Source organism: Pholis gunnellus (assembly GCF_910591455.1).
Source record: "Pholis gunnellus genome assembly, chromosome: 16".
Lineage (NCBI taxonomy): Eukaryota > Metazoa > Chordata > Actinopteri > Perciformes > Pholidae > Pholis > Pholis gunnellus.
In genome coordinates this window covers 20,757,655-21,046,012 of record NC_136543.1, presented here as the reverse complement: position 1 = coordinate 21,046,012, position 288,358 = coordinate 20,757,655, and the positions used below count along the sequence as shown (strand labels likewise).

The window sequence follows — 288,358 nt, the reverse complement described above, 5'->3', positions numbered from 1 at the left end:
CTCTCCTGCTTTTGTCTAATAATCTCCTCCCTCCCTCCCTCCCTCCCTCCCTCCCTCCCTCCCTCCCTCCTCTTTGATTCATTTTTTTCAAAAGCCTCCCAAACTCCTGCGTCCTCCCCGCGGTGTCTATTTGTTTGTACATCAATAATTTCTGGTGACAAACGGCGGCCTTTTCATCGCTCACATGCCAACCTGAAGCCTGACACGCTCACTTTCTTCTGCCTCTTTATTTGTGCGGAGTGAAGCGGTGGCTTCGACAGGTAGATGTCAAGTTTCTCTTTCTGCTGTCTGTTGAGATAAATACTCCCCCCCCCCCCCCCCCCCCCCCCCCCACACACACACACACACACACACCGTAACATCACACACTGACGGGTAAAATAAATTAATAAAATCTGGACCGCTCCGAAAAACAACAAAAAACGGATCAATGAATAACTGTAATGAAATAAAATGTTTACAACAAACCTCCAAAAAGTTGTCTTTGAAACAAACATCATGAATAAAGTGTGTGTGTCTGCAGACATTACTTTCTATATATTGTTTTTATTTTCATTTAAAATGAAGACATCATCAAATGACACTAAATGGACGCAGCAGAACCAGAGATGTCGACTTCTATTCCACACGTTCTTCTTCTTTCTTTGTTAAAACCAGGCGGCTGTTGAGTGAAGCCGATGCTCCATGTGTTAAAGCTGCATTCTCTCTAGTGTCCACCAGGGGGCGACTCCTCTGGTTGTATAGAAGTCTATGAGAAAATGACTCTACTTCTCTCTTGATTTATTACCTCAGTAAACATTGTAAACATGAGTTTATGGTCTCAATCTCTAGTTTCAAGTCTTCTTCAATACAGCATGATGTTCATTTAGTACATGATGGTCCATTTAGAGTCAAACAGACCATAAAGCAGGGGATGCTTTAGGGGCGGGGCTACACAGTGATTGACAGGTCTCTACGTTACTCCTCCTCAGTCCAGTTATGGTCACTTCCTGTTCACTGGCTGCAAAAAAAATTGCATGATCGGCGAACTCGAGGCCACAAACACGATGAGTGGCGATACGTCCACTTCTAATATACAGTCTGTGGTCAAAACCTAGCACCTACATGGCCCACAATGCAACTCAACCACAGGTTTTCCACTCGTGGTGCAGCTCCCGATGCAAAAGTACGGTGGCCCTGAAAGCTCAACATCCTCCACTTTAAGAAAAAGACTTCACTAGAAAGAATAAAAATCAAATCGATCAAAAACTGGCACAGAAAAGGACGAAATTTGACGAAATTGTGTGGAATAAAACAGCTCAGAACATGTCTGCTGTTGACGAATTCAGTTTTACCACCAAGTGAAAATGTAGAATGATATTATTATAATAATGCGTCGGTGAGATTTTGTCTCGACTTCTGCAAGAAACTAAATGAATGAAGAGTCAGATTCCTGCCATGAGTCAGTTGAATAACCTTGGACTGATGAATGTATCACAGACTGTTTAGAGCTCCGACTGTCTGACTGAGAGAAACACTCTCATTGCTTCAAATGTTCTCTTCAGACGGTTTCAGCAGCTTCCCGAGTCGATATAACGAGATACTGTTCGTACAAAACAAGAGGCGCTGCCTCGAAACAAACGCCGGCTACAGAAGAGCTGAAGGAGGAGAAGACGAATGTGTCCACGTTTTCAAAGTCATGCCACGAATACAAACACGGAGAAACCTGGAGACCAACAGGATCCCTCACCGGCTTCCCACCGGTGCCGGGGATCAAACCCCCGGTCTCACACTCAGAGACGTTTTATTAAAGTATCGTTTGAACACTAATGAAGGTGTTTCAGGTGAGACTGGAAACTCGTCAGGTAACTGTGTGTGTGTTGACTGTAGACACACTGTACATGTGTGTGTGTTGTTTATCATAAACTGTGTGTGTGTGTGTGTGTGTGTGTGTGTCCCTCACACTTTGTGATAGTAAAGAGAATAAGTGACATCCCATCAGCCATCTCCTCACACACACACACACACACACACACACACACACACACACACACACACACACACACACACACACACACACGCACACACACACACACACACACACACACTGAGAAGCTGCAGCCAAGCAGAGAAAATAGTTTGGCTGCACATCCTGTACTGCTTGTTTAAGCTCCACACTGAGAAACACCAAACTCTCTCTCTCTCTGTTTCTTTGTCTCTTTTTCACTCTAGTTTGTTCTCTTTGTCCCTCTTTCTTTCACACACTTTACTGTCTCTCTCACACACACACACACACACACACTCTTCTCGCCATGTGGACAAAGCTTTCATTCACTGGAGGTTTTGGTCAAGCGGCTCGGCCTGCTGGTGAAACTCAACAATCAGACTGCAGATCCAGATCTGACCGACTGACCGGTTCCTTCAAACCCTTTGTTTTTAAGTTGGCTTTCTTCATATACTTTAGTCAGACTGACTTTAGGGTTTGACTCAACTAAGCCTCTGGAGGTTGAACGTCTGTTGAAGGTCAGCGTGACTGTCGTCCATGTTTGTTCTGGTGACCGGTTTGACTTCTTCTTCTGTTCGGGGTTTGAGGTCGAACCTTAAATCTGACGGACCGGTTTAAAGACTCGACGAGCAGGTTTCAGCTTTAGTTTCATTCTTCAGATTTACTGCCTTACGCTGCCTGTGATGGAAGTTTAGAGAACAATACAGGATGTTTACTGCCAGACTGTGATGCAATCTGTGTGTAAGTGTGTGTGTGTGTGTGTGTGTGTGTGCATACAGCCTCTTAATATGATGCAATTATGAATTAAATGTGTGTGTAGCTGTGTGTCTATAGATTGTGTATGTGAGTGCAGGATGACGCAATGGCATGCAGCTACGCACTTAAATACACACATATGTATACTGGCACTGTGTGTGTGTGTGTGTGTGTGTGTGTGTGTGTGTGGGAGAGAGGGAGTACTGTAATGTACTGCAAATGTGTGTACTGTTGGTGCGTGAGCGAATGTGTAAACAAGTGTGAAAGAGAAAGACAAAGTGTGTGTGTGAGTACTATGACACATGCAAAAAGGAAAGAATCTTAGCAGGAGGTGTGTGTGTGTGAGAGCAGCAGGGGAGATGTGTGCGTGTGTGTGTGTGTGTGTGTGTGTGTGTGTGTGTGTGTGTGTGTGTTGACCAGCTGGTGTTACACATGTGGACGTGTCCTACAGAGCCATGGACTCCTGCAGAGAGACTCACTCCTACAGCAGATCTTTGCCCAGAGAGTGTGTGAATGTTAGTAACTTGAATATATATATATATAAGTGTGTGTGTGTGTGTGTTTTATAATGTGTGTGTGTGTGTGGAATCCTGCCATTTGGTGGGTGTGTAATGAATGTGTCATGCACGGATGAGTCAGTTTATTTGTGTTTAGTGAAACACTTTCGTATCAATGCAGTGAATCAACAGTAGAGTACACGATGTGATACCTCAGTAATACAATAGAGTCAGAATACTACAGTATCAATACAGTGAGTCACAGTGTGATTTACTAACAATACACAGAGCAAATACAGGAGAAGAAGTACTTCGTTAGGTTTAGGGAAATATCGTTCGGGTTAAAATACGGAATTGCTGTGATGAAGAACAGAAGTTATGTGACAAATAAATCAACGTCCAATTCTTATTTCACGCTCTTTTCTGCCGCGTTTATACTTCCTCGTTCAAGACTAAAAGTCACCAGTTAACACGGTGACTCGTTAAACTGAAACACCTGTTGCTTTGAAGTTCTGACAACCGAACACGCTACAGCATCACGATGACGTTAACCGCTTTAATTCAACGTTTGAAGCTCGTTCACTCGTCTGTACGGCCGACGCAAAAAAAGACACTTCTGTTGCAAACAAACGCACGAATATCTTTAATGACGTCGGCTGCAAAAGAGTCTGTGAAGTACCTTTCAGTACTGTGATTGTATCTCCTGTCGTAGTACTTGAGCAGTACAAAAACTTCATACACGGAGCAGGAGTATCTGTTGTCAGGGCGCTGTGGAGCCGACCAACACGCCGCTTTATATTGGCTGCTTGTAAGGTTGAGTATTTACCAAGTGTGTGTGTGTGTGTGTGTGTGTGTGTGTGTGTGTGTGAGTGTGTGTGTGTGTGTGTGTGTGTTTCCAGAGGCAGTGCAGTGAAGGGGAGCTAATCCAGTAAAGTAACGGAGAACCGACAGAGTCAGAGGTCATTATCATTCACACACCGTCGAACACAGCACACTCACACACACACAATGCTTAATCTGCAACACTTCCTGCACGCACACACACACACACACACACACACACACACACACACACACACACACACACACACACACACACACACACACACACACACACACACACACACACACACACACACACAGCTTTTGCCTCGTTATCCATCTTCTTGGTGTATCTTTCTCTCGTTTACACACATGAAGCTGGAAAAACACTCATTCGACAATTTTCTTTTTCTTCTTCTCTCTGCCCCCCCCTCCACCCAACCAAACCTACTACCCACCCACACACACCCACCCACAAACACACACCCACAAACACACACCCACAAACACACACCCACAAACACACGAACACCAGATGGGTCTTAATCTCTTGTTGCCATAAACAAACACGAACCGTTCGAAGAAGCAGACAGAGAGACCACTGTGTGTCGGTGTAACTTCTTGTCATCTAACATCCTGTTAAGTCCTGAGACGGCATCAAACAAAAGTCCAACACACACACACACACACACACACACACACACACACACTGGCCTCGGACAGAGACAAGCTAATGCTGCACAGATGTGATCGGAGGCCCTGTACCTTCCACGCTGTTGTGCTCATTGACATGTTGTGGGTAGGTTGTATATATATATATATATTCGCTCTGTGGTAAATATCAGATATGAGTCAGTGGGGTCAACGTCTCGTATGATGGAGATTGTCCGTTCAATCGCCGCTAACCTCGTCTGCTCGAACCGAACCCTCCGACCCCAGGAGGGAACCGAGGTATCAAAGTTCTGTACACGCACCGCCGCTCCGCCGTAACTCCTCACGACCCCCCGGGGAAGAGTTAACTCGGGAGAGAATCAAGATGTTGCTACAGAGAGAACGCTCTCTGGCCTCTCGGAGGAGATTAACAAGTGTAATGCCGTGCAGATGTCGACCCGGTGCGACTCCCACTCTCTGCTTCGCCGCTGCTTTCAGGAGAAGAAGAAGAAGGAGAATCTGGAGGCACGCAAAAAAATAGTTGATACGGCTTCTCTGACACCGTGAAGGAAGCATCGGTTTGTGGTGTTTATCGCGTGTCGGGGGTGAGGCGGCACGGTGACGAGTGCATAAACTGTCTTTACTCAAAGGAAGCATTTCATCAACCAGCTGAAGTTTTCCTGGAGAAGGGACCGGAGTTTCCCAGATAACTCGAGAAAGACTCGACAGCTTTGTTCAATGAGTTCCAAAGATCACCGCCATCTTTTTTTAGGTTCAAACGAAGGGAAATCATCCCGTCACACCGTGCACTGATACTTTAGACCACAGTGTCCAACTTTGACAGAGACCCTGTGCACTGATGAAGGAATGTTTTTTTCCCAGTTTGCTGTGGAAAAAACTTGACCTCAACCCAATCCAACAGCTTTTGGGATGAACTGGGAGTAAATCCCTGCAGCCGGCTTCAGGGAAGCTGCACGACAATGAACCAGATTTAAGGTCTAATATGATTTAACAATCAAATGTGGGGGTAAAGGTTGAGCATCCACATACATCCCTCTCCCCAGCAGCGTTTTCCAGCTCTTCCTGGGGGGAACCCTGAGGCGTTCTCAGGTCAGACGAGATATATAATCTCTCCAGTGTGTTCTGGGTCTACCTCGGGGCTTTTTACCAGTTGGACGTAGCTGGAAAACCTCTAAAGGACGGCGTCCAGGAGGATCCTGACACCTTTCGACAGGAAGGAGCAGCGGCTGTACTCCGAGCTCCATCCGGATGTCTGAGCTCCTCATCTTCACCCAATGAAGGAAGCTCTATTTCCGCAACTTGTATCCGCGATCTCATTCTTTCTGTCGGTACCCAAAGCTCTCGATCATAGGTGAGGGTCGTACCGTAGATGGACTGGTGAATGGACTGATGGTCCGGTACGCTGTCAGCATCACTGACTACGTTTACGTGCACCAAATATTCAGGTTTTTGCCCTTATTCTGAAAAAGACAATATTACTAATAAGCGGTTTATATGGCTAATGAAAATTAATATTCCACTAATATTCCTGTTTACATGCAGCCGTGCATATTGGAAATAACGTAAAACAACCCCATGCCTCTTCCTCATCACCAGGGCTGGCGAATCCTACGTTGAAGTCTGTTTAGACGCTCTAACATGTCGTTTATCTCGTCTAAATAAGGTAAAGTGGAACATCAGGAGCCGTTTGTGCCATTTTGCTTCTTTGTGTCAAAATATGCTTTCCTCCAGTGGAGGACTTGTTGTTGGACCGAGTGAACTCAGCGTCCCTCTTTCATTCCTTCAAACGCCTTCGCTGAAAGGTCGACATTGAGATATTTGTTCATATCCAAAACCATGTTGATGTCCAAGTCCTTAATAATGTTTAAAAGTCGGCGTGTTTCCCCTTCTGACCATGAATGTGTGCTTTTCTTTTGGACATGAATCTCTACTCCAGCTTTACAAACTATTGTCTAGTTGGTTTGTGTAAACAGGAAAGAGGCCGTGTGTCACAAAGTGCATTAAAATCCTCTATTGAGACTCATGTTCTTAATGTATTCATGTCCAAAGAAAGCTCCTAAAACCAGAATAACATCAGCACATCACGTTTTAATCATGAAATGCTCCATTCAGAATAAGGCCTAATTCAGAATATCCCAACAGAATATGATGTTTACATGAACTATTTCAAATTTGGAATATTGTCACATTCAGAATGAGAGTGGAATGTGAGAGTCCATGTAAACATAGTCATTGATTATAAGTCTTTATTGTTTCAGATTGCTGAAATGGTTTACTGCCAATAATTAATCTGATCTGGACATGACATCACATCACATTCAATGAGTTTCTGCAAGAAATTCTGTTGAGAAATGATGATGAAGACGTTTCTACAACTCTCATTTAACAAAAGAAGCCAAAGTTCTGACATCTAAAAAAACAAACAAGGCACTTGTAGAAAAGAAAAATTATAAAAATGAGATGTACATTTTGAACTATGTGATAAGAAAACAAACCTTTAGCTACAAACCCCTTTGGGTTCGATACCCAGACCTTCACATCAATAGCCGATTATCCACAACAAGAATAAACATGCGTCAAACGGCTAAAAAGGACCCAAACATGTGAAGCCCGCTGCCAACAGTTGCGTAACACTGGATTTCTCCTACAGGCATAAACACAAATACTTGAACCGGGTCCGACTGTTTTCTGTTGTTTTCGACCCTTGAGGTGGTGGATTTCTGTGGAAAACTCATGCAGCACTAATACAGAATAGACAGACGAACAAAGATGGAACGAACGAGGATAATGTTGTACAGATGGAGCAACGGTCCAAGTTGCTTGATATTTGTTTCCTGCTCCGAGAGGAAAACCAAGAGGGGCGTCGAGGTCAGTGTCGACCGATTCTTCACTCGATTATACAACAGAAAATAATACACATGTAACTTGTGTTTAACTGGGATCAGAAGAGAAACAACAGACGTAAGAATACCTACAAGAATAATCAGGTTCAGCTGCTCTGATACGAGACAGATTTTATGGCTGCATTGCCGTTTTTTGTCTCTTTCTCTCTGTTACACCACCTCCGTCATCGGGGAATTGTTTGGAAATCCTGCAGAACAAATGGATTGCTGAAGCGTTCAGTTTACATCAGAGAGTCTCTCTGCTCCTCCCATCCCCCCCTATTTTCCTCCCATCTCTCCTTCCATCCTCGACACCCTCGACCTCTTCTCCGTCCTCATTCCTCGTCTCCGGTCACAGGCTCAGGTTGCAAAAATAAAATAAAAATGAACGGCTCTAAAACAGACTCTTTGGACGCTACTGCACAAACCAACAGATGAGAGGATGAAATGTGCAGGCGTGCTATGATTTAGTATATTTTCACCTATCCACCAATCTATCCACCAATCATCCATCGATCATCCACCAATCCATCCATCCACCTATCCACCAATCCATCCAACAACCATCCATCCACCCATCATCCACCAATCCATCCAATCATCATCCATCTATCCACCAATCCATCCAACAATCATCCATCGACCATCATCCACCAATCCATCCAATCATCATCCATCATCCACCAATCTATCCACCAATCATCCATCGATCATCCACCAATCCATCCACCCATCCATCATCCACCAATCCATCCAACAATCATCCATCCATCATCCACCAATCCATCCAATCATCATCCATCATCCACCAATCCATCCAATCATCATCGATCATCCAACCATCTATTAATCATCCATCCATCCATCATCAAAAAGCTGAAAACTCAGAGGAGCCACTTACCACCTAAAGTGAAAAGCTGGTCCACATTAAAGGTTAGTTTTTTGTTTGGCGCATACAGAAAATTATGATTTAACATGTTTGTGCACCGGATATCATTTGAAACTCGGCGCTAATCTTGTCGGCTATCGGTCAGAAAAAATAAATCTGAATTAGCATCCCTACTTCAAACTACAGCTAATCGTCACAGTCAACTTCCAAACCCTCCACAGTGGAACTGTAACGGGTCATCGGGAGCTGGAGAAGAAAAACAAAATGTGGAAAGGAACTACTTTATCTTGTGGCGGAGCCAATGGGATAAAATAACCGCCCAGTTGGACCTGAATGTGTCACAGGTGTTAATATTATTCCACCGCAAGCTTCCAGAGCAGCTTCGGTTCTCCTCGTTATAGATTCCCCAAGTCTCTGAACTAAGCCAAAGATATTTCTCCTGCAGAGTAAAACCATAAATAGGCAGAATAAGAAAGAAAGAAAAAGAACAACCAGGAAATTAAATATTTGTCTGTGTTCGGCAAAGCAGGACAGGAAGCAGATTGTGCTTCTTACTGTTCCGGATTAATCAAAGTCAACATAAAGAGAAGAAGAAGAAAAATTCCAATTACATGGTGAAAAATAATGGCCATATTTAAAAAAGGCCGTATTCATATTTTATATGTAGACTTCTCAGAGCTCTGCATGTGTTAAGATATTCCCTGAATGCCGCAGTGTAGACGCAGGTCGGGAGAACCCTCCATAATGTTTACCGAGTTTACCGACTTGGCTGACGGCTGTGTTTTCTTATCCTCTAACTGAGAGGGTGATTTGACTGATGCTCGTAACAGATTGCATCACAGCAGGAGACGAACTAAAACGCTTTACGCACCGCGGCTCTCCCTAAACTGTCTAACAGTGGCAGCGCTCCACCTTGTAAATTTGGAATAGTAATTTTCGAAAATTTCCCAGCAGTCTATCTCCAATTGGCCTGCACTGGGAGTAGTGTTTGATATCGGTGAAGTATCGCGGCGTACCACCTCTGAACAGCAGAAATATGATCTCAGCTCTGTGACACTCAGCGAAAACACCTGAGACACATTCAAATCTGTTTTTATTCATAAACCAGTTACCACAGCAGCGGCTCCTTTCTTCAGTAAGTCCTCAGTTAAGATTTCTATATTTGTCCTTTTTTTAAAAATGTGATCCACACTGACTTGTGGGTGTACATAATACATTATAAAACGTAAAAGGTAGAACGGCATAGAACCAAGTTGAATCTTTTTGGGACTTTTTTGCTGAAAGAAAGATTACTTCCATTTTCTCTGCAACTTATTTGATTTAAAATTTTCTTTTCCTGCATTTCCTGTCACCTTCCTACTAAATATTAACATCTATACTTGTGTTTATACATTTTTGTTTCACATTTTGCTTCACGTCTCGACCGTGCATCACTGCAGCCGTATTTCTTATTGTGCATTCTGAAGTAATGTATTAGAAAAGCTATATGGAAACTAAACAAAATTTGATAAAACTGCCTCAAAAAAAGATTGTATGCTCGCTTGAGATTGTTTTTGCCTTTTTCGCTGCACTAAATGGATTATGGAAAGTAGTAAACATTTAACTCACATGATCAGCTGTTTCTTGCCATCTTCTCTGATATATAGTATATATATATATATATATATATATATATATATATATATAGATAGATGTAAACTTTTGTCTTAGAGGGATTTACCTTTTTATTATAATAATATTACTTTTGGAGGCACGAAAAAAAGACTTAGAAATAGAAATGGCGAACACTAAAAACCAAACGTCGTTCTTGAAATCTCCCTTCCAAACTTTTGTTTCCTCATTTCTAAAATCATCTGCCAATTTTTTTACCAACTTCAAACCAAATCTCAGGCTGGAGTGATTTCTGACAAATGCATCTAAAGATTGAATAAGTTGTTGATCATTATCAGAAGGTTTAAGCGTGGGTCATGTGGGTGCTTTCTTCTGCTGCAATTAGCTTGTTTCACATCTCCATTTTGAACTGAAACCACATTTTCTTCAACTGTAATTGGATTAGTTACCTTTAAAATCTCCATCTCTGCGATTACTTTAGCTCTTAAAAACATGTAAAATCTGCACCTTTCTAACCCTCCCCTCCCCCCCGATAAAAAAATCAATTTGAGAATTTGAGGGATATCTCTTGAGTGGCACTTAACAAAATTGAACAAATGCGTTGGTGGGTACCTTCCGGAACAAAACAAGTCGAACGCTCATTACTCTGAAAAACACTTGACTTCCTCATGGCCTCAATCACGCGGTGCTGGATAAACTCCAGTGTTACTGAGCTGCTTTCGCCGATCGGAGGGGGGCCGGTGTTAAAAATCCAAAAACTGTGTCTGGAAGAGGAGTGCGGCTTAAATCCTGACCTCTATCTCTTCCATGGAAGGGTTTCCTGAGAGTCTTTGAGCCAAAGAGACGCCCACAAGAAGCCACTTTAAACCTTCAGAGGCCTCAAGTTGATTAAAGATTGAAGCCCAGCAGACTTTTACAGTCTTCAACTTAAAAAAAACAGCAAAGTGAGGAGAGTTTCATTATTGGGGCTGATAACTTTAGCTTCATGAAGAGTTCATTTTAGTCTGGTTCGTTTGATGAAATTATATTTGAAGAAATAGTTGGTGTTAAAATAAAGTTGTTGATAAGAGAAGGATTCATCCAACAAGGAGAAGGTAAGATGAGGACATAACCCAGTCGCCACAATGTTTTTGGGGCATTTTACGTTTCCTGGGTTCCTGGACCAACAATACGTTAAATATGTTTCACATCAGCCTCGTATCCCGCTGGAGAAACTCACTAGGCCACGTGATGACTTTGTGAAACATTTAGTTCATGTTCAGGCAACAAAAAGTACTTGGTTAAGGTTAAAAAAAATTATATCATAGTTTGTGTTAAAATAATAACATAAACAAGGTAACAAGGTAACGTGACAAGGTAACGTAACAAGGTAACGTAACAAGGTAACAACCGTAACAACCATAACAATGTAATTTAACAATGTAACATAACAATGTAATGCAACATTGTAATGTAATAACTTAACAATGGATTGTAACAACCATAACAATGAAACATAACGTAACAAACGTAATAATGTAAAGCAACAACCGTTAAACAAAACAACCGTAGCAACGTAAGGCAACAACGCAACGTAACTTGCGTCAATAAAAAACAACTGTGAATAAGAACCGCCCTTAGCTGACTTTCTTACGTAATATTACGTAACAAGCGTTGGTTTCACACGGGACACAAACAGCGGTCTCCTGGGTGAAAGTTCTGTCTTTTTATTGAGACAGTGTTGCAACTGTACGGTATGAATAGTTGTGATGTGAGATATTGTCGTACATTCATCACACTCCCGGTGTGTAAAGGCCTTCACACTGTGCCGTAGAGCCGAGGCGCGTTACATTTCGACCAAATAACTCACTCACACTCGATGAAAACCGCTGCCAGCATTTCTAGAAATCCAACATCTAGACAGAACAACAGAGAGGTTGTGGATCCGCGCAGATTTCCGGTGACACATTTCTCAACTCAGAACACCCACAAGCACATTTCACAGCTGAGGGGAGAGAAAGAAACATAACCTAAAGAGTAGAAAATCACTAAACACGCCAGACCTCCGAGGAATCACACACACAACCATCAAGCAAAACAAGTGAATCACCAAGTTAAATGTCTCCAGCTAGAATCGCAGGTGTGCTGATGGGAAACACACACACACACACACACACACAAAAATAAAAAGAAATGGAGTGTTGTGGTGGTGATGTTCAGCAGCAGCAGCGAGGCTTCGGTTTAATTCTGCAGCTCAGCGAGAGAGGCGAGCAGCAATCTGCCCGGCCACACTGACTGCCCACACACACACACACACACACACACACACACACCTCCTCCACAGGTGTGTGTGTTTTTAGGGTGAGTCATTCTCTCCCACGTAGTCGATACCTCCACCAGCGGTTGTGGAGATCCCATCAGCCCCTCACACTGTACCTGCACGGCTCCTCACACTCCCACCACTGTTTTCAGATCACCGCTTCCTGCATCAACGCCGCCGCCGCAGACATTCAAGACTACAGCAGCAGCATTCGGAGGTAACAGATGGCCATTTTATCAACAACAGTATGATGATGATCAGAGAGAGTGACACAACATTAGGGCATCATGCTAATCATGCAGTCTTTGTTTGTTCCACAGAAACATTCAAACATTTAGATCTGCTTTGCAGCCGAAAATCCTTTTGATTCATCGCATTAATTAAGACTAATAATGTAATTCATAATCATAATCAACACGGCGCAGCCATACGCGACTGTGAAGTATCTCAGTGGTGATGAAGCCACATATCTGCAGAGAGAGGAGAGAAAGAAAGCAGCATTGTCTCCTCTTGATGCCCATTCATTCTTCAAATGATGCCGTAGGTTTTTAATCACGTTTCAGAGGCCCGAGGGTCGCGAAACTCACTCGGCGTGAAAACGAAGCCTCGATGTGAGTAAGAAGAGAAAAACAACCACCAAATGATCAGGTGCAGAGCCGTATCTGCAACCCCCCCCCCAAAAAAACACTGTGCCGCTCGGTGGATTCTTTCAATCGAGGTGCTTCGTGGCACCTTTCTCCGATGCACATATTTTTAGCGGCGATGACCCGTGTGCCGAACTGCACCCCGTCAACCCCGGCAGTGTTAGCGCGGTGCTCCACCCCTTGAGCTTCACAGAGACCATTCAATGAAGCAGAAGGCCTGTGAAAACAAACCTTTTCCCGAGCACCCAGTGGGGCTGGCACCGGCACCGTGAGGCTGGCCGCGGCCCAGGAAAAGCGCTGAAAAATCGGGCTGGACGGCAGCCAAGTGCTGGTGGATTTTTGGCTTTTGGTTGGGCAGGTTTTTTTTTCTGTGCTGTGATTTGGCGCTGCAGTGGGAGAGATCTTACATGAAAGCAGGAAATGGTAAAAAACAAAGTTGCTGACGGGTTCAGAGATGCACACGTAGAAGATGAATATTTCCAACACGGTTTGGGTTTTTAGGAAGCGCTGCAACATTTACAAGCTCCACCAAGTCGTAAATCATGTTTATCTTTGGTGATATGAATCAGGCAGACCGCTGTGTTTCCTCCGGTTCCTGATCTTCAAACAGCATCTTTAATACACAACTTCTTTGGATACTGTTTTGTATTGTCTGCTGGCATTTGTTTTGGAGTCTAATTGCCCTTTTATAGTTTGTGTGTTGTTAATACACTTATTTTCTGTCCTTGTTTCTGCCTGATTTTCTGATCAATAAAGCTTCATCTTAGAACCACAAAACCCGCCGGCGGGATTGAAAAGCATGTTTCTTTAAACAAACGGCAAAACTACAGCGTTTATCACAACCAGAAGCTGTAAAAAACGTCACTATCGACAGATTTTCATCTTTCCGACGGTTCTTGAACACATCATGTGTGATGACCGCTTCTGTCAGAAAAGGAACTCAAATGAAGCTTGAAATTGTGATATTTCATCCAAATCATTTAACTCCGTTAAAGTCTGTTTGCCCCACAATGCTTTTTATCTTCAGTGAAAGGAAGTGACCATATTTGGACTGAGGAGCAGTGACGTAGAGACGTTGTATACCCCGTCAATCACTGTGTAGCCCCGCCCCTAAAGCATCCCCTGCTTTATGGTCTGTGTGACTCTAAATGGACCATCATTTACTAAATGAACATCATGCTGTATTGAAGAAGACTTGAAACTAGAGATTGAGACCATAAACTCATGTTTACAATGTTTACTGAGGTAATAAATCAAGAGAGAAGTAGAGTCATTTTCTCATAGACTTCTATACAACCAGAGGAGTCGCCCCCTGGTGGACACTAGAGAGAAGTAGAGTCATTTTCTCATAGACTTCTATAGGACCAGAGGAACACTAGTCTTTGGTCCCGTAGAAGCGTTCAACATGAAACAAACTACCGTCTCTACCGTCGGTCTGTTTCTCTGAAACATTTATCCATACAACAAATATTCTGCACAGGACCTCCATGACAGCTCCAGATGTGATTACTCAAACTTATAACAGACAAACTGCAGATCATCTGCTTTGTTGGAACCCCCCCCCCCCCCCCCCCCCACCCTAAATGTGTGTTTTTTTCCCCCAAGTTGCACAATCGTCTTTGCAGCTCGGACTACAAAGTGTGTTCGCTTTTATCGCCGCGGGGGCACCAGAGGCTTCGGACGCTGCCACGTTTTAACTGTTACTGAATGAACCCGCTGAACCGAGCGCGCCGGTTTCCAGCTGAGGATCCACAATGTTTTACACACACTTTTCTCCCCGATTCAAAAGAAGCAGCTCAGACTCTCTGCTCTGATGTCGTCCCTGTTGGATCTGATTGAATATACATGTTTGAAGGTTTCTTTTCTTTTTCCTCAAATCAAATCTCGTCTCGACTCTGGCTCGCATTTTCTTGATACTTCCCTCTCAAAATGTGATTTTCTTTCCCTCCGTCTGCACCTCTTCTCTCTACAAAGGCACAATCTGCAGAGACCTCCTTTTAGACCTCAATTTCTGGAGATGAAATGTCACATCTTTCAAAGTGTCTCTCTGACTTTTTGTCCCCCCCCCGGAACAACTTTCCGTCTTACTCACCTGAAGTAAAATCTCTCTCAGCCTTCCAGGTGTGACTCCTTCTTTCTTTTCTTTACAATGTCGCTTCTCTTTCTCTGCTTCTAAAACACATTTATTCTTTACTGTCCTCTACTTTAAATGAAATGCATTTAAAGCATCAGCCTGTTTTATACTAAACCTCCCGGTGCAAACTGAAGAGGTAAGAGCTCACGCCGACTGGATTCAGAGTAAATACCTCTAAAGGACTTGAATTGTTGTTCTTCGGCGATGGACTGAAGGACACCGGAGGGACAAAAGAGCCCAAAAGATGAGGTTTGATTGCATGTTCCTCTCTCGGATGGACGTCGACCTACGCCAAAGTTTAATGTGGGTAAAAACAGAGCGAGCAACTTGTGGAGTCTCCGCTCTGAAACATTCAGTTCTTTTTAACTAAACATTGTAAAGCTGGTTTACACATTTTTCACGGTTTTTGCTTTTGTTTCTTTTAATCATCGTCTGGTAATCTGGTCCTACGTTTCTTTTCCTTCTTGAAATGTTTCCCCCTCCGAGGCGTCTGATCAGAAAACTCCTCTGAGCGACTCAGAGGCTCTGAACAAATCTGTGGGATTTACGCCGGCTTGCTTTACACTCTTTACTACAAAATACGAGAGACTTTCTGACAGTCTGCTTCTCCCACATTCTGATACGGCAGCTTGTTCTGGGTGACACACATACAAATACAACAGGAGAAAAAAGGGATGTTTTTGTTGGTGTTTCTATGGACAAAAAAACCCACAAACATCTGGCGTCTGTCTTCAGTGTGAAAGGTAAGAATCTGCATTCATTCCAGGACAGACGACACTGGTCACAGGTATTTATCGGCAATTATGGAAACATGTCCCCCGGGTGGACACACTTATTTTCGCCCCTTTTCCGGTGCTTAAGTGAATGAATAATAAATAAAATCAGCAGGGATTTGAACGATTATTACAAATTATTAACATACAATTAATATGCTCTCCTCAAAGCTCCGTTGACAGAAACGATAATTGCACCTCGCCGATAAAAAACACACTTCATTCAAACTCCACAAAGACAAAATGAAACTCGTCAAAATCATCTTTGTTAGTCTTTCCCCTGTTCCAACAATCACCAACTCTGGTTTGGTCAAAGTTAACACCTAATTCCTAATTCAAGATGTAAAATGCTCTCCTTAAAGCTACAAGACTCCGTTGATAGAAACAGTCGTTTTACCTCAATGACTGTCGAAAGACGCACGTTATTCAAACTCCACAGACTCAACAGAAGTGTTTTGTCTTTCCACTCTAGTTTGGTCAAAATAAAACCTTCATTCACAGAGTTAGATTTGAGAAGAAACGGATGTTATTTCCTCTCCTCACAGACACCGGACTCCATCGACAGAACTTTGACCTCGCTGACCATCGAAACACGTTTCTGTTCCATCAATCACCAACTGAACAAGTAACAAAAACAATTAACTCACACTATTTCCTGGCGTGTTCATGATGTCGAACACCAGAAAGAAACAGCTACTCGTCTGCTGCCATTGGTAAAAGAGTTCATCTCCTGTTTTTATGTGTTTAAAACTTAAACTAGTGATGTTTCCACACTGAGCTGTTAGTCTGTAACACCCATCTCCCTCTGTGTTCATCCCGGTGGTTCAAACCCGGTCTGATTTTTCGGGTCCGCAAACTGTTTGTTTTAAGTGTCGTTCTGACTAGCTGGTGAATTACTGCAGGACAGACAATCGGAGGATTCATGATTCATATTTTTCATTAGAGAAACAGTTCAAACCCCAAAGAAAAACAGCGTATTCTCACATCTGATGAGCTCAAACGTTTCCACTTGATACGTGACTCTGCAGGTGATTTGCATTACCTGGCCCATGTGGAGCAACACATTAACGACTTATCTCATTATCCATCGCAGAATGAGGCGACACATTGGTGATTGGAGTCTATGGCCCGCTGATGGAAGCTCTCTTGCATTTGCAGTTTTACTAAGTCAGACACAGTCGTATTTAATTGCACGGAACACAACAGGTTGTTCAACGCACCACCATTTCTGTTTAAATAAAAGTTGTGTCAAGGCTGAACGTGACTTCCGTACTTGAGTGAGCCCACTTCCACTAAGTTGAACCCAAAACCCCGAACTTTTCCTGAACCTGACTGACGTTCCCGTAAAGACGGAACTTTATTTTGAAAAGACCGTATTCATGTAATGGGCAAAAATACCAACCGTTGTTTGAGGAGACGCTGCAAGAAGGCAACATTATTGGCACCAAAGACAACGAAAAGGAAAACTCCAAGATTGTCACTTTAAGATACTTTTAAAACAGTTTTCAAATGCTTCTAAAAGCATTGCTGGCATTTGCTATCACTTCCGGATCGCGTGCACGGCATCATTTATTAGTTGGAAAACGCACTTTTACAGGTGAAAATGAAATCTGGGTTTTTCACGAGGACAAAATGACAGAGAAGAGCTTCCACTGCTGCACCATCACACCCTCACCAGTTGTTTACTTCCTGCATTGAAGGAACAGAGACGTCACATCTTCCCTCCACAGATCACAAGTCCTGCAATTCCTGCAGGGCCAACCATTAAACCCAACACAACTCGAGACCTGGTGGCAAGTGCTGAATGCCACAATGGCATTTAAACGCACTTTCAACAGAAGTTCAGCAACCTCTGAAAAGGCGTCACCTTTCAGCCCACCGGAGGAGCTTTTACACAATTCTTTCTGGCTGATGCATGATTTCACTGTCCAGACTTTAAGTGCTTTTTTTCCTCTGTTTTGAGCATCACCAGGAAAACAAAACTTTGCAGCGTGGTGTTTCTTTTTCCTGTGAAGCTAACGCTAGCAACGGCTAACGTACAGCTACACCAGCGAAGAAAAAACATGGACGTGTAATGTTGTTTTTTTTACTAAATTAAAAGCTCTGACCTGAAAACAACTGAACTGATTTTTCCTGCAGTCAAACAGGAAGTTCTCATGAACGTATTTCAAAATAAAAGACCTCCCCAGATACCAAGTCCCCCCCCCCCCCCCAAAACAGATAAACGCTGCTACTCACTGCACTTGCTCAGAGGAGGGAGGGGCTTCACTTGAGGCTGGGTGGGGCCTTTCTCCACCTCCTCCTCCAATCACCGTGCGTCTTCCTCGTTCTCCCTCTCTATTGGACGATCCTCAGGCCAGCGGCACTCTGGGTAATCTGGAAGAAGAGCAGGGTTGTTAGTTAGTGTGTGTGTGTGTGTGTGACTGCGTAAATAAAGGAGCCCAATATGAGCCTTAAAAAAACTGCATCACTAAAAAAAAAAAAAAAAAAACTAAAAGAAGAAGCTGTGGTTACCGTGGCAACATGTGCCAAAACGGAGAGAAAAGGGAGGAAGCTCAGAGAGAGAGAGAGAGAGAGAGAGAGAGAGAGAGAGAAACTGTAAATGTAACTACAGAGCAACACTTTTAAAGACACATGTATGAACAGACAAATGAGAACTCAGGAAAGTTATAGTCCGTGTTCGTGTGTGTGTGTGTTCGTGTGTGTGTGTGTTCGTGTGTGTGTGTGTGTGTTCGTGTGTGTGTGTGTTCGTGTGTGTGTGTGTGTTCGTGTGTGTGTGTGTGTGTTCGTGTGTGTGTGTCACAACAGAGAGCTGTTGTTGCAGATGTGTTTCTCTCATCAAAGCAAATCATCATCATGCAACACTGAGTGGCTGAAATTGTAATTATCGTTCATATAAAAGTGTGTTTACAAAGGCTATGATGCTGATGTGTTCGTGTGTGTATGTGTGCGTTTGTGTGTGTGTTTGTGTGTAATTGCACACAGCTGAATCCTGTGCAGTCTTTGGGTGTGTTTCTGCTTATGATACATGTGTATGCACACATTTTGTATTATTCTATTTTCCGTTGACTTTAATAACCTCTCAGCTTCAACCTTATGACAATGTCACGCACGCACACGCACACACACACACACACACACACACACACACATACCACAAATACATTAATTTATTGTCACATTTGTCTCAACATCTTTTTTTAAAAATCAGGAATTTATTCAGTATTGTCTTCTTTGTACTTTATATTATTATTTTTGATTCTATAAAATTTAGCCTAAAATTGGTCACACCAAAAACTTTACAAATTTACAAACTTTTCCTGAACCTAACGAAGTATTTCACGATCTTTTCCTAAACCTAACGAAGTATTTCACGATCTTTTCCTAAACCTAACTAAATATTTTACGATCTTTTTCTAAACCTAACTAAGTATTTCACGATCTTTTCTTAAACCTAACTAAGTATTTTACGATCTTTTTCTAAACCTAACTAAATATTTTACGATCTTTTTCTAAACCTAACTAAGTATTTTACGATCTTTTTCGAAACCTAACTAAGTATTTTACTTTCTTTTTCTTAACCTAACTAAGTATTTCACGATCTTTTCTTAAACCTAACTAAGTATTTTACGATCTTTTTCTAAACCTAAGTATTTTACGTTCTTTTTCTAAACCTAACTAAATATTTTACGATCTTTTTCTAAACCTAACTAAGTATTTCACGATCTTTTCCTGAACCAAACTAAATAGTTTTGCTGTCTCAACCTAACAAAGTTGTTTCCTATGTAGACAGACGTTTATTTTGAAAAGACTGTATTCAAGTAACGAGCCGGAAATAAAATGTGTTGCTGGACTTTCGTGGCAAAACAAACACAAAATGAGATGCAACTTTTTCGTAAGATAACGTACGAACCGTTGAATAGAATTGATTCTTCCAGCAACAGCGTGAATGATCTAATGCTCTCATAGTGTTCGGTGTTGAACGTGATGACTCACTTCCTGGAACACTAAATGGAACTCAGCCCACGTTAATAATAGTCGTTCCACTTGTTTCCTGCTGTTAGAAGTCAAAATGTCTATTTTATTCGAGTTGAACCCTAAATGTAGAGTAATGCTCTGCAGAAACGTCCCCGAGGAGCAGTTCATCTCACAGGCAGCAGGTCTGATGAATAATAAATACAACAATTAATCATCACCACTGATTACCAAAACCGATCTAAGAAGGAAGCGGTGAGACAGAGTAAAAGCAGGGGAAACCCCGTCCAGACAGCTCCCTCTGTTACTAAAGCCTGAACAGAGCTGAACATGTTCAACCTGCTCCGACAAAAACACACGTTCAGGAGATCAGGATCACATTTAAAGCGTCTGCAGGATATTTTAAACAACTCCTCGGTTCCTCTTTCTGCACTTTTATTTCACTTTTGTTGCATTTGAGGCAACATACAACTTATTACTACACTTCATTTATATTTCTGGTTTGTTGTCTTTGTATTTCATTACATTTTATGTGTATTATTCACTGTTTATTATTATTATTATTAGGGCTTGTTGTCTGATGCATATTTAAAGCACTTTAAATTGCCTCTGTGTAAACAGCTTCTTCTAGGATTCAGCCTGCAGAGCTCACCACCATTTAAATGAATCCAACCAATGAGAAGCAGCTTTTACACGCAAACAACAAAACACAAGTCAGTTAAAAACGAAACGCCGTCGAGTTCAAAACGAAACTGTTGGATTTAAAAGTGTGTTTGGAGCTGAAACACGTCCCCGTTTGGTGATCAGCATCTAAAGGTTATGGAGCTCCTTTAAGAGGGGATCACCCAGGATGTGATGAGCGTGTGTGTGTGTGTGTGTGTGTGTGTGTGTGTGTGTGTGTGTGTGTGTGTGTGTGTGTGTGTGTGTGTGTGTGTGTGTGTGTGTGTGGATGAGATCATCAGAGGTCTGCAGCACAGACACTGAGAGTGAACAACAGGTCTTTTCCAGAGAGTCTGGATCCCCCTCAGGACTGACCTCATCCTCCATCCATCAGCGACCCGACACTAACCAGCTCTGCTCTGGGACTGTGTGTGTGTGTGTATGTGTGTGTGTGTGTGTGTGTGTGTGTGTGTGTGTGTGTGTGTGTGTGTGTGCAGTACTCTCACACTGCTCAAGAGGCCCAGAGGTGATCATCACTACACTAAACTACTACACACAGACACCAGCAGTATTTGTATTTTACTGTATATTACTCAACTGAGAAAAGGCCCCACGATGCGTTCACGTGCACAGATAATACGTAGGAAATATGAACCTCTGGTGATATTCAACCCGTCTTCCTCCACTAGGGGTTGAAGATGAAACTGTGTATATTTTAGGGCACGTAGTTTTCTTACAGTGTAGGAGTAACGTTGTGTATACATGGTGTCACTCACACGCGTCCTCCGTCCACACGGGAGGAAGTCGTCTTCAGAACACAGAATAGATTTTTATTCCGTCTATTTTTACTGTACTGGAAGTTTTAAAAGGGGTTGCCCGAAATGACATAATACTGCTATTATGCTATATATGCAGATAGTTCTTTTATTATTCTAAATATTCATCTCCGATTGTTATGTTGTCAGGAAGTACTCAGTACACTTTGATATGTAGAAATACGTCTTTTTTATTATAACTAAATGAAATAAACTGAACTTTGTCTGAGCAAAATAATCATCACAAAGTAACATGATTACCTGTGTTTCAGTAGCCTGGTTACACGACATCATTCGTTATTTAGTACTCGTACTAGTTTACTCGTTGTTTTTCTGGTCTTTTGATACAAAGTAACGTGGAAGATGTTCACTACATGTCGAGCACATGACGGCCGAGCCGTCTGTTGTATTAGTGAGCTGTGATAGAAACAGACTCTCACACACGGTGCAGTGGAGGTGAATGTGTGTGTGAGGGTAAACCGTCATGCTGCCGTTCTGTAACGTCCACTTCTTTTTGTTTGGATTAAAACTGATTTGGTTTTGTTTCTGGAGATGTGATGAATGCAAATTTCTAATAAAAAAAGAAAATATGATTTAAAAAAGAACTCCGTCTCTAACACGCGATTCAGTGGAGGTGAATGGAATTCATTGAATGCATTGAAAAATGAATGAAAAGCTGAGAACGACCCTCAGGCCTCACCGTGAACCCTTTCATTAGGATCTACTTCATGTTTTTAATCATTACGCTGAACTCAACCTACGTTTTGAGCCCAAATACACACAAACAAAAAGCTGAAAAATGCATTTTTACATGTAGTCCGTGTGAAAGCGAGCACAGAGCCTCCTCCTGAGCTCCAGGTCTTACAGGCCTTTTGCATCATACGTGAGGTCCAGCTGCTCGCTGACACGCTCGCATTCATATTTAACGGCCGAAGCCACCGACACAAACCCCCCCGTAACGTCTCAGATTGACGCTACGCCGAGTCCTCCACCCGTCCTCCTCTGTGTCGACGAGTCCCTTCAAAAACACATCCCGGCTGTGGCGGCGCTTCATCTGGATATTTTGCATTTCTTAATTAGTGCTCACAAAGCATACAAATGAGCCGGCCGGCCCTAATTAATTAGCTTTGTGGGTTTTCTTTTTCAGTGGCAGGAGTGCGTGGGTGTTTTTAGTCGTCCCAACCTGGATTTAATCAATCAGGTCAATTAAAGACGGGACTCTCGTTTACAGCGATAGTCAGCAGACATCAGGTATCTACAGCCAAGATAAAACTATATTCTGTCAACGTTTTTAATCTTGTTTTTCTTCATTACAGCTCTTAACAATGAATCAAATGATTGTCAATCATTTATGATAACATTAAATGATCTAAACAGCAGACAGACAGTCAGACACTCGATGGTGAACATCGTGGTTTGTTGTTTTCCAATATTCCAGTATGGTTGTTGGCAAAACAATCTCACCACGAGGTCCATTTATGATCCGTTCTGGAGCTCAATCACACACCGTTCCTCAGCAGGTGGACTTGTCGGGGATTGTGGAAACACACATTTTCATATTTTTTTTAAGCACGTTAAAGACTTCTTGTCCATATTGCCTTAAAAAGTTGAGATTCCATGACCACCGGGTAGTCCCCATCTGCTGAGGAAGATGGTGTTATACGATCAAAAGCTCTGGAACAGCTAGTACCAAATGGGTTTTATGGTGATGTTGTTATCGAGCGGCGCCACCAGCTAATACAGACCGCCACCCCGACAGCCAACCAGACGAGCCGCGTATGCTTTCTCTTTACAAAATAACACCTGATGCCTTCAAGTGCACCGGTTTGTTTGGGACGTTGAGCTGTAGGAATTAAATGATATGCATTATGAAAACCCACCTGACATGACCGACAGACACCGGCAGCTGTGGCGGATTAACACCTCGCATTGTCATTAAAGCGTGTTTATCACAAAATCTCATTATTTTACATTTAGATTTACAGAAAAGCCAGCGAGCCAGGAGTCTAATCTGCTTGTTTTCTGTCTAAATGAAAACACATTACGGAACACTGTGGGGATTTACAGCAACACGCGACCTGCAGAGAGACAACGAGCCCGGAATTTATGAGCGGAATCTGTGCCGACGCTCCGGAAACAGAGACGCTGAGGAAAAGAGAGGACAACGCAGGCTTTGAAGGGACTGCTGCCTTGCTCAAAAGCACCCGGGCAGCTAAAATGTCTCAGCTCTTCCTGTTTGAGAGTCACAATCTGCTGCTGGACGGCTTCTTCTCGCTGCTACCGCGTCCGAAGACAAAGACAAACCCTCACGACTGGGCTCGGTTTAACGTGAACCATCACCGGGTGAAATGACGTCGTTATCCGCCAATATTCTGTCAAATATACGATCAGGACATCGACATGTACGCTTCTCTAGTCGCCGATCTGTGACGATGATGCATTGTAAACAACCAATCAGTGTTGAGCAAAAGATAAATGATGAAGTTATCGTGATGTGTTCTCGTGTGATCTCGCAAAACGTAGCTTTGGTGAGAAATTTGAATAAATCCAGTTGTTTGAGGATGTTTTCACAACAACATGAATAGATGTTAGAGATGAATTATGAGCTGTTTACACTAAAAATACATCATTAAAACTACTAATCTGTCCGCTGGTCTGTAAAGGCCTCGGGATGTGTACGGCGGCTTCCTGTAGCCGCGTCATGTGACGGAGCTGAGCGTGAGATCATGAAGGTTTGTGATGTTACAGACCGAAGCTTTCACAGAACGCAGAGCAGTTCATCTCATCAGCATTAATACCAATTTATTTAACAACAATGTAATGTTGCCCCCCCCCCCCCAGATAACAGTCTCATATCTATTATTTATTACAATATTATATATTTATTATTATATTAAGTCTTGAATAAAAGCATCAAGAAAAACATAAATCCACTGAATAAAAACTAAAACTAATGACATGACGAAGCGATCACAGCTGCTGAGCGTCGCTTTATTCCCGATCTCTCATCGGAATGTTATTGCTTTTTAATATCTATATTACTTTTGGGTAATTGATTTTTTTTATTTGCGTGGCTCTAATTGACTTTTTAGACCGACTTACAAACTCAAACAGTTATTTTCATTCGTCATTATTATTTACTTGATTCATCGTTTTGGTCTTAAAAACATTATTGCGTCACAATTACACGAAAAACAAAGTGAGATTTTTATATTGTTTAAATCTAAAACATTCAGTTTGATTTAACACGAAGAAGAGCAGTAAATCCAAATATTTCTGTAATTGTTGTTTGTGACTTCAACGAACATTCAAATATCAAAATAGCTGCAGATTCATTTCCTGTTGATCCACGAAATGAACAGAATACTCGTTTAGTTTTTACACACGACGACACCGAGTCCTCCAGAATGAACCCAAACCAGTGAGAAATAGAACAGAAAACATGATTTTGGGGTAAAAAAAAAAAAGAAGCAAGAAAAACTTTTGTTTAACATAAAAATAAAGAAGAATAAATTCATACGTCCATCACTCCTCACAGAGTTCAATCTGCACTTTCCGACAATGACCGCCACTGAATAATAAAGACACCGCAGATTTCATTACTGATGTGGACGGCGGAGACACACACACACACACACACACACACACACACACACACACACACACACACACACAGAGTTATTGATGCAGGATACCAGAGATGATCTGGTGTCGGTGAGGACTCAATATGTCAGGATGACCGGTGCTCGACCGAGCTAATAAACAGGCCGGGACAAAGAGAAGACGGGCTGAATAAAATAAAGTCTTCCCCACCTGCTGAGAAAGTAATAAAAACAGACACAACAGCTGTGACTGAAACACACACAGAAAATAAAGAAAGGGAGTAAAAACATCTAATAAGATTCCATTGATTGTATTATGGGTGTGCAAGTGTGCACACACACACACACACAGACACACACCGTCCGGTCAGCTTCCTGTCTGTTTCTGTTCTTTATGTTTTATTTTTATTCAGCATTTTATTTTGAAAGGACCACAATTTCAGCTTTCAAGAATCTCTCTTTAAAATATAATATATGAAATATTTTGTAGCCGACAAAAATGTTGCAAATAACTTTCCTAAAGTAAACACACACTGCGAACATTAACTCTCAGTGGTAGAGACCTGTCAATCACGGTGTAGCCCCGCCCCTAAAGCATCCCCTGCTTTATGGTCTGTGTGACTCTAAATGGACCATCATTTACTAAATGAACATCATGCTGTATTGAAGAAGACTTGAAACTAGAGATTGAGACCATAAACTCATGTTTACAATGTTTACTGAGGTAATAAATCAAGAGAGAAGTAGAGTCATTTTCTCATAGACTTCTATACAACCAGAGGAGTCGCCCCCTGGTGGACACTAGAGAGAATGCAGCTTTAACACATGAAGCATCAAGAATAATGAAGAATTACAAATGGGCAAAAAATGTAATGAAAAACAGAACGTTCATTATTTAAAGAATGCTACACTCCTACTGCCGACTGTACCACGAACGTGATCTGATTTAATCTAAAAAAACACACTTTATAATCCCTAAACTTAGATAATTTAAGACGTCTTAAGACCTTTATAAACACGTGATCTAAACCCGGGACAAACTGTTCCACCGGTCTCAGATCATCAGGGAAACCCTGCAGGCTGTCGACGCGTCTCGGTGTCGACGACGTCACCGCCTCCGAATTACAATTCAAACTCCGGCTCGCTAATGAGCGAACAAACAGCCTCTAATAGGGCTGTGAAATTGCGTAAACAGACTTAATGCGGCCGGTTGAAGGTCCGCCTGGTGCAATGTGGCGCTGCTGTTACCAACCAATTATAAGGACCAGCATGGCAGAGCTGAAGGACTGGGGGAGGAGGGGTGAGGGGGGGTGAGGAGGGGGGACTCATCACTATCACTCTGCATTGTACATCCAGAGAGTCGTGTGTGTTTCACTCTGAGATCACATGTTTGTACTGTTTTTATTTTATATTTACACCACACGACACGCACATTCATTCTTTCCTTTCTCAACATTTTTCCATTGTCTGTCTCTCTCTCCCTCCCTGTCTCTCTCTCTCTCTGTCTCTCTCTCTCCCTCCCTACCTGTCTCTCTCTCTTTCTGTGTCTCTCCCTCCCTGTCTCTCTCTCTCTCCCTCCCTGTCTCTCCCTCCCTGTCTCTCTCTCTCCCTCCCTCCCTGTCTCTCTCGCCCCGTCTTTCTCTCTTTCTGTGTGTCTCTCTCTCTCTCTCCCTCCCTGTCTCTCTCTCTCTCTCTCTCTCCCTCCCTCCCTGTCTCTCTCTCTCTCCCTCTCTGTCTCTCCCTCCCTGTCTCTCTCCCTCTCTCCCTGTCTCTCCCTCTCTGTCTCTCCCTCCCTGTCTCTCTCTCTCTCTCTCTCCCTCCCTGTCTCTCCCTCTCTGTCTCTCCCTCCCTGTCTCTCTCTCTCTCTGTCTCTCTCTCTCTCTCTCCCTCCCTGTCTCTCTCTCTCTCTCTGTCTCTCTCTCTCCCTCCCTCCCTGTCTCTCTCTCTCTCCCTCCCTCCCTGTCTCTCTCTCCCCCCCTCTCCCCCTCTCTCTCAGCTGTGGACGGTTGCCGAGCAGTTCCCCATTAACTGAGGAATTATGCAAGCAGGAAATTCAAATAAGATGCAGATTCTTGGAGGAGCCAGACTCCGCTACCTCTCCCTTCACCGGAGAAAGGAAACCCTCTGCAGGCCGGTAAATACCCGTAAATGACAGAGTTCCTCCTCCTCCGCGCTGGAGGAAGAAGTCAAAGAGTGTTTGGCTGTTTAAATGCACAACGCGAAATGTTTTCGCACCGTTTAGTCATCGTGAGAAATGAATAGGCTCAAACACACAAATTCGTCACAGAGAGACAGTCGGCCTCCGTTTGGGGGGAAGGTTGAATCTTTCCTCCACAGAAAATAGAGCTCAGGCATGGAAACCCAATGTGCTGTGCTGCTTTTAATGGCATCGGCTTGTTGATCAACCAGCACGGTTACAGAAGAAACCGACTTATGTTTCGTCGTTTCACCAGCTTTGATTCATGCAACTTACAAGCTTTTCTATCTCTATTCAAGTTTATCACCAAAACTACATTTTACAGATCACACGTGAACACATCATGATGACCTTCAGCCAGTACTCGTGTTCACTGAGCAGAGCCTGAAGGCATCATCATGAAGTGAACCTCCGTTGGTTAGCCGTTAGCCGTGCTGCTAACGTTACTAGCTTTCCTCCTGTTGCTTTAAACACTGATTGGTTGTTTACAATGAAACATGATCAGAGACTAGAAACACATCAATGATGTCATGAATGTTTACTTTATTTACACTGATGGTTAACGTTACAACACTACAGCTCTGAATGGGAACTCAAATTGGACCCAAAATCTTCCCAATCGTCCTATAATGACCAGAATAAGTTCCAATAATACACTCCCCCCCCCCCCCCCCCCCCCATCACTTGTCACGTTGCTCCATTTGGATTCCCGTCTCACTCTCCTGCATTATGACACAGCCGGCGTCCCAGATGACGCGGCCGACTGCCCTGACTTATCTTTATCGTTCTCCCCCTGTAGGATGAACTGGAGTCTAATAATAGCCGTGTAGAAAACCCGGCCTATAGCCGCGCACGCTCGGCCTGCTTTTGATGCTGGAAAGCACCACGGCGACCACGTTTCCTGCCGTTAACGGCTATAACGTGTGTGTGTGTGTGTGTGTGTGACATCTTTAATTCGGCTGCATGGAAACTAACGAGAGCTAACGAGCGCTAACGCTAGAGCTACAGAGTAATTATCCCTCAGTGTTGTTGGTGAAACCAGGACTCAAGACAGGGCTGTCGGAAACGATCACAGTGACACACACACACACACACACACACTCACACACACTTTAACAGCGTGAGAGCAGCCGGGAGTGAAGATGGAAAGGCAGCCAATTGGGTGAAAGAGTCGGTGGTCAGCCTACGGAGGCGAGCCAATGAGAACGTGGCTACGGATCCCAGGGGGGGGCGGGGCGTTGGAGCCCGGCCTTCCTTGTTTTTGTGTTTTTGGCTCGGACTGCGGAGCCGCATTCCTGCCGTTCCCCCCCGCTCTGCTCTCCATTCCCGGGCTGGTGGCTGAGTTCAATAGGTGAAGCAGGGAACTGTGGGAAACTAAGGAGGAGGAGCAGAGCGGGGGGGGGGGGGGGTTGGCAGAGGAGGTGCATGTTTGAAAACCTCAGGGAAAGGTAGCCGGGCAGAAATGAAAGACGCCAGAGAAGAAAAACACGAAACAGAAAGCGGAGTCACTTCCTATAAGAACACGCTTCGGTTCCTCCACACAGAACTTTTCAAGGACGATTTCAAGACCTTTTAGTTTGTTGTCGACCGTCAGATTCCTATTTATGACATTTATCAACGTTCACTGGTTATATTCAAGTATGAAGTCACATGAATTTAACTTGGCTGCTGTTTAAAGTCTCAAGAGGCTTTTATTTTGCATAGATACACAGAGAAGGGCGTTATGGGTAATGTAGTTTTAAGGGGGAGCAACCTGAGCCAGTTTATCCAACGTCTTAATCTGCGAGATAGAAACAAAAACTACAAGTTTATTTTGCACGATATAGTGAAATAAACGACACCTGCACACCTGACGTCACTTCACCTGGATTTATTTTAGGACTTTACATCCAAACTCAGCGAGGATGTTGCCCATCTTCACTCAGGATTAAAACTATTTATTTGATCCACAAGCTGTCTGACGTTGTTGAATCAGAAATGGAAATCATTATTATATCCGTCTGTAGACACCCAGAACTCTACGGTACCTCATATGAGTAGAGAGACCGGACTAAACTATGTGTATAAACCACATGGTACAAACAATAACCACGTTGCCGTATTTACTTTATTTGACATCCAGACACAACACAGACCAACTCATAAAGAAGGTTTAGAAAGGTCAAAGGTCAGGATCATAGTGCTGAATGTGAGTCTGGTGAGGAAGTGACAGCAATCTAGAAACACCAGAGCTTAATTTCTACTGCAGGATGGAGGAGGAAGAAACTGGAGAGGGGAGGAGGATTGAAGAGGAAGAGGACGTGAGGTACAAATCGGTTTTCAGCCTCGGAGAGTTACTGTTCTCACTGGAGAGGAAAAGGTTGTTTAAGGTTTGAGGGGATGGGAGGACTGGTGAAGAAAAGACCAGTTTAACAAGCTGGTCACAGACGGATGAAGCCTCCGTCAGACCCGATATGTTCATGGTCATTTAGAATCAGTATAACTTTATTTTTTCACACTTTAAAATGTCCTGATCACTACTTATTTTAATTATTCATGAATCTTTAAAAAATGCCCAAAAATACTGTAAAATGTCCGTTATAGTCAACACGTTTAAGCAGCCACCTGTGATTCGGTATAAAGAGTGACCATGTTAACTGGTGACCCTCAGCCGAATGCGTCCGTGGTTGCTCTTAATGGAAATATTACAGAAACAATTAGCTGATTATCAAAGTTGTTGCTGATTGATTTTCTGTTAATCTACTGTTTCAGCTCTAATTATTTTTCCTCATTGAGTATTTTCTTGATTAACCAATTCTTCAGCGTGTGGAATAAAATCTAAATAAAGTCAAGGTCTTTCATTTGTCTTATCCGAAATATTGTGTAAAACACAAAAATACTTAGTTAGTATCAAAGAAAACGAAGAAAACCAGCAAATATTCATATTTCAGAAGCTGGAACCAGTGATTTTTGGGACATTTTTGCTCGACGAAGTGCTTGAAAATCAACAAATTGTTTCAGTTCTAATTCTTTAACAACATAATTATTTGCTTAAGTTAATGTTTGTTTAAAACAAATAGCAGCTTCTATATTCTTTTTCTTTTTTGTTAGCATTAAAAGGTCTCAACTGGCTTCTTATTGAATGATCTCAACAACTAGTTGATGGATTGTGATGAGATTTGGTTCATACGTTCATGTTCCCCTGAGGATGAACTGCAACAAATCGGATGATCCTCTGACTTTGCTTCTAGCGCCACCATAAGGTCAAAATATCAATTTATATATTGTATCGGCCTCAATAATCCAGAATCGGTCGGGCATTAATGGACAAAAAAAAACTGGAGGTGAATTTGTTATTTTTGGTGCAAATTTGTAACTTCTGCTGAGCAGGAAGTGATGTCACCCAGCCAAACTGGTTCTGTTTGGTTATATCTGGTGATTCTGTCACTTTGGCAAGAAACCAACCACTGAGAGGTTTGTCTGTGATGGAAAAAAATAATAACTTGGCTTCGTAAAAGAATTTCGAAACCCCATCTGCTGCTGTGACTGGTGGAGAACGACAGAAGTTCATTTCCTGTCGTGGTGGTGAGTCAGGCGGAGAAATGGCACGATGGCGCAAGTCCTGTACCGCCGCCGACGTCTAAAAATAGTCCCGGCGGTTTACGCCTCACCAAAAAACGTGGAATTTGTTCTTTTTTACCACATTAAACTAACGAGCCTGAGTTGACGCGCCTCAGAAAGGAAAGGAACAAAAGGCGGTTAAGATAGAAAATGTCAGTGTGTTTTTGTTGGACTCGTTTTCTTTCCAAAAGTTGCTTCCTCTCCCATCTTTCCTGTAACCTTTCCTGTGTATCGACACAGTCTAATGAAGCAGGAACAATAAATAAATAACAGAGGTCGCAAAAGTGGTTAAAAATACCCAATTGTTAAAAACCTTTACAGGCTTAACTTTTTCCAGTTCCATCTCCACTGTGTATATTATGAGTTAAAGCAAACATACCAGTTCAAAATATATTCCAAAAAGGAAACGCATGAGGCAGTAAAAATTGCTTTTTTGGTGCAATTAATGGCACCTAACAATAAGAAATCCCTTGTTTTAAAAGACTAAAAAAACACTCCTGCTTGCTCTTATTTTGAAGAGCATTGACTTCCTTTGACTGACATGAACCGACTAGCCGGACGCGCTCACTCGCTCGTAAAACGTGCACAGACTCAGTGTGAAATATTAATGTGGATGTTAGGTATCAAACAGCAGGAGGCTCGACTGTCTGTTCACATCTCTGTAACGGCGGCTCTGCAGACAAGAGAAAGAGGTCACTACGACAAATACCTGCAGTACAACTGACCTGCATACAGTACAACTCTGCAGGGTGGCAACTGGGAAAAAAGAGAAAAGTACTGCCCTGCTGGTTTCAAAACATACAGGCCATGTTCAGACAAAGACAATAATATAATTGCTTTATATTCAAAGTCACAAAGGAAACATGTTTTTCAACCAAATGCTGCAGGTTGTTTGACTTTTTAATTATCCATGAAACACGAGTGTTTGAGATTCGTTTATTTAGATGAAGATTAAACATGACATTTTAATTGAGTCTTTATTGATAGTAAATAAAACTATTTATATAGGAGTACGTTTAAATTTGACTTTGGGCAAGTAGAGTTTTGACCAATTTGCCCGATTAGGAGGAAAAAAACATGAATGTTGAACAAAACAGTGTCAAACTAAACAGTCCACGAACTTACGAATTTAAGAACTTAACTTAAACTTAAACCATCCTGAGAACTCAAACCTCAACCACCATGAGAACTCAAACCTCAACCACCATGAGAACTCAAACCTCAACCACCATGAGAACTCAAACCTCAACCACCATGAGAACTCAAACCTCAACCACCATGAGAACTCAAACCTCAACCACCATGAGAACTCAGACCTCAACCACCATGAGAACTCAAACCTCAACCACCATGAGAACTCAGACCTCAACCACCATGAGAACTCAAGCCTCAACCACCATGAGAACTCAAACCTCAACCACCATGAGAACTCAAACCTCAACCACCATGAGAACTCAGACCTCAACCATCCTGAGAACTCAAACCTCAACCATCATGAGAACTCAAACCTCAACCACCATGAGAACTCAAACCTCAACCACCATGAGAACTCAAACCTCAACCACCATGAGAACTCAAACCTCAACCACCATGAGAACTCAGACCTCAACCATCCTGAGAACTCAAACCTCAACCATCATGAGAATTCAAACCTCAACCATCCTGAGATCTCAAACCTCAACTGTAAAGAAAACTCAAACCTCAACCATCGGAGAACTCAAACCTCAACCTTAATGAGAACTCAAACCTCAACCAAACTGTGCACTTAAACCACAACTGTAAAGAAAGCTCAGACCTGAACCATAATGAGAACTCAAACCTCAATCGTACTGAGAACTCAGATTCAGCATTGAAAACGTCAGATATCATCCTAAACCCGAGTAAAGTTTAGGCAGTGAAACAGTAACTCTACAGTGAGTCATTAGATAGTCCTGCACTTTGCTCAAAAACTACAGCACAATGAAGTCCTGATGAAGACCAGCAGACCTGGCTGTCGTTAGTTTGTGATTCTTCATATAAACGGCAAATTGCAGGACATTTTGCTTCAGTTTATGGATCTTCTTCTCTCATGTACTTGGATGAAAGTGATCGGGTAAGGTGATCGATTGAGGAACTGCAGCATCAGTTTTCATCCCCAACTTGAATCCCCCGGACATCATTCTAGTCTTCACAACAACTTCCTTTCCCAAAAAAAAAAAAAAGGTGGACGGGGACCGTTTGGTAAGTAGAGTAACGTCTTCACCTCCCGTGTCTGAAACAGATTCTTTCATTAGAGATGAATGAGCCTCCGTTGGGGAGTATCACATTCAGCCCGGTTGGTGTGGTGGTGGTGGTCTCGGTAGCAGCACTGGTTTTGTTCAGAGTGAAGGGACAGTGTGAGTAATGTCTGGATCTTTTAGTTACAGTTGTAGGAGAAGGGCATACAAAAACGGTGATTATACAAAACAACCAGGTTTTTTAAATATTCAAATTCAGTTAATCTGGGTATTTTGTACAGAAAAGAGGCATAAAATGATTAATGATTTAGTCTTATAAACACAAACAATTGTCTTTTTTTTTTCCCCAAGTCATGTAAATTCATGAGCTGTTATTTACTGTTCGGCTTAGACGATTTTATCCATGTTTGTTGACTTTTTATAGCTCCAAAAACACTTTTTTTTTTTTTATAGTTGAGGCGTGATGCCACGCTGAAATAAAAAGAGCCTCTGCAATTTATTTATTTTAAAATAACCCTTCATCACACCAGCAAACATATTTTTGGGGAATAAGGTGACTATTTAAACACCGTCTAGTATCTACATTGATATCTGGTTCACTATGTTTACATGCCCATTTATATTCAGAATATGACAAAATGCCATTTACATACATTCTTTTTTTGAGTTCACATCTGCAATTAATCTTATTAATCTTATTAACGGAGAAGTTTTGTATTTCTTGTTATTTAGCAGTGTTGTTGTTTGTAGAGTCATTGTCTCATATGGTGCTTCTCTGCTCAGTGTTGTATAGCTTTTAAACTATTCTCATTTGTTTTTATATTTTGTTTGCTTTGTAACCTTTGTTTTAAAAAATGCTACATAAATGATCATTTATGATCGTACAGTAAGAAGCCACTGCTCCCTTCCTCCCTCGTTTTCCTACCTGAATGAAATATAATAACTACATTTTGATTCTCGCCTAAATAAAAACCTTCCAGAGCATTTCAGTGTCTCACAGCGCTGCTGCCAAGAAACTAGTTCCTATTTACAGTGTGTGAGACGGAGAGATGAAGGCTGAGAGCTCCGCAACTCTAAATTTGGAGAGCAGCAGGATGGAGCTAATTCAATCAGCTGAAAAAATGAAAACAGAAACTGTGATTCTTTTTCCAAATAACCAAAGTGTTTATTCTCATTTATATGTTAAACAGTCAGAAGAGTGTGACCAGGAAAGTTACATTTAAAAAATAAACTTCCTGGCTGAGGTGAAAGTAACACTTTAACTTAAATGTTATTTTTTTTGTATAAGATAAAATGGTGTCCTGAGGAGAATTCAAAGAGCAGCTGCTGCAGATGTTTGGGTACACGGTGTATCCTATACTTTAAACTAATACGGTTAGTTGAGTAATGATATGTAATTACAACATCATTGCAGACTTGGCTTTCACGTTAGGCACCGAATGTGTCCAGATTGTGCTCGGCAGCCTCACTTGATTCAAATTAAAGAAAGGAGAATTTCAATAAAACATGTCGTAAACAGGCAACCACCGCTCGTGATTTATCATCGTTATAATCTAGGGTTAATTTCTAATTCTCACTAGTTTATGTCGAAACTCAAAATAAAAAACACGGCAGCCAGGACGGAACAAAAAACTGCAAATCAATCAAAAGAAAAAACCACAGCGGGACGATGAATACACTCCACAGGTAATTTATTCATTACTAGATTGGATTTTTAGTTGTTTATCAGCTAATACAAAGACCCACATATTTGCTGGACAATGCCTTATAAAGGGAAATTGAGTTGTATTGATTTGAATGTCACATAATTATAAATTAATACTTTTTTTTTGGCCGGAGGTCAAGAGTCCTGTGGCACATTGTGACGGGAAAAACTCATTTATTGAGACATTTTACAGACCAAACACTTAATTGATTGACCGAGAATAAAAATGAACAAAACAGAAATGGAATTCTTAACTATCAAAAATATTAATTCAACACTGTAAAATGAATGAATTTGCAGCCCTAGATATGGCATTATGTGATATAGGCAATGCTAAGTAACGAGGTCAGAAACCACAAAAAGATATTCATAATATTTCCTTTACAGTACAATTAAGATAAATGTGAAATAAAGACTCAAATAACGTCGCTTATTTTCTCCAGAAAACATTAGAAAGCAACAAATTATCACGAAAAAGAAAAGATTAGTTTTTTTATTTTTGCTCCACATGTTGATCGAAAATATAAAAGTTTAACAAAATCTGTTGAGCCGCCGTTTAGTGACAGAGCGATGACAATTTTGCTAAAATACAACTTAAAAAAGAGAGAAAGAAAAGACATTTCCCATCATACTGTGCGGTAGGAGATGGAGATATTGACAATTGACAATTGAACAGTTTTTTTATAAAATAATCGGAAGTGGATGCTTGTTTTGGGAAAATAAAGCAAAATAAAACACCAAAATATTGCAAAGATCATGTAAAAATAAAATGTAGCCATAACATTGGGACGATAGCAGGACAAACGGTGTGGCAGGTTTCTATAATATCAGTTATTTCCACTTCATCTCAGCAATCAAACAGACAAAACGTAGAAAACGGACCGAGGCAGATTCAGAGAAAACATCTTCTCTCGACCGGAGAACGCTTGGCATCGAACGACGAAACCAGCTGGCTAAATACAGAAAATATACCAACTAAATATGTGAACGAGAATCATCCAGAAAAAAACCCCACGCAGCTGAAGTTCTCTTGAGCCCGGGCGGTAGCGGGGCGGTAGCGGAGCGGCCCCCAGGTGTGAACGCGAAGAAACGTATGAATATCAATGAGGGCGCTGATGAAAAAGAGGGGAGTCGTGCTCAATAAGCTTTCTCTGGGTAAATGAGGGTTTGGAACAAGGTTTAAATTAACGGTGCAGACGCGAGGGGAGGGGGTTCTTCAGCAAATCACAGCAGGGGTTTTTTTCTGTTGTCTGATGAGCCCATCAGTGCTGCTGGTCACTCATGTGATGAGTAATTGAGGAACACACTCTGCAGGCTTTAATGAGAAAATAAGCAGTCTTTTCTCTCTCTTCATGAATAAAAATCACTTCTTGGAGGTTTAAGCGAAAGGAAATCTAAATAATATAAGCAGTGATAACAAACACGGCATCTGTTTTTGAAGTGTTTTCGCTCTAAATATGAGATATAAAAAAAAAACTAAAGAAAAACAAAAGTGACACCTACTTTCACCGGATGATTGATGGCATAAAAAAGAAGGTAATTCAATTTCTTTTTTAAAAGGACATTCAGCAAATTATGTCTAAATGACACTTTCACAGAGTGGGTCCTGCATATATTTTAGGAAGTAAATTCAGATGATGATTTTCTTTCTCCACCTGCAGTGTTGTTACCTGGGTTTGATGCACACTATCACAACAGTGACCTCTTTTAAAACATAAACCATGAAATCAGAACTAATGATGTAATCGTGCGTCTCTTATCGAGTTGTCAAGTTGTCAGGAAATGAATCAGAAACTTGGCCGGCAGAAAAATATCAGCAACGTCCAGAGTTTATATATTTAACTCTTAAACGGAATTTACATCCTCACAGTGGAAAGAGTTGTTTAAATTTGAAATAGAATATTAAGAGAAATCAGCATTTTATAGCTACATGCCGAACTAGAATAGTTACATAAAACAGTAGACACAAAATAATGGTATTTGATGTATTTGATTCCATCACCATATTATCACAATACTTAAGTCACAATACGATATTATCACGATACTTAAGTCACAATACGATATTATCACGATACTTAAGTCACAATACGATATTATCACGATACTTAAGTCACAATACAATATTATCACTATACTTAAGTCACAGTATGATATTATCACAATACTTAAGTCACAATACGATATTATCACGATACTTGAGTCACAATACGATATTATCACGATACTTAAGTCACAATACGATATTATCACGATACTTGAGTCACAATACGATATTATCAGAATACAATTTTATCACGATACTTAAGTCACAGTATGATATTATCACGATACTTGAGTCACAATACGATATTATCATGATACTTAAGTCACAATATGATATTTTCACGATACTTGAGTCACAATACGATATTATCAGAATACAATATTATCACGATACTTAAGTTACAATACGATATTATCACGATACTTGAGTCACAATATGATATTATCAAAATACGATGTTATCACGATACTTAAGTCACAATACGATTTAAATCATATTTACGCCACAATACGATGTTCTTTCTTATTTTTATTTTATTATACTATATTTATCCCGGTAAGGGGGAAAATTTGTCCCCTGCATTTGACCCATCCCTGTACATAGGGAGCAGTGACAGGCACCCGGGGAGCCATTGGGGGTTCAGTGTCTTGCTCAGGGACACTTTGACACATGACACGTCCCTGCCAAGGATCGAACAGTCAACCTTGCGGTTACCAGACAACCCTCTTAACCCAGTGAGCCACTCATAAATGGAATTATTGAAGTTTCTCACCAAAAACTAGATTTTACAATATCAACTTTTTTAGTGTAATCAAAAACAAATATGACAAACTAACAGGCTCAATTTAATTTTTGCATGTTTGATTTTATTCTAAAACTTTATTCTAACATCATGTGACCTCCCTCTGTGGATTTATTGGGCGGAACAGAACTGCAGATCGATGTTAAGCTGATTGTCCCGGAGGGGAAACATTTTTAAAAATTGGACGAGGAGACATTTGTCAGCGATTGGCCATGAGGAGGACGACATGAAGAAATAAAGACAAAAAAAAATACAATAGTAATAATTTAATAAATAAAGACGAGCGCTCTACAGCTTCTCTTTTTCTGCAGACGACAGAAGTGAAGTCTCACTTTTATTTGCATGTTACATTAATATTAATTAGAGCTCTCAGCTGACAAGCACGCGTCCACAAACTGAGCTTGTTTTATCTCATCTTGCAAAAAAAAATATCTCATTTGCATTTCTCCTGCATTTTATTTCTTCTGTCATTGTGTTTTAAGTTTGAAAGCTTCCCTGCATTGAGTACAGTTTTTAGGAACGTGTCATTAGGACGTACACAAAGAGGTTTTTTTCTGCTTTTTCCCCAAAAGTCAACGCCGGTATTCTTGGACTTCAGCTGCCATTTCATGCCAGTATTCAATATCCTAACATTTTTTGCCTCCTCTTGCCAAAGATTTTTCAAACAATCACAAGACTCCAGTGTGCCCCCCCCCCCCGGATATTCTTGGCAGTGTGGAAAACACAAACTCAGCAGCAACACAAACTCCATCACTAATAGTCCTGTTGCACATGTTATCCTCACTAATATGATCAAGATTGATAGGTTTTATTATGAGGGTAGATTCAGGTGATCATATTGATTAATGGCAGAACACAATATCCTCACAGTGTCGAACTATATTGCTGAATAACTAATACAGATGTTGTGATTAAACGATATCACTCGTACACCAAATGTAAAGTAGAAGACTTTGAGGTGTTTTCACTGTCTGACACTCTTTATGTTGTGCTGTAGATGACAGCCGGAGGATCGTTTAATGATATACGCAGAGTTTCATTTGAGTCCTGGGTGATGAATCACATTCCCCTGGTTCCCTCTGGATCACTGACCACATCTCTGATTGTTTTAGTGATTCATAATAAGTCTGGTGCTCACAGACGACTGATGGTTTCCTCAACTGAAGAGAAAAAAACAAAGACAACCAAGCAATTGATTTTACTTTGGCGGGATTAAGAGTGACATCTTCCTGTGCACGAGACACGAAATAGTTACGAAAGAAAAATGGCGACAAAAATACCAAAAAGCGGAATAAGATGGAGGCAGCAGAGATAACGACCTGCTGCCTGTTTATACATGCGTTTTAAATAAACTAGAATATAACTTGAGCATATTTCTATTAAATTAAACTGTATATTGAACATCCTTGTTTAAACACAACATTTTCGTCTAGATTCAGGATTTCTGTCTTAACCTCTTAGCACAGAAACCAATATTTTGCCTGTTCTGTTACTTCTTAATATCAGATTTACACCCATTTACATTTGCTTCGTGATCTTTTAAATAGGCACTAACCCACATGAGCAGAAACCAATATTTGGCAATTTCTGCCTGCTTTAACTTTACTTATTTACAGATTCATAAACAGCATCAGAAGAGTTTAAGTGGGCACTTAGACCACACACTGTATTAGAGTGTAAACGTATTCAATTTAATAGCAGCAGACAGAAATACTTTTATGTAAAATGTGTGAACGCCAATAAACAACGTTTTAGTGTTGTATTAAATTTCCTATGGCACATTGGGGTTTTGTGGTCTAGAAACACTGATTTTATATCAGTTTAACTGGTTTAAATCTGCACATTCACTATCATTTTACCACCCTTGTCTTAAATCGACATATTTCTTTGATTTGTTACAGAAAATAAACACACTGGACTCCTGACAATTACGTCCCAATACAACAAAACTGCAGTCAATTACGTTTCAAGTGAACGTATTTTATTCTGGATTACATTCACTTGACGTTTTTCACCAAAAAACGTGAATCAAAGTCTGCTTGAATCTGCGTCGGTAGGAGGTCAGAGTGGGTCTAACAGGACGTTCACCCTGGAGACCGGTGTTTATTATGATCGCTTACTAAACATAACCAAGTCATTTTGTTGCTTAAATCTAACTGAGAATATGTGGTTGAAACAATATAACGTTGATGTACACGCTTTGTAAAAAATGTTGATATGGAACATATTTTCTTTTGCAGAATCGGTAACATTGTACTCTGGCGACTAGGTTGAAATAAAACGTTCTTCAGGAACTTTCCTCTTGTCTCTCTGTATTTGTTTGCTTGTGTGTGAATGATGTTCTTCAGTTTAGCTTCCTGTCGTGTCTCCAGGTTACACGATGAAAAACCGGTCGATACTGTAACTTTATTATGTTGTGTTATTCTGTACATCTACTTCCTGTCTGTCCGTCCATGCAGACAACTGCTCATATAAACAGCTCCACATAACCAGCTTCTGTGTCGACTTTTCTAGTGTAGTTTAAAGGCATCAACCAATCACGTTGTGTAGAACGGACATATTCAAAACCACAGACTGTATAAAACAAGTGGACGTAGTCATCGAGACGTCACCCATGGGTTTGTGGACGGATGTTTTGAAGCCTCGAGTTCGGTGCCATCTTGGATAACAGCCACCGCCATGTTGGTTTTTTGGCAACCAATGAACAGAGATGCCGTATACGCCTCTGGTACCGGTAGCAACCTGTCAATCACCGTGTAGCCCCGCCCTAAAGCGTACCCTGCTTTATGGTCGGTTTGACTCTAAATGGACCATCATTTACTAAATGAACATCATGCTGTATTGAAGAAGACTTGAAACTAGAGATTGAGACCATAAACTCATGTTTACAATGTTTACTGAGGTAATAAATCAAGAGAGAAGTAGAGTCATTTTCTCATAGACTTCTATACAACCAGAGGAGTCGCCCCCTGGTGGACACTAGAGAGAATGCAGCTTTAGAGCTGGAGGTTGCACCCTGTTCAAAATATACAATATTAAAGTACAACAACCCAAAGGCTCTGTAGTTCCAAACCAAGACAGCACAGACCAGATCCACTCCTTCTGTTCTTACCTTTCACAATAAAAGCCCTAGACATATACACTGTAACTTTTTACCAAGTTCACTCAGAGCATTTCGCTGGAACTCACTAAAATATCTTCCAGTAGCTTAAACTCTACAACAGTTTAGCTCAGACTGACAGACGCTGCTCTGGGTCAACAGGATCCTGGTAGTCGGTCTGTGAATATCTTAAAAACTTTTATTGAAAAAGTGTTTGCAGCTGTTGCAGATTTGCATCGATGCCGGTATGAATTGATGTGAAATATTGGCAGCAGCTTTAGTGTACTGAAGCCTGATTTTTGTGTCCAGAAGTTTGTTGTTAAGAAGAATAAAACTGCCAATTTTGGCGAGTTCGGATGTAGCGATAAGAAAGATTTTAAATTAAATAAGCAGAGAGTTTAAAGGAAGATATGAATGTTTAGGAGAAGCGGCTCCAAGTTGGAAAATCATCAAAAAAAGTCTTTCAACAGCACGAACAAATACCGGTGCGGATTATTTGCACATAACTTTTGAAAACGCAGATTTCATGGCGCGTAATGAAAGCTTCCAGCGCAAAAAATACAACAACTATATTCATTTTCTTCAGATTCCCAAACGCAGAAAGAAATCGTCGTGCAGATGGACGTCAGATTCTGCCACGAGGAAGAAGGAATACCGACTGTTGAAGCTGAACGCCAAAATAAGAGCTTCTTTCTTATGTTTCGGGGGGAGTGACGGAGTTAAATCTGGTCGTGTGTTGATCCCTGCTGTTCATCTTCAACCCCTAAAACCTCACAGTCCACATGGAAGGTGGGTTTGGTCCAACAGCAGCCCTGCACACCCAATACAGCCAGTGTGTGAGTGTGTGTGTGTGTGTGTGTGTCGAGTTTCCCCATGAAGAGCTCCAGCAGAGAGGCGAACACTCTGACTGACACACACACACACAGTGTTTCTGACCAACCCATGCTCTCCAGTGACTCACGACCACACACACACAAAATCACCGCCACTCCACTCACTCACGCACGCACAACCTGGCACGCTCACCCCCCCACACACACACAAACAAACACACACACACACACACACTTCCTTTTCCACTCACTCTTTATTGCTTTTATTTTACTCACAAACACACATTCACATGTATTTTCAGTGCTTTATGAAATAGTGAGAGGCTGTGTGTGTGTGTGTGTGTGTGTGTGTGTGTGTGTGTGTATGTGTGTGTGTGTGTGTGTGTGTGTGTGTGTGTGTGTGCAAGATGCAGCTCTTATGCATGCTTTCTGCACGCGTGTGTGTGAAATAAATAGCAGTTTGACACAGCAACAAAGACTGTGAGTGTGTGCTGTTGCATTGTGTGTGTGTGTTTGTTCCGGCTCGTATAGCTGCCATAAACCCTCATGACTGAATGCCACTGAGGGCAACACAAACACAGAATGGGGTCCATTTCAAATCGACACAAAATAATAAAAGAAATATTAAAAAAACATGCGCCGAGCGGCAATTTCCAGCGATAAAAACCAATGATGTGAACCGTTTAAACGGCGAAATAAAAAGCTTACTACTGTTGCAGAGTGTGCACATGTCTGTCTGTGTGTGTGTGTGTGTGTGTGTGTGTGTGTGTGTGCGTGCGTGCGTGCGTGCGTGCGTGCGTGCGTGCGTGTGTGTGTGTGTCTGTGTGTGGATTGGGGTGACAGGTTAGGTGGCAACAGAAAAATCACAGCTGCACTTCCTACGAACCGGCGAGAAGTGTGTGTGTGTGTCAGAGAAATAGCAGCGTGTCAGAGCAGGAAGAGGAAAAGCGAAAGTGTGTGTGTGTGTGTGATGTGAGAGAATGTGTAGAAGCGAGGACGGGGAGTGTGTGCGTGTTGGCGTTCGTGACAAATAAATAGCAGCTAGAGAGCGTGCTCTGATTCGGAGACTGGCAGCATGACTGACTGATCCCTGCATCCATATCATAGGATTAAAAAGCCTGACACGGTGGCGACACAATAGCTGCAAAATATGAGACAAAAAAAAGTCGGTCAATGGAAAAAAAAAAAGGAAATGTGATTATGAACCAGAACAATCGAGAGGGAGATAATATTAAAAAATAGAAATCTGACAAACTTTTTGTGTGGTGGTGGATGTTAACACTGTCACCGGGCAGTATAGGAGGAAGAGGAGGAAGAGGAGGGTTTTCCTAAGAGCCAAAACACACTTCAGTCACACTGTCAAAAAAGTAGATTTGTCTATTTGTTGATGATATTGTTCTGACTGGAGGGGTCAGAGGTCACTGGGCTATATATATATATATATATATATATATATATATATATATATATATATATATATATATATATATATATATATAAAGAGCATACTGGACATACTGGCAGCCTAAACCAGTTAAAACCAGTCTGCCATTACAGTAACTGACAGTCAGTTTGCTCACACACCAGTATACACACTAACAGCCTGCTTCTCATTTAAAACAGTATTAAAACCAGAATACTGTACATACTTCCAGCATATTTCTGCATAAACCAGTTAAAACCAGTCTACCATTAAGGTGAATGACAGCCAGCTTCTTTACAAACCAGTATCATACACACTAACAGCCTTTTCCAATATATATAAAACAGTTTATTGTACATACTGGCAGCCTAAACCAGATAAAACCAGTCTACCATTACAGTAAAGGACAGCCAGCTTCTTTACAACCCAGTAACATACACACTGTTGCTTATATACTACAGTTTAAGACCAGAATACTGTACATACTGGCAGCCTAAACCAGTTGAAACCAGTCTACAATGAAGGTAACTGACAGCCAGTTTCTTTAGGAACCAGTATCACACACACTAACAGCCTTTCCCCATATATATAAAACAACAATACTGTACATACTGGCTGCCTATTTCTGCATTTAAACCAGTAGAAAACCAGTCTGCCATGAACTGGCATGAAGTCAACGTCTGTTTACCAAAACCTCCTCTCAAACCAACCGACACTTCGTTCGTATATATATCACAAGTGAACGAGTTAAATAACACAATTCAACTAACTTAAAACACTTATTCGTCTCCATATAAACCCGCTAAAGACGTTCAATTCGTCAACAAACGGTTCAGTGTACGGTAAAAAAAAAACAGTTTAATATGAAACTAGTTCGCTCTAACCGCCGTACAGTACAGCATGTACACACCAACGGTCGGTTTCTATACGGAGCAGCAGCCGTTAGAGCGACGGTTTGAATCCGTAAATCAGTTAAAAAACACAATAACCATTTTATCTACCGGGGCAGTTTATTGTTGATTTAAATAAACAGTTTAAAAGCAGCCGTTAGCAGACGGCGGTGTGTTGGTTAGTTGGTTTTCTATACAGCCCGCTGACGGCTTCACCTCAGATGACCCAAAAACCAGCCAGACTGGCTGTCTGCTAGCTATAGCCCCGTTTGAACCGAACGTACAGCGGGGCAACAACAACACTCGAGCCGGGCGATACGAGCCAAAACTACCGCTACCGTGTCAAGAGATTGGGGGGGTGTGTGTGGTGGTGGGGGTGGTGGTGGGTAAGGGGGTGTTTAGCTACTTGTCTTGGGGGTTAGAGATGAGAGAGGAGACAGAGGAGAGAGGAGAGTCAGCCAAAACAAATACATTTCCCCGACATTAAACCCGCTTCGTGCTGCCGTGAGAAGGGGGGAAAGGGGCTAACGCTAACTAGCTTCACCTGGGGGGGCTAACGGCTAGCTCAGCTTTGGCTAATACATTTATTATGTGTACTTTCACCGGGGAGTGTGGAGTGAGGGGGCACGGCAAAAGTTGGCTACCATAAAAAAAAACATATTTTTAAAAACAACAACAACGCGAAACCGGATGACATTCACTAGTCTCTATCCACGCATGCAAACCACCGAAGAAGAGCAGCCACAACTTAAGTTACCTGGACAGCCCAGGTGCCTTTTTATGTCTTGTTTTTTTTGCCGCTGTGAAGGTTTTTAAATCCCGAGTAAAAAACCTCCACAGAAAAAACCGGACTGTCTCTTGCCCGGGCTGCAGCAGCAGCAGCCCGGGCAAGAGACAGTCAGGGCGGCCAGTCTGGCTGAGACCAACCCGCTCTAATAACTTCACTTTTGCGGTCCACTTTTGGTTGAAAATGTCCCCACCGGGAGTTAAATAAATAAGAAGTTTACCCCCCCTCAACACCTCCTCGTGTGCTTACCTGTGTGTGGTCTTCGGGGGGTTTTGCAGGGTGCAACTGGAAGTTGTTATTATTCCCAGATATCCAGAGTGGTGCATATATCTATAGCGCTGGTGTACAGTAAAGATTGTAGCATAGCTCTAACCTAAAGACAACAGTGGGGAGAGGAGGAAAAAAAAAAAAAGAGAAAACCCTCCTCGTTGCTCATAGGGGGGATCGACGACAAAAACCACATGATCGTTTACGTCAGCATATATTTGCATAGGATGCCAAAAAAAAAGAGAAGAGAGATTTAATGTCTCGCCGTCTATGGTGACGTTTAAAAAAAAAATGCACAGAAAAGTTTTTAAATTATGTGCGCAGCCGGACGCTGGCACGAGCTGGTCTGCAGCCACGCACACCTCCCCCTGCCGCCGCGTGGATGTGCACGTTATTAAACATCACTGTTCATATATGTTCATGTAGGGGACTTTATATCACACATTTATATTTAGTTTATTATGACTTTAAGGCTTGGAAAGCCACTTTAATAATATACTTGTTTTAATACTCTTATCTGTTTGTTTATTTACCATATTTTTACATTTTATTGTACATTTCAATATGTTTCTGTATTTAAATCACGTCTTGTATTTTGTGTTGATTGTGTTAATGTGATGCATAACCCAACTAGTCACATTCATTGTATAGACAAAGTGATTACACAAACCCATCTTCCGGTAAACATGTAAATGTGAATAAAAATGATGCGATGATGTATTGATTCCTCTATAACACCTGTTTGATCCCGGAGCTGACCTCAGCCCTGCTCTACCCGGTGAGCAGTTAAATCACTATTTAAATAAAGAAACATAAACTAGGTTTAAGATCTAAAATAAGAGGCGTGGGAGTGGATGTTTAAGCCCCGCCCCCTGTCTGAATTTCATCAGTCTCGTGTGTTTTTTGGTATAAATTGTCTTGTTGTAGCTGATCAGATGTAATAAATGTAGAAACGTCCCCACGCAGCTCTGTGAAAAGATGACAGAGAGCGACACCTGCAGGAGCGTCTGAGAGCCACAACCCTCTGTACTCTGTTTATTATATGTATATTCAGGTTATTATATGGTATATTCAGGTATATATATATATACAGGTTATTATATGTATATTCAGGTTATTAGTGATCTCAATACCTTTTTTTAAAGGATCAATAACCTTTAACCTCTGTGGTGATGATCTCCTAATCATCCTAAATCACTAAAATGTTACATTGTGACTGTTTTAAACAAGAAGAAGAATCTGTGCAGACTCCTAATAATTATCCTCCACAAGGCCAGAGGTCTATCCTATCTATTTCATTTTTCATTACATTTCTAATGTACAGTTATTTTAATAAATATATTTGATTAGTTTCATTATTACATCTTCATCATGTTTATTTGCATTCATGTCGACTAGTTTAACTCTTAACATGTCTGCTGTCTTTATTATGTTTAGCCGCCTGTAAAGCACGTTGAGTCGCTCTAACTTGTATGAAATGTACAAAATAAAGTTTGACTGATTTGATTTAGTGTCCTGCTCAAGGGCACTGCGGCCAGCAGTCTGTGTTGCGTCGGACCCCAAATTTCAGGATGAAATATGATATTTTTTTGTGAAATTGGAGAGGAGCGTTGCAATGTCCATGTTTTTATGGACGAATATATTGAACCTTGAGCTTCCCCCCAAGGTTCCAGATGATCTTGTGTTAAAGAATCACATCTTCACACCGTCTGAAGTGACATCTACCTCCTAAAACACGTTAAATATCAGCCATCTTCTTGATTAATTCTGCAGCAGGTTTCCATCCTCTGAACCGGAGGCCAGTCAGGAGTTTATTCAAAGTCAAATACATGAAGGGAAAAAAAGCTTTTTAAGTAAACATCTTATTTCATAGCATCACAAAACACTTTTATTTGCGCTCACGTGTGGCTGCGCTGGCTGTGCTTCTAGAGACGAGCTGAGGAAAAATAACACAAAACAGGAACGACGCCACAGCCGGAGCATCTCTGATGAAGAGTTGTCTGCAACTGGAAGCTCTTGCCAGTGTCTCCAGAATACACAATCAGGTAATGTTGCCAGGCAAAGAGTGCCAGCTCTAGCCAATAAGCAGAGTTTTTGCCAACATTGCTTAGCAACAAAAGTTAACAACTGAACCACTCAAAGCTTAAAAATCATCTTTAAACAAGTAATCGAGAGCCAGTCAGCGTTCGTAGCTCTTTGCACAAAAACCAAAAGGTTTGTCTTCTGCTCTGACAAAAGGTGGACTATAATTTAACTAATAACAACGATTTTAGGACGATTGGACACAGACTTCTGAAAGGCCACACACTCTTCCTACAGAGAAGCAAGACACCCAGACTCAAAGGATGCAAAGATTCTTTAGCTTCAGTCAGTTTGAGTGCCTCAGTGGTTGTTTACGTCTTTGTGGTCATTTTGCATCTCTTTGTAGCTGCTTTGTGTCCCTTATTGGTCGTTTTCCATTTCTTCGTGCTTGTTTGGTGTGTCTTTGGAGTTGTTTTGTATCTATTTGTAGTTGTTTTGTGTGTCTTTGTAGTGGTTTTGCGTGTCTCTTTGTAGTTGTTTTGTGTGTCTTTGTAGTGGTTTGGTGTCTCTTAGTAGTTGTTTTGTATCTATTTGTAGTTGTTTTGTGTGTCTTTGTAGTGGTTTTGCGTGTCTTTGTAGTTGTTTTGTGTGTCTTTGTAGTTGTTTTGCGTGTCTTTGTAGTGGTTTTGCGTGTCTTTCTAGTGGTTTTGCGTGTCTTTGTAGTTGTTTTGCGTGTCTTTGTAGTGGTTTTGCGTGTCTTTGTAGTGGTTTGGTGTCTCTTTGCAGATTGACTTTCCAAAAGGAAATATTAACGCTCCAAACACAGGCCCCCTGACCCCCTGGGCCTGTAGGTCCATTCAGTAGTCCTTCTTTATTTAAAACCATCACCTCTCACACACTGAGAAACTGAGAAAGTTCTCTTTTGGTGGCCCAGAACGCTGAAAAACTGAATCAGAAACAAAGACTCAGCAGAATCAAACCACAGGAATCTTATAGTTGTTATTCACATTCACGCATTAATCAGGTGCCCATTGAAGTGTGCAGTCTACTACAAAAACAGGAACATGTGTGAGGCACAGTGGGAGAGACTTTGCATATAATTGTGGTTTGACAAAAGAAAAATCATATCTCTATAAAAAGAGACATAATACAAAGGGATATCAGAAACACAAAGGAGGCTGTAATCAGGTTTTTAATCACATAGCGGTCATGAAACTCAAAGGTAGCTGATGTAAACGTTCAAATAGCAAAGGCAAAAGGAGAAAAACGCACAACACGCTGCAGTCGTGTGGTTTTTCCTTTTTGTCTCGTGACAGCAGTGCCTTGCAGCCACTGGCCTCCTTCCCTCAATTAATCAAATGAAGCCGCCTGAAAGGGCAAAAAAACAAAAGTCATTATTTGGTGTCACAGTTCAGCTCACTGTGCCGGGAGGCGGCGGTTGGCTCTCTTACTGGGTTTAGTTTTGAGAAGCTGCGTCCGTCACATTAAAACAGGAAACGGGAGGTTTGCCAAACAACTAGTCTCGTTAGAATTTAGTTTATTGTGCCATAAAACACAACATGGTTAGAAGACAGGGTTTGTAATGATACATAATAATAATAATGATACATAATAAAACATAACAAATCACTATAAATTAAACCATGAGGAGAAATATCTGCTGGAATGGCCAAACAGGGAGGCGGTAGTTTGTGCATCATGGCAGAAAGAAAGCCCTTAAAATAAATAGAGAGGGTTTTATCATCTGATAAAGACCCTCAGGACCGAATGTCCAACGTGCTCAAGTACACAGACAGATCAATAGAAAACGTGTCGCAGTCTAAATACTGGCTGCACCGTGTGTGACACCAGCAAACATCTGAGACGAAGCACCGACGGGGAGTTGCCGATCAATAGAAGTGACTCAGCAACAATTTCCCCGACTGACGTCAAGCTGTGATGACTCACTTTGTGTCCTGATGTAGAAGCAGACTGTGACAATCTGACTATTGACAGTACAGATGTTTACACTGCTGCTCATAATCAATGATGAAGAGTAACCAGGGTTAGAGCACTTATTCAAGCACTGCACTCTGCAGATTCAAATTATTTACGCAAGATATAAATCAACAGATAAATGAGGACTCGTCGGTATAGATGCAGTTTAAGTGGTTCTCCTGATATTTGTATAAAAAGACTAAAGTGTTCCAGAATCACAACAAGTCCACGTTCTGAACAGATGTAGATACGCGTCCTGAATCCTCCTCCTGACCTCTCCCCAAAAAACTCTGCGTCTCTCGTGTCTTTGTCGTCTCAACGCCGCGAACAAAACAAGCGGCGATGACGGAGCACGTTGTCACCGGGCCTCTCCCAGAAGACTTTCAAAGTCAGCGGCAGACTCAGGCTGTCTGAGGGGCGGGGTCAGAGAAAAAAGATTACAAGGGCACCGGCTGCACGCAACATGGACACCAGAGGACACTGTGTCACGCTTCCTCCACTGCAAGGTAACCCAAGAGGACCTCAAATCATGTTTTCTCCACTGCAGGGGGGCCCAGAGGGTCCTGCATTAAGTTTTCTCCACTAGAAGGCAACCTTGAGGGCCCTACATCATGTTTTCTTCACAAGAAGAGCATCCTAGAAGGCCCTGCATCACAGTTATTCCTCTGGGAGGAACCCTAGACGGCACTTCATTGGGCTTTCTCCACAGGAAGCGCACCGCATCGTGTTTTCTCCACTTGCATCAGTCCCTGTCTCCTTGAAATTGTATATATATATATATTAATGTCAGCATGCTACGTTGGCATTAAAATCAAAGTATAGTGGGGGCTGATGGGAATTAGGTAATTGTTTAAGAGATATGTTATTATGAACTTAGTTGTTGGACATTTTAAACCTGCTAGATCACCACATTTAGGTTTTAGGTTGTATCCTCTGGGGACTATGAATGTCTTGATTTCAATGATTTCACTCTGGACCAAAGTGTTCATAGATGTTGAAGCCACACCCTGAAACATGTTGGCTTGTGTTGCTGTGATCATCGGTATTCACAGACATCGAGCGATCCTTCAGCGCATATTCTTTCATTAAATATTTGGAGATTAGGCTGATCTGAATAATGTTGGTTTGCATCCTGCGTGTCACAAAGGAGAACACTGGTGTACGTGTGCGGTTTTATTTTCATCATCACCACAGCAGCTGCAGTGACGGAACCGGTGTCTTCACGGTGAAGAGTTGTGCACATGCACGGAGGTTATGAGCCGTTCTTAGGGATCAAATCCATGAACAACCCTCACTGCAGCATTCACTGCAGAGACTACACACGTTTTCTTACTGTCATCAAAATGGAGTCTTCTCAAGTGCACTTGGTTCCTATAGTTCCCTGAACCAGGGACCAGGTCTACAGGATGAAGCAGGGTTCAGCCGAGTCGCCTGCTGGGCTCTTCTTCCTCTTTAGAAGTCACCTCACTCTGCTGCGAGTGCTGACGGTTTATTCATCAGAAGGGAGGAGGACAACAGCGACCCATCACTTCTAATCCACGGTGTGTGTGGAGATGTTTGGACTTGTGTGAGAGAGAGAGGGAGAGTTCCTGCTCTCCCTCTCTCTCTCTGTGTTTGTGTTTATTCAGATTCAGAGGAGACGCTGAGCTGCTTCACCTGCTCTGCATAACAACTCAAACCTCTGGGCTCATTTCACACACACACACACACACACACACGAGTGTTTCATATGAAGCCACAGCGTCGGTACGCGGACGCGAGAGACGTCCGGCTGTGAACTCTCCCGTCTATTGAAGGGACATCTTCATACTCGTGTCCCATCATTCCTGATTTCACTCACCGACGTCCTCGCTGAGATCTGAGGAGTCCCGAGCGGCTGCAGTCAACACACTCGCTGTTCTGGTTCACTGTAGCTGCTCTCATGTCATCGTTTTTCACAATAAAAGCGGTAAAAAAGCCACTGTTCACTACCGGCTCAGCAGCAAGCAGCAGACAGACCCAGGTAGAGACTAGCTGGGGAGCATTGACTGTGTAGCAGCTGCTCAGGAGCTTTCAGTCAGATCACATGATCTTCATCAGGAGATGAACTTTGTTATATAAAGTATTTCTCAGGGCTTTGTCTTCGTGGACTTTGACCAGCACGGACAAGAAGTCTCTCAAGTGTCTTTTTAAACATTTACAATTCTGTGAAAACTGCGGATGAAGGTCATGTGATGGGGTGGAAAGCTCTGGAACAGGTCCTTGAATGGACCTTGAGTTGGGATTGTTTTGTCACGTTGTTTCCATAAGAACACACGTGGCTCTGAACCTCCTCCAGCATCATAATGTAATAACACCAGATGTCTGAAGCCTGAAACAGTTCTTGATTCATTTGTCAGCTCGGGTCTCGTGGGGTTTGATGTCACTGTGAATCTGATCGAATCTGATTTGATTTGGTGGATTTGGACCCAGAATGTGAACCGCATGTGTCGGATTAGAGCAGAAACATTCAGGAGTCACGTTCATTCAGTCGACTCCGGCCGGACGAACGTTCAGCACGACGACTCTGAGACCAGCGGAGAACATCCAGAACACAGAAGATTCACGTGATTATATCAAACAATAAACCCCTCCTCTGATCAACACAACGCCACATGTTGGGTTGTTCTTCAGGGTGAGAGAGCGATGGGGCTGATGGGAAATGTAGTCATAATTAGGAGGTTTTTGTTTTCTCACATTTACCTCCTATTGATGTAAATAAACAATGAAAACTGTATTTCTGTATTTCTTATTCCACCACACCTTGTAAGTGACTTCATTGTGTTTAATTAGTACTAAATATGAATGAGGGACAATAAACTCTTCCCTGAACGTTTATACCTTTAAGTGATGACTTCGGTTAGTATCAACTGAAAATCTAAGTTTCTCTGCCGTGTCTGAAGTGCACGAAAAAATAAATCTGAGATTAGAAATGTAAAAGAAAATATATCAGATTATAGTCACAAAAAAAAAACATCCAGAGGGGAAAAAAAGAAAAAGATATATATATATATATTATTATTATTATTTGTTGTTGTTGAGGAACGACATCACAAAATATATTAATTATATTAGACGGAGAAAGAACATGAAATAAAATGTATATTCATGTTTCAGGACGTCAGAAACATTTCTTTAGGATTTATCTGATGACTCATCGGTCACGAGGTCACGAGGTCACGAGCATAAAGGACGATGGATGGACGTCAGCATTATGTTCATAAAGAACATGAAGGAAATGTTTATCTTTCAGGACGAAGCCAGAAGCCAATTTAAAATAAAGTCTTTACAAACGGTCTCCAGCATTAGCTCACTCAGAGAGTTAATTCATTTGAATATTATATAAATCAAACGGACAGAATGAAGACATTTCTACATTTCTCTGGTGTATGTTGTTCGTCACCTTCACCACATGGGGGCAGCGTTTAGTCGGTGTAGAGACAGAGAGTCGCATGTTGAGTCGAGACCTTTTTCGTCTCTGCTAATAAAAGATGAAAGTGAAAGGTCAAAGGTCAAAGGAGAAGAGAGCAGATATAAATGTACACAGATCATTTGAATTTCACAGACTTCTTCCTCCAGCTCTCTGTTTGTTCTCAGTTTCTGTGATTCTAATAAAACTCAACAAAGAGAGCAAACATCTTCCGCTCACGCTGTAATTTAACTGTCGGGCTAATTACAATCAACCTCATCAGAGCCTGAGAGCCTGATTACTGTGTTTAGCCGCGCTGAGCTCTCGTGATGATGACGGGCCACCGCGAGGGTCCTCCCCTCAAACCACAGCAGCTGCTTCCATCGCGCGTTAAAGGTGCAGTCAGCCGGAGTCTAGACTCCTCTTTCCTCTGAACATCAGTGGCAGATACCTAAAGTGTCCTAGAAAGGCAGGAGTGCTTCTGCTCTGTGTGGAAACTCTGAACACTCCCACGCTCCCTGAACTACACACGGTGCACTGGTTTAGTTTCTCTCACAAAAAAAAAGCAGAAACAGAATCAGCGTTTTAAAGATAGAAGGTTGGAATTGTATTTGTTGGACGGATAAAAAACAAGCAAGGTATGAAGATTGTGTCAGAATTAAAGTTGATTAATTCCTCTTTAATTTACTCCTCGTTTCCATGCAAACTGCTCACATTGAAGGAGACCCGTCGTGCTCGTTCTCAGGTATTTAGGGTTTCTAGAACATGTTGACGTGCTTTAAGCTCTGTACACATCACTCAACTACAGCACAATGTGAAATACTTTACTGCCAATATTTGACATATTTAACGGATATTCTTTTAAAGTTTGACAGAGCAGGAGGTTAAATAAAACCTGCTTTCTGAACTTCATGATCAGTGTATTTCAGTGTTCTTTGCTGCAGAAAAATGGGAATATTTATATTAAAATATGTGTTAAATTAAAAGAAAGAGGGAATTAAAGAGAAGGTAAAGCTGAGATAAGTGAGAGAGATCGATCTTCATGCATTTAATGTTCCTGGATTCATTCTGCATCTCTGTGATTGAGCCTCACATGAACTCTGAGTTCAGACTCAAACGCTGGTTTTTAACTGATTCTATAAGAAGGCGACACGCTGAAGCAGCTGCAGGGAGTTCTGTCCTCCTTTAACTCCTCAGAGGACGAATGCATCAATGATCACGTGTTGGTCCTGAATCCTCTTCCTCTAATTAGATCCTCCTCCTCCTCTTCTCTTTTCACCTCTTGACCCACTTCCTGCTCTGATATCTGTAGTTTCTGGATGTATTGAGCCTCATTTCCTCCAATTCAGTGCGTTTGAGCAGAAACGCTTTTGACGGATCAAACAACAGAGAAACCAGTTTAGTTATTTTAAATATGTGCAGGACCTCGTCCCGTTAACACAGCTACGAGCCGCCCTCACACACACACACACACACACACACACAGAGGGATGAAAGCAGCTCGGGCGTTTTCCTGGTGACGCAGGAGATAATTGATTTCCCGGCCCGGGTCTCACTCTGTGAACGTGAATAATTAATCACCTCATCTACACTTCAGATCATATTTACACCCGAGAGGCTCCTCAACCCGCTGAGCTCCACACACACACACACACACACACACACACACACACACACACACACACACACACACACACACACACACACACACACACACACACACACACACACACACACACACACACACACACACACACACACACACACACACACACACACACACACACACACACACAGCAGCATCCTGTCTGCAGGGCGGGTGATGGAGGCAGACGGTTCTCTTGTTGGTTCAGGTTCTAGGTTCTGCTGTAGAACCCGTTGTGTGACTCCTGCTTCTATGAGAGCAGAGCGCTGGTGGTGTTGTTGGATCCTGAGCTGGTTTCTACTCGTCTTCATCTTCCCGCTCAGTCCCAGATGAAGATGAATCAGAGTCACTTCACCTGCTGAGCGACAGTTTAACACAAAACACACGACAGGAAACAAACGGTCGAACTCCAGTTTTATTGTTTTGAGAAAAATCAATACCGAGTAAAAAATGAATTACTTCCTTTGATTTCTGCATTTCTTTCAAAGATTTCCAGGAACTTTGGAACACTTTAAAATGTGTTTGAATATTTGGATTTGGCTCAGAGAGAGAGAGTGAGGTTAATAAACTAAGAACAGCTGGACTCTTTATGGAACCGACCATGAAAGTAAAGAAACGTTTAAATGAATTCATTTCATTTAGTTTCACTCTTCAGATCAAACTCCAGTTTCTGCATAAAATGTGAGAAATGAAAGCAAAGCGAGCGTCAAAATAAACGTTACAAACGGAGGCAGAAACATGACACATAAACCAAAATACATTTACTCAGAAATATAATAACTCTGTTTTACATCAGACACAGAGTTTAATACTGTAACAATGACAAAACCTAATGAATCCTTATGTGTGACAGTACAACGTGTCTCTGGCTCTTTAGGAGAAAAACATCACGTGAGAAACATGCAGAACTTCACATAAATAAACGCTTTTCAGTATTTTTGCAGTGAAGATGGAAACTTCTTGGTTAAAGAGTTTCGGAGCCTTTAAAACAATAAAACAATAAAAGAAAAGAAACCTTATCTTGTGTCCAGTTGGGAATTTAAATGCATATCAGATCAGTGTTTATTTAGTCGTATTAATGTTGAGCTAGCCGCTAAATCTTTATCTTTAAATCTAAATTCATCATCATTTCTTCATCGTCCCTGACAGATACATGAACAATCATATAAAAACACCAGTTCACCGTTACAGCTTCAACCTTTTTCATTTTCCATCGATGCATAAAATCCAAATGTTGAACCTTTTTCATTTGTCACGATGTTAGCTCTGCAGTCATACCATTTAAAGTATAAGTAAAGACGTATGTATGTATGTATGTATGTATGTATATATGTATATATATGAAGACACAAAGAGTGGCGACGTTGCTCGTTGCTTCGCTGTAACCTGCGCGTGTCTGCGTATCGATGCTTTGTTGCAGCGTTTCTGTATTTTTAACATTTCTTCCAGAATCTTCTCGCGGGATGATCAGGAGGCACTTAACCAACCAGGGAAACGACAAACAGCTGGAAACAGGAGCGGCTTCTCCAATCAACCCGATGACCAGCCCGCTGACGGGACCGAGAAATATAAAAACACGTTAAGCTGAATCCATTTTGAGACGACGACAAAAACTAAGCCCCCCCTCCCCCCGTCCCCTCTACAATGTCCGTAAGAAATCCTCTACATCAGGCACTTGTTGATTAGTCCGTAACTCCAAACCGCCCAATCAGAAACAGCGAGCGGCCTCCGATCAGCTCCTCCTCGTTAAATGAGTCCAGGCGGCGTCTTCGCCGCTCTCTTTAGCCTCCTCTTCGGCCCGACTCTCCCTTCCTCGCCCTCCGGGCTCCGGGAGATGCGGTGGACGCCGGGGGACCTCACGTCGATGTCGTCCTGCTGCAGCGCCGGGTCGTCGGGGGCCACGGGCCGCGGCGCCGGGTAGTTGGGCTCGTAGTAGCGGTAGGGGTCGTCCTCCTCGGCCTCGCCGTAGTTCTGGAAGACGTTGGGCGGCAGTTGGACTGCGGGGACAGCGCCGCGGTCAGTGACATCCTCACCCTCTACAAACCAAACCGGGCAGCGAGGGCAGCGAGGCAGCAGCCACACAGGCAGAGGGTCAGTGACAGCCCAAAACAAAGATGGCCGCCGCCACCACAGCAAGCAACGTTTTGGATCGGAGGGTTGGGGGTTTGATTGGGTTAGTGAGACAGGAAGAGGATGAGAGGGACCAGGGTTACCAGGGTTACCAGGGTTACCAGGGTTACGGAGTGAAAGCAGAGTTTAGAGGGAAAGATGAATTCAGGATTCACAGCTGCAAATCAAACGTTCAAAACTAACAAACACGTTCTAGTTTGTTGGGAGATTAATTTTGTGCAAATGTGTCGAAGTTTCAACAATCATCAGATTTGTTATTTATTAATTAAGAGGACGTATTGAGGTCATTGTAGGTCAAATAAATATATTTTAAATGACATAGCCGGGGAGGGATAATAAAGAAACAACTTGGATATTCTATGAAATTATAAAGTCTTATACGTACCGATTAAAAATCAAAATCAATGAACCTCATCGCTTCACTTTGGATCAACGTCATCACACCAAGTGCAAAATATATTAATTATATTAGTATTTATTTATTTTCATAAAAGAACACAGAAAACACGTTTATGTATCTTCCAGGACCTTCTTGTCCTTCAGAGGCCGCCTGTCACAGAGGTCATCAGAAACAGCAATATTTAGGATTTATCTGATAACATGATGAGCAAAATAAAGTACTGAGACTGTCAGCATTCTGCTCATAATGTTCAGCATTCTGCTCATAATGTTCACAATGTTCAGCATTATGTTCATAATGTTCAGCATTCTGTTCATAATGTTCAGCATTCTGTTCATAATGTTCAGCATTCTGCTCATAATGTTCAGCATTCTGTTCATAATGTTCAGCATTCTGTTCATAATGTTCAGCATTCTGCTCATAATGTTCAGCATTATGTTCATAATGTTCAGCATTATGTTCAGCATTATGTTCATAATGTTCATTATGTTCAGCATTATGTTCATAATGTTCAGCATTCTGTTCATAATGTTCAGCATTCTGTTCATAATGTTCAGCATTCTGCTCATAATGTTCAGCATTATGTTCATAATGTTCAGCATTATGTTCAGCATTATGTTCATAATGTTCATTATGTTCAGCATTATGTTCATAATGTTCAGCATTCTGCTCATAATGTTCAGCATTATGTTCATAATGTTCATTATGTTCAGCATTCTGCTCATAATGTTCAGCATTCTGCTCATAATGTTCAGCATTCTGCTCATAATGTTCATAATGTTCATTATGTTCGTAATGTTCAGCATTCTGCTCATAATGTTCAGCATTCTGCTCATAATGTTCATAATGTTCAGCATTATGTTCATAATGTTCAGCATTCTGCTCATAAAAGAACATCATAAACATGAAAGAAAAGGCTGATTCTTGTTTCTGGACCTAATAATAAGAACTTCAGGAGCAACAATATTCAGACTCACACTCGGGGCTCATGTTACTGCGGTGGATAAATCTGTGGTGTGATGAGTTTAATGCATTCATGCAAAGTGAAGCGACTCCTTCACAAACGTACGACCTAAGAGTCTCAGAATATTCAAGTTTGTGATTTATTTATTTATTGTAAATTTGCTTTTTTTGAGTTGTTTTCTGGGAATATTCCCTCTGCCCCGGCTCTGTAATCATATATATTTGTACCTTCAATGAACATAATACACTATTGGAATGAATTCACATTCAAATTGTCACAATTAAAGGTTTTCAGGTGGTATTTTTTAATTAAAGGTATCTACACACGCAAGGTTAAAACAACGTGCAACATTTCAAGTTGTCGTGCAGATTAATTTTAGGACCTTTTAAAGAGTTTCTTTTGAATGTTACAGGAGTTTTTATTGAGTGAGTGGAGCGTGTGGTTTAAAGTAGAGGCGCTGGATGATCATAACCTAGAAGGAAACGTCAGGAGAGGAAGATTAAAAGAAGACGTCTGCTGATATCTGGAGTCTTCTTCCCACGAAAAGACTCAAACATGAAACACGCACGAACGAGAGCGTTGAGAGACGGACGAACAAATTGACGAGTTTGGTCTTTAAGTTGGATAAATTAAGCAGAATAAACAATAAGACCAGCTTTATCTTTTGAAAAGTAAAGAACTGATTACACAATAGTGTGAATGTTGAGATGAGAACGGCCAATAAGAGAAACGATTTCTTTAATTATCTCTAATTCTTTCTTTAATTTAGATTATTTTCTGTCATTCCTGTCGTGTTGTGTTTGCCTGTACACCACTTCATAACTGTCTCATAATTAACGTTTTAAGGCGGGGCTGTTCATCACGTCATGTGTCTGCAGAGAGTCCCGCGATGTGACACCGGCAGCGTTTTGCAGCCTCTGCAGCAGATAAAGATAAAGAACCTCCGCTGGTGCTTCAGTCGTCACTGAAATACTGAGCTGAGGGTTAAGAAGACGTAAGATGTTTGAAGAACGAGGCGACGACGGACGGACGGGACACACACACACACACACACACAAAGACATCACAACATGCAGACGTTACTCACATGACGGCCCTGCAGGCAGCAGCTTTTAGGCTGCTGTGTGACCTTTAACCTCAACGTACATCAAGGGTTAACACAATCATGCATCTAACAGGTAAAGAGGACTCATGCTGGGGTTGTCTTCAGGTATGGAACTGTCAGAATGAATCATATCGCTGCAGTGTTTAACCCTCGTGCATCACCAGGGACATTTGGTTTGTGTTGATGCACATGAAATACATTTTGGAAGTTTAACCTCAAGCTCCTATAATATGTATCACTCAGACCCTGAAGGACGAACATGTCCCCACTTAAACCCATTAGAACCACAATGCATGAAATCAATCATTCTATTATATCAGGCTTTTGATCTAAAGCCTCTACTTCAAAGTTGTATTATTTTCCAGCAGATTTGAGTCATTTTCTCATGTTTGCCCTGTGGGGTAAATACATGTGATTCTCCTGGTGTCCACTAGGGGCATCGCTGCTGAATCATGGAGCAAAATAATACTAGAATCATGTGTTTTTTTTGGGGGGGGGTTCATTAAAAAACGGCAGTGGCAACAAACATTTAGAGGGTTTGAGCCGTTTATATTAGACTCAACGTTATAAGTACAATTATTAGAACAAGATGAACATTCGGGCTCCCTCGTGTGGCTTAAAGGTGAACTGCAGATATAAATGTTAAAAGATTATGGAGGAAATTTTGTTCATTTATTTCATGTTTTTGGGAATCGCTGCTCTAAAGTGATGCACGAAGGATTAAACAGTCACATGTGCTGCTTTGTGTTCGGGGTGAGAGTTCTGTGATGTTTACTGATATTAACACGCAGCAGATGCAAAACGCTGCCATTTGTTGCTCGTGTGCCGAGTTCTGGAGTATTTAAAAGTGAAATACATGAAGAAGAAAAGCCTCCATGCAGCATCTTTACATTGAACCCAGAGCGACTGAACAGACAAGTCAAGTCATAAAGTGTGAAGATGCAGAGTTCAGTCAACAAGTCGTTCCTCTCGCTGCATGTTTGCTGTGGAAACATGCAGCTTAAAGTGCTGCTCCACCCACGTCACAATACACACATTTACCCACTAAGTACACTTGTTTTAATGTTACTTGCTGAGGTTTTGAGACCAAATCAAACTAAAGTCAAATATCGTTCAGGTTTCTTCTGTTCTCAGAAATGTTTACGGCTTCATCTGTTTAATGCTTTGGGTGAAGTGGAAAAAAACAAGCTGAATTTATCAAATTTTTAAAAAACATTTACATACAACAGAATTTCATTCCTCATGCATTTCAAACCTGCATCCTGACTTTGATTTAATTAGTTTAATGTTCAGTGACGTGCAGCCCGTTTAACTCGGCGGCAGCTTTTCAACGTGAAAAGAAATCTAAACGACGACCTTCAATCCAAAAATAAAAAGTTCTCGCCATTAAAAAGCTTTTCATGCTCAGTTCTACATTTAACGTCCACGTGTCTTAAACAAGCTGGTGGAGGTTTTTATTCTAGATATAACTTGTGTCATAATTACATACAGTAAGGCATGAATACTAAGTGTGTAATTTATGATTCTAATTAAATTACTTGAAAGTTCTGTTGCTCTAATAACAACCTCGGCGCTCAGTGGCTGTGATTACACATCAGTCTAGCAGGAGACCAGATACGATTACTTCACTTATACGGAGAGTTTCTTCAATGATTCGTCAATAACAAGCAGAGAATATAGTAAAAACTATTATTATTGTGAAATCATTTTTGATCAAACTAGTTGAGTCCTATTTATTTAACGGACCCTACATACCTCCAACGTTGTAGCCCACACAGGAGTTCTGGTCGCAGTAGCCCGGAGGCCCGGCGGAGCCGACGGTGCCGGGGACTCCGGGCCGACCGGGAGATCCAGGATTTCCCGGTCGCCCCGATGAACCCTGGCTGCCAGGTCTGCCCTGCCCCTGGGCACCTGAGAGGAGAGGAGGAGGAGTTAGTGAGACAAACATCTGGAGGACCAGATTGAGAGCTTCTGGTGAATGGTGTGGTTCAATGTACCAGGGGGTCCTGGAGGTCCTCGGGGGCCTTGGACTCCAACGCCTTGAGGTCCTTTCTCGCCCTTTTCTCCCAATTGACCTGGACACACACACACACACACACACACACACACACACACACACACACACACAGTTTTAATCCCTCAGTATCAACATCTGAAACCTTGTAGACGCCACCTGTGCCACTCAGTCCATGTGTTCAGCCCTTTACCTCTCTCTCCAGGCTGCCCGTTCTGTCCGTTCTGTCCGGGGAAGCCGGGTCTTCCTGAGGGCCCCTGTTCTCCCTGGGTCCCCGGGGTCCCCTGTCTGCCAGGCTCTCCTGGGGGTCCTGGCACCGTGCGGATGGACACCGGTGGACTGGGCACGTGGTTCAGGATGGAGTTGTAGCGTTCCATGTGGCCTGAAAACAGAAGAAAAGGGGACGTGTTTCCAAAGTTAAACCGGATTAAATATTCCGTCACAAACCTTATTTCTACACCTGAGAAGCTCCTCACTGACTCAACTAGAGAAGCAAAACAGCTGCAAAGAGACACGCTAAGACTCACAACAACTGAAAAGGAACAAAATGACCACAAAGAGACACAAAACAACCACAAAGAGACACAAAACAACCACAAAGAGACACAAAATAACCACAAAGAGACACAAAATAACCACAAAGACACAAACAACAACAAAGAGACACAAAACAACCACAAAGAGACACAAAACAACCACAAAGAGACACAAAATAACCACAAAGAGACACAAAAAATAACCACAAAGAAAATAAAACGAACACAAAGAGACACAAACAACAATCTATCTCCTGTAGAAAAGGTGGTGGGACTTGTTGCACGTCTACGTCCAGGGGACCGCTGTCTCTTAATCCGTCCACGCTGAAGATGCATCCTTTAGCTACTGACACTAACCAGAACCACATCCTAACCGTGACCCTAAAACCAGGTCTCAGGTCCCTCGGACTCAACGTACAGGAGGTGTTTTGACTCACTCTGAATCAGCTGCTCACAGACCTGCCTGGCGATGGCTTGAACTGATGACGTTGACTGGAGGTCACCCTGGAGACACACGAGCAGAACTATATTCATATTTGTATCATACTTTTATATGTATTGTGTTTGGTTGTATAAAAACACACCTATAGTCTTTGTCTTAAATACAAGTCTGAGTGAGATTTGACACTTAAATGTACCTGTTGCATAAAGCTCTTTAAAGCAAAGCGACTAATGTAAGACCGACTTTGATGGACTGTCGCGCAATGCATCATGGGGAAGAGACAAAATGGCGGCGTACGGGAGAAAATAAAAGAAGGTGTAAACAGCAAAGGGTCATTAAAGATGTTGGGTAAAGTCTTGAGATGTTAGCATGAACATGTGAAACTCTACAAGAGAGTCAATCAATGGATTACAACTTAGCTAGCTAGCTAGCTCGTTAACACTCGTCTCTGCTCCGGAGAAGGACAAGCTAACGTTAGCTACTTAGCTAACTAGCCGGCCATCCGTCTCCGAAGTTACGTTCGCTCTCATCCCGACGAGCTGCGGCAACATTTTACAGCCTTTATTGACGCGTGTTGTCCCCATAACAACTAACAACAATCGCGTTAACAATTGCAATAAAACAAGTGTCTTCTGTACCAGTCAAATGACCACGGAAAACAGTCCAATATGTGTTCCACTGGTGTTCTATTTTTATAGTTTTTATTTAAGATATTTCACGTTTACCCCGACTTGGTGTCGGACAAACAGCCAGTGAGCAAGTTCCCCGTCTGACAGAACAAATCTTCATGTTACAACACATTAACCTGAACTCTATTTAGAGCAGTTAACATCGAACTAAAGATAACTTGTTTAGTGAAATTAAAACTCGAGCAGACACTTCTCAGTTTGAGTCACCCTGACTGAATAATTGTCTGTTTGCCTCCATTTTTGTCTTCCCATTGACTTTATTTGTCTTTTTTTTACATTTCTACCTGAATAAACCTTTAAAGGGAATGTTGTAAAAACGAGCACTGACGCTCGGCTCAACAACCTGCGAGTCGTTTTAGGTTTTTAACCCACATTGCTGGCGAGTAAAAGAGCGGAGTAACTTTAGTCATTCATTATTTCCATCTTTGAATAAAAGGCACCACTTACCCGTTCACCTCTCTCCCCTTTGCCTCCAGGAACACCCTGCAACAGAGAAGAATCAATGAGAAGAGGATCAAAACAGACCAGGAACAAACCTGTGAAGTTTAACGGCTTCAGATGTTACGGAACGTTGTACATTCGTGGACGTTTAAATGATTCTCTAGCTCACAAATCCTCTTACAAGTCTGGATTACTTTGTTTCTCCCGTCTTGTTGAGTCTCTCTGATTAACTGCAATGTTTTCTTACCTCTAGAACGAGGAGGGAACTGTGGATTTTAATGACTATTTGCTTTTAAGACTGACAATTATTAACTTTTAGTTTTTTTCCATCGTTGACTTTGTCTTAATTTGTAACCGCAGCAGTAAAATGTGTTGAATCAAGTTGCATTATCTAGTACGGAAGCCCTGAGAGAACAAAATAAAAAATAAAGCAATTTCCTAAATCTGATCTTAATCGTTTTCTCTCTGATGTTTATGACCGAAGGAAAGGTGAAATAAAGTTTTGCCGGGATCAATTCAAGTTACTTTGCTCAGTAGAACCCAGTAAACACATGTAGAACACGGACTAAAGTCTGGATTCAGACTTTATCTAAATAAAAGTTAGTCTGAGTATAAGACACCACATTTAAATTAAACATTAGTTTGAGAAATGTGTTTCCTTCACCAGACAGAATCTGAACTTGTTAAACTTTTAACTTTTCTTTGAGTCATCGTAAAAAAAAAAAGATTCTTTGTTCAAACTGTGTATTTTCTAAAACCTGAACTCTTTAATTTTACTCTGATAAGTTCACATCAAACCTGTAATCGACAGCGTGTGGTAGTTAGCTGAGGCTCTCTGCCGTCCACCCACGCAGCAGTAATTACATGCTTCACAACGTCGTTCTTTGTCAGCAGAAGTTCATCATCGGTTTGTTTTCGCCTCCCACTGAATCTCACTTGTTCTTCGTCCGTGCGGTTTACGTGTGATTCACTGTCTGCGAGCGTTTCGTTTAATCAGGGAATAAATGTCAAAGCAGAGCGCGGCTCTCGTACAGAAACAATGTGATAAAAAGACTTCTTCTCATACATTTAAACAATCAGACTTGATGAATGGACTCTCCCACGGGATGACCTGTTAGTTGTGGGGTTATTCTTTCATGCACATGCAGCAGTAGGATGTGTAGTTCTGTGCCCGTCACCACTTCCTGGTTGTGTTCCCGCTCCTCCAGTGCTAATGACCCCCCTAAGGCCTCAAACCCTGAACCCCCAGGGACTCACTGACGCCGCCTGGTCGCTGGTCGAGTGCGAGAGGCTGTGAGGGCTCGAGATGGTGTAAATACCAACGGGACGGCGCTTTGCTGGAACATATCGTGTTACCGTGAAAATGATGTCAACGATGGGTATTTATTTTATACTTTGTACTCCAGGCTCTTTCCCCACAAGATGAGATTTATAATAAGCTGTTTACTCGTTTTTCAACTAATAAAATGAAATATTTGATGAATAAATAAATAAATATCCTCTGATTTGATGTGAGCCTTTTCTTTTGAGTCATTCGTTTAGTTTAGACTTGATAATATCATTTGTAATATTGATTTCTATGTTTTAAACATCACCCATCGGCGTTTTCTCTTCTCTCTTGCGTGTTTGTTTATTATAACTTTAAGTTAGTTAACGGAGTTAAACCGTTTACTGCACCGCTTCTGAATGAGAACTTCCCCCACGCATTAAAGATTATTATTATAGTTGATGTACAAACCTGGAAACTAAGATGAGTTCAAACTATTCGTCCTGTTGACAAAGTGTTCACAGAGGAAGAAGAGACAGGAAGAGAGGATCTGTCCTCATCGGTTGGTCTTTCTTTGTTGAGTGAGCGGTATTAGGAAAACAGTCAAAGGAAGTGTGTGTGTGTGTGTGTGTGTGTGTGTGTGTGTGTGTGACTGACAGACTCGTGGACCTTCAGACCGGACAGGAAGCTGTTAAGCCTTCCGACACACACACACACACACACACACACACACACACACACACACACACACACACACACACACTCTCTTTGTGTGTGTTTGTCTCTGTTAAGCCTGACTGACGTGACTTCCTTATTTTGTGTGTGTGAGCAGCGTTCTGTCAGAGAGGTGAGGTGTGTTTTCCTTCTTTACAGGTGGACGAGTCGACTCACCGGTGGTCCCAGATCTCCCGGTTTCCCTGAAGGGCCCGTGTTGCCCTGGGCCCCCGGCCCTCCTGGCGTCCCCTGAGGAGACACAGAATCAGAGTCGACTTTAAATAAAGAAGCTAAAACGTGTAAATATGATGTTAAAGGTCGTGTGTTTCAGTACAAAGGCTTCAGTGAACTGTTACAACAGGGAACAGAATAAAAGCCCACATTTAATATGAATTTATACGGTTTCTAAATCAACGTGTCTAAAAATAAAACCCTTTCCGGAGCTTGATTCTCGATTGATTCTGCAGCTTTGGGAAGCAAAACGTGGCTTTAAGGTGATTTTTACAGGAATGTGCCGTTGGATCAGTGCGATGTTTAAAAAACAACACGGAGACGGCGTAGAGTCTGCTCTCGCTCCCGTTTACTGCTCAACTTTAAGCGTCTTTACCTGGAAGAAATAAAACGTCCCAGAAGCTGCATAATTATCTCCTCCAGTCACAGCTCCAATTAAAATCAACCTTCAGGAGTCCAGAAGGAGAATCACAAACACAACAGACGAACAAAGTCGACATTTAAAAGCTGCACTCACGATGGTTCCTGAGGGACCCGGTCTGCCCGGCGGCCCGTCTTTACCCGTCAGTCCCTGTGGAGGAGACAACAAACAAGGAGTATTTAGGAAGACGCTCCTTCTGGTGGTTTCATCGCTCGGCTCGTCGAGGAGTTTCTAAATAGGTTCTGAAATGTGTTAAAAGTCATTGGTGGGAGAAGTAGTATGTGTAGAAGTAGCTGTAGTAGAAATATAGTTAGCGCTCGTAGTATCAGTACAGCTGATAGAAGGACAGTAGTGGTGCAGTATACAACAGTAGTAGTTGTAGAGGGAAGTAATACATGATTCCACTTGTAATATCCAAAGTGTAATACTACTACTAACGACTTAGTACAATGTGAAATACTGGACTCGGCAAACAAGTTGTTTACTGCAGCCGTTGTGCTAAACAAGGACTCGTTTAATCTAAGATTAAGTCTGAGTTCTTGTTTAACTTCTAGGTTTAAAATGATGAAATCCAGGTTTAAAAACTAATCTCTGTTCAGTAAATCATTGTTAAACCAGATTTAAATAGAGATTAATGGATATGATGCTGGCTGGTCCCCTATGAATTCAGTAACAAAGCGCTGCGTTGTTTGCCAGCTAGCACACTAAAAAGTGAGTTAAAGTTAAATTAAACAGAAATTCAGCAGCATCATAAAACTCAACTGGGTTGCGTCTGTCCCTGAACTTTCTTCAGAGTTAAATCTCCTGTACGTGAACGTTTAAAGTTGATTCGGGCGGATTACAGTTAAAATTGGGGTTTAATGTTTTCATTTATTGAAAATTAAATTAATATCTAAAGAGAGGTTTCAATTTTTGAAGGGTCAATCAAGGCGTCTCGGACCCCCGAGACCCCCCCAGACTCACTCTAGATCCTGCTGGTCCGTCTCTGCCTGGACCTCCAGGTCTGCCAGCTATTCCCTGAAAAAAACACCAAGAGTCACATTCACATCTAAACTCCGAATCTACACACGTAATAAATACCATCTATATATATATATACACATATATATGTGTATATATGTATATAAACTTGTCACATGTGACTGGTTGAACAGCAGCACTGTGAAAGTGAAATGACAGCCGCTCTGTCACTCCCAACTCCTCGTATACGTCAAACTACGTAAACAGTAAACATCAACTTATTCTAAGTTGCGTAACATTGCATAAAGTTACGTAAGTTATGTTACGTAACGCTACATACCGTTACTACGTTTCGTATGTAAAATAGCAACGCTATGTAACGTTACTACGTTGCTTACGTAACGTAGCACAGTTATGTTGGTTCAGTAAGGTTGACGCTATATTATGGCAACGTAGTAACGCTATGTTACGTTACTACGTAGCTATAACGTAGCTTACCTAACATAGCTTACGTAAATTAGCATATTTAGATAGGTCACATGACATGACGTACCCTTACTACGTTGCGTACTTAACTTTGCAATGTTGTGTAACGTTACTATGTCGCTTACGTAATGTTGTTAACATAAGGTTACATAGCAATAGTACATTATGGCAACATAGTAACGTAGTAATGCTATGTTACGTTACTACGTAGCTATAACGTAGCTTAGGCAATACAACGTTACTATGTCGCCTACGTAATGTAGCTCACGTAATGTAGCATAGTTGCATAGGTCACATGACATGCATACGTAACGTAGTAAAGCTATGTAGCGTTACTACATTGCGTAAGTAACGTAGCATAGTTACATAGGTCACGTAATGGTAACGCTGGTCCATAAACCTTTTGAATATGATGCTGAACATAACTTCGCCCTCTCAGATGGCTTTGTTATCCGTTTTGGGATCTCTGATCTTTGAAAAACAGGAGAATGTTGAAATAATATTCCAGGGCATTACATTTTCCTTTAATTTTCCAGGACGCATGGAAACTCTGCATAACTACAATGTCCCTGCTTAGATTCCAGCTGGGGATCTTTGTTGCATTGCTTCCTGTACGATCAACTCTGAAGGCAAACATGGCAACAACAAAAACAGCAGAAAACATTCCTGTGAACGCTGAGGTTGAATCCAGCTGTGGTGTCACAAACTCAGGGAACAGAAATAGATTCAAACAAGAGAAATCAACCTTTTGCAAATGGCACCATTATTAAAAATCTGACAACTATTTGCTTCCAAAAGGTCATATTAGTCGTAATTTACTGTGGAGCCGTAATTACTTGTGGGAGCCTCTTTTCAAGCGACAGACCTTTGTGAAACAGAAAACTGCCCAACGTTCTGCCACTAACCGGCTAAAACGCCTCAAAATACAATTCTACCGAGTACCGGCTCGCCTCCAGCCCCAAACAAGGTGGAAATCTGAATTCTACATCAACGAGTTTGGTCCTGATGTAGTGACCGTAGACATCTGGTGCCTTATTAACATGAGCCTGATTTGATAAAGATTCACAATTAAAAGTACAATATTCACATGTATGTAGACGAAACCCAGAAGCGATAAACCTGAGAGGGAAACAAAGAGGAAATCTGAATGTTGGATTCACGTTGAGTTTTTTCTCACCTGCGTTCCTTGTTGTCCAGCTTCACCTTTCTGTCCTTGCTCTCCTTGACCTCCCTGCAGATAAAAAATATACCTTTTTTCTGATTGTACGGATATTATATAAAAAAATACTGTGTTTTTCACATATTTAGATTTTGAATGGCATCTGTAAAAAATGACTATGAATAGCAAACATGAACATTTATTTTCAAAATAAAAGCATATAGAAATAAATGGAGAAAGTCCAAGTTATCTATTCGAGTGGGAGACTGAGAACCGGGTGTGTGTTAGTCTTACTGGGGGTCCTATGATGGAGCGTCCACTGTGTCCCTGTAGTCCTTGGGGTCCCTGAGGTCCTGGTACACCTGCATCACCTACTGGACCAGTCGGGCCCTGGAGACAGACGGAGGCAGAGAACGTGTTAAAGACGTGTTTCGGCTTGTTTAAACCTGAGAGGACGACACCGACCTAAAGACTTGCTGCTGATTGGCTAACCTCAACGGTTCAACACTTTATTCATATAGAACCTTTCACACTAACAATCAGCCCAAAGTGCCTCACAGAGGAAGATCAAAACGTCACGGATATAAAATAGAATTTTGCAAGACTAAAAATGACAAAAATAAAGGTCACTAGAATAAGAATTGCAACTTTACAGATTAGTGGTCCGCGAGCTAAAGAGAGAGAGAGTCTTATCTCTACAGGCTTCCTTCATTTCATCTCGTCACGGTACTGACGATAACAGAATCAGTCCGCAGGAAACATTCAAGTCAAAGTCCACATGGCTTCAGGATGTTAAAAACAATCTTTTCTGATTAAGTTCTGTGTGTGATGACTCAGTGTTTGTATTCTCTCACTTGATGCTGCTGCTTTTTGATTAAATGTTTACGTCTCTTCTGTCTGATTTTTTAGACGTCCTTATCTCTGAACAATCCTAATTCTGCGGACACTTGTAGGTGCTTTTTTTAGCAGACGAACTACAGATCACATGTCACACCTCTGATAGCAGCTGTCAAACGTGTTTATTACGATGTTATGAGATCAAAAGATGATTGAAAAAATTGTCCTTCTGACGAGCAGAGAGACGCAGAAAACCGACAGCAACGGGAAACTTAAAGAAATCGGACACTGAGACTTCTCAGTTGTCTCGTGAAGCAAAAATGGCTTCGAACATTTACGAAGACCCAAATTTGACCGTGAACGTGAAGTTCTGCAAAGAAGCCGGAGAGGAAAGAGGACAGCGAGTTGAGAGACTGGTGGACATCTACGACAGCGTGGACACTTTCACACACAGCCGAGTTTTAACACCGGAAAAAGGTATTTAAACACCTCGAATCACATCCTAGATAATAGACAAGAAACAACGGAAACAGGATATTAACATAAGAGGCTCGGCTGTAAATGTGAAGTGATTATAAGAATATTTATTATCAGGATATTTGCTCTCAACTGTTAGTGTACATTTAACCACCTTCACACAGGATCAATACACACTTGAGCATTTAATTTATAATTTACTATTTTATCTTTGAATTCGAATTCAATTTTGACTCTTATTCTAATAATTACTCTTTATTAGTTGCTAGCTTTTTATCTGCATTTTAGTGCACATGTGGACTAAATGTTGCTCTCCACTGAGCCACAAACGTTTTCTACTGTCATCTCGTTCTGTCGTATGTATTCAGTGAGAAAACAACAGAATCCAGCACATCTACGACACCAGTGTGCAAACCTTTCAATGTGTTCACATGATGCAGTGGAGAACAGAAATGTGTGCAAAACAAATACTTAAAATTCAGTAATAACCTTTGTGAAACGGCCAAGACTAAAATGTAAAATAGTTTTACAGTTGTGGTTTAATAAATGTTTATTAACGTGCGCCTTGTGTTTTATTCTATTGGTGTAAAACTAGTAAATTGCTCTCCGCTCAAGTAGTAATGTTCAGTTTTCATGCTGAGGAAGTGATAACGATCAGATGTTTGTCAGTCTGAGGTCGTTTCCTGTCGTTTACATTTTACATTTGGGGGCGTGGCTTATCGGGCTAAAAGGCCCTTTTTTAAACTTGTTGGCTGAATTAAAGGAGCAACATGGACAAATAAGAGACGATAAAAACAACACTTTTTCACACTAAAGAACAAACAGACTTTTGATTTCATCTTGCTGTTTCATTGCTGAACCGGTTTCTGGAGAGAAACTCAGCCGCAGCAACTTAAAACTCAACTAAGTCGGTCCATTAACTTTCTTTAAGGATCTTAATTATTTTGTTCAATCCATCTAAAAAAAAAAGCAGCTTTTTTAAAAGTTAAACCTCCTCAAGTGTAAATTTAAAGTTCACACTGGATCAGGTTTTTAATTTTTGGTGCGACATAATTTAAAGTTTAATTTAATCAGGTTTATAAAATGAATCCTTGTTGGTCTTTATTCTTATTCGCTCTGTCCTGAAGGAGGAAAGGCTCAACATGCTTAATCAGATTGTGTTCTTCGTTTGCCTTCTGCAGGAGCAAACACTCAGAAGCATCCTCCAGATGTCCAAAGGAACCGTCTCAGAGCTGCTGTGCTGGTTCTGGGTTTACTCTGCGTCCTGCTGGGAGTTACAGTCATCGTCCTGTCCCAACGCCGTGAGGACCTCGTCTTTATTATGATGTCATGTCTTAAAAGTCCACACAAAAAACCTGGATTTCACATCACTGCACTGTATCTTCTCACCAGATGTTTTCATCACTTTGGAGATCAACGAGCTTAGCGAGAGGAACAACGAGCTGCAGACCAAATACGACGACCTGAGCAAAAACCAGACGCAGAGGAACATCACAGGTGAGAAATGTTTTAAAAGAACAGCCATGACGCTGTAAACCTCGCTGTTAGAATGCGTTGGTTTTCTAGGTACACGGTTTATTTATTCATCATTCTACAACACAGGGCTGTGTAACAAGGTGCTATAGTTGTGGTCCCTTTCAGTCAGAACCAACAGAGGACACATCCCTCCTGAAACCCTCCCCCCATCAGACTCTTCACTCAAAGCACTGAGCAGGTCTGATGCCTGATGTATTTTCATAATACTTAGCACACATGAGGCGTTAACAGGAAAGTCGCTCAGCGGCTCACGAAGTGAGAAATGTGTAACTTCAGAATATAAAATGAAAACCCGGATCTTTTTTTGGAGATCGTCCTCATCCACGGTCGCCCATCGAAACGAGCGCACTATGGTTTCCTTTAGCCCCGCCTCCCAGACCTCAGTCCATTCACATGAACGGAGGAAGCAAAATAACTCTGGCTTCAGCTTTTAGCACATTTCACAACATTTAAGACCTGATGATTTAAATAAGGGCTATTTCAAGTGTTCGTACTGTGGAGGGGTTTAAAACTCGTTAACGATCAGCTGAGTTAAAGACGTCTCTTTCAAAATGTAAGTTCATGTGTAAAAGTGTTTTTGGGTCACGTGGCGTCATGTGATGGACCCATAAGTTGTAATTAAAAGCTTTGGTCACTATCTCCCTGCTGACTTGTCTGATATGGATTCTACGATAGCGGTGCTACACAACACACTTTTATGAAAAGTCACAGACTGAGAACAGAACTGAGATCAGCCTCAGGTACATTTTTACTGGTTCTAGTGTTAAATCTCAATATATTTGTCATTAAATGATTTAAAATCTGTCACTAAAACACTTCAGAGAATGCAGAATGGAAGAAATTTCAATGCAGTTATTACTACAAATCTACTGAGATGAAAAACTGGACAGAGAGCCGGAGAGACTGTCAGAACAGAAGAGCAGATCTGGTGGTGATAAACAGCAGAGACGAACAGGTGAGTGTCTGTGCAACATGTCTGAGCAACATGTCTGTGCACGTGCAACATGTCTGTGCACGTGCAACATGTCTGTGCACGTGCAACATGCCTGTGCAACATGTCTGTGAACGTGCAACATGTCTGTGAACGTGCAACATGCCTGTGCAACATGTCTGTGAACGTGTAACATGTCTGTGAACGTGCAACATGCCTGTGCAACATGTCTGTGAATGTCCAACATGTCTGTGAACGTGTAACATGTCTGTGAACGTGCAACATGTCTGTGAACGTGCAACATGCCTGTGCAACATGTCTGTGAACGTGTAACATGTCTGTGAACGTGCAACATGTCTGTGCACGTGCAACATGTCTGTGAACGTGCAACATTTCTGTGCACGTGCAACATGTCTGTGAACGTGCAACATGTCTGTGAACGTGCAACTTGTCTGTGAACGTGCAACATGCCTGTGCAACATGTCTGTGAATGTGCAACATGTCTGTGAACGTGTAACATGTCTGTGAACGTGCAACATGTCTGTGAACGTGCAGCATGCCTGTGCAACATGTCTGTGAACGTGTAACATGTCTGTGAACGTGCAACATGTCTGTGCACGTGCAACATGTCTGTGAACGTGTAACATGTCTGTGAACGTGCAACATGTCTGTGCACGTGCAACATGTCTGTGAACGTGCAACATGTCTGTGCACGTGCAACATGTCTGTGAACGTGCAACATGTCTGTGAACGTGCAACATGTCTGTGAACGTGCAACATGTCTGTGCACGTGCAACATGTCTGAACGTGCAACATGTCTGTGCACGTGCAACATGTCTGTGCACGTGCAACATGTCTGTGCACGTGCAACATGTCTGTGCACGTGCAACATGTCTGTGCACGTGCAACATGTCTGTGAACGTGTAACATGTCTGTGCACGTGCAACATGTCTGTGAACGTGCAACATGTCTGTGAACGTGCAACATGTCTGTGCACGTGCAACATGTCTGTGAACGTGCAACATGTCTGTGAATGTGTAACATGTCTGTGCAACATGCCTGTGCACGTGCGACATGTCTTTGTTATTATTTAATGTTATTTTACTTCAAATTAAATTGATTTATTACAAAATGTTTGTAGCTTTTCCTGCCTCGCCATAGAAAGATTTCCATTATTTAGAGATGGTCAAAACATGACACGTATTTACTACGACTGAAATACTCGTGTATTCATTTTTTTGCTATATTTTCAGGATTTTGTCAGCGAGCTGAGTAAACCTGAAGCTTCCTGGATCGGTCTGAGGCCAGCGAGCAGTTTTCCGCCCAACAGCTGGGAATGGGCGGACGGATCAACATCAGGATATCGGTGAGAACATTTTATTTTATTTTTAGAATATTTATTTAATATAAAATAATAATAAATATTTAAATAATCATGTTTTCAAATAATGTAAGTATGTTGAAATGTGTTTTTAAATGTTTTATTAGCTCTTACAGATAATCAAAGAACTGTTCCCCCCATGGTTTTGAGCATCATGAAGTGTGAGATGAACTTTGTTTTCAGTCCGTTTGTTCTCTGAAACAATCTGAATCTGAAGGAAGACGTTTGAAATGATTCGTGCTTCACATACTGAACTTGTATTTTACTGCTCGACCACATCCTCCTCTGGGCTGCTCTCTTCAAAGCAGGGACATAAGGGGAAAAATCTTCTTGACTTTAGAATTTAAATATAAATAAATCTCATGAAATGTTGGTGTACATAAAGCTAAACGACATAAAGAAAGTACATAAGAAGATCAAAAGGATCGTTAGTCCTGAATCTATTTGATCAGAGTATCGAAGCACAATAACTTTATCTTTATATAAATAATGAGTTTTGTTCAACAACACAGTGTTTGTTCTACAGGGCCTGGAAGACCGGCGTGAACGTAAACCCTGATGATGGTTCCAGGTCCAGAGCATTTATTCATCCGGAAGGAAATTGGGGACAAACCAACAATGGATCCAAACGATGGATCTGTGAGAAACAGATCAATCAACTCTAACATGTAAATGTGATGTTGACTTGATGCATTTCTCCCTCAACTGTCCAAAAGTTCTTTATTCCCTCACTTAATAAAATAAACGACATAATTAAGGAACCTCAGAGAAAAGGAACTGCACCACATTAGTCAGTGGGGATCGATACGGCCGCTCCCGTTTTATGATATCAGCTGCAGATTCATCAGTGATCGTGGATATGTGTTGTTTTTTGTGTTTTTCTGTGGCATTTAATAAACAAAAGTTATACGCCTCATTACGCTTTGTTTATTCTGGCGTGTGGCACCGTGGCCATCAAGCAAACTACGGTCATGCAGAAAGGTGTTTGTGGTCAACGTGCTGCTCGTTGCATTATTATTTAAACTAAACGATCTGTGAAGAAGAGAACGAGTGTAATCGGCAAAACGCCAGAAACCAAACTCCACAATGCAGAGGACGAAGCGCCGCAACCGTCCTGCAGAGCCTTCACGCACAGTCCAGACCTAAATGTTCCTCCCTTAACCCTCGACTGAACACAGACGTACCGGTAGCGCTTCAGGGTTCGGCTCAATGGTGGTAGGGTGCTACCAAAACCATTCTCAGGACAATCTGCCAGACAAAAGTACGTGATGCTTGACTTTTACTGAAGCCTTTGTCACATTTTAAAGGAGCAGTGTGTCGGATGTAGTGGCCTCCTCTCACTCCTCCCTTTCACAAGCATGTGGACAACTACGGTTTGTGTGTGTTGTTGTTTTTGTGTTTGGTTTTGTCACTTCTGGGCCTCCGTAGGAACACGGAGAGGACCGTACGTAGATACAAACGTCTCATTCTAAGCTAACGAAAAACACAACGGTTCTTAGCTTCAGGAGACTACGCACTAATAAAAACATGAAGTTACTGTGACGACCCCTCCCATCCACGAGGGTTCTGTGTCCTGTTGGCTGCCTGCTGTCTTCCAGGATGTTGATGGGCAGCTAACGAGCCCCGCCTGAGCCCGCTGGAGGCGGCAGCTATGAAGATGCACCACCTGAACGTGGCAGCGCTCCCCTCCAGCTGCTTCATTTGATGGATTCTTTGGTTGTTTGTTTTAGTTTAGTTTGGTTATTTGTTCGTTAAATAAATGTCTATTTATTCCTTTTATCGCTCGTCTCGTCTCCCTGATGTTGCAGCCTTGGAGCCGGGTCGTAACATGTGGGGGCTCGTCCTAACTTCATTGATCAGGTAACATATTTAAATTCGTATGCTGAAGTTGGTTCTGCTGTTTGCAATTGACTTGATGCGCAGAGACCGTTTTAGGATCGGTAGTAGCCAGGTGCACCTCGTTTGGTGAGAGCGGTTCAGTCCGGTAGTTTGGGAGACGTGGACGAGTTGAGTGAGTTCTTTGGTTATTGTGAGCAGCCTTCGTGATCGGTGTTCCTGAGGAGTGTTTTGTGAGTAAATTGCTGCTGGTCTGTCCCTGTAGGTTGAAGAGCGGATTCCCTTTGGAGTTCGTTGGGGGGGTTTCTCGGGGGCACGTCCGAGGCTGCAGGTGGGCGGCCAGTTCCTGGTTGCTTTACCGGGCCTGCGGGTTTTAGTGCGCAAGTACCCACCACAAGTAGCACCTGAAGACCAGGGGGGAGCTTACTGAGTCTCTGGTTAGGCTGCAGTGGTGACGGCTGTGTATGGGCTGTTCTTACTGCTGGTGTTAGTTAAGCCCTTTAACTTCAGACTGACAAAGTTATACGAGCTACAAGAAACATTTCCTGTTTTGACCAAAGTGTTAATCTTCTCTGTGTGTGTGTGTGTGTGTGTGTGTGTGTGTGTGTGTGTGTGTGTGTGTGTGTGTGACATTCAACCAAGCTAAATGAATGTGGGTGAATCTATCGATATGAATATTGTTGTTGCTGGCAGAAAATCTTGTATTTCCAAAATCATCTTTTTTTTAAACAAAGAAAGAATGAAATAATAATAATATTGGACAAGTTACAGTTTCTATCCAATTGAGTCAGGAGATTAAAAGTGTGTGTGTGTGTGTGTGTGTGCTGGTACTTCCTTTTCATTACTGAAACCAGACAGAAGTCGGGCTCAGCAACACTGGCAGCATCAGTACACATCTTCCCTTCCTGGATTTATACCTCCCCCAGCTAGTACTGCATGCTATACTAGTGTTCATTAAAGTTTTACAGCAGTAACTGTTTAACAGAGCAGCTACGGTTCAACGGTCTCAAGATGTCCTCAGATATTTACGCCAAACCAGATTTATCAAAGAAGGTGAGATACGACAGGAAGGTGCAGGAAGTAGATTGGGAGGAAAGGGAGGTGGACATCTACGAGAGGGCCGACGCGATCAGAGACGCTGATACTCAGTCACCCGGAGGAGGTGAGGAACCATAAAGAAAATGTGTTTGTTGCTCTTTGAATCATGTTTGAATGAAATAAGAAACATTTACATTCTGACCTCAGTTTTAAAGCTCATTTTAATTTGTCGACAAACTTCCTTTTATCATTTGAGTAAATTGAGCTGGTTCATGCTCGTTTCTAGTCGTCTTGCGTCCAGTAAACTCTATATATTGGCCTTCCAACAGCAGCCACTGCAAAGCTGCAGCCATTCAGAAAGCTGCTGCCAGATTTAATAAAACAAGAGATCATATAACTCCTGTTTAACGCAACCGACACCTCAACCTGCTCAACGTAGCCTCGTACAACGGTTCCTATATTTTACGTGTCAATTTCTGCTCATTACAGACTTTTCAAAATAAACTTCCGTTTTCACAGGAAACAACAGTTAGGTTTAATAAATGTAATAAAAGGTATATTTGCCTTCCTTCATCTGTATGTGAATGGGTTTAATATGTGTTTCTGATGTTGAGCACTTTGTGCTGCATTCTGTAAACAAAAGGACGCGTGAACTCTAAGTTCAGTCTCATTTCAGTTTGTTAGACTCAGCTTAGACTGCAGCCCATCAGCATGTTTGTTCCTAAGGACCTACGTGTACGGTGTGAACCCTTGTTTTTATCAGCTGTTTCCTTCAGGTGATGTTGTGCTTCTAAAACGTACCAGAATCCTCGGAGCATAGGACTCATTATCAGGTGTTCTGCTGCTGTTTTGGTGCCACTTTAGTTCAAACTACTGGAAAAAAAGAAAAGCAAACTGGATCTAAAATCTAATTGTTTTGGGCGTCATTCTTATCGGTTATGGTTTCTGAGATCTGAGGAAGCACCGACTCTTTTCATGACAGCGTTACAACAGAGTGGAACGAGCAACCACGTGACAGGAAGAAAGTAAAGTCTGTAGAATGTCATCATCATCAACGCAGAGTCACTGGAGGAAGAGATGCTGAAGATGATTAAAAGGTCCACTTTAACTCATCTTCAGATGAGTTCATATGTGTTTGACTTTGAAATGATTGTTTAAGTGTTGAAATGATTCATCGTAACAGAAAGCTAGAAACTAATGAAGCTGCTCTCTGTGCCTCTTTAGGACCGCGTACTGAGACGCTTCCTCCGGCCGTCCGAAGCAAACCTTTAAGGGTTGCTGCTCTGTGTCTAGGACTGCTGTGTTTTCTGTTGATCACTGGAATCATCCTCTTATCCATACGCTGTAAGATAAAGTACCACACCTCACAAGCACCAAACACTGAACCAGTGCAGTGTCAGCTTTGGGCTTCACAGGACAGGTTGAGATCTTGTGTCCGTCTAAAGGCTTTACAATGAGGGGCATGACGAATAAACCATAACGCAGAAATACTGGGCTTTTATTGTGAAAGGTGAGACCAGAAGGATTGGATCTAAAAAGTGCAACTCAACCCATTCAAACGGGATCGGTTGATTCCTTTCCTCTCGGAGCAAAAGCTAAGAAAAGTTTAAATTGACCACCTGCTTCTGTCCGTGGAAACAAAAAGAGGGAATAAAGAGGGAGCTCTGGACTAACGGGGACTCGTACAAGAAACAATTTCTGCAAAACTATGATTGTGGTTTTGAATCTCAAATTGTTTTACATGCAACATGCAAACTAAACACCAACTCTCGCAATCTAAATTCCTTCAGGGAACATGGAGGCATTGAAACACAATCACTTGATGTTGATCTATTTTTTTGGGTTCTTCTTCATACTCGATACTTCAGTCAGGAAGTCAGTGATCCACTAGTTAGCAGTTACATCTCAACACCTCAGGTTAAAGGACAGGTACGCCAAATAACTAAGTGATACCACAGAATATAACTTCATTTTGTCTTGAGATTAAAGCACAATGGTTTCTGTTGGGTTCTTACTCTGTTGTTGTTCTCACCAGATAATTCAGTCACTTTGGAGAAAGACCAGCTGAGCAACAATTACAGTCAACTCCAGAGGAAAGTTTCAGGTGAGAATGGTTTCATTCCACCATAATACACAAGATCCAACTTCACCAATGAGCACAACTATTTTCACACTGTCTTACTTTTATCTATTGTTGTTTTTCTCAAGACATGTCCTTCAACCACAGTGAGTTACAGAGCAGTTACCAAACTCTGAGTGAAAATCACAGCCAGTTACAGCATGAAGTGAAGACGCTCCAGGGCACAATAGAAAGTGAGAAAAAACAGCAAACACCAGAATTATACCAATCTCAACAATAGAACTTGACTCTTTACTTTTGAATATAATTGTTGCTCTTTAACTGTTTTGCAATGTGCCATTAGACAAAATCTGAGTACAGAGTAAACAACCACGAACGATCTTAAACCAACGAGTGAATCTACGAGTGTTCTCCATTAGACATCAGCGGTGTTTCCATTCCATTTTAAAGAGAATCTTTCAGCGAAACTTTTCAGCAAAAATGGAATGCAAATTAGGCAAATTCCCATCAACATGTTTGGAGCGAATACACTCGTAGTTTGTTTAGAAGTTGGCAGAATAAGGCACACATGGAGGTAATCTGCCATCAACAGAGCAGAAGAAGAGGTAGAGGTCCAGAAGCAGAAACAAAACACCTTCTAACCATCTACACGGGTTATTGGCCATGTTTCAAGTTTACAGAGACAATATGAATATATATATATATATATATATATATATATATATATATATATATCGGGTAAGACGGCGACAGCTGAAACAGCTGATCAGTCATGTGAGTCAAATGTTATTCTGCAAAAGCGTTTCCATAATCTATTTAGCATCAAAAGCAAAAACCACCTCATGTTGCCGGTTTGCTGTTTCCATACAGCTTTTCTATCGCAATACTTCACAATGTGCATGAAAAGACGTGGCTGGAAACACGACTATTGAATGATATGACATCTTTCTTTATTAAACACTTAAGAGAAGTGGTGTCCTGAAGGATGGAGGAGATTTGGATGCAGTTGTTACTTTAAATCTAATGAGAGGAAAACGTGGCATGGAAGCAGATATGACTGTCAAGAGAAAGGAGCAGATCTGGTGGTGATCAACAACAAAGAGGAACAGGTGAGTGTGTTTGTTCACGAGTGACTAATCTTGGAAGTAACTGCCAGTGACCTGCTACTTCTGTTTTCGACCTGCTTTGTTCTGCCAAAGTCCCGCTCTTTTCAGTGTTCCCCCCCCGCATGGGGCATTGTTTCCAAAAAGTGATTTAGATTTTTGTCTATTGTAAAGATCATTTTGCATGCCAAGAAATTCTCAGTTTGTCGTAGTATCATTTAGTTTCGTGGGAAACCGTTCAGTGAACTCTTGTCTCTCACAATATACGTCACCAACACAAACGCGGCCGTTAGCTTGGCTTGCTAGCTAGCGAGCTAACTTGGCTATGTGCCACACATAAATGTAACCTCATCACCTGGCGTAATTTAATCCAGCGACTCTTTTTATCAGCCGGAAGAGAAAAGAACGTGTGAGACCACGAGAACATTCTGTACGAAACACAAAGGAATCGTAGCTTCAGAGAAAGAGAGACGTCACTTACGACAATCTGGATACGTCAACAATTTTAAGACAACAATTTTATGTGCAAAAAATTTTCTTTTAAACTGACAAACATCAGATGTGTAATTCATGGCATAATTCAAACAGGATCAAAATATATTTTTCTTTTGCCGTTGAGCACCGTACATAATTTTTCCAAAATAAGATGCCATGGTGGTCAACTGGAAGGGGCGGGACTTCGCCTCTCTATTGATTGCAGTAAAGTTCCTGTAATCCAACCAGCTTTATCTCTGTGTCCTGTTTACGCCTCTGGGTCCACTTCCCTGTTGCTTCTGTCCATGAGCTTTAACACAATGTTGTTATTTTCACCTGTCAGATTGTGCTAAACTTAAGGCTTCGATTTGCAATTAGAGTAAAATGTGGTTGATGAATATGGAAGAGGACGACATACACAGATTAGACATTTCCTAATATTCTTGTTTGATAAAAATTGAAGACTTGAATGAACACGGAAGAACCTGAAGGTCTGATCTCAGTTCTTTCGACGAGCAACTTTTTTTAGAACCGACATTGAAGTCAGAAATTAAGGAATTTGCGGGAACGTTTGATTCATTCAAAGACGTCTGCATAGAATCCTAACAGATAGAGGATTTATAGAAACAAGACATAAGAAAAACCCTCGTAACTTGTTTAAATGTTTATTTTTCTATTCTTTAATTTATTCTGATAAATGTAAATGTTAGCTTCATGCTGTTGTGTCCATTACTACTGCATGGTGTACAAGTGGATCCTTCTTTGATTCCTCTCATTATTGTCTCTGGTCAACTACTAGACGTTTGTCCGTGAGCTGAATATGGATGGACATTCCTGGATCGGTCTACGAGTCGTGAAGCAAATGTGGAATGAAACAAGCCGGAGATGGCAATGGGAATGGGAATGGGTGGACAGATCACCGCAGACAGACACGTGAGACATTTTGAAGGTTTTGGTTTTCCATCACGATTCCATCAAATTTACTGTTTGTCACTAAAATACAGCTTCATGCTAGGTTAAAGCTACATGAAGGACTGTCTCTTTTTATTCTTCCCTGTTGGTATTACAAGTTAAGGAAGTCATAAACTATAACAATTTAACATTTTTAAAACTTTCAGAGACCTGCAAAGCTACTGTATGATGATGAAATATAATGTGTGACTGCTGGGCTAAACCACAGAACAATGAACGGAAAACAAGTGCTACCTTGTTTTTTTTTTACAAATCACTGATTGGCAGCCCTTACAAAGTACAAATCTGGTTTACGTTTTACAGATGATATAAACATTATAAATGACGTCAAATTAAAAAAATAATCACAAATGTTTAAAACGACATTTTGTTTGTCCGACAGGTTCTGGGCAACTGGATTGCCACACTATGACAGAAACAACGAGGCTGCAACATGTTGCAATCAACAAGGACAATGGAGAGAAGGAAACTCTTATGTTTATAAGAAGTGGATCTGTGAGAAATAGATCTCCTGGAATCTTTGATGAAGAGATCTTACATCTGTTGGGTTGTTTATTCTTTGTTTTAAGCTAAATAACCTGGAATACATAGAGAATGTTCCTCTGCCTGTCATAGTGCACAGTCTGCATTAGACTGTGCACCAACTCTGTCGTCCTACTGTTCTAATGAAAGTAAAATAAAAACATGAAATTGCAGGTTGTCTTTACTTTGGTTGTCGTAGGTGATTAATACGTCTGTATTCAGTCAGTTTGAAGTGTTTCCTTTGATTCACCAGCTGCTAAACATTCAGATGCCAGTGAGAAGCTTCACCAGAGGCCCTTTCCACAAAGCAAGCTCAGAAAAGTGGTGCTGAGAGTCCAAAACCTGAATAAAATGAACCCAACTAATCAGTCATAAGGGCGTTTCCGTGATGTCAAGATACTCGAGTGTGCACGCTGTTCTTAAGCAGCCCAAGAGCAACAGTTCACTCTGGAGGACGTGGAGCGCTGTGATTGGCTTATAGACATCCAATCGAATAAGTTTGGGCATTTGGGTAAGATGACAGAAATCTGGACATCCTACAAAAGTTGGGTCCATTGGAATGTCTTGGGGATGAAATGTAATTGGGGCACCCCGGGGTCCTGCAGCACCCACAGCTTTAAACTCCAGTTAGGTGAAGAAATACTGGAATTTATCGCAGTTTTCACAAAGAAATTCCAGCACAAAATGAATGAATGTTTCATTCCCCCCCCCCCACACACACACTTCTGTCAGTCCAAAGCGCTGGTTGGTTGATGGTATATCTGCGTTTGTGGTTTCCTACTTCCGTGACGCTCGCCGTCTAAAAGCTGCTCGACTCGCAGAGCAAAAACAAATTACCGTCACTCGGTTTCAAGTTCTTTCACCTCTCAGGATGTCTGCAGACGCTCACGGAAGAGAACAAGAGGAGGTGGACATCTACGACACTCTGGAACAAGGTCCTCCTGATCCTCGGCCCCATGAAGTCAGTAAGTATGAACACAAACCAAATGCTGCACGAGGACGACGGAGACGTCTGTTCACGTGTGATTCAATCCTGAACGACGTTTTGTGGAGAATACGACGGCATCAGTCCCGGTTACCTTCAGCTCGTGTTCATAGACCGGTCTGGGCTGAAGGACCGACACTTTTGAGACATTGAAATGCAATTTATTGCCATTTGAGTTGAAATGTTCAAGTTCTTAGTTATTGAGCAGGCGAGTGCATCAAACGTGCTTCATGAGAATCGGTTTCACCGTGTTTTGTCTCTGTAGGACCGCTCACTGAGAACCGTCCTGCAGCGGTCAAAAGAAGAGCGTTTGGAGCCACTGAAGCCATTCTGGGAGTGCTGTATCTTGTGATTCTGGCTGGGATCTACATGCGCAGTGAGGATTTGCTTTTTATTCTTTGACAGCGTATCGTGCTCTGTTTTTCCTTTCCAGCCTGTGTGGTGTTTGGGCGCCACAGTCGTGTCAACAAGAACTAATGAAATACTTTGAGTAGATGTGCAGCAATAGTGTAAAAAATGCCCGAGTACCTATTTAGATCAAACACTGTCCAACCAGTAGTTGAATCTAAACAAGCGTCACACATGATCGTCTAATGGAGCTGAAGCAGTCTGCATCGTTTAAATGAAGTAAGAAGCGTTTCTTACAGTATCTGTGAGCTGCTTCATACACTAAACACGTAACATATGTTCATTAATCTGCAGCCTCTCGTTTGAGAAGTGCTGCGTCAAAGAGTGACAGAGTGACGGAGATGAAACACAGCGAGTAACTCGACGCTGTCACGACTGTAAATCAGAACAATGTGACGTCTTTTTCTTTTGTCTCATGTTCCCACCAGATATCTTTGTCACGTTGGAGAAACAAAACGTGCAGACAGAAAGAGACCAGCTCCTCATGAGTCTGAACCAGTCTGAGACCAGAAACATCAATGTCACTGAAGAGAGAGACCAGCTGCAGACCAGATACCACAACATTAAAAAACAGCTGGCGGAAGAAAGGAAAAGTAACAGGTTAGAATTAGAAAAAATTCCAAAATTAGATCATTGGAAATCGCGGTTATGGAGGGATTTTTTTAATAAGTAGTTCTCGGGGGGGCTCGCTAGTCATCAGTTCTTCTGTTTGGTCTGAAAACTCAAATTTAAATCCAATTTATCCACAAAATACGAGCAAAGATTGTAGTGTTTAGTCGTAAAAGGATCCACTGTCATCGAGCCCTTTCTTTCTCTACTTGTGCATTTATTGAAGTTAAACACAAGCTACCGAACTCTGTAACCGCTGACTCTGCAGTTAAGATGTTATTAAATTGTCTGTTTGGTTAATTTACTGAATGAAATGCTGTGTTTCATGAATTCAGTGTTTCAGATTCATCAGTTTTTTTTTCTTCTCATGTTTGAAATGTTGCTTTGTTTCATGTATTGCTGATCAGTTTTAGTAAATACTGGGTTCTATTGATGCTGTTTTACACTATTATAAATACACATTTACTCAAATCTCTCCGTCTCTTTGTGTTTTGTCTCTTTGTCGTTGATTTACTTTTTTATAGTTTTTCTGTAGTCAGCTTGCATCCCCTCGCAGCATCTCTGTGTCTCTTTGTAGTTGTTTTGTGTCTCTTTGTAGTTGTAGTTTCTGGTAGGCCTGATCAGTACTCCATCAATGACTTTGAGCCTTTGAAAGGTCAGAGATGGCCAACCGGCCCCGGAGTGACTTTTTAAAGCATCAAGATAACAGTAAGGAAGAGTCCACTTCCTCGTCGGTCTGTACAGAAGTGACTTTTCTCAGAACAAGCTTTGATAAAATCACTGAGTGTCGACAGTCGTGACTCACCACCGGGCCCGGCTCTCCACGGTCACCTCGGGCTCCTCGGATTCCTGGGCCTCCCTGTTTGAAACACAAATAGCAGGAGTTGATTACGAGTACACAGTCAACACATTCAAATTCACTGTGTGTTAATGCTGTGTGTGTGTGTGTGTGTGTGTGTGTGTGTGTGTGTGTGTGTGTACAGATAATCACAACGTTGACCAACCAGCTGAGACACAAGAAACCCTCTGAACCCCCAAAAGCATCTTTTCCTACACCACCTATCAGAGCCACAGACTGTAAAAACAGACATTATCGTCGGATTTTTAACTTTCCGACAGTCCTTGAACACATCATGTGTCCATCAGAAAGAGCAAGCAAATCGAAGTTTAAAATGGTAAAAATCACTTAAATCAACGTGTCTCATTCATAACATTGGCAAAAAATAAACCGTTTTGCTGAAATCCTGCAAAATATGAAATGATTTGCTCTTCAGAAGCCATGACTGACTCAGATTAACAGTCATGTGACTCTGAAACTACAGTCTGTTCACACAGAGGACAGGCTGTAAAGATGAAAATACACATTTAGATTTGACTGTTTTCCAATTGTTATAAAATAAATGATTAAAGAAATACAACTTGATTTATGGCGTCATAACTGTTATTCTGCACTAAATGTTTGAGTTCCATCTAATTCTAGTCCTGACTGCTGTTTCCATTGAGCAGCACATACATATATAAAATAAAATAAATAAAGGTTGAGAGGTTATTCTGTAAAGCTGAAATGTGAATGTTTGGTAATCTTGAGAAAGCAGCACGAGTTTGATAGATTTGAATAATTACGTAGAAACCCAGCCCAGTGTAGCTAGCTAACGTTGCTAAATCTAGCTGTCGTCCAATCAGGCCTCCCCTCTGAAGCCACTCCCCCCCCAAAGTTATCCTTATGAACGTAAACACATGCTATTGTTAGCACTCACAGCTGTCAAGCTAGCTGCTTGTGCAAAGACTCAAGTTACGGGCAATGAGTGCCAAAGAGATTACGAACTATTTCTTCTTTTTGTCGGGGCAACGGATTTCAGGATGTCAAGAGAATTTCAACCGACGTGTTCTTGAAGAGGATTACCGACCCGGCCTCTCAGGAACTCAAACTGCACATGAAGCCCGTATTGTTCTGAGTGAGCGCATTATGTTTATGTCCCTCATGCACGTTGATCCACACATTAAGATCAAATGCATTGACCAGGGCGTCTTGAGTGTTCTGACTGAGTGTTTGGTGTATTTGTGTATCTGTGCACGGCTCACTGGTGGTCCGGCAGTGCCGGGGGGGCCTTTGCTGTCCTGGGTGCAGGTGCAGGCTTTGGGCATGGCCGGGCAGTCGGCCTCCTTCCTCTGGACGATCGCAGCAGCACGGTGAGGAGGACACACAAAGACACACAAACACAAAAACATACGGCAATGAGATGATAAATGATGACATAGAGTGAAGCTTAATCCCCATTATTAACGTCACTCTGCTGTTTATTTCAGGTCTCAGTGTAATGTCGCTTCATTATCTGATGAATCTCGCTGAAACAGGAAATATATGACTTTTCTTTTTTTTTGGTTTGAGTTTGAATTTCCACTTCCAGATTATCTCTAAAGATACATGTGAGTAAAGACAACGTGTGCTACAAGTAAGAAGACAAACCTCACTGAAGGGAATTATTCTTGTCGTGTGAAAACTTTATAACTGTTTTTAAACTTAAAGGTAAAGTGTGTTTGTGTGAGGTTCTTCTCCATCCTCCGTGTTTTACTACAGGAGATGAAGTACCAGCACAGGAGCAAAGCACTGCTGGACACCTAAAAGAATCAACAACTCCTGTGTTCTTAGAGGTAAAATGAGTAAATGTTCTGTATTAGTGGAGTCTGGTGTCTCTGAAGAGAACACGAATAACAGCTTCAGCTCCTCGTCATGAAGTCTGTCTGACAGCGAGGTAACGAGGGGAAAGTATTCTGAATATAGAGTTCACTTAAACTGATGGAGATTCTTTTAGGAGTCTAAAATACATTGATATGCTGGTACTTCATCTACTGCAGTACAACTCTGACTATAAGAACCTCATACAAACACTTCTACACTATTACTTTAAATGATATGATCTTCATGGTATTGGTATGGTATACTAGTAAGCACAGTACTACTTTACCTGTATTCTAAAACGTTAGTATCTGATGTTCTTTGTGATTCTTGTAGTTGTTTGTAATTCACGTTTCATATTTTGTCAGGTTTACAAAAAGCCTTTGAAAGAGCATCAATATAATGTAAAAATGCTCGTGCACACATTGTAAATAGAAGCATTGTGTAAATGAACACTTTAGATCCGAACGGTGAGGCTTCGTGCTTCATGCGGTACATTTCTTACACCAGTTGTCGGAGCGGACTGGAGTGAGGAGAGGGTTCATAGAGGAGTGAGCTCACCAGACCAGGAAGCTCGCAGCACTTGTCTCTGCCGGCCCACGACGTGCTGCACACGATGTCAAAGATCTGAAGCTGGAACTAGAAGAGGAGAGACACACAAACTTCAGTTCACAAAACCACCAAAATATATGAGCTTTAGAGGACTGGACGTGTTCAACGTCCCACGAACAGTTCAGTCATCTAATGGAAATAAAACAGAAACAATTCTCTTTGCTTTTGCTCCAGAATAATTTCAAAGTAACCGATAATCACAAGAAGCTCTCATAAAGAGCTGAGACGACACAATCTATTCACGTTTAAGTGTCGACGGGGGAATTCAGATGAACGTGTGAGGCTACTTTTTTATTTCACGTGGCTTAAACATCACTAATGATCTCTGCAACAGCTACAAATGACCCGAGGGGGTTCAGTGTCGTGCAAATAAGACTTTTAATCATCGTTCCCTCCCAAAGAAACCAGCAAACCTCAGTTTCACATCTTTCCTTTGAACCTTTTCTTTACAACGGTCTGTGTTCTCAGTTTTGTCTAATTAAGCGTGGTGAATTCTGGTGATTCATGGGGCGTTCAAACACAGTGGGAGATTATAGGATTCACCTTTGAAATATATTCAAAGAACCAAACGAGAGGAGAAACATCCGGCCGCTCCTGCAGGCCGAGCGTTACATTCTGCTTCCTCCAGGTTCATGGACCATGATGCACTGCGAGGCCGCCTCGTTAATGTCCGCGCAACGAGAAACGATCGACAAAAACAAACGATTAGCGGCTGAGATGACGGCCTCTGAAGGGGGCCGGTATCTCTCCTCGGATCAGCAGTGTGTGTTCTTTTGGGCCACTCACACACAACCGTGAATCAGATTGTGTGACACACAAGTGGAATTGTTGAGCTCGGTCGATGTCGAGGGTTTTTCTCTTCAAAGAGGAGATCGAACCGGCTGCTATTTCTGGAGGAGAGACGCTGGAAATTGATTTGTTTGTGTTCATGAAGCCGCTCGGCTTTGATGAAATAAATTCAAACGGATGAAACCGATGCAGCAGTGTAAGATAAAAAACTGTTCGCTTCCTGCGGTCGCTAATGTGGCAAAGAAGACGTCAGTTGCTTTTTTTTGGGCCAATCAGAAGGAGGGAGGTTTTTATCTCTTATTTCTGATTAGTTTTGGGATCTTTTTTTTTTTTAGCTGACACGCTCAGCTGATGAAATCTATACAAGCTGATGGCCTTTCTGCTTCTCTTTGGTTTCATTTCACTTTAAAAATCCACCTGCAGAGACTTGAAACCGGCTCTGCGTTGGATCCTCCATCACGGTGAACGTTTAGCTGCTTTTCATTTATTTGTCCTCGTATTTAAATGACTGTTGTGCAGCTGTAAGCAGGGCCTGTTCTTTTAAACAATAAGACACCAGGGGGTCAAATACAGACGGCCAACAAACACGAGACAGTCACAAGTGAACAGATCAGATACTAAGTCATTATTATCAGATATTAAGTTATTATTATCAGATACTAAGTCATTATTATCAGATATTAAGTTATTATTATCAGATACAAAGTCATTATTATCAGATACTAAGTCATTATTATCAGATACTAAGTCATTATTATCAGATATTAAGTCATTATTAGCAGATACTAAGTCATTATTATCAGATATTAAGTTATTATTATCAGATATTAAGTCATTATTAGCAGATACTAAGTCATTATTATCAGATATTAAGTTATTATTATCAGATACTAAGTCATTATTATCAGATATTATGTTATTATTATCAGATACTAAGTCATTATTATCAGATATTAAGTTATTATTATCAGATACTAAGTCATTATTATCAGATACTAAGTCATTATTATCAGATACTAAGTCATTATTATCAGATATTAAGTCATTATTATCAGATATTAAGTTATTATTATCAGATACTAAGTCATTATTATCAGATACTAAGTCATTATTATCAGATATTAAGTTATTATTATCAGATACTAAGTCATTATTATCAGATATTAAGTTATTATTATCAGATACTAAGTCATTATTATCAGATATTAAGTTATTATTATCAGATACTAAGTCATTATTATCAGATACTAAGTCATTATTATCAGATACTAAGTCATTATTATCAGATATTAAGTTATTATTATCAGATATTAAGTCATTATTAGCAGATAATAAGTCATTATTATCAGATACTAAGTCATTATTTAAAGATAATAAGTCAGTAGTAAAGGTTTGTCATTTTTAAGGTTTTCATCTTCACATTTTTTTTATTTTACTGGCAGAGATGGGCTTCCACACTCTCTGTGTGTGTGTGTGTGTGTGTGTGTGTGTGTGTGTGTGTGTGTGTGCGTGACGTCCTCACCGGTGCCGAGTTGTCCTTGTTTCCTCTGGACCGGACCATCCTGCCCAGGACCTCCACTCCCTCGATGGTGATGTTCCCCGCCGCGTTGATGCTTTTCTCGGCCACGGCGCTGCAGTCGATCACCACTTTGGCGCTCGTCTTGCTGATGGCGATGTGAAGCTGCGTGAGAGGAAACAAAGCGACACGTTCACTCCATCACTCGCTTTCAGTGCTGAGAATCTTATAGATAGATATATATATATATATATATATATATATATATATATATATATATATATATATACACACAGTATATATACACATAAACATAAAGATAATAGTTTGGCTGTGCAGCCATTTTTGATATTTAATTAGGTTCCTGAAGAGGATCAGTGTTTTACGCTTTCCTGCATTTTAAGAATTTAGATGTTTATTAGCTTTGTATGTTGTTAATAATAATAATAATACAAAAATATTAATAAGAAGAAGAAATATAACAATAAGGACAAGAAACAAAATGCATACACCAAAAACTGACAACATATTCATTAATAAATAATAATGAGCAATATAAATATCAACGTAAACTACTGTGTGATACTGATGTTTCATATTTCACAGCAATGATGTGAACTCAAGCATTCGGTCTGATTATATCTTGTTTCAGTTAGTTTTACGGTTTGTTTATTTATTACATCTTTACGGTTTGATTTAATATAAATATTATTATTTGTTTGTATCTTTACTGATGATCCCTCTGCTGCTGTAATACCACAGAGATCCACCGCTGTGGGACTCATAAAGGATAATCACATCTTATTATATAATAACAACAACAAACACCGTCTTCTCACACAAGAAAAGCAGCAACGTGCTTCACAACCGGGGGAAATAGACAAAGAATGAAATACGATGGAAAATAAAACATTCTTGATAAAATAAGAGAAAAATAAAAAAGCAAGATTAAAGCCACAAGCAGCCATGACGGAGTTCAAACTGTTTTTAGCTCAAATGCAGAAAAAGAAAAGCTGGTTTCAGGCTTCACAAAGTCACTTCATCTGGTTTCATTCAGTCTGAAGCAGAACTGAGAACAAACACTTGTTTCATGATGACAATGTGCAGCCGGCATGTTTCAACAGCTTCGTCAAAAAGATGCAGCAGGTTTGGTGAACTTTGGACGGACGTTCACAGGTTTGGGACCATATGTGAACCCGTGCACATGAGGCGCCCCCTGTTGACTCATTTCAGAGCAGTTCAACAGCATCAGCACCAAACATATCCTGTGAGTTGTGATTGGACAAACAGTTACTGATGGACGGTCTGATGTGTGTTGTGTCATGCTGTTGTTGTTTTCTGTATTTGTAGCGCCCCCTGGTGGTCCAAACCTTCAGGGTACGTTTCAGGTTCTCTTGTGGAGATGTTGGGATTACTGACGATGGTCTAGTTATGTGCTGAGTCATCTTTCATATAAGGAATACTGCACAAAATGCTTTAAACTAAATAAAATGCTCAAAGCAGCAGCATCAGAAGCTCTCCTTCTCTTCTACTCCGTTCTTATCTTTCCTACATCAGTGATGGAGATGTCCGTTTTTAAGAGACTATTTCGCTTCAAATGAGCCGTCTGTTGTCTGTTGTCTGCTGTCTGTTGTCTGTTGTGTGTTGTGTGTTGTGTGTTGTTGACGGGAGGGCTGATGGGAGAACAGCGCCCTCTTCCTGTGTGGAGCTGTAGAGCAATCGAGCATCCAACCAGGTTCCTCTCCTGGAGGCTCACAGCCCGCTTTACTTTACTTTACTTTACTTTACTTTACTTTACTTTACTTTACTTTACTTTACTTTACTTTACTTTACTTTACTCGACTGACACAGATGTCGTTGAAAAGTCTCAGATTCAGACTGAACAGCTCGATGTTAAACTTTAAAAAGACACAAACAAACATGTAGAGACGGATGGAGCACAGATGAAAAACCCACGACAGAACAAACAGCAGCTCAGAAGATGAGACGAAACATCACAGACGACCGGCGTATCAATAAAGTTCAAACTTTTTCATTTCTAGGGAGACCGAAGAAAGGAAGGCATTAAAAAACTATTTCAAAATAGGTCCAATAATTCAGTAATTTGTAAATTTGTTTTCACAGGAAAATAATTATAATCTGCAAAACAATACAGAAATGATGCACGACATGCACACACACACACACACACACACACACACACACACACACACACACACACACACACACACACACACACACACACACACACACACACACACACACACACACACACACACACACACACACACACACACACACACACACGCACACACACGTTTTCATCTTGAATAATGGAAAACAAATTGAATACAGAAAGCAGCGTCTGGTTCTCATTCAGGATAGAAATGTGATTTTACTCTAAATATCAAAGCTTGTGTTGAAAACGAACCTATTTGCAGCATGAAGACATTTATAGCTCCACAACCAGAGGCTGTAACTGGGACACAAATCAGGAGCTAAAATTACCTCCCTGAGTGACATCGCTATTAATAATTACACATGCAGGAAGTTATCATCACCGTCATGGACAGAGAGCCATGTGAGGCGGAGGAGCCGCTGCCTCTCTGTTGTTGTTGTTGTTTGTCTGGAATATCTCAGGTTGTCTGTGTGCGTTCCTCTATTTCCCCCTTTTTATTTTAGTTCAATCTTTTCTATCGAGGGAACAACAGTGCAAATTAACTCGTTAACGAGCTCCATGTTTGTCCGGACAAAGAGGAAATAAAATGTGGTTAGAAGTGAACATTAGATTTTATCTTTACAAAGAAATAAGAGATGAAGGACGCAGGACAGGACGTGTTCCATGATGAGGAACTTTGACAAGTCAATATTTGAAGAAAGCTTCTCATTATTTTGTGATGCTAGGTGATGATTTTAATATTCTAATTCATTATTTTAAGATATTAATTCATTATTTAAAGATATTAAGTCATGATTTTAGGATATTAAGTATTATTTTAAGATATTAAGTTATTATTTTAAGATATTAAGTATTATTTTAAGATACTAAGTCATGATTTTAGGATATTAAGTATTATTTTGAGATACTTAGTCAGTAGTCAAGATTTGTCATTAAAATTATTAGAACATTTCGTTTTTTTAAGGTTTTCATCTTCTCATTTTTTACATTTTACAGTGAGAGACAGGCTGTGTGTGTGTGTGTGTGTGTGTGTGTGTGTGTGTGTGTGACTGGTACATTTCCAGCAGGCTTAGCAGGAGTCCCTCCGTCCTGCGTTAACGCTGCAGAACTGTAACATGAACCCTGTTGAGAGTGTGAAGTGTGAAGCGTCGCCGTCCGATCAGTCTAAAAAGCCGCTGAAGGAGATTTATACGCTCTCGTCATGTTTCCGAGACGTCAGCTTTTCAGGAAGCAAGAAATGTGACAGCCAGTCAGAAGCAGAAGAGTTCATCTACCGAGCGTGAAACGCGTCACAAAGCCGAGGAAAGACTGAACTCTGGTGACCCACAGGGGAGCAGTCCTCTGATCCAGAACCACATAAACCTACACGGATCAGAGCAGGTACTGTACTGGTCCTCTGGGATTATAAAATCCACTGAGTATGCAGTGACACACACACACACACACACACACAGCGAGCAGAACAAAAGGTGAAACGATAAGCAGGATAAGCTGTGCTGACAGCGAGCAGACAGAACTGACTGCAGATCAGTCAGCGAGTCCTTCGGCAAAAGGAAAGAAAACCAGAATCAGACTTTTAATCAGACGAGAATCCTCGTGAAGCCTGAAGAGTAGATGAAGAGTCTGTCGACCAATCAGAACACAGAACCGGAGAGACTCTGACCTTATGGAAGCTGCCGTAGAAGAGCTTTTTGATCTCTGGCCCTTCGAAGGTCACCGTCTGGAACTCTCCTTTGTAGTCGTTGTTGAAGAACGTCAGAGTCTTTCCTCCGTCTGCAGGAACACACACACACACACACACACACACACACACACACACACACACACACACACACACACACACACACACACACACACACGGATCATTCATGACACCGAACTAGTTACTAAATCCTGAATCTATATTTAAAATCTACAACACCAATAGGCATCGATTTCATGATTCTTTTTACCTGAATTGCATCGCTGCTGTTTTATACGTTTGAAAACAACAGAAATAAAGGTTTTGAGACCCAGAAGCTGATTTAAACATTTTACTGATCGCTTTTATTAAAGCACGTCTGGCCCCAACATATACAGAGAAATGTTGACCCCTATGAGCCATGCTTGCAGCCTTAGATCCTCAGGTGTGTGTGCGTGTGTGTGTGTGTGTGTGTGGGCTGAAAACTAAAGGTGACCATGTTTTTGCCATCAGGACCCCTCGGCTTGAGGAGACGAGGCTCTCAGAATCAGTAATGTCTTTTAAATCACATTTTTACAGACTGGCTTTTATGTGACGTGGTGGCTTTACTGCTTTATTAGGGCCCGAGCACCGACGTAGTCGGAGCGGAGGACCTATTGTAATCGTAATGTTTATTATTATTATTATTCTTCCGATTATTTTTCATGTTTCGTCGCAAAAAGGAGGTGCTTGGGATTCTGGCAACATTTTGAAATTTTGCACGCAAGCCAGAATTTTTGAAAATTGCAGTCTGATTGGGGTGTCCAGCTGCGTTTTGAAATATTGGCTCGCTAGCGCCCCCTATTGAGTAGCCCCAACATTGGGTTTCACCTAGCTGTATGAAATTTGGTAGGTATGTGGAACGTGATGGGGCGTACAAAAAATCCTCTTGGAATTTTTCACTAAACCAAACAGGAAGTCGGCCATTTTGAAGTGTATGACGTTTTTGGACCGTTTCAAGGCATCATACTTTAATGAACTCCTCCTAGAGATTGAACCCGATCGACTTCAGACTTGGTCAGTATGCTCTTGAGACCTTGGCAGTGAAATGTTACTCAAAGATCAAAAAGTTATCGTACTATGTATCCGTGGCGTGGCGTCAAAAAAACACCATTCGCCATGAAAAAGGAAGTAGTTGTAACTCGGCCGTACATTGTCTAATCTGCTCCAAATCTCTCATATGTCATATCATCCTGACTCAGAACACATCTATATGAAAATGTAGAATCATAGTAAGAGCGCCACCTAGTGGCAACTGGAAGTTGTACGTTTTGTACTTTGACATCCTGCTCCTCACAGATTAATCAGATCCCTCTCAAATGTTGCCAGGAAAGCCTTAAGACCTTGATCATGCTTCATTGTGAAGATTGTAAGAAGTTGTCGAAGGGCGGCGACGTGGCGGCTCGGCGAATTTCGATCCTTCGCCATGAACGAATAAACTGATGTAACTCGACTCCACATCATCAGATCTTTACCAGATTTCACATGTTTGATTAGACTCCAGGCCTGAAGACATCTGCAGGCCAATTTTTAATCATAGTCATAGCGCCACCTACTGGTAACAGTAAGTTAAAGACTTTATACTTTGCCTTGTTTCTCTTAGTAGGTAAATCAGATCAACATCAAACTACTTCCACACAAATGTAAGAAGTTCATAATGCCAGTTCATGAAGCTTTTGATGTTTCGTCAAACGCCGTTGCCGTGGCGACGCAGTCTTCGCTGTGAAAAACGAAGGTCATTTTGAGAGGCTAAAAAAGCTCGAAACATAAGCAAACTCTGCACGCAGATTACAATCCCAAAATGTAGTGATATAAAATGCTTTTATTCATTCAGAGTGGCAAATCGGCTCAATAGCGCCCCCTACAACATTTTGACGAAGCAGCCCTCGCACTACGTTTCACATAGATTTACAAAATTTGGTGGGCACATGTATAACATGTGGACTTAAATAAAAGTCTCTTGGGACCATGCTCTAAACCCAACCGGAAGTCACCCATTTTGAATTTCTTTTGAATTTCTAGTGTCGTTTTTGTCATTTCCAGGCGCTGCACTTTAACAAACTCCTCCTAGGGAAATAATCGAATCAACTTCAAAATTGGTCAGTACAATCTAAAGACCTTTGTGATGAAAAGTTACTCAAAACTTGTTGTTTCGTGAAAAGCTGTTGCCGTGGCAACGCATTCTTCGCCATGAAAAATGAAGGTGTTTTTGAGGGGCTAAAAATGCTCAAAACATAACAAAACTTGTCAAACACATTTAAAATCATGAATGTAGTTATCTGATGTGACTTTAATGTGTCAGAGTGGCAAGTCGGCTCAATAGCGCCCCCTACAATATTTCGCCGATGCAGCCCTCGCAGTACGTCTCACCTAGATGTATAAAATTTGGGAAGTAGGTGTATCACATATAGACTTAAAAAAAGGTCTTAGGGGTCTAAGCTCTAAACCCAACCAGAAGTCAGCCATTTTGAATTTTGTATGAATTTATAGTGTCGTTTGTGCAATTTCCAGGCGCTCTACTTTAACGAACTCCTCCTAGGGAATTAATCAGATCAACTTAGAATTTGGTCGGAACTATCTCAAGACCTTAGTGATTAAAAGTTACTAAAAGCTTTAGGTTTCATCAAACGACATGGATTTGGTGTGGCAGCCATTTTACATGGTTCACCATCATCCATCAAGCTGTTGTAACTCTACTGTACTTTGTCAAAACTGTCCCAAACTTGACATGGTTGTTGACTGTCATGACTTTAGGACTTCTGCATGCCAATATTAACTCATAGTCATAGCGCCACCTACTGATAAGCACGGACGTAAGCAGGATTCTATAAATACAGCGGCCCAAACTGAACTTATTAGAAGGGTTTGTGGGCACACCATGAGAAAAAGACTTCTCTGATCTAAATATGTGCAAACTAAGATGCTTGGAGAGCAAAAGTTAGATAACAGTAGGTTATCCAAACCATATCAGTCGACATTAGTATAAATGATCTGTCCAGAGCTTCTACACGAGAATCAGGTTAAATGTCACAATGAATGCTTCACAAAACAGTCTAAAGTTACAGAAGAGCTTAAAAAGAAAACGGTGTTAAATTAAAGTGTTCAAGTAAAAGCAAATGATACTACTGTTTCCTTAACTTTCATGTAAGTCCAAATAAAATCAGGACACTGCAGGGAGTTGAACCCCATCCCAGTAAACTGACAGTCTGTTATGTTACTAACCCTGAAGCGCATTCACGCACATTCATTTTCTTGATGATCTTAACAGGCTTTCATTTATGATTGTATTGGAGGTACCCTCAACACATTTGAGGCCTAAGACCTGTCAACGCGATCTTGTTACGCTGCTGGTCGACGCAGGAAATATCATCTAACTCATGCACGCAGTGTTTGATGGTCAAAGAAACGCACGGCAGCGTCCTCCAGAGTCCTGCCAGTACCCTCGACGTGCGTGAATGTGCGAGGGCCCGGTCAATGCTGCTTGCAGCTTTAATTTTATTATTGATTTTACTAAATTATTTTATTTTATTTATTTATATTTGTTTATTTATATTTGTCATGGCCTAAGAGCCGGGTTGTGACAACTTTATTTATTTATTTTAATTTTATTTATTTTAATGTATTAATTTATTTTTTTATTTATTTATTTTATTTATTTAACTAAATTATTTGATTTTACTTATTTATTTTACTAAATTATTTTATTTTATTTATTTAACTTTATTTTTATTTATTTATTGTAATTATTTTAATTATTATTAACGTTTTTTTTCCGTTTCATCCGGGTTTAACTCACTGTCGAACTTTCTGTTGTTTTACTGCTTAGTCAAAGGCACAACTCTGTTTTTAAAGGTGCTTTATATATATAAAGTTATTATTATTATTATCATCATTATCACAGACTCACTGTCCAGGATGACTCCCACCAGCGGCTCATTGTTCTTGTCCAGGACCTCCCAGAGGGCGAAGGGCTCCTCCGGAGTGTCGGGCAGCAGTCTGAACAGCAGGGTGATGGTGTAGTCGGAGGGCAGCCCCTCAGGATGGATGAACCTGTGAGACGGAGGGGGGGGGGGCATCACACCCAGGTGAACACTTCTGGTACACGATCTCTATTTATTACGAGTCCTCAGAGCTTTTATTCACAATGTTTTCATGCGAGGGGTTAACACGTCTGTGTACCTGGTCGGCTGTGCCAGGAAGGCGTCGCTCTGCAGGTGGAAACAGGGGAAGGTGTTGAAGGTGCCGGGTACCATGGAAACACCGGAGACGCTGCCGTACCGACTCTCCACCAGACCGAACAGCTCCATCATACGGAAACCTTGTGAGCGTCACATGAAGCCATGTTTTGAGGACAGTTGAACAGTAAGAAGCCGAGCGTGTGACCAGTGGTTTGAAGATCAACCCCTTCCTGTTTATACTCATAATTATTATACGTACATTAATCTGCACTTCTGCTCTTGCTGAACTGCATTTCATGTCAGTGCAATAACAATAAAGTGTCATCTAATCTAAGCTGTGAACCAATTCGCTTCTGTTACTTTCACGCTCTATGATTTGGTCACACTGATCGTCATGATGTTTATTCTGCACACACAGCATCTTTTCCTTCGTGTGATTTAAGGATGTGAGGACAGAAGATGCAGAACAGATTGAGGCTGATCTGTGATCTGTGACATCAGGCTGTAAATAGATGAGACTGACTCCATCCTCTTACTAAACTAAATGTCCCACAGAGGTTTTACCTGGCGTTGTGCTGCCGCTCATCGGTATGGACGGACAAGCTGGGGAAGAAAAACAAAAAGGTTGCGTCAGATTCAGAAGAAGTCCGAACTCTCCGAGCGTCCGGCGAGCGTCCCGGTTACTCACTGGCGGTGGCGGCCTCGCACACGAAGGTCACCAGCTTCTCCTCGATCTTCGTGAAGGCGTCCAGGTCGTCCACGAAGAACACGTGTCTGTCGCTGGGTTTGCTGGCGATGCTCACCAGCTCGCCGTAGTCGGCGTCGGCGAAGCCGATGGCGAACACAATGTACCCTTTAAAGAGAGACAGAGAGAGAGAGAGAGAGGGAGAGAGAGAGAGAGGGAGAGAGAGAGAGAGGGAGAGAGAGAGAGGGAGGGGGGAGATGTTTAGGATGAGGATCCTGAACTCTACAGTGGATCTACAGTTAAAAACACAAACAGCTCAGACCTTCCATCTGCATCTCCTTGGAGACCTTGTTGACGTCGTCCTGAGACCGGCCGTCGGTGAGCACCACCAGGACGTTGGGGATCCCCCTCCTGACTCCTCCCTCTGCCGTGAAGATGTTCTCCTTCACGTGCTGGATGGCGCGACCTGGTTTGGACAGACGGGACGGTTTAGAATGTTGAGATCTACTTCAGAGTGCGTGAGGAGCAGCAGGCATCGGGACGTCCTGCGACGGTTTTAAGGAGATCGCTGCATGTTCTGCTGAGGACTCCGAAAAGAATCGATATCAGTGTCAGTGAACGCTATGTTTACAATATGTACCTCTGTACTTTGCTGTCAGACAGACCTTCACAGCATATATTATACAACTAACTAATTTTAACCATTTTAAAACAACAGGATGTGTATTGATCACAGTTTGTTTGATGCAGGACGGACCACAGAGCTGCTCCACGATGTTCACATTTAAATAAAGGAATGAAGTCGCACCAGTGGGAGCAGTGGGAGCAGTGGGAGCAGTAGGAGCAGTAGGAGCAGTGGGAGCAGTGGGAGCAGTGGGAGCAGTGGGAGCAGTGGGAGCAGTGGGAGCAGTGGCAGTGGGAGCAGTAGCAGTGGGAGCAGTGGGAGCAGTGGGAGCAGTGGGAGCAGTGGCAGTGGGAGCAGTAGCAGTGGGAGCAGTGGGAGCAGTGGGAGCAGTAGCAGTGGGAGCAGAGGGAGCAGTGGGAGCACTGGGAGCAGTGGGAGCAGTAGGAGCAGTAGGAGCAGTGGGAGCAGTGGGAGCAGTGGGAGCAGTGGGAGCAGTAGCAGTGGGAGCAGAGGGAGCAGTGGGAGCACTGGGAGCAGTGGGAGCAGTAGGAGCAGTGGGAGCAGTAGCAGTGGGAGCAGAGGGAGCAGAGGGAGCACTGGGAGCAGTGGGAGCAGTGGGAGCAGTAGCAGTGGGAGCAGTGGGAGCAGTGGGAGCAGTGGGAGCAGTGGGAGCAGTAGCACTGGGAGCAGTGGGAGCAGAGGGAGCAGTGGGAGCACTGGGAGCAGTAGCAGTGGGAGCAGTGGGAGCAGTGGGAGCAGTGGGAAAGAGATTCTTGACTCCGGGGGACTGAGGGCTCCTGTGCTGTGTTACGGTGAGAGCAGCTGTGGGAGAACTCCTCTCACAGAGCTGCTCTCTCTGCAGGAGGAAGCGGCTGCGCTGCTTTGCAAACACTGATTAATGACTACACCTCTCATCACACACACACACACACACACACTTCATATAAATACAGGCTTCTCTGCATCAAACAGTGAGTGCAGGCTTTAATGCAAGCGTGTGTAAACTCCTTCCTGTTTGTTTTACGTGAATGTGTGCATGAAGACACTGGAGGTCTGGAAGCAGACACTGATTTAATTTCCTGAGTGTGTGTTTGCCTGCTGCTCAATAAGTATTGACGACGGTAAAAGGACACTGTGTGTGTGTGTGTGTGTGTGTGTGTGTGTGTGTGTGTGTGTGTGTGTGTGTGTGTGCTCGTTGGCTCACCCGTCTTGGTGTTCCCTCCCTTGTAGGAGATCTTGTTGATGGCGTCCAGCAGTCGCTCCTTGTCGCTGTACGAGTTCAGCTTGAACTCGGTCCGGGCGTCGTCACTGAACTGGGCGATGGCCACCTGTCGGACGAAGATATATAAAATATAAAGTTTAACACAGGAGCTGCAGAACTCAAGTCACCAGATGCTGGACAGGAACGAGGAAGAACCACCCAAACAGAGGTCCACGTCTCCCTCTCTAGCCGTCCAGAGGAGTCTCGTGTTATCACAACAAACCCGTCCACCGCACCGCGTGACTTCAGAGCCACCGGACCAGAACCGGCGTTTTTCACGGAACCACCTACCTGCGTGCCGTCCGGGCCGATCTGGTCCAGAGCCCCGGTGGTGCTGTACAGGAAGCGGATGATCTTCAGGAAGTTCTCGTCACCGATGCTCCAGGAGCCGTCCACCAGGAAGACCAGGTCCGCTTTGGCCGCCTTACAGACTGGACAGAGGGGAAAGAGAGCGCACGGTGAGGGTTTGTTATTTAATGAGTCACATCTGTTGTGTTTCATACATTTGTGGACTTTCTTTAGTTTTCTTTGCTGAATTCAAAGATGGATTTATTCTCAGCTTTCTTTGTTTCTCTTGTTCTTTAACGTCGCTTTCACTAAACAAACTTGATCTTTACGGACGACGACTCAGCTTCTAAACCAAGTGAAGCTTTGATTGATTCGATTTGTTCAAACTCAACTCGTGAACGATTGTAAAAGTGTTAAAACTCGTTAAAAGTTCCCTCGGCCGTTGTTCCAATGGCTTCCCCTTCCTCCTCTGATGAAATCACATTTAAGGGTCAGCTGCTCCGCTGCAAACATTTACTGAGTAAACCGATATTCTGTCACAATAAAAGCCCAGCCGGCGGCTCGCAGCGGTCAAGTCCTCCAGAGGGAGAAGATGTAGATTTCATTTCAGCTGTTGGAGCCTCGTGAGCCCACGTCTGCTGGTTAACACGACACAGAGAGGAGGTTTTACCCTCTGAACCCCAAAACAACATGTTTTATACCCTCTGAACCCCAAAACAACATGTTTTAAACCCTCTGAACCCAAAAACAACATGTTTTATACCCTCTGAACCCAAAAACAACATGTTTTATACCCTCTGAACCCCAAAACAACATGTTTTATACCCTCTGAACCCCAAAACAACATGTTTTAAACCCTCTGAACCCCAAAACAACATGTTTTAAACCCTCTGAACCCCAAAACAACATGTTTTAAACCCTCTGAACCCCAAAAACAACATGTTTTATACCCTCTGAACCCCAAAACAACATGTTTTATACCCTCTGAACCCCAAAACAACATGTTTTATACCCTCTGAACCCCAAAACAACATGTTTTAAACCCTCTGAACCCCAAAACAACATGTTTTATACCCTCTGAACCCCAAAACAACATGTTTTATACCCTCTGAACCCCAAAACAACATGTTTTATACCCTCTGAACCCCAAAACAACATGTTTTATACCCTCTGAACCCCAAAACAACATGTTTTATACCCTCTGAACCCCAAAACAACATGTTTTATACCCTCTGAACCCCAAAACAACAGCCTGAAGTACCGTTGATCACAGCCAGAAGCTGCAGACCGTCTCCATCCTTCAGATGATCACGTCTCAAGCTAAGCTTAAAACTGATCGTTCATCAGAAATGTCTCGTTTAAAATCTTGTTCAGGTCTGAACACAGACAGGAGAGGCTGGAAACATGTAATTAGCTTCATATATATATATATAGCACATATAGTATGTTTAAATTTCAGTGTTGATAAATGATCAAAGAAATTCTTTCTTTTGATGTGTGTGTGTGTGTGTGTGTGTGTGTGTGTGTGTGTGTGTGAGTAGAACAGTTGAAGTTTATTTAATCTGCTTGTAAATTGTCGGCGTTGACACTAAACGCTCGTTGTGATATATTTAACATGAGATGTGGGCGGAGGGATCTAAAGGTATTGCCTCTGTCACTATATTTATATATATTTATATATATTTATATATAGTTATATATATTTACATATATTTACATCAGGAGGAAGAAGAAGAAATCATTCAGAAAGCAAAGACACTTTTAATAAGTTGCTTATTGCTGAATGAATGTTGCTGTGTCAGCAGAGGAAGGACTCACTGGTTCATGTTATTTCTGAGCGTTTCCGTTCCATCAATGGAACGTCTTTAACACAAAGACAGCGACAGCATTTAATGTTTAACGTGTTCATTAGTGATATTTAAACAACGCTGCATTGACACACATCGGTTTGTTAAATGAAGTCGTTTGACGAATGAACACTGGAACACGTCTCTATCAGAGGGAACTTTAATGGCAGTAAAATGCAGTTTATTGGTGAAACAAAGTGACGACACTGAAACAAACAAACAGGATATCGACCGGAGACGATAAACAACGTGAACGCTGCTCTTACCTTCCTTAGCAGCGGGGATTGTGGGTAGCGGCGTGGTGGTGGGGGGCGTGGTCGGCTTCGGGGTCGGGACGGGGACTGAAGAGAGAGAATGAAACAAGACGCAGGATGAAGACGAGACAACCGGCAATCACCGTAAACACACACACACACACACACACACACACACACACACACACACACACACACACACACACACACACACACACACACACACACACACACACACACACACACACACACACACACACACACCGTGTCAAATAACTACGTTCAGCTCTGTGATTTCAGCTCCTGTATAATTTGGTAGATTGATCACAGAGCCGCCCGCCGTCTAAATCAAACTCCAACCGTCTCTGCTTCCACCTCCGAACCTTTATTCTCCGAGTGTGTGTGTGTGTGTGTGTGTGTGTGTGTGTGTGGGGGGGGGGGGGGGGGTAAACCAGCTTCCCTCCCTCTCCAACAAACAGACGCACTTTCCTGGTTGGGTGCTGTTGGTGCAGTAAAGCGGCGACCTGAGGCTGTGAGTTACTCGTTAGTGGCGGGCGGGGAGCGTTTTTTGGCAGCGGCCGCCTGCAGCGAGTCGTCTGGAGAATTAAAAAAGTGTCTGCGGCTTTAATTTGCATGAAAACAAAGCAGTAAATCACGGCGGCTGTGCACAGATACAGTGCGGAGCCACACCTGCTATCACTTCCTGTCTGTTATCTCGGTGGTTAACTTCTCTCCTTTGTCTCGTAGTCTCTTCCTCCCCGTTCGTCCTCGTTCACTTCAGTAAACTACGGATATGAAAACATTCATTATAAACTGCCCGACGTTTATAAATCAATTAACGCCCTCAAATACAACACGAGGACTCGATCTGAGCCACGACGCTGCAGGAATCAACAAGTATCAAGACCTGAACAAAGAGGATCACCACACGTCTAACAGTCGAGTCCCTTTAGTTCAGCCTCATCAGGATCCACAATACAGGACGGCAGCTGCTCACAAATGGTGGTTTAATTAACCGGTAGGCCTCGTTTTCACACGTTTAACCGTTTATTCTTTATCTTCTGATGCTGTGTCTCAGGTTCACTACAGGACAGCAGTCACACATGACTCCGCCTCCTATTCACAGAGGATTTCAGGCTCATCACAGGCGACGGCTACGCGTGCTAACGCCGCTAACTGTGCACTGAAGGTCGTCAGGCCTCATTTTATTGGATGATTTTACAACAAAAAAAAGTTCTCAACAAGTAGAACAGGAAGTGTCTGAAACCTGTTAATGAAGCTGCGTGTTATAAAATAACAAAAGATTTATTGTTAGTGCCGACCGGCGACATCAACGATTGTACTCAAATATGTGCAAAAGGCAAAAAAAGGTAGATTTTTATTTTAAAGGTGAGACAGTACGAGTGCTGAATATGGTCAAAGAAACATTACACGTTTTCCAAAATGTGATGTTTAGACAAACGTCTCATTCTGAGAAGAATCAGGACGACTCGTCTCTCGTCTCTCGTCTCTCGTCTCTCCTACGAGAACAGAAGATGTTTCATGTTGGAGACGATGGTCACGACCAGCCTGGTGGGCTTCACTTTACACACAGTGACAGCTGACAGCAGCTTCTGTAGGAGCGTTACTATGACTCAGGCTGGGAGTGAGGAGGAGGAGGAGGAGGAGGAGGAGGAGGAGGAGGAGGAGGAGGAGGAGGAGGAGGAGGAGGAGTGAGGAGGAGGAGGAGGAGGAGGTGTGTCCATGTATGTGTGCAGAGAAACAGGTTGGTCAGCATTATTCAGCATTAAGCCTTCTGAAAAAGTCTAATTTCTCTTCAATAACTGATCAAAATGAATTTCTATGAAATACAAAGAGAGCGAGGTGCTTCATTTAACGTAGACACTTTGTTTTACAAACAGAAGTTCAGTGTTTCCTGTTTCTGGTCGATCTGGCACATTTAATGTCCAGCAGATTCTCAAGTGAGTGTTTCAGTGTTTGAATATTGGATACAATGTTTCACCTTTTTCAGAACTAGAAGCCACGTTTCCTCTGCGATCAGAGTATCATGTAAATGGTGAAATGTAACTGCCCTCCCGGTGCCGGTGTGTGAGTGTCTCGGGTGTGGCTGTGGGGGGGTTTTGTTCTTACGTGTTCTCTCGGTGACGGTGACCGCCGGCCCCTCCGTGCCGTCCTGCAGCAGCGCGTACACGCTCATCTTGTACTGCGTGTCGGCCTGCAGGTTGTTGAAACAGTGCCGGTTGGCTCCTCCGCTCAGCTTCGTCTCCTGCTTCTGACCGTCTGCGGCACAAACACAGACGTCACCTCGTTAGCCTTCTGGTTGTGTGTGTGTTGTGCCGTGTGGGGAAATGTTTTACATGGACATGCGGTCGTACATCAGGAGTGCATCACAACCAGCTGGTCACCAAAACTCTCCCTGGAGAACGGTGTCTCCACGGGACAATCAAACATCCTCTGAACGTTCTACATGATGAGGATCTATAGAACCACTCACTCACTGCTTTTCTCTTTTAGAGTGTTTCAGACGTTCCTGAGGCTGTTTTTGTGTTTCTGCCGTAATGAAACTGAATAAAATGAAACTCTTTCACAGTCAGAAATAAATAACAAAGCAAATCCAATCAGTGAAATAATCAAACGTGTTTGTTTGTTGACTCCACGCCGGCTGTAGTCAGGCTCTACCGGCAACCTGTCAAATATATTTAAAGGAAAACATGTTTCCACACTTTGTGCGACTTCATCACAGAGCAGGTGGAACATTTTAATGAGTGAAAGAGCTGCAGCACGACTCCCGAGGCCGTCGCTGAAGTTTACAACACGATACTGATGATGCTTTTGATTTCAAACGCAGAGACGAGTCAGTTTACTGCAGGAACGTTCACATATTCACTCTCAAATGTCTGTTACAATGAAACAGCCGTCATTTAATTAAACCCTAAAACCCTTAAAAAATGAAGAAAAGCTCAAATATACGCCGGAGGTTTGCTTCCAGAAGCCGACGTGATCTCCAGCATGTGGCCTCGCCTCCAGACAAACGGCTTCCTGTAATAAAGAAACAAACACTTCCCCCAAAAAAACCCAAAAACCCGCCACACCAGACAGATGGGGCAGTTTACACTGAAATAAATAACAGATTACCTTCACTTTACCATCTTTACGGATCTTTTTTATTTTTATAAGAATCTAGAGCGAGCGCTCACATTTCAATCATTTTGGGACGAAATCATGAATATTTTTAAAAATTGGAGTCAAATCTGTGCAACAATATTGAACTTTAATATAAAAACAGCAACATTGACAGACGGTGTTCGACCGTCTCTGATCCTCGCAGCTCACGAAGGAAGTCGGTCGATATTAAACACGTTTTAAAGTTTGTTTCCCAAACTTCAAATCCAGATTTGAATCACACGAGAATATCTTCATCATGATTCTCTGATCCGTAAACAGAGTCGATTTGAATAAAAACAGGAGAAACTCTTCTTTATTCTTTATGTTTTTTTTATCGCCCATCAGCACCGAACGCAGGACAGCGTTGCATCATTTCTCTCTGTTCTCCTGCAGCGGACTCGCTTCTCTCTGCTAATTTATTTTAGCAGCTGTGCAAACATAAATCCTCATTTAGCTCTGTTATGTGTGGAGATAACCGATACCTGGGAGCTCCCTGAAGGAACACACGGCAGCGCCGCAGCAACGCTTCGCCTTTTATGTGACGTTAATGACGGCGGCGCTGCTCGCCGGAGGCCTGAAGGTGATGAATAACAGACATTAGCGGCTCCCGTTTGGCGGATTGGCGGCTGCATTAAAAGTCAATCTCACCTTCTGAGTGCGATGGAATCAGAGGCCACAGCGTCTGCTGTTTGATGTTTGTTTTGGTGCGTTTATCGGATTCAAACAAAACGGGGAAAACACTCAATTATTTCTGGGAATCAGAACCCAGAAAAGTCATTTCAATAATTGCAAGGCTGCTTTGTGACTCCGGCTCAGAGCAGGAGACGAGTTATTCCATCAAGGGTTTAATAAAGAGTCTGGAGGTAATCTGAAGACAGGCTTAAAGTCTGAAAGAGTGTAGCTCTGTAATCTTCCCTTCAACATCCAGCGTTTAAATGTATACAACGGAAGAGGAAACCGCTCCGCACGGAGCGTCGCTGAACGGTATTTTGAATTCTCGCGTAGAAAGAACAACGAGGACTCTCGTATTAAACGCTATCGATCAAGAACTCTGTCGATTCAAAACTGTCGCAAACTAAAAGTTCACTTTTCCTCTCAGAGTTCAAAAACATCGAAACATCAACGTCTTTGAGTGTCAAGTTTCACAAATTAGAGGATGTCGGTAAAGTTAGGGGGACGTACGTCTCTTCCAGGTTTATGTAATAAAATCATTTTTTTTTTTTTTTTACCAAAAGAAAATATAACGGCAGGATTTTCAGTCTGTTTTTTTCTGTTGCCTCATATCAGTGGTGGTCAACATCGAATGAGTGATATCTGATATTTAATAAAAGGCCGACTCATTCATCAGCTGAAGTCCAAAGGATGAGACAGAGACCGGAGGAGGAGAAACTGTCTCTATTAACAACAATGTGAATCTAAGTTATTTTCAGGTGATTAAACACTAAAGAAAACAGGTTTTGTGATTTGGTTAGCTTAGAATGAGCCGTTTAAATCTACATGTAACAGTTCAGGTTCACTGGGAGAAGTTTCAGTTGGTTGCAATCTGAATCGTCTCCACTAGATGCCGCCAAATCCCCACAAACCAGACCTTTAAAGTGAGATATTATGTCTGTAGTTTCATATATCAGATAATAAGTTGTATGTTTTGAGTTTACAGTCATTCTTATTAAACACAACAAAGGTTCGTATCTCTTTCATTACATCGATCAAAATAAACTTCACAGGAAACAACTCAGTTAGGTTTAGGCAACAAAACTACTGAGTTAGGTTCAGAAACAGATGTTGGTTTGGGTTGAAATAACTGCAAAAGTGTCACTTCATGAATTTACGTGAAATAAATCAACGCTGACTTCTTGTTCACAGGGAACGAACAGCAGTCTGCTGCTGGAAGTGTAGCGTTTGTTGGAACCATCAAAATCCCTCTTTTTATGATTACATGGATAACATGTAAGATACTAAGATCCCTCAAAAGTATTTAGTGTATATATATATATATATATATATATACACTAAATACTTTTGAGGGATACCTGCGAATTACGCCGCATCATTTTTCTCATCCAGCGAACGCTGGATGAGACGAGCTGAACACAGACACGTTTGTGTGGAATTCATCCAGCAGTGATATTTCCCACACGTGACCTTCTTGGTATTTTCCTTCTGAGACACAAACACAGCGAGCGTCTCCCCCGGAGAGGTCAGAGGTCAACCAAACATTTAGAAAAGTCTTGACTTTCATTTACATCGTCGGCGTCTCGTGGAGACAGCAGCACATCTTCGTTCTCACACTCACACACACACAATCTTCAAAAAGAAGCACTTTGTTTGGTTTTATTGTTTCTATGAAGCGATCGTCAGAGAATCCTTGATGATGATGAAGGATTTTTTTTTCTTCTGTTCTCTTTGAGGCTCAGCTGTCAGAACAGACAACGAGGCGTAATTACCGTCATTCCCGTAACAAGTGAATCTCCTCCCGACACACTTGGCATCCGTAACACCGGCCTCTTGTCTTCTCTCCTCACGCAGCACGCGTTAACGTCAGCCCGGCTCCTCGTCTACGGAGGAGACCGCTCCGGACCGCTCCGCTAAACCTTTGAGCTCCGACGAGACACAACGACATCTTTGTCGTCTCAGAGGTGGACACACTCTCCCTGCGCTGCATTCTGAAACTCCCACTGATGAAAGCATGCGTGAGTCTGCATGAGGGAAACCCCCCCCCCCCCCGAACTCCTACCGGCACAGACATGCAGCGTAGGAGGTGGATGGGAAAGAACCACAGCCGCATGGATGTGTCCCACTGTCACGCCTCCGTATGACTCAACCAGAGAGACGGTGATGTGGCACCAGAGGAGAGAATGTGTGCATGCACGGGATAAAATGTAAATGTGCTCACGAGTTGTTCGATGTATTTTTAAGTGGAAAAAGGAGCTTTTTGTTCTCCACAATCTTTTCAGGGGCACGTTCACGCGTCTGGATTCATTTCTCAGGATTTTCTAGCAACAGTGAAAAACAAGTTTGTGCATATTTGCTCCGTACCTGAACACCACACGGGTGGATGTTTGTAGGGTGTACTCACTGAGCAGAGACTCCATCACCACCCTGTAGCTGCTGGCGTGTCGGTGAGGCTGCCACTGGGCGCAGATGCTGTTCATCTTCACCTGGTACGCGTTCAGGCTGGTCACCCCCAGATACACTGCAGGAGGAGGAGAATCTGCATGTGACAGCAGCTTTCACACAATAATGGATAGAACGTATAATATATTATAATAGTAACCGGAACAACTACTTCTGAGGCAGCGCGAGCGCACACACACAGACACACACACACACACACACACACACACACACACACACACACACACGAAGTCGAGGCTGCTTCTGAACTCGTAAGAAAGCACTTGTAAGCATTCTTCTCTAAACGTTAAACTGTATAAATGTGCACTGAGCTCACATCCCATGCGAGTCATTTACAGAGAGAGAAATATAACTTCACACACACACACACACACACACACACACACACACACACACACACACACACACACACACACACACACACACACACACACACACACACACACACACACACACACACACACACACACTCTATTTATGCAAATAGTATGTATGCACTTTCATCGTCCTGCTTCTGAAAGACTGGCTTGTTCTGAAACACATAATGCGTGTTTCCTCGTCCGTCACAGTGTAACCTACACTCCCTCCGACAAAACGGAGCGTCGTCTTCCAGTCGAGCCGAGCGTCTCATTTGCATTCATTTGGACTCCGTAAATGCATAATGTATCCCCGCTGCGTGTTTGTGTAAAATATCCCAGCTTGTGATTTAATGAGAGGACACGGAGGGATTTTTAATTCAGCATCTGAACAGCTTAGTAAAATATCGCTGTGACTCATAATGTAGCTACTCATAGACGTCAAACACTGGTGCGTTAACTAGGGAGAGGTCAGGGATTTAGTCCAGGGCCTACTCTGTTCTTCTTCATGACTAAATCATTGTTTTTAAAAATAAACATACAATTTTATAAGCACATGATGGCGGTGGCCGACTGAATTAGGTTTCACTTTTGTTTACACGTTCACAGATGTATTGATACATTTTGGCTTTTTACTCTCAAATATTTCATTGCACGTACAGCAACAAGCGTAGATGCCTTTAACTCGAGCATCCTTCACTTCACCACAGCGGCCTCTATGCTCACGCTTTGTGTGTGTGTGTGTGTGTGTGTGTGTGTGTGTGTAGGTGGAGGAAGTACTAATAAAAAGCACCAGTAACGTCAAGGCTTATCAATACTACGATTTTTAATGAATTCACACCGGGGCCGGTTTAATCCCGGGTTTCTGAACGCATCCCGACCTTCCGGCTACGTAAACGCAGAAGGCTCACTCTGGAGCCAGTGTTCAGTTTGTCCGTTCTGGGCGTCTGTAGAAACATGGCGGTGCAAGATGGCGGTGCAAGATGGCGGACTCCATGGAAGACGACCCCGCTATAAATGTCCATTTCTAAGCTATATGGTTCTTAGTTTCGGGTGATTATACACTGATTAAAACATAGTTATATTATATTCAATATGTGCCAATAAACCCCCCTAAATGTTACACACGGCCCCTTTAACAGATAAGATTAATAAGCTTCAGTAAAGGTATGTCGACGGCAGAGACGTGAATATAGACGCAACGTCGGCAGGTATTTCTACATGTTGTTCAAGTTTTGATGACTTCTTTTACGTTTAGTCACAGCAGACATCGGTCTTGCTAAAATGCTAAAATGCTAAATTGCACACATGAAGAGGTGCTACAGGAAAACCGGAGCACCGGTCTCCTTTCAGGCCTCGTTAACATGCCGCTGAGCTCTATGTCAACACGCTCTGTTCACCTCCTGGGATCCCACCGGACTCATGCTCTCCTTTCAACTCCGCCCACCTCTCCATCTTTCTCCCCCCTCCCCCCCCCATCGTCTTCAGGTTTAGCCCCCCCTCCCTTTCCTTTCTTCCCCCAAACTCGTCCTTCAAAATCAACCAAGAAGTGCTTTAATTGTCATGCAGGCGAAGGAACCTCCGATGCAAAGCGGCGTGCCCGCGATCCATTTAGAGCGACATGTCGGGGTCGAGCGCTCTCAGCCAGAGAGAAATGAGAGTTTTCTGCTAAAGGACACTTCAGAAGCACACGTGGTCCTTGTCCTTCTTTTCTGCTGCCGTGGAGTTCAAACCCGGAGACCTTTCGGTTTCAAGAACAGCTATTTTAACCAAAAGGCCGAGCCGTGGTGAAGTGGTTAATTATCATGCAGGAGAGGGAAAATCTAAGCTCCTACTCGAATGATTGTACTCGAGCAGCAGTTGATTGATCGACGCAGCCAGACGCTCAGAGAGCCGAGGGAAGCGTCCACGTCCCCGGAGAGGGAACTTAAATCTATTGCGTCTACAGTTCATTCCAGGGCTGCGGTATAATTAGGGGAAGTCTCCATTAAAAAGTGTCAGATGGATATCAAGATATCGACGTTGGCCGCTTCCCTGATTAGATTAGAGGAGATTGCCGGACAGAGGACGGCGATAACGAGGTGTATAAACGGTCGGGTTCAGAGAATTAAATTACCGACAACAACAGTCCGATGAGAGCTCGTCAGGATGAGGAGGATGTATGTACGATAGTCTCGACTGCTTTATTGATTTTGATTAAAGAGAGATTAACTCATCCTGAATCTTATTGGGTCATAGAAAAAACGTTTTAATGCTAATTATAAAAAAAAGAGAGACAGATACTGTCGATGTAGTTGAATTATTACACACTATTCATGTGTAACAATACAGATTATTACAATTCCTGAAAGTTCCCCTTCATAATATTTAGTTTTACAAAGTAAAAACAACATAAAAAGTAATAGAAATTCTGTGTCGTACATGCCGACAAAGACTTAGCGTCATTCGCATATTGAAATATTACAACTCAGCAACAACTTCATGTAAATATTTTACATTTTACTCATATTTCTACAAAAGAACTGACAAAACTGTGCATAAATGTACGTGTGTAAACCACAGACTGTCTATGGTTTGAACAATAATGTTGTGACCATATTTATGTCCAGATATCGTCAGTTTGAGTGTTGATGGAGCTGCTACAATGTTAGCATAGCTTAGCACTAATCAATCCAAACTCCTTTCAGAAAACAAGCTTTTTAAAAGTCGTTTGCTTGCCGTCTTGCGGACGGACCGGACAGAGCGGGAATTCAGACTTTTTTACAAATCTTCATAACGATGTTTCATGTTGTTATTTCAGACAATCTGTTTGTTTTAGGTTCGTACCGCTGTAGTAAAACGTTAGGGGACATATACATAAGAAAAACATATTTCTGATTGATGGGGATCAGAGTGGTGATGTACAGTTTACCAATAACAAACTGTAACTGTGCCAATGAAAACACAACACCATCCATACCTTCATCATTGTAAACCACTAAACATTCTTCGTAGGACTTTGGCACCAACAAGGCAGCAGCTGGAAACTCTGGATCCTGTAATTAGTTGCTGCCAAGAGCGTCCGATGGGAATCAAGGAATTAACTACTCGAGTGTTCGACTGGTGCTGCTAATTGGTGGAAAAAGAGACACTTTGCAGGTGCAGCCGAGAAACTGTATCATCCAAACGCAGCTGACGGCGTCGGAGACGTCCGGTGAAAAGAAAAGATATCGTTCAGCAGCTGGGCGACAAAAACCAGCACAGAGACGAAGAGCGGACGTGACCGTCAGTATGATGACCAGAGGAGGAGGAGGAGGAGCCAAACTCAAGTATAAGTAGTAGTACTTTGCAAAAACAAGTACTCAAGTATAAGTACAAGTAGTCATCAAAATAATTACTTGAGTAACAGTAGAAAAGTATGAAGAAATGAATGAAATGTCTTTTATTTTATGTGGATATACTGAACTGAGAATGAACATACATTCATACATATATATCTCTATATGTATATATATATATACACACACACACGTATGTATATATATACACACACACATTTACTTTGCTGATAAGAATGTTCTGTATAATCTGTCAAAAACAAAAAGGTATCTTCATGTTCAGATTAGAGGATTAGAGATTAGAGTGCAGGAAACACTGCTTTGCAAGAGGAAAGTGTGTGTGTGTGTGTGTGTGTGTGTGTGTGTGTGTGTGTGTGTGTGTGTGTGTGTGTGTGTGTGTGTGATTTGATTTTTATATTTTGTGACATACAGGGTGAGAATGATTTGACGGATGACTGGATACAACTAATGAGGTAATGAGGAGGAGAGCCGTCTCTCCGTACGAGTTCTTTTATATATTCATATATATATATATATATATATATATTTAAATATATATATATTTAAATATATATAAATAATATATATGTTTTTTACTTACAGGTCTTGGCCCTCCCTGAAAGCGCCTCACTGGACCCGGTGGTGTAGGAGGCGATGACCTTCACGCTGTACTCCGTCCCGCTCAGCAGGTTGACGATCAGCATGGTGTTCACGTCTTCGCCCACGAAGGTCTCCAGAGCCGGTCCTGGAGCTGCAGGGGGGGGGGGGGGGGGGGGGGCACACATGGGTGAGTTCAGAGACGATCGTTATCTTCAATCCCAGTGAGGAGCAGAAGGACGGAAGGTAACGACCAAGTGGAGGAAAAGAAGGGGAACATGAGAGCATCTGCAGGGAAAATGTGTCTTCTTCTAGTTTTACGGTATATTTAAGGAGAATAAGCTTTCTGTTGGGTTTGCTACATTGTGATTTATTAGTGTTGAGAGTCATATAAAACTGTTCAGGTGCTTTGTCTTTGCTATGAAAACTGACATCACGTCACGTTTTCCTCTCTGAGTTCCTACATGCAGCGATTGCAACTTCCTCTTTATGTTCATAAACCTTTCAGTCAAACTTATACTTATATACTTATATAGAAAACGAGTTTACCGTGAGCTGCTGCTACTAAGAGTCATCAGCGCTGATGCTTCGAGTAATTAAAAGCTAAATATCAAAAAATAAACGACAGCTTATTTGTTGGAGACATTCATAATCTCAGGAGAACAAATTTAACAACAATCCAACAGGAAATGTTTCATGTCAACCCTTGAATATCCTCTGGGGAACATGAATTTAAAGTTACTATGAGGAACTTTTATCTGGTTCTGAACCAGTCTCAGTGTAGTCCTGATCCTCTATCAGACCTCCATCAGTAAAGAGACCATCAGAGAGAAGATGGTCTGTTTCTATAGAGTTATTCTTGATGCTCGTCATCGGAGCCACCGGGTCGGATTCTGGTGAAACCAGATGAAATGACCGGTCCACCGTGGACGGACTCAGATCCGGAGCTCCGGAGGGAGGAGGAGAGCTCAGCTCCCGGCAGCAGCAGCAGCAGCAGCATCTCCTCCTCCTCCTCCTCCTCCTCCTCCTCCTCCTCCAGGAGCAGAGCTTCTCCTCTCTGGGAGTCAACACCAACACCACGCTGCTGGAGACCCAGGACTGGACCCACTGGAGGGAAGGGAGGCACGGGAGAACCAGAACCAGGACTGAGAGGAGCAGACTGTCAGACTAAAGAGAGTCTGGTGCTCAGAGACACTATCACTTTAGTCCACAGGGGGCGCCAGAACCAACACTACATGAAAGTTCCTCACAGTAGCTTTAAACTCGGTGGAACTCTGGTGTGGAACCTGTTGACTCAGTTAAACTTGATGAACCCAGCTCGTGTGTGCACATTACCAGACACGGGCTGGTAGACGACCCTGTAGCCCATGGTGGGTGAAGGCGGAACGTCCCAGCTGATCCTGAAGCGGTTGTACCATTCCTCCGACACGCGCAGGCTCTTAGGAGCTGAGAGAGGAACTGAGCAAAAGAGAACAAACTTGTGAAATGTCGGCAAAATAAAATACGACCACATTATGTGAATACATTGTACTCAACAGGGCATGAAAACATGACCTTAGTGATGGTGCATCTGTGTTTTTTAAAGGAATTCATTTGACCATTGTGATCCACATGGACCACTGTGCTGGTAAAGAAATGGGCGACATGCAACAAGAACTGCAAACTGGGACAGAAAGAGTGAAAAATAAGAGAAAGAAAGGAAGTGGAGAGGGGAAGACAGAAAGAGAGACAAACGAAATGAAAAACGCAGAAGAGAAGAAGCTTTAAGGAGATAAAGTGAAAAGAAACAGTCTTTGCATAACAAAAAGTAAAACATTGACATAAAGTAAATTGAATGAAAACCAAATCTATTAATTAAATACTATCCGGATATGTAATTCCCTGCATGCCAGAACGATGAAAGGAATCTGTCATCACGCAGCAGAGAGAGAGGAACGTACAGGGGGAGGAAAAAAAACCCGATTTGGCACGAGGAAGATAATGAGGAAGAGTCAAAGGAGGATAACATTTGATAACACTTCATAGAATTTCAACAGTCAGCACAGTGAAAAATGTCCCGTCGCCGTTTCAGTCAGAGAGAGATATTAAACCCAGAAGAGTTATCGACGACAACCGGGACACGACTTTAGAAAACTAATGGCTGTAGATGGTATCGATACTAGATTTGATTTTCACCCCCTCTGTGCAGCCCCCCCCCCCCCCCCCCCCCTCTCTCTGCAGCCCATTATACCTTGATAGGTTCAAACCCTCTGCAGATCCCTTTGGTTAATGAGAAACGTGAGACTTTTTCAGGTCTAAATCCCCCGACTGAATTTCGGCTTGGCCGTTCGGCTGCACATTTAAAATGCTAAAACGCCTCCCGTCACTCTCTCCGTGTCCCATCGCTCTCCGTCCCCGAGTATCCATCCATCCCTCAGCGTTTCACAAACTGAAACCTCCAGATTAAACTGGCTCTCCTCCCTCTTCACCTGCTGCCGTCGCTCACCATTTAAAAAGCCAATCATGCTCTCTATATTCAGCCACAAATCCCCCATCACGCTCTAAAGTCTGGCGGTCCTCTCACTGTGCCTTTCACACCTTCAGGCCTCACGGTAACGAGAAACTGGAGCTTTAATGACCAAAGAAAGTCTTCCAGCAGGACATGGACATTTATGAGGATTCTGCTTTCTGAAGGCAAAGAAAAGCTGGTTTGAGTTTTGTGTTGAAGAGCTGATGGACATGTAAACTCTGGGGGATGATCAGTCACACAGTGTAGCTTACAGTGACTAAAGCACATCATATAGTACCAGTGCATTAGCAGCATGTAGCTGCTCAGTTAGCGGCAGCGACCTGTCAATCACTGTGTAGCCCCGCCCCTAAAGCATCCCCTGCTTTATGGTCTGTTTGACTCTAAATGGACCATCATTTACTAAATGAACATCATGCTGTATTGAAGAAGACTTGAAACTAGAGATTGAGACCATAAACTCATGTTTACAATGTTTACTGAGGTAATAAATCAAGAGAGAAGTAGAGTCATTTTCTCATAGACTTCTATACAACCAGAGGAGTCGCCCCCTGGTGGACATTAGAGAGAATGCAGGTTCACGTCACTGGGCAGAACCGGAGGTCACCGCTTGGTCGCACCGCTTGTCGATGTCACACTAGACCCGGGGCAGCCAATCAAATCCAGCAAGAGGCGGGGTTAACTTCTTTACTGCCTTCTTGTTTTGATGCTGGGAGACGTGGTCGGGCTAGCTCGTTAGCTTTTGGGCTGTGAGAGCTACTTTATATACTTGATACTTTAACGTAGCTTCAGTGAGCGAGCGCATTATCCATTTTAGGTTTTTGTTCATGAATTTATAATTTCTTCCAAACATTGTATTTGTTTATTTCAAAGGTGCATGTTTGTTTTGATGTTAATAATACAGCTTAATTAAAATAAAAAAAAATAAAAATGTAACGTGTAAAAATGTAGCATGTGGTTAAAAACGTTGCACCTCATAATGTTATCGTATGCAAAAGTCGGCTGCTGACTGGTTAGCTTAGCTTAACTGTAACGTCAGCATCAAACGAGTACCGTTAGCTAACTGCTAACATCTCCCCGTCACTGCGTCTGTATGTGAGACTCTCGTCACTAAATACATTTTTCATCCTATTCGGTTCAGCTCCGGGAAGACTGGACGTCCTTAAACTCGAGTGTTTAAAGTGTTTTTGATCGCTTCACTGCTTTCAGCCTCCACATTAAAGCAACAACATCTTCCTCTGAAGGAATGAAAATCCTCTTCTGGCTCTGATCGGTACCTCCCCTCAGAGAGAGAGTTCATACCGCCACACGATGTGTTTTTGTCTGTCTTTGACCGCTCAAAACTCTCCGTCATCCTCTCTGTATTCGCCCCCACGCCTCCTCTGAGTGATCACCCCATCCCTCAGTGGATCAGACCCTCAGATTATTATTCTGCCTCCTTTTGTCACATTATCCATCTTCAGTTTTGAGGATGAAAACCCAATCATGCTCTCTCACATTCGCCGTTACGCCTCCCTCGGCGTTCGCTCCTGTCCCCTCCAGGGTTCAAATCCCCAGATTATACCGGCTCCCTCTGTCACGTCATCTATCACCCCCCCCCCCCCCCCCTCTCTGCATTCCCTGTCGCTCCTCCTTGGGCGATCATCTCATCCCTCACTTTGCTAACGGGAACCATTCATCATCAGCGGGGTGTCAGAGGGCCCCGTCGTTTAAAAGCCCCAGAACGTCGTTAGCCTGCGCTAATGTGTGTGTAATGCGCCGCGCTGGCGGGGACGTGATGGTGACGGAGCTGAAAGACGAATGTCTTGAATTTTCGCGTTTCCTTTCCTCGCTGAAAGTCGAGTGTTTGTTCCCGTAATGCACTTGGCAGCAGAGGAGAAATCATTAGCCTCTGCTGAAGCATTCACAGCGGGCCATCAGTCACGTTTAACAAAAGGGAAAAGGAGCACTTCCGACATATTTCTGTCTTCAGCTCCGCAGTAAAGCAAATGGATGTTGAGCATTGAGCCGCCAGGACAGGCTCCTCGTGTGGAGCGTAATGAGCTGCACGGAGACGGAGGGTCGCTGGAGGTTTAATGCATTTACCGGTTAACGGAGGTGCTGCTTTATCAACGTGTTTTTTTTGGTGGGAGGTTGATGCAATTACAAAATATTTTCCTCACAATTAAATAGAAAATTACAGCCAAGCTCTCGCAGCATAACTCCAATATTCACCCGACAGACTTTTAAACGCTCAGACGGATGAATCTCATTCACAGAATGACGGAAATGTTTGCTAATCTCAATTCAAATTCACTCTTTGAAGAAAGCATCTCTCCCCCTGATTAAACCAAATCAAATAATAATGAGCGATCTGAAATGATCATGTTTCCCCCCTTGTGTCTCCCGGGGTTGATGGGTTCTGATGGAGTTTAATGCTTTTCATTTATGTTGGTGCCAAGAAGGAGAACGCCCCCTCGACCCAGCTCCACTCCCCCTCTGGCAGCGTTCCGCAAACATTCTGTTCAGCAAAAGAAAATGAATCGCTAACAAGTTTCTGTTCTGCTTGAATAGCAAATGTTTGTTTCGGGGAAATGAGGGTTTAGTCTAAAGCAGCCACTGCGGGTGGAAATTCATTCATTTAGAATGAAGTCGTCCTCTAAGGAGCCGGGCAGAGTTAAGGTTTCATACAGCAGCACAAACGTCAGAGCAATATTTACTCTCCTTTAGCTTCATGCTTCTGGTCTCTACTGACTCCAGCTCCTATAGAGTGAACTTCTTTGCCGTTCTGGTTCACTCTCACATCGTAATCTTTCACAATAAAAGCTGTAACAGGCCGCTGTTGTCAGCACAGCAGCACAGCAGCACACAGCAGACAGACTCAGACAGACGCTAGCTGCTGAACACGGTGGAGCGTTTAGCTGCGAAAGAGACAGAAATCTCCCCCGAGGAGGTGCTGGAGACCAGAAACAGAGCTACAAGAGAGTTCATCACTCTGTAACTGCTGATGTACCAACATGCAGCGTTTAACTGGCGTTGGACTAATGTTCAACAGACCGACGTAAAGGTTGATGATGTGTCAGAGAAAAGGTTTGAAACGGGAGAATAACAAAACATGACTCACGTGTTCGTCCCGTGCGCACCGCCGGCGGCCCGTCTCCGTCGGGGTAAACCGGAGTGACGGAGATTTTGTACTCGGTGTCCGACAGCAGAGGCTGCAGAACCAGAATGTTCTGACCCGTGGGCACCGTCCTCTGTGAGCAGAAACAAATCCAAGACAACAGTTATAACATTCGGGCGATGCATTTTGGGTAGAAAGCCTGCTAAGTGAACTGGTCCCATGAGTACAGGCCTCTCAGCATTAGGTTGCCTTTCAGTTAAGAGGTTGATGCTGATTCCTGAAGGAGGATGGAGACTCAACATGGAGAGAGCAGCTAATGAAAGACTGATGAGGGATGTTGTGAGGAGAAAATAAGCAAATTGAGGTTTCATGAGGAGTAAAACACTGTGTATTAGCCTCTTTAATGGAGGCGAGGCCGAGCTGCTGCTGCTCTGAGGTTCACGGTGAGCTGATCTCTGAACGACTCGTCCGTCCAGCTGAAGCTCATCTGCTGCTTCACCCCGCGGCCTCCTCGTCTCTCTTCTTCTTCTACTTTAGTTTCTCTCTCGTCATCTGATGTTGTTTTTATCAACGATAATTACTTATTGATTTATAGGCTCATTTCTCTTTAAAGAATCAGACCCACAATGCAGCTCTGTGACAGTGTTTCTTTCTGTTCTCTCCCTCACGTCACACAGCACAGAGTTAGACGTGGTGCAGAGCTCCATCGCTCCACTGACAGACTGAATTGATCAAACTGCTGTTTCCAGCTCATGAACTGAGGATTTGTCTTATTTCCTCTGGTTTGCATCACTGAAGCTGAATATCTTCCGACTGTCGGTCGAACAAAACGAGCCGTTTGAAGACGTCCGCTTGGTTTCTTGTATGTAAAGTGAAATAATTATTAGTTGCAGCCCATATCGTGGTGTTCGCGGTGCGACGGCTCAAGAAAACTTGGTGGTTTGGATTGTATGTAAAGAAATGGAGCAAATATAATGTTTAGAGACGCTCCTGATTATCGCCAATCGTCACTGAGCCGTGTCGGCTGATGGTTTACGTTGCTGTTTGGTCTGCTGGTACACACGAGATCTGAAGAATCACGTCTGTAAATCAGCATCAAATACTCTGAATCTTATCCTTTTACTCTGTTATATCATCGATAGTTATTTACACACTAACACACGCTTCACTTCACAGTCACGTAAAAACAACCACACGACAAACTCTGCTCGAGATGAAATAACCAATGAAGGGGTTAATTCACATTCATGCATCACATCACCTGAGATATCACCATGACAACAATGCTACTGTAAACAAACAGTATAATACTGTAATATCACGGTGAGGCGTTTATCTGTGTTTATCTGTAAACATGGACGTTCAGAGGTTTTTGGAACGTTTCCAGCTGTTCCTGCTGGACGAGTCTCTAGTGTTGAAGTCTCTTCATTGCTCTGCTCCTCTTCACCACAGACTGTCTGTCTGTCTGTCTGTCTGTCTGTCTGTCTGTCTGTCTGTCTGTCTGTCTGTCTGTCTGTCTGTCTGTCTGTCTGTCTGTCTGTCTGTTCAGCATGTTCAGTCTCGCCCCGGCCTCCGTCCACAAAGCCTCTCTACTCCGTCCACGTCCTCTGACGAGTCAGTCAGACAAACACTGCAGAGACCTCAACAAATCAATTTCCGCCCCGTATGATGAAAAAGGCAGCAAGTCTCTAAAACTGTCACCGAGCCACACGCGGCCGGCAGAAACCACCTTAAGCTGCGAATGCAAACACAGCTTCATACAGTATTTATAGGATTCAGAAACTCAATCTGGTTTTTGACGGAGGCCCAGAATATTAAGCTGGATCCGTCTGAGGGCTTTGCTGGAGCTGCAGCGCTCGAAGGTAAACCGCGAGCACACGACACAGACGAGGGGAGAATCACAAGTTGACTACTTAGTTACTAGTAAAAAATTAAACTGCACACTACTGAGGACAAACAAAAGCCAAACCCAACAAAGGGAAACTACACGTTAACCTTTCCTGGAACTGGAACAAACTCAAAGCTTCACAAACCGATGGCCGACTCGTCCGTTTCCTATTTACGGTCTCACACGACAGCACGCGGTCCAAATTCTACGTCCATCTTCTACATTGAGCAGATATCCATCATGCTTCCACACCGACAATTTAAAGCTCTTTTCTCGGCGGGTATGAGGCTGAGACGTCAGTCCTCTCTGACATTCTCACAGCTCTTCTTCAGGTGATCTGCAGGACTCTCTCACACACAAAACGAACCGGCGGAGTCTTTTCACGGGGTAACAAGGCAGGAAACGCACCCAAACTGCTCACAGAACCCAGCGGAGAGGGGTCAAAGGTCATCAAACAGCAGTGTGGTTGGTATGAAGGACGGCAAAAACCCCTTTAAGACAGGAGTTGGATTCCTTTCCATGGTTGTAAAAACAACAGATAATCTGTGTCAGAAGGAAAAAGCTCAAACTTTTTAATCTTTCCCTCGACAGCGTTTTTTTTACCCGCCAAACAACATGTTGTTGCCGAGCAATAACAGCCGGAACTCTGTTTACACGCAGCGGAATTGCACTCGATGCCCCGCGGCTTCGGTTTATTGGACACTGAATGAAGCGGCGCGGAGAAATAACCGCGCTTCACCGAGTCCATCACAGCTGTGAGAGGACAGATGGCTGCAGAGACGAGTCGCCCCACAGCGACGACTGCAGTGACAGAGCCGCCTGAAAGGCCACAGACATTAACTGCTCTGCTTATAGGCGCGTAGACACCGTAGAGGGACGAGCGCTGAGGGAATCTGAACTCAGTGACGGAGCTCAGTGCAGGAAGTGCTGTGCTTTGACCAGTAGGGGGCGGAGGAACCCCAAAACAAGGCGCCAGACACAGTCGTGACTACGATCACCTGATACAGCTGATCTGGAGGACGTTTGACATTCAATTAGCTGATTAACACGTCCGGGTTTTGTCTCTGTTGGCTCTGTTTTGGGTCTCCTCCTCCTGTTTGTCTCTGTAGCTGCTAAATGCTCCGCGGGCTGATCAGTCAACCGTCTGCTGCTGCTGAAACACTGACAACCAGACAGGAAAGAGGAGAAAAATCAGCATGAAGCTGCAGAGACGTCGATCATTTTCTGCAGGTTTCTCATGACGGGACACTAATTTAACTTTACATGCAGTCATTAGAATCCCGGATCATATAAATACTGATTAGCATTAAGAAGACTTCAGATGAAAGATCCTCGTGCAGCTCTTCTCTCCCTCCTACCGGACGACGTCTGTGTTTCATGATCCGAGATGCATAATTCAGATTATTTCCTCTGATCACAACATGTACACCAACGTATGTGAAAGCTGCGTCATCGGGAGACGTCAGCGCGAAGTCTTTTTCAATTAAATGTGATTTGAGTTTCTAATCTGACGACGTGGAGCAGCTGGTCTAGAACTTCAGATAAAAGCAGTGAAGAGACGAGAACTCTAAAAACTGAGGGATTCCATAACACCATAACACCATAATACCACAATACCATAACACCATGATACCATAATACCACAATACCATAACACCATGATACCATAATACCACAATACCATAACACCATGATACCATGATACCATAATACCATAACACCATAACACCATAACACCATAACACCATGATACCATAATACCACAATACCATAACACCATGATACCATGATACCATAATACCATAACACCATAACACCATAACACCATAACACCATAATACCACAATACCATAACACCATGATACCATAATACCACAATACCATAACACCATAACACCATAATACCACAATACCATAACACCATAACACCATAATACCACAATACCATGACACCACGGCTATACTCTGTATTGGAAATGGTCATTTTTCCACATTTCTTTCTTAGAAGACACTGAATATGTTCTCCCCACTCTGAAAGGAGACATGTGCTCATTTTCAGGTTGATACTTGTGTTTCTACTCGAACATGTTTACATGTTTTCATGTTAAACACATTATTTTTCTCGTACTTTGCGTCTGAACATACCTGCATTCAGCCTCCGTCTGAAATGCTACGTTTTAGCGCCTTCTCCAGAAAAAGCCCAGTCTGCTCTGATTGGCTTGCAAAAAAAAAAAAAACATATGGCGCAACTTTGCAAAGGTGGTTCTCCAATGAGCCGGCATGTGACAGAGGAAGTGGAGCCACATGTGATTGGCTGGTTGAATCACCAACATGTATCTGCACATCCAGTTCATGCAGAAGGACTGTAGTTCACTGACTCTTCCTGTCCAGGTCTTCATCACTCATCAGGTGTGCACATGAATGTGTGTTTTCCGTCTGTAGAGGGGTCAAAGGTCACTAATAAGCCAAGAGAAGCCAGACTCCAGCAGTCTGTGTTTGTAGAATCGCTTGAATATGTTAAACACCTTTTTTCCGTCTGCTTTATGATGATGAACTGGTTTTAATCAAGCCTGAAAAGCACTTTGCATGAGATTGCTGCATAAAAATCTGTAATTTAATTAAATTCGATATATAATTTGGTTACAACTGCGGAGCCGGCTTTTTCCCATCCGCAGGTTTTTGTCCCAAGTTATTAACAGTTTGAGACCGAATTCCATCAGCGAGGATGAAGCGAGAGAACCGCCATCCAGGAATCAATCGCATGTAAATGAGTCTTTTTTACGTGTTTTATTCTTTTGCTCCATCAGACCGCGGAGTGGACGTTGCTTTGAACAAACCCTGAGAGGAAGTTCTCCGCCAGCTTATTTATTTATTTCCCCACCAGCTGATAGACATCTAAATGGGAGCTATTGAGTGCAGCACTTGGTGATTCATGACCTGACCGGATTGGCAAACAGAGCCCACAGCTGTTCACACTTTGATAAGAGATCTCATTTAACAAGCCGCTGGTGCGAGCAGCTGGCGGCTCTCCTCTATTGTCAGGATGAAGAGGCTGATGTGGGACCGGGCGGCCGGCGGCGTCGCACCGCAGACACACGGCGGCTAACCGGCGTGCTGACGGCACAAACGCACAAACGCACAAACGCACAAACACACAAACACACAAACACACACCTGTCAACGCACGTGTTCTACAACATGAGGGATGGTTCTCTGAGAGATATTTGACACTTGTTAACCGGACAATACGGTGCACATCCTACTATGTAGCAAGGAACAAGGACGCATCTTTAAAATCATACGTTTGCTGAGCTATTGATTACTATTAAAGTCACACCGGACACGTCGTGAGACTTTGTCCTGGAAAGGAGGCTGAACAACGCTCCAGAGTTAGGCTACATGTTGTCGAGGGAAATACTGGCTTTGAGATGTTTGAAGAGGTCCCTTGACCTCCCGGCTCAAGATATGAGGAACCTCCAATCTCCCCTTACGAGCATGTACACCTGATAATAATCACTCTCGCTGCGTTGGTAATAAAAAGGGTTTCTGAGCAGTTTCCAACAAGAAGCGCTCGCAACCCAATCACAGAAAATTGCAATTCTTGCATAAATCTGGGGGGGCGGGGCTTAGCGAAGGGTCAGTTGGGCATGGAAAACGGTCATCATGTACTTCCATCATCATTTCCTAAACCATATACACTTAAAACTACATGTAGACGATGTATTCATGAGGAATGTCCTGCTGACCTGCTGTCGCCCTCTAAAGAAGACAACAGCTTCTCTTAACTGGAACTCAGCAGAGGAGCCGCTCGTTCTTAGAAATATCTTAGAAATATTAAACATCATCACAAGATGAGCTCAAAGTGAACGACTCAGAGGCTTAGTTCCACTTAAAGACATCAGTAATGTGTCTGAGGTGTTTCATAAGCTTAACCAACCACTTAAACACACAAACATACAAAACCAGCCACGAAAACACACTTAAAGAAAAGGTTTCATTCTTTTCTTTCTTCTTTTTAAATCTCCACAACTTTGGAAACTGATATTAAAGAAGATATTTAGTTTGTGATCGCATCTCACGGACATCTTTGCTTTCATTCTGTCACTTCAGGCCGAAGTCGTATCTTCATCTATTTTGCATCTTAACGTTCGCCCACACAGGAGAGAACACACACACACACACACACACACACACACACACACACACACACAACTACTGAAAACTGATGTTTGTTTCCTAGAAACGTCTTCACTTCTCTCTGTGTTTCTGTCTGCTGTGGCTCATTAGAGTGAAGACCTGCCATTCTCTCTCTCTCTCTCTCTCTCTCTCTCTCTCTCTCTCTCTCTCTCTCTCTCTCTCTCTCTCTCTCTCTCTCTCTCTCTCTCTCTCTCTCTCTCTCTCTCTCTCTCTCTCTCTCTCTGGTGAAACAGAAACTCTTTGAAGACGTGCCACCGTTTTCCTCGTCATCATCCTCCTCTTCCTCTCGACTCCGCTCTGAAGGACTGCCATCAGCTCCGACAACAACAGTCTTTGTGTCCCTCCCTCTTCCTCTCCACAGAGGGACTTTTAATCTGAAGGCCTGCCATCGTCTTCATCATTAATCTCTCTTGTCTGCGTTGAAGATTGACACATCCAAGGGTTGGCTTTTGTTTAAATCAACATCTTCCTCTTTGAGTTCCTTCCACGACTCCCCAAACACCTTTTACATCTCGACAAATCGTTCGCCCTCCAACTTGCACACAGCGACGGGCTTAGACTCCAAACTTTTAATTGGCTGCAGTTATTACACAGTTATTACAACCACCGACTTTAACTTAAATCCTTATTCCTACCTCAGGAATTACAACCGACTCCGAAGTTCAGTGTTTCAAACAATAGTCTATTTTAGTAGTATTTTAGAGAATACATGCTCTATAAACTGCAGCAACAAAGAGATAACAGGAGTACTACGTGTATAACTCTGTTAATGGACCAGTACACATAATAACATCCACCCTGACGTCCTACCTGCTCCTCCGCTCGGTCTCCCTTCGCGCTGACGTAGCTCAGTCGATAGTGTCGGACGTTCCTGGTGTCCGTGGGCTGCCAGGCCACCCGCAGACTGAAGGTGGTTTCCTCGTCGATCCTCATGTTCCTGAACCCGAAACGAGGAGCTGGAGGATCAGAAGCAGCCAAACACAAAGCGTTTACATCAGGAGAGCCGATCGTATGCGGCCGTCAACATGTGGAACCTGTAGTCACATGTTTGCTGTCAGACACTCGTTTCATCTTAAACTGATTCTTGGAACTTTATGTTCTACATTATTAGATAACGTCACCTTGATAATCTCTGCGCTGGTACAAACTTATACAGAGAGAAAGATGCTCCAAGATGCATAATTGATGAGTCAAAAACTCATTTCCATTTGATACAGATCTTATGAACAGTGAGTGAGGAGTGAGATATTTACTGGCTGTGGTGGTGGTCGTTGTAGCGACGGTGGTCGTTCTTTCCACTGAAAATGAAAAAACATGATAAAAACAATCGGTAGAAGTTTACCGGCTGGTTTCCAGACAGAAGAACAGGAAACAGCTGATGTGTGCACTTCTGTTTAGGAACATGTAACGTACCGGTGGACTCCACGAGGACGACCTCGTCGCTCTCCGCCTCGTTGGCGTAGATGGCGGTGAGGAGGACCTCGTAGTCCGTGAGGGGGCTCAGGCCTCTTATCAGGTAGCTGTTGATGTTTCCGTTCACCAGAACCTGAACCAGAACCAGAACCAGAGGCACTCAAACACTTCTACGTGAAATGAATAACCGTTCATTCATCTCGTTATATTCCAGACACAGTCAAACACGACCTTCTTCTTCTCCTCTGGGTTTAAATGTTTGATGACTTGTGCTGAACGTCACCAATAAAGCAATCAGGATGGAACACTGAGAGGGAACGCTGCCGACATCAAACACTAAATACAGCAGCTCTGCTCATCGTCCACTGAAGGTGAACCGATGACGGTAGAAAGACTAAAACAAGACCAGCAGACAGAAGCAGAGACCGGAGACACACGGCTGTTTTGGGGATTATCATCTCTGAGATAATCCTCATTAGTGAGACGAGAGAGAAGACTTCACATCTAACTTAAATCAGATTTTAGATCAAATGTTTGTTTTGCTATAGTTGTGAGGACATTGACCGCATCGGGTTCAGACGTGCGATTAAAAGAAAGTAGAAGCAACAACGATGAAAATCAAGAATCCCTCGTGAGAGATGAAAAGAAAAGAGAAAGAAGAAGAAAATCAAATGATATGGAGCGCGTTGAGTCTGACAGTTCTCTGCTGAAGGAGTTCGAGCGTCTCTGAGTGAGAAAAGTGATGCTGCAGGAAAAGCTCCCAATTTACCAGAACAACTGCAACTTCAAACATCTTTTTAGGTCAAAGAAAGAGACTCTAGAAGCAGCCGGGAGGAGTTTATTTATCTGAGCTACCTGGACAGGAAATGAATAAACGGAAAGATACAAGACTTTATTCTTTAGAGTTTGTTGTTTTTGAGGTTTTTATATCTTCTAAGAACTTCCCACATGTGAGCTGACGGAGGTTCCTGCACGGAGACTCGGGTGCATCACCTACAGAGGCCTGAGTGGCGGTCAGAGGGACGCTGAGAAATAAAATCACAGCTTTTGTCAGTGGACGCTGGCGGCTTTGAAGAGTTCACAGATTCATCGGCTTCACGTCTTCATCAAGCGTCGTTCACGGTCGCTGTAGCGAGTCAAAGGATGACGTAATCACGACCTTTGTGGATATTCAACCTTCGTTTCTTTATACTCGACTTCTTTCTTTACAGGCTTTGTACAAAGGCAGTGAAGTAGTCCATGAATATGAGATATGAGTTCACAGATAATTACAATCCCTCCTCGGCGCGTCGGAGGTTTGGGTTTACGTCCTTCTTCTCCGGCTACACTTGTCGTCTTCTCGCTTTCTCACAGAACCTTTTGTACAAAAGCTTGCGCGCCGTCTGCGGAGGCTCGCGCTGCGTTGCCACGGGCGAGAATAAAGAGAGGTGGAAATATTCTAAATATATATTCTTGAGCTGAAATTCATTTTTCTTTTTTAGCTTTGCTTCTGTGCATCAGCAGCGCTGTAAACTAGCGTCACCGCTAACTGAGCTCTTCCTTCAGAGGAACCTGCAGAACGACGCAGACGGAGTCGACCTCTACTGTTAGCAGTCAGGGAATAACCCGCTGCTGGAGAACACGTTCCGCTGGAGAACACGCTCCGCTGGAGAACACGCTCCGCTGTGTGTACCTCATCTCAACAAACCTCAGAAGCAGATCTTCAAACAACATATTATCTCCAGAAATTTCAAAGATTCCTGCAGGGAAACCGGTTCGAGGGACTTTTCCTGAGCTTTCCCCAACTTTGTGATGAAATCTAGACGTGAAACGGTAACACACACACACACACACACACACACACACACACACACACACACACACACACACACACACACACACACACACACACACACACACACACACACACACACACACACACACCTCCTCACTGTCTCCTCCGTCTGTGGACGTCCAGGAGAGTCGGTACAGCACCACATCGGAGGCCGGGTGTTGCCATGACACCCTGAAGCTGTCCGTGGAGATGTCACTGCTCCTCAGATCCGACGGGTCTGGGACGGTCCCTACACACACAAACACACAAACACACTCATAGTCATGTTAACAACACACTGGACAGCTGAAGTTGTCACCTGGGACACATGATTGCTACTCAAGGAACTCTGTTGGGCCTGAAATGTTACATCGGTTCCACTTGAGTTATTGATATCGGTTCCTACCGGTGGTGAAGCTCTCGGTCGCGGCCTCGGCTTGTCCCTCATCGTAGACGGCAAAGACGCCGACCGTGTACTCCGTCAGGGAGGTCAGGTTTCTGAGCAGCCAGGTCGTCACGCGGCCGACATCCACCTGCAGACACACACGGGACCAATAAGAGTTTTCCTCCGTAGGGTTTTGACGGTTTGTTCCCTGAGAAATGACGTCAGCGCTGAGACCCCTCTCACCTCGTTGGTCAGGACTCCGTCGGTCTTGACGTACATGATGCGGTAGCCGTTGGCCTTCCTGGAGGCCGAGTCCCACGTGAGCCGGGAGGAGCTGTGGTCCACGTCTGAGAAGCGCAGGTTCCTCGCCGGAGTCAGCGGCACTGAGGTGGGAGGAGAGTAAACGTTAGTAAACCTCCATCTCCAGTCTGTGCTCACCGTCACCGTCAGTGACTGAATCAATCACCGTGTAGCCCCGCCCCTAAAGCATCCCCTGCTTTATGGTCTGTGTGACTCTAAATGGACCATCATTTACTAAATGAACATCATGCTGTATTGAAGAAGACTTGAAACTAGAGATTGAGACCATAAACTCATGTTTACAATGTTTACTGAGGTAATAAATCAAGAGAGAAGTAGAGTCATTTTCTCATAGACTTCTATACAACCAGAGGAGTCGCCCCCTGGTGGACACTAGAGAGAAGGCAGCTTTAACACACTTTTCGGATAAAACAAATAAAACAAACTTTTGTTGAGTTTTGATTAAGCACAACAAACTTCATGACCTCAGGCATCATCATTCCATTGAACTAGTACCTCAGTCTCTGATATATTAAATTAAATATTCCAGGTATTTGTTATCGTGCATCATATTAGAAACAAGTCTGCCACAGAGCTGCTGTTATGAAGGGTTAGTGGCGTTTGGATTTATTAAGTGGTTTCACACACACACACACACACACACACACACACACACACACACACACACACGCGCTCACGGGGGTTTGGCCCGGGTTATTGGACTCCTCTATTTTAATCATAAAGTGAGCAGACCCTCACTACATCACTCACCCTCCCTCAGGCTCCGGCTCTACTTCCTCTCTCTCTCCCATGGAGATACTGCAAAGGTCTGAAACAACCTTTTTAATTCAGTCAGGGAATCAGATTTTACTCTCAGGAAACTTTAGAATTACCGGTCTGTTTTCTTTCTTTCCTTTTCTTTTTTAAATCCTGATTGTCCCCGGCATTGCCTCACCTCAATTATACGGAGGGTCAGAATAAAGACAAAGCTGCAGAGGGAAAGGGAGGAAGGGAGGAAGAGACTGCCACTGCTGTAACTGTAGGTCATGCCAGGGTCAGCATGGGAATGAGGAGGAAGGGAAATTAAAAAGTTTAGAGATAGGCAAGTCTCCAAAGTTTCCAAATGTATGTGTCCCTATAGAAATACCCGCTGTATTAAACGGCCCGTTCCTCTGGATACCAGGTGACTCTGCACATCAGTTCTGAATGTTTCGCAAACTATTCCAACGTTAATACAATTCTTTTGTGCCAAAGAGCCAGAAAAATGGCGTCTGTGAGGTTGAAAGATCCACACAGTTCTTCGGTTGATGTGACTACATGATGCACGACAACCCTGAACCTACGTTACCCGGAAGAGACCGGACAACAAACGTGACCCCGACAGCTCGCTCGTACAACGTCTGTGAAATGTGAAAAGGTTCCTGAACAGGCAGAAACCTCCGGGTCCGAAAAGTGTTAAAGCTGCATTCTCTCTAGTGTCCACCAGGGGGCGACTCCTCTGGTTGTATAGAAGTCTATGAGAAAATGACTCTACTTCTCTCTTGATTTAAGACCTCAGTAAACATTGTAAACATGAGTTTATGGTCTCAATCTCTAGTTTCAAGTCTTCTTCAATACAGCATGATGTTCATTTAGTAAATGATGGTCCATTTAGAGTCACACAGACCATAAAGCAGGGGATGCTTTAACCCTCTCACAGTGTGTTTTCTCTTCACGAAAGTAAAAGGCAATATGTTGGTTGCACTTGGCTCCTCCTCCTTCTCGTGTCACTTCTGGTTGCAGAAAACCAAGATGGCGACGGACAAAATACCAAAGGCTTCAAAACAGCAGTTCACAAACCAGCGGGTGACGTCACACAGTGACGACTTCCACTTCTTATTCACAGTCTCTGGTTGTTTGTTACACAATGTCTGGAGTTCATGAGGAAATAACAAACACCTCCAAACAAAACACAGAGACTGAACAATGGCCTGAAAATGATTTCATCACGGAACCAATGAATTAACACAATCTTTATATATTTGCATATTGTCTGATCTTGTGATCTTTGAACTCTAAAACCACAAAGTAAAAACAGCTCGTCGTCATCACAGCAAATATGAAGCCTTTAACTTAAATCTCCATCATGCTGCTTTTCTTTATATAGATCTATATATATATATATATATATATATATATATATATATATATATATATATATATATCTATATATATATATATGTTTATATAAATGTTCTTCTCTCTCTGCAGCTGCGGTGGCCTCTTTTCACCGCGGCCATCATTAAACTCATTTTTGTCCGACACTGACAGAACGAACGGATAAATAAACCGGATGAAATGAGGGACGAGGAGAGTCGGAGTCTGAATGAATCACAAAGTGATGAAAGAACATTAAACTCGCCTCCCGCACGTCCAGACGCATCTGGAAAACAAGCAACAAGATAAATACACTGTGACCACCGGCTGATAAAACCATGAATATAAACTAAAAACATCAAAACATCTTCACTGCAGGCGTCATCACTGCAGACACAGATTGGACTGTGAGGAGCCGCTCATGTGGATCCCGTCTGGCACTTAATGAATGATTGAACGCATGCTAAACATAACGGAGCACTGAATGTATGCAAAGAACAAAAAGCTCTGCTTGCATAGATGGAGGGAATTAAAAGTAATTTGCACGAACAACCGCCGTCTCCCTCTAACGGCCGCCGGCGTCCTGGTCCGACCCGCATCATAAAGACACAAACGAGCCCCGACGTGAAGCCGCGGGCCGCAGACCTTAAAGGGGAACTTCACAAAACCATGATTAGTGGGCACGGCGGGGAAACGGGACGACTTCAAACTCTTAAAATAGTGAAAGCGAAGGTGCAAAATAAGAGCACGTCGAGGGGGAAGCTGGAGGCCGGTTGCCAGTTCTGTGTCGGGGCAGAAATTAAAAAACAACGTGCCGGGACGTGACTGGAACACGCTCGAACAAAAAAACAAAAAACGTAATCGCAGCGGCTGATTTTTGACAACTTCAAGCAGCAGAGAGAGGAATGCAGCTGCTGTGGTGTTGTTGCTTCCTCTCCCACGACTTGTTCGTTGAGTTCAAAGACGCTTCAGACGTTTAGACTAAACTAAACGTCCCCGTGAGGAGTTCTGTGCTTCCCCGTCAGACGGATGTGAGTCGTGGGGTAAATGAAATATGTGCAGAGTGTCGAGTCAGAGGGTCGAAGAGTCCGTCAGGAATTTAATGAAATTGGATTTCTTCAACAGTTAGTGAAGCTCGTTGACGGCGTCACGGGGATTTACATATTTACTGTATGAGTGAGGCCGTGTGTGAGTTTGTATTTCTATCTTTGTGAGGACCAATTTGACTTTTAGACGTTTTCATTTCCAGTCCCGACTCCTCCAGAGGACCAATGAGACTTGGATTTAGGATTAAGGGCAGAATTAGGTTTAGCTTAAGTGTGTGTGTGGAATGTATATAAGTTCAGATGTATATGTATATATGTACATCTTTCTTTAATGAGGACCGGTTTTATACATCCAACAGCTTTCAGACATTAGGAAATGAAATTAAAGGATTTTTAAGTATTTTTTTCAAGCATCATTTTTGTCTTTTAACTGTATAAACTTTGTGAGGAAACAATAAAAAGGACGATAAATCCAAACTTCCCAAATTAAACATTGTTTATTTAGACTATTATAAGCAAACAGGCGGTTTAATAACAATATAATAGAGAAGTATTTCCACTTGATGTTCATAGATCAGAGCCTGCATCCTCCAGGGGAACTTTGCTGCTACTCAAGTTCATGTTTTGGCACGGAGCTGATTATTTAGGAACTCTAAGGAGTTACCAGCGTCATGTTCAATCTAAAAAGTTTATCACAAAATTGGTTCACATGGCAGAGCGACCAGTCTGGTTTTCTGCTCCGGCTCCCTTTTAATCAAGAAAACAAAAAAACGTAATTCTATAATTTATGCATCTTGTATCATGTTTTAACTTGAGTGGATCTTAACACATCTTTAACCTGCAGGTAATCCAGTTCGACCAGACGTCGGCTACAGTTTAAAACAGCGTTATGTGGTTACTTTGCACTTCGTTAAAGCTACTAAGAGGAACTTTCATGTTGTGTTGATTCTGGCGCCCCCTGTGGACTAAAGCGGTAGTGTCTCTTAGCACCAGGGTCCATCTAGAAAAGCTCTCATTTTACCGCAGCAGGGTCTGACATTCTGCTGCAGTATTAAACCGATCGATGTATTCTAGGAATGTGTGTGTGTGTGTGTGTGTGTGTGTGTGTGTGTGTGTGTGTGAGACTCACATGTGGTCTGCTGGCTGGTCATGGGGTCGCTGGCCTCCTCTCCGTACAAGGCGTAAACCGTCACCGTGTACTCTGTGGCCGGAGTCAATACTTCCAGCTCCACCTCGTTCACCGAGTCCTCCACCTTCACCTGCACACACACACACACACACACACACACACACACACACACACACACACATGAAGGTAAGCGCCTTCGGCAGCGAGAGGATGTCGTGTTTCCAGCTGATGCCTTTATCTCATCTCTCATCCATCTGTCACATCGTCGTATACTTCTCTGCATATCTACCCTCCTGTCATCCCTCCATCACTCCACAGTCCTGTCCAGACAAGCGTGGAATCAAGCTGTGATTACATAAGATCGGTGTTTTTTTAAGTGGCTGTGGATTTTTTCCCTCTAAGCTTCAGCAGGTGGGACCCTTTAAAACTATGTGCCATATAGCTAGAGGTAGAAACAGAACGTAGTAGACGGTGAAACTCCCTTCATCGTTGTTTTTACTGTAAAACAGTTTAACTCTGTTTTTAAAAAGTAAAGGTAAAAGGTCTCGTTTAGCTTCTCTACTTAAGGGACAAAGGTCTCTCTTTGTGTTTCTCTGTACATTTTTGTGATTTAGATGTAAAACTCATTTCTAACCAGCACTCCGGTTCTCACAAGTGAAGCCGATGCTTCACGTGTTAAAGCTGCATTCTCTCTAGTGTCCACCAGGGGGCGACTCCTCTGGTTGTATAGAAGTCTATGAGAAAATGACTCTACTTCTCTCTTGATTTATTACCTCAGTAAACATTGTAAACATGAGTTTATGGTCTCAATCTCTAGTTTCAAGTCTTCTTCAATACAGCATGATGTTCATTTAGTACATGATGGTCCATTTAGAGTCACACAGACCATAAAGCAGGGGATGCTTTAGGGGCGGGGCTACACAGTGATTGACAGGTCTCTACCAGAGACGTGTACGCCGTCTCTACGTCACTCCTCCTCAGTCTGAATATGGTCACTTCCTGTTCATTGGCTGCAAAAAAAAAACAGCCGTAATCCAAGATGGCGATGGCGAAAACGCCGGACTCGAGGCTTCAGCACATCGGTCCACAAACCGATGCGCGACGCCACCACGACTACGTCCGCGTCTTATCTACAGTCTGTGGTTCTAACTGATCACGGGCTGATTCCAGATCAGAGGTTGCTTGTGGGTTTTCAGCAGGATGATTAACTCCACTATCAAACAGCTGCTAACACACTATGAGCACAAACCCAGAACTTTACCATCTTTCACTTTCTGCCAAACACACACACACACACACACACACACACACACACACACACACACGAACCTGGCAGCACGGAGGCACCGACAAATGTTTGTCCATCTGCTCTTCTTGTCTGCTCATTCCATGAATAAACCGTTATCCTTTTGGAAGCCCGAGAGAAATATGATGTACTGCCAAAGCTTCACAACTGATGCAGACTTTTAGAGAGAGATCTGTGAACTGACTGAAAATATGTCGCCTAAATAAAGAAACTCGTGTTCCAGAGTTACTCTGTCATCCATCAGCAGGTTCTCCTCTCGTCGCAGTTTATTTACATCTAATTTGGTTCCACTTCCTCGTGCTGTGGATGTTTGTAAATCAAACAGATCGTCTTTCACGTATAAATAAAGCAGCGTGATGCCGTCGGTCCTTCTGTCATGTTCACATACGAACACACAACAAGAGTTCTTTTAGGTTGATTCTCTGGTAGAGACCTGTCAATCACCGTTAGGCCCCGCCCTAAAGCATCCCCTGCTTCATGGTCTGTTTGACTCTAAACGTCGCCCTCACACACTGAATCCTCGTCACCTTTTTGCTTCTTTTGTTGGCAGGAAAACAGTCCGTTTAGTCTTCAAACCAGATCAGAACCCTGTCGCTGTTCACATCTTTCAGTCTGTATTGAAGCCCACTTCCTCTGGCTTCCGGCCCGGACGACGTGCCCACACGGCCACGCGAGCTGAAAGCCACTTTCGAGGCCGGAGCTCTCGGCCGTGCCCGGACTCCGACAGCGGCGCCTCAGAGCCGGGCTCCTCCTCGCCGCTGGACGGCATCCATCCTGATTAGAATCGTTTTTATTGTTTTGTGCCCGGAGGGGGAAGTGTCGACCGTCGTAACGAGCTCTGATGGGAAAGGGAAACAGACGGCCGGCTGTGCCCTTCACACCTTCCCCTCCTCTTCCTCGCCTTCTTCGCTGCTGATTCATCGGTCCAGGATCTGCATGTTTTCATCTTTGATTTCCAGTTTGGTTTCAGTGTTTTCTCGGATTCAGTTTTCTTTGCTTTGATCTCACACACTCGCTGAAAGCTTTTCTTCATGTTTCGCCCTCTGATTGGTCATTTAACAGTTTTGAAAAGCGTTGTTTACTTCGCTGCCTGGAGAAGATGAGGCTGTGGCTGTAATTCATTGGGAACACCAGGCGAATTTCTCACCAATTTGACCAGTTTTGTCGTCTTTCCTTCCGTCCTCTCACCCTCTCACCTTCCTCACCGATCATTATAAAGGGTTCAGAGGAGAATAACAGGAACACCACATCAAAGCACACGTGTACTTTGAAGCCACTAAGTTACAATGACCACGGCGTCTCATCAAGTCGCTCCGACAGTCGCCGACTCTAACGAGATCATTTCAGAGCGACTTCAGCTGGCCGACAGACTTCCTGTGACGCTCGTCCATCGGGCCGAAGACAAAGTGTGATGTTCTTTAAAACGTCACTAAATAACCCACGACTAGAATGACAAACCAGCGCGTTATGCTACTCGTTAAAACAGAAAAACTCATCAGAGAATCACTGTTTAACGAGGCTCCGACATGCTGTAAAGCTGTTCCCACTATTTACTCCTAAAATCCTGTCGCTGTAACACACACACACACACACACACACACACACACACACACACACACACACACACACACACACACACACACACACACACACACACACACACACACACACACACACACACACACACACACACACAGTCCTCACCTCCTTCTCGTCCGCGGCTTCTCCCCCCGTCAGCGGAGCGTACAGGATCATGTACCCAGAAGCCCCGGCGGCCATCTTCCAGCGGACCCTCATGGTGCTGTGAGAGATGTCGAACAGCTCGAGGTCGTTCACCATCGGCAGAGCCACTGCAGCAACACACACACACACACACACACACACACACACACACACACACACACACACACACACACACACACACACACACACACACACAGACTGTGACACAAATATCTCACCGTATTCAAATAAAAACGGATTAAATCTGAAATCTAAATGAAATCTTTGGTTATTTTAAGATATTCATTTTGAAAAGGAGTGAAGCCGACCGCTTCTCTGAGACTTTACTTTAGACGTTCAGCTTCAATAAGTTCAAATAAAATCTAAATGTCAGGAAAGGTTTGACCGATGACTTTGATTAAATCCGGTATATTTCAGCCGGTCAGCGTCTCACGGCGGGAGGAAAATAAACAACGAAATCTGCAATTAAATGTTATTTTCTTCTACATTTGAATTGCTATTTGAACCTTAGAATAAACTAATTCAGTCGACTCTTCCATACATTTCTTCTGCTGTTTCACATCCTGTGTTCTCTATGAAGCACCACGACCCCAAAAAACCAGCATCAGTATTTGGTGTCACAGTCCAGCTAACGGCAGCAGCCGAACGCCATTAACTTTGTCTCAAGGTCGACCTGCAGCTCAGCGTTCGTCCTCCGCCGGCGGGGGAGGAATTCCCCGTCATTCATCAGCGAGCGGCGGGAGGAATCCTGGTTTCCGTGTTTCAGACCCCGTGACGGGCTCCAGAATTAGAGCTCACGGCGGGACGTCCTGTCTGAAAGGTGGAGCATCAGGATGCATAATGCAGCACCGGTGCAGCTTTCATGGCCCAGATTCAGAGACTCCGGGTCGATCGGTGTTTCTATCAAAGACGCTGAAGATGAGCTGAGAGTTCAGATTATATCACGTTTCATTTCATTCCTTTAGAGCAACAGGAAGTGGTTCAATAAAGGATCTAATCCCTCGTAAGAGTGAGATTTAATGCGGACATATGTATGAAGGATATAACGGGAGAAAACAACTAGAACTGGATTTTAATAAAACATTTAGTTATAATACTCTCATGCATATTTAACACACATTTGGTGTGTGTGTGTGTGTGTGTGTGTGTGTGTTTATTCTATATATACATATATACATAACATAAAATGACAAAGATGCGTATTTGTCTCCATGACCTCACATCGCGCCTTTTCTCCTGTTTGAACTGAAGCTGATCAGGAATAACACACAACAGGCAGAGTGAGTGTCCATTCTGAGGCGAGGAGCTAAAGTTAGCTTGTTAGTAGCAAAATGCTAAACGCTGAGTTTTGTTAGCGGCATACAGTCGCTTTCAAAATAAGCTTTCAAAGTAACAAAAGCACTTTTAATAAGCTCTACGTGCGTAAGTCGGGTAAGAAAAGTTAAAATACGTCAACGTGACACGAACAGCGGTCTCCTGGGTGAAAGTCCCGTGTACGTCAGACGCTAAAAGGTGCCGCGGTGCGTCGGTATCAGATTCCGAGGGGAATTTACCGAGCGGCGAGTTGGGAGAGAGAACGGGTTGTACGATACGTTATTTATTAAATCCTAAGAAAAGGAAAATTAAAAAAAGGGATTTTCTAAATACTTCTAAGACCCAATGAGTACTTTGCTTCTGGAGGGTTTGTCAGTCAGGAATAACTGCATTTCCCAGCATGCTTAGGAACTCTGTGTATCCCTCTTTAAAGGACCTGCACGTCCCCCATTGTCCTCTAAACTCACGCGTGGTGGCGCTTCCTCTCAGGGCCTCGCTGGCCGAGCTGCGGTAGACGGCGAAGACGGCCACCTGGTACTCCGTCAGAGAGTTGAGGTAGTTCAGCTCCACGCTGCTCTCCGTCCCCTGGACCACCTGAAAGACGGATCACACTAAGTCTGGATGCTGCAGAGCTGCAGAGCTGCTTCACACTCTAAAGAGACTCACCGAGTCGGGTTTCTACAGACAAACAAGTACGCTCGTCTGTCGTGTTTACAGTTTGTCACTTGAGGGAAATGAAACTCTGATAGCGTTAATTAGCTCCGATGTTGTGCTCTTAGTCACTTTGAAACAGTCAAAAAAATATCCCAAAATCCTCTGTCTATTAGGAAGCCCTCTGATTTCACGGTTTGAAGAAAAACAAACTGCGCCACATGTTGCTGAAGGCGTTCAGCTCGTCTCCAAAGAGATTTAAATTGAGTGGAACTAGATCAGATCGGCTTTGATCAAACCTCCGTCTACCTCGTGGGGGAGAACGAACGTTCCAGCTGCAAGTTATTATAAACATCAAAGAGAAACCGGATAAAAAAAAATGGTATGAACATAAATATGAGCTCAGATAATTACAGTACAGTGTGTGTGTTTGTGTGTGTGTAGTTCTATAGGAGGAGAGGCTGCACAGGGTGTCACAGCCTCAGCTGCCTCTCTATCAGGTCAAACTCCTGCAGGCTAATACAGCCTGTGATCAACATTAAACTGTGATCGGTGTGGAGGATTAGTTTGCTGTTACCTGGCCTTCCCTCATTGATTTAATATGGAGAACATCACAGAAACACCCGTCTGCATCGGCTTTGGACTTATTTTCTGTTCTGCGGTAAAGCATCGATTTCAGATCTCGCAGCAGAATATATCGCAGGATGCAAAACCTATGAGAGGAAGTTCATTCCAGCTGCTGAAGTGACCCCTGAAACATGAAGCCGAGCGGCCTTAATTAAAACGCTGCCGTTACGTCGGCCGTCTGTTGACCCTCTGCTGGGAAATCAGGACAATTAAAAAAAAACTCCCGTCACTGATGAGGAGCCAGAGAAACACTTTCACCACTTTGATTAACTTCTGTGATGCAGCTCCAATCACACGTGTGGTTGAGTATTTGTTCCTTGTGGCAGGAAAACTCTGAAAACAACCAAAAGGGAAAGAAGAGCGAGGATCTAGACTCTGGGTTTAATCCGGGTACCTTTTCCTCCGGCTGTCCTCCGCTGCTGGCCGGGTAGTAAACCACGCGGTACTTCTCCACCTGACCCGGCGCGCGCGTCCACGTCACCCGGAAACTGCGAGCCGTGATGTCAGACGTCAGCAGGTCGCGGGGCGGAGCCACGGAGCCGGGCGGGGGGGCCGGTTCTCCTCCCACTGGAGGAGCAAGAAGAGGACTCAGCACAGTGTTGTTGCCTATAGCTCTGATGGCTCTTCTCTGTTTGACTCACTTTATTTTGTCTTATTCTAATTATTTTATTATTATTTATTCCTTCCTCAAATCCCCACATCCACATATTTGTAGCGTACTGTAACTTTACCTGCAACATAAACAGCTCGTGTGTATATATATATACGTCTGTTTACGCTCCTTTAGATTAGATGGGGACCGGGTTGTTATTGCTCGGGGATTTCCTGTCGTCATAATCGCAACCAAAGGCTTCAACAATCTGTTTGTTCAACTAATATTAAAGGGACCGTGTACACAAAATAGATTGAATAGATTTAGCTGCTGGATCATTTCCCTGAGCAGCTGAACGGAGACATCAGGTCTACAGACGGACCGGAAGGATAAACGTGATCTGGCTCCGCCCCCATTTAAAGAGTTCTCAGAGGTGTAGTGTTGTCTTGTGGTTTCTAGTTAATATTGTTGCTGATGTTGTTTAGCTCAAAACCTTTGATCTGCTTGTCGAGCTGCTCCACTCGGTCGCACACGGTCTTGGTGAGACCCTCCACGATGTCGCTCATCACGCTGAAGTCCGCCACGTTGTACACGTGAGTTTCCTCCGGAGGAGACGCGATCGCCCTCAGCTCGTTCTCATCGGCGTTTTTCACACCTGAGAGAGAGAGAGAGAGAGAGAGAGAGAGAGAGACAGAGAGAGAGAGAGAGCGAGAGCGAGAGCGAGAGCGAGAGCGAGAGAGAGAGAGAGAGAGAGAGAGAGAGAGAGAGAGAGAGAGAGAGAGATAGAGAGAGACAGAGAGAGAGAGAGAGAGCGAGAGCGAGAGCGAGAGAGAGAGAGAGAGAGAGAGAGAGAGAGAGAGAGAGAGAGAGAGAGAGCGAGAGCGAGAGCGAGAGAGAGAGAGAGAGAGAGAGAGAGATCAGGAAGTGGTTAACATGAAAGGTGTTTGAAGTTTTTGATGATGCAAGAAGTGGACGAGGTTTCTCCACCTGTTACTCAGGAAACTTCTCTTCACCGAGGACGACTAACTTTACTTTTTCACCCGTTTGAAAGTCATAAAACGGGAGAAAACTATTTCAATCAGACTTCATCATTCGCATCTCAAGGCTTCCGTACGTGTGATTTCAGACGTCGATCTGTAATTTCCGATTCTCTCTGACCGGTCTTTGGATCTCACAGTCCTCTATTACTCAATATTAAAGTTAGATTTGGCTTCTTCCAAAAGGAGCATTTTTACAATCGAAACACGTGTGATGTGTTTATTATTCTGGATTTAGACATATTTTGACATAAAGAAGCAAAATGGCCACTTTTCCGTATTTAGACGTGATAAACGACATCGAGCCGTCAAACACAGAATAGAATGATGTCGACGGGGGATTCACCGGCCCACTAATACATCACATTAATCTAAATCTGAACGGCTGCACATAAACGGGAATATTAGTGGAATGTTGTGCAGAAACCAGAATATTTGGTGCATGTAAACGAAGTCGGTGTCAGGTTAGGTCTGAGCGTACCGATGGCGAACAGTTCGATCCCGGCTTCCCTCAGCATCCGTGCAGGAGGTATGACGTCATCCTGGGACTTCCCGTCGGTGATGAGGATTCCTATCTTGGGAACGCCGGGCCTGGACCCGGCCTCGGGTTTGAAGCTGGTCTCCAGGATGAAGGTCAGAGCCAGACCTGGTTCACGCACAAAGAACAGGAACCCAGTGAGACACGGAGACGCTGTTACAAACAACTCAACAAACACAAAGCCACAAGCAGTCACGGTCCGGAGTATCTTCTGGGTAAAAACTCATTTTACATCCAAAATAATGAAGAAGAAACTCTGAAAAACAAAGAAGCAAAGAAACAAGAGACTTTCCAAAAAGAAGAAACTAAACTAAAAGCCTGGATTCACTCGGTGAAGCTTTTTAAATGCGTGTTGTTGCCTTCAGCGTTAACGATGCTTTTTAACCCCGCTGGGTCCAACATTCAACCGGCTGGTTGACCAACACGCGACTTAGAAAAGTAACCGTGGCGGCTTGTTTACAGTCATTTCAAAGTTGTATAAATGTTGCATGAAACTGACTCCACGCATCAGATCGTCTCTGTGCTTACAGTAGAAGAATGTTCACGATCGAGTGATTGTTGTAATACTCATTTCGGCCACAGGAGGCGCCACTACCACATGTCGTAAATAGGACTAAAAGCATTCGTGTTTTCTTCCAGGTGAGTTTTAAATTACCTTCACGTCTTTCTTTTGGCTAGAAATGTATTGTAATCGGTGCAAACTTGCCTCTTTTAGTCCCATTTGGGAAATTAATAATTATCTTGTGGACGAAATTAGTATTACAACAACAAACACTGAAGAAAATGATCAAAATATAAAAAAACGTTTTACTTTCATCTTCCTAACTTTGGCTCCCAGAGCTTCCGTACCTTCGTGTTCCTGCGCTGATGTACCGCGAGTACAGCGACACGTTTACAACAGGAAGGAAGCTGCACACTCACAACCGTGATACGATTACTGCGTTCACGACAGATAATCAAACCAGAGCTCCATAAAACGAGCTGAATGTTGGTTCATCAAAGCTCGCTCGCTCTCTAGAAGACCTTCGCCTCCTCATGACGACGGTTCTAAAGTAAAACTGTGAATTAAAAAGCAGCAAAACGAACCCCCGTCACTGATGAGAACACATTTCCTCCCACGCGTCTTGAGTATCAGTGAAGCTGCTGTTGATGTTCACATTGATTTGAACCTCACTGACCGACCGGCTGCTCTCATCAGCCGGGTCACAAACATCTCAACACCAACGCTGAAACGAACTGAGGTGAATCTAACGAGCCGAGACAGAAGACCGGCTCTGGTCCAAACGTTATCTGGTGACTGTGACGAGTACGGAGGACCATAATAACCAGAGGGGGGGCTTTGGTGGGGGAGGGTTTTGGGGGGTACCTGTCAGCGTGTTTCCTCCTTTATACGGCAGGTTCTTCACTGCCTCGATCACGGCCTCTTTGGTGGTGTGAGCGTTGAGGTGCCACTCGATCCGGGGGTCTCCGCTGTACTGAGCCAGACCTGCACACACGGTCATGAGGAAACGTTAAACCGCAGAAAAATACTCTTGTGGTTCCGTTTATTTATCTTTTGGTCTCTCAAGTACAGTTTAAAACCAAAGTTTCTGTGGATTAACAGAGTGTAGGAGGTGCTTTAAGCAAAACAAAGCTTAGTTGCTGTTTTGAGCCGGATATCAAAGCCTCCTCACCGATCCTGGTCTTGTCAAACTCCACGGAGAAGGCCCGGACCAGGTTCTCCAGGAAGGTCCTGACCAGCCTGAAGTTGATGCGTCCGATGCTCCAGGAGCCGTCCACCAGGATGACGATGTCCGATATGGCCGGAGTCTTGCACATGAACTCGTCTTCAGCTGAAGAAGAAGAGACACAAACACAGAGTTTAAGATCTTAGTTTTCCTTTTCACTGGTGGTGATAAGTTTAAAGTCTGAAACAGATTTCAAATAAAGGCTGTAAGAGGTTCACAGCCGCCTACAGCGCTCACATTACACGTCTGCGGTAGTAAAAGTAGGACAGTTTGACGCGCAGCCTCGGTCCCAGAGTGTTACAAAGTGTTCCATTAATTCTAATTCAGTTCAACGCGGTTTAATTAAACCCTGGAGGAGCGAGGTGCTTCGTTTTAGCAGATGAAAAATAACAGCCTCGCCGTGTTGTTTGTCCCGACAGTTTACCGGGTGATAAAACAGAGCGAACTCTAATGAGGCGACAGCGGTTCATTTACTAGAGTCAGGCCGGCGCACGGCGAGCCGAAGACCGGCCCAAACGACAAAGAAAATAAAAAATGTAAAATGTTTTCCCATCAGCCAATTATCTCTCTCGCAGAGCCGCGGGATCCTCTGGGAGTTGTTTCTTTACATCCTATAATCAGAACGAATAAAATACTGCCGACACGCAGTTGAGCAAGGCACTTAAACGCCCCGGCAGCTGCAGTGGAGGAGCAGGAAGCAGGAAGCAGGAAGCAGGAAGCAGGAAGCAGGAAGCAGGAAACAATCAGATAACTGAAGGTGCAGGCTGATCCGTCACATTTTAATCCGCTTTCAGGCGGTTTATTGAAGCGTAATTGTGCTTATTAATCACTTAAATGCTCGTCTTAAATACTCGGTGATCCACATTTCAGTCAAAAGCCCAAAATCCTTGAATGAGTGAGTCGCTCTGTGACACCCTGGTCTCTCATTAGAAGGCATTATTCTTTTTATATATATAAATGTTTTAAATAAACATAGTTTAGTCCTAAACGGTGAACTTTATGTCATCATTTATCATTTAAAACAGCAGATGACCCCAAAACATGGTGAGAAATGTCACTATTAACACCAGCAGTGATGTTCTTCATCAGAGTAAAGTCACTTTGTTTAGCTTCAAGCTCAAAAAACAAGTTTAATTCTGCAGTAGAAGTTGCAGAGTGTTGGAGATATCGTCCGTAGAGACATCGGCCTTCTCTCTATCGGGACGATACGACACTCAGCTTGTGGTGCTCAAAGCGCCAAAAAAACAACAAAAAAACAACAAAGAAACATTTGAAAACCCCACCAAAACCACCTCGGTTGATAAACAGCACTACAGGTGAGAGGAAACACATGTTCTTGTGATTTAGGGTGAACTGTCCCTTTAAGTAGAGGTCATATTGAGCGTTTTCACCGGAGCCTTTACGGCGGCATTTAAAAACGATGCTGAAAACCTTTGTGGAAGTGAAGTTAATGATCTGAGTCAACCTTTTGAACCAGCAGAGGGATCTTCTCTCAGAGACGTTTCTCTGCACGTTTAAATCAAGCGGCTCACAGCTCAGTCACGTGACTGCAGGACATCTCGGTTCATCTTCTCTCGTCCTCGGACGTAAACTCTCTCTCTTTACAGACGGAAATAATTCCATTGCAGTCTTAAAATATATTATTTTAATTCAGACTCAAGTGTCCAAATAAGGTCGTGCTGCAAGGGACTTCCTGTCCTATGTCCGACATACATGTGTCGCTATGAGGGAATGTTTCTGTGAATACACTCGACTATAAAGCACAGCTGGTCAAATGTAAGAGTGTGTGTGTGTGTGTGAGAGTCTGTCTCCTGTTATTATTGATCCAGAACAACAATAATATTCAAACCCATCAGCTTTTATTTCATGTTTTATGACCATAACCACGTTCCTAAATGTAAGATTTGCACCAATTTAGCTATTATCATTATGTTAAATGTTATATTTGTGGCATAGCTTTTCCTTTAAATCGGTTAGACAGCTGATGTTCTAGAGACAGAGTTAAAGAGGTAAAGAGACAAAGAGACAAAGAGGTAAAGAGACAAAGAGACAAATAGGTAAAGAGACAAAGAGACAAAGGTGTAAAGAGACAAGGATGTAAAGAGACAAAGAGGTAAAGAGACAAAGATACAAAGAGGCAAAGAGACAAAGAGGTAAAGGTGTAAAGAGACAAGGATGTAAAGAGACAAAGAGGTAAAGAGACAAAGAGGTAAAGAGACAAAGAGGTAAAGAGGCAAAGGTGTAAAGAGACAAGGATGTAAAGAGACAAAGAGGTAAAGAGACAAAGAGACAAAGAGGCAAAGAGACAAAGAGGTAAAGAGCTAAAGAGGTAAAGAGGTAAAGAGACAAAGAGGTAAAGAGGTAAAGAGGTAAAGAGGTAAAGAGGGAGAGCTGGCTGACGGGTTCTGAATGAGCCAGAAGCCAGCAGGAGGTTGTCGAGTGTGAATGTGACTTTATGTTCTTCTTTGTTTGAATGAAGGGAGGCGGTGTTGTGTGAGCGCCCTACATGCCCAACAACCCTTCTTGAATAAATAAAGCTTAAGAAAACACACACATAAAAAACACTTTAGCCACGAAGCCTCGATGGTTCCAAAGACTAAACGGTTTAACTTTGGATGAAGAGAAAGCGGTGAGCCGCTGGTTTTGGGCTCCGGTGTGAACTCGGTGCTGCCGACGCGCGAGACCGACACCGTTCATCTGAACCCCGCTGGGCTCACGATTCCTTAATCCTCCAGATGTATCAGAGAATGTTTCGTTCAGGTCGCAGCACGTCGGACGTCTCGGTGAGGAGGAGGAGGAGGAGGAGGAGGAGGAGGAGGAGGAGGAGGAGAGGGTTTGTGGTGCGTGTGTGTGTCGGCGGCGAGCGAGGAGGAATTCTTCAGCCGTCATTTCATTCATCGCTGACAGGAACTGAGAAGTGTTTCGCTGAGTACAAGTCTCTACAGTGTCGGAATTTAAACCTCCTCCCTCGGTCTAGAGGAGTCTCAGTGCTGCTCAGCATGACTTCACTGCTCCGGGAAGAATGAGCCCGGAGCTCGCTGCTGACTTTAAATGATTATAAATATTTAAGCTTTTTCTTATAATTTCACTTTTTTTCTTTTATATTGTTTGTCGCCGTCATGTGATACTTCCTGTTGAGTGTAACATGTATATGCTGCACATTGTTATTGCCGGGTCAATATGGAGGATGATGATCTATGTTTGTGTTTTCTTGTGTTTTTTATTTCATTATATTTCATTTTATATATTTTTATAGATTTTTGTGTCAAAGTCTGATTGTTTGCGTAGTTATCCGTTATGTTGTGTACTATTCTTTTTGGGGTAAAAACATAAAGTGTGTAAACTATGTAAAGTGAAAATAAAATGATTGAATTAAAGAAACGTTGAAGCTAATTCTTGGGATGTCGCTGTTAAGTCGCCGTCAGCCAAACAAACACAAACTTGTTTGTGCAGAGTCGGCGTGTTGGTGTGTCTCAGCGAGCAGCGATTCAAAGCAGTAAATGTGTCACTGCGGAGGACAGCTGGTCTTTCTTTGGCTCGTCTGAGGTGTAATTTACAGGAGGACTCCGTAGAGAACAGTAACCGTCGGTGGACAGATTTATTCTGGAGAAGAAGACAAAGCAACAATTAAAACCAGAATAAATCAAAGTCGAGTTCTTAACGAGCAGAAAAAAGAAGTCTTCAGCCTCACAGCCTCAACCTCATCATATTACTATTATTACTAATATTACTCACAATGCAACCTTGAAGAAGTCTGTAACAAGACTACTCGCAGTGGTTTAACTTCACTGACTGTTCAAGCATCCTGAAGTTTTCCGGATCCGGAGAAGATTAAAGAAACTGATTTTGAAACTGAAACATTCATATAGAAACACTCAGATCAAACTGCAAATGTCCTTTGAGGCACTTTTTCTGCCACAAAGGCTCCGTTCAGACTGCAGGTAAATCAGATGATCACATCAGATCTTTAAGCCAGACCGGCCCCATTGTTACCTGTGAGTGACGGCGTATCGGCCTTAGCGACTACGTAGCTACGCTGGCTTTCCAAAGTGAAAGTGCCGGCAGATAATATACTCCAGCGTCTGTCTACGGACTGTTCTCCTCCAGGTTTTCCTCCACAGCGCTCCGCTAGAAGCTACATTCTGCTCAGCACTTTGAAATTTTGAAATTTGAGCGGCTGTAGAAATTAAACGTGAACTCTCAGAAACACATGAAGTGACAAAACCACTTTGTGAGGGCGAGAAAACATCACGGTGGGGCTTAAGATCGGTGCGTAAACTAACTAAAATACGTAAACACGTCACAAACGTAACCAAACAACCCGTTGGGACACGAACGCCGGTCTGCAGGGTGAAAGTCCTGTTTGTTTGACTCCTGCATCACTAGTTCTGAGCATTGCACATTCACACGGAGACACGATTTAACAAAGGATCCTAATTGACTTCACATTGGCAAAGTCGTAACATTATCACGTTACTTCCATCCTCCCATGAAGTGAAACCACCTCTGGATGTGGATCGGATTTGCAAGAATCCCAATTATTGTGTTTTCTTGCTGTTTATAGACTTAAAAAAAATCAATGTGGATTCAATCTGAAGAAGATTTAAGGATACAGACAGACAGCACCGGGACGATCTCCAGCTGATGTGGTGCACTGTTACATGTTATAAGTGTGCACTAATAAATGTCTGCAGGTTGTCAATTAATCTGTATTCACGTCATTATTTTAAAAATAACCGAGTGAGATGCAGAAGACGAACCCTGAAGAGGAAGAGTTTAAATGGATCTAAGGGTATAAAGGAGGACGTTCCTCAGTCAATACAGGAAGTGATATTGAAGGGCAAAACAGCGCTTTAGAGGATTAAGTGAAAGAGGACCGGCCTCTTTTTAATAGCACGTCTGGGAAAACACTCGCACCTGGACAGATGGCCGACACGTAAAAAAGGACAGAGAAGAAGAAGCGATGGAAAAAAAATCTGTCACGGATGCATAACAGAGAGAACTACACAAGAGAGGCCGCTGTGAATATAGATGTGGAGTTTCTTTCTGCTCGACTTCCTAATCTTCCTCTTGGTATTTCATTTATTATTGTCCTGTTTGCATTGCTTTAATATTATCACCAACACGTTGGGTTTTATTACTCATTCATGCCGGAGCTGCAAAGTGTATATTTTCACTTAACAGCTACATAGTAATTAAACAAGAGCGACAAAAAGAACACAAGACAAATGTGAACAGGATAATGAGAAAGAAAAGAAATGATACAAAAATATATAACAAAGAGAGACGAGAGCTCAGTTCAGAGGTGAGGAAGAGCAACGGGTGACGCTGAGATTCTTCTTAAATAGAAGTGATGCGTCTGATATCTGGTGTCTGTGTAATAAACAGAAGAAGAAGAAGAAGAAGATGACGCAGCAAAGAGAGTGACCTAAAGAGAGTGACCTACAAAAACAAACTAAAGGACCAGCAGACAATCTAAAGACAAAGTGATTCAACGGCGATAAGCATCAGCAATGAAGAGAAAGAGAGGAGAACATCTGGGTCAGCGGACGGAGAGTAAAGAGGAAACGGACGAATCCACTTTGTTAAAGCGCCTCAAACAAACAGAAAAGGTCTAAATAAATCCCCTCACGAGAAGAAAGAATTCATTTTCTACGTGTATCATCGGGCAACTTAGTGTTTTTCCAAGAATTCACGTTGATCTCCTGTGTTTGGAACGGGGCATTTATGACCACACGGGAAACGTGTCCCTGCAGACTGAAGACTCATTCATACACAATGCAGCAGGATTATGTGTGAGGCATACGAGTCAGGGCTGAAGCGACGTTTGAAACGTCTAAAAGATGTGTTTGAATGTGTGCAAAGGTCTTCAGTCCTAAACCGGTTCAGCTGTTAAAACACCATTTATTTCCGTTTCCTTCATACATCTAGAACACTAATATTTACAGAAATAAACTGAGTTATATGTTAATATATGAAGATTTAAAATAAAACCAGCCAGCTGAACTTCTTTTATAACAGCAAAGGCTAAAACACCTCGTGTTGAAAGCAGCCGAGTGGTTTTCCTGTGATGAGAAACGTCCCTGATGTGATCTGAAACGTCCTGACGTGGATCGATTGTTCAAAGCTGTGACGAACTACGACGAGAGGAGTCAAGACTCTCAGCCGTGACGACCAGCAGCACCACAACACTTCACCCGTCTACCTCGGCCCTTTACTAAATTGGTCCAAATTGCTTGCCGGAGGGGACGGACTCTTGAACAAGGTTGGTGTGAAATGTGGAGGGAGGACGACCCGGAGAAGGAAGAGAAAGAGAGAGCGAGGACGGGAGGGAGGCAACAGAAACAAGTCTGTTGACAGATTCGGCAGCCGCCCAGCTATTAGCAGAGAGGGTCCCTCTGGCAACGTGTTACTCCAGGGGTCGAAAAGTCACCATGGAGCAGGTCTGAGGCGGATCCCCCGGACAGCGAGGGGTCAAGACCGTCCAACAGAACGTGACCCAAGTGGGTCGAGTGTAAACAACATTATAATGGGTCCTTTCTGTGGAGTGACATTCTCATACATATTCACGGCCTAAAGCAGGGCCCACGGGTTGATGCCGGCTGTGCACGGCACTGCCTCCGTCAGGGTCACGGGTTCAACTGGTCAACGGATAAAGAAAAGTTCTGAGACTTAAAGTAACTACAAAGAACTTTCATGTAGTGTTGGTTCTGTTGGTCTCTGTCTCTGTAGTGTCTCTGAGCACCAGACTCTCTTTAGAAAACCTCTCATGTTACTGCAGCAGGTCTGACAGTCTGCTCCTCTCAGTCCTGGTTCTGGTTCTCCCGTTGCTCTATAGAAACAGACCATCTTCTCTCTGATGGTCTCGTTTACTGATGGAGGTCTGATAGAGGATCAGGACTACACCGAGACTGGTTCAGAACCAGTTAAAAGTCCACAGTAACACCTCCATCGTGTTTGCTTGCATTTAACTTTCTCATTGTCAGAGTTTCACTTATTTACCTGCACACAATCTAAAGTTCTGTATTATCTATAAACTCCTAATTGCTGACGTACGTGTTCACATGGAGATGTACTAAGTTAGATGTCAGATTTAGCATATTTTAAAGTACTAAGCTCCACTTTTTAAATTAGCAAACAGCTGAAGTTGGGATGAACACAACCAAACAGTTTACTTTCCAATCATGTGAAGGTTTCAAAGACAGATCGTCTCGTTCCGTCAAAGGGAGGTCGGGGCTACGCTAACAGCCAATACCGTTGGTGTTAAAGGTGAGCTCTCCCCCCTCAGGGCTCCTGGTGTGACGGATTTATCTAACTTATACACGGCAGGAGGTCAAAAGATCAGCCGCCTCTGATTCCACCGCTACCTGACAGCACGTGAGACGAATGTCACGTCCAGCTCGCGTGGATTCAACCAACAGGTACAGTAGTCGGCAGGGTTTTCACACCAGCTATAAACTAAAGTTATTCACCTTTAAATCATAAACTACCTCTGATGAGCTCAATGCAACAATTCATGTAACTTCCAACAAGAAGAGAGAAGAGTTGACTTTCTAAACTCGTGGTGATTATTACAATAACTAAATAGTTCTGAAATGGTTTTCACTGTAGAAATTTTAACTTTTTTTAAAAATTTTAAATTTTTAAAATTTTTAAATTTTAACAAATTATTACCTTCTTCGGAACGAATTATAGAATTAAAGTCGTCTTGAAAGTCACAAATATAGATGTTCTTAAAAGGTATCTGTGTACGGTGAGTTACTGTGTTTGTTGCACAATACAAAACAGAGAAAAGATTTGCAAAACTAACGGGAATATAAGAGGTGGAAACTTTCCTAGGGAATTAATGGGAATAAAATCTAACTTTGCAATCTAATAAAGCCAAAGCTTTACTTCCTTGGAAAATGTAAAAGCCCTTTGCAAGAATAGTTGAAACACGCGGAAGGAGACGAGAAGCTGATCTCGTCTCTCCTTAAATCATTCCGGTACATTGCTTTGAATGTAACGTGTGCAAAAGTTCTTTAGCGACATGCTAATTTCAAAGTTCAAAAGGCTGTAACAATACTTTATATATATTATATTTATATTTACAATGTTTGGAAGAAGTCTTCTAAAAGGTTCAGAGAGATGGTTAGGGTTATGTTAAATAACTGAAGGTTTATGCTTCGCAGCTTCTCAAAAGAGTATCCAAGATGTGTCACAAGGCTTCCCAGAGACAGAAGGAGCTGATGTTCTAGTGACGGTCTGATTCCAGGGCTCTCTGCCCTCAGACATCGTGAGAAAGAGGACAACCGGCACCCCGAGCCAACGACACAGAGCCCCTCGTTCCTCTGAGCAACATGAAAGAGCAGCAAGCTGGTGAGGCTGCAGCTGCAGGCCCCTCCCCCTCCGATGATATTTCTAATCCCAACATGTCGTCTGTCATTCCGGTCACATTACATCTCTAAACCCGAGTCAAACACCGGCGCCAATCCTTCAAAGGGTTTTGTCTTTGTTTAGAACACGGTGGCCTAAAGAAATCCGCTCGAGTTTATCACAAGAAATGTTCTTCAGGCAGCAAAGCTCATCAAAGAGAGGAGAGCATGAAATCAGACTTATTAGTGTGAGCCCGACATTAAGTTACAGGGTCTACAATAAGTTACAGGGTCTACAATAAGTTACAGGGTCTATAAGTTACAGGGTCTACATTAAGTTACAGGGTCTACATTCAGTTACAGGGTCTATAAGTTACAGGGTCTACATTCAGTTACAGGGTCTACAATAAGTTACAGGGTCTACATTAAGGCTACAGGGCGAGTGGTAGAAGAAGAGTTTATTTTCTGATGGTTTCGTTCTAAAGCACAAATTTAAAAAACACCAAAGACTGAAAGATGAATCTCTGTGGAGACGGACGCTCTCCGTTTCATTTCCTGTCCTGCACCTCGTATTCATCGTCTGGATGTTTGTACTTTTGGTGAATATTTGGAAAAGTGAGTATTACCAGCAAACGTTCACTCTTATGAGCCAACGTGGAGCCCGGTGCCTTTGAAGCAAGGCACCGGGCTCCACATGGGACCGAGTGTTCCTGCGCTGCTCCCAGGTGTGAAGGTGTCTAACAATATAAATGTGGAGCAGCGTGGTGCATTAAAACGAGCACGCTCAGCACAAAGAGCGTCCTCCTGAAAATAAAAGGTTACAAGTAAATGATAAATCCACCGACACGTGCACAGTTTGCAACGCTGCTCCTCTTAAAACGAGTTCAGTATCGGGCCAGAAGTAATATATATATTTCTTCCACATAGAAATCTCCACAGGATACAACTGAATGCTCTGTTGTTGTTTGTTGTTGTTTGTTGTCTGAAGCTGTTCCGCTGCATCATGCAGAAATGATCGGCCTTCAGTTACAAGATAACGGAAGATTAACGCACCGCGTCGCTGTCAAAGGAAATCTAACCGAGGACGAGGGAAGACGTGTGAATCCTTTTAGAGAAAGAAATAAATGTCTTGAGAGTCCTCGTCGAGTCTCTGAAGGAGGGAGCCGTGTTCCTTTGAAATCTACTTTATTGTAAGACTGGAGCCAAACTACTACTCACCATTTCTCTTCATTAGGCCGTGTACACATTTCTTAGATGTTCAAGTCTGCATGTCTCCGAGGCATTCTTAAAGTTTCAAACAGTCTGCGCTCCCGCTCCATTTACCGACGCTATTACCACCACAAGTCTCCGCCTGAGGGGGGGGAACTGGGATTTAAGGAGTTCAGGTTTCAGGTTTGTTGAAATCTGAAACGGCAGGAAGTAATATGCATGTAATGTCTGAAAGGAGTGAAGCTAAGTGGGCAAAAGGGTAACGACACCCTAACTTAATGTCATTTTGATCTCAGAAGCCATTTCCTCACCCTTCACATCAAACTCTTTCATGAGATAACGTATTCAGAAAAATGTCCCTCTGACTTTTCTGGCAGGTAGAAAATCACTGCTGGAGAGTGCAAAGTCCTAAATTACCCAAAATACATAAATAGAAACCTATTATCACTGAGTCTGATTCATAGACCGTTTCAGGCGTTTTGAATCCTCGAGTTCGGCGATTTCACCGACACCAGCTTGGATTCTTTTTTTTGCAACCGTTGAGCGGAAGTTACCATATTTGGAGGAGTGACGTAAAGACACTGGATACGTCTCTGGTGGAGACCCGTCAATCACAGCAAGCCCCGCCCTAAAGCATCCCCTGCTTTATGGTCTGTGTGACTCTAAATGGACCATCATTTACTAAATGAACATCATGCTGTATTGAAGAAGACTTGAAACTAGAGATTGAGACCATAAACTCATGTTTACAATGTTTACTGAGGTAATAAATCAAGAGAGAAGTAGAGTCATTTTCTCATAGACTTCTATACAACCAGAGGAGTCGCCCCCTGGTGGACACTAGAGAGAAAGCAGCTTTAACACATGAAGCATCAGCTTCACTGTTCAGAACCGAGTCTCTGAGTTTAGAGTCTTGCTTTTGGTTTAGCAGCTAACTGAATATTGGTATCAAAATGAGAGATCTTTGACTAATACACCAACATTCACGGCTTTGTAACCATCTTTCAGCTCACTTCGTCACTCCGTATTAATAACTTCTGACACCAGCCAGCCTGTAAACTGTGCATCACACACACAGCTGGGCGGCCCGAGTGTTACCAGCGTGGATCATGAATCACGCTGAGACGCAATGAAACCAACAATCTTCCTGTTGTAATGACACAATTATCCACAGAGGAAAGCTCTAATTGATGCAGAATGGCTCTGGATCAGCTCGGTGTGGCGTGCGACGGATCTCACTGCTCCCGTGATTCTGACTCATGCTGAGATGGAAATTTGACTTTTTCCCTTCTGGTTCATCGGTCCACACTCTGCTGGGAGAATTGTCTCTCTAAGCCGACAGGGAAAATAACAAACTAGCAGGAGATTACACACCACAGGTGCCCATCATTCCATTTTGTGTCAAGCCGAAAGGTAAAATAATTATTTTCAGTTTATGAAAGTTGAACAAAATCGGCTCCGCAGATAAAGAAAAGCAGCAAATAGAACTTTTAGAGACGCCCAGTGTTGTTGTTGTTTTACCAGCTGGTATGAATATATTTGCAGTGTTATTGACGTGTTATAAGCTATAAAAGTTAGGAAGTTAAACAGCTCATAAATCATCTAATATATATTTACGTTGCTGTGAAAACATCTTCAAACAACTGGATTTATTCAAGTTTCTCCCCAAAAACTACATTTTACAAGATTACATTTGAACACATCACGTTAACGTTATGATTCACCTTCGCCCAACTCCAACTGTCACCGACTGGAGCCTGAACGCATCATGATGTAACTCAATGGAACCTCCACGCGTTAGCTGTTAGCTCCTGCAACGCTCTGAATATCATATATTGCACCTTTAACTCAAAATATATTACAAAGGTAAATAATACTTATTAACAACAGCTGCATTCCAGCATTTAGCAGATTAGAAGCGCCCGAAAGAAACATTTACATCGAGCTGAATAAGAATGTAAAAGTAAACTATTTGTGCATTTAATCAGTCTTTCTTCCTTCATATTATGTTTCATCAAGCACTTGATTTTGTTCAGGACATTTAAAGAAAACGGAGAATATCAATTATTCTGATTCTTTGCATTGTTTGTCTTCACTTTGACCAGATGAGCTCATTTCCTCCGTCTGCTGATGAAGCACAGCGCAGGTTCAAAATGGTGACTTGGTGTGAAGGCGGTATTCAATCTAAAGTCGTACGAGCGACGACACACCTGTCACTGCTGCGACTGCTTGTTGACATTATTTTCACAGGTACATCGCCACATCTGGGGACCGAGTTCACTCTGCTTCCTGCTCAGAGGTGCGAAGAGGCATGCTGAGTGTGTGTGTGTGTGTGTGTGTGTGTGTGTGTGTGTGTGAGTGTGTGTGTAGGTGTGAGTGTAGGTGTGAGTGTGTGTGTAGGTGTGTGTGTGACACAGAGAGAGAAGACGAAGAAAGAAAAGGTTTTGATGTTCATTAATGAGAGCTCTCTCAAGACTGACAAAAGAAACCAAAACCACAGGAAGTCCCACAGGTCTGCACGCACACACACACACACACACACACACACACACACACACACACACACACACACACACACACACACACACACACACACACACACACACACACACACACACACACACACACACACACACACACCTCAGCAGCAACAGAGAACAAAACTGAGAACTTCAGTGTCGCCTGCATGTGAGTGAATGTGAGACAGGGCGTGGGATGGGCAGACAGGCTGTGTGTGAAAACAAACAGGCGTTCTCTGTCGTCGTGACTCTCGCTGCTCTTTCCGACGACGCGGCTCTTTCTTCTTTCTTCACGTCGTTTTAAACGCAAGTACCTTCATTAAATGTACGCTTCCACCTTTCTTTAGTTTTTCTATATTCTGAATTTACCTGATAAAGTGGTGTTTTATGAGTCTAGTGTAGGAAATGAAACGACACTGGTGGACAATAAGGATGTTTTCTGACCTCGTGGATTTGTGGTTAACCACCATTAATGTCCATCATTTTTCATATAATTATTGAAACAGAGAAACGCATTTGTTTTGAGGCAGAAACTGCAGAAAGAGCTCGTTGAGATGCACGTGTGTCTTTGTTCTTTAACAATCCCCTTTATGTCTATTTCATTTTTTTAAACAGTTCCTGACTTTTGACCTCCGAAAACACATGATAAAAATAATAGCGGTAATAATAGTACTAATAGTTAAGCTAACGAGTACATATCTCCCCTTTATGTATTTATCCAGGAGGAACAGTAGTGAATGGACAGGAAGCTGTAGCTGCTTCACAATAAAAGCCTTCAATGGTCGTCAGGTGGAGAAGCCCAATCAAATAGGAGGGAAATAAAGACTAAAGCCTCGTCAATGAAGGAAACATAAAGACAAAGTGAAAGAAAGAAAGAGGAGCAAAAGAAAGTGGAGATATAGTTTGAACAGAGACAGATAGAGGAAAGAAAAGACAGAACAAGAACAGCAGTGAGAGGAACGACGTGATCGAACAAAATAAATGAGAACGAGAGGAAGCCAGTGACAGAAAGAGGAAACAAAGAAATAAATCAAAAGAGCCGCAAAGAGAGAAGAAAAGTGACAGGTTGAGACAAAAGTGAAAGAAAAAGTGAAACTGAGAAGAAAACTGATGGAAAGAAAACTGTGAGAGAAACAAGAGAAGAAAGCAGCTCTGAGAACCCAGAGGGAACGTCACGTCGACCAGAAACAAGCAAAGAGAGAAAGAGAAAACAATTACAGCCATTAACATACAGCCAATGTCCCCAAGAGAAGATGCAGAATGTAAAGAGACGGGAACAAGAGAACAAAACACACATCTACCAACACAACGCTTCTGTTTTTAGGCTGGAGGGAACCAACGAATGAAACTGTAAAAAACAAAAGGACAAACTCATTCAAACACGAGAAGGTTTCATTCCATTCAGTCGCCATTTTGAAAATTGACATGTTAGAGAACACTTGTTAGTAAAACTCACTGGCATCACTCCAGTGAGCTCCTAGATATCCTTCAACCATCCGATTCATGAAGCCGGTTCAGAACAAGCAGCGACCACAGGTGCTGAGAAACGAAGCCAAATAATGCAGTTCATCGAATGACCACTAGAGGCAAAAGCGAGCGACTCCCCCATAGATCCCTATGTTCAAACTATACGGGTACAATCATCTTTATACTCACTAACTTTAAATTATATCAAGGCTTAAAGTTAAACACAATTTAAGGCGTGGCCACTTTGACTGACGGGTGGGGGCCAACCAGACGTAGTCATCGTGACGTCATACATTAGTTTGTGGATTGCCGTCGCCATCTTGTTTTTGTGCAACCAGTGAAAGGAAGTGACCATATTTGGACTGAAGTGATGTAGAGACGTCGTATACGTCTCTGGTAGAGACCTGTCAATCACTGTGTAGCCCCGCCCCTAAAGCATCCCCTGCTTTATGGTCTGTGTGACTCTAAATGGACCATCATTTACTAAATGAACATCATGCTGTATTGAAGAAGACTTGAAACTAGAGATTGAGACCATAAACTCATGTTTACAATGTTTACTGAGGTAATAAATCAAGAGAGAAGTAGAGTCATTTTCTCATAGACTTCTATACAACCAGAGGAGTCGCCCCCTGGTGGACACTAGAGAGAATGCAGCTTTAGGACATGGACCCGCCTCAGCTCCACCGACGATCCACCTCTTTGCCCATTTGTCAGATTAGCTTATTTTAACAACGGCTCCTCAGAAACCCGCGGAGACTACGTCCACATTTCATACAGTCTATAGTTAAAGAATAAAAGTACGTACGACCAACAGAAACCATGTAAATCCACATAGATCATCAGTCTTTCCCCCTTTAACTCAGTTCTTTATCTACCGTCTCCAATCTGACAGCCAAATAAAAAACAGCACTGAGTGTTTCCATGCAGCTGGCTTCATACTATAACCCCCCCGGGCCTGTCTCACTGTTCACCCCCATCTGTCTCGCTGCTTCCCTTCATTCCTCAGATCTAAACGAGGTTGTCACAGTGTCACATGGAAGGTGATGGAGCTTCAGCTGCACTGAAAGCTCCTCCGCCCTGCCTGCACTGCCGCATCTCTCTCTGTCTCTCTCTCGTTTCCGATTTCACTGAATCAACATCACTTTGCTTCCCAGCGTGGAGCACACATGATTTCTCGGTCCATTATTCATCTCCATTTGTGGCGCAGCAGATTGACATCACATCGGGTCGCCGTTTGAAAAAAATTGCTGGCGTGTTCCTTTTGCAGTACATCCCTGCGTATCAGGCGAGATATATATCGGCGGGCTTCCTTCGGTTTTAGGAGGCCACATTTGAATTTAATCACATTTTTGACCCAATAAAATGTTTCTCGTTAATCAGCTTCACACCCTCCTTCTGCCCTGCATCTATAACTGCTGAAGTGCCCTTGAGCAAGACGTCAGAATTCTCCCTTTGATGAACATTATCGAACACATCTGTCGGTTTTAATCAACACTGGTAAAAAAAAACTAAAAACTCAACTCGTAATAGCTATTATCTCCCCCAGTAGCGTTGCGTGTGCAGAGGTCTGTAATCTCTCATTCTGCTGCATCGCCGCCACTCAGCCACTGCTGGAATCCTTGAAATAACGTTAACTATCTCGTAAATCTTTGAGCTGATATTTTCCCATTAAATCAGGAAATGTGTGTATTTTATGTAGTTCATCTGCCGTGCAACTAAAGATAACGTGAGCCACCGAGTCCCAACTCTGCGATCTCAGCGTCTAATCAGTCAGAAGGAAAGCAGGACTAGGGCTGCACGATTATGGCCAAAATCATAATCGCGATTATTTTGATCAATATTGAGATCACGATTACTCATTAATGGCCAGCTACCGGACCATAGATGCTTGGCGGGGGGGGGGGGGGGACACGCCGCCGTACGCGATACAGAGAGCAGGGGAATTGTAAACTGCGACCATGTAGTGACAGACATGACATGCCGCTGTGTAAATAAATTAAGCACAAGTACTCGTCCTTCAAGCTCCCGTCTCTCTGCTCTTCTACTTCTACAGGGTGCGCGCATGACAGCTCTCATCTCGTTCGCCCCCTGGTGGTCGGCTGACTGTTAATTGAGGAAGCGCTTGATTTGATATGTAGCAGAGCATTTTAAACTGTCAACATCGCAGACGATCATGCTCATTTAATCGTGGCAGCCAAAATCGTGATCGCGATTAAAATTCGATTAATTGTGCAGCCCTAAGCAGGACTCTTCATAACTCAACGCTGATACAAAAAGCTTTTAGCAAAACACGTTGCTCAGTGTCCGTGGGTTTTAAAGAGAAGCGGTGAAAGACTTGTGACGTCAGAGATAAATTGCATCCTCTTATGACGGACAATAAAGCCTTTTTCAGATTATACGGAGTCAATCGTTTTAAATAAATTAATATGTTTTGAGGAAATCCATGTTTATGTTGCGTGAACAAGATATTAAAAGATACAAAAACCTTCATGTATTTGAGAAAGAAAAAGGAAAACGTCTGCATAGAATCACACAGCTAAGCTCTTCTATCCTCGTGTGACAGAGATCCACGACAAACAAACGTCTGTCTACAAATCCACATTTGGCAGAATAAGCAACAAACCAAATGAATTCGGTGTCCTCCCACCGTGTGTACAGCACCATATTGTGTACACAACAAAAACACGAACACATCCACATCAACACGTCCAAGAACTGACACATGCAGCCGTGCAGATCCACGTCGCCACGTCTCCACTGCCCTCGTTCGGCTGCTCGTTGCCACAGTTGACACACTGTTCACGCTGACAAGTTTACCCGAGCCTGGCTCTGCTTCCACACCAACTGTCTCCATGTAGACTCATCCCCGCTACGGAGAGGAGAATACAAAGACAAGGAATAAAACAAGAGCAGATGGATCGTCTGAAAACCTGCCACAACTCGGTGATTCCCAAAGTATCTGGTTTGGTTATTGTTATTTTTGACAAAAGAAAACTAAAAAACATTAAAACCTTCTCAAACGTGTTCACACGTTTCGTGACGCTTGATTTCTAAACCACTCATTAAACGACATTTTTTAGGATAAAATCCACAACAACAATATTTCCGCTGAAGTTATTTTTGACTCCACACTGGATGAACAGCCACATTCAGCAGAGAGCTACGTATGAGTCTTAAATCTGTCAACACATGTACGGTTTCCTCCATAATAAATGTAAAAAGGGGGGAAAGAATGGTAAACCGATGAATACATGGCCACCGACTGTAAGTTAAGCATTAAAATGATCATTGAATCTATATTTTGATGATTAACGACAAAGATCAACATAAGAAACCTCGTTAGAACTTGTTTTAACGTATTATTTGAGCCCTAGTCACAAGCATTCTTAACACTAATCTAAATATCTTATTTACATTATTTCAGGTATTTATTTTTAGGTTTTCAAATGTCCATCATAACAGGAAGAACATCCAACACCCGGGTCTGGGAAAAGATTTCATACTTCCAAAAATTTCCGATGCAATTTCAGAGCAGCCGGTGTGAAAGTGGCCCGATTATAAACACAGGAAGGTGAAGCCGAGGCGTCCCGAACAAAGAGCAGAAACGCTGTCGCTGGATAAACACCGGTTACAAACGTACACAATCATCCTCCACACACACACTTGTGGGGAAGCCGAAATGAACTGCGACTCTATTTTAGGTCACGCGTGCTGTGTTTTTGTTCTCTTTCTCTCTCAAACACACACGACCACCCCGAGGAGAGGAAGAGGACGTCCACGCTGCGATTCCATTATTCCCGCCTGTCTTCTGCTGACACGGTCTAATTATTGCGGCCTGAACAAACGGACCCGGAGCGAGACCTCATTACACGGGTCGAGTCAGTCCTACACACACTCGTGCTCAAGAGTGTAATTGAAAAGGTCACAAAGCTCCGAGCTCCGAAACAGGAAACGCGTCCTTAACCGAGGCGCAGCGTGTCGAGCTGAAGGGGGAAATTGTGATTTTACATCTTTGAAATGACTTTTGGAGTCTTTGTGCAGGTAAACAAAGCAAACCTATTGTTCATTTTGTGATAAAAAGGGACCAAACTCGGTACATTTAAAGCTTCATATATTCATGAGAATTCTGGATATTGGCATTCTCCAAAGAGTGCTTCCATCTCTGGACGTCTTGATTTTGTTAAAGACAGCGATGTCGTGTTGTTGTCCGGTTGCTGTCCGGTGACAGCGCTCAAGTCTCCGATGTTTCCCACGAGCACCTGAATGCACCACCGGGGATGAATCTCAGAGCCGTGCGCTCTATTATAACTCTACTGCAACATGAAAAGTTATGTAACTTCGACAAAAGAGAAGGTGAGAAAGTGTTCCCTGTGATGGATTACTGCGCCGGTTCGAGTCCATGCAAGTTGATTTTCATAGTGCGATGAATAGAACTAATGGCTGCTTGCGTGGAAGATATTATGCTGTGTGAGATTTATAGTTCGGGTGTTCTTTCGCCTCCCGCTGACCTTCATTTTATATCCTTATGAGGACATGTGCTCCACACACACACACAGCAGGTACAGGAATGTAAGAACACTCGCATACCTTACAGTCTCAATCCTGTGCACGGGTGAGCAGACTAACGCAGACAGACCAACACAAACAGTGTGTGCTGGTTCAGAGGGATCACTGAACCGTGCCCCTCAACGAGCTGGATTCCAAAGGTGTAAGATAGTGTATCAGGATATCATGATAGACAAAGATCAGTATGTTCATGGAGGTGTAATGTTACACAAACAAGCCCTCACCTGCCTGCTGCTGCGCAGCCACAACGATGCCCTGAAACGTGACACTGAGCAAAAAAAGTGCAAAAGATTGTAAAATGCTGAAAAAGATGAATGCAGAGAGCAGCCTTTAAGATCCTGCTACTTCCTGCAGTGTCTTGTTTGAGCAATGCAGCAACGCAGCAATGCAGCAACGCAGCAATGCAGCAACGCAGCAATGCAGCAATGCAACGACGCTTCGTTTGACATCCTACGAAAACCTTAATTCTCTTGACTAATTCCTTGTATGTGAAACATACATTGGCAATAAACGATTCTGATTTATTGTGCGTTTTAAAAATAAGCTTCACAGGAACATCGTGGTCGTTACACAGTCAGGTTCATGAATAGATGGTGAAGCACTTGGTCAGGTTTAGGCAACAGAACTAATCAGACACTACTGAGGAAAAGATTGTGTTTTGGGCTAAAATAACTGTGGAAGTGGTGTTACTGAAGTACAGAAGTTAGCAAGAAACACGTGAATATTGTCTTCTTGGTCCAAACGGGAACAAACAGCCTCCAGTGTGAAAGATTCTTCATTAATAAATGGATTCATACAGATTGATTTCGTGGGATATTGTCTACGAATCACAGCTCAACGATCCTCTTCCATCCCAGAATGATGCGTCAGTCAAAACTTTAACAGCAGAGAACCACCGACAAACGCACAACAAATGCTGCCATGGCAACTAGCGTGACTCACGCTGCTTATCCATTTTAAAATGAGACACTACCGGTCCGTGTGTGTGTGTGTGTGTGTGTGTGTGTGTGTGTGTGAGAAAAGTCTCCACTGTTTGTTCTAAAAGAGAATAAAAAGACTCCGGCAGCTTGAAGAACAGAAGTTATTATCTGCTCACGACGTCTGTGGATGTTCAGCTGTTCACTGAGCGTAACCGGTCAAATCTCACATTTATTGATTCGACTCGTACTCTAGATTTGTTAATTTGCAGCTTAGTTCTGTAAAATAAAAGTCTCAATGATTGAGCATGTAGAGGATTCCTACTTTAGTGAATACAAAACCTCAAATGAACGCAGTTCCACAGAAAACATTATGTTTTTTTTGTGACACGCAGAGCGGGAAGTTCTGTTTTTGTCTGATGAAAGCGAATCTGGTCCTGAAGAGACCAGGATGTGATGTAACGCTCCTTCCTGCTGTTTCCACGAGGTAACAAGCCTCGACATAAAAACCCGTCCCGGCTGTTACAGGAGAGTTGGAGGTGTGGTGCGTCATCACGCCCATCAGGAAGGGAACATCCCTTTACAGATGTTGCACCGTTAAAAACACCCTGCAGGGGTCAAAGGGAGGTTGTGCCGCATGTTGCTGGGTCGGTGACGGTTAAATGTGTGTTGCAGAGCGCGAGCTCCTGCATAAAAGGTTCAACCTCTGAAAGCAGTCGCGGCTCTAACTTCACGGTTTACTGAAAAGTTTCGTTCATTTAAAATCCAATCAGCAACACAAAGAGCTTCGTCACGATGTTCTTCACAGAGAGAAACACAAACAGCATCAGTAGAAGAAGCAAACCTGGAAACATTCAAGACCTTCATGATAATAAGTACAATTATTGAGCAATTTAAAAATGTTATGTTTTCTAACTGAAGAGAATGTTTTTACCGTTAAGTTTAAATGCAGACTGGATCTATATTTGAGTATAATTATAATCTGGATTCAGTGAAACTTCCTCACACTTTGTGGAGACGTGAGCCATCTGTCCAGAACACGAGACGTTCGTCCGCTGGTGATTTAGCGCTAAATAAATGAATAAATATGCGTCACAATCTGCCGCCTGAATAATTCAACTGTTCTACCTCATTAACAATAAACACCAGCTCATGAAATAGTCACAAAATGCAATCTACTGCTGCTGTGTACACGGAAACATTATGTTAAATACGACAGTTTGGTTTAGGCAACAAAACCAGGACTATAAAACCAAACGTCTCCTCTCTCACACCAATAGTTCTTTCATTTGCGTGTTCACCAGGAATAAGGTTTCTAATGGACTTTCCATCGGCATCACTTTTTACCTGAGCAACAAGAAAAAAACCCATTATTTGTTTCCTGAAACCTGTAGATTGCATTTTGTATTTCCTGAACTGCCGTGACACTCAGCACTCGACAGACAGGCAGACAGACAGGAGGACAGACAGGTGTACGGGTCGACGTGTAGGGACACCCTGCGGATGCCACCTGGGTGCTCTGAGAGTCGACGCGAGCGATCAGATGAGTTATTGTGCTCTCATGTCAGATCACACCTCACATCCATCACACCGCAGAGGACAGACGGCGAGCGAGTCAGACGGACAAACGGTTAGTCTGCTGAGCAGGAAGACGACGAGGAGCAGACGCCGCAGAAGAAGCTGCGATACGGACTTTACTTCATTGGGTCACGTTACGGTTCAGCTGGCGCTCTGACGCAAAGGTCAGCAGGTCAGGGGCCGCGCGACACTTTAACACAATTCAGAGATACAAATAGACTTTAAGGCCTTGAGCTTCATGCCAAAGCAGAGAGAAGTTCCTGAGCACCTTGTGTGATTTAACACGCACTTAAACGTAAAAATATTCCACAATTAAATGCTGCATGTATGCATGAGTCATTTCAACTCCGGCCTAAATAACTGAAACCTGAAGTGGATGTTCTTTTGATCTTTAATGAGCTCAGCTGAGGATTGTACAGCTCACCAGGTTTGTCTAGCAGAGCTGTAGCTACTGGAGCTCGTCTGATCACATCTGAATGTCCTGAACAAAGATATTTCTTTGACGCAATTGTAGAAAAAAAAAACCCTTTTTGCAGGGAACCATATCACAAGATGATAAACTGTAGAGACCGGCGAGAGAATAACCTGTAAAAACTGTAAGTAGCTATTGGCGACCTGCAGAACAGCAGACATGCACAACGACACAGCAGCAGACGAACAAGCAGCCAAATCTCCAGAGTGACGGGCAGCTGCTAAAGGTCTGATCGGCAGCCAGAGGAACAGGCCTGTGAGGCGATAGCTGTGGTATTCAGCAAGTGTGGGCAAGGTGGGAACCGTCGGCTACGAGTACCGAGGAGCCGAATAAAGAGAGAGAGTCGGAGCGGGAAGAGCGGGAAGAGCTGGAAGGAAGGAGCGGAAATGTTGCTGGAAGAGGAAACGGCAGAAAGTCTCATCGTGAGAACCCACGATTTATTTTAACTAAAAAAAACATTCAATGCTGTCATTCACATTGACTCTGCATTTTATAGTCTCCGGAAGAATGGATCGATTACAGCAGGCAGGAGAAGTAGAAAGAAAAACACAATTTGAATAGAAAAGTGCTCAGAAACTGGAAAAGGAAGCAGAACCACTTTCCCTTTGGAGCCGAGACACAAAGAGCGATCAACTCAAAGCATCAATGTTTGTCTTCGTAGTCCTCAGAGGACAGAATTACTCAGTGTCTCTAAAGTCACCCTATCACACATAGGTGTCATAGCTGTTTTAATAAGGAGCAATCCAGAAGACAGATGAAGAAATAAAAACCAAATAGTGTCAAAAGATCGAAGATCCGAGAGAGTAATGAGAAAAAGTGATGGAGAGAGAGAGAAAAACCAACACCGGTCAAACAGAGATAGAAGTCAAGAGAGAAAAAGCAGAAAGCTGATGAAAAAAGAGACCTGGGTGTGTGTGTGTGTGTGTGTGTGTGTGTGTGTGTGTGTGTGTGTGTGTGACTTCAATAAGACAGGCTCAGGAGCTGGTGGAGGGGTGGAGTCGTATATAAAAACAGCAAAGTGTTTTATCACTGGTTGGCTCCTCTTCTCCCCCATCTGTCCCCTGTAGCCTACAGCCAGTTAGAGGTTGGAGATATAGCAGGTGACTCACACTATAGAATATATATATATATATATATATATATATATATATATATATATATATATATATATATCTCTATATATATATATATAAAAATATACTTTGCTCATGTACTTTTCTTTAAAGAAAATGCATCAAACTACATAATTACAATCCATTTGTATTGGAAACAGAGACTACCATGAACAAACTACATCGTAGTTATTAACATGTTCTGATGCGTGAGCTTTCACACTGGTGTTAACTAGCGCTTTAACGCGTTATTATCGCGTTAACGCATTCATTAATTAACGCCGACAATTATTTTATCGCGCGTTAACGCATATTTAACACAAGAACCGGGCACCGAGCGGTGAACAGCTGTTTGTGTGGCGTCACTTCCTGCTGCTGTACAGACTACAGGTTCCATGCTTCACCTACAGTCCCCTGGGTCCTAAGTCCCTCCATGTCACCCTCTATGTACTAACGCACATTTATAACAAATACCACACGTATTACAGTAATCAGCGTCGCATAGTGTCTGACCAACATACAAAAAAAAAAGCAAAAAAGAAATGATTCATTTAAATTACTCCGGCTGAATATCTGTTATCAGAATCATTATAACTGTGTTATAACTGCTGCTGTGTGAAGAGAATCCTGCTGTTAACAAGAACCGGATTAGTTTAAAGTGTTTAAACCAAATGTTGTTGCACTTTTGTTCATATAGCAGCACTTTTAAAATGAAAGTGCACAATACACTACTCTTGAATTCATTATTGAACTTTGCGCATAACAATGTGATTAATTAGTTTTTTTATTAATTTAATTAATTTTAATCGCGATTAATCGCATGATTTTTTTGCGATTAAAATAAAAAATTGGAATCGTTGCCCAGCACTAGTGTTAACATTTAACAGGCCTCTATTTTCAACTCACTTACTTTTACGTAGAAGTCAAAACCTTCAATTATCTACATGAATGGGACTTCTAAAATAAAGTGAGCGAGTTCATTTCAAAATGTTCACAGTGCTGTGTGCACAGAGTCTGCCGCTCTGGGCTGTTTGTGGTGATTACGAATCGTATGAATGTCGTTATTAGACTGTTAGGAACGACACAGAGGGACAGATGTAGAGAAAGAAAACTGGCAGAGAGAAGCAGTCCGGCAACACCCAAAGCAGCAGTAACGAGTCAGAAAAAGGACTTTTATGGACGTCTGAGCTGTAATTATCTCAGCGTTTTGGATCAGATCCCTTTGGACTCGCCTCCTCCCTCCCTCCCTGCCTCCCTCCCTCCCTGCCTCGTGCAGCGGGTGCAAACACAGCCGGCGAAGTCTAGCGCCCATTTTTATAAACATCTGTCGAGCCATAAGTGCCCCTCGCTGAGAAATGGCTGGCATCAGATCTGTCACGACGGCTAAAGCGACGCTCGAAACATCTCGAACATCAGTAAAAAAAAGTGTTGACGTACAGAAGCAGCTGTCCTCCGATCTGCCGAGTCATCACGATTCAAAGTGGTCCCATATTATAGGAACCTCTATTTCTGTATAAGAGACGGAGGTGATCTGCTTAAGAGAGGGTTAATCAGACAAAAGCATCACTTGCTCCTGATTGGCTGTCTTCACTAAATAACCACTAAAATCAAGCCAATCATTTCAACTGGACAGCACCCAGTCCGCAGGTTTAACTAATTCAAGTTACTGTTAAATATAGAACACACATCCTAAAGAACGATATTCAGAAACACAGAAAAACCATAAAACCTGAACAGGACCTTTAGATTCTGAGGGTCATTCTAAAAAACACCTGTAATCCTCTCACGTTTGCTGTTGCAACCCCTTAACTTCCTCATACAATAAAGTCTCATCTAGTCTCAGGTCTTATTAGAGGACACGGGGAGAAAATAAATCGGTAATTGCATTAAACCCTCGGTGAGGACTGAGACGACCCCGGGACATCGGAGTTAACTTGGTAGTAATTTCAGGTGGAGGCAGGGGAAAATTCTTAGCAGGTTTGTAAAGTTTCAGCCTCTGTCTGGAGGACAGAGAATACCAATCACCAAACCTCTCCTGGCGAGGTCCGGTGCTGCTGAGAGAAGAATAAAAATCCCCATTTAGAGGAGTCGGGCTGTAATTGCATGAGAAGCGATGAGGCGATGAACCCAAATAAGATTTGCAGCGAAGAGAAAACTCCCAAGTTCTGCTGCAAATGTCGAGTATTTCTTTCCGTCTTTGTCTTTCGACGGGTAAAGAGGACATAACGGTGGCGAGACTGATTAAGATGCACTTGTAATTAGATATAGATACCAAAAGAAATGAAAGATTTCCACTGCCAAGTGCTCATCCCCATTGTGATTTTCACAGCAGAAGCTGTAATTTGGTGTTTGAGACGGCGGCTAACCGGCTGCCAGAAGTCCCATCTGCACCGTCATTAACACCGTTCCTCCACTTTCATACTTCAAAAACACAACAGCAGCTCACACGAAGACACACATCACATCCTCACACAGCTGCAAAAGGAACACGGCATAGCGTCGGCTTTATGTCCACAAAAACAACGCGGCGAAGCTAAACCTATAAATAAAAGGTTTATTGAATTCTTTTTGGTTTTGATGCAGAAACAGAAACGCATTCGTAAATACGATCATGGCTGCTGTTCAAGCGTGTTTCCAATAATATGTCCACCGCTAGATAAACTCATAGGGGAACAAAAAAAATGGGAAAAACAATTCATTAGCATCAAAACTAACAACACACAGATTTAATACTTTTATGGTACAAAAAACCGAACAATGAAATTCTACTTTTTGTAAAACTTTGAGATATTTTCGATTGCAACACTAAATTTCCGTCCAGAGCTTCTCTGCATGACGGCGTTCAGAGCGTTAGACTTGTTTCCTCGTTGGGTTTTTTTCCTCGTGGTGTGTGATTGTTCATCGCAGCATTCGGCGCTCATAATCACTTCCAACATCATAAAAGGCTTGTTTACTCCGCTTTTCCTCTTGGTTCATTTTCCTGATTATTGCAGCCTCTTCCTTGAATTCTCTTTTCTTGCACCATTTAATTTCCCTCCATGTTGTCGGGAGCGAAGGCTCGATGATAATTGGCGTGTAAGTGCAGGAATATTATACGCTCAGTAGGTCTTCTTCTGTCTTCAAACTGAGGACAGTAATCAGAGAAAAACACATCTTGAAACGGCTTTGTTTCCAAAAAAAACAAGTCGTCTGAGAGAGTCAAAGTCGGAGGCCTCTTCAGCTTCCACTTACCCGTTTACGTTTCCTCCGTCTGAAAAAGGTCACGTATTAAAACGATACCTTCACAGGAAGAGAAGCTGCCTGCTGTCTGAACGGAGCTGACAGTCTGCAGCTCACTTCTTCTCCAATTTGTCAAAAACAAAAAAAAAAAAAAACTTCTTCTTTGATACAGGACACTTTTCTTACTTTCCTTTTCTTCACAGGTGTTCTTGGAGAATGACAGGTTGTCTTCCTGACGCGGCGTTTCAAAGAGAATCTCCTTGTTACACAGAAGATGGTCTTGAAATCCAGACGACCAGAGCAGACGGATGCGTCAATCTTTTCCCCGTTTCCGTTCAGCCTCCTGTTTCCTCGTGGAGGATCTTACCTTCTGAGATCTCGTTGTTCTCCTCGGCGACGCGGCCGTCTTGTCTCTGCTGAGACTGAACCATCTCGACGCCCGATTGCTGAGCTAGAAGACACAAAATCATGCAGTCTACATTAATGAATGGTGGGAGAGGAGGAACACAGTAACTTGGCTGGCATGCATATCAATGAATCAACCAATAAAACACGATAAACAACAAAAGAACCAAAGGTTATGTAATTACTAACTGTTTAAAGCTGCTAAAAGGAACTTTCATTTTGTGTTTCCAACCACATCGTGTAGTAAAGATCTGCCCCTCTCAGTCCTGGTTCTGGTTCTCCCGTGCCTCCCTTCCCTCCAGCGGGTCCACCAATACGTCCTGGGTCTCCAGCAGCGTGGTGTCGGTGTGGTGAGAGGGAAGGGAGGCACGGGAGAACCAGAACCAGGACTGAGAGGGTTCAGACTGTCAGACCCTGCTGCAGTAACAAATCAGCCAAGTGGCAGCAACTGAAGAACAACATCAAATTTGCTTTGATGAATGAGGCACAGTGTGAATAAAGTTTAGGTCCTGAGGATCTCAGTGAATCAGCTTTTCTGTTTTAGATTCATATTTCATAAGTGCTGCTTCACAGTGTGTTTTTATTAAGTGCACACAACAACAACCAAACATTTGTCAGCACAAGAGTTCATGCAGCTGAGGATGCAAAAGCAACGTCCCAGGAGAGGGAGTGTTGTTATCATTTGTTTTACTGGAATCATTTGGCTCCGCCCACCAAACGCAAATATATCCCCAACTGGACTGGACTGGCAATGGACTGTTGCCAAGCAACACATGAACATTTTCCAGCACACTAGCTTGCTATTTTGTGTCAGGGTTCGTTCATGTGTTGCGGCCATAGACTGTAAAAAAAGAAGTAGACATCGTGACGTCACCCATTGGTTTGTGGACCGCCGTTATGAAGCCTCGAGTTTGGAGATTTCATCGTCGCCATCTTGGATTACGGCCATCGCCGTGTTTTTTTTGCAACCGATGAACGCAAGTGACCATATTTGGAATGCGGAGGACGTAGAAACGTCGTATACGTCTCTGGTAGAGACCTGTCAATCACTGTGTAGCCCCGCCCCTAAAGCATCCCCTGCTTTATGGTCTGTTTGACTCTAAATGGACCATCATTTACTAAATGAACATCATGCTGTATTGAAGAAGACTTGAGACTAGAGATTGAGACCATAAACTCATGTTTACAATGTTTACTGAGGTAATAAATCAAGAGAGAAGTAGAGTCATTTTCTCATAGACTTCTATACAACCAGAGGAGTCGCCCCCTGGTGGACACTAGAGAGAATGCAGCTTTAAACGCATGAAGCTTTGGCTTCACTCAGCCGCTTCCATCAATTTACCCAAGGTGCTTTGAGAGGTTGCACTTCTGTCGCACCTGCAGTTACTAAGCAACCAAGGCCTGTGCGCTGCGATGACGATGATGAAGCTGAAGTTGCGGTAAATTATCAGAAAGCATCACTGACTAAACCAAACAAAGATAATTGGATTTCCAGCACCATAAATTCTTCACTGTAGCTTTACTGCTGGATTTTTATGTGACAATTTTGCTGACTTTTCCACTGGAGTTGAGACGTCCTTGAGACATCAAGGGCGCAGATAGTAAAGCTCAGACTAACCATGAACTGAAATGATTAAAGTCTCCTGCAGCAGACTGGTATTTACAGAAGAAAAGATATGGGCCAACTCCGATTGGTTGTTCCTTGTCATATGACATTTATTATCGCACCGCCACAGCGTTGCTTTCGCTTTTCAGCGCGTCTACATAGATAACACTGGATTTGAGGCAGCACAAAATCCATTTTTGTCACGTCACCGCAGGCCATCTGCTCTGTATCATGTACATTTATCTGTGTGTTGCAACCAGTGAAGTACGAGTCTGTTTTGGTGGCATCCTCAGCTCCATCAGATCGTACGTTGCTCCATCGTTTCCCGCTCTCCGTGGACGGTCCCCTTGGAAGTTTTTTAACTACCTTTCAGACCTGCCAGTGCTTATATTTTGTATGTCCTGTGACTTTAAAATTCACATTGTAGTCACCGATGCCCACTCACTACCATGATCTCCTCCCCTTTAGTCCCTTTCTGTGTGACAGTGGCTCTCAGGTGGTGTAAGACATGCGTAACATCTGCCAGCTGGTTTACTCCCAGAGGAACGTAAACCAGAAGCTGTCTTGACGCAGCTGTTACCCTCCTTGGCTGCAGATAGAGGGCTTTTGATGTCTCTCTGTCTCTCTCAAGTGGGTCTCTACAATTGTTTTTGTTTCTTTGTTGAATGTCAAAAAATACTTTGACCACAGATAACGAACTTGGATCATCTCACGATTGTAAGCTCGGGATGTCTGGCTGGTGCAACGTCGTATCACCACTCTGACCACTGTTTTATGATAGGCTAGCATCACTCCTTTGCTTTTTTATTATCTATGTTTTAATGTTAGAGTGAGGAGAGACAAAACGTACAGTAATAAAAGCACAACACTGCCCAGTGGTAGTCAGCGTTTCGGTCTTTGTCGCGCTAGCGTCTGTCTGATAAATAAAGTTCAGGATAGACAGACACGACCAAAACAAGCTTTTCCTCCATGTGTCACGGCGACGTCACCGGCGCTTTTCTGTAACGTTCAGAGATTTTCAACTTGAGGCGCCCGAGCGGACGCACAAAAAAGGCGGAGCGCTCGAAGAAAAGAAAAGATGCCGGGTGCAGCCGCCCTTTACCTCATTGGGAACAACTGAAAATAGACGCTCAGGAAAAAGGCGTTATGTGGACACGGACACTCGGTTTATCCCCCAATTATGTGTCTAGATCCCTTCACTAAATACTGGGCCACTTGCTGATGTATTCTGCCTCCTCACTAAAACTCAATTTGTTGAAGTTGCATTCTCCCTCTTTGCTGGTTAATGTCCTTACAGAGCTCGACAACATCTTGCACTCTGGCGCACTGCTGTTGCCGAACTGCGTGCGAACACTTATTATTATTGACAAGCTGTAAAAAGGGTCTATAATGTGATATTACACCATCTCTTCAGTTTTGCAGAGCAGCGTGACATCCTTAACGCTGAGTCAAAGAACTTTTTTTTAAAAGGTTGATGTGTAATATTGTAAATATCATCAGGTTGCTGAATGTCAGTGAGTGAAACAAAGTAAACAACTCACTGGGCATATTTTTGCATTCACGACCACAACAGTTCGGTTGTTTGAATTCTTATCTGCTTTGCTCGACTTGTCTCACACTTCATCCTCCACCAAACACACGGTGCTAACAACACAAACAGCGGAGGCATCGCTGAACAATGCAGCATTAAGGCAGAACATATAGAGTACAAACGTTCCAGCACTAAATCACGTAGTGCTGCTGTGTCGCTCTCCACGGGTTCAAACTTTCAAGCGGATTGCCCTCTTGGCCACACCTCAATCAGTGATGTCACAGCAGGGATTCTGCCAATCACAGCTGATGGAACACACCTGCTGTGACATCACTGATTGGGGCCAGAAGTTGCAGCCTGATGTCACATAGAGATCAGTTCATCAGAAGTTCTCTGTCGTCTGTGATTCGATGTGGCTGCCACCTTTTACATCACGGTGTCTTAAGGTCTCTGCACTTACTTACTCAACTTCTGATGATATGGTGTTACATCTGCAAGCCTCCAGTCTGAAAACAGCCTGAACTGATCTGTGAGCGTCAGTCTAACACCGCTTGTATCAGCCTTCAAAATCAGGCTACTTCCAATGGCGATCTCCACCCAGACCAGGCGGCAGCCTCCGGTTCTGCCAACTGAAGCCGATGCGGAAGTGTCTTAAAACTTGTATTCTTGCTACTAATCAGCTTTGGGCGACTCCTCCGGGTGCAAAAAGAAGTCTGGTTGTATAGAATGAGAAAATGACTCTACTTCTCTCTTGATTTATTACCTCAGTAAACATTGTAAACATGAGTTTATGGTCTCAATCTCTAGTTTCAAGTCTTCTTCAATACAGCATGATGTTCATTTCGTAAATTGCGGCGATGACAAAATTGCAAAACTCAAGGATTCAGAACGGCAGTCAAACCAATGGGTGACGTTATGACTACGTCCACTTCTTATAGACAATTTTTGCAAAGCTCTTGAATAATAGTATGACTCGTGTGCATGTAGGCATTAGCAGCAATATCCATGATGAAATGAACCAGTGGTTGTCAAATTATGTTGTTTGTCTTCTTCCGTGAAAGGACCACGTGATAGGGGCGTCACGAATCAGGTAAGGACACGTTCTGGAAGATCTCTGTTACCGCCTATCCGGAATAAAACGCAATCCTGGAGTTTTCAAACTAAAACAGCTTCAGCAGCGTTTCAAACATTTTCGTTTTCGGGCTTCTAAAAGGCCAGGGTAGTGGGGATGCTAGGCAAAAACGCAGCAAACGTTTTTAAAACAAAAGTGCAGTAGTGTGGATGTATACTCAATCATCAGGGGAGTGTTACTACTCAGGGTGACTCGGTGAAAGTCTCTCACCTTCATGTTTGGCCTGCAGAGGTTTGCTCTGCTGTCCTCCGCTGACAGCAACTACCTTAAAGTTGTATTCTTTAGAGGGGTCAAAGTCGTCGATGAGCAGCTTTGCTTCCTGCTTCGATACTTCAATCTCCTTTTGCTCTCCACCTGTTCCAGGGGAAGAGAAGGAGAAACAGTCAGCAGCTGAAGTCTGATGATCAGAGAGAAGAAACAGTTTCTCATTCAAGTGCTGACCACACAAGGGAATCATTTGTAAGATCCATTTAATTATTAATGTAAGGAAGAGAACAACAAATCCAATCTGAAAGCTAAGAGTAAAGACGTCTGAAAGCTAAGAGTAAAGACGTCCGAAAGCTAAGAGTAAAGACGTCCGAACGCTGAGAGTAAAGACGTCTGAACGCTAAGAGTAAAGACGTCTGAACGCTGAGAGTAAAGACGTCCGAACGCTGAGAGTAAAGACGTCCGAACGCTGAGAGTAAAGACGTCCGAACGCTGAGAGTAAAGACGTCCGAACGCTGAGAGTAAAGACGTCCGAAAGCTGAGAGTAAAGACGTCCGAACGCTGAGAGTAAAGACGTCCGAACGCTGAGAGTAAAGACGTCCGAACGCTAAGAGTAAAGACGTCCGAACGCTGAGAGTAAAGACGTCCGAACGCTGAGAGTAAAGACGTCCGAACGCTGAGAGTAAAGACGTCCGAAAGCTGAGAGTAAAGACGTCCGAACGCTAAGAGTAAAGACGTCCGAACGCTAAGAGTAAAGACGTCCGAACGCTGAGAGTAAAGACGTCCGAACGCTGAGAGTAAAGACGTCCGAAAGCTAAGAGTAAAGACGTCCGAAAGCTAAGAGTAAAGACGTCCGAACGCTGAGAGTAAAGACGTCCGAACGCTGAGAGTAAAGACGTCCGAAAGCTGAGAGTAAAGACGTCCGAACGCTGAGAGTAAAGACGTCCGAACGCTGAGAGTAAAGACGTCCGAACGCTGAGAGTAAAGACGTCCGAACGCTAAGAGTAAAGACGTCCGAACGCTGAGAGTAAAGACGTCCGAACGCTGAGAGTAAAGACGTCCGAAAGCTAAGAGTAAAGACGTCCGAACGCTGAGAGTAAAGACGTCCGAACGCTGAGAGTAAAGACGTCCGAAAGCTGAGAGTAAAGACGTGTTAAGTTACTCTTTAAAAAAAGGACAAAGCTGGCTTTATTGAATGTTTTTATTATCGACAAAAAGAGACCAAAACCAACAATAAATTAATTTGGCTACACATTGTAATGAAGGAATGTGTCACCCAGCACAAAAGCATGATTTTTTTCATGCAATTTTTACAATTCTTTTTTAAAAGGGTCTTTGAAATACACAAACACATATCTTGTGCATTAACAGCTGGAAATATATTTGAAACAACTTATTCAAACTGTCATTATCATTTATTCTACTTCCAATGTACCTTTCTCCTTACAATTAAAATAGCTGCTTCAGGACAATTTACATTCTCTGGCATCCTTTGAAATCTTTGCAGATTGTACTGCAACATTGCAGAGATTAAAGCTGGAATAAATTCAATAGAGGTGCTGGCAACACCTGTTTTAGCAGCATAAAGATCTAGAGTGCTTATTCCTGAGGGAGCCATTAAACCTGCTAACTGAACTTCTTTCATCTTTCTATAAGACGCCTTCAGCCACTGCTGGTCAAACGTTACATGACCTGTGTTATATGGAAATCGGAGAGTGAATTGGGTAAGAAGTATTTCTTAACACCTGCACTTAAACTCTGCTTGCCTGGAAAAACAACAAATGGATCAAAACGAGACGGACAGAATATGAGGTGATGGAAGACTGACGAGAAGTGAAGGGAATGAAGAAAGAAGGATGAGAGGAAGTAAAAACATAATTCTGAAATACATAAGGTAACAGAAAAGTCAAGTTAGTATTCTGTCACAATTTGCTGATAAAAAAGCATTTTATACAACGAGAACACATACTTCCACCTTCACAGAACCTACAGCACTGTATTTCTTGAAGCACAAGACAGTTTGACGTCTGACTCCCACTGAGGGCAGAAATACATCTGCAGGTGCATGAATCATCGTCTACTGTACCTTAAACGAAAGCTTTTATTACTCAGGTGTGTGAACTGCTCTTTAAGTGGTAAGGTTCGATTTTAGCGAGCGAGGCAGCGGCTTAAAATGGCTCCTGCCGAGCCACAGTACACTCGAGACAGTACACTACAAAGTACACTTTAAAGTATTTGACATGAAGTGAGTTTTGAGCGGCTAATAGAACCCTTTTACTGCAGACGTCATGTTTACGTCTGAGTGCTAGCTGGCAACGCTTACTCTGAGGAGTGGGCTAAAAAGTTACTTCACGAAAACGTCACCTTGCTGTGTTGTTGGGTGCCAGAATTAATATCACGTACATTTGAGATTATAAAACTTGAGAATCGAGGCTTTACCGAGTTACAAAATCGGCAAAGCATTTCAAAGATGGAGAGAAAATGTTAATAGTTTAGCTTAGCCTTCTGCTAACCTCCTCAGAAGGCTAAACAATTAGAGAGATGAATAGAAATGTTGCTAATGGGCCAAACTATTAGAGAGATTAAGAGATGGCCTGCTGTTGGGCTTATTTTCTGGAACTAATGTAGCATGACAGCACGGTGGAATCATCAAGCTAATTAGCAGACAGCTGGCTACTTAGCTAGCGTGGTAATTCTGACGTCATTTAACTAAAGCTAGCTAGCCAGGCATCCTCTCTGTAGCCTAGCGGTGGACTAACATGGTGCCATTGGTATATGTTAACTATCCCGACCAACACTCTTGGTCCTGGAGAGTGTGTGACTGTACACATTGAGAGAAACTTGTATTTTCTACAGCTATTATAAAAAAACAAGCAAACAAAACATGCTAGCTAGCGTTAACGCCCACAAAAATACATCATGTTTACTAACAGAAAAGGTGTCTCTCTTTCTCTCTCGCTATATATATAGATATATATATCTATATATATATGTTTGTCCTTCACTATGTCCTTATATTCAAGTTAAATTAAACATTTGAGTCAGTTGGGACTTAATGTCTGGTTCAAGGACACTTCATGGGAGCAAACGGCTGCTCAGAGAATGGCAATAATAACCGTGATTTATTGACCCGTCACTCAAACCACCACACCAGAACTAGGATTATACCAAACCCGAACCACTTTACACATTTACTACACCTCTCTGCCTTCTCCAACAACTCCAAACTATTTCCAAAATATGTGAAAATGTCTTCAGATATATTTGAAAGGAGACAGAATCGCTTAAACTACCAAGAAAAGAAAAGAAAGAAACATTTAGGAAGCCTCTGGCATCGCAGAGCGAGGAGAGGTAAGATTAACTTTATTAACGCCTGAGGTGACGACAGCTCTCATCACAGCGTTCCCGGGTCCAGACCTCTGAGTCCACCCACCGAGTTTACTGTCTGATATCAGGCAACACGATGCGGCAGAGACCAGAGGAAAACAAATAAAAGACAAACAGTAAAAAAGGTTTAAAACCAGGAATATGAACCAAACTGAATGAGTCTACAAATCAAATCAATAAATGTAAAATATATGCTTTCAGCATCTCGTGCTGCCAAATGTGCTTTGCTGTCGTAGCAGCAGGAGGTTTGGCAGAAGTCAGCAGTTTACAGATTGACTCAGAAGCGTAGGTTTCCATTTCCTAGAGAGAGAGAGAGAGAGAGAGAGAGAGAGAGAGAGAGAGAGAGAGAGAGAGAGAGAGAGAGAGAGAGAGAGAGAGAGAGAGAGAGAGAGACTATCGTGTCCACAGACATATTGACTGAGAAGTCCAAGATCATCACATGCAAATTAGTTTAAGAGTTCGGGATGAAAGAAAAGTGCCAATTTCTTCTTTGCTTTTTTTTTTTTTGTGTTATAAAATTAAATTTGTCATTTTTGCCTCCTGCTCAGTTATTTAACTTTTGCTGCTGCGGCAGAATAAACGTCCCCGTTGGGATCAATACATCTTCTTAAATTATAAGACAGTTTCTTTATGACAAAATGAATTGATTAAAAAGAAAAAGAAATCTACTTTCCACCATCTGCTCCGTCAGAAGATCTGACAACACAAACACCTGCTCTCTGAACTCTGGAATTACAAAAGAGTTTCTTCTACAATCAGACAATGTGAATACATTGCACTGTTGGAACTATGATGGAATATGAGTAATGGCTTTATTACAACCAGGAACAGTCAAGCTCAATGAAACCATCAGGCTGAGCTCCACAGAACCTCCCCGCTGTTTGAGAGAATTAACCACCGGCTCCGTCACTGCTTTTCCACATTCATTACTCTCTGAAACCAGCGGCCTCCGGCGAGCAGATGATCACCTCCCTCACTCAGCCATCCCTGCACTTCCAGTGACTTCTTTTCTTTAAAACTATAAGCGCTACCCCCCCAAAGGCAGCATGCTGCAGAGCCAGCTGTGTGGGCATGTCTCCGAAATGAGGCCATCGAGCTTTTGGGTGAAAATCTCGAGCCAGTTTGAATATGTGTTAAAAATAAATAAAAAGAATATGAAAGAAGCCAGTGAAGCGAAGTGAGAAACATTTAGTACGTGACAAAACCAAAAGGTTTCCCGATGGTTTCAATGAAAGCAACAGAAAAATGTATCAACCAACACTGAAGCACAACTTCAACCGAGAAATCAGAAAACAGCAGATTGAGTCTGGATTTGTGGCTCTTCCTCCCCGTGCTTCACTTTTTATTTATCTATAACCAACATCCGTTTTTTCCATTTACTCTCTCTCCATGTCTCCTCAACTCCTTCCTTTATTCTGCCCTCCAGTATCTTCCTCTTCTCATACGTCGTTCCCTCCATCCATTCCCCCCGCGGTGTCACAGGGGACGGGGCCGCCTGTGCTCACTGTATCTTATCTGACATTTTCTCCATTACTGTGATCAAACAGACGGACAAAAAGCTGCAGGTTCACTTCGCCGCCGGCTGACGAGCAGCACTGGTGGCCGAGGATGACTTCACCTCCAGACTCCAGGACGCAGCGGGTTGGTGCATCCAGCAGTGTGGAGGTGAAGAGGAAGAAACGGAGTGAAGTCTGTATCTCTGGTAAGCCCAACATGGCAGCAGCCCTGTTGTTAGGTCAGTATGGCAAAGAACAACATGAACCCAGAGACATCAACTCTACCTGACCATGTATTATTAATAGGCATTATTTATCGACCGCCAACTTTATATTCTGTGTGGGGCGCAGTTTATTGGTTTAAAGCACCAGCAGCTCAGCTCACAACAGTCTCTGTTCAATTCTATTCACCGAACAAGTTTAGAAACTGTTTGGATAAAAAATTAAAACATGTCCGCCTCGACAAAAAAAATCTGTAAAAGTCTGTAAATCACGATCAATAAGTGCACGTGTAGCTATCGGGGCCTGACGTTGGCAGAGTTTAGATCTCGATGGAGACCTTGGCTTTCATTTGTGGCAATATTTGGTGGCTAGAATCCAAATGTTCGCTCATTACATCATCATCATTAGTGAGTTATGACTTAGTTTTGAAAATGACCTCAGCTGCAGACGAGGCTGAAAAAACTATTCTTTCCTTTCGTCCTCCGTGTGTCGGTGAGTAAATCCCTCTTATACAGTATAATGCTCCTTTATTATATTAGTATGTAGTGAGTCAAATATAATATAACAGTGAGGGACCCCTTCTGGGCCTCACACCTTACTTTGGGTCAACCTTTTTAGCTATAACTCAAGTCCTTAACAAAACGGATTCTTGAAGCTTTCTGTTACAACAGATTTTACAGCAGCTGCACCTTTCTTACCCGCTGCAAAAAAAATATCTCGTTGAACTTCTTCAGCTGCAAAAAATAACCAGAAGAGAAAAGAAAGAAAAGGAGGAGAAGAAGAAACCCTGAGAAATAAAACTAACTGGGACTGTTTGGCCCGCACGAGCAGCTCGAGCCGATTACAAACTGAATATTTGAAACGTTTCATCACAGCTATGAAATAGAGAAGAAAGCTAAAAAACGTGTTTTTTACAGCAACTCATGCCTGTACCTCTTTTTCTCTGACTACCTGAGCATTCGAGACTTGTAACAGCAACGCTCTCTTTCTCCAAGTTTTACGTGGTACACAAACGTACACGGTCTGTTATCGTTTGGGCTCCGTCTACTTCTCTCTGCATCCATTTTTAACTTCTATATGCAAATGAGCAGCACCCAAAATGAACCTGAATCATGAGGAGGAGGAGGAGGAGGAGGTGCCGTGTGCTCCGAGTGGAGTGTTGAATTAGTCCTTACGAGCTTTGAAAACGAGTGAAGTTATCAGGCGGAAACTTCCGGTTCTAGTTAAGCTGAAGCTGCATTCTCTCTAATGACCACCAGGGGGCGACTCCTCTGGTTGTATAGAAGTCTATGAGAAAATGACTCTACTTCTCTCTTGATTTATTACCTCAGTAAACATTGTAAACATGAGTTTATGGTCTCAATCTCTAGTTTCAAGTCTTCTTCAACAGTCCATTTAAAGACCATAAAGCAGGGGATGCTTTAGGGGCGGGGCTACACAGCGATGAACTGCGTAGTATCTTCATCACTCAAAATATAAGGTGACTAAAAATGGCACCCATATTTTTTTCCGTTCATGCGAACAAAAGCCGACGCCTGGTTCCAGAACATTCAGCCATTTAACAAAAGTTAACGTTGAGGCCTGAGAAGGAGGACAAAGAACAGCAGCCGACAATGAACCCGTTTCTATGTAGCGGCAGCGCTACAAGCAGTTCTGGTGTCAGTTTGTTCCCCATACAGGTTCATTACGTGCATTTAGAGAGGTGTTGATTTCACTTTGACGATCATTTCAGAGGCTGAGCTTTGTTAAACTGTTGTGGCTTACACTCACAGATTGTTCTTATATTTAGTGTCACACCCTCATTGATATTTAAATGGGTCACAATCAGGAGCCAGAGTGGTTGCACTCACTCACTCATCTACTCACAGCCCCACTTGAAGTGACACCTGGAGTGAATCCAATCACTGACAAAAATAACTTCCGTTCCCTTAAACAACACTCCAGTATTTCCACAAACGTTTTGAAGGTGTAGTGAACCACAGGGTTCCACAGCGGGCCCCTGAGCGGCCCCGGTACGAGTTATATTGTGAGTGTTTCTCCACAGAGTTATGAACCAGCGTGCAGGTGAAAACCACATGAAACAAGAGGCAGATCTGTTCTCCCTCGGGGGGGAAGAAGTTCAACTACCGTGCTCCTCTGTGCATAACTAGAATATTTGTCCCACCAGCAAAAGTCAAACGTCGTATAGTAAATATGATTTGTGAACGGTCAGAAAGCGCATCAACCTGCATTCTGTAGGTTATTTTACGACAAATCCCTTCGTGTCATCTGGGTGCACCGTTGGTGCAACTTGTAACTATTACTGCTGAGGAGCCCTTGAGCGAGGCACCAGACAACCAATCCATCACAGAGGCTCGGCTTCCAGGTGTGAATGTGGGGGAACCGTGTTATCGACCGAGGCTCGGCGGAGCAGATGAACTCCCTGTCAGATCTCCGGACGGATCGAGTTTAAACTGGAAGGTTTCTGCAGAGAGCAGAGCTCCAGCGGCTTGAACCAAAACAGTTTCATCGTTTGCATTTCATTTTCTGTGTGTTTATTACGAATAAATTATTGATAAAGCAGGGATGTAAAACGTGATGTTTTGCAAATTTCTTGTCATCTGTCACGACACAAACACGTCATTCACATTTGCCAAATTGGGAAAATATGAATTAATTTAAGAGAAAATGTATTTCTACTTTATTTTGGTAGCACCTGGTAAATAAACAGTCAAATCACATTATTTTACCGAACGCTCGCTGCTAATGAATCAGAAATCCCAAATTTGGAGCCTCATGAAAATCTCGACAGAACTTCATGCTGGAGGTGATCAGTCGACCGAATCGCAACTAAACCTGATTAACATAGGGCGTGTTCCCCGGATCAATAGTGAGTTTACTGTGTCTTGAATATCTATCGTCCCGGGACGACGGGACCCTGTTGGTTTTGAGCTCTAGCCAGGCGGCAACCTCGGGTTCTGGAAAGTGAAGTCAAAGCTTCATGTGTTAAAGCTGCATTCTCTCTAGTGTCCACCAGGGGGCGACTCCTCTGGTTGTATAGAAGTCTATGAGAAAATGACTCTACTTCTCTCTTGATTTATTACCTCAGTAAACATTGTAAACATGAGTTTATGGTCTCAATCTCTAGTTTCAAGTCTTCTTCAATACAGCATGATGTTCATTTAGTAAATGATGGTCCATTTAGAGTCAAACAGACCATAAAGCAGGGGATGCTTTAGGGGAGGGGCTACACAGTGATTGACAGGTTGCTATCGTGGCCGTATAATTAGCTGTATTTGGCGTTTCTGACATATAGACTCCAGTGTTTCTCAGACTGGCTCTTACCCGGCTGTGTGGAGTAAACGACCTTGTAGCTTTCAAACTGTCCTTTCGGCTCTTTCCACGACACATGCAGCTCGGTGGGGCTCAGGATTTTGGCACGAAATCTCCGTGGCGATGAAACTGGACAGAGAAAAAAAAACCCCAACAGAAATGAACAACTTTACGCAATAACTGAGTTCTGTAAATATTTGAATGATGAATGAATGAATGAATAAAAGATCCCCGTCATGCATCGTTCAAACCACAAATATTTTGTATCTCATCGGTGCGTATTAGTGGGTTACATCCATAACAATGAGAGGAGTTCAGTTCTGTTCAGTCAATTGATTTTACAGAAACGGCTTTGCTTTATAATTTCTAACAGATATACGTCTGCTTTCAACTCCAACAGATAATCGACCTTTTGCTTCAACCTTAATGTCTATTCATCCTGACGTTAAACGGCATCGCTGCCCAGAGCGGTTCACAGATCTGCAGGTTTCACAGAATCCGCTCTCCTCCCGACTGTGACTGGAACTTAAGTTAGACTGAACTCCCTCCAGAGTTATGGCGGCAGAGTCGCTCCATCTGTGTGCTTTTTAAAAAAAAACAGTTAAGGAACAGGAAAAAGAAGAAGAAGAAGGATAAATTGTATCTCATCCAAGCGGGAGGATACACATCAGAGAGATTAGCTTTGCACAGATGTCACATAAAAAAAAAAGAAAGAAGAAAGTCGTCCATCCTCCTCCTCATCCTCATCTTCCTCGTCTATTGACGAGCCCGCATTGTGCTCGTCTCAGCGGGGATACGACAGGTCTTCTTCTGTGTTCCACTTACCGGCGGCATCAAAGCGACGCCTCTGCCTCTCATCCTGATTAGCTGTTGGCCCCCGTCAGCCACCTACAGCCCCCCCCCCCTTCTCTTTCTGCATCCTTCCCTTTTATTCATTCTCTCAAGCTCTCCATCTCCTCGTCCCCCCCGTCCCCCCGTCTCTCTCCCTTTTCTATCCGATCCCTCTCCTTGTCCTCGTCTCATTTTTCTTTTTCCTTTCCTGCGTCTCCGTGCTTTGAAATCGTCGTCGGGGGGGGGGGGGGGGGGGGGGGGGTGAAGATGAGGATGAGGAAAAAAGGAGTGAATGTGACTTCCTTTTTAACTGCAAGGAGAAAAAAGAACAAAAGGGCACCAAAGGGAAAGACACTGGAATAGCATCTGTTTACTATTCCTCTCCAGTCCTCGGCAGGAGTGTTCAGATGTACGACATCCACTGAGCTGATATCCAAACACGCTTTACAATGGCCTCCCAGCAAACCCTTTAGAAGAGGCAACAACACGGTGTGTTAGTGGAACTTTCTCTCTGGTACCAAAGCGTTACGCGTTATATTTCACGTGTTGTGTTTTCACTGGAGTAAGGCCATTGTAAAGCACCCAAAGAAACCACATTTCCAGGGTCAACAACCACGACACCCTGTCATTCTCACACCGGCAGAGCCAAACCCCAGATGATGATCGTCTAACTAGCAGCGACGCATTCCCCCGATCTCATTTGGTTAACTCAGAAAAAAAGAAAAAAAAAGCCATAAAAATATGAAATCCACAAACTCGCTCCTGTGTTTGTGTCCTCATTATGAGGTGAGCCATCTGCTGCCGCCGACTTCTTTAAATACCTTCACCGTGGTTGACGCCTGGTGGAGCTTTGATGCTCTGATGCTCGATAAACAAGAGGCTTAAAGGGACGGTTCACCCAAAAACTAAACACATATCCAGTTTGGAAAATGCTCCTTTTGGAAGGAGTTTGTTATCCGTGTCTGTTTGGAGCAGAATGCATACATGTCTCTCCTTATGACACAATACCAACATTCAAACATTAACAGATTCTTTTAGTGTCGCCCAAGGCAGAAAGACAATCGACACAAATAAGAAGCGGAGGATGTTTTCTTGAGCTGATTTCTCTGCTTCCCTGCAGCTTTTCCCACAATGCAGGAACGCAGTCAGGCTGATGAGGCTGATCAACTAACAGCTGCTTTCTCTAACGGTGAACCGCCTCTTCGTGCATGTTGTTATGTGCAGCGAACTACTCGTGTAGGTATGCAAAGAAAACTTCAAGTTCAGCACAGGAAGGATAATCCTGATTTCAATGGAGAGAATGTGAAGCTGGAGCATTCAACAGCAGGCAAATATATTTATACACACACACACACACACACAGAAGGAATACTGTACCAATTATCTCACCAACCTGGGGATGAGAACGAGGCCTGCGTGGGATTTTCGGCTCACGGTTTTAGCGCTCTGTCTCGGAAACAAAGGACGTTCTCTCATCTGGAGAGAGCTGCTCAAATCCCAAATGATTCGAGAGGCACATTTTTTTGCACCTCTTTGTTTGTTGTGTAGCTGAAATGTGTTGATTTGTTGTGTGAGTGCATCCACGTGTGTGTGTGTGTCTGTGCATGAATTATGTATTGTTAGTCCGCAACTGGAGGCAACTGTATTCTGGTGCATGCACATAAAAAAAAAATCCATGTAGCTTTGGTGGCTGTTTTTTCTTTTTTTATGCCGGTTCCTTTGCAGCACTACACACACACACACACACACACACACACACACACACACACACACACACACACACACACACACACACACACACACACACACACACACACACACACACACACACACACACACACACACACACACACACACACACACACACACACACACTCATTCACAGAAAGCCATGGATCTTCTCTGTGAGATTGTATTCTCACGCGGAGACAAGTATTGGATGCTGAGCAACCAGCCCGGTGGAGACAAAGAGCCTCTCCTGTCGAGATGAGAATTAATGAATCTATTTTTCATGTCTTGTGCAAACAGCAGAGCTGCTGGAGGGCTGGAGAGGTGTCCGTCACACCCACCCGGGGGGGGGGGGGGATTGAAGCGCAAAATAGTTTGGGAGTTGGCGTTTTGAATTATTAGTGAAAGCAGAAGAATCCAGAGGACATTTTTCGGTGAAGGGACGACGCGGAGCTGAGTTATAGAAAACAATAAAACTCTGGTTGGCGAGCAGGAAGCCTTGAAGGGAGCGTAAAGGGACGATCGAAGGTTTCCCAACTCAAGAGTCACTTTTCTTTTGCAAACATGTCTTTCATAAAAAAGACCAGCGCTGTCATTGCCGAGAGCAGAATCTCTTAAAGATGCTCCACAGAGCATCACGTCATCAATGAAGTATGATCACGTTACATGTCACAGACCAACACACACACACTGTGGCTTTACGCCGCTGAACACAGACGGAGGCCGCTGTCCTTCCACAAACTAAAAGTGAAGCTTTCACAGTTCCTGCTGACGGAGGAGGTCAAAAGACATTATCCGCTTCATATCAAAGATGTCTTCTTAATATGGAAAACCAATTATTTCTCTCTTTCATACACTGACAAGTTCTCCCTCCTTCCTCCGCAGCTTCTGATCACGCTCACCAGAATGTCAGCAGCTCGGAGTGAAGCCTACCGTGTGACCTAGAAACAGAGCCGCTGACATTTGACCACATTCCTCTTCTGCTGTTTCCCCTTCAGGTACAGAAACCTGCTGCAGACACGTCCTCCATCATTTCTGCAGCTGAAATCATTCCTTTGACCTTTAACGGACTTCCTGACAGGTGTTGGAGAGTAACTCAAGACATCAAGTTATGACTACATGAGGCCCTAACTCACTCACATCAGTGGTTAGAAACTGATCAGCATGAAGTCTATTTATCCGTCAGCTATGTTCCACTTATTTTGCCGTTTTTGCAGGAAAACACATGAACTCATCCGGCTCCTGACTCTAGCAGAGCGCCACACGGCTGAGGGGTTCCTCGGTGGAAGCTCTCCAAGCGGATCGTAACTCCTCGGCTCCTCCCGGGTCGCTGGTGTAGCCGAGGCTTTGGCACGCTACGGCCTCTTCACTGAGGAATGCTGTCGTTGCCTTTCAGTTTAAAACTCTGGACAAAACCGAGCAAGTGTCCTTAAAGTGACAGACTGTAATGTGCTGCACAAGGGTCAGGATGAGGCTTCACTGGGCCAACGAAGGCTTCAGACTGCCTGGGAAACACTTCTTGGAGGTAAACATATTCTGACGGATGCTTTGCTCATTTTTTTAAGTAAAAATGTGAAATATTTGTTGCATGTTTCTGGCTTCTTAACTGAGGACCAATGAATATTTAAATCAGTGTCGGTTGGACAAAGCAAGCCTCACCTCGGCCAACAGGAAACTCTAATGTTCATTTTTCACGTCTTTCAGGAAACATTTGTAGCTCGTCATGTTTTCACGTAAACTAATGAAATTAGAGCCGTACGCGTTATATTCTTTATATTCAAAGCTTCTATTGAAACCTGAGCCTTCGTACCTGTAACCGGGCAGAAATACATGGCTTCAACACACAATGAACAGAAATGCCAAATATAAAGAGCTGCGCAGCGTTTCGAGTGTTGATTCAGAATCTGAATGTCGACGCTCTGCGTTATGAATTCCCTCATCGAATCGATACAATTATTCTTTGAGCCAATCAGAATGCAGGACACCAACGTCACGAGGTAACCCCTCACTACCTGAAGGCTTGCTTGTTGGCCTTTCGAGCCTCTAACCTGGTATTATGGTATGGCACCGTGTCAGCCCGTCCTCTGACTTCATGGTCCTGGCTCTGAGCCAGCAGCCCCGAGCAGGTTTACACCTCGTTTCCAGTTCAACTCTGCCAACAACCTTTGAGAGTTGGCGGATCCTAAACGTGTTTGTGTGCAGCAGAATGTGCTCAAAGCAAAACCCCCCCCCACAGTCTCATACGAGATGTGTCACCCAACACATTAAGACTCAAAAACAATGTCTTAGATCCATAATCACGTCTTCCATAATGAAGGGAAACGCACTCAGCACAGCTCATTTAAGTTCATGAATATCAATCTTCATTTTACGTGATTAGAGGAGCACGAGGCCGTTAACGGTGATAACTGTGTTAATCTCTGTTAATGAGGTTATGTGTTAATCACTGAATAAGTTAAACAAGTTAAACAGGGTGACAGAAAAGATGAGCACATGAAGTAAAACACACAAATGCTGAGTAGTTAACAGATGTAGAGGAGCAAGTAGTAGTTTAATACGCACATTAGACACAAATGGGTTTTTATCTAAAAGATAAATGTGGATTTCAGATCTGTAACCTGAGTTACACAGAAAGCTGTCATCAGCGAGCCGCTTTGAACACTTCCTCAAATGAATAATGAAGTTAAAGACATGTGCAGTTTAATTACAGAGTTGACAGACTGTGTCTCAGTTTGTCTGGCAGACAGTAAAACACGTTTCCTCAACAGGATTTGGGCATCAAGGCTTTTCCCCTGAGACAGCATGCTGTCGTTAAAGGGCTCATTTAAATAAAAACACCTCAAACACCTCAAAATACAAGTCAATGTCTTTGGAGCAAAGCTGCACATCAGAATGCAGAAGTTGAGAATACGACCCAAAGAATGAAGCGTTGAGTGCAGAGGACGATACCTGCTCCTCCACAGCAGGACCACAATGAGCTTAGCATCTTTAGCTAACGTGCTGAGAGCAGATGAGCGGTGGATTATCACGAGCCCCGTTTGGCACCATTGTGGAGAAAAAGTAAATGAGGTTGTTCACAGCTCTGTCTGTCAATTAACCCGAAACCCTGTTGGACAGCAAAGAGGTGAAGCCGTAGGAAAGCCTTCAACCCTCTGAGCACCATAACGGGAAGCCCTTTGAAACCCTGCTGAGCACACTGATGGGGAACCCTCGGACACCTGAAGCACTAGAACAGGAAACCCTCGGAGACCCTGCGAAGCACAACAATGAGAAACCAGTGGAAGCTTCGTTTGGCTCTGTGGGCTTCGGGAAAGTCTTAGTTGACCTTTTATCTTCAACTACATCACGGAAACAACCACTTAAACCCGAGCTGACGGAGGAAACTGTCGGCCCCCGTTTAGCCGTATGATGTTTAAGGACGGGGTCAGCTTCTAGCTCGATACGGTGCCACCGTGGAGCGTAGCGGCGTAACGGACCGCAGTAGATCGGAACAGATGGATAGGGTCGGGTGGTCGAAAGGATTTTTCGGGATGGTGGTAAAAAGTAATTGTCTGGAGCCACCAGATAAACAAAAACAAAGAAGAACCAACTGCATCAGCTGATATGACTCACAAACCATCGTGATCGGGATGATCTCTAAAGGATCCGGGGCTAGCCCTGTAGCACAACGTTAGCCGTATCCGGTCCTGTGTGATAGACCCCCCGACTGGCCTTGTGGACCCTGTTGGTCCCTCGAGAGGAAAGCAGGCTAGTGGAGGTACTTACCTTGACCCCGCGCTGGCTGAGGAAACAAGGAGACGAGAACGAAGCCCAGCAGGCCGAGGCTCAGTCTGACTGAGAACTGCATCCTGGAAGCAGCAGACGGGGGAGGGGGGGGGGAGGCACGACACACCTGGAGGAGAGGGGAGGAAGAGGTGAGAGGGAGGGAGAGGAGACGAGACAAGGGAAGGAAGGTGGTGAGGGAAAATGGGAGTAAGGAGAGAGGAAAGGAAAGAGCAAGTCAGAGGAGGAAAGACAGAGAGCGGGAAGGTGACGAGGAGGAGAATGGAGAAAAGGGAACGTGTGAGGGAGGTTGAAGGAGATAAAGGGAAGACGGGAGCAGGGAGGACAAGGAGAAAGAGGAGATGAAGGGACTCAAATTCTCGACATGGCACTTCATCAGTTATCCTAGAAGATTATGTTGCAATATTATGACAGTTCGATGTGAACCTGAATCTATTCTGGTCACGTTTGTGCAGCTACAGACAAACATTAAATGTGTTGTTTTTTTCTCTGCTGTAAATCTGTCTGAAAACATATTCATAAATAAAATCATGCACGGCTGAAGAAAAATAAGCGATTGTAAATATGAACAGATATTCGTCTCCGCCCCTCGATGATGTACAGACTTGTTCGCTTACATCACAGATTTCATGATCACCCCCCCCCCCCCCCCCCCCCCCCCCCCCCCATCAGCACAAAGGTCTAAATGATCTGAATGGATTAAGCTGCAAAAATAAACTTTTTATTAAGTCTTCCCCCTTTTTGTTTGCAGAATGAAGAATCTCATTATGACGCTTTAGACAAACTATCTGTGGACTAAGTTGAAGCTTATGAAGCAGATCGGTGTCACATACTGTACACATCAACCAGGACGAGCATTCCTGCAGGAGAAGCTGTATTCACAGGAGCTCATTGTGTGTTTTCAATGTCTCAGTAAAGACACACTAGATGTAAAAGGATTTAGACCTTTTGTTTGCAGCCAACTTTTAATTCCAGACGATTTTCAATAATTCATTGACAGGACAGTTAACTTGGCGTTTTCCACCATGTCGGTGTTGAGACGTAATAAAACCAGATTGAGGATTATAGGTGTGTTGAGAGCAGCCCCGTCTCAGCGCACCTTGAGAAGAAAACATTAAGAATCACTACAATACGCATGAAATAGTCCCTTCGGGGGCTCACAGCGTGACTGTAGATCACTGCCGTGAGTTCACGAGCTCATTACCACACCTGGTTTTATTTCTAACTCCTATAATAAACATGTAGAGTGTGAGCTCCTATCATTCACAGCCTCTAACCTGCATGTGAGGCGTCCTGTCTCTGTACCTGGTCAGCCCCTCTCTCACTTTAAGGTGCTGTAGTAAACACCTGCACCCTCCAGATGTTTGCTCAGATCACATCAGATATCGCTGCCAAACCACTTTTAGGTTATCGTAAATAAAAACAGCCGGAAGTTTTGTTTTTCCCCTTAATTGAAATGAGCACAGGTGAGATCTGCACCTCCGCGCCATCAGCGGCACGAGGTGGAGAGAAGAAAGGCTCCCGCGGGTCTTTATTAATGTGCAGATGTGTGCAGATGTGTGCAGAGTGAGAATAAAGAGCAGCCGTACCTTCTCGGATCACACGTTTCCGGGCTCCGCCGCTCTCTCCTCCGGACAAGCTGAACGAGAAGCTCACTTAGTCCCCAACAAGCGACTCTGAACCCGATCCACCAACTCTCCGCTCCGCGTCCGACAGGAGTCAAGCTGCAGCGAGAGGTGCACCTCACTACCGGTGAAGCATTTCAAAATAAAATCCACGCTGAGGACCAAACCCCCCCAAATCAGTGCTGCTAGTGAGCATAAGAACATCGGTTACTTTAATACTTTACGTCAGTCTTTTCTTTTCTTGCTGCTTTCTACTTCTACTCCACTAGAACCTGTTTAATGTGTAAATGTATCCGACAGCTTTAGTTCTTAGTTGCTTTTACAAATAAAGGTTTTTACATAGAAAACAAACAAAGCTTTTTATGATATAAATTAAGGTACAGCTGAAACAATTAATCAATCAATCAACTAATCTATTGACCTCCAGCTCAACCAACAGAAAAATGCTGCTTTTACATGAACGCATGAGTGAAAATAATCTACTTAATCTAACTAATAATTAGAACTAATAATCTAATAATCTAACTTCTTGCATATAATTTTACCTAAAGTGGCAACCTCGAAGATTTTCTTTTAAATAAATGTTAAGTCACGTCTATCTCCAAAGAAGCTAACAATTCAATTCCATTGTATTTGAATAGCCCAATATCAGGAGTTACGATCTGTAGAGAGCACAATGAGCCCACTGATAACAGTATTGCAATATTTATAAGAGGTATTGTGGTCTGAGTGTCTGTGGCGACAAAAAAAGCTGTATTGCAATGTTTTTTGCATCGTATACATAATTAGGAAAACTTGAAGCTCGTGTATCAACAAACAGCTTCAGATAAACTTTAAACATGAAGTAACGTTTTCAGCTCTTACTGACAGCAGACGAGGGTATTTCTACAATGGGGTATAAGTACTTTAACTTAAGTAAAATATCTGAATACTTCCTGCACCACTTTCAAACCTTTTTGCACGTATGGATTCATTTGACAGGTTTACATAAATTCGAGATTTTTCTTTGTTTGCTTTTAATTTGAAGGCAGATCTTCTTTACTTCCGGTGTCTCGTCAGCTGTCTCTGGCCAGCTTAACGCTGCTGGTGTCTCAGTTGAGACTTGCAGGGTGTTTCCCGCTCCATTCACCATGCAGCCCTGCAGCTATTCATTCCTTCTCCCTCGTTTAATGCGAGGCGAGGCGGCAGAAAGAAACGTGTTGAAAAGCAGCTCCAGTGTGTGTTTGTGTGACCTCTGGCTGTGTGTACTGTATGAACGCCTCAGGGCTGCTTTTAACACGCCTCTCTCTCTCCACTACTGGGCAGGTGTTGTAAAACCAAAAAGATTACAGAGAGAGGATCATGGGAGGAGAATAGAAACAATCTAGAAAAGGACAGTTTCTCCCTCAAGTTCATGGTTACAAAATGTCACAAAGACACTTTAAAAGTCCCGGTTGAGTTCATGTTATTATGTAAATGTGTTCCAAATCAGACCATTTTCTAAGTGATTTAAACACAAAATGCTGCAACACTTTCACCATAATTAGCTTTTTATTGTAATGTATTTGCTTCGTCAGCGTAATACAACGGGCCATGAAATCTTTTAAATCAGGAGGTCGTCGACCTTTTAGACATAAGGTGCCATTTGTTTAAGTTTTCTTCTTAACCAGCGTTAACGTTACGTTACATTTACGACACCACGTCAACATTTAGATGTTCTACTGTAATTTGATATGAGATCACTGTGCATGAAGGCTGCCATCTTTAAGAAAACATCCACGTCTGAGTTGAATTCATTGACGACCTTTCATCTATTTTGTTCATCAGAAATAAACGTAACAAAACCCTCCAGTGGTCCACACGCAGCAGGAGTGAGTCCTAAAACCAGGAAGTGACTCAGCATTTTTCGTACTTCTGGTTCCATCGTCTTAAAGTCTTTTAAATGTGTTTTTGGTTAGATTCAAGAAAAAAGGGGCTTTGGTTGACGCAATATTATAAATCCCACTGGTCTTCTTGGTAAGACCCGCCCCGTGCAGCATTCGAGCGCTATGATTGGCCGGGCTGAGTTGTTGCTCTGACCTGTTGGATGTCTTGACTCTACATGGAGGTCGAACCCGAACCAATCGTTTCAACACAACCAACGTTTTGTTCTCTGATATATTATAGATCATAAAAACCCTTCTGGTAAATTTAGAAGCTCTTATGAGTCTAAAAGAAGAGTCTAAAGGAGACGACTAAGCGTCCTCTCTAGGACACTAGTCCTCCTTTAGCTTAGTGGAGGAGACGTGAAGTCATGTGACCATGGTGGAGTTCCTCTATAGCCTAACGTTAGCTAACGTTAGCTTCTTACTTTACACTTCAAACATCATAAAAGTGTGTCTTATTTTTTTGTTGTTGTGCTATTTGTGTTGTTTTGACCTGCTGAGGGACTACAGATGGGAATTAGCTTAAAGCTATAATCTGGTACGGTGCATCAAATGGTGACATTTATGTTTTCAACTTTACATGATCCCCTTTATTAAAAATAAAATTGAATATATACATACACATACATGTATGTAATATATATATCTTGCTGAAGAAAATGTGTAAGTGTGATAAATGTTTGTTTGCTGCAGAGAAAATAATCTCCTTTTTTGTCAAGGAAACCAATGTGATGCTAACTTCCTGTGATGCTAACTTCCTGTGATGCTAACTTCCTGTGATGCTAACGTCCTATTTGCCTGCAGAAAAGCATCATCCCTGCACGTTATTTCATTAGCATGCGTGTGTTGGATCGCCTCCCCCTCCTTTAAAGCCACAGCGCGGTCCTTATCTCTGAGATAACGCGGAGCTTCAGTCTCTCTCTACCTCGGCTTTGTTTGCTGACCGTGTCGCCTGTAACCAGCAGTGGAATTGGAGGCCTCTGAAGTCTCTCAGATTATCATACTCATGAATATGTAACAGCAGAATTCAGATTTTTTTGTTCCTCCAAAACGGCTGCTTGAATAAACAGTTCCTCATCCTGAGTTCTCTTCAACAGGAGCTCAATCAATGTATTCATTTAATTACTGAGAAAAGCTCCTCGAAGCTCCTCGAAGCTCCTCAAAGCTCCTCGAAGCTCCTCCTACTCAGACCAACAAGAAGCCAAAAGTGATGATTTATTCACATTAATGTAAGTACAGTAGCAAACATTTCAATGTCAGAAAAGATATAAATGATGAGCTGGTTTTTATAATGATGGTAAAACGGATTAAAACTGTTTATGTGGAAGTTTTCCAAATCAGATGAACAAAGTGTTTCATTAACAATCAGTATGATATGATATACACATATGATCCCAATACACAACAAGTATTCTCTTGGAATGTCACAAAGTGTTTCATGGTGAACAATTAAAATATCAAAAGCAGCAAAACATCAACTCAACAGAATTCAGCATGAAGGAATAAATGAGCACCTCGTGTAGCGGAGAGCTGCTCTCTTTATCGCTTGCTGTTATGACTCATCTCCAATTCTCTGCTGCAAAAACAGCTTTTGCATTTTAGAAACTGGAAAATGAAGTGAGCTTTTGGGAAACATCTGACAGTGGACACTCTCTGGGTTTCTGCAATAAAGCTCTACCTTTATGAACACAAACACAGTCTCGTCCTCCGTGTTAATAAACCCCGAGGCTTATTCATGAGGCAGGAGGCGCTTCCTCTCACAGAAGATGTGAGTTTGTTCTTTTTAGCCACAAACGAACCGACTGAACGTGAAGATTCTAATGAACTTAAATTTCTGTTGCTGCTGAAACCGAAAAATACGACGCTGAGAATCACAGGTACACTCACACAGCATGACGGGGCTGAGAGAGTGACTGTGATCGAAAGTAATGATGCTGCGTGTGTGTGTGTGTGTGTGTGTAATGGTGTGTGTGTGTGTGATGTGTGTGTGTGTGTGATGGTGTGTGTGTGTGTGTGTGTATGTGTGTGTGATGGTGTGTGTGTGTGTGCGTGCGTGCGTGCGTGCGTATGCGCGTGTGTGTGTGTGTGTGTGTGTGTGTGTGTGTGTGCGTGTGTGCGAGTGTGTGTGTGTGTGTGTGTGTGTGTGTGATGGTGTGTGTGTGTGTGTGTGTGTGTGTGTGCGTGCGTGCGTGCGTGCGTGTGCATGTGTGTGTGTGTGCGTGCGTATCTCCTTAAATCCTTCCGTTTACATAAAACCTCGATGAGTATCAGATCACATAAAACGTATGAACGCTGCTGTGTTCACTGAAGGTGCGTCGGGGCATTCTGCCAAAAGGAGACTCTGCTGCACTGAATTAAATTCAAGGCACTTCATAAAGTCAGACCTTTCCTGCTTATGTTAAGTTTCTAAGGCGAGTATTAATGTCTCGTATTCTCTTTTACATCTTTATTGCATTCTGCAGGTCTGTGCTGCTGTCGGCCACATAAACCTGAGCGTAATAACACTGCAGTCGGGAGGTAAACCCACAGCAAAGAACGTTTTACGTGGCCTTCAAGTGCTCCTCATAAATCCACCAATCAATCCATCAAACTATATTTCATGAAGGTACGTGCAGTTCAAATTTCTTCACAGATGAACGACAAAAATAAGACGATGAAAACTACAGAAAAGACAAAAGATAATCAGCAACTTAACGATGATTTAGCGTGCGAAACAAAAAATAAAACAATAGGATTAAATAGAATAGAAATATATAATAACAGTGATAGTAGCAAAACAGCGTGACATAAAAACTAGATTAATAAAATGGATACAAATTATATACTCAAACTAAATAAAATAGTGATCAATAAAATGTAATTAAAAAACATTTAAAAAGAATAAAACTTGTGGATACAATGAAATAAGGGGATGAACATTAATTATCACATTTCTTAAATGTCTAAAAATAAAATGTAATATAATCTGAATAGGAAGGTAAGCCCTTAATAAAATGATTGTTGTTGTTAAACTCTCGCTGTCACGTTGTGTCTCTGATTTCATATTTACTCACACAGTACGAAGGTGTTCCTGGTTTTACCAGTAGGGGGCAGCACAACAAAAGTGTCTCTGCAGCTCTGGCTCCTCTTCCTGTCTGTTATCTTTGTCTTCTTCTGTGAAGGAGGACCTGTCTGTGTGGAACCACAGCTTCCTAACATGTCTGTATGTGACTCATGATATCACTCACACTCACATCCTCAGGACGATCGCAAACGATCCCTCATCTCAGTCCCTCATCTCAGCCCCTCATCTCAGCCCCTCATCTCAGCCCCTCATCTCAGCCCCTTCATCTCAGCCCCCTCATCTCAGCCCCTCATCTCAGTCCCTCATCTCAGCCCCTCATCTCAGTCCCCTCATCTCAGCCCCCTCATCTCAACCCCTCATCTCAGCCCCTCATCTCAGCCCCTCATCTCAGCCCCTTCATCTCAGCCCCCTCATCTCAGCCCCTCATCTCAGTCCCTCATCTCAGCCCCTCATCTCAGTCCCCTCATCTCAGCCCCCTCATCTCAACCCCTCATCTCAGCCCCTCATCTCAGCCCCTCATCTCAGCCCCTTCATCTCAGCCCCCTCATCTCAGCCCCTCATCTCAGTCCCTCATCTCAGCCCCTCATCTCAGTCCCCTCATCTCAACCCCTCATCTCAGCCCCTCATCTCAGCCCCTTCATCTCAGCCCCCTCATCTCAGCCCCTCATCTCAGTCCCTCATCTCAGCCCCTCATCTCAGTCCCCTCATCTCAGTCCCCTCATCTCAGCCCCCTCATCTCAGTCCCTCATCTCAGCCCCTCATCTCAGTCCCCTCATCTCAGTCCCCTCATCTCAGCCCCCTCATCTCAACCCCTTCATCTCAGTCCCCTCATCTCAGCCCCTTCATCTCAGCCCCTCATCTCAGTCCCCTCATCTCAGCCCCCTCATCTCAGCCCCTCATCTCAGTCCCTCATCTCAGCCCCTCATCTCAGCCCCTCATCTCAGCCCCTCATCTCAGCCCCTCATCTCAGCCCCTTCATCTCAGCCCCCTCATCTCAGTCCCCTCATCTCAGCCCCCTCATCTCAGTGGTGTTTCTGTGCAGCTCATCAGGTTTTTTTGGGATTCAACACACTCGCTGCTCCGGCCGCTTGTGTACATTCCATTTAATCGAGCCGTCCGCCACAATCACGGCTCAGCGAGCTGATGTCTGCTGCTGATGTTGGAGGCGACCGAAATCGTTGTTGAAAACACAGTTTGTGGAGCCGCAGCCGCGCTGCCACGCGCCATTTAATCTCCGTCATCACGAGGTGTCAGCACCTCTGGCACGAGTCCAGCGGCAGAATCAGCACTGGGCTGAATGTTCATTTCCTTTTTTTTCTTCTTCTGTGGTGCATAAACTGAAGGAGTCTTAAAGAGAGTCACCTCAGGCAAAAAAAACATTCTCTTCATTACGACGCTGCATTTAATGAGAGAAATCAATAATAGACCAAAGCTTTGACCTTCCCAGAAACCATCAGAAGAGTCCTGATGCTTTCCATTAGATTCAACATTAGAAAGGATCGTAACCTGTTCGCCCATCGAACATCGGTTTATTGGGACTGTTGGCCTGCAAACATCTTCTAGTGGTTTCCATTTAAAGCTGCATGTACAAGCTGCCTCCCAATGGTTTTATAATGGTTTCATTAAAAGATGCACTGGTTTCTAAATGAGGGTGTTGTTTTCCATTACAGTGGAACGATCCGTGAGCTACAAAAACCCCCAAAACAATGAGAAGAAGGTGTTTTTGCTTGACACAAGAAAAAGAATTCTGCCAACGGAAGAAGTGAGAACCCACTTGTAATATGTTCAGATGTAATATTTAGGTTTTTTCAAGATAAAAAAGATCTTTAAATTAGTTGGGAAAACTTATTTTGAGCTTTATTTCACGACTGTTATGAACTGTAGGAAGATGCATCGTCTAAAAACAGATATTTTGAGTAGTAATGAGACAAATATACTAGTAAGACTTTGAGTTTCTAATGATTGCTGTGTGTAATGGTTTATGATGGTATGTTGGTCTGCAGTTGGTCTCCAGTTGGTGCATGCTTGTGATATTTACTCCAGCAGTCTTCTCCGGTTGCTTTATGTTTGCGTTTGGTGTCTTTAAATAGAAATCATTTCACATATTTCATGCTAAAGTTCATCTGTTTTGGCCCATGATGCTGATGGGAGACGTGCAACACGCAGAAAGCAAATCTCCAGTGCATCTCTGGAGCTTTTCCACAGTTTGTCTTCTTCTCTGAATGTGTCTCTACAAGCTCGGAGTTCAAACCAATCACCTGGAATTTTCTAAAATCACCTGGAATTTTCAGGAATGCCATGTTGTCCTACTTTTCACTGAGACCAGAGGAGAGTAGAGAACGTTTGAACTGGGGTTGATGAAGAGGCATTAGCACGTTTAAGTAATGAAAAGCTAAACTGGTGGCAGTATTATTTACTTTGCCCACCAGCTGGATTTTGGGATTTCATGAGATTACACAAAAATCCATCTTTTCAGTCCATCTGGTCCAAACCACCTGTGAGGGTCTGCTTCTGTTTGTTTAAAACGACTGTAATGAGCTTCTTTATGAGACGATGGGTACCGAAATACCCCACGACCTCTCCTACACAGGAGCAAGACACACAGACTTTATAGTAGTTTAGCCTCTATTTGTAGTCGTTTTGTGCCTCTTTTGAGTCACCTTGTGTCTCTTTAAAGTTACTTTGTGTCTCTTTGTGTCATTTGTTGTCTCTTTGTTGTTGATTTTGTGTCTTTGTAGACCATTCGAGTCTCTTTGTATTCATTTTGAGTTTTGTGTCTCCTTGTTGTTGCTTTGTGTTTGTAGTCACTTTGTGTCTCTTTTCCATTTTGTATCTCTTTAAAGTAGTCTGTGAGAACTTTACAGTTTTCCATTAACGGGTTCTCAGGTGGTTCCGTGTAAACGAACCATCTGGTGTTGGGTTAAAGTAGAACCTGAAGGTGAAGCAGGACCTACTGTAACCTCTCATCCTCCAGCGGTTTGTGTTCTTGAACCTTACAAATGACCTTTTGAACCTAAACTTTGACTTTCTTTTATGAATTTGCTAATAACCATCAATCACTGAGGATTCCCTGTGATGACACCAGAGAATGTGAGTAATGATAGTGATCTTCTTTCTTTCCGTCTTCACAGATTAAAGGATTTACACTCGTTTTACGACATGATGTTGATGTTTGGTAAAGAAAAAGGGAATATTTTTGTGTCCTGATTGCACATTCATTCATGATAACTCTGCCTTTCCTTCTACCTTTATCGGTTCACTCCCACCTCTCTCAGCCACTTAAAGGATTAAAGTATGTCAATGTTGGGTTTTCAGCTCGTTTCTGCTGCACACAAGCGGCTGAAAAACACCGCTGCTGCATGTGTGATCTGACCCAGGAACAGCTCAAACACAACACACAGACTGCACCCAGTTCTACCAGGATTGCCTCAAACTATAACCGAGTTCATCAGAATCATTTAAAAGATGCTAATAACACGGCCTTCAGATTAAAACATTTGACATCTGAAGGAGCTGGTTTACCTCTTGCACTAATCTTACATGGACACCTGAGAATAAGCCGAGCACAGCAGAGACGTGAACATGTTGGACAAACAGGCAGGAACAATTCTGACTTTAAGCACAAACAGGTGCTGCCACCGCCTGGTAGAGCTGCAGACTGACGCGCTCATCACGTGAAACTGAGATGTTTCAACAGCTGAATGTGAAGCAGCTCTGACCTCCACTTCACCTACAAACCCTCAAACCGTTCACCTCACATATGACTTTCGGACTCTTATTTTTGTCTTTTGTTAATCACTTGAGATTTCCTGAATCGACAGAAGAGATCGTCAATCAATATTTATTTGTATTTATTTATTTTTTCACATTAGGAATGCAACGCAAAGTAGTTTCACAATCAAAATCAAACAATGACAGGAACAGGTGGAGAAATAGAAGAGAGAATGTAAAGCAAGCATTTAAAAGCCACAAAGTTAATACTTAAAGAATAGAAATGACAGTAGTTTGTTAAATATATATATAAGACTCCGATAGGCTTGTTGTCTGCATGTAATTCTGCACTGCACAAGTGAGACCTATTTTCAATAAAGATATTTAGTTTCTTAATAAAATCCTCGGCGCTTTAAAACAATATCCAACCGTGATTCCACAAACTGCTTCTGTTGCAGCCGTCATTAAAGATGCACGAGGAGCCGAGAGACTCACTGAGTCGCCCGAATCCCCCCGCAGAGAGCAACACGCCGACACGCTGAGAGATATTTCACCGTTATCAAAATCTGGAGTCGACTGTACACGAGAACAGAGAACACAGCAGCGGCACTAAGGCATAAAAAGATAAAAGGAACACAAACAAAGCTCTTGAGTTTAAGTTGTTGATCCACCTTCACACACAGAATCTTCACACTCCTCACTTCCTTTCTGGGAATCAGACGTCGCGGATGGAAAAGCAAACACAGCGGAGGAAGGGGGGTACCGAGGAGCCACATGCAGGTAATGTGTGTGTGTGTGGAGGAGGCACTGAGGTGGCACACGGGGGTTAAGAGTCCAAACCGCCCCAAATGAAGGAAAACACCGAAAACACCGCCGTGTCAACAGCGTGATCACTTCCACGGAGACTTTCTAGGACAACACTACGCAGGTGTGTCTCAAAAACACCTTCAGATAAATACAGGACCATTCGTCTCCGCTTCATGATGGATTAGTATGAAGAGCTCGTCCGGTTCAGGACAGTTTTTCTGTTTCCTGTCACAGACATTTAATCTTTATTTACCAAAAAAACAACATGTTTCCAACCAAAAGTTTTACATTTAGAATAAAGCTTATTTGAAATGAACAAAAGAACAAAGACAATAGCGCCTCCTGCAGGAACTCTGTCAAATAGAACATGAGTAGAACTGAAATATCCATTCAAATCAATGTAACAGGGCGGTCAGAGGGGCGGACATTTTTTAAAGTGCGCCGTTGCCATTGCAACCGTTTGAAGCCGCCAGAAAGAGCGCCGGGCTTTCATTGTTAATTTGCATCGAGGCCAAACGATGGAATTACAATTTCAGGGTCTATCGTGTGATGCCATTTGGGCCCAAAAAAGACCTTTTCCCATAGACTTCTATTGAGAAAGAGACGTCTGTAACTCAGCGGATAATTCCTTTTTTAGGTAAAAAACTTGATTATCCCTTATTTAAATCTTGAAAGTTGTGAAATACAATAATAGCCGAATACACAGTTATTTTCGTTCCTTAAGTTCACGTTTATGACCGAGTGCTGGGAGCAGAAGGCAACCTCCGGTTCAGCCGAGTGAGGTCAACGCTTCATGTGTTAAAGCTGCATTCTCTCTAGTGTCCACCAGGGGGCGACTCCTCTGGTTGTATAGAAGTCTATGAGAAAATGACTACTTCTCTCTTGATTTATTACCTCAGTAAACATTGTAAACATGAGTTTATGGTTTCAATCTCTAGTTTCAAGTCTTCTTCAATACAGCATGATGTTCATTTACCAGAGACGTATACGGCGTCTCTACGTCACTCCTCCTCAGTCCAGATATGGTCACTTCCTGTTCACTGGTTGAAAAAACAACAACATGGGCAACGGCCGTAATCCAAGATGGCGGCAGCGAAATCACCGAACTTGAGTCAGTGTCTCTCTCATTGCTCAGTGGTCGGTCTCCTCCATCACCTCCATCACCACCGTGCTGGGTCCGGTGAGGATCAGGTGGCTGACGGTCCGGTAGTCCAGGTTGAGGACGCTGAGCCCGTTGAGCGAAACCACAAACTGACAAACCTGCAGGCGAAGAAGAGAGCGAAGCGGTGAGAGGAAGAGGAGTGAGGGAGGGAAAGACTGACTCACTTGTAGAAACCCAGTCGCCCGAATTTAGTTTTTAGCTTTCTGCAAACCACATGTGGACGTTTCTGGATCATGCTTACAGAAACGCGCAATGCAACAAAGTTAACGTTGTGAAATGATTGTCTTGGTTTTGGCAACAAAACTGGCAACAAAAAAATTGCAATACTTATATATTTGCAGTATTACTAACTGCTGTGTTACAAACAATGCACACAATTCTGAAAGCATGTTAGTGTGGAACTTCGGCCGCAGCCAAAGACTCCAGACTGATGAACTCTGAACACATTTCATTTATTTTCACTCAGATTTAAATTCTAAATCATCCAGGACTGGAATATTTTGGATTGTTCCTTTAGGTTAAAAAAAAACATCCTGGTTTGTGTTAAAATAGGAACGTAACGGCCGAAACTGAACAATACAACTACCGTAAACGACACCAACAACCGCCCTCAGCTGTGTTAGTCAACTATTGTTTTCTCTTGGGACATGAACAGCGGTCTCCTGGGTGAAAGTCCTACATTTCTTTAACCCATCTACCAACGTATTTCAACCTGTCCGTGGTTTGCAGAAACGGACGATGCGTCACTAAACATGCTTCCCTGGCGGCGGTGGACGTCCATGATGGAGCTAAATATGATTTACGGGAAAGTTCAAAGGAAACATCAACCGCACATTAACCGTGTACGAGGTCCACTCAATTTTAACGGCACTTTTCTACTCACAAATTACTCAGAAACTCTGCAGAATGAATGAATACATAATAATGCTATTACTGTTCCTATACTACGAGATGCCACATCCACACAAACTATTGAAATGAATAGGAAAACCCCAACTTCTCTTTGCAAATTCAGCACACGTCTTTACATGATTTCACTCCGTTTCCTTCAACTACATTTCCCACGATGCCTACCTTCATCCCGGCGGCAGCGGCCGGGCCGCAGGGCTCCACGGCCTGGATGTGACACGGACGGTTTCCTCTCACCACAAACCCCCAACCCACCGCGTCGCCCACGATCTGCAGACGCACAGAGACAAACTGTAGCAGACGAGGCTTCAGTAAAGTCCAGAAGAACTCGACCGACTCCACCAATAAACATATGGAAATAAAAGAACTTATGTGGGAGTGAACACTTGCAGGCTGTTGTTAAATCAGAGATGCAGAGTTTATTTGGGGCAGTTAAGGCTTCATGTGCCTCCTGGAGACCGTTGTTCTTGAGAAGAGCTTCTCGGCTTAATGAAAAAACCTTTTCTTTTCCTCCCTGTTCACTGTTTAAGGAGGATGAATTGTCAACGTACTGTGAATGTTTTCTTGATGTAGGGTCCTCCTGGTCTCTGCAGCTCCTCTGTGCTCACCGGCCTCTTCAGCACTAAACACCAAAACAAAAGTAAAGAAGGTCAAAATAAATGCAGACACTCATTGGATTGTGGATGTTTTGAAGCCTTGAGGCGTTTTTTTTTTGTGCAACCCTGTGAACAGGAAGTGACCATATCTGGACTGAGGAGGAGAGACGTAGAGACGCCGTATACGTCTCTGTTAGAGACCTGTCAATCACTGTGTAGCCCCGCCCCTAAAGCGTCCCCTGCTTTATGGTCTGTGTGACTCTAAATGGACCATCATTTACTAAATGAACATCATGCTGCATTGAAGAAGACTTGAAACTAGAGATTGAGACCATAAACTCATGTTTACAATGTTTACTGAGGTAATAAATCAAGAGAGAAGTAGAGTCATTTTCTCATAGACTTCTATACAACCAGAGGAGTCGCCCCCTGGTGGACACTAGAGAGAATGCAGCTTTAACACATGAAGCATCGGCTTCACTGAAGAACCGCTGTTTGCCGCCAGACATAAACATCACATCCATGTTTTTACCTGATTTGGGGTTGTAGAGCACCGGGGAGGAGGAGGAAGAGGAGGAAGAGGAGTTGTTGGATGGGCTGACTCTTCTTCTGCTGTATCTGCTGCCGTCACTGCAGCTCCTCATCCGGGCTCCTCCCTGACCTCCTGCCACCTCCTTCGCCTCCTTAGAAGGACCCACTGACGGAGGGAGAGAAAATCATTATGAGCTATTTTACATTTTTAATAACCAGAATCCAAACTGACCCAGTTTCCTCTTCCTCAATTCATCTTTAAAACGATCGCGTTTCCGTTCAAACGCGTCTTGATAAAAAGCCGACGCGTCCTTAAATACAGAGATAACAACGACAAACAGGACCTTTAACAATCTGTGACTTCACCTCTGATCCATTTAAATGAACTTCTAGTGAGCTTATGAAGTGCTAAACCTTTTATATATATATATATATATATATATATATAAATGTGCGAATTTTCTCATATTTGTGTTGTGGCCTTTGTGGTGGCTTTCAATCAAACTTGATGTATCTATAGCACGAGTCATACACCAACTACAAACGATGAACATAAAGAGTTAAAGAAACAAAGTTGAACTAACAGAAACAGAACAGGGTCAATTCATGTGTAAATGCTTCAGAAACAGGAAGTCTTAAACATCGACATTGGAGTAAATATTTTGCAGCAGAATCAAATCGTCTTCAGGATGTTCAGCCTTTGTTTCTTTGTAATGCTTTTAATACTTGACTTCTCTCTTTACTGGGTTTGTACAAAGGCAATAAAGTAGTCCATGAATCAGAGCTATGAGTTTACAGTTGAATAGAATCCCTCCTCTCTGTGGGGGAGGTCGGTTTATTGAGTCGTGCAGGTTACAATCAGAGCGTTGAGCATGAACGCCTCCGTGCGTGTTATAAACAAAAGCTTAAACCTGCGTAGTTACAACCAGACAGAGACGCTGCTTATGGGTAAATACTAAAGCCAACACAGACTTCCAGCTTCACATGGGGGGTGCAAACCTGGACCTCCAACACACTCTCACCTCTCCTACCGGCCTCCTCTCAAGTCTGCAGCGTCATAAAGACGCCACGTCTAAACATCAACAGCTCAGAGGACCGACCTACAGACGACACACACACACACACACACACACACACACACACACACACACACACACACACACACACACACACACACACACACACACACACACACACACACACACACACGATGAAGTTAACCTGCTGTTGGGTGAAACGTGTCCTTCGTCTTGTCATAACAACAACTTCTTCCTGTTCAGGATAATCATCGATCCACTACTTCCTCTTGTCGCCATGGTTACTGTACCGTAAACACGACCATAATGATTTCTTAAAAGGTGTGTGTGTGTGTGTGTGTGTGTGTGTCAGTGAAACAATGATCCTGTCGGGTCAAACGTTCTGTTAACAGCAACACGTTTACTTGCGTGTTGTGTGAAGTAAATAAACGTGTTTTAATTATTATTTATTTATCTATCTATATATAAATGTATCATTTCTCCACAAAGAAACAAGTTTCGTATACGCATCATCTGACGTTTAACAGAAACCGGTTTTTAACCAGATGTCAGAAAGTGTTTGAACGCTCTGATGATGTAACAGAAGAGTTTGTGAGAACATGTGTCTGTTAGACTGACGCGTTCTGTTCATTCACCAGCAAACACGTGATTCTGATCATCGTACAACAGCATGAAACGGATGTTATCCACCTTCATACCGCTTCTGATGATGAGGTCATAACCTCACCTGGGCCAGGAAAGAGACTCGCAATGTTAATGACATCATCGTGGTGAAGCAGCGGTTGAATCAAACCAGCAGCAGGGCTGTGTGTGTGTGTGTGTGTGTGTGTGCACCGCTACTCTGTTACCCAGTAAGAGGATAAATAGAAAAGATTTCTCATTTTAAATGAGATTTACCACAACATTAAAGAGTGTCCTCAGTTTAAAACAAGGCGACATTGAGCAACAAGTGACCCCGACTAAAGCAGAAAATGCTCTTTAAACACTGTGCGGCTCTTTGTAACGATGAGGATATTCGTTGACCTCTGACCTCTTCACTACACCATCAGCTAAAACAACGGCCTCCTGACACTGAAACCAAAGCGGTTCTTACCGGCTGTTCGAGGTCCCATCTCTCAGTCGATCGTCCGGCCGCTCAGAAGAAGAAGAAGAAGAAGAAGAAGAAGAAGAAGAAGAAGCTTGAACCGCTCCAGCAGACGGACGGACAGTCGGTCTGTTTCTGTTCTCAGTCAGCCGGTCAGTGAAACGCGTCAGTGTGTGAACGGCTCTGAAAGAGAAGGTAGTCAACAGGTGAGAAAAAAAACACACAGTGTGTGTGTGTGAGCTAAATATTAAACCCTTAAACAAACAAAGCGACTCTGTGGAGGAGGAGGAGCAGGAGGAGGAGGAGGAGGAGGAGGAGGAGGAGGAGGAGCAGGAGGAGACACATTTCCAGGATTTGTCCTCTCTGCGTTAGTGAAGTAATATGACTTTTTTTTATTATTTAATTGTTATTATAGACTATTTAATTTGGATATTTATAAACATTTAGATTCAAAGAACCTTTTGCTTGAAGATGCTTTCTGTGAAATCTTCTTTATCTTTTAAAAATAATCATTTGTGCTGATTTTTCTGTGCAGATAAGAACAAACAGAAAGCTTCTCTTTGTTCTCATTATAGCAACAAATAATATTCAAAAACAACTTTTGAATAAATGATATCAAGCAAAACATTAAACCTGCAAATGATAAAGAATGAGATTCATTTAAAGATGAAATGTTTTCAATGAGGCCTTCTGTGTTAAAGCGTTCCCTCAGCTTTGGCTGTTAGGCATCAATGTGTGGTTTCTCCTTTTCACATCTGACCCAGAACGGACGGAATGACGTCAGTATCACTGTTTAACCTGCTGTCCTACTGAGAGGAGCGCGGATTTATCCATAAAACTCCTGCATTGAGCAACTTTAGATTAAAAAGGCTTCTTTATACAAACAGAATGAGACGTATGATGATAGACCTGAGCTTCGGCCCGGTTGCCATGCAGACTGCAGGAGGCTGCAGCTGTGGAGGAAAAGGAAACACAAAGATCACTTCTGCTCCGCCGGACGGAGCGAAACGCAGAAGCGGAGACGTTCCATCAACAACAGCGCAGACGGAGCAGCAGCTGCTTTCTAAAGCCTCGTGTTGTGTTTTCTGTCACATAAATATCTTTTCAATGAGAAAATAACAGTTTAGTGTTTAACTATAAACAGCGTTTTAAAACATGTCTGAACCAGTCAGTCGTCTGGACAACGTGGCTGAGAATGACAACCAGGAAAAACGCAGCTAACAACATCAACAACAACAACAACATCATCACCATCATCATCATCATCATGCTGCAGACAGAGCAAACAGGCTTCTGATAAACACACATTCTTCTGTCTGCAGCAGACCACATTCCTCAGAGCTGAGCAGCGATCGATCAGCTGTTTCAGTTCCTTATCAGGAGTCAACAAGACGATCCATCAGGAAACCGTTAGTTCTAGATGTTTGTGTTTACTCAGTGACACACGTTCATTAACACCTTTCATTCCTTTCTTCTTGGTAGATAACAAAGTATTCTACGAACAGTGAACGTGTTTGTAACTTCGTCCCGATTATTAACATGTGAGCATGTTAGCATGCTGACGTTAGCATTTAGCTCAAAATACCTGACGTTGGTTTTGTAGTTGTTTTTCAGACCCGGTCACGTGACGCTGTACGTTTACTTCGTCGTTGGTCCCGATATCTTTTCTCAGTGTTTGATATTATCCTTTATTATAAAGTGAGCTATAATAGTTTTATTTTATTAAATATTCTAATAACGAAATACTACTGATTGCAAACTCAAAAGTCAGAATTTTGACAAAGTAAAGTTTGTAAATTAAATATTTAGTTAGGTTCAGGAGAAGACTTCTTGTTGCTCACGGAGATCAAACAGCTGAAAGAAGCCGTTTGTTGGATTAGACCAGCCTGGACAAACAGACATGTTGAAGCTGGTAAAAGCTTTAATTCAATGTTTAAAGATTACTAACTCGTCTGGATTTTTGATAACATCGGTTGCAGAACAGTCTTTAGGAAGCAAACGTTTACACGTGAGCGTCTGGGTCCTGATCTACCCGACCGACCGGCTCCACTGCCAACGAATAAAACACAAAGTCAGCAAAGTCTCTTGACCTTTGACACAGTGACTCCGTGAGCTCTGAAGGTCCCGTGGCAACACAGCAGCATGTCTGTGTCACTTACTTTATTTGTTTGCTCTCCACTTAGAAACAAATGCAATTCAATGGAGAGCAGCAGATGTTAACGGTACGACTTCATCACAGGTCAAGGCTCAAGTGAAGTCCTAAGTTTCACGTCCAGGAGGTGACATCATCTCTTCGGCTTGGACTTGGGCTGTTTTCACCGGACACCTCTGGTGCTCACTTGATTAGATTACGTTGCCTTCACACGTGGCTCATATCTGGTTCTTTTCTACAACGAATAAAGCTGTTAAATCCCATTATTCCAGTTCACAGTATAGAAACAGGATATTAACTCATTAGCAGCTAGAAGCTCAGTGCCGGCGCAGGAAAAGGTCTGATGAGCCCACTGGAGTGAAAGGTTACAACAGAGTTTGATCAAACAGCGAGATACACTTCCTATTGTTTAGATACACTTCCTATTGTTTAGATACACTTCCTATTGTTTAGTGTCTTATTGATCAAGGGGAGAGTTGAACGGACTTTCCACACGACGATAATTGAAAAGGTTATCCAAATAAAAAACTAGTCAGCTAGTTTGTTTCTTTAAATTACATTTTTCTGGGATGTTTTTCTACTTTAGCAGCAGGTAAACTATCTATCTATCTATCTATCTATCTATCTATACATAGTACTTCTTCACCTTTGTCTTTGTGTCTCCGTGCTGCTTTAGCAGGAGGATACAAAGCATATAGAAGTCTATATGGAAATAAAGTAATTGGATTACAGTCACCGGAAGTACAAAACATGTTAGGTGTGCCTTATATTTCATAAACGGTAATACCAAGTTATTGTGAGGGAAATGTCTTTAATCTTTGATTTTTGGGTTGCTGGGGGGAAAAGATAATCCTGCCCAATGACACACATTTGAGTTCAGGACCTCCCCGACAACACACATGCTGAAAATCACACGTTTACAGTCTGAATATAAAGATTTCCTAAACTAAAAGTTCATAAAAACATTCTTTTAAAAAGTGCAATACAAAAAAAAAAAAATTGCGTGAAATGAACTAAATGGTTTCACCATGTAGACAATCAAGTGTTTCAGACGACTACGAAGTGAAAATATCTAATTAAACAACTAAATGGTTTCTCCCGTGTTGACAGTTAGGCTTTGTCTCAGATGACTTTGATGTGAGGATCATTTACTACAAACTAACTAAATAAATGGTGTCTCCCGTGTAGACAATCAAGCATTGTCTCAGACTACTACGTCTTGTGAATCCCGTAACTACAACCTGAACAACTAAAGGGTTTCTCCCGTGTCGACAAACAACGTGTCATCTCATTTGGTGATTCAGTGCAAATCTTTGACCTCAATTGTTCCTCGCTTGTGGGCAGTCAGGTGACGTTTCAGACTACAATGTTGAGTGAATCCTCTCCCACAGACCACACAAGTAAACGGTTTCTCCCTCGTGTGGACGACCATGTGTTGATTCAACAGTTCCTTTTGTGCAAATTCCCTTCCACACTCTGAACAACTGAACGGTTTCCCTCCTGTGTGGCTCGTCAAGTGTTGATTGAGATTACCTTGATGCAAGAATCCTTTACCGCAAAACGAACAACTAAACGGTTTCTCCCCAGTGTGGATGGTCATGTGTCGCGTCAGACTACCCTGTTGTGTGAATCTTCTACCACAAACTGAACAGCTGAACGGTTTCTCCCCAGAGTGGGTTTTCATGTGTCTAACCAAACTGGCACCGGAACTTAAACTTGTTTTACAAACTGTGCAGCTGAAACGTTTTCCATCCGAATGAACTCCTGAGGGTGAGAGTTTCTGCAGACGTCCCCCGTGGCCAAAACGTCTAGCTCCTTCCACACACCCAGTATTACATTCATCATCATTTACAGGTACGTCATTGTTTTGCAAAGGGTTTGGACCTGACGGCGGTTCCCCAGTCTCCTCCCAGTCACTACTGCTGGCATCAGTCTCAGATTCAGAGGAGGATGAAGTCTCGTCATCGGTCTCGGATTCAGAGGATGAAGTCTCGTCATCGGATTCAGAGGATGAAGTCTCGTCATGAGTTGCTGGTTGAAAAGGACCATCTGGACCCGAGTTACTGGCTGATTCTGAACCGCCACGGTCATCCTCATCGGCTTCTGTTTTCAAACGCTCTGCCCCTCTGTTGTCCTCAGTGTGGCTCTCGTGAAGCTGTGAGGACTGATCCCTCTCATCGACGTCCTCGTCAGTCTTCACAGTGACCAACGTAAATGGGAAGTTGATATAGATTTCCTCCAGCCCTTGGAGCTGCTCTCCCCCCTGAATGAAGAGTTCCACCTGCTCCTCTTTAACGTGTGGAGGTTCTGGATCCTCCTGGTCCAGACTGAAGCTCCACTCCCGCTGCTCGGGGGGAACCTCTTCTTTAACGACCAACGGCTGCTGGACGTCTGTGGAGAACATACGGACGCGTCTTAAACTGTGATTTCATGTTAACATATGAATCACTGACACCACTGCTTTCTGTTGCACATTTAGTAAAACATATTTAGACTTAATTCAAACTACAGCCTGTTATGTGTTCTACCTGGCTGTGAGACATAGAGGTAAACAGTTATTCCTGACCCGTCAGACGGTTTGTTACACAGAATCATCTGAGAAGCCGTTTGTTTGGAAAAGGGCAGGCACTTTCAAAAAAATTCCTGGCAGGTGATTGGAGGACCAATCTGTCAATCAAACTTGCCGAAACCGTCAGGAGAAGAGCGGGAAACATATTTTCCATTAAGAAAAGCCTTCATCGTCATTCTTTGCTCTACTTTCTATGAAGAAATATTCTCCAGTTCTGACATTACTGATGCTAATGCAGCCTCTAGGCTGATACTATATAGATTAAAAAATACACAATATAGAGATTTGAGGTTTCTGCCCGACAACGATGAAGTATGAATCGGCTAAATATTGTTTCAAGAGCAGCAACAGTTATGTTTACACCAGCAAGGCCACGATAACAACTATCTACAAAGAAATGTCAATAAAATACGTCACATTCCTGACATCACAATACAGTCAAGATTAGAGAGAATGAAGAACACAGAGGTCAGTATCAGTACCTCAAAGTACCATAAATACATTTATTTATTCATCGGATTAATCTATAACAAAAATAATCATTAAATTAATCTATGATGAAAACAACCATTAGATTATAGTTCATGAGCTCCACCTCAGTTTAAAAAAGTGCTTTACATTAATGCACCAGTAACAATAATCTAATCATGCAATAACTATTATAATATTTCTACTTTTAATACATGTTCGTGATTAGACTTAACTCAACGTTGCCTATTGTCACCAAACGTTAGGAAACATGTGAAATGCAGGACTTTTTAACGTACTTTGTGGAAGTATTCCGATCTTTTATTGCAGTAAAAGTACTAACACCTGAGTGAAAATACTCCTCTGGTGTATACTGTGAGGAATCAATCAATAAGACTTTATAATAAATCACCTCTGGCCAAATAAAACACAACTACACTATTGGTTGAATATTTGCACTATTGTTTAGTTCATTTAATGTTATTCTTTTTCATTGTATATATTGTGCATTTGATATTTAATATTTGTACTCCCGGGATTAATAAAGTATCTGTCTGTCTGAACAGGCAGCGTGAACTGACCTGCTTTAGTCTGAAGTAGTTTCCGTTGTCGCTCGTTCTCCTCTTTGGAACGAGAACGTTCCTCCTCGTACTCTGCTATTGTTCGTTCAAACAGACTGAATATCTCTTCAGCAGCCGCAGTTAGTCGCTGGTTGACTAAACATCTCAGCATTTGGACTTTAGACATTTTCACACGACTTCTTCTCCGTTAAAAACCCGCCGTTTACTTTCCATTAAGCGCTAACAAGCGCGGTGTCGCTAACCCGTCGGTCTGCTTCCGGATAGCATGATAGGCTAACTTCGATAGCTTTATAGACCCCCAGGAGAGGTAAATAAAGCTAAAAATGTCAATTGTCAGTCGCGCCAAATAGCAACATCCGGTTCCGGTGTGACTTGGTTCTTCTTCTTCTTTGATGGTTTACGTCAGTTTGCATCCAGAATGTCGCATTACTGCCACCTTCAGGTCTTTATTATCCCCTTCTTCTTCTTCTTCTTCTTCTTCTTCTTCTTCTTCTTCTTCTTCTCCTTCTTCTTCTTCTTCTTCTTCTTCTTCTTCTTTCAGTTTATTGGCGGACTACAAACCAACGTTTAAGGTGCATTCCGCCACTTACTGGACCGGAGTGTGTAACGTCATGACTTTATGACAGTTATCATTTAAACACAATAATAATATTATTTATAAATAAAATAAAAAACAAACTAAACAAAACAAAAAATGTAAATAAAGCCCTTTTAGCTGAACTTGTTTGTCCGCTGTCTCTCTGCCCTTCAGTCTTTCTCTCTCCACACTGAGCTTCCTCCGCTCTGTCAGCACATGTTCAACAGTTGCACATCTCACATTTATTCCACTCTGTCTTTTTCATGATGTATAACCTGTCTTGGATTAAAGGTCCTCTTGACGTTGATCACTTTTATTTTGATTCCAACAAATCCTCTTTTGTCTGCCATCCAACCAACCAACCATATATTCATCCATCCATCCAACCAAGCAAACACGCATACAAACCAACCAACCATTCACCCAACCAACCGTTTTATTTCTCTTGAATGTTCGTCATGTCCCGCCGGCTACATAGTGACAGTCCTCTCCTCATAAGCTACTGTGTGTCTCATTGATTTCAAAGATTTAGTAGAAGAACATCATCTTATTGTAGTATAAAGAGGACATATAGCAGTTTTCCAGTACTGCTTTTAAGCCTTCGAGGTAAACCTTTGTGTATTTTGTGCCTCTGTGTTTTATTCCCATGTATCAGCTCTTGTTTACTGTAACGGAGATAAAGCTGCCCTCTGCTGGAGAAAAGCTTCGGACACGTTCAAGTTATGTTTTATGAACTCCCCTTGTTGTCTTTCCTTCCTCTTCAGTGTTTCTCACAGCTTGTTACCGTCTTCTTCATTGCCTTCGCTCTCCTCTGTATCTCTGCTAACAAATATACTTTTTATATTTGAAGAACTACAAATATAATAAGCCTTTAAAGTCCTCAGAGTCAATGATGCTTTATCAGAAAACATGTGAAAATAGAAATTTGGATATAAGGAAATGAGAATGGTTCATAAAAGTCTTATGTAAAGATGATAACATCTCAGGTCATATTCTGTTATCAATGAGTATATTTCACATGATTGTTCTGTATTTCTGCCCCTCGTAAAGCTTTAGCACCCGTGGTTACCAACAGAGAGCGCCAGTGTGTAGGCAGTTTATTTTGTGACCCCTAATTCACTTCCTTTTCCTCTTTTCTCTCTGGATTCTCCAAAATAAGGTTGAACGGCTGCACATGGAGAAGATGTACTTCATGCAGATGTCGTCAATGACTGAGAGATTCAAGATTCTGTGGTTTTATTCGACGCATGCTCATTTGCAGCGTGGCATACTTAGGATGTGTTAAAAGGTTACTCTGCAATAAAAACACTGAGATTAAATACAAGCATTAGAAAAAGAAATGTAGACGATGACAAAAAGCAAAGATAACAGATCATAAATATATGTTATAGATTAATCAGAATTATTTTTTAAATGTGTCAAAGCGTGGTGTGTAGGTGGCCTTTTAATATATATGTTTATTTGTCACATTTGTAATACAAACTATATAATAAAGTTTTAAACACACTTGAGTGCAAATACACAACAAATAATTAAGGATGAGTTGTGTAATGATCCGTTACGGTTCAGGTTTTACAACCACTGTCTCTTCATCGGAGGGATCCTGTTATTAGTCATCCAAAAGTCTCTAAATGTGCCAAAAATACTTTGACTTTAAATCCCCAAAATGTCCAACCTTTCATTCAGCACAAAGACCCCAGACCTTGTAGACATGTGTGGGTGATATACGTAGGACCTTTATGTTAATTGGGAGATGTGAACATTGGAACAGACTGTTTGTGTGTGTGTGTGTGGGTGTGTGTTTGAGCATAGTGAAGCAAATATTAACTTTGTCCAAAGTACATTACTGTTCCTGAATTACGATGCACAAATGTCAGCAGAGTTAATGTATCCTGCTGTGAACTTCAAACTCTCTGCAGGAGCGTATCCGGTCCGATCAATCAGCGTCATTAAAGGCACATTTCACTGCATTTATCAGGTTGTTTGAGTGAAAGAGAAACAGTCTATTGGTGAGGAGTCCAAAGAGCTAAAAGAAGAGTGAATAAGTGTGGCCTATATAGTGGCAGCAGCCAATGGGAGGCAATCAAATGACCCGGATAACAACACGACAGGTGAAACAAATGAGATTGCAAAGAAAAAAGTGTATTATATACCTCATAAATGGAAGGAAAGTATGCATGTATAGGTTTTACTATAGGCTGTGAGAAAAACAGGGAAGCCAATGCAGAGACGAATAAGACCGAAAAACATGTGAAGTCTATAGAGTGATGCAGGAATGAGTCCTAAAAACTGTAAATGAGTCAGCATTTTTACACTTCCTATTCCCTTGTCTCAAATTCCATGTGCTTATTGAACGTGTTTCTGGTTAGGTGTCTGAAATAATCTCAGTGGTTAACACAAGTTTAAGAGATTTTAACGTTTTGTTCTATGATATAAAATAGGTCAGCAAATACCCCTCTAGTGAATTTAGACTAAATGACACGACTAAACGTCCTCACTAGAACACTAGCTCTCCTTTAGCTTATTGGTGGAGACGTGGTGGAGTTCGTTTATAGCCTAATGTTAGCTTTTTACTTCTGTTGATTGTATTCAGAAATCATAAAAGTGGTGTTCCAACCAACCAATAACCATCCATTCAACCATCCAACCAACCAACCAACCAACCAACCAATCATCCAACCAACCAACCATCCAACCAACCAACCAACCAACCAACCATCCATCCAACCAACCAACCAACTAACCATCCGTCCAACCATCCAACCAACCAACCAACTAACCATCCGTCCAACCATCCAACCAACCATCCATCCAACCATCCAACCATCCAACCAACCAACCAACCAACCAACCATCCATCCAACCAACCAACCAACCAACCATCCATCCAACCATCCAACTAACCAACCAACTAACCATCCGTCCAACCATCCAACCAACCATCCATCCAACCATCCAACCATCCAACCAACCAACCAACCAACCAACTAACCATCCGTCCAACCAACCAACCATCCGTCCGTCCGTCCAACCAACCAACCAACCAACAACCCATCCAACCAACCAACCATTCATCCAACCAACGTCTAACCAACCAACCATCTAAACCAACCAACCATCTAACCAACCAACCAACCAACCAACCAACCAACCATCTAACCAACCAACCAACCAACCATCCGTCCAACCAACCAACCAACCATCCGTCCGTCCGTCCAACCAACCAACCATTCATCCAACCAACGTCTAACCAACCAACCGTCTAACCAACCAACCAACCATTAGTTCAACCAACCAACTAACCAACCAACCATCCAACCAACCAACCAACCAACTAACCAACTGTCCAACCAACCATCCAACCAACCAACCATCTAACCAACCAACCAACAATTAGTTCAACCAACCAACCATCCAACCAAATGGTTTGTTCAACCAACTTTTTGTATCTGCCTGTGGAGATGAATTCATGAGTCTGAGTGTGTCTAAAAGAAACAACACGTGGTTCAGAAAAAACTTAATTCAACAAGTATTCACTCTCACTCATGACTGTCTATGTTTACTATGTACATGTTTACTGTGTATATTTGTACATGTGCACATCTTTTCCTTGTGGTGACAAAGAATGGTTGATATTTTGACTGTTTTCGATGATTCAGGTTTTGATGATTCAACTGCGTTTAAATCAAATTGAGTTTCTTGAGAGAAGCCGCCAAACTGTCACTTCACAATGTACACAAGAAAATACATCAATCTGGATGAATCCTCCCACTTTGCTAACTTCTCCCTCTCTCACTTCCTCACTTGCCCTTCTATCCCTGAAATTGAATTTGACCTCGAAGTGGAAACATCACAAATCAGTTTGCACGTCTGAATCATTTCGTACAAATATTTGTCCTCACTGACCGCCCACGTTTTTAGAAGTTAAACGACGGCATCGTAAAAACACCATGACACCACTCCCTCAACTTCAGTCTCAGATTCTAAACATGAATAACTCATCTGTCATCACGGTCGATTCTTCTTTAAATCAGGAAGACACTTATAAATACAAGGCTTCAGTCTCTAGCGAGGGAAGAATCTATGACACTGAGTCATTGATTGTCGGCACAATCAGATCAGCCAGATGATTAAGGGTTAAAGAAATGTTTGTCTGTGTGGGAAACACTCAACCCGACCTTCACTCAGCTCATCAGATCCCTGACTCATAGTATATTATAAGGTCTGAGGAAATTCTAGAATTTGGTTTGGAAAGCGAGCCGACGCACTGAGCAGAGGTTATACTTAAAACCCCAAAGAACCCCACGATGAAGAACTTGTTTGTACCGACACAGAACAAGTTACTCTTGGTGACTTGGTACTAATAGCTGACAATTGACCTGTTTTGCACATCATTTTCAATGGAAAACCCCGCATAGTCAACAACATGTCGTTTTATTTCTCAGGTTAATCTTAAATTTCAACTTATATTTGAAGTAGAAGCATAAAAGAATTGTAAACCAAAGAAACGTACCTAACAGAGTTGGCGGTCCATTAATATTCTCATGAATGTGTTATAACAGATTAAATATCATAATGTCAGGGTTATGTATGGTTAGTAACATAAGCTGACATTGATAAACTGAGATAAATATGTAAATCAGATGTGAAACTCAATTAGAATTTAAAATAAAAATAACAAATGGATGATGCTAACTTTAATGGTTTGTATTCATTGTTTTGAAGCCAAAACCCACTCAGTTGAAAGATGGACATTGCAAAACATCATGACCATTTGAAGCTAAATGAAACATGGTGTTTACAGAATGTTTGTCTGATTTCATCCTATGCTTTCCCTTCACTGGTAAATTGTGATATTTTTCAAGAAAATAGCTTATGTTATTAACATCATGTAACATAGTAACACACAATAAAAACCCCAAAGACACGTTTAAAAGACAATAACGTCGACTCTCACAGTGAGTTAAAAGCCAGCGAATAAAACTGTGTTTTGAAACGGGCAGTGGAGGGGCCAGCCCGACATGCTGAGGCAACCAAAGACCCGGCCTCCTCTGAGCTCCGGCCTTGATCTGGTGACAACGAGGATCAGAAACTCAGCCAAACACTGAGCTGCTGTGACGTCAGTCAGGCTGCAGAGGTGACTGAGGCCTTCGTCAGCTTAACGTCTGAGTAAAGCTCGTCCTCGGGCGCTGAGGCCTGAGTCCCCTCGGTGTCGGAGGCTTTGATGCAGGATGACATCACATCATTGTGATCGACGGAGAGGAGACAAAGCAGCAAGTGTGACTGCACATGGACCATCATTATAACTTGTTTAAGTACAGATACAGATAATAAAAACGTTTTTGTGCTGATGAAAGATTTATTTTTATATAAATCTTCATTCATTGCAAAAGACCAACTTACTTACTTACAGATGTTTATTGAATACCTGCCATTCATGAATGAATTCACCAAAAGTTACCATTAGATAATGCGTCATTTGTATATTTTAACACAACATTTCAGAAAACGTATAATACAATAAAGACTCCTCTTAATGTGAGTGATGAAGTGGTGAAGGTTCATGGTGATATCTATGAGTTCACACACCAAACTACATGTTCACTCCTCTCTATGTGCTGAAGGTTCACACATCACTCACACACTCATTTATACATTTATTAATAAAAACATGGAGAAAATAGATTTTTTAATGTCTGTTGACAGTATTTGCTGATTTATAGAGTGATACAAAAAGATATAAATCCACTCTATAAAAACCTTTGACTCTAATATGTCATCGAAATGAAACAAGACTTTTTGAATCGGTGACCGTACGTCTCCTTCACGCTTCGCACGCGGGAGAAGTTTCAGTTGATTGCAAACGATCTCACATCTAGACTGCACACTGCACCTTTAATGTGAGTAATCAACTGGGGAACTGTCACGGCGATATCTACAAGTTGAGTTTTTGAACCCTATTCGCCTGCAGTGTCTCCCCGTGTGGATGTGGCTGAATGCCCGCCTGTACCTGTCCAGGTGTGCTGAAACTCAAGCTGCAGTCTGACTTCCTGCCAAGATCAGTCGGCTAAGTGCGGCCTCAGGGCGATGGGGGACACGTCGGCCAATCAGATTGTTTTGTGGCTTATGGTAGGTAATCTGTGCCAGGGGCAGCGTGTGTATGTGTGTGTGTGTGTGTGTGTGTGTGTGTGTGTGTGGCAACAGGCCTCAGAAACCACCGCGAACAAGGCTCCGTCGCTTCAACTATCTCTTGTCCTCACGTGCATGAATGTCTTTGTGTATGGGGGTTCCTCTGTGCATATGAGAACGTTTATGTATGTGTGTGGTCTGTGTAAGATGAGGATGTTTCCCCCGAGGTGGTGGATGTACAGATCACTTTCAAAGCCGGGAGATGTCCAGCCCCCCCCCCCCCTCACCCATCTACCCCCATGAACAAAATGTTCTCAGCAGAGCGCAGCCTTTCAAAAAGCCCCGATGTGTTTTGATAGCAGCGCTGTGTAAAGAAGCGTAATGCTGCGGCTTTCTGCGCTATTCATCCAAAATCACAGCGCGGACAAACATCGTATACGAAGGCTGATACTCGTCTCGCAGCGGAGGTATTTATCCGCTGCAGAGACAGCTTTCAACAGGGGAGCTGTCTGCCCAGCGGGGCGTCTTTGTCTCATTGTTTGCAGAGGAAAACTCTCTCACAGCTCAGCTCGCTGTCAGCTCACCGCGGGCCTCAGGTGTCTGTCAGGTTCAGTATCACCTCGTGAAACGAACAAGGTGTGTTTCGGGGTTTAGGGCCCTTCTGACATTGTGCTGAAACCTCTTCTGTGTTTGTTCCATTGTTCTTTGGTGTTTTAGTCTGATTTACTTCCTGTCATTATTGTGGGTCCTGGTTCACTCAGCCTACTACGGATCTCTGAATGTTGGAAACACATTTCTGAATGGATGGATCACTGAAGTGTCAGGGACTACAGAGAGAGACGACGAAGAGAAAAGACGCGAAATGACCACATAGAGACACAAAACAACTACAAAGGGACAGAAGATTACCACACAGTCACACAATAACTATGAGGAGACAGAAAACAACTCCTAAGAGACACAAGATGGCTACAAAGAAACACAATGACTACAAAGAGACACAAAATGACCACGCACAGTTAGATTTAGGCAACAAAATCACGACCATACAACCACAACTTGTTGTTGAACACCAGCCTTCTGGTTGAAAGTCCTGTTTGTTGGATATTAGAGACTGTTGTTTAGTCACATGGGAGGATTTCATTTGTGCGTCCACCACGAATACGTCTCCTAATGGCATTGGCATCATTTTCATGCTGAGCATTGTTATAAAAACTGGCAATTTGTGTCTCTGTACACAAACCAATAGGTTGCATTGAGTATTATTTCCTCGGCTGCCTCTTCGCTGTCAACTGTCTAAAAACGGCGAGAAAAGTCAAAGGATGATTGAAAGAACATGAATTTGGTCCAAACACTTTGGTTCATGTGCTCAACAGTTTGTGTCCTTTACAAACAGCAGATCGCTGCAGAGTCTTAAACTTGTATCACCGCTACTCTCATGTGTTTCTCCTCAGGGTCACTTACAGACTCACAATGACGTGAAAGCAAGTGTGTCGTTTATCTCTCTGTAATGTCAGTTTACAGTCACCGTAAGACATCAGGATCGCAGAGCGTTCGATCAGGCAGCGTGTGATTCTCTGAGCTGGTGAGTCAGCGCTTTGATTCACATCAGTGCTGCAGCTTTTCTCTGCAAAATCCAAAACAGTTCTGTTACGAAACGCTGAGTCAAGATTCCTTCATTGTTACATCAACGTCACATTACTGTTGTTCTGGCTCCTCCATGTTGCAGCACAATGGCAATAAAAACAACAATACAAAGGCATTAAAATGGTAACAATGCAATAAAACACAATATATTTGTATAATAATGCTAATAATGTGCACATGGTGGGCTAGTGTGTGGAAGATTTGATTTGTATTTTGTTCTTGAACAACTTGTCTACAAACCCTTCAACACTCGGAGGTCATTGCTGCTTTTATAACTTATGAAGTTTCACATAAACCAATGACATATATTCCTTTAAGCCTAAAGCTGCAGCCCTCTCTCTCTCTCTCTCTCTCTCTCTCTCTCTCTCTCTCTCTCTCTGAGTTGGACTCCGGAGCGCGCACTGTTGTACCACAGAGCAGCTGTCACCATTACTTCATGCTTATTGGCCCAAGACCGAGAGCGAGGCAGAGGCAAAGCAAAGGCAAACAACGGGATATCGAGAGAGAGAGCGAGAGAGCGAGAGAGAGAGAGAGAGAGAGAGAGAGAGAGAGAGAGAGAGTTGGACCCCTGCGCTCCGCTCCATCGATCTGCAGAGGCGCAACACAGCTTCTACCGGACGTTGGACACATTTTCGGAGCTTTCTTTTTCTGTTTTCAGGGGGAATGCTCCAAGTGGATCCGCTGTTTGGAACATGCTATTAGGAAATTTGGTACGGTAAGACTGTGAGACGGTTTTGATATTTGATATCGCTCTGTTTTATCTTTTCATATAGTTGCGTTTCTCCGTCTCTCTCTCTCTCTCTCTCTCTCTCTCTCTCTCTCTCTCTCTCTCTCTCTCTCTCTCTCTCTCTCTCTCTCTCTCCCCTCCTCCGCTTCCCCGAACATCATAAAAAAAAAAACGGATGTATTGACCTGTGAGTGAGAGAGCTGCACTTTGCCTCATATCAATGCAAGCTCTGAAACAGTAACGTGGAGAGAGAGGAGACATTTCATAGGAATCACGGAGCTGCTGTTGTTTTGGTCTGTCATCCATCATCATCATCATCATCATCATCATCATCATCATCATCATCATCATCATAGGATTATTTCTACATGAATGAGGTCAACATGCTCAATCTCTAATAAAATCATAGTCTGTGATAGAAAGATTTAGTTGCACTATGAGAAGAGGTCATAGAGTCCTGCAGTTCTCCTGTAACGGACAGTCAGGGTGCTTCACATCTCACCTCTGATCTGTGAGCCTGAGAGCTTCAGAGCAGCTGGTCAGTCAGCGCTTCACCGTCCAAACATCATCATTTCTGTTACCTTGAATTCTTGAGGAAAACTTCTCTCACGCCTCCACGGTGAACGAAGAATTAAAAAACAGAGAAAAGTCTTGATGAATGGAAGTAAACGTGTGTGTGTGTGTGTGTGTGTGTGTGTGTGTGTGTGTGTGTGTGTGTGTGTGTGTGTGTGTGTGTGTATGTAACAAACTCTCACACAGCTGGTGCAGAATAATCCACGTCTGGTTAAATGTTCACTGCTTCACAGACACATCGGTGCAGAGGATGCCCGTTTGGAGATGATCCCACACGGCGTTTCATTAACAAGATGAAAGCCTCACTGTGTGGAAGAGGCTGGGATCATGCTTTATACAAATACATTTACTGAACTAGTATTTATTATTAAAAAAGTAAATTGTAAACCAGCAACTTGGTAAAACATCTTCAAAATGAACAGGAATCACAATTGAATTGTAAGCTTTTTAATGGAGCAACAAATTGGTCAAATCAAAAGTATATAATGTAGTAGAGCGTTTATATTTATATAATCTAAAGTGTTTTAAACAGTGAGGTAAGTAGTGAGCATACTGGATAAAAGAGACTTGGATTATTCTGCACCAGCTGTGTGAGAGTTTGTAAACAGATGTTTTGATGTAGTTTTGCTGTTAAACGTGACTTCTTGAATTCATCGAGACTTTCCTTCATTTAAAATGAATTCTTCCTTCACTGTGGAGGTGTGCCAGAAAATGAATTCAAGGTAACACGGGATGAGTAACTGATATACGAACGGTCATTTCCTTTGAAACTTTCCTGGATTTCACAAGGAAGTTGGACTTTTCGTTGCGTTGAATCAAAAGGCCGTTTCAACATGTGTCTTCATCACAGGCCCAACGAGAACGCAGGGTTGCAAACCACCTTTTTATGCATTTCCAAACCCAACAAGGCATCCTATAATAATCACATCATTGCTAATCAAGTCATGGTGTGGATCACCTGCAGTGTAGCCGCATGTGTGTGCTTTACATGTTACGGCTCCATCTTGTGGTCAAATAGAGCAAACCAAGAATAACATTTAACAATTTACAACTGTATGAAAACGGAATAATAAGAGTTGAACTTCACATATAAGGAAAGTCGAGCTCTTCATGAAGTCCATGTTTTGATAGCGTGTTTAGTCGATGTCCAGACTAACACCTCGCTGATTGCGATGCACTTTCTCAACCCTGTGATGTTTTGAGGTCCTGTCTCCTAAATAGTGCTGACATCGTTTGGTCTTTCCCACACACATCGAGCCACAAGGACACGTCCACAAATACACACCGGCGGTGGATAATGCATCCCTTTACAATGTGTCTGATCTCTGAAATCTGAGTCAAATCGAGCTCATAAATAACGAGGAGAATTAAGGTTATCGTGGACTTCAAATCTGAAAGGAACTAGAGTGTCTGTAAGATTATTTGTTCTTCTCTTTGCAAAAAGAAGCTTGTGTCTGAACTTTACGTGGTTTTCATCAGAGCTCAAGCCCTCGTTTCAAACCAGTTTTTGACCAGATTGACTACCAATGAGGACTCTACAGAGAGGTAAAGTCCCGCCTCTTCCCGTGCCCATGCGACCTCATTTCTGCAGAAATATGTACGGTAGTCAACGGCGAGAGACAAATGTTTTTTTGGTTCCTGTTTAAATTGTGCCATGAAATACACGTATGTTTGTCAATCTAAAAGATCATTTTGAAAGTCTCAGTTTGTCGTAGTCTTTAGTTTTATGTGGAACCGCTCAGTGAACTTCATCTATCATCTCGCACAATATATGTTAGCCAAGGCACCACCTTAGCTAACTAGCTAGTTAGCTAACTTGGCCGTGTTCCACGCACAAATGTTATCTTCTCTGATGTGTAAGTGAGACCACGTTGTTGGTGTGGGAACGTTCTGGTACGAAACACACAGGAATCATAGCTTTAGAGAAAGAGACGTCACTTACGACACTCTTGGGTCTGTAGCCTTTCTAATTATGTGTTTTCACAGTTTTATACTTCAACAGTTTTACTGCAAAATTATCTTTTAAATTGACAAACATCATATGTGTTTCAATTCAAACAAGATCTAAAAATTGTCCCTCTTCGTTGACTACTGTAACATTTTCCCTCTAAAGTAACGTCCCCAGGTGGTCCCCCAGAAGAGGCGGGACTTTGCCTCAACATTGGATTCCTTGTTATGCTTGAAAATGTTTGGAAATGTATAAAACGCGGTTTGCAATCCAGCATTGTTGTTAGACCCCTGATGAAGACACATGTTGTAAGGTTGGGTTTTTTCTTGCGGTCCAAAGCGACCAGTTACATGCTGAGTGTATATTATGAGTCATATATAAGAGCTGCGTGTCATAATAAGATGCCTTAAAAGCAGTATTTAAAAAATATATTCAAGATGCATTTTCTAAAAACAAGTACCTGGAGCTCACTGAAATGTTACTTGTTAGGTGATTGTGTCGAACACGGAATGTTATGAGATATTTTGATGAGTATTTAAACAGATTTCTGGTTTCTGCAGTGTGACTGGACTGAATTCAACAGAGGGGGAGTTCGTATGTGTTTTCTATTCGTATTGCATCCTTAACTTTGGAGAAAAGTTTAGAGAAGTTAGTGGCTTTAATTAAATGAAGAACTCATTCGTTTGTGAAGCTCTGGTGAACTCTTAAGAACTTCCTTCTCTGCTGTTTAGCTGTGAATCCAAATTATTTTATTTTCTCTTTGTGAGCCCGTTTTCTTTCTGCGCATTACGTCTTTAATACCAAGAACGTTCTTCTCTGACAAAAACACTCTGATACATGTTTATTTCACAGTTAGGAGCCTCTGGTTTGGCCCTAGAGGAGTTTAGCGTCATTCAAAACCACCAATGCTGCCGTGAACGTCTCCATCAGCTGTGCGCAGCACACTGTGTGAACCTTTATCTGCAGTTGGTCAGTGCTGAGCTCTTATAGAAGGAGTGGAATCACACAACACGGCAACCTCTGACTCCTTCAGTGAGACGTGAACATGAATGTGTCTCAGAGGAGAAACATCTAGTTAGGACATCAAGGTAGCAAGTCTCTTTGCGCCTCTTTGTAGTGGTTTTGTGTGTCTTCTTGGTTGTTTTTTGCGTCTCTTTGAATGCGCTTTGTGTCTCTTTGTAGTTGTTTCGTTTCTCTTTAAGGTCATTTTGCATTTCTTTATCGCCGTTATGCATCTTTTTGTAGTGGTTTTGTGTGTCTTCTTGGTTGTTTTGCGTTTCTTTGCAGTCGTTTTGCATCTCTTTGCAATATGTTTGTGTCTCTTCTTGGTCAATTTGCATCCTGTAGTTGTTTGGTCGTTTTGAGTCTCTTTGTAGTTTTTTGTGTTTCTTTATTTACTTTTTTTGTCTCTTTTTAGTCATGACTTCCCATCAAGAAATGTCATCAGTAACTTCCAATAGGAGCACAGGGCCCAGGGGCCCCCTCACCTGGGCCCTGTGCCCAGTAGGTCCATGGCTGTGGTCTCCAAAGAGCAGCTGCTGAGCCTGACCTTTCACCTAAATGATATTTTTGCTTATTGGAGTCAATACAAAATAATTGAATGTAGGTTTTTCTAACGTGTGGTCTGTGTCTTTTCTGCAGGTAGTGGTTGTGTTCTTTCTGTGGGGATTTGATGTCAGCAGAGCTTATGTTTTTCAAGCCAGTAGACCTGGAGAGGGAGGAGACAACCCACCACCTCACACTAAAGGTGAGAACCTTTGATTCAGGTCAAATCCGCTTTCATACATGTTAAACAAATGCCTCATGTAGGGATAAATCAAGATTGTTGTCGATGTTTGAAACCACCAAACTGGTGATTTAGTCAGCCCACAACAAAACTGACTAGGTTGTCTTATTTCAAGGTTTGTGGGTTGGTAACATAGACTGTGTACAAGAAGTCCAAAACCGCAGTCAGAAAGCCATTGGTTTGTAGACTGCCGCTTTGACGCCTCCACTTTGGCATTTTAGCCGTCGCCATCTTGGATTTTTGCAGCAGTGAACACAAGTGAGCATATCTGGACTGAGGAGGAGTGACGTAAAGACGCCGTACACGTCTCTGGTAGAGACCTGTCAATCACTGTGTAGCCCCGCCCCTAAAGCATCCCCTGCTTTATGGTCTGTGTGACTCTAAATGGACCATCATTTACTAAATGAACATCATGCTGTATTGAAGAAGACTTGAAACTAGAGATTGAGACCATAAACTCATGTTTACAATGTTTACTGAGGTAATAAATCAAGAGAGAAGTAGAGTCATTTTCTCATAGACTTCTATACAACCAGAGGAGTCGCCCCCTGGTGGACACTAGAGAGAATGCAGCTTTAACACATGAACACATTTTCAGAACCGGAGGTTGCTGGCTGGTTGGTAAGCCCAAGCACTGAACCATTGAGTTAGTAATGATATCTCCCCTTTAAGACAGAAAAAGTACAGTATGTTTGCAGCAGTTGTGTCTAACTGTGCCCCCTCTCCTCCCTCCAGTCGTCTCAGAGTGGGTCAGCTCAGCGGGCTCCTGCAAGGGGAGGTGCTTTGAGCTGGAGGAGGCCAAACCTCCAGGATGCAGATGTGACAATCTGTGTAAAACCTACTACAGCTGCTGCTCCGACTTTGAAGAGCACTGCCTGAAAACAGGTCAGTCTGATGTCTCAATCACTTCTCCTGGTTTTACCTTCTTTAACGTGTTACTCAGCGGAAAGTAGGCTTCATTTCCTGTACTGCTTGATTGTTTAGCTGGACGCCACAAAAACAGCTTCGGTGGGAGTCACGGCCTTTGGCTTTTTGTTCTACTTTCTTGTATCTTTGAGGAGAAGCCTGCTGTTATTCTATATTTTCCTGTCATCAACAAAGTCCATGAAAAGACTAAAACCAACAGTGTGTTAGTCCGTCTCTCAGTAGTTTCTAACCTCCTCAGACACAGGCTCATCGTTTCCGACATGAGATTAAAATCTTTAAAAGTTAACTAGAATAAAAAAAAAAAAGAAAATGCATCTTCATTTTATTTCGAGGGAAACTATTTTCTCGTTCCTACTTATAGTCCATAGAAGTCCATGTACGGAGGTGGTCGGGCTGGATGTGTTGGTCAACACAGGACTCAACCAAAAGTCAGATTTGACTCATTTTAATTTACTGAAATAATAAAACAAACATTTTAAGACAAGCCATGAGGTTTTTACTAAACATAACTAAGTGGTAGTTTTGTTGCATTTTTGTTTTGTTTTGTTTCAATTTCCAAATTTCCAAATTTCCAAATTTTCCGTAATCTGGGAGAAGATGTGTAGTTGAATAGTAAATGGAAAATGGATTTGCATTTCTATTTCCCCAACCACTAGAAGCGCTTTACGCTACATGTCATCAATCATTCACTGATGCACTGATGCACAGCCTTCAGGAGCGATTTCAGGGTTCAGTGTCATGCGCAAGGACACTTCCCCATGGACCGGACGGGCCGAGGATCGGACCACAGACCGGCTCTCCCTCTGAGCCAGAACAACATTTTGTAGGAGACACGGTTTATTTGCATGTAAATTGCTGCTGCTATTCCTTATATTTCCTATATTTTCTACTGAATCTGTTTGGAATACTACACAGCGGTACTACGGTAGCTCCAGTACTCAGAGAGCTCGGCGGATGATAAGTGCTTTCTGCTGTGGCGGATATAACATGAACAAAGGGCAACTGTCCTGGAGTTTAACCACCACGTCAGTTTTCATCTGATGCTAATTTAGAGCTTGGCCGAGTGAAGAGAATGAAACCGCGGTTTCATCTTGAAAACATTAAGCAAACAACAGTGGGGGCATTTTCCAGAACTAGAAGAAGCTTTTGTGCTTTTATTGCTTTGCTTAGAACCAAACCGACTTTGGGTCCCTGAGACGTATTCACAGTATTCGCTCTTGATGTGTTTGATGTTGTTGTTGAAGCAGGGAGATTACTGTAATGACGTCATAATGAACTTTCCTGCCTCCCGTGTCTCAGCGGGAGGTTTCGAGTGCACGCAGGACCGCTGCGGGGAGGAGAGGAATGACGAGCACGCCTGCCACTGCTCGGAGGACTGCCTGGAGAGAGGAGACTGCTGCTCCAACTACAAGTCGCTCTGCAAAGGTATACTCATCGGGATCGGTCCCAGAATAGCAACATATAAATAACTGAGGGTGAATGTGCATGAAAGACAGAAGCTCATTACTCCTGTGCTGTTGTTTCCCACATCAGGTGAGACTTCATGGGTGCATGGAGACTGTGAGGAGATCAAGAGCGCTGAATGTCCTGCAGGGTGAGTCTGGAGCTGAGCCTCCTCATGTAGTTTTATCTTATTCAAGAAAAGGCCTTCGAAAACGTGACACAGTTACTTTTAACTGGACGATGTAGATAAACCAGTCACAATAAATGAGTCCCCAATAAAATCAAATCATAGAATAATACTTTTTGCTATTTTATGTTTTGAGAACTGATTCAGTCTGCAAATTAGGAGCACTTTGAGTCAGTGAAACGTTTTTTTCTTAATTGTTTCTTTAACATATTACACAATTAGCACCTGTGGATTTTTCCTCCTTTGTTCTTCTCAGCTTCATCCGTCCTCCGCTCATCATGCTGTCTGTTGACGGGTTCAGAGCCTCCTACCTGAAGAAGGGCAACTCCGTCATCCCCAACATACACAAGCTGAGTACGTCTCTTTTACTTCTTCTCATGCTTTCTCTCCTGAGAGCAGTTGTAGAAGTATTTTTAAACATAAATCTATTCGTCCTGGCTTTTTTATTATTATTGTCTTGGTGCAAAGCCTAAGAAAAGATAATTTCCCTTTTCGATCAAATCAACTTCTCGCAATGGCAAGGCGGGTCCGGCAAAGCGGCGCGGTTCACCTCCGGAGCGGAGCTGCGAGGGCAACCGATCATAACCGATCATAACCGATCATAACCGATCATAACCGATCATAACCGATCATGCGTGACTAACGGAAAATGGAAAATGCAGTCGCTCGCTCACTGGAGCCAACAAGTCTTCTCTAATCTATTTTACCTCCTGCGTTACCCGTCTGCTCTCTCCGCCAGGGACAAGAGACAAAAGGAACAACAACACATAACACTAGACGCCAGTAACCTTGTCTCCTCAGCCTGATAAAAGCACAACATGTCAAGTTAGCGCGACTAAAAAAATACAGCAAACTCTTCCTGATATCTGTCGGGTCCGGACCACACGGACTATGACGCTTGTCGATATTTCCAAGACGAGCTGAGACCCAGTAGTTCGCTCTCTTTCTCTATTCTCTTTGATTTCGTGCTTAAAGTATGTTTTTTCTGAAGTTTAATACTGAAAAGCTCCCGTTTCTTTCCTCTTAGGAAAGTGTGGAACGTCAGCGCCCTACATGCGACCAGTGTACCCATCAAAGACTTTCCCAAATCTATACACTCTAGTCACAGTAAGTGACCCTGGGTAATGTCTCTCCATACGTCTGTTAAGGTTCCTTCGGCCCGATATTCAACATATTAACTGCAGTGACGTCCCTCTTTGCAGGGCCTGTACCCAGAGTCCCATGGCATCGTGGGGAACACCATGCACGACCCCAAGTTCAACGCCACCTTCAGCCTGCGCACCAGAGAGAAACTGAACCACCGCTGGTGGGGCGGACAGCCTGTGAGTTAACGCTAGATACCAGCTTGTGATTGGATGGGAATCAGATCAAACGTGCACTGAGTTAGTGATCACTTCCTGCATGTCACTCGCTGGTTTTTACCCAACTGAGACTTTTGTAAGACTCAATGATCACAACTTTCATATCCTGGAGGTTCATAGAGAAATATCCATCCTGTGTAAAGAATATAAGAACACTATTTATTGTATAACTTCACCTCAAAATGTTCTTGATAACAAAGACAAATTGCATCCGTGGACAAGAAAGTACACTTCAAGAGACTGTATATAATTAGCATGACATCGACTCACAGCGATGTGATCTCAGGAGCAAAGGTGTGACGTTTGACCTTTAGCAGAGTGCTAACACACATTCCACTTCTGTTTCACAGATCTGGATCACAGCAGAGGAACAAGGAGTGAAAGCAGCCTCTTTCTTCTGGCCTTGGTACTTAAGTTAGTACTGGAATATTTTGAACGCAGCGCTGCACTGGTAACTTACGAAAACCTCAGAGAGGCTGTGGGTACTTTAGGAGGAAAGGACTCTGGGTTCCTGTCTGTTTATGTAGTCAGTGTTTTATGTGTATTATAAAAGCTGAGTGTAATATATGGTACACAGTATACTGCATAGTGTGTATTCAGGAAGGCTTCAGTCCTGCTGGATCGTGCACTGGAGCTCATTTGCTTATGATAATAAGCTAAACGCTCGATATGTTGGAGAATTCAAGCCTTTATACGCACTGATCTTCTTTAATATAGATGATTACAGATATAAGTTTGAGCAAAACAAAAATGAGAAATGTAATGGCTAATTACATAATTGCTTTACTTCACTTTGTGGGTTATTAAAACAGACGAGCACAGAGATGTTCTTGAACATCCGGCCGTGTTTACACTGACGAGGATCAACCTGAAAACACAGTGTACATGGTGGAGTTTATCTTTTTCATTATATTTCAAAATATCATTATCAAAGCAAACAAGCAGGAATAGAAATCATGGAATTCCCTCGAAGCACAGACAGACTGCTGGTTTATTGGAAGCTTCTCTCAAAATCCACCAACGTAACATAAACACACAAAGAGAGCGTGTAAAACACAGACAAACAACAGAAACACCTCGTTGGCTGCACGCTACAAACAAAAGAAACATTATGATCAGCATCAATCTTTCTCCGGAGCAGTAAATAGTCGGTGGTTGCCGCTTCCTTCCTGGTGTTGTTCACGCGAGAGCAACCGAAGTAGACTTCAAAAATAAAAGCACTATTCATTTTGTAAAAAATGTAATAACAAAAGCAACTGAAATACATTTTTAGTAAATGAGTCGTACACATTATGGAGATCAAACAACGTAATGGCAACATGTGACAAATCTATTGGCTCAAAAGATGCTTACGAAACATTTAAAGATGCTTTTCTCTTCACTTCACCTCAGTGACAGCAGTTGTTTCAGAAAACATTAGCATGTCGATGACACATACTCATCACGAGGGAAACATCCTGAGACGAGCTGACTGACAATGGCTCCAAATACTCACAAGAGTCGGGACAATAGCCCCACACACACACACACACACACACACACACACACACACACACACACACACACACTCAGTCACAACAGAGGCCATTGACGACTCACACTTATGTACGGAACTGTGAAGACTCTGTCTCTGCGTTTTGTCTCTTGACCTCCTACTTCTTCATCGTTCTGTTTCCAGGGTGATTCCTCTGGAGAGGAGGATTCTGACCATCCTTCGCTGGCTGCATCTGCCCGACGATGAGAGGTATATTTCTCTATTCTTTGGGACTTCACTCGAGATTGTTTTAGACATGAATGCGCTTATTAAAAGTTGTGTTTTTATGATACTGTGCTCTTGTAAACCCGGGTCTTTCTCTCAGGTGGAACTAATAACACAAGTGTTGGCTCAGTTCCAATGAAGTGTCCCAATAAGTCAAGATAACACAATATACACAACCTAAATGGAATGCAGCCGGTACGATGTATTTAGGGTTAATTAGTTACAGCCCAAAGGCGCAGAACTCTATATTGAGTTTGTGTCAGTTTGTAATTATTTGTTGTCTTTAATTCCTGTGAGCTGCAACGAGCTAGAAACAGGAAACAACTGTAAATGATGTGCAAGTGCTTCTCAAATAAACGACTCCAATCAGCCACACGGTGGCGCTCTACTTAAAGCCCCCAAAGTTAGATTTTGGAATGGCCACACCCCTCACACCTCGCAAGTCCGATTAACGTGAAATTAGACACACATGTCAAACAAAAACATCATGGATATATAAGTCCACCGCTAGCCTTCCACCATTTAGAATTGTTTTAAAAACTATTTTTTTTACATCTAGGTCTGATTGATTGATACCAAATTGGACAAATTAAAATATATCAAAAACGTGTTGATATCTTTTAGTTTGTAAGAAATAACTTTAAAAATGACCAAAGTCAACAACCGTTCATCAACCGTCACATCATTTGCAGAATGTGTCCTCAAGAGAACCGGAAAAATACCCTGAAAGTTCCACTCGAATAGACTAGAAGCTTCACATGTTATATTAGTCAAACTTCTACTAGTTACTGAACTAAATGTCTGGCGTGAGGAAGGCACAGTGTTTAGATTTTGTCTAATATACCATTTGGTTATAGTTATTTTTGTTCTCTTCATTTCAATCTTAAGTGGTTATTTAGTTTGAGCCAGTTCATGATGAACAAGTTGTAGTCTTATGCACGCAATACTGAACATATTTATTCTTTATTATCAATTTATTTCTGTAATTTTTGATGAGCTAATGCTCATGTATGTATATTTTTAAATGACTTGTATTGTGTGTCAAACATGTTAGAAGTGGTGAGGGTTTTATATTTAGTCGGTCGTGTCAGTGAGTTAAGTGTCTCTTAAAGGCTTGAAGATGAAGTCAGTGACGGGGTCACTCGGTGGGTTTCTGAGTTCAGCGTGAGTCACGGTGAGATGCTCGGTGAAGAGATTCATCTTGTTTACTCATCCCGGTGACCTCACAATGCTCTCATACCTGGATGATGTAAAAAATAAGACGATATGATAAAATTGTCTGTGTTGTGTCTTTAGACCGTATGTTTTCGCCGTCCACTCGGAGCAGCCCGATACCTTCGGACATCGACTGGGACCGCTCAGCAGTGAGGTGAGCACTGATGGACTCAGAGGGGGCGACATATAATGCCCTATATATTATATAAATATTATTAAGTGCCCTCTAGGGTGCCCCATCGGTGGAGATGCAACTTTATGCGCAAGAGTGCTGTTTTCAAACAGCTTGAGTCCACCACTGGAGGTGATCGAGACACCTGAGGGTGGACAAGTGACTGAACGTGCGAGGCAGCAGCTGTGCTTCATTGCATCATTACATTAGAAAGTGTATATCTTTATCATTTCTTTATGTACCCTGTCTACAGCTGGATAACCCTCTGAGGGAGATCGATAACATCATTGGTCACCTGATGAACGGTCTGAAGCAGATGAACCTGCATCGCTGCGTCAACGTCATCATTGTAGGAGACCATGGTATGACCGCCATATAATCAATGCTTATGCGTCTTTTCTTGAGTTAAACCTGGACAGTTAAACAGTTAAACAGTGCACCTTCTAGTAAATACCTTCAAAAGAAATAGTGAGGCCTTTAGATTTTAAATAGTAGCTGGGACAAAAAAACAGACGGCAACCTCCGGTTCTGAAGAGTGAATCCAAAGCTTCATATGTTAAAGCTGCATTCTCTCTAGTGTCCACCAGGGGGCGACTCCTCTGGTTGTATAGAAGTCTATGAGAAAATGACTCTACTTCTCTCTTGATTTATTACCTCAGTAAACATTGTAAACATGAGTTTATGGTCTCAATCTCTAGTTTCAAGTCTTCTTCAATACAGCATGATGTTCATTTAGTAAATGATGGTCCATTTAGAGTCACACAGACCATAAAGCAGGGGATGCTTTAGGGGCGGGGCTACACAGTGATTGACAGGTCTCTACCAGAGACGTGTACGGCGTCTCTACGTCACTCCTCCTCAGTCCAGATATAGTGACTTCCTGTTCACTGGTGTCAAAAAGTCAAGATGGCGACGGCCAAATCGGCGGATTTGAGGCTTCAAAACTCTAGTCCATTAACCAATTGGTGACGTCACGATGAATACGTCCACTTCTTATATACAGACTATGGAAAAAAATGCATTGCTATGAAGTTTTTCAATGCTTTGAGGAACACAAAGTGACATTTGCTTCAAATATATTCTCAGTGGCCGCACAAGTTTCAGAGGCAAATATGTCAAACTCAGGGTACATAAAAACTAAACTATCAGCATGAACAGAAATGGAAGATATAACGTGTGATACTTTTAGGTGAACTGAACCTTTTGACAATAACAACAGAAATCATCTCTCAGGTATGGAGGAGGCCCACTGTGATCGGACAGAGTTCCTCAGCAGCTACCCGCTCAACATAGACGAGATCACGCTGATCCCCGGCTCGCTGGGCAGGATACGACCCCGCGACCCCAAATCCACCACATGTAAGATGACACTGACACTAGACTGTATCGGATTGTAAAAAGAAAAAAAGAAAAACAGGGCTTCATTTTGACATATTTTATTTTCCAGATGACCCAAAAGTTGTGGTTGCAAACCTCACGGTAAGTCCGACAACGAAAACACCCACAATCACAACAAAGACGTCAACTTCAACTTGAGAGAGAGAGAGATATCAGGTCACCTCTGTATTTGTTGTTTCAGTGTAAAATGCCGACTCAGCACTTCAAGCCGTACCTAAAGCAGCATTTACCCAAGAGGCTTCACTACGCCAACAACCGCAGGATCGAGGACGTCCACCTCCTGTTGGAGAGGAAGTGGCACATCGCCAGGTAACCTTTGACGCACTGTTTCAGTTCTGCTAAAGGTGATGATTTAATACCAACCTCCACTTCTGATAAGGGAAGCCAATGCTGAAGTGTCATGAACCTGCATTCTCTCTAGTGTCCACCAGGGGGCGACTCCTCTGGTTGTATAGAAGTCTATGAGAAAATGACTCTACTTCTCTCTTGATTTATTACCTCAGTAAACATTGTAAACATGAGTTTATGGTCTCAATCTCTAGTTTCAAGTCTTCTTCAACACAGCATGATGTTCATTTAGTAAATGATGGTCCATTTAGAGTCAAACAGACCATAAAGCAGGGGATGCTTTAGGGGCGGGGCTACACAGTGATTGACAGGTCTCTACCAGAGACGTATACGGCGTCTCTACGTCACTCCTCCTCAGTCCAGATATGGTCACTTCCTGTTCACTGGGACAAGATTGCGACCGCCAAAATGCAGAACTCGAGCATCACAACATCAGTCCACAGACCAATGGGTGACGTCGCGACGACTACGTCCACTTCTTATAAACAGTCTATGACACCAATTTATGGTTACTTTATCTTATCTCTTATTACATGAACTGAATTACATAACTACAGAGGAAACGGTCCACCTCTAGCCATCTCTGATCAACCAGAACACAACCTGAACCAGGTCTCTTTGTGCGGTTGAGCTCAAGATCTGGTCCAACTTCAGTTCTGACCCTCGAGTCTGTGGAACATTTTGATTTGGACCCTAAACGACCCGAGAAGACCCGAGAGGCTCTGACGACATGAACATACTCGGCAGACCTTCATGCACTGACAGAATGTAACATTTTGGAGTCAAACTGTTTTCATCCGTTTTTAGTTTTGATATCTTTTATCTACAGGGTGCAGAAGCATTCCGTTATTCAAAGAACACAATATTCTTGTTTTTTGCTTCAGGAAAATGCCGGAGAAACTGAGGACTCGGTGTGGTTTCTTTGGTGACCACGGCTTTGACAACAAGATCACCAGCATGAGGGTACCGTGTGGTTCTAAAGTCTCTTTAACTCCTTTTCTCCGCTGTATTACAGACTGTTATGTAATATGTTATGTTTTATAATTATATATCATATCAATTATAATTTTGTGACTTATTTTAACCGACATTTTTAAGAAGTTTTGCTGCTTTTTGTTTTTAGGGTCTCAGGACAGAAGATGCCGTACAGATTTTAACTCCGGCTGAGACAAATACGTGATTTGTGATACGGGGTTATACAAATAAATGGAATTGAATTGATCGCTCTTGTTACAGGACACGATGAGAAAGACTTTCAGAAGATATCGCACAAACCGTTGTCTGAGGATACTTTGCTGTAATCAAGCCGTTCAGCATTCGTCAGCTTTGATTTATTCGTCCCGTAACTTGCGTACTTCAGTGACGGGACACTTCCGTAGTTATAAACGACAATCTTTTCTGAAACCTAACTCAGTAGTTTTGTTGCCTTTAAGTTGTTTCCTGTGAAGACGGAAGTTTATTTTGAAAAGACTGAATGTATGTAAGGAGCAGAAATCGACACGTGTTGATGGACTTTCATTGGAAAACACACGGAAAATGAATTGAATTGAAATGAAACTTTTTGTAAAATATAAGAACCTTTATTTGGGGATACGTTGCTATGATACTCCTCTGAGGTTACTCTGATGTTTCTGTGCTTGAGGTCCCCAAATACTAAGAACTAAAGTTTTAACTTTAATGCAGCTTTTCCACAGATTTAGAGGATATTTCTGTGGATTTATTGTCTGATTTTCTTCACACAGACCATTTTCATGGGTCATGGACCGAGCTTCAAGTTCCAGAAAAGAGTGCCGGAGTTTGAAAATATAGAATTATACAACGTCATGTGTGGTGAGAACATTACTATCTGCCTTTGTGATGGGTTCATTGTTTGCCGAGTGACTCACTTCGAGGCTCTGTCGTCTCTCTGCGTCTCAGACTTGTTGGGGCTGAAGCCGGCCCCGAACAACGGGACGTACGGCAGCTTGAACGACATGCTGAAAGAGCCTCCGTACCAACCCAGCATGCCGGAGGAAGTGACATCACCGGCACCGGCGTCCGACTCTGACGCCGTCGTGACCCACGACCTGGGCTGCAGCTGTGATGATGAGGTCATTGAAAGATATTTCTGACTCTGCAGGAACGAGTCCTAGAACCCATAAATGAGGCCGCATTTGTGCACTTCCTGTTCTCTCGTCTTGAAGTCAATTTTCTTTTAATGCATTTGGTGGAGTTCCTTTATAGACAAACATTTATAATACTTACACCACTTTTATGATTTTATATTTTTTATTTCCTGCAAAAACGTCTCGTGGAGGTGAGCGGTGAGATGCAGATTTAAACCCTTGTTACGTGACAAAGCTGCGTTGCTCAAGAGGGCAGAACTCCTCAAAACCAGCTGACGTCTGTGCTGTTTGCTGTTACAGAACAAAGTGGAGGAGAACATTGAAGCCTTCAGTCCTGCTTCAGATGGAATCTACAGTTACAGTAAGTTTCTGTCTCACTTCAGTCTCTTTTCAAGGATGAATAACATTCATCCACTCGTGCTGTAACTGATCAGCTGTTTGAGGACTGGTTCATGAGGGTCTAACGAGGTGGGAAATGTTGAGCTAACGTAGCCGTAGCTATGTGAGTCCAGGTCTAGCTCTTTAACCTTCTAGACAAAAATTTGTTTGTGTGTGCGTGTGTGTGTGTGTGTGTGCGTGTGTGTGTGTGTGTGTGTGTGTGTGTGTGTGTGTGTGTGTGTGTGCAGACAACACCCACCTCCCGTTCGGTCGTCCAGCCGTGATGTTTGACACTCAGTACAGTTTGCTTCATCACGTGGAGTTCATCAGCGGCTACAGCAAAGAGCTCGCCATGCCTCTGTGGACGGCGTTCACGCTGCCACGACAGGTACAGTTTCAACTTTACTGCAATGTTTTAGTTTAGATTTTACAGTTAAACATACTTTATTTTACTGCAAATTCCATTCCAAAGCAAACATCAGTCAATTTATGATCCGTTAATTCATTCATTTATTGTGAGAGTGAGCGATTTGTTTCTCGGACCTCTTTTAATGCGTTTAAACTGGGCGTCAGGTTTCTGCCGTGACACAAACACAAACACAAACACAAACGTGTGCAACAACATGAGCAAACAGCCAGACTCTGTCTGACACGTTCACAGGAATATGCTGCAGGTTTACAAGGTGCAGCTGCTCACACCTGGACTCACACATACTGCATGAACACGCACCGTCGTGCGTGAACGCGCACCGTCGTGCGTGAACGCGCACCGTCGTGCGTGAACGCGCACCGTCGTGCGTGAACGCGCACCGTCGTGCATGAACGCGCACCGTCGTGCATGAACGCGCACCGTCGTGCATGAACACGCACCGTCGTGCATGAACACGCACCGTCGTGCATGAACACGCACCGTCATGCATGAACACGCACCGTCATGCATGAACACGCACCGTCATGCATGAACACACACCGTCATGCACACCGTCATGCATGAACACGCACCGTCATGCATGAACGCGCACCGTCATGCATGAACACACACCGTCATGCACACCGTCATGCATGAACACACACCGTCATGCACACCGTCATGCATAAACGCGCACCGTCATGCATGAACGCGCACCGTCATGCATGAACACACACCGTCATGCACACCGTCATGCATGAACGCGCACCGTCATGCATGAACGCGCACCGTCATGCATGAACACACACCGTCATGCATGAACACGCACCGTCATGCATGAACGCGCACCGTCATGCATGAACACACACCGTCATGCACACCGTCATGCATGAACGCGCACCGTCATGCATGAACGCGCACCGTCATGCATGAGCACGCACCGTCATGCACACCGTCATGCATGAACACCACGCCTTCCTTTTCACACTCTCACTGATTTTTTTTTCTCACACAGTTTCTCGTCTGCAGATTGCATTTTACATGATGTGTCTTTATCCAACAGAACGATTTAAATAAATAAGAGTAAATATGTAAATATGTAAAATATGTCTCTCCTCGTCTCCCCCGTTTGGTGTCGGCGTCTCTCAGGAGGACATGACTCCCGTTCCGGAGGTGTCCCCCGGCGTTCAGTGCGTCCGAGTGGACTCCAGAGTGTCAGCTGACCACAGTCAGAGCTGCACCACCTACAGCCAGAACAACCAGCTCAGCCCGGGCTTCCTCTTCCCTCCAGGTGAACCTGCAGCTTCACGGAGCACAAACACTCCGGCAGAGACGCCGTCTCTCAGAGCTCATTCCAAACAGACACGTGACAACGTGAAGCTTCGTTTAGTTTCTTCTTGTTTTCATGCTGGATGACTTATTTCCCCCGAAACCTTTCTGGTAAACACAAGATTTAAAGTGTTGCTTTTGAGCGATTCTTTGTGTTTTACAGCTCGATTAAATCGACTGATTAGTTAACAAGTTAGTTAATTAGTTCATTATTGAATAGTTGACTCAGAATATTGGTCGAGGTCGGCCGTGTACATCACTCAACCTCTATGTCACTCAATCAATTCAAATCTGTAGATAAACTCATATTTTCCAACATATAAAACGCATTCAGATGCATTTGCTGCACTTTTGTTTACAGTATTTATCAAACGACAGAACTGATTCAACACCGATTTATTCATGTCTTACTGCAGATTTATTGGAAGGTTGAGGTTTTATTCAATTGTCTTTTTTCTTATTGTTAGAAACCAGAGAATCTTCCTTTTAAAACATAAGTGCAGATGTCTCATTCGATCAGGCTGTGCAGTGATCATAACATAATAATGTGGATCAGGTCTGATATCACTCGACCCGTCATGTTTCTGTGATGAAGGCATTTCATGCGATCTCGTTTCGACGTGTAACGAGAGTGTGTTTGTGCGTGATGTCGTTGACAGAGCTGGCTTCGTCTGCAGAGTCCAGATACGACGCCTCGCTCATCACCAACATCGTCCCCATGTACCCGGCCTTCAAGAGTGAGTCACGCGCTTCGTCTGTTTGTTTTCGGCCTCGTTCGGCTGCCTGTGATGATCAGGTTCACGTGTCCCTCGTCTCTTCCTGCACATCAGCGGCGTTCAGTTCGTGTCACACGAGACAAAGAGGCAGAGATGTGGTGATGTCGGGTCTGAGCGAGGACGGCCTGACACCCATTGTTTGTGCAGACAGAGCGGACTTATCAGGACCAAACACTCTCTGAGCCGCCGTCTCACGCAGACACACCAACATCTCGTCGCTGTCGTCGGCTCTGTGAACAGACTGTGTGTCTGGAGAATCGATTGGTTCCATCAGGAGGAAACACAACGCTGAATGTTTAGTTGAACGTTTTAAGTTTAGGAGATTCAGTTTATGAACGAGTTCAAGCTGCCAGAAGTCAACACAACCTCAATTTAACTGAAAATACTAAAGATTATAAACACAAAGAATTGTGCGTCAGAGGATTCTTTAGGACTGGAAACCTTTTGTGACATGTTAGTGTTTTTATTCATGTGTCTCTAAAGCACTGAAGCTCTGGATAAACTCAACTTATTGCACTGTAACTCCACTTTGTATGATATCATGTTTTCATTTCATTTAAGGATTAATTAATAATTTTAATAATAAACTTTTATGATCCTTGGGCAACTTTTCACAGACAAATGTTCAGAAATGATTCTACCTTTTAGATTGTAGACGTGGATATTATCTTCTATTTCTAAGTGAAAAAACATCTGAAACAGCAGTTTGTGTTCTTCGTATGTCATCGAACAATCAGCCCGTTGATTCTATGAATTCTATGTTATGGTTGAACACATTTCTTAAATGTTCAGAGAAACTAAAGTTTCTTCCAGTTTATTTGCGCCCTGCATCCATTCACACATGCATTAACATGTGCTGAACCAGATCCAGATGTGTTAATACCAGATGTTTGTGGGGTTGAAGCTCACAGATTTCCCTTCTGTCCTGCAGGGCTGTGGAGCTTCCTGCAGGGGACGCTGCTGAGACGCTACGCAGAGGAAAACAACGGCGTCAACGTGCTCGCTGGACCCGTCTTTGATCACAACCACGACGGCCTCCGAGACACCGCCGAGAAGATAAAAGAGTAAGACTTCATACTATGAATACACTGTGGAGAAGCTGCGACACAACGTTTCCCTTTCAAACTCAGAGTACAGTCGACCTTGAAGGCTCATTGTTGAATTTGGAAAAAACTAGTTTAGCAATAAATGTTTCACAAGTTCCACTCAGATGGATTCAATTAAATTCAATCAAACTTTCTTGTTCCCTGGAGAGCAATTGTGGTGCAGCGTGAGGAACAAAAGAGAACAGAACCATGGGGGGGGGGGGGGGGGGGGGACCAAACAAAGACACTAAAAACAACAAGTCACAACAAATGAGTAGAAAGTGCAATGATGAAATCTAGCTTATGGTTAAAAAGGATGATTTGTTCTCTGTTTCTCATCACACTCATAACTGATACCATATGAGTTACACGACGATGTAACAAACTGTTCATGTTACAGCGAGAACGTTATAGAACATAGACGTGTAGATATATCACATGTTGTCTTTAATGTTAAAACAGAATAATTACAAATCTAGTAATAACAACAAATATATTACATAACACCAAGAAATCTATCTTGTTAAAATTTAAAAAACGATATTGTTAAAACTAAATCTCGTTGTTATTGCACATACTTTACGTGGCGGCGATACACTGCTGTAGCTTCTTCTACTTGTTTGTAGTTTCATTAAACAGCTTCTGAAGATCGCATGAACAAAGTATTGTTTTCTTTTATTATTATTGTCACTGTTATTATTATTACTATTGAAAAACGTATCTCGGCTCTTATTAATCTTATTTGTTGGGACTCTGGGTGCAGATTAGCAGCTGAGCTAACAGGCTAACAGGCTATCATCATCGTTCTAAAACAATTAGTGGATAAATCTACATTTCTCTCTATAATCAATCGAACAAATTAAAAAGCTGGAGTTAACGTGTCCGACCTCTTTCCTCCGTCCAGGCTCTCGGCCGACGGCCCCCCCGTCCCCAGCCACTTCTACACGGTGGTGACGAGCTGCCAGGAGCTGAACCAGACGGTGGAGGAGTGTGACGGAGAGCTGCAGGTCTTTTCCTTCCTTCTGGCGCACAGACAGGACAACTCTGAGGCCTGCAATGTGAGTTCAGACGCTGTCCAGCAGGGGGCGCCGCTGCCCCATAGCGGTCACTGCAGCCGTTAGAATAGACACAGTCTCCTCTCTGTCACTCCTTTAAGTTACCCTTTACTTTCACTCAAGTACTGTAACCAAGTACAAAACAAAAGGTGCTTCATCATATGAAAGCTGCAGCGACTCACTTTACAAATCAAGATTTTACAGACAAAAATATGAAACAGGAAACGAGCCAAATGTCAATTAATTGACTGATCATTATGGAAAGAGCTTCTGCTGACGTGTTGCTGGAAGACAGCGGTGGAAACACGAGTGGGCGTCAAATCTTTATTTTCTATGTGGCACAAATCCGCTCACGTCATCAAATCCTAGTTTGTTGTGTTGGAGGTCAGAGAGCGGAGCTTTATTGTAAAGACTTTTTTTTAAAGATATTCGACAATGTGGACGAGAATAAGATTCTCCTTCTGTGACTGAGACACAAGAACAGACACACAGGGTCAAGTTCAAATGTAAAGAAAAAATAGTGTTTATCTTCCGGGTTCTTTCCATAATGTTGTCACTTATAATAACAAACTGAGTGAATTCTCCTTCAGCACTGGACACATTTAAAAAGCTCTGGTCCCCATCAGTCACACAAACTCCCCAGAATCCCTTAAACCAAAGGACCGGAGAGCTTCTTCCACCACTGACCTCGGCCGCTGTTAAACCCTGACCTCTGATGAAACGTGGGTTTTCCCAGTTGAACTGGAAATTCATCATGTTATGTCATTTTCAAATGATTCGACTCAGCGGTTTGCTGTGTTTCAGTAGATTTCCTGTGTTTAGAGACGACGCCACTGTTCTTCTTTAAAGATCGTTGTGAGGCTACGACTGGAAGCTGAGGAGCGCCATCATTTGGGGAAATTGTGCGATGAGGACTTTGTCAGAAGGTGCACTGTGTTTTTAAATCAGCTCGTTGGTTTGTTTTCTTGACATTTTAGTTTTTTTTTATAAAGACCAGCTGGAGTTGAAGGTTATTTCGACACCTCATGTCTATATGATTCGTGGGACTTTTCTCAGTCCCACGTGTCGTGTGAGTGTTTCTGACTGAGCGACTGCGCGCCGATAAACACGTGGACGTCAGTTTTAGTCGAGTCATGTTTCTGTTGGCGGCATGTTGGTTATTGTAAAATCGTATCGCCGGCTACAGTGAGTCAGCAGGTATAGATGTGTCACCTGAGGATCAGTTGTAGTAAATTCTTGCGGTGAATCACAAATAATCTGTTGAAACTAAGACCTAAAAAATAAACGTCAAGTTGAATTATGACGCTGTTCACCAGCGTGCTTAGCACTGGATTCTCTGGAAACATTTTTCTTTGTAAAACATTCCCAAAATGTCTTTGACTCATTTGTTTGATGCATGATTCAGAGTTATGGGATGGAGCCACATGCTGGATGCATTCACTGATGGTTTTGAAACTCCCTTTCTCCAGCTATATTTGTGCACAGAAGTTTCCCTATTTTGGGCTGAGAATAACTCCTCTGTGAACGCCTCGTAACACTCAGCTCAAACATGGTCATGTTTGTACCTCGCCATAAAGAGAAAGTGGAACGCATCGAGTCCGTCTGGGTTTATTCTGGAAACAGTTCAGGGAAACCTTTGAGTGGCCGTGAAATTGACTTTGCAGAGAACATGCATCAGGTATTTTCTCATTCATACATAAAGAGGAGGTCTTACTGGTGAATTGACATTAAGGATTCCGTACAGGCCCTTAAAAAGCCTTATTAATACGTGTTTCTCTGCAGTCTTTTTTTGCGTGTGTATGATTATCAGTCACTTCATGCTGAGGAGAAGCCCAAACACACACTCCCTTTGAATATGAAGTGTGCAGTACTGTTGGAGTCTGGAGCTCTGGAGGATTTCAGGCTCTGCCTTCCCACATCCTCTCCAGCTTCATTCTGAGGTGTTGCTAACACAAGAGGAGTCTTAAATACAGTAACCCCTTTCGTGCGGTGTGTGTTTCTACCTGGGCATCCCATACTTCAGTCTGCCCGCAGGTCAAGCCAGTCAGATTTATAGAGCTTCAATTTTGGCAAAGTGGAAACCACAGAACCTTGGAATAAGCAGGGGAAATCTGGGCCTGAATCCCAAAATCTATTTTTGTTTTGGAGAGTCCTGGGTTATGTGAGAAAAGTCCCCAAAGCCCCGATGACCCTCGACTGAAAGAGAAACGAAAAGTGCAGAAAATGAAAGAAACCCTGAGAGGACCAGTGAGTGAGCTACTAAATAACACTGAAGTAAAGAATCCCCCGACCTCGCTTTGCGGTCTGATATATACACATATGATTTGTGACGTGTTGGCAGTAGAGATGATCTGCACTAAGCTCTCGTCTAGACACCGCAGAAGTCAGAGCTGGCGCGGCGCGTTCTCAGATTCCACAGTGAAGTGACTGACATCAGAAGTAGAAAACGACAGACGCAGTCCTGTACAATTAAACGCATCACGACAGGTTTTTCAACTGCAATTTGTGGATAGAATGTCCTCTGATATTACAAGTCATTGTCGGCTGGCGGGTCATTTCGCGGTGAGCATGGTTTTGGTAATTTGCAGGTGAAAAGCTGTCCAGACGTCTGGGTTAAAACTGGTTTGGTGGAAAACAGAAAGCCTTGATTACAGCATTTAAATGACTGTTTCCCTGCATAGTTCTGACCTGCTTCACATCGAAACAAAATAATGATTTAAATGCTGTCGAAACAAATATGTAACTTCCTTCTTCTCTTGGACATTCTTCTCTAGTTGAGAAGACTTTGCTTGACACTTGACTAAAAGGTCAATAACGCCCTCATGTCTGGAGCCGAGAGCGATTAGCCTAGCTTAGCATAAAGACTGGAAGCAGTGGAAAGTCCAAAGTAAATGGTTAACAGCATGTCTTTTCCTTTAAAAACCACACAAATATGTTGTGTGTTAGTTTGTGTACAGATTTAATAAACATGATGCAGCTTGTTTATTAAATAAGCCTAGCTTAGCATAAAGACTGGAAGCAGGGGGCAACATTTAGCGTTGCTCTTTCCAAAGTTAAAAAACAATATGGCTCCCAGTAGCTCTTGAGCTCGCTAATTAACTTAGTATTAATCAAATGATCTTGTTTGTTGGACAAATGTGGTTTTATGGGAAATTACAATAACTGTTTACTTAAGACAGGCTAGCGGTTTTACGCTGCTTCCAGTCGCCTCCTCACTCCGTCTCCAGTTAACACACGAACACATTGGTGTTGACGCTTTATATAAGCTTTGTTCCCAACATGTCAAACTAGTCCTTCACAACAGTTGCCAAATAAACATTTCTTGCATTTTCAGCACAAACTTTTAAGTTTTTTGTTCTTGTACCTGGAAGTCACAGCATCGTATCTGGGACAACCAGCAGTTTCCAAAACATGGAGTCCAGCAGACGGCTCGCATTGTTCACAGGAGTTTCCTCTTCTCCTGTTGTCATGGGTACGGGTCTGAAGGGAATCTCCTCACAGGGAATCTCCTCCCCAAAACGTCAGCAGGCTGCGGCATGTCTCCCGTAAACACAGGGCTTCAAACATGACTCACTTCTATTTTCTATCTGGAATACAAACACTCCCAGTCCTCAGGCCATGAATGCAAACTTGGCAACCGTGCGGCGAAATGTGATGGCCATGCGATCGGAAACACATCTAACAAGCTTACGCACAATCGACGCCGTTAGTGTGAGGAAGACAACAATTACAGAAGCAATTGATCTTTCCGTTGGAGCCTAGTTGGAACTAACGTCGGCGAAACTCCTCATAATGCACGCGTTTTATTTGTGACCTGTTCGCTTCTGGGAAAGCGTTGGTTGAGAGTTCCTACGACGTGACACAGAAGGTGTTAGAACTTCACCGAAGATGACAGTTGGAATGCTGCTTCAGACCCCAGCAGCAGGATCGTGTCCGTCTCCGACACCACGGGGGGTCAGAGTAAACTAAACTGGATGTTGACATTTCTCCATAAATCACACAGGTTGGAGGTGATTCAACGGAGCTTTGCATAATGCTGCCATACAGTCATTTTTCTTGTTAAGTGATGAGTTGGTGTCAGTTGCATTAACTGATGGAGCAATAGATAGCGTGTGTTTTACCATTAAAAGCGGCTTCGTCTGTAGACGTATCACTTCACTGCCACTTGAGGGCATTGGAGGTTAAACAGGTTTAATGTCAGAGTTCAGAGCAGTCGCCTCAATTCAGTTTTAAACTGCAGAAATTGGATCGCTGACAAACTGCAGCAGGGCAGTTCATAAAGAGACTGTGAAGCAATGAATGAATGAATGAAGCTCAGTTTCTTTGTACAGTATGGTTTTCATGTGTGGTGGTGGAAGATGTGGTACTAATACCACACTACAAGTTAAAGTCCTGTAATATTAGTTTATTAGTAAAATATACATAAAGTTGAACAAGTAAAAGGATTCATGAAGCAGAAGAATGGACCCCTGTGGTTATTGTTACTGCAGCATTAAAGTCTAAGTCACATTTTACTGCACGTAGTTGGTCAAAGTGGAGCTTTTTCTTCATTGTTTTATATACTGATGGAGAGTTTAATCTTTGACTTTGTATTTTACTTCATAAGATCGTCACATGTTTAAAATCCTAATCTGAAAAAACAACTAAAGCCGTCAGATCAATGCAGTGCAGCAATAAATACAACATTTACAGTAACGTGAAGCACAAGCACCTCACATCTGTAAGTGCTGCGCTTGTTACATCGTAGGACGATTGTAGACAGATTAGCAAATAATAAAACACACACTGTATGTGGTTCCAGTGATATTTCTGACTTGAAGTACTTCTAAAGATGAAAGCTGACAGAAAGGTTTGTGTCAAGAGCCTTCGGGATCCTGGCTCCTCCTTCATCACCTCACATAAGGAACTCTGAAGGCTGCAGCTGCAGGAAGTGAGAGAGAGAAGTCACTGCAGAGCAGAGGTCACGTTTAAATCGGGCTGTTTGACGTCTTCGTCCTTTTTCAGAGGAAAACTCACATTCGTCCCTAAATGTGCTGAATTGCTAAACTCTCCCTCAACAATCACGACAACAACAATCCTGCTCTCGACAATGAACGTGTCAAACAAGCGTTTCCTGCAGCGTTCCTCGGAACTGGAAGCCACTTTAATTTGGAAGTGAATGTGTTGCCAGGAAGTCTGCAGGGAGGCTCCGAGGAAGCTGTAAGAATCCACTTTGAGGGTCGTGATGATCAAGCGGCTGATTTCCTGCCAGCTTGCTCTCACAGCGCGGCTGTCAGGCCGCTGTGGTGTAACGAGCTCTGCAGAAAACGACTTTCCAAGAAGTCAAAGAACAATAATGGAAGAAGAAGATGATGATGTTTTTCCAAAGAGCGAGGTCTTCCACCAGTCAAGGAGGAGAAACATAATGCTGAACGTTTAGAAAGTTATGGTTTGAACTTTAAATACATATTTTATTTGCAACTTTAACCACAAAAGACAAAACTCTGAGCATTTGAGGAAGTGCAGTATTCGACTCTTTCAGCCCCAGAGTTTATATTTGTGTTTAGTTCCCTCATCGTGTTTCTTTTTGTGGTTTTACTCGATTTGAGTCATCCACTTGTGAGCTTCAAAAACGTTTTATGACATAAAAACAATAAGAAAAGTAATTTTTCTTCTTCAAATAGCTCTTCATGAATCACTGTTGAGCGGTGAGACTCAAACAAGCCACAGATGTTTCACTGAACAGAAGCGTTCCAGACGGCTCGTGGGTGTAAAAGGACGACGTTGTGACCTTTTGTTTCTTGTATCTGCAGCTGGACGCAGACACACAAACACTGCAGCTCAAACTGAAGCGATCACTCGAGGAGCAGTGTTACTGAAGTACAGACGTTAAGTGACAAATAAATCCACGGGGACTACTTGCTTCACACGGGGCTGGAACAGCGGTTTCCTGCGTGAAAGATGGTTTTAGTTTGATAAATTCTTGTCTTTCCAGTTGTCCTGCAAAAACAACGACATTCCCGTCGGCCTCAGCTGTACTTTGTGTTTAGTGCCAATTAGCAATCGCTATCACGCTAACCATCTCAGCCGAGGTGTGTCGAGACAGAACACGAAGCTTATTTTGTTATGGAGTTAAAGCAGCTCAAAGTCTGTGAGGATGCAGGTCTGACGTACAAAGAGTCTGAATAGAGCAGCGTTCATTCTTTTTCCTTCTCCTCCATGAAACGCCCCACTGAAGTCGGAGTTATCTGGTTTCGGCCCAGTTGTTTTCGGAACGTTCTGTCCCCGTTTGCTCTCACGCCACCTCGTCATCTCAAGATCTGCTTTGTCACCCTGCAAACCATCAGGGTGAAGTCGTCAGCGTGGGCGGCCGAGTGCTTTCAGCAGCATCAGAGGTCGTTTCTCCATCGCTGAGCTCATTGAGCTGCTGTCTGTGGGATAAAGAGGACAAAAAGCTTAAAATCCCCCACTTTCAAAACAACAAACAAAAACCAATGTCTTGTCTCTGGAAAGTGCAGACATATTTACTGTATTCATGCATTCTACAGCTACCTTCTTTGACTGCATTGCATTCTATTAGTTGATTTCTTTTTTAGCTCTTTTTCTTCAGCTTTCAAAGTGCAGATTTCGTGTTTCCGTTGAAGTCATGTTGTGTTTGTGCGTTGTGCGGGAGGTAAGAGCAGCTGCTGATCATAGTCAACCTAAAGGTCTTGTGGGATCCTCCATCACCGTGAGGGAACACTCCCAGTGTTCCGCATTAGCTATTATTGGTGCTTTGACATAAAAGCAGTAATTGGAAGCAAAGGCTTTTACGTGCATGTTCCCTGTTTGTATTATTTATGAGATGAAGCCTTTTACTGTTCTGTCTACGACACAATTCAATTGAAATTGAAACTCAACACCACAACATTACATTGATGCTGATGGGGGAAAGAATATAAATAGACGTGATCGATCTGGTCTAAGTGGAACTTGATGAGCGAGTTTCTGTCAGTGGAGCATATATATTATATAACTATAGACATTAGAAATCTACATGTCTGTGTGGGTGTTTCCAGAAGCTGTTTTGAGACTTCCTGCTCCTTCTTCTTCCTCCTCGATGCAACATTTACGGTCTCTGGGCGTAACCGTAAAGTTCACAACTTGTTTTTAAGGCGAGACACCACCAAGGCTTAAATACTTTGTTATTTCCATTCACTAATATGTCTTCTTTCATACTAGTGGAAAATAATAAACACCCAAAATACACATTTAGGTGTTTTTATTTTACTACTTTGTCTGTTTGCATCTGTAGATTTCTCCTAAATTCACCAACGTTACCGTTCGATAATGCCTCATTTAAATATTTAAACTTGACATTTAAATAAAACTTGTAACACAAAAATAATTTTCTTAATGTCAGTAATCAGCTGGTGAAATGTCATGGTATTATTTATTATTTTATTTTTACCTGTAGAGTCTCTAAATGTCTGTAATGAACTAAACGTCTCTTTAAAGGACGTTTTCTCTCAATGAGTTTGTTCTCAGACTCTGATGATAAATCTCCACTTCAGCAGCTCTTACACACACCAAACGTTACACGTTCACTCCTCTCTATGTGCTGAAGGTTCACACAGCACTCACACACTCATTTATAAAACATTTAATACTAAAAACATGGAGGAAATAGATTTTTTTACAAAGAGATATAAATTCCCTCTGTAAAAACCTTTGGCTCTTATATGTCAACAAAATGAAACAATAATTTTGAACCTGACTTTATCCAATGATCAGATTTATGGAATTTATGCAAATGAGTGCATATTGGATAAGATAAGATAATGATAATGCTTCACAGTGTCAATGACCAGCTCTTACACTGGACAAAAGCGGGAGACACATGGGTATCCATAACAATAAAATGATTAAGTTGCCTAAAAATAATCAAAACGAGGCAAATAAATAGCTGTGAGGAATCTGTAAAGTCAGTAGTGGATGGAGTGGATGAGTTCAAATGTGCTGCATGGGTGTTGTGCTGTAATAATAAAAGAAAAGAAGCAGAAAGACACAACACACAGAGGTGTGTGGTGAGGAGATTGCTGCCTCTCTGGCTTTGTGCACACGGGGCCCAGGTGGGTCCAGGTGGGTCCAGGTGGGTCCCGTATGTCGCTGATTACTCTCCAATCAGGTCTGCAGCCCCGGAGAGAGACGGGGGAGTTTGTGCTGCACACAAGAGTTTTATTTTTAACATCCTAAACAAGTGTCGTGTCTTCCTGCCAGTGCGAATGTGTTGAACCGTACTCTCTGCCAGGAGGTTTACCTTAAAGTCTACAACTTAATGCAGTTCCTTCGTATTTTGGAGACTTTGTTTGAGGCTCCTGATGTGAGGAGCTTTACTTCAAAGAGCCGATACACAAATAAATCCACCACACGGATAAAGTGCTTCTCAGAACTGGGGAAATTCCTCCTTTTGTTAATCACCAAATCAATATCTACTCTATAGAGCCGCTCAGCACGGCTGCTGCAGATGGTCAGAGTTAAAAGGTTTATTGAGGTTTCTTCAGAAGTATGGAGGCAATTTGTGATCAAGTCCAGACCAATCATGCAGCGTAATAACAATAAAGCCTGTTTTCTGTAGTCTTATGATCTGTGCAGACCAAAAGCACCACATGTGCAACATGTTTCCAGCTTCATTGTTTTTTTGTCATAAAAGATCCAAATGGAATATTTTACAGCAGGTAAAGACAAAAGTTTCCCTAAGAACTGTTCTGATATCAGGACCATTACACACGTTGACCTTTGGCCTGAGCCTGCTGATCTTGTGACTGCTTATTGCTCACTAAAGGCCACGGCCTCTTGTTCTAACTACTGTGTGAACTGAACAGTCAGTCATGAACCCTCACCTTGTCATTTGACTTGATACGTCATCATTTGAGGTTTGAGAAGCGTTGGACCAGAACAGTTACAATCATTTATTACGTCTGTTTCCGTCACAGTGGTGCATATAAAAAAGACTAAACATGACAAAGTTTATTTATTACGCTGAGGCCTTGTCAAGATTTACTGACGTGTCACGATCGTGTTGGTTCTTGCCTTTGCTGGAACGTGATCCGTCTCGTTGGATCTTGTCTTTCTCAGCTTTCTCAGCTGGATTCGGTTACTGAAGATAAGTTCAATCGCGAACACATATCAAGAAGAAAACCAACACAAAACATGTGTTCCATGTGGAAAGAAATCATATTTTTCTTTTGGTGGGATGAGACGATTGATAGGCCTGCTACTCTTACGTCTGTCTGTAGGATGTGAAGCTAAAGCCAGTTGGCCTAGCTTAGCATAAAGATCGGACTAGCCTGCTTCTTTCCCATCTTTGGATGTTTTACCTGAGAAATTCAATTATTTATGAATCAGCAGGCGAAAGTCTTGCTCACTTCAAAACAGAAAAGCAGCGGTTAGTTGTAGCCTGAGGGCAGAGTAGCTCAAAAGTAGAATTTGACTGTGCTTCTGCAGAATAAATGTGGAAACACAGTGGGAACCTGTGGCACACGAAGACGCGTCGCTATCCTTTTTCCCGAGGAATGATGAACGTCGATGCCCCTGAAAGAGAGCGCTTTTACTACTGTCGCACCTTACCTCCCTCCTTGCTATGTTAGTGGTGTCTGCTCGTACCGTGTGTGCCCAATGACACGACTGAACTGGACATAGTCGCAGTGTTTTGCACTGAAGGGAGCTGTCAGTTCAGTCAGAATCTGGTAGTAGTTCAACCATGAAGTTGTGGTAATATTTGAACTTTTTTTTTCCGACTGTGAAGGCCAAATCTGCCCAGAGAGTCCACCGGGACAAGGTTTCACAAGACCAGTTAAAGTGAACTGAACAGTCCATGTGTAGTCAACTTGCCATCTGAAATGCATGGACCTTCAGTTAAGACTATGTTGTTTGATTAGGATGGTATCTAGCTCATAGACGGGATATATAAAGTTGACGTAGTCGCAGTGATGTCACCCATTTGTTTGTTGATTACAGTTTTGAAGCCTCGTGTTCGGCAAAATGTCCGTCACCGTCTTAGTTTTTTGCAACCAGAAGGGACACGAGAGGGCGGAGCTAAGTACAACCAGAGGCTGAAGAAGGCAACTTATCAAGTTTCATGAAGTAAAGACACACTGGTAAAGGGTAAAAGCTGTAAGACGAAAACAAGACCGGACAACACTGTGGTAGCAACCTGTCAATCACAGTAAGGCCCGCCCCTAAAGCATCCCCTGCTTTATGGTCTGCTTGACTCTAAATGGACCATCATGTACTAAATGAACATCATGCTGTGTTGAAGAAGACTTGAAACTAGAGATTGAGACCATAAACTCATGTTTACAATGTTTATAAACCACACTCATCTTTTAACTCATCTTCATTTTGATCTCCACTCTACACCAGTAACGTTTCATAACTGCATTTTGCACGGTTGAGAAGCTATGGCAGCGAAACAAATATGTCCACACTTTATAGATTAAAAGTTTGATATAATAATGAATCATGACTGCATTGTTCACATTCATTCTATTCCTCATGTTTACATTCATTGCTCCATGAAAGCTGCAAACAATAAATGAAACGTGAACTTTAAATAAGAATTGCTGAATCCACAGTGAGTCACCACTTCCGTCTGTGTCTCTGCAGAGTGGAGAGGATGAGTCGCAGTGGGTCGAAGACCTGCTCAAGCTTCACACAGCCCGAGTCCGAGACGTGGAGATCCTGACGGGCCTGGACCTCTACCGGTCCACCAACCTGACCTTTAACAGCATGCTGAACCTCAAAACCTACCTGCACACCTTCGAGAGTGACGACTAGAAACACAGACAGACAGACACACACACACATACAGGATGTAGGCCTTTTGTAGAAGTCCTGCATTTTCACTGCATACTCGCTGGACAGCCAGCACATCGTTGTTCCAACGCCTGAGGAACTGACCGAGAAGTGCTCGGAAAAGGGATCACCATTTTTAACAAACAGAACGGTTTGGCAAGACGTAGTTTGGAAGATTACAATAGGAATATTCAATACTATCACAAAACATCCGAGGGTGAAACAGCTAGCACAAGGATGATGCAGGATGGGAGACTTTCTCAACAGCTGCCATTACACATTTCATAAATACAGTTTATGAAGTACATCATCATGCACACATGAAGGACCATTTATATTCCTACTGCCCATCCATTACATGCTAAAGAATTTAAACTTTTGAACTTGTCTTTTCTTCGTCATAAAATACTCTTGAAACTTGCATTGTATCAGCTAATCACTTATTTTTTTGTCAATGTTATCATATCATTGTGAGGACCTCTCATAGCAAACTGCACTCAAACTACAGTAACTTGGTTTATTCTTCCATCTGTGTGGAGGAGAGAAGACGCCGGACTGAAACACATTCAAACATCTAAAACATGCAACATTGCTGCAAAGTTCTGCAAAATTTATAGTTTGACATTTTGGGACATACGATCATTCACGATGTGAGTTAGATGAGTTGATTGCTACCACCGTCATGTTAGCAGCAGCTTAGCGTAGCTTAGCATAAAGACTGAAAGCGGGTGGGGCTGGCTCTGTCCAAAGGTAACAAAATGTGCCGACCAGCACCTCTAAAGCTCACTGATGATTGTTACATCTTGTTCATCCACATTGTCAAACCTTTCCTTTCAAACAACAATACATATAGACATGTAGCATATACTCACATAAACACACAGGGCTCAACACGTGTACATCAGTGCCTTTGATATGCTTCAGCTCCTTTATAATTATTAATATCATGATTACTAGAAATGGTTAACATACAAACGTATAACACAAATAAACTATTGCCCCCAACACCATGTCCTACACAATTGCGTTCCCATACAACTAAATTGCAATCTCAATTACATTTCAAGTCTTTTTTGCAGTCGCAGTGTCATTAACGAACAAAACAGAAAATGCTGTAAAACTACTTCTTTAGGTGGAGTAAATAAACATCATGGTTTGGCTTAAAATTTGAAAAATTTGAAAAATTTTGAAAAAGTTTCAAAATTGAAACAAAACAAAAACGCAACAAAGTACTTGGTTATGTTAGGGCAACAACAGTACTTGTTCACAAGGGACACAAACAGCAGCCTTCTGGGTGAAAGCCCCGTGGTTTTATGTCCCACCTCCTCCCTATGTGGACTTCCAAGAACTCATTAGGAGACTTATTTGTGATGCATCAGAAGCAAACGTGACCCACAACAAAATACGTTTCCCTCGAAAAGGTAATCAACAATGCAGTTTTGTTGTATGGAGTAATTTTTAGGAGACATGGCTGTATTGCCCTTTGGAACTTATGAAAGTCAGACTGAGAGGAAAATACTGACCACGACCAACCACTGCATCCGTAACACACACATTAATATGGTAAAATAAGAAATGGTCTCAAGAATGGGGGGCTGGGACAGCTCCTTCCTGTTGGTATGGCTCTGCTGACACCTTCCAGTGGAGGCTCAGACAAACTAACAAGAACAAGAAAAGAACACATGTGAACACATGAACACATCTTTACACAAAAAACACACACAAACACACCAACTGCAACAATTTCCTCAGCTGATAATCTAGGTGTATATTTTTATACAATTTGTCATATTTATTACGTAGCATCATAATAATAATAGCACCTAGTGTTACGGTATTAATCCGGTGTAACAGATCTGGCCGCGTTTAAACAACACAATAAAAAAAGATCGTTGATGTGCTTTTTTCAGGGAGGTGATAAAACTGACGCTACCTTAAAGGAAAAGTCCTCTTTTCTTTTCACCTGGAGCTTATTTTCATTTGTTTGTCACCTCATCTCCTTATTCGACCGCCTGCATTCACATGTTTAACTTCATACTAAAGCAGTCAGAACCTGTATTTCTTCATGTTTGGTATTAACTTTAGTAACGTTTCACTGATGAGTTAACATAGCTAGCTATCAAGGTTATCAATAGAACATAGAAAATAATCAATAAAATGAGTGGAGAGCTTGCCGAGCAGTAGACAAAGCCATGTTTGTTCCTGTGGTCTTTCAAATAAAGAGAACTGGAAAAAACCTGACTGGATCTGTAATTACTGCTTCTGCAACCAAATTACAGCTGCAGTGACATTTGAGTGGCTGCTGATTTACTGAAGTTCTTTCTTTCATCAACATCTGCAAAGTTTCTGTTGTTGCTCAACCTCAACTCGGTTGAAAACAACAGAGTATTGTGAAGGAGCAGCGTTGCCTCATCAGCGAGGTATGGTGTTGATGCATTGGACTCCTTCCAGTGATTGCTTTCTGTGGTTTCTGCTTGATTGAATGTCGTGTCTTCCATTGAAAACGGGTGACTGGCCTGTTGTAAAATGATCGGTAACTTTAGGTCACATCAAAGAGCCTGAGATGTTTTTAGTAGTTTCCAAGGAGGTAGGTTTGTGTCATTGGAGCCTCATTGATATTACATATTCAGTTTTCTCTTTGCACACTGTCAATGAAATAACCTTCTATTCAACAACGTGGTCATATTATTTAAAGTGAATATGCAACATGCAGAATAAATGTAGTTTTATAAACTTTGTTCAGGAACGGGACCACGCCCAGAACACGGCTCATTTCCCCCGGAAAAGTATTTAAGCTCTACTAACCCGTTCACTTCCTCTTTGGATCCATTCTCTCATCCCTCCCCCCAACCCCGTTTTTTGTTTTCCTTTTTCTCTCTCTCTCGCAGGATTACAGGAACGACTGGGGACTCTGCACCTCCAGAGCTTCCTAAAAGACGGCCCCCCCATCCAACAGTCTCCGTTCCCACCAGCCGCCGGACACCAACGGTCCCCCGTCACGTCCCTTCATCCCTCTACCTCTATCCCTAACCTACATCTTTTCATCCCTCTACCCCTACCCCTACCCTACATCCCTCTACCTCTACCCCTACCCTACATCCCTCTACCTCTACCCCTACCCTACATCCCTCTACCCCTACCCCTACCCTACATCCCTCTACCTCTACCCCTACCCCTACCCTACATCCCTCTACCTCTACCCCTACCCCTACCCTACATCCCTCTACCTCTACCCCTACCCTACATCCCTCTACCTCTACCCCTACCCCACATCCCTTCATCCCTTCAACCCTCTACCTCTTCCGCTTCCTAATCCAACAATCATTCCGTTATGCAATAAACCTCTCGAAACCCACAGTTATGTGCGTGGTCCTTGTTAGTGAAAGTTATAATGTTCTGCCAACCACAGTTGGCCCTGACCAATAAAGAATTTGCTTCACAGCCAACTCAACCAATCATAAACTCACAGGGAAACTGCTTTATGTCTTTGAGACTAAGATATGCAAATGAATAAAAATTAAAAAAATAAAAGAAAAACTGCATTTCCTAAAAGGATGCAAGTTATTCCCCAAAGACCGGAATAGTGTTTTCAACCTTCCTAAATGAATCTAAGTTATTTGGGGCACCCCTATGGTTGCATGGCGGTGGATAGCATCCCATCTTATGTAAGGACATGACTCTGAGGGGCCTGACGTTTCAACACAGTGTTTTCATAACAACTGTCCAAAACCACAGCAACCCTGAGGATTAATTCTGCTGTATGTGAAGCCTCAGCACATTCCATCACCTCTAAACTCAACAACCTGTGTCTGCTGAACGTGCGGCTGATGTATCACAGAGACAACAACCCGATGACCTCATGGTTTAAACAGCCGGCAAAAACATGGTTCTTCTTTCAGACGAGTACAAAGAAAAGATCCGAAACACATGGAGGTGTTTTTTTATTACTTTGCCTGTTTGCATCTGTAGATGTCTCCTAAATTCACCAAAATTTACTATTAGAGAATGCCTCATTTGCATATTCAAACACAACATTTCAGTAAACTTAAAAAATAATTGTGGTAATGTAAGTAATCAACTGGGGAAGGTGATATCTTTACCCTATTCACACTCCTCTCTATCTTATACAACATTACATTCCTAAACCTTGGTGAAAATGGATTTTATTCATTTTATTTTAGCCCTATTCAGCGAGAGGGAATATGGTAATTTCCAGAATGTCTTAACATTCTGAAAATTGAAGTAAACGCATTGCATTAAGGGAAAAGGTAACATATTCTCTAGTGTCCCAGTGATGACTGAATAACAACTCTTTTAACATTATTCTACTCAGTAAAAGAGGGACCAGTGTGTCAATTCATGCTTTCAGTCTTATAGCAGGGACGACAGTGTGAATATAAAGATAAGTTTATTGAAGCTAATATATCATTTATTTATTTGGTACAAAAGATTCCCGCAGAGCGTCAGTGTGTCTGAGTCATTCAAATAATCAGAAACGGCCCCGTGTTAATAAGACTCTGATCAAATCAACTCAAGCAAAAATGTGAATTTGGCAACAGCTTTTTTTAACAATAATTAAACAGAATATTCTCTACATATTTTTTGTGTAAAAATAAACATCTGTCGTTGGTCTATTGATTGGTTTATTTTTCACAGTTCCATGGGTAACAGCTCGTCTTCATTGGATGAAACAGCCCACATAACAAGCACCAAACAGGTTCAAGGTCAGTGACTACGCTCACACAATGGAACCACTATTCCCCCGACGGAGTCGGATCCTTCAACCAATAAATCAACTTTGGGAAAGAAGTGACAATCACTGTTTATTGTCTTTGACATTTGAATTGAGGATTAAAAGCTGAATGAAGACTTCTGTAGAAACATCAGTGTCTTAATCAACGAAGTTGGTTTGTTATCAGTATGTTCAGGTTTAGAGGAATGTCTCTAAATACGAGACGAGGAATGACGTCACACATGAGTTGACTGCGATCGAGGACAACAAGTGGGAAAACGTTGTTGGGTTTGCTTCAGCCAGGTTAGCCATTATTTCCATTATTATTTGGGAGCATGTGAACGCTCTGATATCATTGAGTGTGTCAAAAATAACGTTTGTTAGCTAAATGGCAACATTTGAATGCTCCACACCCGGAGAACCAGGAGCCTAGCGGCTTCTTTAGCTAACGAGCAAACAACTTATCTGAATAACAAGCTAACCCATTCATTTAAATGTGTTATAAAATAGTTTTCATAGATAACATTTTCAAACTCAATACCTCACAATGACAAAACAAGATTCTAGATTTTATTTTGTCCACTTGTGGTAAACTCGGTTGATTGGACGTGATTTGGAACACAAAGCTGTACAGTTTATTACTCCACTTTATTGCAGTCCGTGCCATAAGTTTATGAAGTGAGACTGTTTATCATAAGCTCAAGGTTTCTGATGAATGAACCAGACCATCCAATCCTCTTTGATGCAGCGAGTTACCGGCAGTCAACGTCTCACCTCATCTCAGCATCATTAATAATCCATTATCAGCTACAGTTGTTGAAGTTAATCTTTATACCTGTGTAATAAACGTAATCAGCTCTTGTTGATACTCACAACATTGAGACTGTCTCACATTGTTTGAATCTGTTTGTTAAATGTATTCCAGGTCAACACTTGCTGCCTCTTCCTCTCGCCTGCACCAGGTGAGTTTCTGGAGTTAAAAAGCCAAGAAAGCGTCGTCATCTGTTGTTTGACGGACCTGAAAACACAGAAATGTTCATCTCGGCGTTCCCATCAATCAGTTACTTATCTGCTGTTCACAGCTATAGTCCAGAGGTCACTGCCGGGATACTAAGTCGAGGCATGTGTTCCCCTCCGTCCGTCCGTCTGTCTGTCTGTGAACTTGTGTGACTGCCACCTTCATGGGAGCGATGGGTTTTGTGAAGGAGTCGCAGAAAAAGAAGATTATTGTGAGTATCGGCTTTGGTTCTGAATCGATGGTTTAAGACACGATGCACGGTCAGAGGTCTTCTTCATACATTTGCTCTGTTTTTTCACAGTGAATTTAAAGGAATGGAATATTTTTTTGATCTTTGGACTGATTTTCTATTGGATATCACAGTATAATGCATAAAGATGTAACATGGGAAGAAGCCCAGCCCCTGGCAGAGTGGTCATATTAGACCCCTCTTTGGATTCACATTGGTTTCATAATGACATTAAAATATGAATATAAATGGGTTCCACCAATGTAGAGAATGCTTTTAAATATAACATAGCATCAGGAAAATATAGCATTATGTACCTCTTACAGTAAATACAGTTAGTGTCGGGCAGTGACTAGAATAAATAACTGGTTGTGGTTGTCTTTGTCATTTGGGAAATGATAAGCTATTTACAGTAGGAGTGAGCAATACGGATTAAATACTCTGTTACATGTCATTTGATATTGCAGTATGGATAAACAATATATTGATCTATTGTCCATTTTTGTCAATCGAGAAACTCATGTGGGATAAAATAACCAAACAGGAATGTCTGTTTTGGGCGTAATGCAGCAAATTAAATATCTTATAAATCAATGAACACTAATGTAACATTGTATGGACACGTTCTACCGAATGAAGCAGTCTGTCGTCAATGCGACTGCCTCGTACTTTTCTATAATATCCTGCTGATTGTTGGTGCATCAAAGAGAAAACATTTGTTTTTCCTTTGGTTAAAGATTCGATTGTGTCAGAACAAACGATCAGTTTATTTGTGTGTTTGTGTGTGTGTGTGTGTGTGTGTGTGTGTGTGTGTGTGTGTGTCACAGGTGGGTGTCTTGGCCGTATCGATTGTGACCCTAATCCTCGGACTTGGACTTGGTCTTGGACTGGACTTGCAGAAATGTCGAAACAAAGGTGCTGTCAGACACACACACACACACACACACACACACACACACACACACACACACACACACACACACGCATAAATGTCTCTGCACTCACACACTTTCACAAGCATCGTCCAAAGAATTCACATTCGGTTCTTGCTGCACCATGCGCGCCTTGTAAAATGGTATGACGCGTGTTTTCCTCACCACATGTCGTCTGTTGTTGATTGAGGCCACTCGCTCGCTGTTACATCAGACCTTGTTGAGGTTTCTTTGTGTCGTCTGTTGGAGAGCTCCACACTTCTCTGAGCTTAATAACAGTAGAGGATATACAGCTCACTGTAGAACGTTATGATGGAGCTTCACACCTGCGTGACCTTAACTTCCCTGAATGACCATCAGTTGAATCTCAATGAACACGTTCTTACTCCCAACTCGTTAAATACGGTCGTTTGGTCATTGGCCCGAAGCTTCAAACTGTGTTGCTCAAAGTTTCCCTCCAGCGTCAGTTTTAGACGAGTCAGAGACGCTGCATCATGGATCCCACTACGGACAATGAACCGCTCTGCTCTGCTTCTGATTGGCTTAATCCAATTCAATCCAACTAACAAGGGCAACAAGTACGAGCCAATCAGAGGCAAAGTAAAACTGGTCATACGTTTTTCATGGCTCGTTACACGGTGACTTTTCAAAATAAACTTCTGTGTTCACAGGAAACGTGCAGTCTGCTAGTTACGATATTTGCATTTTCAAAGTAAACTTTCAACGTAGGTTTACTTAGTTTTTAGGTTTACTTAGGCAGTCAAAGTAGTTGGTTAGGAGCCAGGAAAAGATGTGGTTTGGGTTAAAATAAGTACTTCTGTTACGGGCATTGGTAAAGTCCGGATGTTACGAAACAAAACTACTGTAAAATAACTCAACGTTTACTTTTGGATATTAAACGGGATACAAACGGCACATCGATCCTCGCCTCGCGCTCTCTCTACGAGGACTTTCTCGCTATTTAAACATCGTCAGTTCCTGACCATCCCATAATGACGTGGATGGGTTTAAATTGAGAGAGTTAGTTGAAAGCTCGGTGCGTCTCATACAGACGCTAAAGGTCGCCTTGTGTGTCGCTACCAGACGCCAACGGGCGCTGAGCGAGCTGCCGTACTCGACGCATTGGGAGTCAGAAAGCGTTGATCTTAAGCGTTTGCTAAAAAAACAACTGAGACAGTTATTGTAGTTTTCTAAAGCTGCCGCTAAATGTCACTGACGAGCCATATTTCCTTTCTGTTGTGAAACTCGATCCTATCGCAGGAAAAACAACTCGCTTCTAACTGCGTCACATTTGGCCTACTTTCTGTTGAGTAACTTGAGCAGCTTTTCTTAAAATAAATCTGCTGATGAACAACATTCCTCAGAGATGCTGAGTCATGGGACACATATTTGTTTTGTTGTCATGTGTTCTGGCTTGTCATAGTCGAGAGGGGAGTGACTAATAGCAATAAATCATCCATGCTGTTTACAAAGCGCAGCGTCATGGAGTGGAAAAATGCTCAGCATCTCTCTCCATCAGTGTTGATGACTCACATACGATGAGCTTTACTTGGCTCAGCATTGATGGTTTTGTTGTTTTTACCTTTTGTCATATTAAACCTCTTCTTGGCTAATGATACCCACACACATATATATCAATGTGCTGAGTCATATCTGACTGAGGTTTTCCACTCGCTGCACTCGTACTGTACGACAGTTCTCGTCTGTGGATGATATAGATACAAAAAAGATTTATTCCACCGTCCTGTGCGGGTTTTATTTTACAACCTGCTTCATCTCGGTTGTCCTTCAAGTTTTGCGAAACCCACGTTTGACTTCTTTAAATGTATCGTCTTGTAGTAGTAGGTCAAAGGTCACAGGATCCTCTTCGTCATCCTGAGTCATGTTTACCTCGACGCTTCCTCAGGTCTGCGGTCCGTCTAGAAAAATCCAGTTTCAGCTCAGCAGGTGATTCCCGGCTGGATGTTGCGTGACAATCTCACGTGACGGTCGTGTGACTCGTCATGTGACCGATGAGCGAGTCTCCTGTGACGACTCCTCATGTGACGTCAAACTGTTAATCCATCACGAGAAGAACACAAAGACGGCAAAACCCGGAATCCACCACTAACAGCTACAGACACAAACAAACAGATGTTCACAGTCATCAGCTTTTAGAAAAACACGACTTTAAATTTCAATTTTTTTAGATTTTTTCAGAAGAAAATTCAACATTTTCAGATGAAGTCTAAGATGTTTTCACAAACTCATATTTACATAAAACATAATTATTATTTTAAAACATTTGCTATATCTAATAACATTACCACAGTAAAGCTGTTATTTCAATAAAGTCATATTATTATAGAATCAAATATCTCGAGAAACAATTCATTTGAGAATCTTTATTTATATATCAATTAATGATATATACCTAATTTATATATCATAATATTAGCAGGGTAACACAACAAGTAGTAATATGATGAGAACAAAGTTATTTTAATATGTGTAACTTATTAAATCAACACAATAAATCTGTGATCTTGAGAAAGACGTCAATGAACAAAGTTCTTTCAGGGAAACGCTTTTATTCATATTAATGCCTCGAGACCCGCCTGATGTCTCTGTTGAGCTGGTGTGAGATCATTTGTTTTCCCGTCAGTCATAATGAAAGAAACACAAACACAAGAGCAGACGCGTCTCGTCCGGACATGTGAGCCAAACACAACACAACAGCTGTGTGACGGGAAATCCCACAACCGAGAAGAACCTCCTGAGACAGAACGGGACGTTCCTCCGGCTCCACTCCACGTCTTACTTTATTACACCTTCATGCACATTTTCTTATAATATAACTTCATTCTCATAACATATCGACTTGACCGTATGTTCAGTATTACACAACAGACTACTGTACGTACCCAGTAAAACGTTTTTGTATATGTTTTATACTTAAATATAGAAACGAAATAAATACTGTAATCGAAACAAATTATTTTAATTCCCCAAAATACTGTAAACAAACCAACAAACACAACAAACACAACAAACACAAAGCCGGATGTGTGTGTTTCACATACAGAACAAACGATAGAAGAATGTACATCACAGACAATGTTCTGCTCAATGTTTTGATTGTAATTCTCCTGAATCTCATCACATATTATGACCTTGGTCTTGCTCTTCCTCCTCCTCCTCCTCCTCCTCCTCCTCCTCCTCCTCCTCCTCCTCCTCCTCCCCCTGCCTCTCTCTCCTATGTTGGCATACATTTGTTCCAAAACAGAGGCGCTCTGATTGCAGATTGAACAGTTGTGCAACATGTGTTTGCTCATTTGAGGAGTCAGAGTGGAGGAATTGTTTGTTTGGCATTTTAAATGGCAGGACTTTCCATGTAAACAGTAGGTTTTATTGCTGAAGGCTGTGTGTCGTGGTTCAAGTGTGGTTTAAGACTGCAGTCTGAGTGTACAGCAGGACATTTGTGTTCAGAGTTACAGGTTGTTGTTATTGTGTCTCAAGTGTTCAAACTGTAAGACTTGACACGTGAGGTCTGATTGTAGAGAATAATCACGTCTCTGGTTAATGTCATAGTTACATTACCTCCCGATCTTCACAGTGTAAATGAAGCTGATAACTGGAAGCTTTTGCCTCCAGAATAGTTGAACATTTGAGTTTACCAACCAGGTGTGACAGCAGCTCGTAAAAGGTGAATCCAGACGAGGATGAAAGAACCTTTAAGTACGTGTTATTCCTCAACCAGCTGCTGGATTGAACCCTATATTTAAGGATGCGAGTATTGCAACGTTATATCGTCACGTCATGATTATGACAACAATTGAAAACAACATTCTACACTCTGAAAGCTCCTCTGAGCAGATCACCCCTACGGTTTTGAGTACTTTTGTTATGTTTGCGTCTGCAGCTCACACGTGGATGAGCTGCCAGAAACAGATCAAATGTAATAAAAGGCGTCCTGTCTTACTGTCTTCCTGTCGTCCTGTCTTCCTGTCCCAGTTGTCCCCCACACGTCCTGCAGGGATCGATGCTACGAGCCGTATGACGGAGAGATCCCCGGCTGCAGATGTGACAAGAACTGCAACGCCAGCAGCTGCTGTTACGACTACCACGACGTCTGCACCGTCCCCAGTGAGACGTCGTCTTTGACCTTAAAACTTTCATTTCTGTCACGATGAACACCAGAACAACAGATTCCACGTCCGTCTTTTCACTTTGCGTCTGACGGTGTGTTTGCCTTCAGCCCAGCAGTGGGAGTGCACCAAGCTGCGCTGTGGAGAGAAGAGGCTGACGCAGAGCAGATGCCACTGCTCAGACGACTGCCTGTCTGCAGGAGACTGCTGCACAAACTACAAACATGTCTGCCACGGTGAGAGTAGGAACAAAGAGAGAGAGTATGCAACCCCGTCTCAAAATCAGTTATTTGGTTAAATTTGGTTATGTTTTAGCAATAAAAGTACTTGGTTCACACGGGACACTGTAAATAACTGAAGTTGTGTGTATGCAGGTTGTAACGTGTCGTCTTATCGAGGGGGACTGTTAAATGCTTGGGACTGTTCATTTAGTTGGAAATAGATCTGATTCAAAAATGTCCGTTAAGAGAGACTTTTATGGGCATTTGGTTCTGTTGGAACACTGATCCAGGCCTTTAAGGCTTTGTTTGTTCAGAGTCCTTTCAGCATCTAAGAGCCTCTTGCGATGATCGGCCACAGTTTATACGTGACAAGTATCTCTCAAGCAAGTTGGCGCTCATCAAGAGTGTTCCATTAGTGCATTTGCAGCCTGATTTATAGCTCTGATTCAATGCTCTTAAATAGGTTGAACACAGGAAACGTGATGCTGGCAGAGCCACACATCCTCTGATGTTTAGTTCATGCTGGGGATAAAGACATCCTGTTTGAGCCCTCCTGGATGATTTCAATAAGAACGATATAATGGAAGAGACATGAGGTGTTTAGAAAGGTTTGACTGTCAGTGAGCCAACAGGTGTTACTTTACTTTAATGTGCTGTCACTACTGTTAATGCAGTCTGTATTTTTGCCACCTGTAGGAGAGAGAGAGTGGGCGGAGGATGAGTGTGAGGATCTGTCGACCCCCACATGTCCAGCAGGGTAAGAAAACACTTAAACCAAGACCCTGAAGGCAACGACGTAGTCCTTCATGCACTGGTCAATGTTGATATTTTGGGCTATTTTACTCAAAATGTGCACATTGAGCTGTTTTCTTGCCTTATGTAAAGACATTTACATCAGTTACCTAAACTCTTGTGCTACTGATTAACCCTTTAAGGTTTATGAACTGAGCTCTGTAAATCATCACTGTATATGAAAGCCTTATCTAATCTCCTCTGGTTGATCTTCCTCTTCCGCCTCTCAGCTTTAAGCAGCAGCCTCTGCTCCTCGTCTCTCTGGATGGACTGAGGGCTGAGTACCTGCAGACATGGAGCGCTCTCATCCCTGTTCTGGACAAACTCAGTGAGTGTCAACCCCACTACTCTCTTCACCTCTTCCATAGACCAGGGACCATTTTTCATAGAAGTTGTATACATCATCTGATCGGCACTGTGCAGCGTCCTAGTGGAGTTTTACAGCTTTATGTCCTGACGGCAGAGAGAGACGTGGTTTATCGTTGCTGTGGAGAAGCACGAGGCTCCGCAAGTGGTCGCTTCGCTTAGTCGAGCATCTCTGAAGATAAGATAAGATAAGATAAGATAATCCTTTATTAGTCCCGCAGGGGGGAAATGTACAGGATCACAGCAGAATTCATGTAACTTGAAACGTCACAAATAGTTCACTGATAAATGTTTACATGTGTTTGGATTCATTAGTTGATGCTTTAGAAACAGGTCTTCAACATCTACATTTGAGTCAATATTTTGCAGCCAAATCAAACTGTTAACAGGATATTCAACCTTCTTTCTTCATAATGCGTTTCATATTTGACTTCCTTCTTTACAGGGCTTGTATAAAGTCAATAAAGTAGTCCATTAATATGAGATATGAGTTTACAGATAATTATAATTCCTCCTCGGCGTCTCTGAGGTCGGTTTATGGCTTTTTGCCGTTTACGCTCGTCGTATTTTTGATTCTTCACATTTGATTTTATTTGTACTTCCTCTGGTTCTTTTGGAAAATAATGCAGCGTATGAGTATAAACGCCTCCGTACACACTGAGAACCCGCACGCCATCGTCGGAGGCTCGTGATACGGTGCCGAGCGTGAGTTTAAACAAAGCTGAAGACGTACGGAGCACGCAGCCCTCTAACGCTGATCTCTTGTATTTGGGCCGGTTCTGAGCATCTCCAAATAATATATCATTTTATTAGATTTGCTTCTTTTCAAGCAGCTTTTGGTTTCAGTTCATTTCAGCACAGAATGGAAATGAACTCGGCCGTGTTGTGATTCGGGGCTTTCCAATGACTGTTGGCATTGATTGATTTATTTTAACATCATTATTTATTTTATCCGGTCTTGAAGACGTCTCACTTCTAGTGAAGTCTCTGAATCATGAACTAATGAAGCCTCTTGAACGACAAAACAAAACTTCTTCGAGACAAAACAAGTCCAGCTGCCCTTTGAATCACGACGACTCAAACTAATGTGAGAGTCAGCTGCTGAACGAGATGATGACTCAGCTTCTTCACAGCCAGTCAGGTCCAGCAGAATGAATGGATCCAGCCCACACGGAGGGCAACGCGCCCTCGTTATGGAAGAGGTCTCCAGCACAGGGCGCCCAGATCAACATGTCGCTCACGTAGCAGCTAACGTGTGTTTTGTCTTCTGTTCTTCACGTCACAGAGAAGTGCGGAACGTCGGCACCGTACATGCAGCCAGCGTTCCCCAGCAAGACGTTCCCCAATCACTACACCATCGTTACGGTAAAGACACAAGAGCCTCACGGCCAGAAACAGACGAACAGCAGATACGCTGGAATGTTGATTCCACACGTATGTGCTATCTCCTGTTCTTATACAACTAAACTGCAGTTTTTTCCCAGGTTACGGTTACAGGTTACAGGTCTGATGGCTGCAGGCCAATAAAACCCCACGAAAGGACATTTTTCCCATAAAGCAGGAATGCACAATAATCAGCTGATGTGGGTCTTTGCCAGGAACTCACCTTCTGAGCTGTTGAAACACATGAGGGGTTAATAGCTTTAAATAACGTCGACTCCCATTGACCAACAGCTTCTCATGTTAGCAGACACTTTCACTCATAACTCAGGATAACTGGGACTTCTCCCCTGATCACACATCACTGATGACTCGTATCACAGCTGCACTGTTACAGATGAATTTCACAGAGAAACTGGTTCGTGTCCATATAACTGTCACACATACTGTTCTTCTCTATTCTCACCTCATATTCGCTCTACTCTCGTTCCCTCTTCTCTTGATCTCCTCTCCTCTCAGGGTCTCTATCCAGAGTCCAACGGTTTGATTGACAACATCATGTACGACCCGGTGTTCAACGCCACCTTCAGTCTGTCCAGCCCAGAGAAGGACAACCCTGACTGGTACCTGGGACAGCCTGTGAGTCTTCTTAGGTTTGGTTTATTGAGAGAACGTGAACGTTTCGGATGCAAACTGGATGAAGGACTCAGAGCGTTTCATTTCAGTCATTAGTCATTCACTGGAAGGAGTAGATACAGGACAACACATGCATATGGAGTGTGTTACTGTTAATCTGAGGGAAAAGGACATTCAAATTGTATTTATATTTAACAGAGCAGCCAAGAAAAATGGCCTCTGCTCGTTGAAGCTTTGATCCAGAATACATGCGTTTTGAATGCAGAGCTGTTTTGGTAGAGAGCAGACGGTGTTTGGCCTGTGTTGATCCGTCCTCTGGGTCTTTGTAGATCTGGCACACAGCGAAGCACCAGGGGCTGAAGTCTGGGACTTTCTTCTGGCCGGGATCCGACGTCAAAATCAACGGAAGCTTCCCCAACATCTACAAACCGTACAACGGGTAAGACGGACATCTCTGCCTCTCAACATGCTCGGGAGCCAGAATGTGAGCTGTGAAGTGTCACATCCTAAAGCCAGCAGTTATTAATAAAGGGCATTGTTATCTTTAAACCAGGACCCTATTCCCCATGTTTTTCTGTCTTTTTGACTGATGTTTTTTAAACTGGTCCAGTATTGAAGGAGAGCGCTGTGATGTCATCCCTCGGGGCAGCTCCTCAGCATCAATCCACGTCTATTAAAAGGGTTTGTTTTTGCCACTGACAGGTTCAGATTGTTATTTTGTGGTTTGACACAGTAACAAACAGACAAGATCAAGCGAAAGGTAAAGAGAAACGTTGTATTTCTCTGTAGGGTCCATCACGTTGTCAGACACGTACAGTAACAGTCTGAGGTGAGGAATTACACTACAGCCTGTTTAACGGCTGCTGACTGCAGCGCTCTCCTTCAGTACTAACAATGTAATAAATAGTTGTCCCCATTAGTCAGTTAACCTTTAAGATAATATCATGCAAATTGTATTAATAACATTGTTTATGAGGGTGTTTGCATTTCATCTCCATGTTTCCGGCGCGATGAACTCTCTGTAACGCTCTGTAGAGTTCAGACCGTTTGAAAGTAGATAAACATCTGCAGATACTCGCTATCTGCTTTGCCTATCAGCATCAGGGTCGTATATTTGAGTTTTTTACATCTTGCTAAGCAAACATTGTGATGTAACAGTATCAGCAGCACACACTTCCTGCAGTAGTGCTACGTTGTAGATAAGCGACAGCTTACTGTAAAGAAGACTGTTTCCTCAGCACAGAGTGACCTTTTGAAGAAAAGGCTCAATTACAGTCTTTGGCTTCTAGAACAGAACGTTTTTTGGCCGACTTGTTTTAAACATAACATTTCAGAAATCTTGTTTCTTTACCTTATTAATCTGTAGTGTCTGTTTAACATTCACATCATTCTGTAAATACTTCTCATGCTATTTCTCCTCAGGTAACATTTTATACAGTTCGGTTTAATCTTTGATCTGAGGGACATGTTGAGATCTCTGAAGCAATATCAATAAAAGTGCAATGTGTTGTTTGAGGCCTGTGGATGGTTGATAATGGTTTTAAATGAAGGCCTATCATAGCGATTATAAGCAATAAAGCAGCAGGATCTCAGCTGATAAAGTACTGTGCTGTGCTGATTTTCCAACACAGTCAGGGAGAGTGTTTTTATTGCTGAGTGGGATGGAAGACGTTGGTTTCGTTGGAAGAACATATGTTCTTAACCTTTACCAGCCCAGGCCTTCAATGATCACAATGTTGACACTTCTTCCTGCCATAGAATCGTTCGATTAAAGCATGTTTACCGCCGGCTTTGACTGCGGTTAATGGACATTTATATTGCATTCACATCCTGGAGTTTATTTACTCCTTTACTTAAGTTCATTTCATCCACACGAAGGCAACGTGATTCACTTAATGACCACATAGAGGAACCTGCAAATGAGTTGTTTGGAATAAAAACACTTAGGTCTTCTATACTGGTCTATACAGAGAAGAGGAGTCTATCATTACCACAAGAAGGTCACTGAAACTTTTTTATTCTTTTCAAATATCTGTACATTCGTGGCTCCCTAAACAAAAGAAAACATGTCTTGTTAAGATAAGGTTTAATTAAGGTATGTTCGTCTGTGTCTCCAACCACGTCTCCTACAAAATAAAGTTCCCATACAACTAAACTGAATCCTCAATTGGATTCAGAGGGAAACATAGTTTCTCCCGGATTACAGTCACAGTTTTAAACACATGGTTCATGCTGTAAATTGTTGGAAGAAATAACGGTTCCAAACGAAGTTCTCCCTGAAGGTTCTACCCAGATACATTTGCTTCCAAAGAACCGCTTTTTGGAATATTTTTTCAAGGGTTCTTTGTAAGGTTAACGGTTCCTTTAAGAACTCTTGTCATCTAAAGAACCCTTTATGGAATATAGAGTTCTAAAACATCCTCCCAGCCCAAACCCCAACAGGTGTGATTGAGGACCAGGATTGTTGTGGGTTTTGCTGCATCACAATAGCAGATCTTCTTCCAGCAGTATTGTAGAAACTGAAATGTGCTGCAGACGTGAAAGTCGTTCAGCCTCTTTTTGTTTCTTTGTGGTCAGTTTATGTCTCTTTGAGGGATTCTGTTCTGTGTAAGCTTCAACAAATCAAATCCAAAACATAAGGGATCTTCTTATGTCACTATTTCTGCTACAATGCCTTTTAAAGAATCTCACTCTCCCTCCCCCCCTCTGGTTATTTTTAGTAAAGTGCCATTTGAAGAAAGAGTGTTGACTGTGCTGAAGTGGCTGCAGCTGCCAGATGATGAAAGGTTAGTTGTTTGAATCTGGTCACTTGCATTCAGCGAATGCAATGAATGTTTTTCTGTTGGCGTTGGTGCTAAAAAGTGACCTTTTCCCTCAGACCAGATTTCTACACGTTGTACATAGAGGAACCTGATAAATCTGGACACAACTACGGTCCTGTGAGTGGAGGGGTAAGTCCACCTGCAAGAGTGCAAAGAAAAGAAACAATGAGTCTGTGATTTAAACTTTTCTCCTTTTCTTTTTATTCTCTCTGCTGTCTTTTAAAGCATCGATAAAGAGAAAACCGAGCTCAGAGGTATCTAGTCTGTAAATCATCACATCTTGGACCTCATCTGACACCCACACTTAATATCAATCAAGCTGTGCTGGAACGGATCCCATCATCATATCAGACTCATTAGCCTCATTCATGTGTGGTAATGGACAACGTCTTCTCAGATGACTCTCGTTATACCTCAATTAAGAAAGTCTGAAGTCCTTTTAATGAACCACTGATAAAAGATCTCCATAAAATGTTTATGATATTGCTAATGAAAGAATTCAAATCCCATCAGCAGCGTCAGACTCTTTATGAACCATAATGAATGACCCTGACAGTCATATAGCGAACTTGTTAAAATCGTCCAAACTGACGCATGACTTTGCAGGTTGCTGTCTGTATAATGACACCTGGTCAGGGGCCCTTGCATTTACTCTTGGTATTAATAAGGCTTCCTGTGGTCTCAAGTCTTCCCGCTCTGTGATTGGATCGTAATATGCAAGTTACTTAGACGGAGCTGGCAGATTTGTCACTTTCCTTGATTTCGGTCTCGTATCACGCTTGCAACAACGTAACAACGAACGTAGCGTGACAACGTAACAACCATGACGTAACAGCAGTAACGTAACAATGTAACATAACAACCTTAACAATGGCACATAACGACTGTAACAACGTAACCTGGCAACCGTAACAACGTAACCTAACACCGTGACATTATAAACACAACAACATAAATAGCATGAATAAATAACAACCGCCGTCAACTTTCTAACCTACAACTCATACAAATGTAACTTAAAATGACAAATGTTGACTTTTGGCTACACAAAGGATTGTCCCGGTCTCCTGGGTGAAGGTCCTGTGTTTGTTTCTTTCTACCTTGTCACTTGCTCTGACCAATGCAAAACGTTGACATTCAACATATCGATTGTTTGCAGAAACGTACAATGCCAACATTTTTTTGCTGGCGGATGGCTGGAGGTGGAGTTAGGTGACATTTCACATTGTTGAGCATTATTAATTTTAAGAATCTGACTTATCTGAATATTGCTTTAATGTTGGTTGTTTGGAACCCCAGTGAGCCAATAAAGCTTAAGGACTGAAGATAATCTCGTTCCACCCTCTATGTGCCTGAGTGTATGGCATAGAAGATGACTTCCTCCGAGTATAATCAAAAGTGTGGGTTATTGGCTGATTCAGAGAGTAGGAAGAAAGCTCATCAAACATTTACAGTTGTGACTAAACATGACGACATTGTTGACTGCAATTAGTGTCTCTGTCCATCTGTCTGTTTCAGTCTGTCCCCTAGACCGACAGTGAATGGTTAACATACCTAAACACACAGTAACAATGAGATCAGCTGTTATCAGACTGTCTACTAATTGGAACCATTTTTGGAGTCATACACACTTTAAGATGACAAAGTTAACAAAAATGCATCTTTGTTTATCCAAAATTCGTAATTTATCAAATCTTTTGAAAAATCTCCTTGCAATAAATGCTAGAAGATCACCCTGCACTTAATATCAGTCAGTGGCAAAAACAAGCACTGTTAGTGGACGTAAATGATGGTGTCAGATTGCCCTGAAAGGATGTGGCCCCACTCAGCAAAATGGGAAATAGGGTCCGGATCAAAAAACATCAAAGTTAATATTAACATTTTTCATATGCGTTTTTGTAATCTATCGTCCAATAAAGATGCACAAAAACCTTGCACACTGATTGCACTGCGTTTTATTATTCTAATTCCCAATACGAGGCATAACTGAATTAATAACGTGGGTGCAATGGATAGTGCTAGTCCTAAAGTGGGCTCATGAATGTATGACGTTAGCGAGAAGCTATTGTTTGGCTGCCTAGAGCACAATCACTGCTGTCTAATCTTTGGTACATCCTTTGTATTGCGAACATCTCCGATTCCAAGCTGTTCAGAAATCACCTGCCACTCCGCATTCAATCACTTTGTTTGTTGTGAAGTGCTTTGTGCTGGGAGGCGAATGGATGACATGAATCAGTTCATCAGATACCATCGAGGATGATGACGTTTTTGTTAATGGTTGCTCTGAGTTGTCAAAAAACTCTGGCGGATTCTAAAAAAAACTCGGAAAATTGAATCTGTTTTGAAAACGTTAATGATAAACTAAAGTCAACTTCACTTTGTGAGACACATAATGTTCATTTGGATTTATTTCTAAACAATTGTAGACAAGAATACAGACTTGTTAGGGAAAGGTCTTTACTGAGAGTCTTATCTGTACTTCTTTTTGATTTTACTTAAATACTGACAAATAAATGTTTAGGTTCACCACAGAACGAAACTTCCTGAAGCCAAACTAATTTCCACGTCTCCTCAATCCACTAGACATCTGTTTTGGCACAAGCAAAGCCCAAAATCGAGAAGCCTGAAGGACTTCTGTGAAAGCAGGATCTTGTCCACCAAATGTATCTGCAATTACAAACTATACCAAACAACGGAACTCATCCTGAATAACCTGCATATCTGTACAGACACATCCAGCTGTTGAAATATCGGCATACTGTTTTCCTGTAGCGTGCTCCTTAAGATGCTGACATACTTTTAGTTTACTGCTGTTTCATAAGTAAGCATATGAAGCTTTTAGCGAGGTCAACTCTGCACAATGTTTGACATGTTCCATAACAATGACCCAGCAGTTTACTGAGGAACCAAACAGGCTGTAAAGCTTGTGTAAAAGAAACACTGTGAAAAGGTTAACTGTATTTGGAAGTTCTGCAGTGAACTCTACATTTGCTCTCTTTCTTGTCCACTGCGAGGAATGTTTGCTTTTAGATCATGTTCCGAGCTTGTATCATGCTCCAACCTACCCATACCTACGCAAAAAGCATCTTTAAGCCCTTATGTTATGTTATAAACGTAGTTATTTTAAGCCAAACCATGATTTTTCTAACCATAACCATGAAGTTTGGTCGCGTTAATCAAATCGCAAACGTTTCCCATTGGTAACCACATGTTACATTGTAACCACCATCTTTAAAAAACGTTAACCACACGTTACAATGTTAACCACACGTTACAATGTTAACCACAAGTTACAACGATATTTAGCCAGCTGCTGGATGTGTGTGTTTGTTTCAGCTGATTGAAGCGATCCAGGGTGTGGACAAGATCATCGGTCAACTCATGAACGGCCTCAAGCAGATCAACCTCCACCGCTGTCTCAACATCATCATTGTGGCAGATCATGGTAACACTCATGCAACATAGAATAAACGTTTTCTCTCTGTCACCTGCATTATTCAAAACATATTAATCACAACAACGTCATGGATCATATCAGTGTTTTATGTGGGTTTCTTTTTCAATATCAATATAATTCTGTGTTTTGTATGAGTTACATTTTAGTCATTGAGTTCGATCTTAGAGCCACAGCGATACCAGGACTCCAGTTCCCCAAAACATGATCCAAAGGGGAGAACATTAGATCTCAGTTTTGAGCTCCTCTGAAAGTAAACTTGCAGAGACTTGAAACATGCCTTACATCGCGAGCAACAGACAACCTTTATATTATCTTGTCAAAGATACCAAAGCTTTTCCAGCCTATTTTCATTCCCAGGCATCAAATACCAACGCTTTGTCACGGCGCCGTGATGAGACGAACCAGGCTTTCAAGTAACTATCCAGGCCACCGTTAGACACTCAAAGCAACTGAACGTAGTATGAACACTGGAAAAAAACACACGATGAGACGTGTGTGGACGAGACAAAGAAACATAGAACATTCACCTAAGAGAAACCAACAACATGTTGTTTATCTTGTTCTTCATTTCACTTTCAGTACCTGCGATTTCTGGCCCAATATTACTTAATATTGGAACCAGATTTTGCGGCATCGCCCACCCCTAACTGGGATTGTGTTGATAGTTCTGAACTTGAGGTGTTAGGAAAACTCGTCAGGAAGAAATTACATCAGAGACTTCAGCTAAAAAAAGCATATCATTTACAAACGCGTCTGTCAGGAATGTCACATCAACAAAATGAACAATTAGTGAACCTGGAATCCCGTTAAAAGGAAGTTTAAAGTCGTTATTTAGCAGCTGATATGTCTGATATTCCATGTACACGAGTACATGTCTCTTCAGCTTCAGGATAGAGGAGCACCTGCAGTGTAACGGACGTGAGATTTACCTGTGAAATGCAGTTGACGAGGAAAACCACTAGTGTATTCTGTTGCCAACAGTGTGATGGAGCATAATTTAAGAGGGATTGATATAACAGCTGATTGCTGTTGCAGGTATGGAGGACACGAGCTGCGACAGGAAGGAGGTGCTGCAGGAGCTGGTGGGGGACGTCAGAGACTACTGGGTCACTGAGGGACCGTTCGGACGCATCAGAGCCAAAAACAACGCAGTGTGTGAGTAAGAAATACACTTACGCTGCTTCATGAGCCACACTGACCGAGTGGGAATCCAAGTGATACCTCAGACCCAAGAAACACTCATATACTAAAAAGGGCTGGATGAAAAAAAAGCATGAGAACGATCATCGAGGCCTCCGAACACCTGGTGAAATATAATAACTTGCACCGACTACGGTTTCCATTTTCCATTCATTCAATAGCACAAAGGTCTGCAGGTCTGTTTGGCAGCCGGCGAAACAAAAGGTGTCACAACCGAACCTGCGTGTTCGTGAATAAATGTTCAGCCGTCACATAAACCCGGACAAAGCATCTGGGCGCCGCAGAGCCGTACCCGCCACATATGAAACCAGTCGAGTGTGAAGATCTGAGATAACAATACAATATTTGCAATCAGGGAATCCTGGCTTTGCGTGACACTAAAACAGATGACTGATTGATACCAGAGGAACAAACTGAACTGGCGCAGTGACAGAGAGGATATCAAGGGTAATCCCGATGTTAATCCCGATGTTGCTGATGGTCAGATTTGCAGCCGTCCATCAGTGACTCAGATACTTCCATTAGATACATTTGACCGCTTCTTCTCCTTCTTTTGACAAATTAAACGGGACTGGAGCCAAATTATCCGCTGGCTTGTTTGCTCACTTGACATTTGTATTAAAACGGAATCATAAAATAACAGGATTTTACTTTCACTTGCTTGTGCTATAAAACCACCAGCGAGCTATCTGGCCCTAGAATATCCTAAACTAATACAGAAAACTGGAATGGGGCACTTTTTCACTTCACGCCACCGGTACAATTTGGCGTTGCGACTGGTGTGTATGGTCTTTAGTTTGTAGTTCAAATAGCACCTGAAGTAACTGAGCCGTCTGACCCAGGAAAGCCCCACACTCAGTTTGCCTCTCGGCTCTGTGAACCAGACATGTATCCGCCTGTGTTACTCCCCTTATCTTTTGATTACCACAAACTACATAAAGTCCCCTGTTCTACAGGCAGAACAAAGTGCTGAGTGTGTGTGTGTGTGTGTGTGTGTGAGTGTGTGAGTTGTTTTGTCATGAACTGCTCCAACACAATCATTCTGTTTTCTTCTGAAAGGTCTTTTTCTTTCATTCTGATACAAATATTTCCTCCAAATTTACATTCGTTAACAACAGCAACTGAAGAGTTGATTCTAAATCATACGTGCGTGTGTGTGTGTGTGTGTGTGTGTGTGTGTGTGTGTGTGTGTGTCAACATGGTTGAGCTGTCAGTTCAACTATAAGTCACTGGTTTTTCTTGGTGTAACATTACGTTGGATACATGTTATTCGTTGGGCTTTGTGTGTTCTGTAACGACAGAAACATTGACTTCATTGTTGTCATCCTTCCCACAGTGAACTCAGCCGAACTTGTTGCCAACATGACTGTAAGTGCTCCATGTTCTCACACATGACATCATTTCTAATGAAACAATGACCCGTGTGCCAGTAAAACCTGCACAGGACAAACCACACGTACACATTTTTTTTGCCAAATACAAGAAATGAACTATATAAATTGTGTCTATTTGAAATAAAATGTTGTGTTTCTGGTGATTTCAGTGTAAGAAGCCAGACCAGAAGATCAAGCCGTACCTGAAGGCCAACCTGCCAAAGCGCCTCCATTTTGCCAACACCCGTCGCATTGAAGACGTCAACGTCCTGGTTGAGCCAAAATGGCTGTTTGAGAGGTATCCATGACGGCCCCGTCAGTTGTTTCTTAATTGCAGTTGTATTCTGGAGAAACGTATCCTCATACAACAGTTTGTATGACGTCTTACCAAAAAGACGGGTTTTCCTGTGAATGTCGAGCAACAAAAGCGATCGCGTCGCCTGTGAATGCTCCTGCTGTGTTTGGGCAACAACACTTCCTGGTTAAGTTCAGGAAACAATTGTGGTTTGGGTTTAAATAACTACAGAAATGACGTTAATTAAGTACGGAAGATACGAGACAAAGAAGTCCACGTTAGCGTTAAAATGACTACGGAAGTGGCGTTACTTGAGCTCCGAAGTTAAGTGACAAATAAGTGAACGTTTCTGTTGAAATAACTACGGATGTGACGTTACTTAAGTACAGAAGTAACAAGACAAATAAGTTAAAATGACTTCTGTTTTCACTCGGGACATGAACAACGATCTCCGGGTTGAAAGTCTGGAATTTGCAAACTCACTCGTCCACCTCGACTTCCTCTCTGTGCAGACTTTGTTGCTCTTAACATTACGTCGCCTGTCCCGGCTCACGCTTTCATGAATAACATACGAACTGATTTTCTGGGATATAAAGGAATTATGGTGAACTACTTTTGCAGGCATAGCTACGGACAGTGTATGAGAACAGTCCGCTTGATTTTACAATCAGAAAACACCGCAGTGGAAAGTACCAGCAACACACCAAATATTGCTTCAGATTAAAAACAGTGACTCGCGATAACCGACAGAAACAAAAGACATTGTTCTGACATCAAAATAAAAAAACACAAGCCGGTTTTATGGTGCGATAAATGCCTGGGAGGGAAAAAAACAAATTAAGACATTCCAAGTCCTACAGAAGACACTTAGGTGAGACATGGAAAACACAGGTTTGGACATGAAGAGGACGCTCGTGTTGTTAAAGGTCATTAATCTTTGTTTTCCTGAAAGGTTAATGACGCAGTTCCTGCGGTGGGTTTACAGAGCACTGATTGAAACCAGTATTTCAGTATTTATCAGACTGATCTGTGTCTCCACAGGTATCCGGGATCTCTCACATTCTGCTCCGGCGGAGCTCACGGCTATGACAACGATGCTGAGAGCATGCACGTGAGGATTCCTGCACTATTCTGTTCTATCAGTCCGTAGTGATGTCTCCAGAATTCCTTCTGCTCCCTCTATAATGTGGAGAAATGTATCTCTCTATACTTTTTCTAATCTTTTCTACCATTGGAATCATTTTTTTCAAATGTCTTCCTCCCTCTTTTCTTGCAGGCCATGTTTGTCAGTTATGGACCTAAGTTCCAGTACAAAACCGAGATCGAACCGTTTTCAAACATCGAGCTTTACAACCTCATGTGTGGTGAGTTTACGGGTGTTCCTCGACAAATTGCCACAAACAGTTAGCATCCACTTAAACTGCAGACTGCGGTTTGTTGTGGCTTAGCTTGCATTCCAATCACAGCTGCTATGAGTAATAACACAGGACAATTAAAATCTAAACCAAAAGCACCGTTTACAACCATTCACATGAACCTTCAGAGACTTGGAGCTTTCTCTTGTTGTGAGTCACTCGTGAGCAGGAGGTGCTTGTTAGTGGGCTGCAGAACAACCTTTACTGAGCTAAGTTTGCAGAACATTTAGAAAGAGTAATCTGATTGAGGTAGCTCCAAAAGGTTAACGGCACCAAACCGTACCTGCTTCACTGTACACCAGCACCAAAGCTAAAGTAAAGCAAACTAACTGTTAACTGTGATGCATGATACTAAACGCTCATCGTTCCATGCAGACGTGATGCAGATATCTCCCGCCGTCAACAACGGGACCCACGGCAGCATGAACCACCTCCTGAGGCGGCCCTACTACACAGCAGCGCCCCCCACGGAGCACAGCGCCCCGGTTCAGTGTCCGCTGATCAGCCTCGACCCGGCAGACAACCTGGGATGCTCCTGTCCAGCCCTGGTGGGTATTGTTACGCTTACACACTGTAAAGAGAGGAGTGTGTGTGTGTGTGTGTGTGTGTGTGTGTGTGTGTGTGAAATAGAACCTAAACAGTGAGGACAAGGCTTGTGTCACTACAACTGTTAACAGTCAAAATCAGAGACCAGCTCAACAACACAGAACTCTCAGGCTTTTAAATTGATTCAGCGCTTAACGCTTCTTACTGTTCCCCAAAATAATATGTCACCAAACGAAGAGGAGTTCAAACTTCAGCTGAGCTTTACTTCATCTTGTTCCGCCATGTTGGAAGGTGCTCGGCACAGAAGGAGCAATTCCTCATTCAGCGTGTCCACGTCTGTGTTTTTAGGAGGAGAAGGTTTCGTGCTTTTCCACACAATGACGTCAGATGTGATAACAAGAGTCTGGTTCGAGGCACAGACTTGTTAAAAGAACAGACCTGGAGCCAGTTTCACAATGAAGCCACAGGTTCTAACGATCTGTGATGCTGACAGAGAAGTTGTTGTTTTCTCTCTGGAATATTTCTCTCTGTCACGCTCAACATTGCTTTTCTATTTTAGTTGCCTTTAGGCTCTGGTGACAGTATTTTCACTCTTGCATTTAATCGTTGTTGTCTTTTACTTTCTATTTTAGTTTATTTATTTATTTTACTCTTATTGCTGTTATGTTCTATTTTGCAATGGTGTCCGTATTATTTCTTTTACACCTAATACTTGTTATTCTATTGTTCATATATGTTTATTCCATTTTTTTTGGTTATTCTTCTTTAATGAGACTGTGGCACAAGACTTCGGGGTTAATAAAGTTCCATCTTATCTTTTCTTACTGTTCTTGAAGCTCCTGTGAACTGTGGCTTTAACTGAACTCCATTGACTCAGTTGTTGCACGTCAAAGAAGGTCAAAGTGTCCTGACTCTTAGTCCACAGAACGGGTCAAACTACAAAAGTGCTGGATCGTTCAATTCCTGTTACGAAACCGAAGAGCGTCTTTGATGAAATCCTCCCCGTCTGATGAAATACACATCTTTCGATCTCTTCACATACTTGTGGTGTGAAGTCCAGATCTCCCGCCTTACACCACCAGGGTCATTGCTAAGTGAAGATATGCTGCAGCTGGTTTCACTGTTTGTCTGTCAGAAACTGAGAACTCATCTGTTCAGACTTCACCTCGGCCCATGAAATGATAAACAACGTGTTCAGCATCTCTTATCGTCTCTAAATGTAGCACTTGATGGGGTTCAAAGTATTTGCTGAAGCTGCACTTATTGTTGCTTTGGATAAAAGCAAATAGTGGAAATAAACCAAGCATCACATCTGAAGAACAATTCAGAAACATGAATGGAAACAGTGGAAGCAGACAACAAATGGTCAGGATGAAGAAGAAGAGCTCTGAAAAATGGAAAAGAATGCAAGAAAAACTGGGGAACAGAGCAGGTTGGTGCAACAGAAGAACATTTATCTTTAAGGCAGAACTTTGGCCTCTGAAGACATCAGCTGAGTTTCTGATATTCTTCATGAGGAAACTGGACTCGATGTAACGACAGCCTTCAACAACAAGGATCTCTGTTCACGTTTCAGATCCATGTATCAGGGTTTGTTTTTCTACACCTTCTACAAGCGAGCGAGTGTATCGACCATATTTATGTTATTTGTGTACTTATAAAACATTCATTTCCATTAATAGCATTTGTTTTCTTTCTCTCTCTTCAGAGTGGAAGCGCCATCAACAGCCGTCTGAACCTGACAGCAGAGGAAGGTGAGGAGGTTAAAATGCCTCTAAGATCTGTGAACATGTTTTTGTTTTCTTATGTCATCAATCTTTTCATTTACAACACGCAATATCCCGACTGAATGCACTTTGAGGAAACAGGATTACTTGTGTTTCCTGTCGTACATTCCTCCACGTTACTGGATTGGATTTGCATTCGTCTCGCTGCTGATTTGCAGCATTGTCTAAATGCCACTGATAAAGCAAAGGGCCGTTCTCTTTCTTCAGAGTCCGCTGCAGAGAAGAAGCACATGTTGTTTGGTCGTCCCCGGATGCTGCAGCCTGACCAGAGTTACTGCGTTCTCCACCAGGAAGGATTCATCACCGCCTACAGCCACGACGCTCTGATGCCTCTGTGGAGCTCCTTCACCATCGACAAGCCGGTACGTGTGTCACTGGTAAAGGAAAAACATTAAAAGTGCATGATTTTAATACTTGAAATATTCAAATGTTTAGATTACAATCCTATGAAATACAATGGTGATCGATCATGATGACTGTCGAGGAATGATGACGTGGCTTTGTCCGAGGATGAATTGTGCACAATGTCAAGTTATCTGATTCCTGATCACGGATTCATGTCAGGCTGTTGCTGCAGCGCCGCCTTCCGGTAAATCGACCATCACATTATTCCAGGTCCGCTCGGATTGGACGTTAGCGTGTGTGTGTGATCTAAATCTGGCTGCAGCTGCACGATGCATTCAAGACTTTAGCACTTTATGTAAAATAGGATGATGATAGCAAGATGATTGAAAATTGCAGTGTGAGCATTGAAAATGTGTTTTGCAAAAAAAGAAAATGGGAGAAAAATCTTTTTTTCATATTTAACAAAGGAATCCAGGAAATACTTAGCATCTAGCATTTCGCTAGTTATGATTAAAAACAAAGGCCACACGGCGGCACTCGGTGCATGCACGGGTGTTACTACTTCTCTCTGTGATGATTTACCCTCAAAGCAAACAGCAGCACGAAGGTCTGGAGATAGCCGGCTGACTAAACGTGGGAATCATGAGAATCACAGTGAACACACTAGAGCAGCAGCTTTTTATCTTTCCCGCTGAAGTTGTGTGTAATGGCTCAGACCTGATCTGCATTAATTATGCTTTCAGGGACTGACAATAGATGCATAGACCACAACTGTGGTCGGAGTAACTTTGTCTCAAAACTCAAATGTATTGAAAGACTTCACTGGATCACTGGAGAGAGTTTCTTCTTGTTATGGGGCAAAAGGGCCGACTGTTGGTTTGTAATTGCGTCTGGAGCTGATTACTGTCATTCAGCTGAAGCTTTAGGTTTTTCCCGTTCTTGCAGAGGAACTTGGACCCGTTGCCACCAGTGACGCCGGACTGTTTGAGGGCCGATGTCCGACTCCGAGCGTCCCAGAGTCCCACGTGTGACCAGTACGACGCTGCTGGGAACCTGACGCACGCCTTCCTGTACTCGCCAAGTACTTCCACTTTATTGCTTTATTTCAAATGGTTATTTACAGACAGGTACATACGTACATGCATTTATTCCAGTCCAAGCATTCAGAAGCAAAGGGCTGCTGTAAAGCGTCCGTGGAGAACACAAGACACGAGCCAGAGTCAGCCAGGTGCTGTGCATCATGGGCACAGTCAATGAAACACGGATGTGTGCTTTGGCATGTGAGTCTTGGTGTTTAATTTGATATGAATGTCTCTTGAGGTGCTATTGCACACTCACTTCCTGTCTCTTCATCACTCTTCACTCACTTCCACAGAATTTCAGCTCATTCAAGGGATCACAAACCTAAATTGGTCATTTTCATAGCCCTGGTAAAGGCACTTTCAGAAAGAACAGGATAATATGTTTCCTCCAGAAGAGGAGCAGAGGGATTGACACATTCAATTCTGTGAATTTAATTGAAGTAAAGCAGATAAAAGGCACATGCATCGGACATACAAGCATACAAGTTTCTTGTTTTTGGATAGAAAATGAACGATAAACTTGCTCGTTCTTAGTACCTTAAAAAACTCAAAACACAAGAAAAACGTGACAAATTGTGAAAGTGTCTCGTTGTCCTATAAGAACGGATCCGTACGGACGAGTGTTTGTTGCATGAGGCCCATTATTAGTTGTTGTGTTTCTGCAGATCTGAATGAGACGGTGGATCAGCAGTACGATGCTCTACTGATGAGCAATGTGGTGCCGATGTACCCCGAGTTTAAGAGTGAGTTACCGGTTAACATCACGGCAAAAGAAACTATGCTGCAAAACCTTTCTTTATCTTTGAATTTCTTCTTCTCTTCTCGTCTGTTTCAGAGATCTGGGACTATTTTCACAGCACGCTATTAAAGAAATACGCTTCTATTTACAACGGTGTTAGTGTGGTGACGGGCCCCGCCTTCGATTACAACTACGACGGCCGGTACGACACCCCGGGGCAGATCCAGCAGTAAGTTTTCGTTTTCTAATGAATCATCATTTCCACTTTTACGGCTTCTTCTTTGAAAAAACGTCCAGCCTTGATGTCTGACTTCATCAATAGAGTTGCAGTTTTTATTTGAACCAGACGGTGATTTTAAATGAAGAAAGCCACTGTAACAAAAACAGGAAATGGTTTATGTGATGACCAACACCTATATATACTGTATTTATATATTATATTTACTGACGTGTTAAATGTCGTAGAACAAAAAGTTAAAATGTCTCAAGCTTGTGTTAAGCACATTATTATTTTAGGCACCTTAACACAGACCCGTTCATTAAACTCATTGACTTTGAGACGGACAGGAAGTGCAAACATCCGGACTCATTGCTGCATCACTCTACGGAGGGTTGAATAGATTACAGAAAGAAGTAGAGGAAGATTAAACACTCGGTTTATTTATTGGGAACCACAATGCACCCTGATACGTCCCAATGCAGGAAATGATGGACTTGCTGGAGCTTTGGCTGAATATGATGTAACCACGAAACATAAAACCACACGAAGAGAAATCATTAAAAGCTAAATTTCATCTCGCAGGACGAAATGCAAACCTTCATCTCCCGTTGTTGTGTTGTCTGCTGGGCTGCAGCTGATCATTCAACGCTCCCAAGATTCAAACTCTAAATCAACCTTTGAATGCTGCGCAGCTTCCTTCTTTGTCTGGTGCTATTCATTCATTCATTCATTCATTCATTCATTCTGTATTAAACTAAAACGCTGCAGCGGAGGATTGCGACATGATAACTGCAGAGCACTCAAAAGTCCAGATGGATTCACAACATGCTTTTATCTAACAAAATATTCTGCTTCAATCCATATTTCTTGACATTTAGCCTTTGAAAACAACATTTTCACTACTTTGTCCTCAGTATTATGTATTCATCTCATATATATGGGTTTTCTGCCTCTTTCTGCAACGAGACATTATTTCTCTCTATTATTATCTTTGTGTCATTTTAAATTGTGCAAACACAATTTCCAAGTTATATTCACTGAATAAAGTTGATTTAATCCATGAATCACTTATTAAAATAGGATTGCAGACATCCGAAGCTCAATAGAAGCTTTGAATGTTAAAGCATTCATTGCAGCTCTTGTTGTTTGTTGTTGTTTGTTATTTGACGGTAAATACAAGTTAAGTCTTTTTCTTTGGAAGAAGAAGCCTCAGGTTCCTGGGATGGAATGCTTCATAATTCATGTGCGTGACATGTGGAGTAGTTTTTCTCTGCTGAGTGGATGTTGGTTGGTTGAGTGTTGCAGCTGCATCCTTCAGGGCAGCTCGGCCTGTAATCTGATAAAACGGGATTTTCCAGGTGGAAATGTATCATTTGGTTCGTTGTTGCACGTCAGCGCCCGTCTCGCCTGTCATTTTGAAAATGATCATGTTGCTTCTTTAACCGATCTTAATGTTATAGCACACGGGGATGATTCCAACCACAGTGTGCTTCCAATTCTGCAAATTTCCAAAAAGAAAATAAATAAGTAGTTTTCCCAGTTTGCTGCCCTGACCTCAAACCCACGCGACAGTGAGCCCGAACTTGTTACCCCAGCATCAGTGTTGGACCTCACTAATGCTCTTGTTTTTAAATCCCTCCAACATCTGGTGGACAGCCTGAAACCAGAAGTGAGGAGGCTGTTTGAGCAGCACGATGTCCATCTCCCACACACGGCTGGAAAGTCCAATTTCATTGAATTACTCTGCACTTTACTGACGAATAAGACTGCGTCTTGTCTTTGTGTGACTCCAGGTTTGTGTCCGGCACGAACATCTCGATACCCACACATTTCTTTGCGGTGTTGACCAGCTGCAGGGACTCGGCGGTGCCGGTGGCGGCCTGCGTCAGCGAGCTGCAGACCGTGTCCTTCCTGCTGCCTCACAGACCCGACAACACTGAAAGCTGCGAAGTAAGAAACCACAAAGTCAGACATTACCTTTTTTAAGATGACACTTCATTGACCCGGCTTTTCACAATCCTCCTCCTCCTCCAGCCACGTCACACTGACCAGACAAATAAACCGAAACTCTTTTTTATGACTTTGAATGAAACTGCCTCCGCTTTGGCTCACTTTCATGCTGTCTACTCCCGAACAAAGCAGCAGTGTCTTCTGTCTTCCCATTTACTGACACTCGAGGAGTGAAGCCTCTTCAAAGTAAGAACAAAAAGGAACCTTTGTGTTAGTCATTCATGGTTACTTGTTAAACAATGAAACACCCTTTAAAACAGACGGTTTCTATGAAGAGTCAAATTCTGATGTCCTGCTAGTGCTTTAAAACATGTTAAGATTTGTCTTGAAGGTAATTAAAATCAGGAGGGTTCATTCTCTTAGGAGCATGAATGTGCTTCGTAAATTGAATGGTCCATCTCATCCTCCACATGGAAACCAATGAATGAAAAAAACTAACCAAAAGTCTCCAAAATGGAAAGGCTTCCTCCCCTGGAGAGCATGAATGTGCTAAATAGATTCTATGGTAATCTGTCCATTAGATTTGTATTTGTCAAGAGAAGAAGGGTATGTTTGGTTCAATGGTAGTCCTAGAAGGAAGGTCAGGGGATCAACAGAATCATCTGGAGACCACGAATAGACGATAGGCGTTTGAGCTTGAGGGATAACTTGTCATGGACCAAAGTGTTAATTAATTGGAAATACTGGCTTGATAGTGGTACTAAAAGGAAAGGTCAGAGAATCTCCAAACTCACATGGGATCATCCTCTGGGAACCATGAACGTCTGTCCATGATGACCAGAAACATTTGTAGAAAGACAACCAAAATCCAGAAGTTGTTGAGATGTTTTATTGGACAAAACTGTTGGTGAGGAGACATTGAAATGTTACGCTATACTTCGCGCTCAAAAGATAGAAGTTAATCATTTTAGTGCAGGGTTACCCAAAGCTTCACCATCTGTCCCGCACGTTGGATAAACGAGTGAAAGTAGAAGCAACATGTTAACAATCTCTTAGACGGTTCATTTCTGAGAACAGGAAGCAACAGAAAGAAGAAACGTAGCCCTAATTTGGAGACACATCAACTTGTTCAAACAGTCACATTTAAAATATTAATTTGTAACTTTTGAATTTGCATTGACAGAGTACACAAGCCGAATCTCTTTGGGTTGAAGATCTCATGTGGTTCCACCAGTCACGAGTCAGAGACGTCGAGTGGATTACAGGATTGGACTTTTACCAGGGCAGCGATCGACCAATCACAGACCTGCTGAGGATGAAGACCCGCCCCACAGCTGCCATTCACAGAAAACAGTGAATTTGCTCTTTTCCACCTGAAAAAATCACCCGAGATTAATATTAAGTATCTGTAAAATTATTGTAGTATTGAGTAAGTCGTCTTAAATTGTGTTGTCACTTTGTCAACACTGGACTGAATGTATTAATTATTCAACAAAGTGACATTGTTTATTTATTTACTTTTCACCTTAAAACTGTTTGTATTAGTTTCTTCTTATTACATTCCTATTGTCGTGATTTCTATCCTGTTGATTTTGTTTTGTAATCTGTATTTAAACGTTTATTTCACGCAATGCAGATGAGATGAGATAGAACGTGTATTACAGCAGTGGATGTAAACGTATAAACTCATAACCATCAACGATCACAGTTTTGGGATCAATAAACAATTATAGGCATTATAGGCAGCTGCAGACGACTGTTTGCCTTCACACACACAAAGATCATGGTTTGTGTTCAAATTGTAACGTAACAACGTAATGTAACAACGTAATGTAACAACGTAACGTAACAACGTAACGTAACAACGTAACGTAACAATGTAGCAACGTAATGTAACAACGTAACAACGTAACGTAACAACGCAATGTAGCAAAACAACGTAACTAGCATAGATAAATAAAAACTACCCTTGGTGCACTTTCTTATGTAAAGATGCGTTACAAGCCTAGCAACGTTACGTAACAAGCATCAAGTCAAAATGTACAACTGTCTCCTGGGTGAGTCTTGTGTTTGTTGGAACAATCCAACATGCCCCCCCACTAAACCGTCCTAGGTGGACTTTCCCGCTTTTTGTACTCCTTGTTATACCACCTAACGTTCAAGAAAGGCCACAGAGTACACTACGCAAAATGATCCATATTCAACGTATCAGTGGTTTGCAGAAACGTACAATGTCATGTTTTTTTCTGGCAACTGGGCTGTTTCACAGGTTTAAAGTCTCACCCCTACTTTCAAATGGTTTACCTCCACTAACATTCAAGGGATGTTTTATTTGGTCAACCCAAATCCCAGATCAATTAATCCAACGCAATTCAGGAACACGTGAAAAATATTTCTTTGTTTTTGACAATTTCATATAAATGTATTTGATTGTTTGTACAAAGAGAAATGGAGTTAACTACCCAAGATAAATGATTAACAAGCATCTTCCATTTGTTTTAGTTTGATGTACACCAGACAACATTTGTTTTTAATGTCACATCTCGTCCTGTGCATAGATAATTCTAACACATTGCATAGAAAGTCTCCTTTTTAAATCTGTCTCTGCAGCAGAACACTGAGCAGAACTTTAAAGGGAAACCAGGCACAAACAGGCATTTCCATACATTTTATTTTGCCAAGTTGCCACAAAGATTGTGCTTTCAGGAACAGAGCAGCAGCCTGACAATACAATTCTAATTTTGTCAAGTGAACACATTTCTACTGTAGAATAACCTCTTGCAGCAGACCTGTAATTCTACAAACTATATTTTTGATACAGACGTCTTTGTGTAAGTGTTGGTATCTGAGTCGACCAATCACATCTCTGAAGTCTGGCGTAATTGGAATCAGGTTGGAGAGACGAGCATGAGCTCCTTCTGGCAACCTGGGCAGCTGTTTGCACTTTAGCTGATGGGCTGCGTGTCCCTTTGTATGCTTTGCATCGTTCAGTCTTCCAGTACAGAGACCTCACATTGAGGATGTGACAAACTCTTTAAAGCTGAGAGTCTCTGCAAGCACGCATTAGAATGGTGAACATCTCACACTGTGAAATTATGGGAAACAGATGAAAGGATGTCGAGTGAACATATCACATGTAATATGTCGAGAATATTGTTCTAATTATTCTGATAGCATACATTTTAGTTTGTGCAAAAATGATAAAAATCCAAGTAAAATGTAGGCATAGTCATACCTTTAACTTACCAAATGTGCACATAATAGCCATTTGTTATATTCTTATGGAGCAACTTCCAGGGAGTCGTTTGTTTCATTTAATTTCAGTTCACTAAAAGAAATGGCCTGCAGAGACTTAACACTCATTTAGATGAAAATTAAAAAAGGCATAATGTGCAGCGTGTTGACTTTAAAACCAGAGTAAAAAAACAGGGTGAATATGGGATGTTTACAATTTTGCACATCATCCGCACACTCTTTCACATCTGCTTTCGCCAGATGAGTGATCGCTTTGTTTGGCTTATTTCTTTAACTAGTGTAGCACGAAAGCACAGTGAAATTAGGAAGCTAGCTAACTAGCCAGCAGCTACATGAGTGAAACTTCTCAACTTCATCCAAACCGAAGACTCCGTGTTCTTGTCACAGTGTAGGAAATCACATTAGTATTGCCAGATGATCTGCCAATCACAGCTCAGTAGGACATGATTAGTTGGAACCTACGCAAACCATGAACTCTACGAGACTGAGTAGTAATGCACACTACTTACGGGAATCTCAAGTACTGCACTATTTTGACTCCAGACTCCTCTGGTTGTATAGAAGTCTATGAGAAAATGACTCTACTTCTCTCTTGATTTATTACCTCAGTAAACATTGTAAACATGAGTTTATGTCTCAATGTCTAGTTTCAAGTCTTCAGACAGATCGCTGCCGCTGCGTTCTCCGTGTTTTTGTCTCACAACTTTAACCCTTTCACAGTGTTTACACCTCATGAAAGTCGATGGGAACATTATGGTCGCCTGAAGATGTCCCTACTGGTTGCCAAAAAACAAAATGGCGACGTCCAAAAAGCTACACTCAAGACACTGAGTGTGCATACACAAACATTCGTTGCTAGAATGAGGGGGCGGGACTGATGGATACAGATGACATGTTTCTCTATCATCATCACGAGCCAGTGTCAATAAAAAATAAAAATGGCACAATCTACCTGTTTTATGGGCCTTTTTAGAGTGAAAAACAAAAAGACACGTCAGCCTACCGGGAAAGTGCCTTTTCACTGGCTGATTCACTTCCTTATATGCGTATACTGTATGCAAACAGCACTGTAGGTGGTCTGCTAGTACCAAAGAGACACTGTGGAGATGAATATAAGCGTCAACATAAATGAATCCCAGTGTCAGATTGTGGAAGATAAAGACCTCTCTGGGAAAAGATCTAAGACGAGGCATTGAAGGATAAAAGGGGGATTTTCTCCGTAATAGATAGGAGACAATATAATTTGATACGTTTGTCTCATTCGGTCTGAAATGTTTGGATGATCCGTCGTATTTTACCTCCAGCAGTGCAGCTCTTGTCATCTTCTTTCAAAGATTTTACTACGGGACGTCCCATTGGTTGAGTAGACGCCATGTCTAGTTGTGATACTTGTTCTAACCAGTCAAACGTTGAGATTATACTCAACAAAAACTTTTTTTCGGTTAAATAACATAAAATAAAAAAACATCATGATCTTTTTTTTTTTTTTTTTTTTTTTGGTTAAATAAAATAAAATCAAATAAAAAAAATCTAATTTTTTTTTTTTTAGCTTTTTCCGGTTAAATTTAAAAAAAACATCATATTTTTGGGTGGATTTCTTTTTTTTTTTTTGCTGGCGGGAATGGGCTTCCATAGTTATTTGTGTTTTTATGTCGTGAAACTTTTACGTTGCCATCTTGGCCAGGACCCCTTTGTAAAAGAGATCCCTCATGTCAGTGGGATTAAGGTTAAATACAATAAAATAACAGTACAAGATACTACATAGTCAACACTCAACGGTTGGTTTTAGTGGACCTGAGGTTAGAACCTTTTCAGTTGTCAGTACTGATATGTATAAGAGTATAAATTGTCCAATACTGTGCTTATTTGGTGCACTGAGAAGTATTGTGAATTTAGTGCTGGAATGGGATTTCCCCACCAACCCACTGCTTTCACAGGCAAATCAGTGAGTGCAGAGCTACGTGCCGTTTCATGAAAGCCCTCCACACAGGATACGTCTGTGTTTAGTCGCTCTGAGCTCAAACAGAAACAAAGGACAGGAGGAAAACACCTGGAGGTCTCAGGAGAACAAAGGCAGCCATGATGACAGGTGTTACTAATAACACTAACGATGGCTCCGTAGTATTCAAGTGTTCTATGAGAGACAGTGAGCCGGCCTTCACGATACCACAAACCTGAGATTAAGACAAAGATAAATGGAATTACACATTTTACTGGACATTAAAAAAACGAGTCAGATGTCTAAACTCGACTGTCGAAAATAAACGACAACTGACAATATTTTGCATCAGAACGATTCATACCAATATGCAAATCTGTCAGTTGCAACACTTTCTATAAACGGTTTGAATAAATTATTCCAGCAGCGGAATCTCTCCGCTACATTGTGTCGCCTACAGCTACCTACAGATATTTTATTGAGTTTCCTTTTTGCAAAATGTTCCGAGTGAATTTGAGTGTATATGTCTTGGGCTTTTATTGTGAAAGGTAAAAACGGAAAGAGTGAATCTGGTCTGCGCTGCCTTTGTCGAGGTTGAAAGGATAAAGTTCGGACTACAGAGCCTCTGGTGTTGTTGTACGACGTGATTGGTTGATGCCTTTATTCCTCACAAAATTGACCTTGTTCTGAAGATAAATTACAGTTTTTTGCTGCGTAATATTTGGATTTCTGTGTGAAAATACAAGCAGTTTGAAAAAAGAAAGGAAAACCTTCTATCACACAAAGCTCTGTCAGTAGGAAATGAGCTGATGCACGCAGCAGCAGGGGAAAAGACAAACAAAGAGAAGCTTCTTTCATCCACAGCCAACAGTCATCCAACTCTTCCTCCGTCACAAACTTCCATCAGCTCTCATTCTGAAACTCTACACACACCCCGTTGTGAACGACACAGTCTAAACTAAACCGGTGTTCATAGCTGCCAGCGCGGCTCCAGCGATGGTGGCGTTTGTCAGTCGGACCATCATTCAACTCGGTGCAGATATTCATGGTGTCCAGAGGATGAATCCTAATGACTCTGACTTAACTTTTTACTTTTATCCGTCCCAATACTTTGGTTTATGATCCTGCTAAACTAACCCCATAAGGCACAGCTGTTTTGTGTTAATGCTAATGTGCAACAGTTGCAGACTTTGATATTTGATTGTTTTTGTAGATATTGATCCATTGTTGATATTAGGTCAGAAAAATAATGTAAAAGATTGTCAGCCATTGTGTTTAATAGTCACATTTCTCAACTTCCAATAGCATTTCCTGTTTATACACCTTTACTTTTCCTCTCAAATGTGTTTTCTGTTGCAAAAAAGCTATGAACGTTTCAAGCAGACAGCTTTTCTCCACAGGCAGCTGTGAGCGAACAAGTTCAATCAATCAGCAAATAGAAACACGGAGCTGAAGTTCAACATAATTCAGTTCCAGCTTTTAGACGTCCTCCCGTTGGGCTGCTGTCCTTTCAGCACCTCAGGAGCTGTGCTGCTCACAGGAACAGCTTCAGGACGATTCAGGATCCACAATCTGTGTTTTCTGAGGTCTGTTGTCGTTTTGGGTTCCCGTGTGAGAATAGAGGCCGGATTTAAGAGAGTATACGTCCAGCATGTTGTCCACGCAGACGACCACGCAGACGAGAGGATGATGACGTTACTTTACGTTTATTTACTCCTTGTTGTGTGAGTTGGTGGATGTGGTTGTGATGTTTCTCGTAGGTCAAGTGTGACACACATTGGTGCTCTCGTCACACAACAGTGTGGCTCATGATGCTCTCACGCAACAGTCCTTTTGGGGGGGGTTGAGCAGGACAGCAAGTAAAAGCAAAACCGGAGGTCTGCCGGTCCTTTTGGTTTTCCCCTTGTCTTTATAAATCTAAGAGGGAGATTGGACGGCGCTGTGAAAACAGCCACAGGGATTAAAACACAGACGGACCTGATATGAGCAGGAGGTGATGTCATCCGGTCCACGTCAGTAACAGCAGTAGAAACACAATGTGAAAGTACTCCAGTACTCCATGAGCCTTCTGGGAAAGTTGAAGGCCAGAAGTGTCAAATATATATTAATTTCCACATTTAATTAATTTCAGTTTTAATTTTATAAGTAAATTAATTTGCATATTGGGAAAGACATGTAGGGTTATAAATAAAAACATTAATCATTTAAATAATTAAATACATAATTAATAATAAGTACAGGTTATATGTAATGAAATACAAAAATCACATTCTATATTACCCATTTATTTATTCTTTTATCCTTGTTTGGATAAAAGTACAATTATGTATTTACTTCCAATGTCC

General features: G+C 42.6%; 6 protein-coding genes across 13 annotated transcripts; 4 read left to right on the top strand and 2 right to left on the bottom strand.

Annotated features, from left to right (window-relative positions):
• Positions 1 to 54,350: 54,350 nt before the first annotated feature.
• Positions 54,351 to 188,513, bottom strand: col14a1b (collagen, type XIV, alpha 1b). Of its 8 annotated transcripts, XR_013767449.1 has the most exons (49): positions 188,396 to 188,513; positions 186,789 to 186,915; positions 180,477 to 180,593; positions 172,051 to 172,194; positions 167,534 to 167,617; positions 141,697 to 141,855; positions 141,390 to 141,509; positions 139,967 to 140,131; positions 138,942 to 139,103; positions 138,251 to 138,423; positions 137,046 to 137,172; positions 135,226 to 135,371; positions 132,216 to 132,345; positions 127,848 to 127,987; positions 127,626 to 127,752; positions 127,330 to 127,469; positions 125,407 to 125,539; positions 125,247 to 125,291; positions 124,804 to 124,949; positions 117,912 to 118,041; positions 113,638 to 113,760; positions 112,307 to 112,456; positions 107,974 to 108,090; positions 103,863 to 104,012; positions 101,745 to 101,819; positions 99,635 to 99,774; positions 99,287 to 99,410; positions 97,780 to 97,923; positions 97,461 to 97,625; positions 97,337 to 97,375; positions 96,774 to 96,912; positions 96,502 to 96,644; positions 92,538 to 92,647; positions 88,702 to 88,860; positions 86,340 to 86,417; positions 85,184 to 85,270; positions 83,907 to 83,960; positions 68,207 to 68,302; positions 67,931 to 67,984; positions 66,271 to 66,324; positions 65,404 to 65,457; positions 64,833 to 64,904; positions 62,681 to 62,716; positions 61,540 to 61,606; positions 60,760 to 60,948; positions 60,550 to 60,627; positions 60,308 to 60,463; positions 57,830 to 57,919; positions 55,844 to 55,950 (listed from the first exon to the last, which is right to left on the bottom strand). XR_013767449.1 is itself a non-coding variant. In XM_079175961.1 (48 exons), exons 2-48 carry the CDS (start codon positions 186,868 to 186,870, stop codon positions 55,700 to 55,702), a joined length of 5,613 nt encoding a protein of 1,870 aa, XP_079032087.1. In that variant the 5' UTR covers positions 186,871 to 186,915; positions 188,396 to 188,513; the 3' UTR covers positions 54,351 to 55,699. The 8 variants fall into 8 exon arrangements, 7 of the variants coding, with proteins under 7 accessions (XP_079032087.1, XP_079032088.1, XP_079032092.1 ...); XM_079175961.1 differs by lacking the exon at positions 57,830 to 57,919 and having other exon boundaries at positions 54,351 to 55,989; XM_079175962.1 differs by lacking the exon at positions 57,830 to 57,919 and having other exon boundaries at positions 54,351 to 55,950.
• Positions 69,070 to 73,739, top strand: LOC306708365 (C-type lectin domain family 12 member B-like; the record flags this gene model as incomplete). The annotated part of the gene is made up of 6 exons (XM_079176197.1): positions 69,070 to 69,226; positions 70,408 to 70,527; positions 70,619 to 70,723; positions 71,584 to 71,717; positions 72,947 to 73,059; positions 73,601 to 73,739. The coding sequence occupies 6 exons, from the start codon at positions 69,070 to 69,072 to the stop codon at positions 73,737 to 73,739; spliced, it is 768 nt and encodes a 255-aa protein (XP_079032323.1).
• LOC306708364 (C-type lectin domain family 4 member C-like) lies at positions 75,922 to 81,102 on the top strand (the record flags this gene model as incomplete). Its single annotated transcript, XM_079176196.1, has 6 exons — positions 75,922 to 76,072; positions 77,984 to 78,052; positions 78,157 to 78,261; positions 78,995 to 79,137; positions 80,405 to 80,538; positions 80,960 to 81,102. 6 exons carry the CDS (start codon positions 75,922 to 75,924, stop codon positions 81,081 to 81,083), a joined length of 726 nt encoding a protein of 241 aa, XP_079032322.1. The 3' UTR covers positions 81,084 to 81,102.
• A 10,535-nt stretch (positions 188,514 to 199,048) lies between the features above and the next one.
• On the bottom strand, positions 199,049 to 209,091 carry LOC306708488 (DEP domain-containing mTOR-interacting protein-like; the record flags this gene model as incomplete). Its single annotated transcript, XM_079176330.1, has 6 exons — positions 209,007 to 209,091; positions 203,246 to 203,419; positions 201,117 to 201,281; positions 200,540 to 200,610; positions 200,154 to 200,258; positions 199,049 to 199,177 (listed from the first exon to the last, which is right to left on the bottom strand). The coding sequence occupies exons 2-6, from the start codon at positions 203,262 to 203,264 to the stop codon at positions 199,049 to 199,051; spliced, it is 489 nt and encodes a 162-aa protein (XP_079032456.1). The 5' UTR covers positions 203,265 to 203,419; positions 209,007 to 209,091.
• An 8,891-nt stretch (positions 209,092 to 217,982) lies between these two features.
• enpp2l (ectonucleotide pyrophosphatase/phosphodiesterase 2-like) lies at positions 217,983 to 249,576 on the top strand. The gene is made up of 25 exons (XM_079176089.1): positions 217,983 to 218,069; positions 222,249 to 222,354; positions 223,129 to 223,278; positions 224,620 to 224,745; positions 224,854 to 224,914; positions 225,207 to 225,304; positions 225,978 to 226,057; positions 226,153 to 226,272; positions 226,662 to 226,717; positions 227,990 to 228,055; positions 229,367 to 229,439; positions 229,711 to 229,819; positions 230,691 to 230,816; positions 230,905 to 230,936; positions 231,037 to 231,164; positions 232,088 to 232,166; positions 232,946 to 233,033; positions 233,121 to 233,293; positions 233,609 to 233,669; positions 233,935 to 234,074; positions 235,245 to 235,386; positions 236,084 to 236,161; positions 237,132 to 237,264; positions 238,190 to 238,343; positions 248,967 to 249,576. The coding sequence occupies exons 1-25, from the start codon at positions 218,052 to 218,054 to the stop codon at positions 249,135 to 249,137; spliced, it is 2,568 nt and encodes an 855-aa protein (XP_079032215.1). The 5' UTR covers positions 217,983 to 218,051; the 3' UTR covers positions 249,138 to 249,576.
• A 5,435-nt stretch (positions 249,577 to 255,011) lies between these two features.
• Positions 255,012 to 283,297, top strand: LOC306708286 (venom phosphodiesterase CdcPDE). The gene is made up of 25 exons (XM_079176088.1): positions 255,012 to 255,116; positions 255,962 to 256,049; positions 260,060 to 260,191; positions 260,304 to 260,429; positions 261,111 to 261,171; positions 261,437 to 261,534; positions 262,858 to 262,937; positions 263,472 to 263,591; positions 263,918 to 264,027; positions 266,309 to 266,374; positions 266,467 to 266,539; positions 269,747 to 269,855; positions 270,903 to 271,022; positions 272,404 to 272,435; positions 272,611 to 272,738; positions 273,777 to 273,846; positions 274,012 to 274,099; positions 274,526 to 274,698; positions 276,405 to 276,450; positions 276,691 to 276,845; positions 277,774 to 277,909; positions 278,576 to 278,653; positions 278,746 to 278,878; positions 280,663 to 280,819; positions 282,003 to 283,297. Exons 1-25 carry the CDS (start codon positions 255,069 to 255,071, stop codon positions 282,174 to 282,176), a joined length of 2,601 nt encoding a protein of 866 aa, XP_079032214.1. The 5' UTR covers positions 255,012 to 255,068; the 3' UTR covers positions 282,177 to 283,297.
• Positions 283,298 to 288,358: the final 5,061 nt, after the last annotated feature.

Coding starts and splice junctions, on each gene's coding strand:
- col14a1b (XM_079175961.1), bottom strand. CDS start 186,870: ATGCAGTTCTCAGTCAGACTGAGCCTCGGCCTGCTGGGCTTCGTTCTC. Junction 125,540..127,329: donor ACGGAGGAGACAGTGAGGAG/GTGTGTGTGTGT, acceptor GTTCTGGTTCAG/GTTCTGGTGAACGGAAACAT. Junction 67,985..68,206: donor GCTCCATCATAGGACCCCCA/GTAAGACTAACA, acceptor TTTTATCTGCAG/GGAGGTCAAGGAGAGCAAGG.
- enpp2l (XM_079176089.1), top strand. Junction 224,915..225,206: donor AGCGCTGAATGTCCTGCAGG/GTGAGTCTGGAG, acceptor TGTTCTTCTCAG/CTTCATCCGTCCTCCGCTCA. Junction 233,294..233,608: donor GCTGCAGCTGTGATGATGAG/GTCATTGAAAGA, acceptor TTGCTGTTACAG/AACAAAGTGGAGGAGAACAT.
- LOC306708286 (XM_079176088.1), top strand. CDS start 255,069: ATGGGAGCGATGGGTTTTGTGAAGGAGTCGCAGAAAAAGAAGATTATT. Junction 271,023..272,403: donor AGCCAAAAACAACGCAGTGT/GTGAGTAAGAAA, acceptor TCCTTCCCACAG/TGAACTCAGCCGAACTTGTT. Junction 278,654..278,745: donor GATGTACCCCGAGTTTAAGA/GTGAGTTACCGG, acceptor CGTCTGTTTCAG/AGATCTGGGACTATTTTCAC.